This window comes from Channa argus, chromosome 17 (genome assembly GCF_033026475.1).
Source record: "Channa argus isolate prfri chromosome 17, Channa argus male v1.0, whole genome shotgun sequence".
NCBI lineage: Eukaryota > Metazoa > Chordata > Actinopteri > Anabantiformes > Channidae > Channa > Channa argus.
Window position 1 is genome coordinate 18,012,108 of NC_090213.1, and position 256,353 is coordinate 18,268,460.

Here is a 256,353-nt window from a genome sequence, read left to right on the forward strand (position 1 = left end):
ACTCTCACAGGGCAATCATCCTCCTGCGAGGGGCTGACACCTTTGACATTGGGGAATACATTACGGATACAGCCTAACAATGTAGATTTGCTTTGGAGGCTTAAAACCTTCTGGGCTCTCATCATTTTGATAAAATGATTGAAATGTCTTCTAAAGATTTCTCACTCAAACAAGGACAAATTATAAATGAAATATACTTTATTCTTTTAAAAAAAAAAAAAAAAAAAAAACCTTGTCAAGCGATGTGTTCAACTATTTGGAAATGAAAGGAATAGATGTTGCTGCAGAACGCATGACAGAAAAACAAGAAACAGGATTAACTGTGTGGCTTTAAAAAAGCAGTTTATGTAACACTAACATTCTATTTCCTGCCCTGTAAATCAAAATTGTGCAATGACACAATAACTGCCCAGTGAGAACACGTCCCATTGTTCAGTCATCCACTGCCAGCCATTAATAGACATTTGACTCATAATGGGTTTTCGGTTTAATTGCAACATAAACATGATTAACTCAAACCGTGACACTGAACAGGTTTAAAATATTTAAAGGACACCTAGACCTTCTGATTCTCCTTCAGCACATCTAACTGTATATATTGAATAGCATTTATGATATCTGAGTTTAGTTTTTTTTTTTTGCCAGTGCTGCTGGCTGAGCCATCCATTTGTAAAATATAACATTGGTTATTTTAGTTTAAAATATCTGTGTCCCTGCTCGTCTTTGGTCAGACTGTTGCATGAATGAATGTTTAGATCTCAAACTGAACCTCAAACCTTAATCACAAGAAACTTTATCCCCAATAATAATATTCCTGAAAACCTCACACTGATCTCTTATCTAAAACAAGAAGCAGAAGAGAAGCACTTCGTAATGCAGATGCACTGACTGAGTGAAAAATCCGATCATTATCTCCTCTGATGCTTGGAAAACAGAAAACAACCAATACTGCATGAAGTATGTCCCACAAATTGTATCTGTATCAATTAAATTATTGGTGTGTGAGTATATTAGTTCCTGGACAATTCCATTGTCTCGGTTCAGCCCATTCCAGGTCCATACAGGTCCTTCACCATGTACGGCCCCTCCAACTCATAGCCCATCTTCCTGTAGTAGTTTCTTGTTCCTACACCTGCAAAACAAACCATGGATGGAAATAAATGTGCTTAATACAGAAATGGCTGATATGTCCATGTGCAGAGGAATGAGATATTTAAAACAAGAAAAAGAAAATGGATGAATTCTAAATAGATACATGAAAGCATGTTGAAGCTACAATATGCAACTTTTTCTTCAATGTTTTGTGCAATATTGTCCCAAAGATATCACAATGTGAAAAGCTGCTGCAGGCTTTTGTGAAAGAAATTCATTGATAGCTGTGGCAGCAGAGCAAAGATATTGACTTTTAGGTTTTTTTTTAGTGAGAACCTCACTTCTAACCAATCACTGAAGGCCCAAGTCAGGGGTGAAAAGACAGTGGACAGTAAATACTGGTCTACAAGTCATGCACCAAGGTTTTAAGCTAGTATGAGCTGCTAGAAGATGTTGTATATAGTACCCTTAAAAAAAAAGGAATGAAAAGTCCCACACAAAAATGTGTGTTTTATGACTGTAGTGTTTTATTCACATCTTATTTTTCAGAAAAATACCAGCAGCTGAATCAGCCTGGTAAAAAGGATTAAAGTGACAATGTTTGTATGTAGGACTGTCAGGAAAGTTTTGGGGGGGGTGGGGGTTCAGACAAAGTCTCTGGGAGTCACTGGAAAGTCTCGCAACAGAGCAGACGGAGATTTGACATATTCTATTGTGCATTTTCTTTTATATAAGTTTAGCTCCCCTGTTGGCACTATTTATTATAGACACCCATCATCAAAACAGGTATGTTACGAATAAAATTTGAAAATGCGTAATATTGTTTCGTTAACATTTTCCTTCCTATTCTCACATGAATGCAGCGTACACCAGTCAGTTATGATACAATGCGACTTATAGATATCTAAAATCTTGCTCAATATTGAGTCAAGTAAAGACTCTACTTCATAGAAAATTAACGGTCTTGACTACAAAGACAAGGAAGGGATTTAGATTTTAATAGAGGTAATTCGTCCTTTCCTCTAATTCTACATGTAAAATGTCATATTTCTTTGATAACCAAATTGTTGAAATCATTATGATTTTTTTTTTTCTCAAAAGGACTAAAAATCTGTTGAAAACACTGCAACCAAAGCAGTTGCTTGAATTACTTGGATTTTCACCCAAAGATAACTGAAGAGAGGATGATGAAGATGGGCATTTTTGTTTCTCACCTGAGATGACAGCCAGTTTGCTTGAGCCGTGCTCATCTCTGGCAATTCTTTCTGCCTCCTCCATCAGCATCATACCAAAACCCTACACAGAGAGAGCAGAGAAGGGTCAATATGCAGAAAATGACATCGTTTTCAAACCATTTCAGTTGTGTTATAAAGCACCTGATGCTGGAACTTGCTGGGGTCTCTGCTGCTGATGGGGACCACGCTGCCATAAACGTGAAGCTCACGGACGATGGACACGCCTACTTTCAGCTCAGGCCGGAATGACTGCGCAGAGCAGCGACGCAGACGCAGCAGGCCAATCAGGATGTCCTGCTCTGAGTCCTCGTAGGAGAGGAAGGTCTCCCAGCCCCCATTAGCCACATAGTCCCTCCGCACCAGTTCCACCTACTCACACACAAACATATCTTTATCCATAAATGAGCGAGTCTGTATTTTTTGAACCTCTGTCCTTAACTATGTAACACTGCAACCTTTCATCCATTAATCTCTCACTTAATTAAAGGCGGTCGTCTGTTACCTGATAAGGTCTGACTTTGTGGTGGATCTCTTGAATGCCCACTTCTCGGGTTCTCACATCTCGACACTGCCCACACAGAAATGATTTACACAGGTCACAAGATCATGAAGAAACTACTGTTTGGATGAGTCTGAGTTATAACACAGAGGCTGTTTAAAATATGCTTGCTCTGACTGTATAACTTATATAATAGTTCAAATTCAGATTTCATAATATCAAATCTGTTCTAATGCAAGAATTAGTGTTTCATATTTATTGAAATATATTTTGCTGCTACCCCTTTATAGTCTTCATACTTTTCCAGTGGATTCAAAACACCAACCCACACAACAGAAATTCAATGCTTTTAATCATCAAACAACAAAACAAGATGTAGTCATTTGGGCCTGGTTTTCATATAGTAGACAGTTTTTAAACTATCGGGAGTAATGTGGGCTGAGCTGTGGGTGGCATCATAACAGGTACAACATCCCAGTAAAGTAGAAACAAGAAAAAGGTTATCCTGCTAGCGGAGGCAGAAATACAGCAGTGTTTGTACTGTGGTACTGTGGCTGTTTCGTATTAAAAAAAAACAAAAACTGTATCCTGTACAGTTGAGTGAAAAGGCGCTTTCACCTTGCATCGAAATGGCAGAAAGAGTAAAACAAAGTATGCTTTTTTTCCCCATCGACATAATTTTTAATGCACATTCAGCTGGTATAAATGTTCATCATTAGAAGTGACCAATATGTTCAGGGAAGTCACAAAGTAGGAGACCTGATTTTTTTTGGGGGGTGTTTCTCAAAATCGGGCACTGGAGTCCTACATAAAGTGGCGGGCAGAATAAATGCAGCACGATATCAAAAGATTTTAAAGAAACACCATCTAGTATCAGTCAAAAAGCTAAAAAATGAAGAGGTAGTGGATCCTTCAACAAGACGGTGACCCAAAGCACAAGCAAAGGTTAGTGAATGTTTGAACGTGGCCTTCCCAATATCTCCGGGCTTATCATTGAAACCTGGTTGTACATGGCAGAAAATTACACATATACTGCTCGGAGGGTAGTCAAAGAGGCTGGAGGAGGTTACAAAGCCAAGGTGTCGGAAAACCTTTCATAGCCGGGGATGCAAACCTCTGCAATAATATTATTTTCGTTATTTTAACTTTCTTTTTATACACTACTTGACCAGCTGAACGTGCATCAATAGTAAGGAAAGTAAGGGAACGGTAAGCAGCCATTAATCCACCTTTATGTTATGTTCTCTTAGGTGCAGCCGAGCGATGTGTGTGGTCTTTTTAGTCTGGATCAACTCAAGTGGATTGCATGTAATAAAGTTGTCATATACTTCTATTTTCCAACATAAATTCGATAAATATAGGGGAGTAGAAGAGAGGGTATGCTAATTCTCTGTTTCAGCAGCTCCCTGCGTTTATTGGGTCATCTATCATAACAATGCCACCACAGTTTGGCTGGAGATGTTTGGATCGCACCAAGTCTTTTACCTTCATATGAGTCTCACCTCAGTGCCCATGTCCTTCATCCTGGCCAGTGCCAGCTCCCTCAGGTTGCCATGCTCCACTCCAGAGCTCACAAGTGGCATGGGGATGTCTCTGGTGGTGGGGGGAGAAGACTGTTAATGTTTTTGACATTAGACAGTTCTATGACACACACAACTGTACTCCTGTGTACATCGAACCCCCTCAGTCCCATCAAGTTTCTCACCTCTGCACCCGGTACACTCGTGTCCAGGGCGGCACGAGGGCTAAGATTCGGGCTACCAGGTCCACTAGTGCGCTAGGTGAGTAGCTCTTGTAGCGACCAGTCTTCCATAGTTCATACAAACCTGTGCCTCGGATCACCAGTGTTGGGTACAGCTTCAACCCATCAGGCCGGAAGGCAGGGTTCTCAAAGAACTCCTGCAATAAACACAGAGGTCCATAAAATCGAATGAAACTGTGAAGGCTGAAGAAGAATAAAAACCAGCAACCCACAAAGTCCCCATCATTTGATCTGGCATGATCCATTTCATCACAAGTCACTGTCTGGTCTTGCCACCGAGTTGTAAAATTGATGGAGCGTGTTTAATTTGACCGTCACGCTAGCAGACAGAAATGCAGTGTCTTTAAATTGAGAAACAGATATTTATATGGCCAACGTCACAAAACATTCAATTAAAAAAGGATCCACGTGTAAAGGCACTGACCCCCCTAAGCGTAACAGTATAAACACGAAATCCAAGTCAATGGCACAAACGTTGTCGTCCGTTTTACTGCAGTGAGGGGAGTCAGAGGGTTTTCTAGTCATTCTCCTCCCCTCTTCACTATCATGATCAGAACCGTGAAGATCTGGAATCGAGGCACATTCTCCAAAACAGGCCACATTTTCCGTATCTCATAATCTCTCCATCGTCACAGCTCGTTATCACACAAGGAAACGTCGCACATGGCCCACATGCACAAAAGCAAGCAGGAGGGAGAGAGAGCCAATTGGACAAATAACGATGCTTTGACACACACACACACACACACACAAAAAAAAAGATTACAGACTATTTTAGGGATATTGCACCTGCTCCCGTTTTGGATTGCGTATCACAGCTCCCTTAGGTTTGGTTGAGAGGAACCATGTTAAAGGTGCCTCCCCCAGGACAGGGAGCATCTGTACAGGAGAGATAAGTGAGAGAGGATCTCAGTCTGGGAGAAAGTTGCAATCGAATTTCATTATCAGGGCAGCCATGGTAGACGCAAGGAGGATGCAAAGTTCTCCTGCTGCTTCCTTCTGCCGACTGCAGCTACTAAACTGGTCTGTAATCCACACTGACATTAGGGACTCAGTGGGTAGTGATGAGGACAAAACATACAAGCAACAGTTAATGGCTGAAAAGAATAGATGTTATTAGTACAAAGCAAGAGTTTCTTTTTTATTTTCTGATAATATTAAGATAAGAGATATGCACCCAGTCTTTAGTTTAAAGAAAGAAAAAAAAATAAAAATAAAAGATTGTGATTGGTCAGTGTGGTTTATGCACACGAGCTCTAGAGTTCAGTCCAAATGTGCTGCACAATTTTGAAGAGACAACTAGACTTACAGGCCTAAGACTAGAAAACAGGCCTAAGGCTAGAAAACCCCTAATGAATTAAAACCTGTACAACAAATTCTTTGGGGTTCTTTTGGTGAAAGATGTCTGTCGTTCTGTCACAGCAAAGAAAAAAAAGAGCCCAATCGTGCCATGACATGATGACATAAGGAGTGTATGTAAACTTTTGTTTCCAACTGTAAGTGTAACATTTTGTTCTATTGTAAATATATCCTAAAGGTGCAATAATCACGTTGGGGCCATTATGATTAGGAAGATTGTTGTTTCATGAATATTACCCATTGGATACTCTCTTTGTAACGCAGTCTTCTCTTTCATTCATCGGACACACTGCTGCACTTCTTTGTCGATGTCCACCAATTTTAGATTAGTCAAACAGTTCACCGCCGGCAGCAGGAAGGTGCATCTAGGTATGAGCCAAACAAAATAGGGACCAACTTCACCGAACCTTTCTCCTACTCCTGGTGCTTAAAAGTCCATCGATGACTATTTTAGACATCATCGACTAAAGCATCCACCAAGTTGATTAAAACTCTAAGCTCTAAATGACACGCTTTCTCAAGAATTTCATTTTCTTTAACGATCCACTTATTCCAACTTCCTGTTTTCAACCAGACTATTCCTGGGCAGGCCCTGTATAACAGTTGTCAAACTGAATTTTAGAAATCTCAGGGAACAATCCTCAGATGCTTAGTTTGGATCCTGGAGTGAAGATATTTAAGAACCTGCATATTTTTTCCGCTCGCTAGCAAGAAAGCATGTCATGGAAGATTTGATCAGGAGGAGTTGAAAGGGAGCCACACACTAAAATTGTATAATCTGAAGGTGTCAGTGTGATAAGATGAGGAGGGGGAAAGAGGCTGAGAGGGAAGATGTGCAAATGGAAGAGAACAGAGATGCAATAGAGGACATAAATGAAATGACAGGAGAGAAGTATAAGCTTCAAGTAAAAATTACAATGGAACAGGAGAGAAAGAAAAAAAGATAAAGGGAGACATAATGGACAGGGGAGAAGAGCGAGCAGGAAACGAGTCCAAAAGGGAGACAAGAAAGAGAAAATATTGAGCCTTCACAATGGGAGGAAAACAACGACAGCAGAGACAGAGAGAAAAAATTAGGTCCAGAGAGAAGACAAGTGGCAGGAAAAAAGGGGATCTGAGGGGCTAAATCCACATTTTATCTGCTTTCCCTCACTCTGCTGACCTGCTGTTGCCCTCCACACACACACACACACACACACACACACACACACACACACACACACACACACACACACACACACACACACACACACAGTGATTTAGTTAACACTCACACAGGGATAATGTAACAAATCTGCAGGAAGACATGGACTCTTCCAAAACTTCAATCTTGACTTTCAACACATTTTACAGGTCACCAAAAAAAAAAAAAAAAAAAAAAAAAAAAACTCTAAAAATGTAATTGTGTATTTTTGGCAAAATGCATAAAAACACAGGTAAAAATATTTTTGTGTCATTAGCTGATTAGAAAAACTACAGAGTAGTGTCTCAAAAAGAAAGAGGTCAAAACATAGGAAGCAGCCAGAAGACAATTTAATAAGCTTGTGCTAAGAGTTCAAGACATCCACACCACAACACCTAAATATTAAAAATCATAATTGTTTAATCACTAGCACTTTATCAATAGCCCTGTGATACTCTGCATGAATTATCAAACTTTTCTTTATTTGAACTGCCATCTACAAAAGTCCCTTGCAATGTGTAAATGACTACCACCCCATCGCCATGACACCCATCATCCTGATGTGCTTCGAAAGGTTAGTCATGCAGCAAATCAAAACCCATCCTCCCTGACACCCTAGACCCAGTCCAATTTGCATATCAAGCCCACATATCTCCTGATCATGTGCTATGCATTGCACTCACTCACCTGGAATGCGAGGACACTTATGTAAGAATTCTGGGAATACACCCTCAGGTAGTAAGTGGGAAACTGTTCAAGGTAGGAACTAAAAAAAAATCTCCCCCTGTAAGTGCATCTTCTTTACAGGAAGTCCAAAGTTAGTCCAGATTGGTAGCAGAACAACGAAAATAACCACCGGGCGCATCAGCACCTCCAAGGGATATGTGCACTGCCAGATCCCGTTCAAACCTCATCATCACGTTCGCAGATGATACAACAGCAAGTGGATCACAACCCCGAATTGATATTGTGGTTGACTTCAGGAGAACCTGTACTCACCATTGATGGCCCTGCAGTGAAGAAACTCAGCAGCACCAAGTTCTTAGTGAACACCAATCCACTTTTTGAACGAGGCAAAATAGTGCCAGTTCAGAGAATCACCGTAGAGCTATATCTGTAAAAAATGTAGATATTCACGGCAGCACTGGCACCAAACCCAACAACAAGCGCTACATTGACTCCTAACAAGTGCTCGTTTTATTCCGCCAGTCTACGCTGACATATAAACACAGTTGTGCCAACTCATGAGAGTTGATTCTTTGGCTTTTCAAAAGAGAAAAAATAAATGGTATGAAACTGGACACTAGCTCCAAACTCTCCACTGAGCTGGCTAGGTGGGTGAAGGTTAATATAGGACGATCTCCCTTGTAGTACCAACACCACATTGCTGGCAAAGAGGATTAAGCAGCAACTCGAGTGGGCTGAGGAAAGTTCTTGGCCACATCCTGCTGGGACAGAATACGAAAATACCCCAACAAACCTCATCCCTGTGTGGTGAGGACACTGCCATGCCTATGACTTCAAGTCCCCACAAAGAACAGTGACTACAGCAGGAAAAACCTTGGTGACCATCTCCCATCACTACAAGACAAATTTCAGACACCATGTACTCAGGAAGCCATTAGAATCAAGACTGCCTCTCCTACCACTTTCCAAAATGTTCTTGCTCTCTTGTCGGCTACGGACAGGTGCAAAACCGTCTGTGGCAGGTCCAACAGACTCCTCAACAGCTTTTCACCCTCAGGCAGTAAAAAAAAAAACTCTTAATGCACTGCCTTATCCTCCCTAATATTACCTCACTACTCTAACACAGACTCAAGAATTCCTACAAATGAGGACAAGGAGCCCTTTATGAAAAATATATCATAATAGACCGTCACAACACAGTGTAAAGAAGCACAGTGTAGCTTCTCAGTCAATGTGCGCCTTTTTTGCTATTCTCAATAACTCCGAATATCTGCACTGAATTCCAGTTTAGACCTCCATCGGACATTTTAAATCTACTTTCATTTTTTCTAATTGTTACACCTGACATTTCTGTCCACAGCATGTGTGTGAATATTGTGGGAGGACAAAGCTTCTTGCATCTTACCAGAAGGCAACAAGCATTGTCTTCTTCCTCTAAGAAATCTCGGGGTAAAAAAAATGATGGCGGAAAAAAAACATATTTTCTTGCCAGGTGTTGGCTGAGAAGATGGCATTAAATATAAAGCTACTGTGAAAACACAGTGTTGGCCTTGGATGCAGTCAAACTGGTTGTTTCCTCCTGTTTTCAGTCTTCATGCTTAGCCAAACAATCATGACCTGTCCTGGTTCTAGCTTCATATTTCATATGAGGGGCAACGACGTCCTGATCCTTTTTCCCTTACTGAGAAAAGGTACTTATATTTAGTTACCTGCCAATTTGGAGTACTGATAAAAGTACTAAATAGTTGTGCTTGTAGTACGACTTGATTCTCACAATCTGATGCACAGTTAAGCTGATAAGAGACATTGGGCAGACACTGCTGGTCCAAACAGCAGGGGTGAAGCTGGACGCTGAGGACACACCTGAAAACTAAGCCTGACCAACTCACACTTAAACACTGTTTTTCACCAAATGCCAATCATTCTGTAAGGAGCACACAATTGACAACTGAGTAAACTCTGGGCAACACACTTAACAACTGGATTTTCCTGAGGTCGACTAACTCAAGAGTGGTGCTAAAACACAAATGGTGGTGACCAGCAGTTTGTAATTGAGAGAACCAAATAAAAAAAACAAAAAAAAACCACAAAGCACAGATTTAGGGTGAGATCCTGAACAGAGAGCACAGACGACTTGGACTGTGGAGGTAAAATAGCTAAAAGATCATTTATCGCTGATGTCGGTCATAGGTATTAAGTATGTTTAAAATAATCTTCATCACAACGATTGTATCATAAGACTTTAGTAGAGCAAAACTGTGCAGTCAGCTTCACTTTTGTCACCATCGCTTCTCTTTGAATATCTCTACCGCTGTCATTTTTTCACCTCTACCCACTTAACCAATTTGAAGTTAATGTAAAATCAGTATAAGAGGGCAATGTCAGAATCAGACTAAAGATCTGATACCAGTATCCTTAACTTGACTGTCACATGTATTGTGTGATCTGACTTACATCACTGGTTTACAAAAAGCACAGCTGCTAAGAACTCTCACTTTTTAAATAAATAAATAAAAAAAAAACACACAAAAAGGACCACAACGGTGTGGACACCCCCCCCCCTGAACAGAAGAAAAGCTTTAATTCTACATCTAAGTGTTTCTGTTTGTTTCATTTGCAGCTCATTACATGGGAACATTGAGGATTTGCATATTTTCATCTCTGCCAAAAGCTGAACACTGTTTTTTGGTAATGTAACACCCAGTGAGTCACCACACTGCCAGTAATCACACAGCAATAAAAAAACTAAATACTAACTTAAGATAAAACAGACAGACTTTGTTTCTATTTTTGCTTCTGAGACAGTGAGTGACATATTTTTGTAGGAGTCACAGAGGTGCGTCAGTCTCACCTGCTCCAATTAGTAACATCTTTTCTTTTCCTTCATTGTGTTTGTTCTGTTTTAACACCTAAAAAACACACCAAATGAGCTGAAATGGTACAAAGCCTCAAACTGAGTCTTCATTTACATCCTACAGTCAGGCATGTTGGGAAGAAGCACTGTCTAATTCTGCACATTCATATTATAGCTGAGTTTCCAATCAGAGCTGTAAAGGGAGCCTGCTGTTGAGAGGCATCTGACAGGATTTTCTATTGAGGCACATCACAGCTGGGACTGTGAGTCGACTGTCGCTGTTTTTCTGGTTCTATTTTAAGATGATACATGTAGGACTTACTTGTTACTATACCACTGTGAGATAAGCAGTAATGACGCACTGATGACAAGCACAGGAAGGGGACATGATTGTCAGTGTCACAAACGATTAATCAATTTGGTTCAGAAACTTTGTCATTGAGAACTTTGTCCACCTGAAAGTCAGAAACGACCATACAATCTTCCAGGTCAATCTTCGAGATTGCAGCGACACTGTAGTACCCACATATTCTGCACATAGATCATATTTACTACTACACGGCTCCCTGTACGTATAATACTAGGGGCTCTTCGAATACTTTCCAAAAATACTGGACCAAATTCTGATGAAGAAAAGACTGAATTACTGTATGAGGGCTGGCTCCATTCCTGATACCTTGCTTGTTGAATTACTGTTAAAAGATAAATGAGATACGCTAGGACGCCTCTACTATGGTAAGCACATGTGTCAATTCTGTCTAGGTTCTATCGGTTTCCCTCTCCAGTCGGGATCAGGTGCGTTCACGCTGTGCCATATGCAGCCTACACAAACCCCTGCTCCGTTTCTGAGGATTCCTCACTGGCCTGTGACAACCCTGGCCTAACCTTTCCTGCCTCCGTTCAAGATGCGCTGGCAACAAAAGGACATAAAAACAAGTAAAACCGAGCACACATGCTTTGTGGCATTTACGTACATATACTGCACAGGTTTTAACACAGCATTATCAACATCACGAGAAAGAAGAAGGGGCCTCTGCAGGTCGACAGCATCCTCAAAGTGGCCTCTTGCTTGCTAGGTGTGGAGACACCACTCCAGCTAATCATACTTTTTGGAATTTTGTGAAAATTGTTTAAGACAGTGGGGAAACAGGGCTTTTAGGAAAGATGGATTTAGAAAATCAAAATGACTCCTTTTGAATAAAATGACACTTTTAAAATAGCCACGGTATTTATAAAAATTAGTCCTGCACATTTGGTTTTTGTGCTAATACAATTTAAATGTACATTTAATGCCAGCCGTGAACAAATAACCTGTGAAAGGCTGTGAACTAACCGTCTGCATCAGCTCAAAACCAACCAAGTCTGACTGATTTCTACTGAGGTTGCATGTCTTAACCCTTTCTCTCTCCTCATTTTTCCTGTCTGTATCTACATTATTTAAAAAAATTAACAAAAAAAAAAGGGTGAATGTGCTCTGACACTATTATATCGCATACTCTGCGATATAAAAAGAACTGCAGCGCAAACTTTGAAGGACTGTATCCTGATGACAAAGAAAAGCTAGTGGGGAAAAAGACCTTACAGTTATTAAGTTGTAGTTATTGCATGAAAGTACATTTTTGTACTGCTGTCTTAAATTTCTCCTACTTTTTCTGTGCGCCTTGCTTATAGTGTTCCAAGTCAGATTCACCAAACTCTCTTAGCTGCACAAATCGCACAAACTTATCGCAAATTGCTCATTTCAGACTCATTAGTGATAATTTTACATCTGTCTGTGACACAGTCAAGGCAGCGCTGTACTGTGGCAGAAATAAGTTTGATGCAAATAAGCAGGAGGGAGAGAACTGTAACTATAGTAACGTAGGAGCTGCTGTGCTAAAATATGCAAAAAAACAAAAACAAAAAACACCACTAAAATCTAAAATATCTCTCAGGAAATTAGCACGCGTGACAATATGGTGAATTGAAAATTACTTCAGCATTAAGTTAGTTTTATAAAGCCAGTGATGTATGTTAAATTAAATTTATATATCACATTTAAATTCCCAAATCACTCAGATGTATGAACTATAGCTTTAAACAAGTGTGTCTTTTCCCACAGAGAAAGTCTTTTAATGACACATACAAACAAATTTCACTGCACTTGTGAAATTTGTTTGTACCCAAGAGAAATTTTGAAGTACGACAAAATTGGCGAATGCCATTGATTCGTTCAAATTTCTTGTACATGGCAGTTAAGAGCAAATCTGTTCGTACAAGTGGTTTTCGCATGAGGCCTAATGTGAGTTGTTTTGCATTTGATTGTGGTCATTTAAAATCTATTTTACATGCTTATGCCTATTTGTAGTCATTTTCTGTTTAGTCATAGTTATTTAATATTAATTTCTGGCTGTTTCTGTTGTTTGGATTGACTTTCCAACAAGAAATGTTAACAGTCAACTGTCATAGAAAGACATAATAATATAAACATAATCGATATAATTTCCACCGGGTGTTGGTTGAGATTTCTGACACAAATTGATACAAATTAATACAAGCACTTCGAACATGTGTGCCAGGTGTGGCAGTGTAAATATTGTGATGTGGTAAAATATCCATAAACTAATTTCACCACTTACAATAAATTGCTCGACATCCCTCTCCATGCCCACGTTGGGCAGGTCTGGCATCATGTGGGCGACCACTTTAAAGCCTGCGTCCTTTGCCAAGTGGAAAGACTCACATACAGCTCGCACCGTGTGGCCTCTGGAAGAAGATGGTTAAAATAAAAAGCCTGCATGTAAAAACCCTCACAGATCATTAAATCAGCTACTGTAACTCTGCATCGTTAATCGGGTCACCCTTCCCCCGACATACTGACCTGTTGGTGTCGCGGGCCACGTCTTCATACACACTCTGGACTCCTATCTCCAGCCGGGTGCAGCCGTATCCCAGCATGTCGCTGAGGTGTCTCTTCAGGCAGTAGTCAGGCCGTGTCTCTATGGTGATTCCCACACACTTGGTGTTACTGCGCTCAGAGTATCTGCAGGACGAAACTGCTTTCAGTCATTTCTGTTGATGTTATTTCTACTCATAATATCTTCATACCTTATATAATAATATCCTTTTAATTTTACTATTTAGTCTCACTGGCTATGCTGGAGGGCTCTATATGCTGGGATCATTTACCAACATCAATTTGCATGCTGCGAGTTTGCACGGCTCATTATTCAGACAGTTACCACTAACCGCACATTAAAGACTATTAATGCAATAAAGGAACAGATGACAGCAAAAAAATGTTTGTTATGCACAAATGTTTGAGTGTTTACTTTATTTTAAAGAAGCCGTAATCAACATTTTTATAGTAACAATGGGCCAATGTACTGTGTGCGACGTGAAAGGTTCCTTTAAGTAATGAACCCACAAGTAGTTCTCCTCAGCTTTAAGGGGCACTTTAGGCTCTTTCAGCTCATTGTTTTGTTTTGTTTTACCTGCAGCTCAAAAGTCCCAAAATGAAACAGTTTCAAATACTGCTAGGAAAAAAAAAAAAAAAAACTGCTAATAAGTAGCAATATACGCGCTCATGTGTTAGTTAGTGGCCATTGTATTGTTTAGCGTGCCACCAACTTTCATTTAGTGTCCAAGCAATCAGGTCAGGTCATTTTAGCAGGGCAGCAGCTCTGATTTGGCTGTCGGAAACTCTCTATGCCAAACAGGAAGAAAATTGTCTGAGCATGAATATTTTTTGTGGTTTGTGGTTAGCATGCAGATCACAATGACCAGGCTGTAACAGGAACCTGGGATTACACTGTGTCGCGGTCGCTCTGCTGTCGCTCTGCTTACTTTTCAATGTAAAATTTCATTATACTATACAGTCATATGGGTACAAAATTCTGCAATATTAGTGTAACATGTCAGTAGACATTATTCATTGGACGCATGAATAATGTCTACTGACATTCATTAATGGACACATAGCTGTGTCCATTGAGGGGACTCCAACTGCGACTGGTACTTACAGTACGACAGTTGTGTAAAAGTAAATCACACTCTTCGATGGTAGAGGGAGACAGAGTGTAACATTTAATAGCTAAAGATATAAAGTTCAGCACTATATAAGAATAACGAAGATTGAATTTTCCAAGAAGATTTTATTATAATCTTATCTACTTCTTAAACTGCATGCATTGTTACCAGAACTCATAAAACCAATTCATGCCACAAAGCAGCAGGTCTGCTGATTAAGGAAACGATGAGGTACCAAAAGAGAAGCAGCCAGATGGACAAATTGACTAGAGGTCACTCAGTACATTTGTAGCCTTTTGTAAATGTAATCTCAAGGCAGATATTGTCAGAGCTTCTGGGCTGAATCTGACTCTGCTACTGTGCTACTTTCAAAGCTATTTGAGTCACTGATTGAAATGGCAAAAACAACAGGGGCGACCAAACAGACACATATCATCTTGAAACACTAGCCAGCTGTCATTTTCTCCACTCCAGCTGATCCAATGACCATTAGCTCCCCTCACGCCAGCTCGTATGCCTTCTGATTCGATATCTGCCGGCAATAAATGTCCATCTTTTACAGTCTGCTGGCTGATTTACACCAATTACAGGAGTTTGTGCTTCATAGAGGATGATCAGATTGGATGAGATGAATCAATAAAAAGTCTATTATAACAGGCGATTATCTCGACATATCTCACTTATGTGATCAGATCAGGGGGGTGGGTGACTACGGTGAGAAGCAGAGACGTGACCATCAGGCTTTCTTTGAGGAAAAAAATATATAAATATCAAACACACACACACAGTCAAGACATGAGCTGGCCTTTTGGGTCTTATTTGACTTTAGGGAAGTAAACAGCCCCCACTGAGAAATAGCCTCCGTCCTGTGAAAAAGCCAATATTTGGTCCAATCGTCTGTATGACGTCTTCAGCGAATGGGTGTTTCTACTCTGACTTTGAATCTTCTCCAAGTCATCTATAAAGTTGCTGTTCATCCATACTGAACAGACATGAGCCCAATTACATTCGAAGCTGGAAAGCGGGAAATCGATGGAAGTAACTGAAGACTTATTGAAAGTGGCCTCACTTATTGGGTTCCAGAATTCCGAATGGCTTCATTCAACTGCCTAATTTGTGGAGATGGTCATCATAACTTAGCTTCCTAAAGGATGTCTGGTGTTTGCCCGTGCTACATTTAATGGAAACATTATGAAAACTCTTCATATTGCAAAATACACACAGAAGCAGTTTTATGGGTTTTGTGCACCTGATGATAATACAATAGACACAAAACACATCAGGAATGATGCAAATAATGAGTTAGTTCAGTTTATATGTGTGAATTTATTAGTTTTTCGTGTTTTTCTCTTACTGCAAATTCAATATCTTTCGGTCTTTAATTATTGTTGAGAAAGAAGATTCATTTTGAAGAATCTCATTCGGCCAAGTTAGTAATAATGATTTTTTTTATTTATTTTGAAAACAAACAGATTTAGGAGGCTGCAAGGCATTTAATGTAATAGCCTAAAAATTGAGGTAATACTTACTTTGGTCTTTATTATTTTATTTTAACTTGATGTGTGGATGATTTTTTTATTTCTGTGAAATATTATTAGTAGCAATGGGAAAAAAAAGCCAGCAAATGGTAGAGTAGCTCCCTCTGGTGGACATGCAGCACATACAAATACCAAATGGGAGACAGACAGAAGTTGTTTTGTTACCTGACAGCCTCGGCCACATTGTTAGACGTATGTCCTGACAGGGCGTCGTGTAGGTTCCTGATGAAATAGTCTCTGTATTCTTCGGGCAAAGCCATGAAGGTCCCGCCCATCACGATAAACTCCACCTTGTCCACGCTGTGGCCGAGCTGCTTCAGCTGCAGATTGCACACACGGAACACACACAAGATTTTGTAAAACTGTAAAACAGATACCTTTGTAAGGGAAATGCAGTAAAAACAATGCTGTTCTTCAGAATAATATTTCTTAACATTGACAATACTATCTTAAAAAAAATAAATGGAGTTTCTGTTGACATTTAAATTGACAATGAGCAGAAAAAAGCAGAGAACTTTGGCAAATCGAAATTCAGGCTGCTGTAATGAAAGGGTTTTATTTGTTGCATCAGACTAATGTGGCCATACATTTAAATAATGGCATAAGGGAGGTCAGGTCATGGCAGGAGGGTAAAAGCCATGACACCCATTAAACATTTTATACACAGGCATGATTTATACATGTGTGCAATTAAAGGCTGTTACAGTGCACAGGCTCATTTAGAGATCAGGCAGTTTAAGCCACACAAGAAACTTGGGAAATGATACTAAGCAAAATCTAAACAGAAGAACCATTAAACGCCAAAACCAAGGGGTAAAGCATACACTGACCTGCTCCACTCGATGTCTGGTCTGAAGGTAGGGGTCATAGCGTGCTCGGATGGCTCTCATGGATGTCGGCTATCAGAAAAAGACCACAAGAAAAAGAGCAAAGGCTGAACAAACAGCGTTCAAAGACAATCTAGGCCAAAGTATGTAACTTATAGCTGGATGCTGTTTTTCTGCAAATCAACAGAATAGCTGCCTTTGTTTAGATACTGAAGTAGAATAACATTATTTTACCTCATAGCCAGTGTAGGATTGTGTAGAGTACTCAAAGTCTGAGTCTGGTCCACCAGGACAGTAGCTGCCAGAGGAGCAGAGGATTTAAGATTCGCTCGCAATATAAAAAAACAACAAAAATAAAATGCCCTTCTAAGGGGTGTCATCTTCCACTCTTGCACATTTGGTTGTTGTACTTTTATGGACACATTTTCATAACATCACTCTAAATGTGAGCAGAATATAAAACAATATCAAAGTAAATCTTACAGACATTTTAGTTTTCAGCAAAAAAGAAAAAAAAAACTTCACTTCAACACTCACACACAGATGTTGCCTGTAAAGCTGATGTGAGGACATCGATGCGGTTTGCACATCACGGCCACAACTGCAATCTGCAACAACAACGGAAGCCTAGAATATCTTAACTGCTCTTCTGTAGAGAATATGAAGTTACTTACACCAAGTTGACTTTTGGTAGACAGAGGCGCCATCTTGTGAGCTATGTATTCAGATTACTACAGTGGTTTAATGGGTGGCCTCCATTTCTTTTGTGTTGTTTGGCTACAAAGTTGCTTAAATCATTCAAATTTGAGAAGATGGTGCCCAGGTAAGGCAGCACTCTTCTACTGACCTAATATGGCAGCAGCACTGATTTGTGGTGACAATTCTTATATACGTGAGAGAAAATTTAGGACATAGACTCCATGTCACCAAAAGAAAGAATTGTCTGCTCTTACTTTTCTAAACTTAAATAATTATTGTACTTTCAGTATACTGCTGTTTTCATTCATGTCTTCATTTTTAAATGACACAAAACCGTACAGCTGGTGAAATATTCAACCTTTAACGTTATGTAAAATTGCAGATTATGCACATTGTTTAAAAGCTGGTCTAAGCTGGTCAGCACTGAAGTGCTGGCCTCAGGGCAGGGTGAGATACAGAAACTTGAGGGCTACGTACTCCACTAGCAGTGCGGATGGGTTTCGCCTTTAGTTTGGGTACCAGAGCACGACGGTATTGTGGAGGAACTGCAGCGATGATGTCCACTAGTCGAGGCTGGGCTTCAAGACCATATTTAGCAGAAGTCTTAGTCTTCACTCTGTTTGAAGACATTTACTAATTGATACAGAATAGTAACAGTCTTTGGTACAACATGAAAAAGAGGGATCTTTTAGTTATTTGTAATCTTGCAAAATAAAATTGATTGAAGTAATAAAATCACTTATAGAAGCAAACGGTGATGAAGCATAGTGTTATAAAAAGGTTCAACAGTAGACTGACAATTACTTTTTAAAGCTGAACCTCTCCACACTTAGCTGGTCTCTAAAAAGGATTTAATACTTGAGTTAGTCAGACTTTAGTACATGCGTGACTGTTTTTAATCCTTGAAATTGCACTTGTTCCTTAGGTTTAACTAAGGAACAAGTGAATAATGTAAAACACTATTTTATAACAGCAGGTTTTTTCTTCTATGCTTCTTACATACAGCAGTTGTACTGGGCAAACTACGAGTTAGTTGAATTTTAAAAAGAAAAGATGTAAATATAAAAAGAGCAGCAAATAGATACTGCCACAACAGTAATGCAGTAAGTTTTGGTAATCCTATTATGTCAGTACTTATTAAACAATTTTTGATTCTTAATTTGATTTTAAACCACTCTTTCTTCCAATCACTTGAAGTCCTGAGATAGTTTAAGCATGGCGTGTTTGATATCTATGTACTAGGGGTTTGACAACCCCCCACATGAATTCTATTATTGGCTCCCTGACGCAAGTGAATTCAATACAATTTTACGTTTCAACAATTCAAGTTGGTGGTGATTTAAAAACAAAACTATCTTCTTCTTTTCCTTTCGGCTGTTCCCTTTCAGGCATCGCCACAGTGAATCATGTGCCTCCATCTAACTCTGTCCTCTGCATCCTCTTATCACACACCAACTAACTTCATGTCCTCTCTCACTACATCCATAAATCTCCTCTTTGGTTTTCCTCTAGACCTCCTGCCTGGCAGCTCCAACCTCAGCATCCTTCTACTGATAAATTCACACGAGCTGTCCCTCTGATGTCCTCTTTCCTGATCCTGTGCATCCTTGTCACTCCCGAAGAGAACCTCAACATCTTAAGCTACCTCCACCCCTGCTTTCTGTCTTTTCCTCAGTGCCACTATTTCTAAACTGTACAACATCACTGGTCTCACCACCGTTTTGAAAACCTTTGCTTTCATTCTCGCTCATACTCTTTAATCACACAACACACCTGACACTTTTCTCCACCTGTTCCAACCTGTTTGCACTCGCCTCTTCACCTCTTTTCCACACTCTCCGTTGCATGAACCATTGTCCGTAAGTCCTGCACCTTCTTCACCTCCGCTCCCTGCAACCTCAACATTCCACTTGGGTCCCTCTCATTCACACACAAGTATTCTGTCTTGCTACAACTAACCTTCGTGGATTCATAACTTTATAAAGTTCTAGGGCTTTACATGTAGACTAGTGTCCAAACCTTTTACAAATGCCATACTTTTTAATATTTTGAAAGTTGATCATATAAAAGAAAAAAAATGCAGAATTTGACAAAAGGTTCATTTCATTTTAAATGTCTGCTCATTGCATGTGATGTGTTCACTTCTTTTGGAGCAAAAATCAACAATATTTAGAATTTGCTCAGGGGTATCCGAAATCCATTCCATCCATAAGTAAACTGATTATGTCCGTTATGGCAAATATTTACTTGTTGAGATTGATGTCTTTGCCTTCTTCATAAGCTTCAATAAGCTGCTTGATGACATCAGCAATTGTCACCATCATCAGCTCAGCTCGGCTGAGGTCACCTGACAAAGATCAATAAGCATTAAGGATTAATTTATTATGTTTGGCAAGAATGCCTCTTGTACAAGATATGGCTCTCTAATACTGTAAATGTAAGGCACTCAGAAAAAGTCTGAATGCAACAGCGGTAAGCTATCGACTAGTCATTAGCTAGCAAACTACTAGATTAACCACCCACTCCCCAAAATAAAATTTCGATTCTAGCCCATGTTTAACTTGCCTTTAACGCTATGATATTATTAAAAGATATTTGTTTCACTGTCATATCCGCAGACCTTGACAGATCTAACTTGCAGTTAGCATTAGCAACGAGCTACATCTGGCTAGACACGTTTACAAAGCCATTTCAGATATGTTTCAAACTTTGCCACACACTCACTTTTCTTCTTCGGCTTCCCCATTTCCTTCTTGTGGTATAGTCAAATATCAAACAGAAGAATGCTACTTTGAGGATTTACATTTGTTCATTAAACATACAGGGCTCATAGAGTTAGTAAACAACTCCACGTTGCGTCCACACGGCATCTGTCGTACGGCAGAAGAAACTGTCGTAAAATAATGTAAAAGCTGCTCTTCCTGAGATGTCTAAAGTAACTGTTCCAGTGTGTTCTGCAGTGTGTCTGTGTTGTATGACTTTAATTAACTATAAATGAGAATAACGTAGTATTCTTTTTCTAAACATGTTTTGCACAAACCCCCTTGAAGTAAAAGCACTGACTTGTAATGCATGTGGATCCACACTGCGGCGCTCAACACCGTTGTGGGAGACGGTGCAGAGCAGAGCTCACCAGCGGAACTTGGAACTCAGTAAATCTCACAGCAAATCCCTTTAGCTGCGACTTGACATGGCCTGATTGATCTCTGCGGGAACTTTCAGGAAATGCAACAGGTGGAAGAGTCGACACTATGAACTGTGTACTTTCGTAAGTATATTTCCAAAAGTCAAACAAACGCCAGCTTTTTTTTTTGTCCACAGTCAGTTACATTTATTACCGGTCACTGTGAACATATGTGTATTTACTCCTGTCATCCAGCCCTCGTTAGCGTCCCCGGCTAGATGCCGAGTGTATTTCAAGGTTCCTGTGGGAAGTCGGACAGGGAAGCAACTCGGCACTGCTCCACACGGTTTGTTCTACTACTCCTAACAACGTTGCTTGTACTTGAACCCACTGGGGCTTTTAGTTAAACGCTCACAAGATTCCTGTAGCCGTGTTTAAGTTTGACCATTGAGATAATGAGCAGCAGCCTGTCGCGTGCTGTACTTGTTTATTTATAGAGTTTTGCCTCACGCGCAATGAAGCTGCGTTGGCAAAATAAAAGAACGTGTTTGGGGGGAAATAATGGGAAATGTTAAGGCATGTAGGACTAATATATAAAGAGATTGTTGGATTATACTTATTTACCACAGGTCAGGTGGCACCATGGATGACAAGAGCCAGACATCCAACGTAAAGGTCGCTGTTCGTGTGCGACCATTGAACAGGAGAGGTGAGTAACCATGTCGCAAAATACCTGTGGCACCTCTGGCAGTTACGCTGATGAAATACAAAGAATAATTTCTCTTTAAATAAATCGAGCAAATGTATTTTCACCAATTGCAAAGGGGACGTTTGCAGCGCGGGTTACTGCTCTCCGTGAGTCTGTGTGTAGTTTTTGGCTTATTGTTGGGGGGTTTTACGGGAGTTAAAAAAAAAAAAAAAAAAAAAAAAAAAATCAATGTTAAGCTCTGAAAAAGTTATTGTGCTTCTCCTTGGGATACATTTGGCTGGAGTGATCTGGGAGTGGACAAGGGAAAAATATTGACGAGACACTGACTTCACACCCTGACAGAAATTGGACTATAGATGCACTATTACTGACCTGAATGGTCTCTGACAACAGCTGAGCTTGACAGACGTGTCAGCCAGCAGATCTCTGTGTGTGCTGAACTGCCTCGAGTTTAACCTTGAGTTTTATATATTGCCTTTCACAAACTGCATATGTGCTGTTTACAATAAAACTCTGCAGAATCTTCCAACACTTGTGCCCTAATTCCTGTTCTGACAGGAAGTTTGAGCACTGTCCCCGCCTGTAAAACCTACTGCTGTAGGTAGGAATGAGGAAGAGAAGGTGTGACCCTGCTTTTTCGTAGTGTGTGTGTGTGCTCAGGGACTAGTAAACTAGCATAATGTTTGCACAGGCGAGTCCCGTATGAATCATCGTCATCAATAAAGTGATTGCCTGGCTCTCCGTGTTGGTCTTGCGATCATGATGATCTGGCACACACACACACACATTGTTTGAATCCTGGATTTCTACACTGCTATATTTGTGCATGCGTCATGTTGTTTCAACTATTTAAAAAGTACTTTGTAAGCGTTGGAGAGCTATTTATGAAAAGTAATTAAAAAGTTTTACATTGTGAATAGGACGTTTTAGGTCTCATAAATATTACCTTAAGCTGAGTTCAGCTGTCAGAATTCTGTTAGTAATTGCAGGTAAAAGCATATTCCTGTTTTATTATTAAAAACACATCATTTTCTTCTTGTCTTCTGTTTCAATTCAGAGAGAGACTTAAAAACAAAATGTGTGGTGGAGATGGAGGGGAACCAGACAGTTCTGCATCCAGCCATCACTAATGTGAACAAAAGTGACCCACGGTGAGCAGCAGCACAGTTTCACATCCTCATTTACTATGTCATCTTGGGGTAATTGCGCATTTTTTTGTAAGTTGAGTCATTTTGCAGGGTTTTATTTTTTTCTGCTTTCATAGAAGGGACACATCTTCCTTTTGGTCCTGCTCTACCCACAGTGGGATCTTCAAATTATTTTTTATGGTTTTGTCTAACTTATGAAACGGTTGTAGTTAATTATTGCAGAGGTGTGGACTTGAATCACGCAAGTTGATCTCGGGTCATGAAGCCAATGATTGTAGAGTCTAAAACAACAAAATGTAAAAAAAAAACAAAAAAAAACCCTCAAACATGCAACTTCAGTGAATATCTGAAGAATCAGTTTGAGTTATTCTCCAGAGTTGCTCTTTCACACCTGCAGTGCATATATCAGGGGATTTTTCGCTTATGAGGAAATACAGTACTGGGCAGTTTAATGTGGGCAGTGTGTAAAGTGAAGGACGTGACGTATAAAGTAGGCTGCGGAAATTGCAGTCTTTTGTTTACAGCACATCTAACTTCACATATGACACAGTCTTGAAAATGTTTTACAATTTTAATATCTGCCCTTACCAAGAGAAGTTCACAAATTTTTCATCTATCCAGTTGGCCGTTGTTGGTATTGTCTTAGTACAAAGTGTTTTGTCACCATCAGGTTATCTGTCACCATTTGTTTGCTTTTGTGGCAATTCCAGAAAATAGATCCTCAACACACCCTCTCACTTGCTGGTTATTCCCCTGTTTATTACCTATTCTGTTTACACATGTGTCAAGTCGGATATTATCCAAACTTTGTAATAGGGAGCTTGCTGGGTAAAATTCACAAAATGTCTGGGCCAACTTACTAGTACATTTGCACTTTCACATACAGCTCCTCTGCATAATATCTGGATAAAATCAGGATTTCGCTGCTTATTTACTAGATTGTATCTAGATCTCTTACAGTTAGTCCTGAATCCAGCATGCTGTGTTGTAGATCAGGTATTTCAAGAGTTTGATTGTTAGGCTAATCTTTATACTGGTTCCACATCAAATTGAGATGATAAGTTTTTTTTGGCCTAGATAGTTAAGCGCATGTCTACATTGGGGATCTACTGCAGCTTTATGCAGCCAGTAGGACTTTTATAGTCCTTCAAGTCTCGGTTTGTTGGTGATTTTGAACTCCAGGCTCTAATTTAGTAAAATGTCTTAATCATTTGGAATGACATATGACTTGCAGTGTAGGAATTTATTCTATTTCATTCCCTCAGGATTACTGGCAGAAGAGATTATAAAGTCACTGAAAAGCCTGTTTGGTTAGTACGCAGTTGCTTGCAAGAACCTCAGATCCAACCCTCACCCCACCCCATCCTCCTTCTTGTGTATTACTCTTATTTCATTCTTCCACCCCCTTTCTTTCCTTCTTGCATTACTCCTCTCTTTACAGAAGGTGTGTCTGTTAAGATGGTAAATTCATGGAATTAAAAACAAAAGAGGGAAGTATAGAGTCAGGCTTTAGAGTCAGACCCAAATTTATGTTACAGAATTTGTACTTAGTTTAATACGAATACAGAACTTACACCAGCGCGCTGCATTAATGACGTAGCAAACTGATGGTATAGATAGAAAAAGTGTATTGTTCTCTGTATATGTTGACATTTGATGAAGCAGTTCCTTTTGTAGCAGCCAGCCAGGCAGTGAGTCAGAACAGTGCAGGTACATCCTCTCTGCAGGTTGGGGCCCCTTCTCAGGTTACCTTGTTCAGTTAATAAGCCTCACAACAATCCCTTTTAGGCATGAGAGTATGAAGTCTTCTCTTTGTCTTTGGGAAAGACTCCAATATTTTATGGTTATACTATGCATTTTTGAATGTGCATGCAACTTTTTAGGCCCTGACATGTTCCAGCTACAGCATGTTTCCACTTTTGGGCTTGATGTGAACAGGTTTTACAGGCTTAGTGCAATATTCAGGATACTAGAACCTCACTGCTGTCATCCAATAGTCGGTCTTATTTGAGAGGACCTCAATCCTAAATCAGATCAACTTCTGTAAATTGTACAAAGATGCATTAATAAGTACAATGAATAATCACTTAATATTTAAGTATCAAAATAAAGGCTAATGAAATGAAATTATTTTAAGTAGAAAATGCTGGTTTCTGCATCAGTGCAGTCTTCTAGGCTCATGAAGCAGTTCAGTTGCATCTGTCCGGAAATGATCTGACCAGCAAAATCCTTGTCAGCGAGGGAGTTAATATGTCGGGGTACCCTTTACTGCTGAATCTAGAAATACAGCAGGGGCTAATAGACCCTTGAGATGCTAGAGACTAACAAAGCTTTGTTGCTGCATTTAATAATTGATGCATAGCACAAATGCCATGCCTTTAGAATGGCTTTGTAAAACCATAGTTTTACAAGTTTAATTTTACTGCACATGCTGTTCATCGACCTTGAATTATTCCTGAAATAATTATCAGCCCATGCAGAAAACGAAACTAAATTTGTGTCCATTTCTTATCTAGGATTGGCGCTGATAACAATTCTCCTTTTTGAAGTTTTTTTTTTTATGTCTTTGTAAAAGAATTGTTTGTTCTTTTTTTTTTTTTATCCTGACTTTGAGCACTGCTTTGTACGGTGTCAGTAATGTCTGCTTGCCTAGTTTTGTAGTCCTGGATGTTGTTGGTCATAGACTTGCCGCTTGTACTTTTCTCTTCCCTCTCCATTAGTGACTCCTTGGAGCTCTGAGGCACTGCCAGTTATCTCAGGAATGTCCTTGCCAGCACAGGACTTAATGTTGCTCTTTCATGGATCAGCCAAGTTTCACATAGGGATGCCTTGTTTCATTACAGCCCCCTTCCAGTGTGTGTGGACAAAACTACATTTGCAGCCTTTTTTAAACCCCATAATATTTCAGCTTCGGTAAAGACTGTGTGTTTTGAGCACTGTTCGGATTTTCTTTTTTTTTTTTTGTTTTTTGGTAGACCAATATTTTTGTAGTTATTTGTCAATTTTAAATATTTTTATTTATGCAACCAACTAAAATAAATTCTCCCCCTTTGGGAAACACCAACCACAAAGGAAGACCACATTTATTCTAGCTGGTTGCAAACTCTCGGTTTGGGTAATCTTCTAAAACAACATCATAGTCAGAACTCCTTCCTCGAGGGCATTATCGAAGACTGAACTAGCATCACCATGAAAGCTCAAACAAACCTGCAATCAACTTCCCAAACTATATCTTTTGGAATAAGATGCTAAATATTACAGGAAGAAGAGCAGTTAATGATTTTATGCAGACGTAAAACTCAAAAGTCCAATATTCTAATTAAATTTGACATTTGCTTGCTGGAATGTGATAATGTGTTTGCTGACTGATACATGGGATGAAACTAACACAGTGACTGAGTGCCCTGTAAGAATGCAGAGATTTAGGCTCAGCCTCTGCCTCACTGTCAGTGGAAGGCTGTGAGGTTCTGCTTAGTGCTGTTGAAGGTCACATTTCCCTCTTAATTCACAATGAGCCAAAGAGGATTAGTTACCTTGACAGATTTTTAATCTTTGCTACGATTAAACCACCTCATCCTTTAAATGCTCCTTTTCCTTTACCATGTTACCCCTGGTGACCCCGCAGTGGTCTTTGTTGCACTTTTTAAAATTGCCACAGAAAAGCTACAGAACATCTAGTCTTACTGACATACTTGTGTTACTGAGTCAGTGCCCAACAAGTGAGACATGCAGCATGTGAGCATGCTTGTGCATGGTGGGCCCATCTAAAAATCCGTTCCTGCAGCTAAGAGCAAAATTTTAGAAAAATCTTTTCATTTCCTTCTTCCAGGCCTCATGACTTGCTGCAAAGGCAGAATGATAAACAGCAGTTCTTTTCCTCTTAGTTTGATTGGTTGTACTGTTTAACTAAAGGTTACATTAATTTTAGTTTTTAGATAAAATGGAGAAAAATAACATATGCTAGTTCTAGCTATTTCTACCTTTCCCAGTGTCCAGATATGCTTTTTCTGCTCTAATAATACATTTGTACTTTTGTTTCTTCTCTCCGTCATCCCCAGAAACCAGTCAAAGGTGAGAACCAGACTTTAAATTATAGTTTGAATAAAAGTTGGATAGAGGTGTTTCGTTTTTTGTAGATTCATGAACTCTTGTATATGTTCTCCTTAGGTTTTTGCTTATGACTACTGTTTCTGGTCCATGGATGAATCTCAAAAAGACAAGTTTGCAGGTTAGCGCTTTTTGCACAGTGTTTTCTACATGATTTGATGCGTTCTGTTTTTAGCTTGTGTAACTTCACAGCTTGGTGAGTCATTTTTAAACTTATCTCCTGACAGAATGTTTCCTGAGACTCTGAACTATTTATGGAGTCCAAGAAAGGGACTGTTCAGGGGGTAGATGAAATGTTACGCATAGTTTATCAAGATTAGTGCTGGTGTCCTCTAGATTGTGAAAGAGTAAAACAAAACCATTGCCGGTGGGGTTTTTGTTACACTGTGAAAGCTATTAATAATTCAGCAGCCTGTGTCAAATCTGAATAAAATCACCACCGTGTCTGTTCTAATCTTGTCTAGTACATAAAGAGTGAGGAACTCAGAAATGTGGTTTAGTGTTTCCCTTAACGCTTTTCCTCCTTAGCCTGTCCTCTATTATGCTTTGTTACTAAAGTTATCTTCAAAGAAGAGTTTATCACTTCTGCTTGTCACAGTCTGTGCTTGGAGATATTAAAGTGTTTGTTTTCTAATGTCTGTGCAGGCCAGGATGTAGTGTTCCAGTGCCTTGGGGAAAGTCTGCTGAACAATGCCTTCATGGGCTACAATGCCTGCATTTTCGCATATGGACAGACAGGTAATGTTTAAACCTGCAAACCTCAGAATTAAAAGCTCTTTGTAATGTTAATACTGGACCTATAAACACCATTTGCAGACAAAGTTAGCAATGTGTCCAAAAAGTAATTATGAATGTAATGCAGTGATTTGCAAATCCTACTTTTGAATGCAAATGGTACAAAGACATATCAAATGTTGAAACAGAGAAATGTTTTTTTTTATTTGATGCCAGCAACATGTCTCAAAAATGTTGGCAACAAAAAAATTCAAACCCATATTATGCTAAATAAAACACACTAGGTGGAACATCTTACATGAATTGGGTAATTGGGTATTTAGTAGTCTAGATTTAAGGATGTGATTTGGTTCACCTCACTGTGAAAGGTAGCATTGTTCAGTGTCTTGAGAAAATTTTTCTCATCATAATCTCATCATCATAAGATTCATAAAATCCGGAAAAAACATGTACTCAAGAGACAAAAAACTATATTGAATGACCACAGTCTTCGGGCCATCTGAGAGTACTGCATTAAAAACCAACTGATTCTAGTAGAATGGGGCTCAAGGACCCTTTTGGACCATTGTCAGTGAAAAGCATTTGTTGCTGCATCCACAAATGTAAGTTTAAACTCTACCATGCAAAGAAACAAACATCATATAAATACATTGATCAGCCGTAAAATTCTGACCACAGACAAGTGAATTGAATAACATTGACTATCTCGGGTACTTTGGCACCTAGAGGTGGGTGGATGTTTTCTTTTTCTTTTTTTAGGCAGCAAGTAAACCTTTTTTCCTTAAGTTGATATGTTGGAAGAAGAGAAGTGTAAGGATTTGAGCGACCTCGACAAAAGCCACATTGTAATGAGTAGACAAATGGGTCAGAGCAACTCCCATAGCATGTCAACTTCAAATCCACAATACCACAATACTGAGTCTGCTTTACATTATATCCGCACTATATCAATCCACGCTGCATTACCATCTAACTGGGACCTTTCACACTTTGGCTCACATTTGTAGGCTCCTTTTGCACTGCTAACTCATCTTTAGAGACGCATATTTTATTTTGGAGTGTTAATTTATCCTTACTTGATAGCATGACAAATGTTGTCGTGCAGTTTTTGATTTAGAGTCCTCATGCATACAGAGTTTCTTTCTTCAGACACCCTACCAATACTCAATAGTTTAATTTTTTTTTTAAAGTCTGAAAATAGTGTCCCTCATACCTCAATTAGTATGAAAAGTAGACTCTGGTTAATATTGTTAATTCTCTTGGCTTATTGTTTGCTTGAAATGTGGACATAAAATAAGAATGTGTCTTCAGGCTCTGGGAAATCCTACACCATGATGGGCTCGGCAGAGCAGCCCGGTCTAATCCCTCGGCTCTGCAGCTCCTTGTTCAGCAGGATTGTGCAGGAGGCCCGGGAAGGAGAGAGCTTCACTGTGGAGGTCTCCTACATGGAGATTTACAACGAGAAGGTCCGAGACCTTCTTGACCCCAAAGGGTAAGGGACTGTTTAGAGTAGCTTACATTAGAACAGGGAGTCACTGGCATATTTAATTTGCCTGACCCTGCCGGTAAAAGCTCTAGATATTGACGTGGACCTCTGTTTAGATATCAGTGTCTGAAAGTTTGTCATTTAACTTTCGTTGTCATTAAAAAGTTATACACGATGTTGCAAAAGTTCCGATGCTATGTTTGTTTATATTTCTTGCTCTGATTCTCCAGAAGTCGACAAGTGCTGCGAGTAAGAGAACACAAAGTCTTTGGGCCTTATGTAGATGGCCTGTCCCGCCTGGCTGTGGCCAGCTACAAGGTACAACTTTATGAGCTATATCTAAATTCTGATCTGTTTTCTCTCCTTTCATTACATTGGGTTGCCAACTGAGACAAGTGTATTTCATCAGGATAAATTCAGACTCGACATGTTTGTTTGTGTTATCTCTGTCTCCAACAGGACATCGAGTCTCTGATGTCAGAGGGAAATAAATCTCGCACAGTAGCAGCCACAAACATGAATGAAGAGAGCAGCAGATCACATGCTGTGTTCAATATCATCCTCACGCACACACTCATGGACCTACAGTCGGGGGTAGGACACACACATTGAAACTTACAGTACGGTACATACATTAATAGAAATCACAGTAAAAAGACGATTTTAGAACTGAAATTAATTATATATATTTGTGTGTGTGTGCGTTCACATCAGACAAAAGGAGAGAAGGTGAGCAAGCTGAGTTTGGTGGATCTGGCTGGCAGTGAGCGGGCAGCAAAGACCGGAGCAGCAGGAGAAAGACTGAAAGAGGGCAGCAACATCAATAAGTGAGTCAACAGACAATAAATATACACTGCAACTGCAGTGTCAGAGAGATTGAGAGAGAGCACTGAGATTGATTTCCTCATTGAAAGTAATGCTGCCACACTATAGAAATGTAGATGAAAATCAAAAGGACAATGAAACATACATTTATACGCTACAATCAGTGAAAGTAAAAGTACAAATTAACTGGCACACTGGTCAGTAGACAGTGAGTGTACGTTTTCTTTTCTTTTGCTAATGTCTATAAATACATAAACTATGTTCACAGGCTATAACAATGGCTAGTTTATATCAAAGTAACTAGTAACTACAGTAATCACTGTACTTATAATCATCTGTGATCCAGTTTTATTATTTAGGTAAAAGAGTTTCAGGCTAAATCTGCCCTAATAAACAGTGTAAACTCCATAACATAACTGCTTTCCCCATTATTTGCTTCTCTGCTGTATTGCTGTCTGTTCTCATGTCCCTTCTCTCCATTTCTCTCCCACCAGGTCTCTCAGCACTCTAGGTTTAGTTATCTCAGCCTTGGCCGACCAGGGAGCAGGGAGCAGCAAGAACAAATTTGTTCCCTACAGAGACTCTGTTCTCACCTGGCTGCTCAAGGTACAATGAGAGTATACTGCAACAGACTGTGTTAGTAAAGATTCCAATGCAGGAGTTTTGCTTGTTAACTGTGATCAATTTGCTTCTTCTGTCATATGACCTTCACCATACTTATCAAAGCATAAGGAATTGAAGATTATTCAAACCTTTTAATAAATGAAAACTCCCTTTTTTAAGATTAAAGGAACTAACTCCTTTGGCACTGCACTGAAATCCACAGTGGTGTAATAATACCATATGCTTTTTTAAAATAAAAATAAAGGGGACGTAAGTGTCTCACAGTATTAAGGTTTGTGCTTTTTATTTTGCCCATTTTTAAGGCTCTGCTGGTTATTTCTGCTCAGAAAAAAGATTCTTTTGCCAGCTCTGAGTCTTTAATCTGGATCCAAAGCATGGTAACAGTGTTAACTGTAATTTTCTAAAACCTGTAGTAACCTTGTTCACTCTCTAACACAGCACAATCAAAATATTGAATAATCAGCACATTAATACATTATCTTATCAGTTATCAGGTTTGACACTTTTTTGTTGGTTCAGAGGTTTACGTGTGTAACACTACGTTCGATCGTGCAGGATAGCCTTGGAGGGAACAGCCGCACTGCCATGGTCGCCACTATTAGCCCAGCAGGAGACAACTATGATGAGACACTGTCCACCCTGCGATATGCTGATAGGGCCAAGAATATCGTCAACCATGCTGTGGTCAATGAAGACCCCAATGCCAGGATCATCCGAGAGCTGCGAGAGGAAGTGGAGAAGCTAAAGGAGCAGCTTACCAAGGCTGAGGTTCAAATTGGTTTTACGTGAAACCCCCTTTGAAAAGTGCTGTGAATTTTGTCATCATGGGACAGCACATAATGCAAGTTGTGTCACCCTCAGTCTCTGAAGGCCCCTGAGCTAAAGGAACGACTGGAGGAATCAGAGAAACTAATTCAGGAAATGACAGTCACCTGGGAGGACAAACTGAGAAAGACTGAGGCTGTTGCACAGGTAACACACACATATGGTTTACACAAAAAAAACTTGATTTCACTGTGATTGAATACATATTTAATTCAGTTCATTCAAGTTTTATTCAACATTAAGGTTTTCTCAGCTGATCTTCTTAAGCCTTTAAACACCTTTTTCCTGTGTGAGCAGCTACAATGCTGCTAATCAATTAATCAACTAATCCATTCATGGATTAATAAATGGAGAATGTGTTTCCTGTAGGAGCGTCAGAAGCAACTGGAAAGCTTGGGCATTTCCTTGCAGTCTTCTGGCATCAGAGTAGTTGACGATAAGTGTTTCCTGGTTAACCTTAATGCTGACCCTGCCCTCAATGAGCTGCTGGTCTACTATTTGAAGGTACTCCACACACACACACACACACACACACACACACACACACACACACACACACACACACACACACACACACACACACACACACACACACACACACACACACACACACACACACACCAGTTCTGCAGAGGCTAAATGGCATGTTTTTTTTCATTAAAATTGCACTTGTACACCAGCAAGTGTGTTGTAACCATCTTTCCTCTGTGCGGCGTGTCCTGTTTCCAGGAGCACACACGTGTTGGCTCGGCCAACTCGCAAGACATCCAGCTGTGTGGGATGGCCATCCAGGCTGAGCACTGTGTTATCGACATCAACGAGAACACCGGCGTTGTGCTGACTCCAAACCGCAATGCTCGGTGTGTAGTCGGGGGGGGAATGACACTGCAAGTCTTGTTTGTTTAATTGGCAAATGGACTGTAACTTCCCAGAGGGCATCTCAGTGCACCACTAATTTATAATTCTTTCTACTCAAGATACTTAACATTGGGTAGCAAAAACACTCCAACATTAACATCAGGAGGACTCTTAAGTCACAGCATTAGATAATGACAAACATTTAGTTTTATGTGTTTTAACATAAACAGGGTCACTTGAAGCTGCAAACCCCTTGATCATTTTCACTCGGCTGTTCTCTTTATTTGCAGCTTTACTGTGTTTTGTCAGTTTCTCGGTTTGTAGCAAATCAATTATTTGGTGAACACGAAGTACTAGTAGTGGAGTATTTAGCAACTAAAGAGCCAAATTGGAGTTGGTGAAAACTGCGCTAAAAGCAGGCTGTTATCTCATCTAGCGTGTCATGTTTGTTACATCAGTTCTTTCTCCTTTTGTAGAACATTTTTGAATGGCTCTGTAGTTTCCAGCCCAGTCCAGCTTCATCACGGTGACCGAATCCTGTGGGGTAACAACCACTTCTTCAGGTTTGTAACACCTGTCATATTGACCGTGAATATGTATATAGTCATGTTTAAAGGTTCATACCTCCATCCTTTTGAAATGGCAAAAAGAGTAAAACAAAGAGTTTTTGTAATCAACATTAACATTATCTTTAATGCATAGTTAGCATTTCTACCTGTCTGACATCTCTGCTTGGATAAGAGAGGGACATTTTAAATCAACCTCTCCAAAACTGAATCTCTAGTCTTCCTACCTAGACATTCAATACTACACAACATCAGCATCAACATTGGGTCCTTACTGATATTCCCTGCAAAGTCTGCCAGAAATCTGGGGGTCATCATCGGTGATCAACTGCGCTTCACCAACTGCATCTCCTCTGTCTCTAGGGCATGTGGATTTATCCTCTACAACATTAGAAAGATCAGAGCCTAACTTTCTGAATATTAACCCAACTCATTGGGCAGGAACTGGTCATATCTCGTCTCGATTACTGCAAGTCTCCTTTGACAGGGGTATCAGCATGCTCAATAAGACCCCTCCAGATAATTAAAAAAGTAGCAGCATGTCACATTAAAAAAAAAAAATATTTGTAATCAGCAAAAAGTAGACAAATCACACCACTCTTCAGATCTTTGCGCTGGCTTCCTGTAGCTGCCCACATTAAGTTCAAAGCTCTGACCCTATAGAGTGGTCAACTCAACAGCTGCTGCCTGCTTAAAAGCTCTTATTCAGGTCTACAATCCTTCCTGTTCACTGCACTATGCCAAGGAAGGACGTCTGGTGGTCCCATCACCACACACAAGACACCAAGCAAAACACTTCAGCTCATTGATCCAACGATGGTGGAATGAACTACCAAACTCTGCATGCTCAGCAGCCTCCCTAAAAACGAAAACAGAACCCAACTTCCTGTGAAGTTTTGGCCCCCCTATATAACATAAATCAGGTGGCAAAAACTATAGAACCACCTCTTCTTATATTATGCTCAAGTACAACTCCAATACCCACTTTAAATAATAAACACATAGTAGAATTATCACCTTTCTGACATTTTCAACCTAGAAACTGAGAAATTATAACCTTGTAAAAATCAAATTCATGGCAGAGCCACTGTATTGGTTTGTAAAAGATGCATTGGAGATAACGTTATGCCTGACGGGTGTATGTTAATGAGAAAAAATGTACCACTTCAAGACATCTATTTACAAGTGTTTATGCTTGCTTTTTTTTGACTCTCACTTACTGATCTACAACCACCACCTGCTCACGAACACACGCAGAATAAGCCTGCCCAGATGTATGGTCCACGGAGGAGGTCAGGATGATGAAAGTGGTGCTGCGATGAAAATGTGTATGAGCACGGACCGGCTGGAGGTAGAATTTGATGCATCCAGCAGCGTGTCGAGCGAGTCGAACTTCGGTTACGAATTCGCCCAAGCTGAGGTCATGATGAAAGGCATGGGCCACAATGGTAAGGCAGACGATGGCAAAAAATTAGTTTGTCACAAGTTATAAAATGTGCATGCAGGCAAGACAGGCTTTATACTTTAGGATATGAGATTTGATCAAACCTATGCATGAAGTAGTCTTTGTACCATTTTTACATACCAGATCACAAGTTAGTTATTAATATTAAACCCTCTAAATGTCAGCACATACTTAGTATGTGTGCACATACTTAGTATGTGTATCATAGTTGCAATGATAATGCAAATAGAGTCGCAGGAAAAAGTCATTACACTGTTTGCAGTTTCCTGTTTTTCTACATAAATTATTGATGAATTGGGATCTGATCTTCACCAAAAACAACAAACACAAAAATTTTAAGCTGATGAAACACATTCGTGGTCTTTTTTTATTTTTTTTAAACACAGCTATTAAACATACAAAGTGATAGTGGAAAAATTATTGCCAACACTGTGCTTCTGGTGTCACTAAACATTAGCTGGAGTCCAATCAGTGTAACGGGAATCGAGATGTGGCTTAGAGCTACCTTCATTTATAAAAATAGTTTTTTATAATTCAAGCAGCATGAGGGGATATGAGCCATGCCTCACTAAAAAGAGCTCTAAGAAGACCTACGATCAAGAGTTGTCATTTGCATCAATCTGGTTACAAAGCAATCTTAACTAGTTTAGATATTTATCAGTTCATAGTTAGACCTAATGTCCATCAATGGAGATGACTTCATGCTGTGGCTATTCTCTATAGTGGGTGTACAACCAAGATCACTCAGTGAGGTAACAAAGAATCCAAGATTAACAGCTAAAGCCTTGAAGGTATTTATTTGAGTTGGTTAACATCTCCATATCAAAAGTCAACCATATCAAAAGCACTGAACAAGCATGGTATCGATGGCGGGACACAAGTTTCCCAAAAACCACCCTGACAGTCCACAACACTACTTGGAATAATGTATTGTGGACAGATGAAACAAAAGTACAATTGTCTGTAAGAACACACAGCACTACAGTGTGTGTGTGACATAAAAAGATGAAAACAACATCCTAAAAGTGCAGTATGGTTGAGAGAGCATCATGGGTTGGGGCTGCTTTGCTGCCTCTGGACCCGGACATTGTGGGAAATTAATTCCGAAGTTTATCAAGGTGTCCTACAGGATAATAATGTCACAGTAGCTATACACAATCTGAAGCTCAGAAGAAGTCTAGTCAGAGCCCAAAACCTCAACCCAACAGATATGCTGTGAAATGACATAAAGCGAGCCGTATACATCAGATATCCTAATAATATGGCCGTGCTAAGGAGGAAAAATGGTCTGAAATTCCTCCTGAACATTGTCTAGGTATAATTCAAAGCTACAGGAAGTGCTTGTTTGAGGTTATTGCTGCTAAAGATCGTTCAACCAGATATTGAAACACTGTTGACATTACTGTCTCTACCATGACGTCGTATATTTAATAGGTGTGTTCAATAAAGACCTAAAAGATCATGACTGGTTGCGTTTCATCAGGTTAGACATCGTGTTAATTGAGATTTAAAATTTAACACTTGTGGGGAAGATCAGATCACGTTTTTTGCCAATTTATGCAGAAAACCAAAATTTATTTATTTTGTAACCATATGGGATCTATCAGGTGTTTCCTCTTCAGCCCTCTACACAATGCTCTATGGGAAATGTCAGAGAAAGTGGTTATGGAATAAATTATGGGGAACTACTATCAACAAATTCCATGATAAACAAATTCCATGAGAAAACTTGAACTTGAACTAATGTCTTTTATTGGCAATAATTAAAGCTAAGCTATTTGGCTTCACCATACAGCAGTTTTACTTGAAAGACTCCTGCCTCCTCATTCAGTGCCCTATTTTTACATTTGAATCAACAACAGGTGTTTATTGTCAAGTTCTCAATTCTTTTTCACTAGCTGATGAGGTCAGTCTGTAAAAATGGGTAACAAATACACCATTTAATTTCAGATATTGCTGCCGTCATGCAAGCAACTGTGTGAGGGTGTACTTGAGCAAATGGTGCTTTGCGTGTGAAAATAACATGAGCGAGCAAATGTCCTGTCCTGATGCTCTCAGTGCTAACATGTATGCGTGTATACACAGGCACAACAGTGTGGTTAAGGAAGCAAGTTTTATAAAGCTATAATAAAACTTTTTTTTTAAAGCTTTATATTACGTCACCACTTCCAAGTAGCTTGTGCAGTATAATTCAAATATTTAAACCCCAAATCTTTAGTTAATCTAGTGTTTTTTCCACAATGCTCTGCTCTGTGTAAACAGTTTAGTGCTTTATCAAAGGACAGTGCTAGCCAATAGAGATAATGAGGCAAATATTGGACAACTAGACTCTCACTCTATGCCATCCTGTGAAGCGGTTCAGACTTTTTTGTGGTAATCAAACGATTACACAATATTAATTTTAGGGTAAGCGTTCTTCGAGCTTCCCTGTCCTTTTGAGTAAAACGCATTTGCGTTGTACTAAACGACAACTGCTAGACTTGAATGCAGAATTTTCATTTGAAAACTACTGTAAATGATGCTTCTTGACACTCACTCTTCCTTCCATTCACTTTTATCATCTTTTTTCAGACCATTTACAGTCAGTTTTACAGACCCTGGAGAGACAGTATGAGGAGGAGAAGCGCTTCGCCCTAGAGCGACAAAGGCAGATGTATGAGCAGGAGCTGCAGCAGCTCCGCCAGAGACTTACTCCTGAGAAACCCCCTCATCTCCTGGATGCGACGGGTCCTCTTGTCAGTGGACCTGCTCCTACCATAACATCACCCAGCTCCCAAAAGCGAATGCGGCGGTGGAGTGAGGACAGGTGCAACAGGACTAAGTGGAACCTATAGGGATACCTGTTGGCATTTTATAGAGAAAACTATATTCTAGACACTTGGTAAAAGGTTCATGTTTGTGTGTGTTTGTGGTGCAGAGAGGCGATGATGACCCGCAGCCTTCGGCGTCTGAAAGAGCAAATAGTTCGGGCCAACTCTCTGGCTCAGGAGGCAAGCTTCATCGCAGAGGAGCTTAATAAGAGAACAGAGTACCTGGTCACCCTTCAGATACCTGCTGCTAACCTGGATGCCAACAGGAAGGTAGGTATTGTTTTTTTTTTTTTTTTTTAGCACTGTGTGTTAATCTAGAAGAGGGAGTAAATATAGTTATTAAAAAACAAGTGTTTGTTTTTTCTTTAGGCCAACATAAATACAATAACGCAGTTTCTTCTCCCTCCATTATTTTATTTCTTTTTTTTTTTTAACAGCGTGATGTGGTGCTTAGTGAGCCAGCCATCCAGGTTCGTCGTAAAGGTAAAGGGAAGCAGATCTGGGCTATGGAGAAGATGGAGAATAGGCTGGTGGACATGAAGGAGCTCTACCAGGAATGGAAGGATTTTGATGAGGACAACCCCGTGAGTGAAGATAAATGATAGCCGGATTTACTTATAAACAGTGGCACTTAATATTAATTTTTTTAAAATTCCTCTGTGTCTAGACAAATTTTACCAAAAATCTGATGACATTTTCACTAATTCCTAAAACTAAAATGTACTTAATTCGTTAATTTATTCTGAAAAAAGATGCAGTCTTTAATATTTTTGTGTATCCAAATGATGTGATCAGGTGTCTGGGAGGCTGTGCAATGTTTTTTTTTTTTTTTTTTTAAGAAAAGATGAGTTGCTGAGGGCTGTAGAAACTTTAAAAGCATTGTTACCCTCCCCAGGAGTGGACACCTCACAGAGACCAAACCAAAAGCAAGGTGTGGAATAGTCTAGGAGGTCACAGGGAACCCCAGGGTTAGATCTAGGCAACCAAAAGCCATTCAAGCAGTGACTGATAGTGGATGTTTACAGACTATTAAAAGTATTTGAGTTATTAATATTATTTAGTTTAGTGCAGTGCCAGAACTGTGTCACTTTATTTTGCTACATACAAACTTTAAATTTTTAATTGTTGTCAAAATTAAGAGAACCTAGAATTTTGGAAAAAAAATTGTCTTAAAGCTTCCTGAAGCTCCAACAAGTGGTTAATTCATCAGTCTCACAAAATTATCACCCTTTTCTAATCCAGGTGATGCGATCCTACTTCAAACGTGCCGACCCGTTCTTCGATGAGCAGGAGAATCACAGCCTGATTGGCGTGGCCAATGTTTTCCTAGCGTGCCTGTTCCACGACGTCAAGCTGCAGTATGCGGTGCCCATCATAAACCAGAAGGGAGAGGTTGGAGAGTTTTTGTTTATGATGTATAGGTTGCCCTTAAATTCCTAATATCAGTTATAGCTGTTCATTGAGACACATGAGGCTACAAAAAAACTCACTATATAGGAGTTGTTTTGATTATTAATTCATAAATTTTGAAGCTGCACTTCTCAGTGTTTCATATTAACAATAGAATAAATTACTATGTGTAATGTGGAAGCTGTCACTATTGGTGACAAACTCACAGAATTATTTTTAAATAACAGTTGTTTTCGGCTGAAAAACCTTGTGTGTGACCTGCCCAGTAGCCAGGAAAGTTATAATTTAGCTGCTGAACATAACAATTAGCAGCTTACTAAGAAGTTGTTTATAACAAAGCTGAACTGTAAATGTTGGACTTGCATTCATCAGAAGCTGGTGACCTGACTCTGAATGAATGCTAATCTTGCTCCATGTCGCCATGGAACTGGTGAAAAGAAGTCTTAGTGATTAAGACTAGAAAAGACTAAAGAAGTGGGTACATTACAATTAAGACTCTGCTGTGTGTGTGTGTGTGTGTGTGTGTGTGTGTGTGTGTGTGTGTGTGTCAGATGGCAGGTCGACTACATGTGGAAGTGTGGCGGGGTACAGAAGGCTCTGAGGAAGGAGGTCCTGGACAGCCTAATACTCAGCTTAGCAGCGCAGATGGAGATCTGCAGGAGCGCAAACTGGACTGTGTGGTAAGCTCATGGAAATTCAGTTTCATTAACAAGGGATGAAAAAATGAAGGTTTAAAAAAAGCTGTAAATTGCATAAACTGTTAGGTACAAATGAATATAAATTAAGTTGACGGTATTGCCAGATGGAAAATGGTTCCAGATTAATACCAGATTTGGCAGGAGGTCAGATTGTTGTCCACTCTCTACCTAGAGTTTTTCCAGCTCACTGTACTATAACAATGTAACACGCTTAATTAGTTTTAGCTAAACTCTGTCTTCTTATGATGCGTGACATAAAAAACGTCACGAGGTCTTTGCTATGAATTCACTCTCACTTTGGGAGAACTTCTTCACATTTAGCAGACAAAGATTCTCTAAAGTGACCTGGTTAAGCATAATTGTATCTGTATATTTTGGGTAAACACTATGATTTGACATTCTGGTTTCTGTTTGTTTAAATCTGTGGGTCCAAGAAAAAGACCAGAGATACAACCAACAGAAAATGAAATGACGAAAGTATTGTGGGTCACACTCTGTGGAATGTAATTCCTACTCTACTCTCTCTCCTCTCAGGTGAAAATCCTCCAGGCCACTGGTCTGCCTCGCCACTTGTCCAACTTTGTCTTCTGCCTGTACCACTTCTATGGGCAGGAGGAGGCAGTGTTTGTTGCACCTGAGGTGACACCATCCAGCTCATTATTAATTTCCACAGACCCTCTGTGCACTGTGGTCTTTGACAGTGCCAAGGTAAACAACAGTAAAATAAAATATAAAACCTGAGTAGGGAGACAGTTGAAAAAAGAATCACTTTATGTTTCTTCAGGAGTTTTCTGTGCCAGTAACTGAGGACTTTGTGGAGTTTTTAGCCGATGGCTCGGTGGCCATAGAAGTTTTTGGACACAAACTGGCCAACCATCGCAGGAACCTGGCTCTGTGGGACCTTGGAGTGATTCAGGCCAAGACCAGATCCCTCAGAGAAAGGTGCTGAGGAATAAACACTCCAAAAAGACGGCATACACACACTTATTACCTGGGGAGGGGGAGATCAAGTCCAGTAACTGTACTGATGGGGCATAACGTACAAATCCTAAATAAGGGCTAAGATGTGCTTTTTAGTGAGATTCTTCTTTGTTTTCTGTTTAATTTAGGCAAAGTGCACTATTGAGGTCAAAGTGGGTAGTGGAGTCATACTGGAGTGAAATATCAGAAATGAGAAAACGAATAAATGAGGAAAAGTAGAATTCATGGCAGAGCCTCTCTGCTGGATTGCATTCAATTGCACAGGTGGTCATAATGTTGAGCCTGATCTGTGATAACACTGGCATTACATACTGTATATGGTATATTGTTGCACCCTCATCAGCATGTAAAAAGCATAGAAACATTTCTTATTCGGCATAATGTATGAAGGTATTACATACTCAAAACATGAATAGAATTCAGTAATTTTTGGCCTCAAAAATCCCACATACTGTAAACTAATCTAAGGTAATGAGTCATTGTTTATAACTAGTTCCCTTTTTTCACTACAATGTTATAGATCTTATATTTTAAAATGGGGAGTAGACAGATCACACAAAAATGAGTGATGAAGCAAAGGTCCCGGTCTAGACTCAATCTAGCAACATTGTTGGTCATGATCTGTTGCCCATTAACCACCAAACCACAGGGCAGTCCAGTCTATCTTAACCTAGATGAGTCTAGTAACATATTATCTCTAAATGTAGTGATGCTATAGTTTTACCACAAGGCAAAAGATAAATAATCTACTGGTAACACGTGGATGGTAACATTGTCCAAATGTCCAAAAAAAACAGTAGCTCCAAAATGGGACACTGTATAATTGATTGTTTTGTGTTCCTGCAGGTGGAGTGAGGTGACCCGTCGGCTTGAGTTGTGGGTGCAGCTGATGGAGCTAAACGACGCTGGAGAGTTCACGCCTGTAGAGGTTCTTCCTGCCAAAGACATACGCACTGGAGGAATCTTCCAGCTGAAACAGGCAATGTGGATCCGTGTTTGGTTGTAGAATAGGCACTTGGTTTTCATTAATAAACTGACTAAATAAGCAGGAGAATAAGTATTTACTGAGAACAGGTTTAAAGTAAATAAAGTAAAAGTAAATCTGTATCTTCAGGGTCAGTCTCGTCGGGTTCAGGTAGAGGTGCGTTCAGTGCCCGAGTCAGGCACCATGCCCCTCATCACTGTCTCCATCCTGTCAGTTTCCATTGGAGATGTCAAGGTCCGACAGACACATCTCTCCAAAACAGAACCACAATGGGTGAGAAGGAAAAAACCCAGAAATTGTCAAATGAGGAATTTTAGTTTTCAAAATGCCCCATATCTGTGGTATTCCCGTTTTCTGACTTAAAGAATGCAGTACGTTTATAAAAAAGTTTTTTGTCTTTGACTGTGACCCATTAAATGTTTCTCTCTGTATTTAAATTTCAGGGTGGGGAGGAAGAAATGGACAGCTATCAAGTAAGGAGATGATCCGAAAAATAAAATCACATTAGGTCATAGTTGACTTATGGAGAGAAAATGACTATAATAATAAACGGACTACAATCGTTTTCTCTCGTGTGAAGAGTAAAATCCAAATGTCTGTGTTTGTGTAACGTATGTCTCTCTTTGCCTATGTGCGTAGGAGGTAGACCTGGAGAGGATGAGAGAACAGTGGCTTGTTACTCTCACTCAGAGGCAGGAGTATCTGGACCAGCAGCTACAGAAGATAGTCTCTAAGCCAGGTACAGCTGTCAGCCTCACCAGCCACAATATGATCATCAGTTTACTCTCTCTGTTTGAATGTAGGGCCATTGTAGTGTGCTCAGGGTAAGAGTCCTTTGCTACCCACTGTATGTTCTGTGTAAGGAACTTTCTTAACATACCTCTCACACATTCCCTAACATCTGTCTACTAATGTCCAGGTCAGCCGCAAAAAAACACGTCATCTGCACCTAGTTAAAGAAAACTAAATAACACCATCTGGTAGTTTTAATGTTGTGGTGGATGGGCATCAGCTTGGGCTTGGTCTGTGGTTATGCAGCCTCGTACACGGCAAGCTGCGATGCAACATGTTCGGCTGTAGCTTTGATCATAGTCAGCTTCAACATTTTTCCAAACTGATGTATCGTTATCACAAAATGATTTTTAAAAATGCCTGCGCCGAAACACCAATTGTGAAGTAAATTTATAATTTCTTTAAAGTAATATAAAAGTTTTACACCCGTTGAAACTTTGAATTATTCGTAGTTGCACCTTTTTTATAATAAAAAAAACCATTAATTCATCATTTTGCTGTGTTTTGTAGATAAGTCAGAGGATGATGTGGAGAGGGAGTCCCAGCTGCTGGAGTGTCGTCTTACTCTAACAGAAGAGCGTAATGCTGTTCTGGTCCCGTCAGCTGGCAGCGGCATCCCTGGAGCACCAGCGGAAAGGTTTGTGTTTTGAAAGGATAACTGTGATTATTACACTAAGTATTATTCCAGTAAGATCAGGGGTTAAAACTAACAAGTTATTATCGTGTTAGCATCTGATCCACCTGATTTGATTTTAAATGCTACCAGTAGTTCAAGGACAGCTATTTCCTAACACCTGCATACAGGACGAGCCGAGTGAGCCGTCAGCCTTTCTGTATCATGGATGATGTGTTCGGGTAGTGTAATGATGGTACTGTTTCTCCACAGGGTCCCTGTCCCTGGAATGGAAACACACATTCCTGTCCTGTTTCTGGATCTCAGCGGTGTGTTTGGGTTATAGTGACAAAATCTCTATTCGATCTGTTGCTTTATCAATTAACAAAGTCACTGAGTTTATTTTTTTATTTTCTCTCCAGCTGATGACTTCCAGTCCAGTCTTTCAGCCTCGTTGGCTGGGGGGCTGGACGCATTACTGAGTGGGGAAGATGACGACGACTTCTTTGACCTTCATATTGTTAAACACTACGATCCAGAGGTGAGATTGTTCTCGCGTATGTCGGCAGATTCCCAATGAGCAGTGAGTTGCGGGCTGGAGAAAATGTTTCATTCTCATTCTCAATGTTCTTATTGTGGCTCAGGTGAAGGTGGTGGCTTCTTGGGACTCGACGGTCCACAACTGCCCCCAGCTGAGTCGTGTAGCATCGGCTGAACAGAGGGTCTACTTGACAGTACGCACGGTGGTTCAGTTGAGCCACCCGGCTCATATGCAGCTGGTGCTCAGGAAGCGAATCTGCATCAGTGTCACGGGGAGACAGGTGGGTGGGTGGCTCCATGGCATGAGGGGTGTTGGGAAAAATGCTATGTTTGCATTTGCACTTTCAAATTCACCTGTCCACTAATAAAGAGTTTAGTTATGTGGTGTGATGTGGGTTTGTGTGGCAGGGTTTTGCCCAGAGCCTGCTGAAGAGAATTTCTCAACGCAGCACCATTCCTGGCTGTGGAATCACATTTGAAATAGTCTCTAACATCCCAGGGGTGAGTACTGGACCACAAATTCCCGAATAATCACATCAAAATATGTCAGCGGCTACAAACAGTATATCGGAAAATGATATTGTACAGTATATTCTAGATCTAGGGAGTAGCCCAGAATAGGACACAGGATGCATTTACTAAGCAGTCATATGACTGATCGGACTAGCACCAGTCCCATCCATTCTGTATCCCTTCTCTCACAGGACATCCACGGTCCAGAGGACAGGGAGATGCTGGCCAGGCTGGCCGCAACTGCAGAGGATGACCAGTCAGCTGACAGTGAGGCAGCTATAGAGAAATACCTCCGCAGCATCCTGGCTGTAGAGAACATCCTCACTCTGGATCGTCTCAGACAGGTAAGCAAGTAAACTTTACAAACACCCAATGTGATGTCATACAATCAAACAGGTTGCATTAATAGTATCATTTATTTCATTCAGAATGTCTACGAGACTTAGTAGTGACTCATTTCACTCATTCGTGTGCTTCTGATTGATATTTCACCATTGCATGAGCACATTAAATCCTGATTGTCTTTTTACTTTTCATGCAGCCTTATAAAATAAGGATAAAAACATTTCATTTCTGCATTATCAAAAAGGAAACAAATGCATTTAATGTATCCACATCTAAACAGAAACACTGACAGTTTCCATAAATCACACAATTGGATATGCTTCCATAACACTTTTGTCGGGGTGTGTGTATGTGTGTAGGAGGTGGCTGTGAGGGAACAGCTGGCAGTCCGAGGGAAAGCTCCCAGATGTTGCCCGAGCTCGCCAAACATCACCCGGGTAAGATACTTCAAGTCTGTTCTCAGATGACACAGCTTTATACATTAAAGGGTATGTTACTACAGAAGATGTGAACTGTGTGATGTTGATACAGTTGGGCAACACCGTATGTGTCCTAGTGCGAGCATGTGATCCAATTTCCAGTGTTTGGCTGTACTTTAAGTTAGTTCTGTGTTATACAACCGCCTGCCTTTTGTTAAAATAATTGATCCTAACAAATACTAGTGCATGGTCCTCTTGTGTCAAAGTCTCTTTCCCCTCATAAAACTGTTTGCCTCCCATTCAAATAATGTTTCTAGTGCTTGTTAAATAGCTGCCATGCAAAGCACGTATGGTTCAGCGTCTTAGCCAAGGACACTGGTTGTGGTACGGGATATGTTTGAGCTCAGGGAAGAGCGTGAGATGGGGAAGTAGGTTTTTGACACAACGCTGGTCTTGTAAGTCCTTTCACCAATGCTAACATTTTAGAATAACTCACCTGTGGCCTTCTAGGGATCAAGCAATGTTTATTTCTGTTAACTGACTCTGTCTCATGCTGTTAACCCGTCTCGCTAACACCTCGGCTCGAATCCTCTAACCAGCTGTCAGCCAGCAGTCTGGATTTCTACTCTTCTGTTCAAAAGCTCAATGACTTCAAGGTGAGACAGAAGCCCTACTAAGAAATGTCTACTATTATGGTGGTGGATGTTTATTTTGTCTTTCTTTGTACATTTTATAATCTTACTGTGAAATAGTATTGCTTTGCCAAATCTTTTGCAAAGCATCACCGATTTACATGGAAGTATTTATGCTTATGTGAAGAAAAGAATAACGTCTGGTGTTTAAGGATTAATTCACAATTTCACAAGTCCGTCTTAAAACAATAGCCATGAAGACTCAAACAGGTTTTGGCTGCTGTAAGCAGTCCTCCTGTTAATGCAGGTTCCTACCACACTGCTTCCATGTTGCAGTGCTCACTGCTCACCAGTAGAGGCTGCTAACTGACTAACTAACTAACTAAAATGCTTCTTTTAAGTCAAAAAGGGTGCGTTTCCCTTCTGTTTGTGCAGGGCTGGGAGAGCCACCCGGACCTTTCCGTGGTGCCTCCTCCATCCAGACGCACACTTCCCAGCTCCATATCCCAGAGCCTGAACGCAGAAACAGGTATGGATGATAAAAGCTTATTCTTCTAATGGAGTATTCTTTCCTTTTTGGCTCCCTTTGATGTCATCAGCTCTATTTCTGATGCTTTAGCCCGTGGCCACCTATATCTGTCCTTTTGGTCTGAATCTTAATTTTGCCCTTGTTTTTTTCATTACTAACATAGCTCTGAGTTCCCCCCCCCCCGCCCGCCCGCCCGCCCGCCCGCCCCCGCCTTAAATGTTATCTTTTCCAGCCTTTCCATCTTCTTTCAGCCCTTGTTTTCTCCATATCTGCTCTTGGAACCTCTTCCTCTTTTCTTCTTCACTCCGTCTCTTCCATCAGTGCATTCAGACTTTGCTGTGTCTTATCTCCCTCCAGTGAAGGCCGTGCCCAAGCTGTTAAAGTCATTGCTTCCTGGTGGGAAGGACGATAGCAGAGACCAGACAGCTGTCCATCAGCAGGTATACTCATTCAGAGAGATCACCATGCTCTGGGTTTAAGCTTGTATTCCGCTTGCCATCTTATCTGGGATTTAAAGTTTATATGCGTCATGCAACCTGAATCTAAATATCCCCTGCACTCATCACTAGCTTGTCCTATTTCTTCTGTTGCCATGGAAACAGGTCTTATGTAGATGAAAACGCAAATATTAAAAAGATAAAGCGTACAAATGCCTCAGTGCCCAAGATAAGTGGTTTTCAGCCATTTGCACAAATAGGAGTGATAAACCTCATCATAAACAAGGAAAATAAACAGGTGTGCTTTCATGCAGACCTCATATTGTCATATTTGTAATGAGTTGCCTTTTATATATTTATTTTCTTTTTTATTTATTTAGCCTTCATCCATGAGGGTTATTCATAGTAAAAATACCTATTGCTGCTTCAAAACACATATTATTCCTACCTTAAGTCTTCAATTGGTTAAACTGTGAACATGTGAACAACTTTTTCAAAACAATTAAAGTCATCGGTCAACATAAAATCAACATATCTGATGAATTGGTTAAATGTTAGCCAACCAATTGGTATTAAATTAGTTAATTAAAACCCGGCTAGATGAGTTTTGGTGTTAGGAGTGAAATTCTAAGCACATACGTACGAAACTGTCTCCCAATTGATTGATGCGCCGTATAATGTGTGTGTGATCAGAGCAGACACTCTACAAACAGCCCCCATGGAGACCGGAGTACAGTGTGTATACTGGAGGGTTAATTAGGTGCAGGTGAACCTTGTCGTCCTGACATGCAACCCCCTCCCCCCCCCCCGCAAACCACCTCCACTAATTTCATCCACTACTGATCTCCAATCATTTGCCACTGAGACTGTGCAGTTTGCAGGTTTTTTTTTTTTTTTTTTTTTTAACTGCAGCCAAACACTACAGCTTCTGATTTGACTGATTAGCACTTTGAGCTGTGAAGGGAAGCTAATCAGGGAAATCATGTGCAGTGGTGTTTGGTTGGAAAGGAAACCCGTCGGGTCTTTTTGGTGCATTGTCTGAGGCCATCGCCCTAATTACAGTAGCACTCTTTTCCGCCCCGCCTGCCACAGCTGTTCACAAAGGTCAATACAAAAACAAAAGCCTTGAATTTTGCAAATATTAGCAGGCGTGCATAGATTGGGCAAGTGATTGATTGGAGCTCTGAATTTAAAACTGGATGTCAATCAGTGCAGTGGACAGATTAAATGTACAAATTCCACTGGGAAAGTCTTAACATGACTGGTGCTGTGATTGAAATGCAGCTAAGACTGAGACTGGACGCTACCAACTGCTGCTGTGTAAAAACACGATGACAACACAGTCCCAGTGAACTGTCCCAAACTGTCCCAAACTGTCCCAATAGACCCCAGCCAGACGTAATTCACCGAAACAACGTGACCTGATTCCCTGGATGTAACTTGAAACTTAAAAGCAAAACAGTAAAGTTTGAAATTGGGACCTTGTTTTGAATCATCATAAATATTTAATTCTCTTTTAAGACTGCTAAGTTATTGTAATTGTTTTTTTTTATATATATATATTTTTTGGTCATTTTTAACATTATGCTGTAGATGAGTGAAGACAAAGAGGGAATACAGAGAGCTGTAGTCGGTGGGGATATGCTTTTACTGCTTCCTGGCTTTAGATGTGTACAAGTCCTGGAGAGTGGGCAGGGGTCCTCCAATAACTCTTTCTGTAGTCCTCACAGTCCACTTTTTAGCCCTTTCTTGTCCTGTTCGGTGGCTGCTCCAAGCCCGATTATGACAGAGGGGCACCAAACAGAATTAGTGACAGGGGAGTAGGTCAGCAGCTCCTGTGGAAGGTTGAACTTCCTCAGCTACCAAAGCCTTTTGACGGATCGAGTTGATGTTCTTCCTCCACCTAGATTGTGGACCCTACGAACGGTTTCCACAGGGTTGGTGGTTATGTCTGTGGGCATCCTCAGCTCAGCTCAACACTGCGGTCTGGAGTGTGTTTAGCTCCAGGTTGTTGTGATGTCTTCACACCCCCGGCCGACTGGCCTCCCAGCAGTATGCAGACTCATCACTTTTTCTGGTCAGGCAGATAACAGTTTTGTTGTCTGCAAACCTTTTGGGGTTTGACTAGCGCTTTTATGAGAGCTACAGGTATTGGTGTAGAGGGAGAATAAAAGAGGGGCCAGGACTTATCCCTGGGGAATAACCAGTGCTGGTTTGCCGTGTGCAACACGGAAAAACCAACAATACCAGATTTTGCAGCGTAGCCCAGCCCTGCTTGTGACACTACTTATTGAAAATGTATAAATGGGTCAAAATATATTGTAAATATATTTTAAAGGGGTTCTGTAAACTGAATGCTACAGTTTTGTCAGCCATCTTTGTGCACTTACAGTAACCCCCTGTGTTGACTTGTAGGTTTACTGTCCTGAGCCAAAGACGGTTGGGATTGAGGTGTTTGACCTGCTGTCTGATGTTAGACCTAATGCCCATGTAGGTTGTTTTGCTGTTTAGAGCACACTTCCAAATCATATTAATAAATTCTGTTGAGCAGAATCTGGGAGAACGAAGTGTTAATTCCCTCTGAATATAATATCAAGGATGCATAAGAATCAAACAATCATTCTGATTAATATCCTGATGTCTGCTCATGTTATGCATACAGTTGAACAATATTCTTAATTTTTATTTTTTTGGAAGATCTTAAAATATCGTAACGTTTGTTTATTTGTTCTGTGTCTTAAAAAAAAACCTTTAATCAGCTGACAGATCATATTGAGAGGTACTGTAACTTGAATGCTGAATAGGGACAAATAATTATGGTTGTAATTATAATTATGGGGCAATTATCTTGATTGTTTTACCAGTTTATCCTGATTATCTGTCTGAGTGATCTGATGAACAAATATTTTTATTACACTCCATGCATCTCATATCGACGTCTCCACTGCTGATTACATAAGTAAATAAAATTCTGTTCCTTCTAATACATAAATCTACGGATTATTTGCAGTTATGAACCATGTCAGTTCAGTGCTAATATACGGAAATAGATGACCAACTGGCCTAGTTAGTTATCCTAGTTTAGTATATACATCAAGGCTGCCAGAGGAAGAAAGCAGTGTTCATATACTGTCTCTGAATCACTGGCTCTGTTTCTTTCTTGCTGTCACACTGCAGCCCGGCTTTACGATTCCCTCGGAGCAGCTAATCACCACCTCACGCACGCTTTATAATGATCATGTTGAACCACAGTGAGAATAACACCGACTCTGCTTATGATTTTATATATATCGAAATCTGCTTCACAGCCTCCCCGAGCAAATGTACACACATTACATTGTTTTATCCGAAAATATTAACTTGTTCAAAATTCCCTTGCTGTTGCAGAGTTTGCCGCGCATCATGGTGCAATCAGCCAGTGTTGAAGAGGGCATGAGTCAACATCAGCAGCCAGTAAGTTCTTCAGTCCCAGATGGTGTTATATTTTAGGTGTGTGTGTGTGTGTGTGTGTGTGTGTAGTATGAACCAGTCAGTAATGCAGGTTATTTTTTTGGACACTGTTCTTTCTTCTTTGTCATTGCACTTTGTTATGGGGATCATGTTAATTAAAGCGGAAACTGAAACAGGACATCAGTTTACTACTTAAGGTGGATGAATCATGACCTAAAAGGAGTTAAAGTTGACTGTGAGTTAGTGGGACTGAATAAAAGAACAACTTTCGCAAATAATTTGGCACCATCGTTGGCAGATGCGATGGCTGCCTAGTCTGAGCGGAGCAGGACGCACCCCAAGAACTGCAGCTCCACCAGAGGCCGGCCACAGACAAATATTTTGCATCCAAATGTGTGAAAGCCACGTTGGGGCTGTGAGGGAGCAAAGCAAACTGATTTTGAGTCTTACGCTAAGGTGGGCTCACGTTGCATATTGGAGCCTGTGCACTGTTGTTACTTCTTCTACCTTCACGTAGCCAAATCAGGTACATTTTAGTAAGAGGTTCAACCGAACTACAGTAATGTTTAACAGACTTATAAAACCCAGCTCATTTAAAATGTAGCTGTTGCAACAGACATTTCAGACACTACCTCAACCTTTAGTCACGTGTTTATCACTAAAAGAGTACGGCTTTTCCCCCCCAGGTTCTCATTGAGGAAATCACTCCTGCTGACAGCCACCCAGACATCAACAGATCTTTGCCACTGCCACCACCAATCATTCCAGAAACCGAGGAATCCACTCCAAGCTCAGTAAGTGAAGCATCCAGTGGATACATGTCGACCAGCATATCTACAGTAACATTGTCAGATGTCTACACACTGAGCTGGGACCTGCCCCCGTTATCCGGCTTTGACGTAGTGCCAGATGAAGAAGAGGAGGACAGGAAAGTGACTCAAGCTGACGTTTCTTCTGAACTGTCTTTTGTGGAAACTGTGGAGTCATCACAGAATTTAAAGAGTAAGATGGCTACAGAGACGACTAACTTGTCAGGGCCCAAGCTAGACTGTACTTTGAATAGTTCCAATCTTAATCAGGGAGAACCTAATTATTCTTCGGCAGTCCAGCTGAAGGTGCAAGAAGAACCTGATACAGTTGCAGAATCAGACTTGCCAGGCCAGACCAAGCCAAATATAGAATCAGCAATTGACCATGTTGGATCAGAACAGTTGGATAATTTAGAGCAACTCAAAGAATTAACATTAGAACAGCATGATGAACCCAAAGGAACAGACACTCCGCCAACAGACCACTCCGAGGCAAAAACCTTTCCAACCGAAGAAGAACAGACAACCTCTGTCAGTTCTCAAGATCCACATTCACAGCAGGGATCAGGCTCAGCCCCAGAACCACCTGAAAACTCAGCTTTTCAAGTTTTCTTAAAGGAACATTCAACTTCTGAGTCCACAGACCCAAATGGCACCTCCACCCCAGCCTCATCCTCAGCAGAAGAGGTAGAAACTTTCAACACCTCTATCAAAGCCACCACAGCTCCAGCAGTTCCTCTATCCAGTGTTCAGTCTTCCAAGGCTGGTGCCCTAGCACATAACCCCTTTAAGATCCAGAAAGTTAAGTCCTCTGACCTCAAGTCCTTTCAGCGCATTCTGGGCGAGGAAGAGGTTAAGCCCGGGCAGGTGAATAAGGCTAACAGCATCGGGACAGGCCTCAACCTTTCAGTGCCAATGGAAAGTCTGGAAGTTATTTCAGACTCGGAGGAAGGAGATGGAACTGCCACTACCATTCTTCCTGACTGGTTGAAGGAAGGGGAGTTTGTGACTGTGGGGACCAACAAGAGCGGAATCGTGCGATTTGTGGGACCCACAGATTTTGCAGAGGGTACCTGGGTGGGAGTAGAACTGGAGGTACCAGCAGGTGAGTACAATAGGTCTTAATCCAATACGCATTTCTGCATTATTAAACTCCCAATAAAAACATTTGGTGTAATTCCATTGCCAGTCAAGATGTCAACCAAGCCTAGCTGGATTTTTGTTTAGGAAAGAACGATGGCTCGGTGGGCGGTAAGCACTACTTCCACTGTAACCCCGGGTACGGGGTACTGGTGAGGCCCGACAGAGTGGCCCGCGGTGGTGCCAAACGCCGTCGCCAGCAGCAACAGCAGAAACGCAGAAGTGCCAACCTGTCTGGATCCAGCCCAAACCTGGCAGCCCTTACCGCTCTGGCCAAAGGTGAAGTCCCTGGGGCATCAAGCAACCGCAGCAGTGGAGAGAAACGAAAGTCCTGGAACCCTTGAGAGGCTCAGTGTCTGCATAGCCTCTAATTGCTGGATACCCACTCAGCAATCACCCACACTGAGCAGCTGGTTGATGTGATTACATGGTGGGTTTTCACTAAGAGTGACACTACAGTGTTTTATTTGGGCACATTTATTGCAGGCTTCACTATATCTGGACTTTTAATGTAAGTATTAGTGGCACAAGATGAGTCAGTCCTCACTCCTCCACTTGGGAGAGGAAACCTATCAGACTTTCATGATGAATCTGATATCTGTATTCAAACTTAGTAGTTGAAAAACTACAAATAAATTTTGAATGTTTTATTGGAAAATGTGAATGTTATAGATGTATAGCTGCAGTTTCTGTGTAATTCTTTTTAAAATGGCGAATGTCTCAATTGTGGCTTGTATTTATTTCATTGGCATTAGACAACAAGGTACTGCCTCAATAGATCGGCCTCTTCTTCTTTAACATTTACCTACCAGGCAGAAGTATTTTTGCATGAGAAGTGAAATATTAAAAGTGGCTTAACTAGTAAGTTCACTGGTTTGCATCAAATGGCTTCAAAGGTTACACAACCGCTTCCTGTGATCATGTTTCTACTCTTTAAAATACAGCAATACTATGCAGCAGCAAGTATGTTTAGATTTCTCTTGTAAATTGTTTTAAACACATTGAGTTTTTTTTTTTCGTGTGCCTTTCTAATTTGACTACTACTCTAAAAAAAATGCTGCAAAGTGCCTTAATGACGGGTCTCCAAATTTTTGTTCTGTTGATAGAATGGAAAATCTACACTAACTGTTAAAAAAAAAATGTTTTAGCTACTGAATGTATCTCTGTTTTACAAAGTAAAACTGCACTGTTTTCTGATAAATTCTACTGAAATTTTTAAATTCGCTTTGTCTACTACTCAATACGTGTGTGATGATTCAAGACGGCGGCAGTTTTGGAGCCTGTTGACTTGTACGTGATAACGACGCTTGAGGGGATTGTTTTTTTTTAGTCGTAATGCATTTATAAACGTTTAATGAATAAACTTTTATACATGTGCATTCAAGTGGATCATTGGAAATCTGAGTGCTTCTTTAATGTACCTATGTCCTAAGATAAAGATGCAAACATTTTTCTTTTTTATATCAATATCTAATAAATTGAATTCTGCTTCTGAATGTTTTTAACCAACATCATAGTAAAGCCACAAAGTCTCATTGATATAGCTTTATTCTCTTGTACATTATATATATCATACTAAAATAAACACAAGTTAAAAAAATGAACAAAGAAACTGTACAAAAAAATGTATATATACTACATCTTAATTACAGAACAGTCTACTGTCCAAAAAAGGCACTAAATTCTGAAATGGGCAATACAGTAATTCTGAACATAACTAGATTTGAGATTGAAACAACAGCATTCAGTCCTCTTTTTCTGAGTTATATTGGGATGAAGTGAATGGCGTTTCACTGGGGACACAGACGGACATATAGACATGTTGACTCTGACACACCATGAGAGGACACCCCCATTAGAGTACGCACACTGTTCGGTGGGGAAAGCGCGTTACAAATTTCATCCGTTTCTAGTTCTCTCAGGGAGAAAAAGCATATTCTTTAGACCTTAAGCACCTGGGGGTTCTTTCTGTCCCATAAACATTTTTTTTTTTTTTTTAAATCAAGCTTGAACAGTCACAAAATACTGCTGAAGTAGTCCCTGCGAACTGGGCCATGGCATCTCTCAAACATGAAGGCAATTCATTTAAAAGTGTCTCATACAGAAAGAGTAATCTCCAAATTCACTCTGTTTATTTCTCTCTTAGAAAGACATTTTTTGTATTTACCATTTGAGGGCACAGGTCACCACATCAAACTCCACAGGTAAAAAGTTGTGACTAAATTGGAGGATTGAAATTTTATCATAACACTTGGCAAGTGAGCATTTCTTAATCAATGCCGAAGATTAGAATCTGCTACGAATGCAGCTCATTTGTTCCATTTCCTTAAGGGTTAACTTTGGTCATTTTGTAATTACACTGTCCACAATCCCCATATAAATATTAAAATCAACACTGTATCTACTCACATCTGTGCTAGTCATCAGCCCGCAGCCTGAATTAGTTGTGTATTTTCATACAAACCATAAACAGTGTCCGTCATGATACATGTAAATGTAATGGTCAATTACATAATTACAGTTATTATAAAAGTAACAGTTATGACAAATTTTTGTTTGCAAGGTCAATGTTAGAATGTTGGATTTGACTGTGGAGCTTGGTGGGGTGTTAAAAGAACAGCAAATACCAGGGCTTGGTTTTAATATGATATGGTGTGTGTGAAACAGCTGCACTGAAATGTTTTTTTCCACACCAGCCCCATAAAAACATATTAATGTTTAGCATTTTTCAGCTTAGTCAGGAGTGATACTTAATTTTCATAAGGTGCATTATTATTTTTTCACAAAATAGCTTACTGCCTCAGACAAAAACGGGGAGACTGTTGTTCAAATAAGGGATGAGACGAAAGAAAAAAAAATATATAAATGATAATAGAAAATAAGAGAAATTTAAAAAAGGAGATTAATTTAACAATAATAGCATGTTTTAGCTTAAAACATCTTTTTTTTTTTTTACATTACCATAAAAAATGAGTATAAATACATATTGTTTTCATCTTTCAAACATTTCTTTTTGAAACACAGATCCTAGTACTGAGTCACTGCATTTTAGCTTCGTACATACTGAAGCAGTACAATTAAATAGAGCTTTACTAGACCAGAGTCCTGGACTGGGAGTTGTTCTACTAACAGGATCAAGATATGAGATTATTTGTTCCGTCACCAGTGTTTTTACCTGGTTTATGTTCCTGTCTGACTGCTTTGTTCCTTCCTGCTTGGTAGAATACTGTCCTACTTCTCCAAAACCATCACTAAGGCATCGGTCCCTTAAGAGGAATAGTTTGACATTGAGGGGAATATTTTTGTTTAGTTTTTTCCCCCCCCCCTAACTTTACATGGAAAGATAAATACCACAAAACGTTTAGTTTGTCTTAGCGCATAGATTGGAAGCAGGATGGAGCTGCAAGCCAAGTTCTGAAAGAGAAATCCACCTCCCACCAATTCTCTTAAAATTAAACCGTCAAATTGACAGTTTGAGTTAAGAGACGGTGAACTTAGTTCAGCTTAATTGAGAAAGAGAAAATGGCCACATATCTCCTTACTAATAGCTCAAAATGTTCAGAGATTAAACACAAAATTCTCATTTTGTGTGAAAGTACAGCCTGGACATAAGTCATTGTTCCTTTTGCCTACAAATTGTTTGCAAATATTAAATTTCTGTGTTATTTTTTTGTACAGCTTCTACAAAATAACAGAGCATGTTAGTCCAATCCATGTTAGCTGTCTCCCCCCTGCTTCCAGTCGTCCTGCTAAGGGAAGCTAACAGTCTCTTGTTGCCTTCACATGAAGTGAAAAGACATAAGTGGTATCAAACTTTCTCCCTAACTACTAATCTTACAAAAGGGAACACACATATTTCCATAAACGAATCCACTGATTTCATCTTCTTCAACCTAAGGCTAAAGTCGAAGACATCGGTCCTAAGACTGACAAAGTGCTAATAGTTGACAACCAGTGAGCCCCCAGAAACAGGACCCACAGTATACAGTTATAGAACGCAGCACTTTGCCCCTGGTTTTAATGTTACAATGATATTCAGTCAAAGATGGTTTGAGAAATGTTCCGCCCCAGGCAAAAAAAAAAAAAAAAAAAAAAAAGAGCAAAAATGATTTCCAGTATCACTTAAAGTGTCTTTGAATCTGATTCCCTTCAAAGTGGTGCATTGACCTTTGAGGCTGCACAGTTATAGTAAAAGCAAAGAATCCCTCCGGACTTCTGATACTCTAAACCATGTCCAGTGTGGATTTCATCTAATTTGATACCACCGATATTAAAAAAAAAAAAATAAAAAATACACCTTTTGAAAGCACATTCTTTAGGCTATTATAAAGAGGCAGCGTTACAGAACAAGTAGTAAATAGCTTAGGGATATTTTATCATTATATGTCTGGCTGCTAATACTGACCTTTACTGACAAAGGCCTGCTGTAGTGTCAAGCCCACCGGCTTGAGAGGCGTCACAGAGCATGAGAAAATACCTACATATGCCAAAGGAGCAAGCAGAAATGGCTTTGGATGAATGTGAGCGCTATTGTCAGATCGATCTTAGCTTAGCCTCTTAGCTTTTCGCTCCAAGCATCTGTTCCTTTGGCATGGAGGACATTAAAAACAAAGTACAATTCCCCTTATTAGATTAGCTTAAGTTTGCTTGATTATCACATCGACCCTACACTGATTCTTAAACTGTGTAACTTAAGTACTCTCAAGTACGAAAAATAAAAATAGTGTTACCAAAGTCTAAATACCAAGGCAGAATTGTTATCACGGGGGTTAAACATATAAAGGGAAATTAAAGTAAAGGAAATCGACTGCTGCTGTTGGAAATAAACCTTTACGTTCATTCCGACAGTTGGTTTATGTGTTGTTCCTTGTTGGGAGGAAACTTGAAAATCCACTGTATACCACGAAAGGTAACTCTCCCCCCTTGTTTTTTAATTTTAGCTTAGACTTTTTTTTGTTTTTGAGGTTTCATCAGACAGCAGCTGTACTGCAGGAAAGCGAGAAGCCATTCCACTGAGGAACGGCGACTGCAGAGGGTGAAGACAGTGACTGGACAGTTCGGTCTGCTGATATGGTCTGTTCTGGCCACCTTGGTGCTAGGCAGGAAGAAAAAAACGAATATAGCTCCGTACGTCTTTCCCCAGACGGCCCGAAGCTGCTCTTCCGATGAATTGCACAATGAAGAGAGTGAATTTCGGGGGTTGTAGGTAGATAGAACACAATGAGGTGAGTGTGACTGAGAACCATAAAGAACCATATATATTATATATACAGTACACGTAAATTTTCTGAGGTTGACGTTGAGGTGAGATAGACTGAGGATCGGCTCAGACAACCAGGCTGGAGGGGGAAGGGGGGAAGGGGGAAGGGGAACGAGGAAGAGGAGAGGAAAGAGAAGAGGTATCCTGTGAGGAGAAAGTGTAGAAAGGAAGAGTTCCTGGGAGACGCAGTCCCAGACGATAGCCACCGTTTTGGAGGTTATAGACCTTGATTGTACCCTTTTCATCATTCCAGAGATCAGAGAGCGTATAGTGACCCATTTCCACCATCTGTGTCAATATATTGGGTGGGGCGGGAGTGGTGGGTAATTACTGTTTACACGGACTTTGTGGGAGGCGGGAAGTTGAGGAGGGGAAGCCGAGAGAGAAGGAACAGTTGGCAGATTCAGAAGGTTACTAAGAAGTAGCACTTTTTTTTTTTTTTTTTTACCCCTCTTACTTCCCACCTTTTCTACTCTTGCTTTGCTTTCCCCTCTTGACTCTGTCATTTCTCTCGTCTGCTTCCTCCATCTCAGTTCCTGTGCAAGTTCATTCATCCTCCAGGGACTCCGTCTTGATGTCGTTGGAGACCCCGCCGGTTCGGGACAGGGCCAGGATGGTGTGATTGACAGCAGCCATCTCCACGGCCAGAGAAATGGGGTCCTGGTGCTCGCTGTGTGCTGCACTGTCCTCCTGAAACAGAGGAGGATGAGATAGGCAGGAGATAAGACGCACAACAGTGGTTCAGAATAGATCCAGTTCCAAAAAAAAAAAAAAAAAAAAAAAAAAAAACTATGGGAATTGTGGGAAAAAGAACTTATTTTGTTTTTACCTGTGCTTTAACTTCCTGTTTAATGTTCGCCATCATACTAACCAACTGACAGTTTGCAATTTGTCCTCATTTCCAATTAACTAGATCACAACCTTCAATAGCATTTGAACATTACCGTACATGGCCAGCGAGCAATTCACCCTCCATTAGTTTAAGTGCTACATGTGACCCTGTTTCTGAGTGAAACATCCCCTGTGTGGGGGATGTGTCGGCTGCTCGGCTCTGTTCCTTGAGTTTTCCCTCCAGCACCTGTATCTAAACTCGTTACCCATTCGGTAAATCCTCATCCTAGCAGCCTTTTTACTCACTAAAACGCACTAATCGAGAAGAAAAGCCCTCTGATTGGTTAGTCGGGTGGAGCCCTTGCTAACATTAATAACGCTGTTTAATGACTGAGTCTTAGGAGATATAATACGACATACAGACATATACAGTAAGACACACAGAAGTCTCAGCTACCAAATGAAATGAAATAATCTTTGAAACCAACAAAAAACAAATGATCAATGCTGATCGTAACAGTGACTTGTGCCAGAGAGAGACAGACAGAGAGAGAGACAGACAGAGAGAGAGAGAGAGAGAGAGAATGGGTGAGCAATGACATCAAGCCTCAAATCAACTTTTCAGTGATGTGACATCTGATTACTGAAAGCAAAGGAATGCAATCAGAGTATTATTGTAGTGAAGGACCCTTTTTTTTTTTTTAAACCTGTCTGATTTAGGTTTTTCTCCTACAGAGCAGTGCAGACACAAACATATACAGCCACATCACTGATAAATAAAAATGCTGCTCCCAACTGACACATGCAACGTTTGGCAAGGGCTGCTTCACCTTGAAGGGTCAACATGGGGGTTTACGGTAATGGTTGCTCTTGTAAACTCAATTGTCAAATGCTTCTATGTGAGGGTACCTGTGTCGGTGAGGTTGGCTCCAGTCGATAAAGGCCAAATGGTCGGCTGAGAGGTCTCTTGTCAAAATAGGGGAGGTCACATGCCTGGAGGTATTTCAACAAACAGTATTACTCTCTGCTGTTTGACATGTTAAATACACCCTGCGTTCATTACTCACTAGCTGCACTAGTTGACATTAACTAGCTTTTTCTTTACGTCCAGCAGCCTTCAATAAACGGGAGAGTGCTGGTTTGCAAAGTTGTGCAGTCAGGAACAAAGCTAGACGGCTTAAAGTGAAACCCAATCTTCATCTGTAGGTTTCTACAGTAATACAGAGCACCGCTACGTTCCAAGGCTGCGGCTTAGTTTCCACTGGTTACAGGGGAAAAAAAGAAAGAGAGAGAGAGCGAGCTTTTGTTAATTAATGTGCCTGGAGCAGCAGGTCCTCATAAAAACAAAGAACTTTATGTGCTTTCTATATTTGTGGAGGGATATACATAGGAAACAGCGGTCGAAATGTTCTTTTGTCTTTTTGTGTGAATCTGAACCTTTTTGTGCCAGAGAGGGAGGTTACAAGGTTCATAGTGTACAATAAGATACAGTATCAATGAATCCAAAATGAGACACGGTACAACAAAACAAAAAATGAAGACAGTGACCTCCTTCTCTTTCCTCAGACAAACCATCTACAGCACTTTGTGGTACACGGAATCTGGCTTTGTGACTTGTGGGAGTCTTGATGGCTCTTACCTGCTCTGAGAAGTCGTTGCCATCAACGTCATCGCTGTTGGAGTGTCCCCCGGGACTCTGGACATCTATTCCATGACTCTCCAGGATTGTGGCTTCTTGGAGGAAGAGGATGAATTGTTAGATTTATGACCGATTACTAACGTCCCTTATTAAAACACGGTGATGAAGGGATTCCCAATGAGGAGAAACCGGAAAGGAGGTGCAGAAATGATGACTTGACTTAAATACACACAAATACACAGACTTAGCTGCTAATAGCTAAACACTGCAATTTGACAGTTCATAGGACATTTCGAAAACATTTGCAACATGGCCGAGCTGGTAACAAACGACCACACAATAGCCATTTAGATTTAGGCCAAATGATACTAACTGTTTATCGCAGCCACTGGGCCTTTTGGTTTTTAAGTAATGAAGGTTCTGTTGTACAAATCTAATTAGCATCTGGGCTAATCCAAACAGCGCGAGGATTTTTTTTTAAATCTTATAGCACTTATGGAGGATACTTTGCCAGGGGGGTCATTGCAGATACGATGACTGATTATCAGCCTAATTACCATGATGGTATGAATTAATGTGAGCCATTTACTGCCTAAGAAGAATCCCACAACAGCTTATTATTAAGTAGGAAACACTCATGTTAAAACAAAGGGACGTCTTCAGAGCCACATTACCAATGTTGGCCCGTCTCTTGATCTCTTTGCGACGGTTGGCAAACCAGTTGTAAACCTTCAGGGAGGTGACCCTCTCAAGATCAGACAGTTTCTTCCCTGAAACATGACATGACAACCACTCAATTCCCGTTCTCTACTACGTTCAAGGAAATGATAATGACTTTGTTTGAACTGTCTGTTTCATTGTTTCACTTTTTATTTTGTACTGATTAGGACATCAGATTCAAACATTGACATTTGACGAGCTGGAACCATTTTTTGGGTGAATGAATAATCAATTAATAAGCATTTGCAGATCCATTTTTCAATTGTTTTAGCACTTCAACAGACCACCTGAATGTGTAAAATGTGTTTTACAACAAAGAAGCCCAGCTCACATATTATGAAGGCTGTGTTTCAAAAATGTTCATAGTAATTTCCAAAATAATTGTAGACTTTAGAGGTACTTCCTGGTTGCCTCGATTTACCTGGTTTCTGAATAACAGCATTACAGGCGTTGGCTATCTCTTCCCGTTTGGCCTCATCTGGGTACTGGTTGTCATTGAAGTAGCTATAAATAGCAGAGGAGTCGCACTGATTAAATTAATTTCACTACACAAGGACACGGTCAACAAACAGGAGTTACTGCTGTTTGTTTTGTATGCAGTACAATGAAGCCAATATTCAGAGTGTATGACAAGAGTCACAGGCTTTGTTTCCTCGTTGTCTGGTTGTTTTTTTTAAGGACACAATGCAATGTTTCCTCAATTCCATGTGGAAATAAGACACGAGTTATGAAACATACATCATCTTTCCTTCCACCCATCCCTTCGCTCACCTTTCCATCACGGCCAAGCACTCCTTTCTCCAAGTGAAGCGACTCCCCCGACGCAGCCGGAAGGTACCAGGGGCAGTGGCGAGTGGGGGCGGGGTTTGCCTCCACTCCATCTCCTCCAGAGGCAAGGGAGCTGGCCGCATGTTAAGGGTTGCACCTGAGGCGGGATGCAGCAGAATCAGACTTATTAGCTTTAACTGAATATCGGTTAAGAAGAATCAAGCCACGATCAGTCCATGGGAGCCTGCAGGTGTTTGAGGTTTAGAGGCACAAAACTGTAAAAGTCAAAAACCTTATGAAGTAATATGGCTGTTTTACTAAACAAACTGAGCAGTGCAGACAACAGACAGAAAGCCCATTGCTCACGAAAATATATGCAAGAGTGCACGTCGAATGTATTCTGATTAGTGCTGACAAAGACTGTGCTGCCTTGTCTTAAGTCATGAGCACAGCAGAAAAGAAAACCACACAAAAGGTCTGATTTAAAACTAGAGTCGTGACAGCCAAAAGCTGGGGGGGGGGGGGGGGGGGTCAGCAGCTCAGCCACAGTGCCATAACCTAATCTGACACAGACCCTGTCAACGAGCTCTGTCTGCAAAAGCTCCGGCCGTCACAACACCATGATCCTGGCGTAGCTTTTCTCTGCAGCAGTGATGGAGACGTGTGTGCTGGGCTGGGCCCGGCCCGGATCGGTCTGGCCATAAATAGCACAGAGCAGTTTCCCGTGCTGACAGCGTTGGCAGGGATCCACCGAGAAACATGCCGCAGGACGAGGCGTGGGATGTCTGGTGTGTGGCTATAGGTCGATACAGCGCGTCTATAAACACACACGCATACACGCCTGCTGGTTTTGCTGCTAACTTATTAACAACACAGTGGCATCTTTTGACTTTTGACTCTTTCTCTGTAGTAGCCACCTAAACAATACAAAACTAAAGGAACTTTTGGTCACTAATTTTTGCTTTGTTCTTTCTATCCTAGGACAAACTAACAAAGGAATATGTGCATAGATATTAGTATTTAATTAAGTCAGCTATGGATCATAGGTAAAGTCCCGAAGTGCCTACGCTCAACTTTTATTAAAGGGTATTTTTAAACATTTTGGTTTCATCTGTTTTCAATGTATAAATAATGGACGTGTTTATACAGAAACCCACCATTTGAAGACGGCTTTAGTACTTTGTTGCATATTCTTTTAATGCAATGAGTCTAAACGCTACAGTATTCGTTTTGCCGCCACAATCAGCAGTTACACCATGTAGCAACCTACCCACCCAAGCCAAGACAGGCAGGTCCCCATCATGTGGTTAGTAAGTTCACCAGGGGTCTCTGTCCTTTTAATTTCTCTATGTTCCATTTAGTAATTCTGTTAAGCTAAGGTTTGGCCTACGTTTCTGACCATTATACTCTCGTTTTCTTCGCGTTGCTCATTTTCTGTTCCATAATGGCTTGTTTGACTTTCACTGGCACGACAGCTAAAGATGGCTGCAACACAGTCCTGGCACAGCAATTAATTTCTGATGGTCACTCTGATCACCAGTCAGCACAAACTAGTATTGTGTTTTCTTGTGTGAATGTTATCAGACAGATGTCACTCAATCTATTATGATGCTAGAACGTTTTATGTACATTCACACTCCTATAACCCAACTTAGTTCATAATTAGCAGAAAGATGCTGCACGAGCAGGCACTTGACACACCCTTCGCATCTTGAATGACTAATTCAATTATTTGAGACTTGGACCTCATGCAAAATATATTACAATTTATGACGAGCAGGACTTTAATTTGCAACTATTTATGCAACAAAAATTGGATAAATGTGTGATTTTCCATGGTGGTGCTACACTACATTATATCCCCTTATTTTATGTGCAAATCAATTTTGATATATTGATATTTCTTACACCACAATAGGACTCAAGATTGTCCTCCAATTATTTTCACAATTCAAAACAATATTGCCCAACATCTAAGAAATTACAGGAGAATGAAGCATTGTTTCACATCCCACTGCACCAAATACAATACACCACAAGACACAGACGACTTCTACTTATCTCATTAACAGACTAACAGGAACCTGCAGGCAGCAGAGCGGTTTCCTACCATGCTTCCTTTCTCTGGAGCTGCCTCCCTGCTGCTGCTAATCTTTTTTTCATTTGTCCATAGCTTTGCATGAGTGATTAAACAAACAACCTTGATAATATTGCTGCCACCGAAAGGCCATGTCAGGTTTCAATGTTTACAGTGTACTTATCCAAAATACTGGATGTTGGAGCCCATTCTTGGCTCTCGCTGCGTAGCATATGCGGAAAGATTCCTCTTCGGATGAACTCGATCGAAGCGTACGCAAATCAAGAGGCAACAGTGTCAACAGGGAGCGGTTAGATGTACCTGGTGTGGTTTTCTCAAGTGTGTACCAGCGGTAGAAGGCCCTCTTTTTCTGCTCACTCAGGTCAGAGCCATGCTGCAGCAGCCAATGGGAGATCCTGCTCTGGCTGATGCCTGGAGAGAAGCCAGACATTGAATTACAACAGTGTGTTTTGTATCAAGCCCTGGCACAATTTGTAGCCAGCACTTAGAAGAACTGAAGACAAAGAAAGCGAAACAGTAAGGGGAAAGGTGTTTCCTCTTTTTGGCTTTTAATTTATTTCTTTTCTGATCACTTTACTCTTACACCTCTGTGGCCACAGAAATTCTGCTGAGCCGAAAAACACTAAATTGCCAAAAGTATTCGCTCACCTGCCTTTAGACCCATATGAACTTTAGTGACATCCCATTCTTAATCCATAGGGTTTAATATGACGTCGGCCCACTCTTTGCGGTTATAACAGCTTCAACTCTTCTGGGAAAGCTTTCCACGAGGTTTAGCAGTGTGTTTATGAAATACATAATACACAGTGCTCGCAGTCTTCGCTCTAATTCCTCCCAAAGATGTTCTATTGTGTTGAGGTCAGGACTCTGTGCAGGCCAGTCAAGTTCTTCCACACCAAACTCACTCATCCATGTCTTTATGGGCCTTGCTATGTGCACCTGAATTCATTTATGTGGATGGGTGAGCGAATACTTTTGGAAATATAGTGTATGTTTCTGTATGTTCCTATTTCTGTGAAAAAAGAAACACCTGCCAGTCACACGTTCCAAGACTTGCGGAGAAGAAAAAAAAGATGTTGTCTTTTATGCTGTTACTTATCAAGGTATAAATGCCACCAAATAAAAGCAGAAATTCTGACCTTTTTTTTGATAATCCCTCTTTAGAAGTAAAATGTCTTCCTGGTAGAGGACAAACTAACCAGCCTAGTCAATTAGCCTGGCCATTCCAATACTTCAGCGTGGAAACTAACACCAACTGACGCATCCATGAAAGTACATTTGTGACAAACCTTAAACCAATGACATTGTTGTATAGTGTCTCATTATGTCTGCTACCAACCGGTAACTTGTGCAACCACTGCCTGAGAGATCCTCCTGTTTCCCAGGAACGCTTTGATCTCCTCTTTCACCATACTGCTGTCCCTCCTGCAAACACAACCACACACACACACACACACACACCAATGAGGACAATACAGAAATACCATTAAATACACTGTCAGAAGCTTCTTTTCATTCACTGCCAGCAGCAGGCGGCAAACATATAAAGAAATGTAGTTTCTGTTTTTTTGTTTGTTTGTTTTTTTCCCCACATTTAGTAAAGTGTGGTAAAGCCTAACTGTCAGAGTGAGATCATAAAACATATGTAGTACAAGGTAAAATGAACAATTTTCAGCTACCTTTGTTTGACTATATAGATGGATTTACATGTTTAATTTATGTGTAAGCTGCTGTATCATCGTTTACCCAGCATTAGCAACATTCGCTGACATGGACGCTTTTGTTGTGGTTGCTGTGCTTCAGTACATGACACTGAGATGAGTTTGGTATATTGGGCTTTAGATTGTGCCTATATAATGGATAAGCTATACAACTAGGGATCCATTTTAATCTAAGCTGCATTTTAACAGCAACGGCAGAGTATTTGTCTTTCGTTGTTTATGCCCCTCAAAGTGCTCAAAGTTTCACTTTAGAGGAAAAGAAAGGCAGTGGGCTCATGAAACAAGTTAACTGAGCTGCGATCAAGTAATGTACATGTTGTTTTAATGTATGTAGTGGACAGGTTTCCACCATCTCAGTGCTCATGAAAAAATAAAACACGCACGGACTTGCATGAGTGGAAGGTGGGTGAGAGAACATGTGCAGTCATAGTGTACCCACCCTGCTTTCTGGCTTCAAGCCCAATCCCCTCCCCTATACATACACAGTAACACACACACACACACACACACGCCAAGAAGCTTATGACTGTCTTGGTTTAATTCCTCATCCTGGTGCAGATTGTGAACACCTGTCAAATGTGTAAACTGGTCGGTGCACTTATCCATAATAACACTGCTTTTTTCTTTTCTATTTTTTTTTTTAAACAGGAAGGCATTTCCAGTGGATGCCCCCCCCCCACCCACCCCCAACTTTACCAACGCTGCTGCTCAAATCTTACAATCACAGCATCCTTTGAACCAGACAGTATCACGGATTCATACAGTCAAAATGGAGATCGCATCAAAGTCCTGAGCACTGTTAGCATATTTCTGAAACGAAAATGCGTCACGACTCTTGACATCCAGCATCAATATCCTCCACACCAACCTCTTGCAGCGCAGCTAAAATTAGAGGCACAAAAACGCTGCTTGTATCGACACCAGTGAATCAATGTAGCACAAGCTGCTGTACAAGACTGAGAAAGAGTGGGGAGTGGGGAGTGGGGGGGGTGGGGCGGGTGGGATAGATGCCAACTCAAAAGGCCAAACCCCTGCAGAGACAAAAATGTGCATTTAGAAGTGAGAAAAATCAGAAGGGCACCGAGGGACTGTTGACAAGCTAAAACCTTGTGTCACGCCCCCCGCAGCCCTGCTGAGCGAGACGCTGGAGAGTCCTGCAGGCGAAGAGGACGAGGGGCTTTTTTAACGCTACTTAACTTCTTGGGCTGTCTAAAGAGGACACGTAATTTAATGCAAGAGGCAGTGTGAATGAGCAACGGGACAGCGAGTGCAGTGCTGAGGACAGAGGCTCAGTTTAAAACGCCTATTCTTATTCTGACTGCTTACGCGGGGGGCAGCAGGCAGCCAGTAGGAGTCCACAGCTGGAGGAAGTGAGGACTAATGTGTAAAAAGAAGGGGGTGGCAAACATGTGAACCATGACAGATTAGGACCACTAAAGCTGTCAGAGTAAAGGGGCTAAGTAGCTACTCACATGATTTCAAACCTAATGTTATTTGATGTTACTGTGTGTAACTTCATGTAATATTTTAACCCCTTGTGTTGGAGGTTCATATTATTGGTATTCAGCCGGTGTGCGTTGGTCTTGTGGACACGCAGCATTTATTAGGTTTTTAATTCAACAAAATCAACGAATTTTATGTTAAAATACTCCACAGACGTTTACTTGCTCCCAATTACAAGTAATATAAACAGCTTATATGAGTAATATTTGCCCTTTTCCTTTTCATTTTTTGTTTGAATCCTAATTAAATGTAATCAAAACTGAAAATTAATTTAATTTTTTTTTAATTCAACAAATTTACAAATGGAGCAAGGTTTTTCATAACTATTGATTTTTATTGATTTGAACTTGATTAGAAAATGAACCCATTCAGGTCAGTTTTTCCCAACACAAGCTGAACAGGCCCCTAAATGGCATCAGCTGCTCATCATTGGTGGCATTAGCACCAGGGTCGTAAGACGGGGGAGACGGTGCACCCACTTGTCCCGACGGCAGATAGGTAGTCCCTCTGCCGTCGAGCTTGACTTTTGCCTCGCTTATCAAAGCGGAGGATCCTGGAAATTATGTGGAAGTTTTCCAGGTACATTGGCGTATGGAAAAGTTCCACTTTTTACATCTCACAGGGATTCTGTGGACTCCCTTTCGTGGTCCATCTCCTTCCACCTCGCTCAAAAACCATGACTTTCCTTCTAAATTCTTGCAATCCAGAATCAGTTACTGAATGGAATGAAAAGCTCAAAAGAAGACTTGATGTCCTGCACATGAGTAGGTGCCATACGTGTTGGCCCAGGTTGCATCCTTAAACACACAGGCAACCATGTGGGGTGGGTCATTTCTTAGGCAAGAAGTCCAGTCAACTTCACCATTTTTTGGTCCATCTATATTTATGTCTTAATTTGCTACCTGCCGACAGGCTTGTTCTAGGCCTGGAGCTGACTGCTGACCGGATGGTTCTGGGGCTCATCTTAGTTTTGAACTAGCTGATGATGCTCAGTCTCATCCTCTTTTTCAAGTCACTGTCAGACTCTAAATGTTCAGAAATGTGATCCTCACATTCTGAAACCCCTTCTACTTCTTCTTCTTCTTCTTCTCTCTTTTCCAAAATCAATTGCAACGCCCTCTGAGCAGAGAATCTTTTGGTTATCGATCACTTGTGATAAAGAACCACACTGGGGAAGCAATATTTATTGTGTCCCCCAGTTTGCTGCTGGGATAGAGTATGAGTAAACAAAGATACAGTAGCTTCTTGCAGTACAGAGGGTAAAATGTGCGGAAATGTCAGAGCAGACAAGTGTCTGTGCTTGGATTTTGATGCATTGATGCAAAATGGAAAACTCACACTCTCACTCTCTCTCTCTCTCTCTCACACTCACACACACACAGAGTACTAAATGCAGACCAAGACAGGAAGAGGACAGAGTGAAGGTACACAGGACCTACAATTTCTACACTCTTATTAGCCCCGGGTCCAGTGGACCCGAACATCCTGTATGGAGTATGAATGTGTACAGTTTGTGGTCATTGAAAATGCCAGAACCAGTGAATCTGAGTTTGAAGGAATTCATTAATTGTATCATTTTTCTTTTGATAAAAAAAATGAAACCACAGACCCGAGCACCATACAAGGCTTAAAGGTGAACAATTGAGAGGCCTTTTTCCTTTTTTCTTTTGAAGTTATTACTTGTCCTAGCTCTTCCACAAATCTATCTTTGCTTGCCTTTTCCTTACACTATGGTAATTGTTGAATGGTTTCAGGTTTTGGCTTGTTGGTTCAACAAAAGATATGCGATGTTACCATTCTTCCACATTCTACATAGATCAAACAGATAATCTATTAAAAAGGGTGACGACTTAAGATTCTATAATTGCTTCTCCTCTAAATGACATCATCAAAAGCCTAAAAAGAATGTGGCTTGTGACATTTAGCAAGGACACTCCAAGTCCAAATATTCTCTTAACTGGACCATATTGTATGATTGTAAATAAACAACACTGCAGAATAATGTAGGACATACAGTACCAATAAAGTAAAGCAAGCTACACTCAAACACTATTAAATTGCACCTTAAAGCCAATATCTCTCTCTAAAATGCCATTAAGGGCATTTTCAAACCAATAGCTTGTTTGCTCTGGTCTAAATCCACGGACCAGTTTGTAAACTTCCTTTTACACACAGAATAATCCATGCAAACCAAAATGCCTCACTACTTATCACGTGAGAATAGTCTTGTCGACTCATTAGTTTAGTGCGTCTAATGCAGGAACAAGAAAGTTAACACAGAAACAAGATCCTCTTTTGTACTGGTGACTAGTCCTAAGAGTGAAAAATTGTTGTGAAATATGGAACAACTGCACAACTAGCATTTGCTCATAATCATGGTGATTATCTGGGCGACATTCCAAGCAATAGTCTATAGCAGAATTCTCAATGTTCTTCAAAAGCCATCTTGAAAATACAACACTGTATAGATCTGTATACCAGATGTGCTGCCAAAGAGCCCATTTAGCAAAAAAGTGCTGTTTTGGGCCAAATCAAGGTTGGATCACGTTTTTACCACAAATGAACAGATCCACGCTTTGTTTGGAAGCAGACTGAGAGCACATCCAATAAAGGCTTTTGGTGCAGTTGGAGTGTGACTGTAGTGTTCGAACTGGCCAAAACAAACTGCACAATGGTGGAAAATGGACCAAAGTTCAACTGAACTGGACTAAACAAGGTTGGTTTAAAAATACCCTAAGTCAAATTTAGTGCCATCAGCCCATCCAAACAAATGCTCATCAATGATCAACACCAGAAAAAATAACGTTGTTGATTATCTCTAGTCTGACTACACACCTTATATTAAACATGTTAGTGGATCCAAACACTGATGGGCCTAATTCACAAATAATATAGTTTGCTGCTGAAAACATTGACATGACATTAGTGCGAATAAGGGGACGGTGAATAATGCATAATAAGATACATACAGGCAGGAGTGTTATTCCAGCCTTAGAAAACATCTAAACTAAATGGAGCCTACACTGTAACTATGTGAATTTAAACAAAGTTTCAACAGGAAAAGAAAATACAACTTTCTCAAAACAATTATCTAATTTATTTACTGATTTGTTCTTGTTAGAGTTTAATAAATAGCAGACCGTCCCTTACTTGAAATATATCTGCAGGTCGCGGCTGCGTTGTGGATGTTTATTCATAGTAAAAGAGTCTACTTCATGGTGAAAACAGTCGCAACATTTTCAGCCATCTGGTAACAATTTTAATATCCTGTTCTTTTAGGGTGTTGCCGGTAAACTTTGGGAGTTTGGTGAAGTTGAAACAGATCACGTTTTGGAGAGCTGCGGTGCATTTGGTCATCAATTCTCCTCACATCAAGACAAAATTGTGGGTCACTTTCAGGTTAATAGTTTTCTTATTTTTGATATTTAAAATCCTTTCAATGCAGTAGAGTTTTATCGATGGAGAGTAAAAACTTGCTCTTAAAAACTATTAAACTGTTTCAATTTAGTAGTCTCTTTCCCAAGCATAGAATTCTCTTGCCCGTGTAAGGAGGCAAGTGTTAATATCAAGCCGTGGCCAGAAAAGCAGATGTTAACCTTCAACCTTAAGAAGCACTTGTGCTTTCTTGTATCTTTTTACCGAAACATGTTGTGAAACCACCATACCAAAAATGTCATGACTAAAGTTAATGGACTTTTTTAGTCATGCAAAACACAGCTTATTCAAGCTATAAAACTATACCAATCTCACAACTGTAACATAATAACCAATATTCTAACAATATCTAGTCTACTTCTACAAGTTTAAAACTCAACTTGAACAAAAAGCTGCAAACACAAAGTTTTAGAGACTTTGGTAAGTTGCTACTGACCTCATCAGCTCTTCCACCTTATCATCAATGTCCAGGTCTTCATCTGTTGCTTCAAACCCAAATGCTCGTGCTGCAGCTGCACTGTTCACTGGATATCGTGGAGGGGACAACTTCCCGTTGGGTGTAGCAGCTAGGCTATCGCGCCCATTTTGTGATAACGCCACCAGGGAGACCGGTGATGGCAGGATAGCAGAAGGTGGCGGTGGCCCTGGAGGCGGCGAGGTGTCATAGCTGTTGCTAGGAGATGGCGAGAGCCCCCCGCCACTGCCGAACTGTGTCTGTGTGGCGGTGGAGATTTTGGAGGTCGTGGAAGAGGCAGTGGCTGCAGAGTGATCGCCGGTGCCGCCGTCGCCGCTGTTCATGGCGTTGTTGTTGCCATTGCATGACACGGAAGAGGTGGTGGTTGCAGAGGCAGTGTTGTTATTGTTGAATGATGTGGTAGTTGTATTAGAGGCAGAGTTGTTGGTGCAGCTGTTTGCCCCGCCTACTCCGTAGGAGGACGAGGAGGAGGAAGAAGAGGTGCGGCGGCCAAACTTGTCGCCATGCTCCCGGTCCAGCCGGTCCAGAGTCTCAAGAGCATGCAGGATCTCCTGCTTGGTCATGCCGGTGCGTCGCAGCCGCTGCAGCAGATCTATCTGCTCAATAGTGAAGCGCGGCTCCTCACTGAACTCAGACATCCTGCTGCTGAATGAGAGACAAGACAAGTTATGAGACAGGGGAGAATTAAGAGGGAAAGGAAACAGGAAATGCAGGGGGAAGTTAAGGAAAGCAAAATAAGTGGATGTTCAATACGTGGAGAGGGAACAGGAAGAGAAAGAGAGATAGAAAAAAGAAAGCAGAAGGAAAGAAGGAAAGTCAGGCAGAAATGAGGCAGATGAAGGGATGTTGGAGGCAAGGAGAAAAATTGCAACGATGGGTGAGGTAGAGAGGGGAAAAGTAGAAAGAAAGCGGAGTGAACCGAGGAACAACTGCAAGAAGAATATAAAAGAGGAAGCAGATAAGAAAAGGAAGACATGGGCGAGAGACAGAAGTGTGAAAGAAAAAGGGAGGGAGGGGCAGGGCATAAAAATCTGCTATTTTTGGGAACCAGCAGGCAACACACGCAGAGAGCCAGAGTCACCTTGACAGCTGATGCTATCTTAACATTCTGACTGCCGTTCTTTAAGAGCTACAATATATCCACAGCTCTGCACACCACCCACGCTGTATGTTTTTCATAAGCAATTTGCTGTGCTCAAAATCAATGCAACTGGAATCAGACTGCGGCAAATGTTCCCCATCTTCTATGCAAGCCCTAAGTATGCCGAAAATGATAAACGGTTTAAAAGGGGTCACTGGCATTTTTCTACATCTGCGTTCGTCTGAAATGGGCAAGGTACTAAAAAGAACACAAAATGACTGCTGAGTGCATGCAGTGTATTGAGGGTATCGTAAGGAAAACGAATGCCCCTGGTGAATTTAAAAAGGAGAAGAACAAATGTTGGAAACTTAACAACAGTTACAGGGACAGTCACTCTGGGTCAGCAACGAAATAGTAGCTACAGTGATCATTTACTAGTCTCTTACATTGTTATTAAACATTTATCATAATGCTACTAAAGCTGTAAATTATTATCAAGCACAGTGCAAAACCTGTCACATGTCGTAGAGATGAGCCGCACATTAAAGTAAAACTACCTGAACCAGAAAATACAACTTTTAGTCTTCTCTTTGCATCCAGCCAAACAAAAGCAGCGGTGAGAAATCATTACCCATCCTGTTTAAGAATTGACTAAGTTAACTATTCACTTTTTGGCTCAAGCTGGTTGAACTGGTTGAGACACAGTGAGCAAAGGCTTGTGCCCTGCATAAGGAACAAAGCCTGTTAAAAATGAATGCCCTGCTATACGTCACGTAATAAAAGTCTGGACAGGTGTGTCAGCAAGAGAGAAAAGAAAAGTTCAGGATTATTATAACTTAAAATGGGACTGCATTTGAGAGATGGTAGAGCAAAGTTCCCTCTTGTCCGCATTGATGTTGATAAGAATCCAACTAAGTTCAGAAAGTAAGAGAAGAATAAATATAATTTCCAATATCGTTCAGTTCATAATGTGAGCATTAACAGATGTTGTTTTCTTGGCCCTAAATGCAGGCTGCATGCATCACATGTTCCCAATGCAAACCCTCACTTCTCTGTGGCCGGGCAGTTTTCTATATTGTCCCAAAATCCGAAAATGGACCACGGCTTCTGCGATCTGTTTTTTTCGCCCATGTGTTTTTGTTTTGCTGATTGTGGGGCCTGCAGCGAGAGCACAAATCTGTCGCCGGTCCGCGCTGCGGGGGCAAAGCCACCAGCGATGCCAGCTTTCACGCCCTTTGCCCAGCAGCTAACGGGAGCAAATGTTTCTCTGGCAGACGCGCGATACCCAGCGCTGCGTTCCAATAGCCCAGCTTGCAGGCGTTAAAACTCGGGTCTTTTTTCTTTTTTTTTTTTTTTTTTCTAGGACCACTGCCGCGGAATTTCTACTGACAACCCGTCCGTAGGCATCACAGAGGACGGTCAACAACTTCACCTCGGCTGTTTTGGTAGCGCTGGGTTCGGGGAGTGATTAGCATAACATGCTAGCCGTGCCAGCGCTGACAGTAGCTGACGTTAGCCGCTGTCGCTGGCTAGCGAACGTTTGATATTAATAACATCACTTTCCTTAATGGAGATAGCTAAGTCAATGACTTACCTCGGTTCAAAACGTCCACTTAACCATTTAACTTTGCTACTCGAGCAAAGGCCCGCTGTCTCTTTCTTACTCTGCAGCCGGGGACTAAAGCAATTTGATAACAGTGCCCTGTCCGACCCTTTTCCAAGGATTTCTAATCAGAGGCGAATTATTCGCCTCTCCGCTTTGTCTGTCTGACAACAGCCATATTGACAACTAACACCTCCGAGTAGCTCTGAGGGAACTGTAGTTTTAACTCTTACAAAGTCCCCCACCACGCGGCGACGTTCTGTACATTAAAAACTACAAATCCCGGAAACGAGAGCGAGGGGGGAGCTGACGGCTCAGCGATCTACAGTTGTCATAAGTGGCGATGCAGTTTTTAATGTGGCCACAGCAGCTGGAGGCGGCGGCGGCGGCGGCTGAGGTGAACCGTGCGAAAGGTGTCTGGGGTCCAGCAGCCCAGGAAACATGTGGAATTATTTGAGAATAAGCAAAACAGTTTGATAATGGCTTTGTAGCATGAACACATGGCAAATAGCTGGGAGAATATCCTGTCAAGCTGTTTTGGAGAAAACACTACATTTTAAGTATATTGTATCAATAGTCACAATTATGGTACGATTCACATGCATCAATATAAAAAAGCGAAATAAAAAGTCAGGACAAGGTTGATGATGAAGGATTAAGTTCCCATCCTTGCAAGCATATAGACCTATTTACATATTTCAGTCTTAATGTTTCATATGTAGGGGGAGGGGGATGTGCGAGATGTTTACTCAGCTGGTTTAGGAGGAAGCAGGTCAGCAATAAGAAGAAATTAAAAGAGGTTTAATTCTGCGGGGGAAATGGATCCAGGTGGCCAGCTTGGCGTACACATCAATTAGACACTTCCAATGAAAACCATAGCCCATTTAAGTTAACCATTAATATTTTTTCCCGTACTTCTGCTTCATTTCTGCTTGCACCTGCTGCGGTTGTACTCCTCATAGCACTTTCCACACTCTCTCAAAAAACTAATTTAGTGACACAGCCTGTTTTGTTACCATACTGTACAGTTCTATGCCTCAACTCGCTCTAAAAAATGTTAATATTTTCATTAAGGAGAATAAATAATTGCTTACTTTAAAACAAATAGTCACGGCTAACAGGTTGAGGAAGATGCTTATATTATATTCTTATCTATAAACCAATGCATAGTTACATCCAGTGGTCATGCTGAGGAAATAAGAGCAGAGCAAAGCGAACGAAAATTGCTCTGCTCTCCTCTAACAACAGACATAGAGCAAGAACAAGACAATTAGGCCTAGATAGAATATGATTAACAGCATTGGTGTTAAAGGTGTCAGTGACTTAACAAGCATGAATAATGTATAATCTTGCTCATATAAGGTGCTTAAAATGCTGTATTTCCAACCGACTATACATGAGACTCTATAGCTTTCACCTTAAATGGAGCACCACTGATTTTGCAAAATGTAATTGCTGCTATGCAGAATTTCTGCAATTTACTGTACAGGCTGGTAGCCATACTGCCCCCATGTGACAGCTGCAGTACAGTAATCTCACGAAAGAGGATGCTGTGTTGTTTCTCCATATAGACTGCTCTATATGTTAAAGTTACGGATTTCTACAGTAAAAAAAAGTCTTCTGCATCCATCTTTTTCTATGATTTCCCTAGCCTGTTATCTGATTTGAGAGTCCACCTATAATGGAATAAAAGTCATTTAAACAAAAATCGAAAACAGTTGTCCAAAATCACCTTCCTAATTCTTTTCTAACTCTTCTTCCAGCCCCTGGTGTTTCTCAAGCTTCTCATTTTCCTTCCTTCTGATGCTGCAATGACTTCAGCCTTCTTCTGTTTGTACACCGTCACAACTTATGGTTGGCTGGCCATTACCAGTTTGTGGTCTTTTGCTTTTCATGTATGCTCTGACTGCTAGTATCTTGCATACTGCTCTTATGTGCTGGATTATATCAGAAACATTTTTGCCCAGCCTGCACTGGGAGTCCTACCTGGAATGGTAGAGTCTCTACTGATGCTGTACATAGCCAGATCCTGTGCTGCATCCTACAGATGCCTCTGTAGGATTTTGCAATATGAGCCATTTCTGCCTGAGGTTTTCACTAAGCACATCATCACTTGGGGCCATCTTCCTGATGATTCTTGAATCTTTGTTTTTTCATCCTGGACAGTTGCTCTGATGCTCATGTTATTACCCTGCCACTGAGAGTGCACTTTGAATGTCTCAGTGGAGGACATCTTGGCTTCAACTTGGTAAATGGTAAATGATCTGCACTCGTATAGTGCTTTTCTACACATTGGCACTCAAAGCACTTTGCACTGCTTCTCATTCACCTATTCACACTTACACTCACACAAACACACACTGAGGAGTGAGCTGCTTTGCAGCTGGCCATCACTCACCGGGAGCAACTAAGCTGGGGTTCAGTGTCTTGATCAAGGTCACTTTGACATGTGACCAACATCAAATCAGCAACTGGGGGATTGGTAGACAACCACTCTACCTTCCTTCACCACAGTTGCCCAGGTGTACCTCTTCAGCCAATTAGCCAGGCCTCAGGTATGGACAGTTTGTTGTACTTCTTAGGTAACCTCTTCTTTATCATGGCTTCTCCATTGAGGATACTGCTCCTTATGGCTTATGTTGAACATATGGCAAAGCCATACTGGCTCTTCAGTTTACTCAGAAACTACTACTGGTTTTCGGCTTAATTGGTTTAATCTTTTTATGGCTTCTCAATGCTAGGTAATGTATTTTCACATATTTTCTATTTAGTGAATTTGAAATAAAAACTTATATTCGGGAAAAACCTCTAGAAGAATTAAAAAAAAAAAAAAAAAGACCGCTACTTAGGAAGACTGAGGTACAACGTTTCCTCCTCGTGCCCTTCGAAGTTCCCTACAGAAACCGCCTAATGACTTTCGAGTGCAAACAAGAACTCAGTGCGCAGCTGCCCACCTAACATGGTTTGGATGCCTGGATAGCAGACACACCAGCATCCGGCAGGAAAAAAAAAAACTAAACCAGAGGACCAGGAGTACTTCGCTTCTGTGTCTGCTTGGTATTCAGCGGTGTTTTGCTAACCCCCCCCACCCTCCACACCCCCCCGGAACTGTGCTCATGTAAGTATGCAGCTTGGTTGTAAAGTGGAGCTCCGCGAAAGTGCTGTTGTTTAGCCAGCTGTTTCGGTCAGCGGTGTTAGCTGGCTGGCTAGCAGCGCCAGTCGGCTAACGTGAACTTAAGCTAGCTGGCTGAGAGCAAACCTCAGCGTCACTTTGTTTAGGTGGCAAAACAACGCCGAATGGCCAAAGTTTCAAGTCCTCGGTGATGTTGAGACGACCTGTGTGTTATAGGCGCTTTTAATTTTGACATGTGCGCTGATGGTAAAGGTTTTGCTAGCTGGGGAAACTCAAAGGGTCAGCTGTGATTTGACATAGGGCCGAATCTATAGGGATAACGTCATTTGTGTCGTTTGATGGATGCGGGCTGAATGCAAACGCATAAAACCCGCAGTTAAACTTTTCATACATAAGCAAGTGGCGATGCAAATTCAACCAACGTTAACTTGGACTTATAATGTCGTTTTTCCATCATTAGATTGGTGTCAATATGTCTAAAACAGAACTTGAGCTAAAGGCTTTAACTTTTAAACCCTTTAGATCAATTGAAGACCTTTTTTTTTTTTTTTAAATTACATTCCCAGTCTCCAACGGAAAATGGACATATTTAAAAGAAAAAAATATATATATTTTTTGCCATCAAGGCCTGTAGAGGTGTTGTATAACAAAATATAATTGTATGCATTAAAACAGTGAGCTCTAATAGTGTCATATAAATACAGTTAGAAATGTGGCTTTTTCTCATTTTTTAAACTAACATTCATACTTGTTTCTATTGCAGTGATTTACACCACCAAACAAATCCTTACTTAACAATAAATTTAAGGATACAAATGACATTTATTATAATCCTTAATTATTATATCGTCCACAAATCTTTAATTCCCATGCATGTGGACTCATAAGCTTTGTGTCATTAGTTTCTGGCGAAAGTGTTTTTCTCACAAGCCTCGTCAAACTAATCCCCATCTTGTAGCCGAACGTGACCAGGACTCCTTGAGCCGAATAACTGTTTTAGAAACAAGTGGGGAAATTAAAACCACCAGGTCATTGGGTTGAACTGAGGAAAAGCATTTGGCTTCAGCAGTGACCCAGCACTAGTGCTGATCTGTGACACTGTAGATTTTCTGTTAGACATTTACATGCATGATTATGTTGGTTATTTCCAACAGGTTCCTTGTAACAGTGTCTCAGTAGTTGTCAGTTTCAGACATCTTCATTTTGAAGTCTGAAGATTTAAAACCTGATGTGATAAATGTCACTTTCTGTCGACCCGCTCTTGTGTCAGACAAATCTACAGACTCAAGTGAAAAAGTTTGTATGACGCTCTACAGTGATTTGTTAATTCTTTTGTCTTATCAGACGCTTTTGGACGCTGCTACGTGTGAGAACTACAGGTTAACACAGAGAGTTCACCTTAACAACGTACAGTAAGTATCTGCAACACACCACACAATTTATAATGTGACAAATGTCACGAGATTCCTAATGACTGCGACAAAGGTTTGCCGAGATACAAACCTGTTGTAACTCAAAGCAGGAAGCACATTGGTTTGCTTGCCCAGCAACTATAAATGTGTCACCTGTGATTTACTGCAGGTTTTACACGTTAGTTGAGACAAATGATTGCGTGCATATCCATCTCTTTATGGTGCTTTTGTATACCGTTGAAGACACTTGTGTACTTTAGAAAGGGCCACCAGGGGGCCCCCCCATGCTTAATATTCTTCAGCATCAGACCACTAGTTCACACTTTGTGTGCTTTCCTGTTGGATGTTTTATTGTGATTTTATGTTTTGATGTTTAGAAGAAATTCTTATTAATCACTTTAATACTAAACACCCTACAGACAGTGAGATTTCACAGAAGACACAATGGATGTAATAAACTTGAGTAACACTTTAGCTTTGATGCACTGTCTGTAGACTCTGCAATGATAACAACACTACTTCAAGTTTGTACACAGGAATAAAACGCTTTTAGTGTCCCTCATCCTCCTGCTCTGCTATGTTCATACGAAATAAAACTAAGCACAAACCCGGCCTTGCAACAGTGATGTGTATGGAAAGAATCCAGAGGAGAGGAGGAAAAATGCGGACGCATTCATGTACCGGGCACAGAGACCTACCTTGGATGCCAATTTAGCAAAGAGCTTAAGGAAAACATTATATTATGATTATGGCACATATTTCATGTGGCATGGCTGTTTGTTGGTTTAAGCAGTAAGTGACATAGTGAATTTCTGGCACTGTCAGAAATTTGTTCCAGGCTATCTTTGGTTGCAAGACTGCGACAACTGGCATCTATGGATCTATGACGTGGTGTGACGTTGCCGTAACCAAAGATAATCCAAAGTTTGGTCATCTTTTGTCCGAGACCGGCCAAAATTGGACAGTTTACGCTGCATTTGAACACATTCAGAGTCGCGATGATGATGATGATGATGATGATGATGATAAATGCCTCAAAGTCCCTTTTTAAACATTTTGATTACAGGAATGATGGTTATACTTTTAATTAGCTGTGAGCCTAAATTCTGCTAGGCTAGAAGATGAAAAGTCTACTGTATTAGCTGATTAGGTTGGGGTTATGTTTGCAGACCCTTACAATAAAATGGCATGTAAGAGGTTGATCAATTCATAAAAAATTAACTTTACTTAATTTCGGATAAAGGAGCATTTGTACTAGCCGAACGTGCACTAAATATTATGTTGATAACATCTTCTTTTATTTTACTACATTTTATTATTATTTTTATGTATTTTTCTGAAAATAAGGGGATAAAAGCTTTTTTACCCAACTGTAATTAAAAAGTCAAAGCCTTTTTCTACAGATAGGTGTGTTTCACCTTTAAGCCTGTTGCTATGAGTCTGCCATAGTGAATCTGTTTAACTTGAATCTCGTAGATCTCGACTTTCCTCCCTCCCTGTCAACCCCCCCCATCTCTACTTGTTACATCTATCCCCCCCAACACACACACACATGCACACCTCCCACTTCCCTCTTTTCTCAAATGTCTCTGAATCCCTCCATCCTGGCCTCCAAGCCCCTCTGAACAACTGGCCAGGACAGCTGGCCTTAACAGCTGCTTGCCATCTCATTTTTGGCCTCCCTCCATCTGGGCAAGTTTTTCCACAGCATTGTCCTTTTGTAAACAAGTCTTATCTATCTATCTATCTATCTATCTATCTATCTATCTATCTATCTATCTATCTATCTATCTATCTATCTATCTATCTATCTATCTATCTATCTATCTATCTATCTATCTATCTATCTATCTATCTATCTATCTATCTATCTATCTATCTATCTATCTATCTATCTATCTATCTATCTATCTATCTATCTATCTATCTATCTATCTATCTATCTATCTATCTATCTATCTATCTATCTATCTATCTATCTATCTATCTATCTATCTATCTATCTATCTATCTATCTATCTATCTATCTATCTATCTATCTATCTATCTATCTATCTATCTATCTATCTATCTATCTATCTATCTATCTATCTATCTATCTATCTATCTATCTATCTATCTATCTATCTATCTATCTATCTATCTATCTATCTATCTATCTATCTATCTATCTATCTATCTATCTATCTATCTATCTATCTATCTATCTATCTATCTATCTATCTATCTATCTATCTATCTATCTATCGCTCTATCGCTCTATCGCTTTCATGAGGCTTCTATTTGATCCATCTTGATCTGTTGAAAAAACCTACTACTTAAATATAATATATTCTCTATGGAAAATTCAGCATTTTACCAGCCACAAAAAACAAAAGTGCAGTTTTTTTTTTCCCCCCCACATCAGCATCTGTTCTGTTATCACTGTTTTTCTTTGGCTCTCTTTACAACTATTCTGCTGACCACACCAATATTCATCTGCACTGCCTCAGAATGAATCTCATGTGCCATCTGTGCCGTAACAGCCTGGTCTGAATCATGTTTTGTCCATCTGCTAATAATATGCTGCAATCATTCCTGATTGTAACTGATGGCATTTAGTATAGAGTGGTGGCAGTAAAGGTAAGTGAGGTAAAGCACGAACAGTCTGAGAAGTTATTTCTGTGCAGGAGTTGGAAAAAGGCAAAACGCACACCTGCATTGCTACTTTCAGTACATCAGCTATTGATATCATCTGCGTCATAGGTGAAAAAGTTGTGAGACTAAAAGTCAAGGTGGTTTTTTTATTTTATTTATTTTTTTAAGAATAATTGGTAATGCGTTTAAATGTGCCTATTTAAAATAGAATAGAGCAAGTATGAGATGGAGACAGATGGAACTATGTAAATAACTATGCTGTTGCCTCATTACATTACAGATTCCACAGTAAAATTAACTATAAAAAGTGGACTTGAGCAATTGAGCTGTCAAATGAGTTCCTGACCTTTGTGACCCTTTGTGCAGTTGCTGATGTGCAGTTGTGGGTATTGTAATTTATCTAGCCTTTCTACAAGCCATATCCCTAGGTTTCCTTCCTCGAGGTGGCACAGAGGTTAATCAGTCCAAAAGTCGGTTGCCACCCGAAGTATGACTGCACACTTGCTGCCTATAATTCAAACTGTTCCTCTGTGTTCTCTGATGTTGAGCTGAAGGATGGAGACATTGGTGGATTCTTCGGACTCCTGTGGAACCAGCATGGCTAATGTGTCTGTCTTTGTAGAGACTTGAGGCTGCTACATTATATGGGTCTGCATCTGCTGGTGCTCATAGCCCAGCTGCCCTGACCCACCTCAAGATTGTTTAAGAAAGACATGGCCTCTCATGTGTCAGACCTGTCAGGTATAGGGAGTTAGATCAGTATCAAGTAAATATTTTTGCTTTAAGTACTGATGCAATTCAACTTGATACCCAAATTTAAAAGTTTCAGTCATGGCCTGGGAGAATTGTTTCGCCCGTTACTATATACCATATAGGGTATATAATAGCATTTAGCATTAAGTCTATAATTAAAGTAATATACGCCCATGATCTAAAACATTAACACCACCTGGTGGTTTAATGTTGTGGTGAACAGGGAAAAATCATGTTAGAACACGCACTGCTTCACTTTGTAGCTGTGAAGCCACATACTGGTCAAAGTATCGATGCTCACTCTTGTAAACAACATTACGACCAACAAGTTAATATAGCATTTACAATAATATCTGTCAAGTGTCATCTATTTTTTTTTTATTTTTTTATTTTTTTTTTTTTAACCAGATAATGAGAGAAATGTTTGTTTGAAAAACAATAGACCTGATTTGGGATTTTTAGTGGCAAGGATCGACTAACTGTCTTAATATTTGCAGCAAACAGTTTTAGAACCCTGTACGTATCAAACATATAAAGTAATGACTAGTAGTGGAAAAAATGGTGCGTATAAGAGAACTTCATCTTCTATGGAATGTGCAAGTAGATGGTTTTATACCCTTTTTAAGTGTCCGAGTCGCCGGATGACTTTCTAAAATTGTTTTGACTACTGATGTTAGATTTATCTGCTAGATTCCTCTATCAAACATGATCTCAGATACAGTACTTAAGATGTATAATTTCGGGGAAGTGTAGCAGAAATTTGGCATGCAGGCTCCAGCTGCCACACCCTCCTATTTTTTTCCCCTTCATTTTTATTTCTAATCTTTAGATAACATGAAGATCTACAACTTTCTTGTTTATTCATTAAAACTACAGTTTTTTTGTGGCATGCTTCCCCTTACTAACAAAAAATAAATAAAAATACAGATCAGTTATCATGACTTCTTTAACTAGATGTTTTAAAAGTTAAAAATGCACATGCGAATACTCTGTGCTCAGGCTTGATCCTTCTGCTTTGTGATTACACCTTGTTTTCGATTGTAGCTGCATTTAAGTTTTGGGTGTGTCACTGGCATGTGGATGGTCCCAGCAGGCAAGCATGAGGCTCATCAGACGGAGGTATGGATCCCATCATGGCATCCCACAAACCATCCGTCACAGCAGCCTCACTGTCTTTACAGACCTCGTAATTGAAAGCAGACTCCCTGATAGGCCCTTTTTCCTTTTTGGTTCCCGGGCTTTAGATTAAAGAAATTGATAACGCCTGGTGCTCCACTCATGACACATGTGAAATATTACAGACCCTGGCCACTGCACCCTGCTTTCAGCTATTTGACCTACAGAGGGTCCTGTGTGGGAAGACTTGCACGGAGAAGCAAACCCTCTCACTGTCTTTAGCATAGCACCACAGCCTTTATATTTCTCTGGCAGCACCACAGCTGTCACTATTTGTGTATTTGATATACTGATGGGTGCCAAAAAGGAACAGGTGTTGGATATTAGTGCCACTATTTTGTTTTACCCCCTTTTGCAAAAAAAAAGGTGGACTGAAGTCAATAGAGTTGTCAGAGTGTATCATTGTAATATATGGCAATCTGACTTTTTTTTTTTTTTTTTTTTTTTTTTAAACTGAACTTTTGCTACAAAGCATAACCTTCATAGTTTTCATAAGAAGAAGGAAGAGGCACTGAAAGGGAAAATGAATTAATGCAGTTCAGATGGACTGACCCCGAAGATCAGAAACATGGGAATGTCTTTGAACATCGACCGTTTTCTGTCCCACTGTCTCTTCTCACTAAGTTATGTTGTCTGTATTGAGTTTGTAGGAATATCAACCACAGATGGAAACTTATCCCTATTTGGATTTGACATTCATGTCCCATATATTTGTCAAACATGCGTATTATTCTACAGTCTTACCTCATAAATGTTTTAATAACTGAACTTAGATTTTCATTTTTATTATCGGTATTTGAACTGAACAGAAGTTTTAACACTTGTCGCTTATTGTGGCAAAGGTCTGTTTGTACTTTTCTGATGTTTTGTCATGGACCATCAGTCACAAATCAGCCTGTACTTATGTCATTATTGCTCCACTGACACATTTCTATTCTTTTTTTTTTATTTTTTGTTTTTTTTCCTTGCACTGGCCCATCGAACACCATTTGGCTTCCTTCGTCTCATCAGTCGTTGGTTTGTGTGAGCGTTGGGAGTGGGTCGCTTCACCACATCTTACTTGGTTGTTTAGCTCTTCGGACGAATCCCTACAGGCAGCAGTCTAGTCCCCCCCCCTCCCCCACAGAGAACAGCCTCATTAGGATTTGTTGCACAAACTAAAGAATGTAGCCTGGCTTGAAGGAGTTACAAGGCCTTTACTCCCAGGGACACCTATTCCTTGCTGTGCCCTGACCCTGGTGCTCTGGGCCTTGTCAAATCATATTTGGCTCATATATTTCGGGTCCAGGGCTGAGATACCCATGGACCAACATTAGACTTCCTCACTGATTGTGAAACGGAGCTTAAGGTTTTAATAAAGGGAGAGCTTGTTGAGCAAACATGGAGGCTGATGGTACTATCACAAGGTGTGACGTTTAATGACTATCACACACTGTGCTTCTACAGTGCTCATCTAAATCCGGGTTTAGTGAAAAGTCTCTGCAGTGTGTAGAGAATTCAGGTGGTTCCTAAGGGCTTTATCTGGGTACACAACATAAGGTAGCATTAAAGTGGAAACATGTCTATGCAGACCTAGGCAGAGAAGGGTGTTATTAACCCTGGTTCATTAAGGGGCCCCGACGTACACACCTCCCGAATCTCAGTAACATGTTAACATCTTAAAATTAGGTGGCTGAATTGAAACGCAAAGTAAAAGCAGTGAATAATAGAAAAAAGGGACGGAGCAACTAGACGAGCCGTGAGCAAACAATGTTAGAAAACATTCATCAATTCAGTGTAGGGATTTCTCTCGGGTTGTGGTTTTACTGTACTTGTTAGGTAAATTCTACCCTCATATGTTCATAAATGTGCAGAATGCTGCGGTACACTTCCGGCTTTAACAGGTGTCAAACCTTTCTGTTAACTTCATTAAAGAAGCCACATTATGCATAGTTATTTTTTTCCTCTGGATTGGTTGAGTCCAAAAGTTGCTTCATTTTGTCATAATGGGGCTTCATGCAGTACCTCTGTAGAAAATTGGATAATTTAGGTACCTGTCCGTTTAAGGCTTCCCTTCCCCGGCTTGAGTCCTTTTTTCTCTGATTAGCCAGATTGCATAAGCCTGCGGGTCGGCTGAGCAGAGCAGTGAGCATGTGGGCACGTGGACCCAAAACATTGTTTTTACAAAGACTGATGAGGGTTCAGAGAGAGTCTCCAGAAGCTGTTGGAACACTTGCAAAAGTCTTGCAAGAGAGCAGACAGATACTCAGGATTTTGTTTGTCAGTGATGTCCTCAACCTACACCAATCAGCCACTTCATTAGGTACACCTGTATAATCCGGTACAGTCTAACTGCTGTTTCAGCAGCAGTCATTTCAGTGACTGTGAAGAAAGCACTAACTTTGATCTTGCAATGAATGCATTTATCTCATAGTTTGATATAAATAAGAATTAATCAAATTAGATTAGATAGATTCATCCACGAGTCTAAATGTATGCAATAAAACTCAAGATCTTGGGCTTTGCACATAAAAATCAGTTTCTCCTTTAATCGAAGTGTAGGTATATGGAAAGTGGTCATTATGTTCTACTGAAGTATATCAGGTTGTTCCATGCAGCCGTCGGTTTAAAGAAAATTGTCATTTCCAACACCCCTTTTTACTTTCCCTACACAAATGTAGGAAATCTACAGATTACAAACAAGGAGTTTATATAAATGTTTGTGATATAACCAGATTAAAAAATGGCTTTAAGTTTCGTTCTGCATTGCACTATTCAAGGTTGGATTGCACGTGTCACTTAAAACTAAAGGTAAAGCAATTCACTTATGCAGACACGCCACCTAGGGATGCTTCGTTTATCATTTGTTCTTTCAGCCATATAAGCCTGATGCAATATCAGTCATTTATGTTTGGTATTGACAGTCAGGGATCTGATTAAAAGGGGTGGATATGAATTCGCAAATGGATGCTGTTCTGGGAAGTATGTTTTGGCAGTGTCACCTTCATTTTAGATTAGCAAATAAAGTAAACAAGACATTGGTGCAGAGGGTTACTCTAAACAATAATTTCATTTAAAAAAAATAAAAATAAAAATCAGTTGTGCAGTGGATATGAGTGTGTCCTGCACAATGAAGGAACAGCAGTACAGGGATGGTGATTGCCCGCTTTTTAGCTCTGTTGAATCATTCCTGTTTCTGTTTTTCCTTGTCAGTCTTTCACTGTGACTCACATCACCTCCCTGTTTCTTACACCACAGAGAGAATATTCTAAGGTGGTACTAGTCCTGTGATTTCTTACTGTCGGCCCATTAATGTTGAGTAGTTGAAAAGGCTCACCCCCATAGTAACTGACATGATGGTTAAATCAATAGTCTTAAAGGAAGTCTGCACAATATGTCGTCAGGATGTGCACATGCACAAAAGTCCTCTCGCAGGACATGCAATTGTTTTTTGTTGCTTGTTACAAAAAGAAAACTTGCATGTTTCTAATTTTCCATGACTAATCTACAGGAGAAGTCTCCCTGCACTTTTATTCTCTCCTTTACAGATTCGAAGAGCACTTGTTTATTTTTAAAAAATTTTTTTTGAACATTTCCTTCCCACTTCAGGACAGCTTTATCCTGTTAATTCACCACCCCATCATGCTAGGCGGGAATAATTAATAATTACAGTCTGCTAATGCTAGCAGCCAACACTAGCATAATGTAAACACAATAGGGACCAACGCTGATGCACTGGAGAGCGGAATGAAAGGACAGATGTGTTGAAATGGAAAAGAGCAACATGACAAAAGATCAGTGTAAATAGTTATGTTTTAACTGTTCCATTCCTTTTTATCTGGTTTGTTCCTTTTTATAGTCCTTCGGCAGTAACTCTACTGCTCCTTAACCTGTATTAACACTGCACATTTGAGTACTATCGAGTTATAAAGATAGTTTTTGTTGTTGCTGATGGACAGGACAGGGCCAAATTCCCTTAAGACTTCACATCAAATTGCACCACACTACTTAATCATTACTGACAAGCCCCTTAGTATGCCAGTCCTCCCACATAGTACTCATGGCAAGTCACCAAAATATGGAGGTGAAAGGGGGCGAAAGAGTGTGTGTGTGTGTGTGTGTAATGTATATATCATCCTTTGTTACCACCCATTTAACACTGAAGGATTGAAAGATGTCAGAATTAGGAGAGAACAGTGTCCTCTGTGCCCTTTCAGCATGTTAGGCTTAGAGGAACTACAGTATGACACAGTATTTAGGAAAAGTTAAGAACAGATATTTTGACATTTCTATTTTTTTGGAAGGTCTTCGTATTCTGAAAATGTCAATTCTCAACTGACTTCTATGAAACTTTGTCACTATTTAGTCTACTTTCACAGTGTGCCCATTGTTTGCCTCAACCATGTTCTCTAAGCCCTTTAGTTAAATTTGGCTGCGTTTGAACATTGTGAAAACGCATGATACCTGAGACTGTGCACTGTGACAGACCTGAGAGTCGGTGTGGATGGAAAACTGGATCTTAATGATCACAGATGGAGATGTGGATTATCCCAACCGCTACAGAGCAAACCTTTTTTTTCCCCCTCATTCAAAAAGTGGTTTGCCATGATCTCAGGTTTTGCTTTAGTGGATCTATTTATTGATTGATTTATTTATTTTTTTTATGAACACATGGCTCAAATGGGCCCTCTGTCCCTTTCCTTTTTCTGGGCTGCGGGTTTCCTCTGCAAAAGTGCCATTTAACTTTAATTCGAAATATAAATTACAATATAAATTGCCCCATTGCCTCCTAGAAAGAAGTGTAGCTAGTGAAACATGTCCTCCTGGTGAGAGTTCAGCTTTTTCAGGTGGTTAAAGTACCATGAAAGCAGCAAGATTCAAAAAGAGCTTTCAGCACCACCATCTTTATTATATGTGACCTATCATCCTCACAGTTCAAAAGAGATGGCACACATTAGTCCTTCGTCTGACGCATGCATCTGTCTCTTTTTCTTCATTTGTCTTTCTCCGCTTCCTCCACTATACTGTCCTGAAAGGCGTCCAGGAGTCTGAAAGCTTTAATTCAATAAGAGATAAATTGAAAAAATGTGCAAATGTTAGGCATATTTTGGGCTTGGCTGCCAGAAGAACGTTTTGAGAGTGCATTTCCTACTCCCCTTTGCAACGTAACTGCCCTCTTCCCTCCTTTTTTTTTTTTATTTTCTGCGTCTGTGTTCTGTAGATCGTCCCAGAGCTCCATCTGCTTTTCTTGCCGTACAACAGTTAAGAGTCTATTCGTTAGATTGACACAAACCAGAGAGGCGTTTGTAAGGGTGGGAAGGGTGCTCCCAGAGGGGGGTAAAGGGGAGGAAGGAGCAAGTGAGAGAGAAATCTTGGCCTCAGCCCAAACCACTGACCCTGTAGGGCCTGTTGTTTGGGTCCCAGTACAGAGGTGGATGATGGATACAGATGGAATGATGAAGAAATGGGTAGAGGGTCAGCCAAATCCATTCCTCCTTGTTTAAATTGATGAAGATCTTTGTGTAGCTTCAGCCCATCCATAAATAAAACTAAATGCACTATAAGGAGACCCTGCCAAGCAGGGTGACTTTTAAAATCCCTTGCTTTGTCCCTCCATCCCTCTCTGCCTTACTCTTTCTATTCCCTCTTTTTTTTTTCACTGTGCTGTCCTCTTACATACTGTAACTATCCACCTTTCCACGCCCTCAATGTTGGACATTACTGCTGTTGTAATGTATTTGCTGCTCTGTTATATCTTCAACCATTAAAAAAATCCAGACCAATCTCTATTCCTCTTCCTTTTTTTTTCTCTTGGAAATGTTTTGAGGAATATTATGGTTTTAATTGTGATTAAATCACGTAAAATTAAGCTTCATGTCACAGTTGTTTTTTTATCTTTGGTTTTCTTAGCATACTGTTAAGAAACCAGATATTTACTTTCTCAGCCAGTGAGTTTTCCTTTTTTTTTATGTGGCTTATTGACAAAGCACGCTCACTCTGCTGCGTGCCAGTTTGGTAAAGTTTGAAGAACACATGGTACATATATGCATATGCATACACACACACACTCGTATATGCCATCATAACACAGTACAACATTCACTTGTATTTCCTTGGCCGTGTCTTTTGGAGCTGGGAATAGCACAGAATGGATCCACAAACACTAGAACACTTCTTTATTAAAAATCTGTTTTTATAAGGGTGTTTCACTTATGTTAATGTAGTTCTGGATTTGTGTTGGACAAAACAACGGAGCAGAGCACCAAGTGACCGACTGTGACTAGTCACATGTTAGAGGCTTTGCGAAGGGTTCTGGCAGAGCTGCACGGCTGGCTTCTGTGTTTGGGTGTATTTACTAATGGCACTTGCTGGGTATTGGCAGCCCCTCAGTCTCCACTTTATGGTCTCTGTGGTCCACACTGAATGATTGTGTTGGTTAGAGGCAGGATGTACGGAGCTGTATTTAACACAGCCCTAAACTCTCAAATATAACAGGGCAACTCTTCTGTGAGATTTTTTTTTTTTTTTTTTTTTTTTGTTGTTGTTGTTGTACCTTTTTGTATTGCAGTTTCTACTTCTCCAAATTCTTGTCTGTGCATCCTTTATTCTAAAGTAGCACTGGAACAGTACTGCAGCTAAGTATGATTTGGTGAGAACATAAGAAGCTAGATCTTATCTGTGGTGGCTCTGCTGCCTCTGGGCCAACGTGGCAGGTCGTCATCGATGTGAGTGAAATGAAGCTCATCCCCGAGTTGGAGCTGTCCTGTATTTAGGTATGGCCTAGGTTGTATTTATGCAGAAAGAGAGAAAAATAAGATGTACAAAGTCTCAAGCACCATAGCATCTCGTAACAAACAAACCGATCAAAACAACACAGTTCTCTGAAGAGGGTTTGAAATATTAAAGCACCTTAACATAAATAAACCTATAGACATGTGGTATTACCTGGAGGACTGGATAGTTCTGTGTTGATTGTAAGTGAGCATATCGCTAAAGTCAAGGTGCGTTTAAATGCTCACTTGGCAATCGACCAAGTGTCTATTATTGTGTTTGCTGCAGGTTTTGGTTGAATTTCATGGTGTTTTCTCTGCTGCCAAGTACTTAGTGGTCCTATTTATACTAAACATTACATTGCTTTTACTGAAAACATAAAATGTGTAATTTCCTGCGTGTTTTTCTGCACAAACCTAGCAGACATAGAATGTTTGGAAACAAATATCAAATCCCATTTAATGAAATGGTTCTGGATTTGATTTACTATTTAGTTATTATTGGTTACTGATTGGTGAACTAATTTAACGAATGAAATTAATTCACATGAAATTTAAGTTGGTGCTTGAACTGGGCATTTGCATCTGTCATCTTCAGACAACAAAGCTTATTGTGACATGGTTTGAATCTCTGCCTCTGTCTGTCTCTCTGTCTGTCTCTCTGTCTGTCTCTCTGTCTGTCTCTCTGTCTGTCTCTCTGTCTGTCTCTCTGTCTGTCTCTCTGTCTCTCTCCGTCTCTCTCCGTCTCTCTCTCTCTCCCCGTCTCTCTCTCTCTCTCAGTGTCTCTCTCTCTCTCCGTGTCTCTCTCTCTCTGTCTCTCTCTGTCTCTCTCTCTCTCTCTCTGTCTCTCTGTGTGTCTCTCTCTCTCTGTCTCTCTCTGTCTCTCTCTCTCTCTCTCTCTCTGTCTCTCTGTGTGTCTCTCTCTCTCTCTCTCTCTGTGTGTCTCTCTCTCTCTCTGTCTGTCTGTGAAAGCATCAGAAATCATACAGCATATGCAGATAAAGGCGCATAATTTTTGGCAAGGGTACTCGAGGCTTACGTCACTGTGTAGGATTCTACTGTTGATTGTCCCTAGCTGCCAGTGCTGAACTGAGCCCTCTCACAGGATGTCCTCTACTGTTAAGGCCAACTTGAGAGGCTTTCACTGCATAGTGTAATGATGGGTGTGACTGTACAGCTGTGTAGCTGGCCCTGTGTGCCTCTCCTTGTAGGTTTTATATGAAAACACACACTAAATATATAAAAACACACACTGAATTTTCCAGTTTTGTATTTTTTTTTGTGTTTGAGATGAAGGGTAGAGGTTTGTTAATGTTTTGTCCTTAATGCGGATTTAGCTCTTGCTTTGTCCTGTTTTCTTTCATTAACTTACATTTTAAGTAATTATATAATTAAGTTATAATATTTTTTGCTGTTGTATATTTAATTGTGAGAAATTGAGAAGAATCAAGTCTCTCTTTGAGTAAAAGTATCTTGGCTTATGTTGCAGTATAATCCTACTGGCAGATCGTATGTAGTAATACTGGTTGTGCCGTGATGCACCAAGTTGACTGCCAGTTGTTGGCTCGCATCTGCCTAGACACAGTATTGTGTCCCACACTGTTGGTGATAGTTGTAACCCTGTCTGTGGCTATTCAGTCCATTTGACATCTTGCATCAGGGTCGTTCAGCTCACGCTCATTTTCTCAGTGTGTTTTAGTGCAGCCGGTTCGCCTGGACGAGAGCCGATGCAGCAGTCGGTCTTCTTTTGTCAGCTTGGTGTGTCATGGCCCTTACAGATCGGAGAGCGAGCTTGGGTGTAGTCTCTGTTAGCTGTCAACTGTGGTCTGGCAGCTCGAACCTGAGCTGTGCCATCCCTTCTGTTACTGTGAACGCAGCAGGTTTACAGACCTCTGCTGCTTCATTTAGCAGAATTATTGTGGTTTGGGAAGATTTTTTTATTTATTTTTGTTTCTGTGGAGTCAAGCTTGTTCTCATTGACAACCACCCAGGGTCATGTTGGGATTAACTCTGCATCGATGCATCTGTAGATTTTTATTTGTATGAATCTGATTTGCAACGTAAAACTGCTTTCCCATTTTCTTATTGCCCCTTTTTTGAAGATGATGTCTAGTGTGAGATACTAAAATATGATATGAGGATATGTTCTGGTTTTGATTTCATTGCAAAAGCAGACACCAGAAACTAGACTAAACAGTTTTCACATCAACTATATGAAAACATTGGCTTAGCTGCTGTATTCACATCTGCATCTTGTTTTGGTGTAGTCTTCCCAGCATACTAAAGCATAATGGACTTATTAGTTACATTTTGCATAATAGCTTAATAACATGGCGTTATTTCTCCTGATTCTCACGAATCCTTCAAATAATGGTATATTATTACAAACCTGTTGTCACACCCCTCCTCCTTCCATCCCCTCTTTATTAGAGAAACAGACCTAGCTTTGTCTTTGTTATAATGACTTGTGCCTAAATTACATTTCCAAGGCTTGGAGGTCACAACAGCTTCCCCTTTGGGGTTCGATTTAAGTGGCAATTAAACCCGCTACTGTAGCTAATCACATGGATTTATAGAGTGCATCACCAAAGGCTGGAGGACCGAGGAATGTTTGCTGGCACCCTTTTGCAGGTGTTACAGACCTCTTTTCTTTTGTCCGATGCTCTATTATAGCTGCTGATGGAAGGCAGCTGTAGGTTCTTACTTGTTGGGTTAAAAGGGGGTTCTGTTGTCGAGCATAATGCTAACAGCAGCAGCCTTCTCCTCCTCCTGTCGCTGGTCACTTCCCAGTCCAGAAAGTTCTCTACATAAACCTTTCATGATTACACTGATGTACAGGGGGCCTTAACGACTTGAGGATGTATTTACTCAGATTTCAGCACGGCCCTTGTTAGAGACCCATGTGGTGAATATTCCAAGTTCATATTTACCCATCAGCACTTCTTGTGCTGAGAAGAAGCAAATGAGAAATGAAAGTAGCAGTGTGGATGAACCCACGGGAGATTTTCGCTCAGATGAGAGACAGTGATGCTCAGTAAATTCAGAGGCATGTACTGCAAGATATAGATGTTGTGACTGCCAACATATTCGCAAACCTGTCATCCTGATGTCTACTGTACATGCATGTATTACATTACATCCGCTTGGATAGCACTTGTGTTCATGCCGTTTATGGTGCCTCTCTGTTTTGTTTTCAGGGCTAAATCCAGGAAGTCATTACTAGGCCCTGCTTTATCCAAGGAAACGTATCTGTTCTCTCACCCCCCTCCTCCTACCCGCTTTGAATTTCCACTCATACACGTCTTTGGTCTGGTTTGAGTGAACGCAACAGCGGGCCATAGCTAATGAGCCTTTTTGTGATCTAAGAGCAATGCCATATATAGGCATACAGCCCTGCCTGTGCCAAACATTTAACCTGGAAATAGGAGAGAACTAGTGAACAAGAAACTTTGACATTAGCGTATGAAATGGGCCTGTTTGCAGAAGTAAAATATCATGTCTCAAGATGATTTGTAATAGAACAGTGTTAATCCTGGAAGAAGTAATCGCGAAATTGATGATGAGGTTAAATAAAAGTGACAGGTGATACAGGAGGACTTGGGTAAATATTTTGAGGATTAGGTCGGCATATTCTCCAGAGTTGCTCTTCATCAGGAGAAAGTCAGTGCGAGATGCATTGTCACTTGTGAGAAAATTGTCCGTTTAATCTGGGCAAGGGGCCTTGCGTGAATAATGAGACATTACTAGTAAAAGAGTATAAAGGATCAATAAATGCAGTGGACCTCCACATTCTGTCAGAATTCACCAAAATGAAACTCTCACTGTCTCACTGGTCTCTTTTGCACCATAGAAAAAGCTGTCATCATCAGAGAATTGGTGAAAGCCACCAATTCTCCTAAATTGCTCAAATGTCCCACGTAAGAAGAAAATGAATACACCATAGAGGGAAACTGTGTGGGAGTATTGCCATTTTGGTGCAGACATTTCACATTGGTTTCACATGTTTCTCTCTCGCTGTGTGACAACATATACTTGGTGTTTGATGCCGATACTCTCAAGTAGATCGGGTGGGAATTGAAGTGTGTTTTTTTTTGTGTTACTGTAATCTGAACTAACATTACGATAACATTGTTTATTGTCAGGCACCGAGCAGGTAGACACAGGACACAGGAGTAAAGTCACAAAAGAAAATGGGTTTTATTTACCCAAATGTAACACATACAAAGAAATTTCAATTTATTAACAAAATGTGGGCCCTAAAAGAGGTCAACAAAAGATAGCTGAACTTAAACTATCAAACTGAAATTAATTGAATTAAAACCCAGTAGGAAGTATTTAAAGGCCTCAATCCAATCTTTTATCTGGATGGCCAACACGCCAGGACCAGCAAAATGATAACTCAAGAAAAAGAGAAATTCAATTAATACAACTTAAACTTAATAACAAGAAACCAAACTTAAGGAAAAAGGTAAGTGAAAACATTACCAAACAAACTTAGGTTGTGTCCGAGGCTGTGGCCATCACATTTACCTTAATCTTTGTCTTTATGGCCTAGTTTGTCACTGCATGGACTGGATGCACACAAGAGAAGTACTCGCATTTTCCGGCCAAGATGACCACGCTGCAGCTCTTAAACAATCTTGCCATTGGCCACTGACCTAAAGAATCACCAGTGTAATTCTTGTCAATTCACTCCTTGGGCTCTTCTACTGTGGTAATGAAGTGCTTGGATGCTCACCGCCTTAGTTAGTGGGTGAACCATCTTGGTGTGTTGAATCTTTTACTGAACTTATTCTTCAGCCTGGGTCAGAGTGAGGTTGAGCTCTTAGTGAGCGGGTGAACGCACACCACTCAATTATTCTCAAATACTTAATCACACAGCCCTACATCCATTTTCCATTACCTGTCTGATCTCTTGAGACGTTGCCTCTAACATCTTCCTCCTCCTCTTAGTATCTGGGTAAGATGATTAAGTACAGCACAGTGTCAGGTGTGTTTTGGTGGGTGGGGGTTCACTTGCCTGCATATGTGGGTATTGACCAAGCATTTAGTGTAGGTCAAATTTTTCCGAATACATACATTTAAAAAAAAAAAAAAAAAAAAATAGTTTCATTCAGGCACAGTTCTATTTGCATTGGATTACCTGAGGGCTGACTATGCTCTTAAATACACACATACCATTTAAGTCCAACCTCTTCATCCCGTGATGACTTAAGTCTACATGTCTGTACCGTGTTTTAATCGTGCCGTTGCCTTTCCTGACTCCCTCTCACTAGACCCTATCTTTCTCACTCAAGATCTCCCATGTTGATATCCCTATGTCATCTGATACAGGCTTAATTTTTGTTGTTTGCTTTTAAACACTGACTGGGCCTGTGTGAGTTGCTGTATGACTTTCAGAATCAATTTGCATATCTGGCATGAAACTGAACAGCTGAAAAAAAAAAAAGACACAAGTGGAGAGAGAGAAGTAGGGTACACGCTTGGCTCCTGGCTGGCATCCATGAAGCACAAAGATTGCTAATTAGCTTCAACTGCTCATTTGATTTATCTTTTCTACACCTTTTTTGCAGGACTTGAAGAAAAGGGAATCCTTTAAACTACACATAGCGTTTAATTAGCCTTTAAATTCATGACATTCGATTGACCCGCCAGTGGAAAATATTAGGGAGGGCCGCAGAAAAAGGGGGAAAATGAGTAAGAATGGCAAAGTGCCACAGTAATTCCTGGCATTGATCTCCTGTTGAACAAGCAAAGTTTTCTCAAGGCTGCTTGAGTTTGAGTTGATCCCATCACAGAGAGATCGTGCCCTGGCTTTCCACGCTTTTCATTTTCTAGTTGAAAGCAGGGCAGTTATGAAGCTAGTTTGATCCCTTACATGTGAAAGAGTGATACCGTAAGCCATTTGGAATCCTATAGGCAGTTAGTCATTTCTTCAAAGCTAGGAAATCATTGACAATAATAAAAGAGCTGGGTTTAGGGTCTATTCAAAGACAGTCAGTGCCTTCCTCGTGAACAAATCATAGTAATTTATGGTCTTCATAGTCGCAATTGGATGTCACTGCTTATTGAGATGCAACAAATAAGTGAAGAGGCTTTCATCCTTTTTTGAATCTGATGTCGTCAATGGAAAATGTAGTTTCATGACTTCAGTGTTTTCATGTTTGAAGTTGGAAAGCTTCATGCCATCACATGTTTGCTATTGTTTATGAATAAATTGTTGAGTAAGTTTATGTCTGAGTTTGACCACTCGGTATAGAAACGCCAGCGGATAACATGTCTGCCGGGCACTTCTGACCTGGAGCCACAGGTCTAGGAATAAACCGAATTTCAGCGCTGGCTCGTCCAGCATCCTGAGACGGCGCTTACTTTGAGGAAATTGGTCTACGATAGAGACATTGCTCAAATTCCTCCCCTTGTGTCATTGCCGGTAAAGCAAATAGCAGCTTAGGGGGAAGGATTCTGCCACTGAATCAACAGATTGTTTGTGTCTTCACAAGCTCAAAGAAACTATTGAGAATTGTGAAAAGGCAGGAATTTGGGGCAGTCTAACCCTTTCTGTGAAACCAGCGACTTGACTTTTTGATCAGGTTACTGCTGTTTGTAAAGTTTAGCGTCACTGCCTTCTCTTTTAACATGTTTAAGGCGGCCTAGTATTTAAAGGGAGATTCCTGTAATTGACTCCTTTTTTAGAATGTGAGTTACACTTTTAAAAACATGAGCCGACTCTGGCTTGAGCCACTGCATACTTGGCCTAGGCTACCTGCTGACCTGGAGTAGATGGGAATTCTCTTTCTCTTAAGTTTTGAGTCATCATAACAAAGAATCCTTATCAGTTGTCCTTCAACTTATCTACAGTAGCTTAATTCATCAACGGTTTTTCCTATCCTCCACTACTATTTTATGTAAGTTAACCAACAAACTGTTGTTTACTTAATTGTAAGAAATCATTCAAACACTTAAAAATAAAAAGCCTGAACAGAACTGCCTTTGAAGACTGGCAACAGATAAATCCAGGATCATCTATACTTGCTTCCTGTACCTTTTTTTTTAATGTCGGTGTCAGCGTTCTGATTTATATCCTTATTTATTACTGTCAGGTTATTTTAATGTGGACTGAGTGGGATAGTTTGTCAACTCTTCATATGAATAAATAATTCAATAAAAAGTCATGAAGGAAAAACGGGAAACGTGGCTTTGAATTCAAGTTCACATTATATGTTTACTTTTTGTATGCCAAAAAGTAAAAATTGTGATGATTTGTGCTCTTGTCTCTCAAAAGAAAACTGTCAATATCGTCTATGTATGAATGCTTTTATATTTCTACTTTGGCAAATTTGCTTCCTATTTTGAGACAGAAAAGCTTGGTAGGAACTTCAAACCATTAATGCTGAGTGAAACAGGAGCTTGTGGCTCAAACTTGGCAAAAAGTTTTTAGGTGGTAGGTTATAATTTGTTGTTTTATGTGAAAGTATTTTCATTGAGATTTAAGCATATGTTTTCTTTATTGTTGCTATTTAGGCACAGATCATGAGGATAACTTATAAGGATTCCATTAAATATTCTGTAATAAGAATACTGACTGATGCATGTTGTCTGTACAGATCCAAGCTTACTCCAGTGAGGACTTTATAAGCCTGAACGCAGGAATAAATGGAGAGCATGGTCCATTGTGATCCTACAGGTAAGGCATGCGTTGTATACTGTGTTTAAATGTCAAATGTCTTGCAACAGAGCAAAACATAACATTGTGTGCATAGTATCTTTAAATATATGTAGATGGAATGTTTGTACAGGTCAATATATATAGTAGACCTGTACACATGTCTAACACCTACCAACAGCCAATGCTGACACTATTTTATATTCTTAAGATGTGTGTGTCCCTGAACACAAGTTGACTGAAGCAACGCAGCAGTAGTATTAGTAGTAGTAATTCATAAACAACTTTGAGGCAGCTCATACTATGTAGCCATGGTTTCCAGGTCTGGGTTTAACTGGGGACCTTTCCTGCTTGTCATACCCATGTTTTCACCAAATTCCATCCAGAGCATTAAAAAATATAAATATTGTACATTTCTAAATCCATCAATATATAAGGTGATTGTTCAAATCCTATTCCAATTCAAATCCTAGGGGCCTGGGAGAGACTCTTAACATCAGCAATGGAAAAGGCACTATCCCTTAATCATTGTGTTCCTTAATAACAAGCAGCTGAATAAAGAAAACACCCAAAGGCATCATTATAAAGAGTAAAGTTCTCCCCCCCCCACACACACACACACACACCTCAAATGCCTACAGTACGTCTGGCAAGTTGAGACAAATCTCTGGTGAAAGGTGAGGATGTTTGTTCTTTACCTTGCTACAACTGGGTCAGTGAGCAAGATAAAGGGGTTTACTTAAGGCTCATGGCTTGCAGTGCTCTAACAGATGTTTTTAAGATGGATTCATATTCTGAGAAGGTTAGGTTTCTACAGATAAACATAAATCTCTCCACCTCTTCTTTATCATGATGTTTTACGCGTTAATACACTCTTGCTTGTGTAGATGATGTGTGAATAAAGGAAATGATGCTCTTAAGACATGAAATGGTGAATGACTACTCACAAATTATGTCCACAAAGAAATATAGTATCAACACTTCAGGGTGAATTGTATCTTGCTGCTTTGTGCAACACATGACCGCATGTAAAAAAATAAATAAAAAGCACTGTATAGGTCGTCACCAGCACACCCATACTCATATCACCTAAACCTCACTGTAACCCTAACTTTAAAACCAAATATTGCCCTCAAACAGCCTTTTGTTGGAACCGGCCAACCATGAAAAGACATCTATGTGTGCTCACACACGCACGCGGCTTAAACTCTTGCACTTACTGAATCCATCTTTCTGGTTTGTTCTGCCATGACCTGCTGAAAAGCTTTCAGGGCCATGTCAGTCAGCCAACAACGCGCTCTGTTCAGTTTCCGCAAGTTCAAGTTGGACGCCAGTCTGTCCTGCTTCCTCATACCTACTCACTGGCCACCTTGTCATGTTACGCTGTGTGTGTGTGTGTGTGTGTGTGTGTGTGTGTGGGAATTTGTGCTGCCTATGTGTAAAATGGGTGCATATATTATATTCTTTTCTATTTCTAGCAGCATCTTTATAGTTTGGGCATAAATACACATGTGTAAAAGTTTGACTGCATGATATGTGCCTGCCTGGCTTCCTTAACCTGAGAGTGTGTGTGTGTGTGTGCGTGCGAGCACATAATCATGTATGAATTTGGAGAACATCTAGAAAAGAGCAGCTGTGGTTGCTTTGTAACATGGACAAGTCTGTTGTTGATTCCGCTGGACTGGGGGTTTCAGCACTGCCCAGCTGTTGGACTCTCTCTCTCTTAAACAGACTTCACAGCCTTACAAAAGGTTTTTAGAGCCTTTATAGGAAGCAAACACTGACCTAATCCAGGGCTAGCTCTATTTCAGCCATGTCATAAAATAAAAATCTCTAAATAATTCTTAATTATAAAAAAAATTTTCTATAATGCAGCGCTCAGTGGTTTTCGGCTCTGCTTAGACTCAGTACATTTTAAATAAGCTTAAATTATTGTTCCTCTGCATGAATTCTCCTCTTTGAGTGTCATCATTTCCTGTAAGCAGTCTAACATTACATTACAAATTATGTAGTGTTTTTTTTTTTTGTTTTTTTTTTATTGGTTCAAGGCATTTGATGAAAAGGTGTTATCTCATCTTAATGGATAAACATTTGGTCGCCTCTGAGTCTTTAGGCTCATTATCCTCGCTCTTCACATGACACATACATACGTGCTCTTTTCTATTCAAGATTTGTTATATTACAGTATGTTAGTGGTTTTATTCTTATTGACAGGCAATGTGTGAAAAAATGCCCGTGCAAGAATATACAAATGTACAATGTAGTTGTACACACCACAAACCAAGTGTGAGTCACTAAAAAACCCACAGGAAAAGTAAGGAATTTATGAAGGTTTCATATATTTTTACATTAATGTGTCTTAGTGTGCCAGTAACCAACAACTGATCCACCCTCCTTATTCTCAACTAGCAGCTGTGTTGACTGTCTCGTGCATGGGAACCCTTGATTACTAGGCTGACTGTACACTTAGTCCAAGCCCGACAGCCAGCATATCATGCCTCCCATTCAAACACACACTTTGATCATGGAGAGTTGTAAATTACCACTGGCCCCATCATTTAAGGCCTCAGTTTATCCACCAGGCCTTATTAGGCTAATGAAGGGTTTGGGGATGTTTGTCTGTACTGCAGTATGTCTGTCTCAGGACACCCTGGGCAGTCATTTGATGTCCAATAACGTCATATTGGCAGGCAATCGCATGTTTTTGCTTCATTAGAAACTACAGCTTGAGATGATGTCTTTATGATTTGTGGATTTTAATAATAAGTTTTTTTTTTTTAATTGTTTAGGGGGCTTTCATAAAACACCAGTCTTCTACATAATAAGACACAGGTGTACTGAAATTACATCAGTGCCTAAGTTTGAGATGACTCTACTGCCAAAATATGATTTTGCTTCCACAGTTTAATTTGTTAACCTCATTTTGAGTAATGAAACCACGAAAAAAATATCAAGGGACAATAAATGTAATGAAAACATGCTAATGTTAAAACATTTGGCAACATTTTCAGAACATTCCTGGTTAGTTATTAATTACAGATGCTTTTAAAAATCTCTAATTCTAAGCACATGATTACAATTACATTTGGACAAACATGACTGTGATGCCACATTGACCTTGATCTTTGGCAACCAAATCCCAAGGAGTTTATCCTTGAGTCCACGTGATTTCCTTTCAAATCTAAAAACTGACACCGATTTCAGGTAAAGCTGTAGATTACCCCTCATCAGTCAAATGTCAAAGGTTAAATAAAATCTTTCTAAGAATAGCAAGTGGGTCCCTTAGACCTAGAGCTCCGAATCCTAACGCAGCAAACCCAACAATATTCTGTGCCGTCAGCACTGATCAAGCCCAAGGCTTCGTCCGACCACTTGTCACAACCAAATCACATTCAGAATTGCCTCTATAGTTAAGTGTGCTAAGGTTCAAGAAAATGGGGTCACAATGTGCACAATGGTCTCCAAAGTTCAGCTGGGAATCATCTGAAACTTCAACAGCACCAATAAGTTAAACTGGTTGGTGTCTTTTGAAGCTATTGTGTATTTTAGACAAATTTCACTTTTCTTTGTGTGTCTGTCAATATATGAGCGGCAGAGTCAAAATCGTTCTCTTTTTTTCTATCATTAAAGTGAGGAGATTTTGACAAATTGAAGATGTTACTCACATTCTTGCACCTCTTCAATGGGCTTTTTGAGGATTAAGACTTGGCTTTAGGGTTTAGCTGTTCAGTTGAGATTGTTAGGATCAAAGAGCCAAACATTGTGAAACATTGCATGTCATCCTATTGAAACATTTCTAACAGTGTCCAGAACCTGCTTTGTACAATCAACTGTTAGAATAAAAAGAGATTTATTTATTTTTTTTGCATCCTAGTTAAAGACTTGGAAACACTGGTTTCTTCTGTTGGTGGCTGCAGTGTGGTTTCAACAGGTTCATGTATATTTCAACCCATAGTTTAAAGGAATGTTTGCTTTATTTTACAGACTACCAGTTGATTTCCAACCCTTTTCCCAGACCAGAAACGGCTCATATAACTGCAGAGCATGAGGAAATTATAAATGAAGGAAAAGCACAGATGCACAGCTTCAGTTCAATGCAAATGTGAGCTCTGTTTATTGTTTTAGGTGCTTTTGTTAAAGAAAGTCAGTCTTTGATCACAGTAGTAGGAAAGTCAACATATACATTTGTTAGATTTTTGACACTTGGCTGACCCACATGAGTGTGTACATAAAAGATTATTTTTTCAGTAACAGATATCCAAACAATCCAGCCCCCCCCCCTCATTTTCTACTCACAGACTCTGAACGCTGCATTTTAATGAAGTTTCTTGCTTTGTTGAAGACAGTGAGGACACTCTGGGGCGTGTTGAGAGGACCAGATGAGGTCTAGAGTTTGGACTTAAAGGCTCAGGCTAGTGTGGGCTCGGTCATGTTTTTGTCATTGCTGGAGTTCCCACAGACCACTACAAGCAGCCATTTGTTTCTTTCACTGTGTAAATAACTGTAACTAAACAAATACTGTAACTTTGACATAGACTATATTAATTTGGCCACCCCTGGACAGCCATGTTTTGTTCTGCCTTAGAGAAATGACTATTGAGTTTCTTTTGTCAAGAAGTGGGTAAGTGGGGAGACAAAGCCTGAGGGGACATGTGTATTCATAACACCAGTGCCTCTTTTCTTTCAGTCTGCATTGTCTAGTTTTGTGGATCCTCTTTACTCTATTGTCTTGTGAGTTCCGCTGGTGGTCTGTCATGTAAACAGCTCAAAGGGGAACCTTCTTCACTCTCCTTTTCAAAAGCGCTCTTTTTTTTTTTTTTTTTTTATTCCCCCAGTGTCTCTTTCTGTGGTCATCTTCTTGTCCACTTGTCTCCTTTCTTTATGTTCGTCTACCTCCATCACACACACACACACACACACACACACACACACACACACACACACACACACACACACACACACACACACACACACACACACACACACACACACACACACACACACACACACACACACACACACACACACACACACACACACACAAATATCCCGGCTCCAGCCACCGCTCCCACTGGATTTGTCCTAGAGCTAATAGTGTATTGGGGTTTTAGGTGCCAGTGGGGAAGGAAGGATCCTGCTGCCTTGTCAGTGTGTCTGACCCCTCTGTCACAATGGGTCCCTCTCCCCTCCCACTCATTTCCCTGCCAAGCTGGGAAGAGTAAATATTTATCATCCGACACAACAATGGCCAGCTCTGAGACTTTGACCAGAACTCATGCAAGGCCTGCAGGCAACACTACTGTCTAACTGGGGCCTAAAAATGGGTTGCATGAAGATTAAAATGGAGCCTTTGAATTATTTTAGAGAATTGCATTCCTCAAGTAAGTAGTCATGTTATAATGGTCGAACACTTAAAGGCTTAATCTGCGAATAAGTGAGTTGGTTAAGTGCAAACCTGACTCTCTGTTGGGACTAAGAATAACATTATTATTATTATTCATCATATTGCCTCATCTTTTGTTTGGCATTTGAAATTGTAGCCAAACTACTGGAATGGCCTTAGGGATAAAAATGTAGGTCAGGTGGTTTGGTCCAGAGGGAAGTATCTCAACAATTACAGGTTTTATACAGGTATTTGTAAATCCTGGATTGTGCATCCTAATTTGTCATTTCGCGCGGAATTTCTTAAAACGCACTAAATTGTCAATTTGTTTAATATTTTGTTATGTGACCAAATACCTGCAAAACACACGCTTTGCCCAGCAGCCTGAGTTGTACAATGTTAACATGGAAAACAATACATCTGTTCAGCATCGTAACTACCCAGTCCTTAACAGTAAACCCATTTGTTCAACTCCTATACAAAATGCAGCCACCTCCCGATTGGTTAGGCCAAAGGGTGAATCCCAGAAGTACTGTTGAGTGGGATTAACCATGGCTGGGAATACTTCAACCACAGCTACTCGGTCATCCTGGTCCTGCTTATCTTTCCAGACTAAGGGCAAGATGATTGGATGAGTTGATAAGAAACTGTAATCAAATAGGGTAAATGGTAAAGATCGCATAGATGCAAGCTTGTTTGCATTGTCTTAGTGAGCAAGCATAATGTTGGTATTTCGTTAAAGTACAGCTGTGCAGATGTACAGGCTTACAAAATTACCAGCATTTGAGATTGGTTTATTTGAAAAGGCTATTATTTTGTCATATTAACAATTGCAACCAGAACAAACTAGTTCATTTCTGTTTATCAAGGAAGAAACCAGGAAACTCATACTCACTTATAGGTTACTGAAGCTAATGTATGTGTCATTATATGATTGGCTTTTTAAAATGACATAAAAACATACAAAAAGGCATTTAAACCCTTAAGTGGTCATTTACAATTATTATGGATAATAAGATTTATATTGTAGACTTTCTTTTTCTCGCTTAGTTTTCTCTCCTTTAGCTATATGGAAACTGATAGTGCTGAAGAAGATCTCGCTCCCTTCTGTGTTTTGCTACTACTCCTCAATTGACATTATCGGATAATTTCAGTCATTTTCCAAATTAGATTAAATTTTATTGTCCACACTGTACAGTTAAATAAAGCAACACTGAATCTTCCCTATTCAAGTTTGGTTAGTTGTCAGCGTGCCGTCTGGATTCACTAATGTCCAAAAACAATTAAAAACACATTAGCCAGACATCCCACTCCACTGATGGATGTTTCTTCCAAAATGTAAAATCCTTGTAAATATTGTCCACACTCTTCAGAATCTCTGTCATTTCAACTTAAGGCCACGTGTTTAACGAATGTAAAGCTGCTTATGAACACCATTTGGTCGTGACGACTACTTGGACCCTGTTGATCCAGGTCCGTGCCAGTCTGGCTTAGTCTGTGCTGATGGTCAGCAGAGAAAATATTTAACTGTGTGCTGATTCTACTCTTTAGTCTTAAGACTCAGTTGCTGTCTGTTGTTGTTGTTGATATATTTTTTTAACTTGTTTATTATTTTAGTTATTTATGTGTAAGCAGCCACTAAGTTTATCTGGAGTCAATGTCTTATAAAGTCATTTTACCTTCATTTCCCTCTTTAGGCTCTCGAGTCTGTGTTGTCCTCGCCTTTTCGTCCATGATGTTTCAGCTTTTTTCATTTTTCAAATTGTGAAGTTAAAAATTCTAACTTCTCGGTTGTCGCCATTATTGTTTTGGCACAAGAACACGCAAAAATTGCCCGCTGTCACTAGATTTGGGGTGTGACTTTCTCCACAACTACCAGTCGTTACCATCAGAGATGCAGGCTTTTGAACTATATGCTGATGACATGCTGGATGGTCCCTCTCCTCTTTAGTCCAGAGGACACGGCATCCATAGTTTCTGCAAAGAATTTCAAATTTTGATTCTTCTGGCCACAGAACAGTTTTCGAGTTTTGCCTGAGACAATTTTAAATGAGCTTACTTCCATTTCTGGATTGCAAGGTCAGTGTTCCTGTTCCTGCACCCATGCAGTGATGTCCAGTAGAGAATCGGGCCTGTTTTTAATGCAGTGCTGCCTGAGGGGCAGAAGATCCCGCGCATCCAGTTTTGACCTTCGGCCTTGTCTTTTAGATCCCCCCCTGATTCTCTGAATCTTTAGATATTTAATACTGTACTGTAAGTCTTCACAATTTTACATTGAGAAACAATTTTTTTGAAACTGTTCCACAATTTTTAGACGCAGTTTGTCACAGATTGGTGAACCTCTGCCTATCTTTATATTCGAGAGCTCTGCGTCTCTGAAATGCTTCTTTTATACCCAGTCATGCTCCTTTTTGCTTTTGACTTGCAACTGATACTTCTCCAGCCAAAAATGTGCCACATATTGAGATGATGTCTTGCAGAATTAGTTTAAATTAGAAGTTAGTTAATTGGCACAATCAGTCCTCAGGTTACTCTTTTGTATGCATAGACCTAAGCCATATTTATTTTCTCCTAATAATAATGCTACAACTGATTAAGTCTACTGTAACATAGTGACAGTATGTTTTCCTTTATTAAGTTATAAGTCACCACAGGCACAAGTACTGTATAATAAATCAGATGGACGTGTGCGAATATTTCTTTCCCATTTGCTTAAAAAAGTTAGACACTTAACAAAGATTATTTCTATGAATGGAAAATTCTAGTTATGCATGACTGTAATGTTCTTGCCATGTTGTGAATAAAAGTGGAGCTGTGTAATGTGGAAAACATGTCCAACAACAGTCTTACCAGATGCTTGTGCATTCAAAGATCAGATTCATAGGAAGAGTTTACTTCCAAAGCTGCTGGAACTAATTCATTTTAGTGTCTCAGTTGGGTTTACATGTATGTAGCTAATCTGCAAATAATAATAATAAAGGGGTAAACTGGAATATATATACAAAAATCTTATATCATCTGTAAGAATAACAATTTAATTTGAGTTCTACTGTTGAACCAACCTAAGACTCTGCAGAGCTGGATCAGTACCAGTTCCAGAACTCTGGATACCACTGGTGTACCGCTGGTTCTCTCATTATTATGCCTTGGTGGGGAGGCCTTTTGCCCCAAAACATGATGTAATTCCTTAAGTCTGTCACTAATAATTTCCCTCATTTTTAATGACCCTGAGACCAATGCCAGACGAAGACTAGGCCCCCATCATTTTGAGGGCGTGGTGTTTCATTTTCTCTCCTTGCCTGCTTTTATAGCAATTTTACGCTGTTTATAAATATTTATGCACATATGCAGACAGCTAATAAAGTCAACATTGGCCAAAGGGAACTGGACAACTTTCCATTTATTCTCATTTATTGAGCATTACTGTTCCTCTTTGCCGCCCCGCTTCCCTGTGCCAGAAAAGCTGTACCCGCTATTTGAGTCATAATAACAACTTGTTACCTCACATAAGAAAGGGGGTGGGGGGGGAGAAATTGCAAACAGACCTTTGGTCCAATAAGTATGCATCTACATGCCCAGCAGAGACAAACATACCCTCATGGGTCCACAGTTAATGTCTGCTTTGCAAGTGGTGGCATGGGCAGATGGCTCTGATGAATGTCGTGCAGACCCACACCTGTACGTGCCCGCACATTTCCACACATGTGCTCTGTGTCACACGCAGCTGTACACACACACAGAGAGACACCTGTAGGCTATTTCTCAAGAGTGTTGTACTGTATCAAGTGTTCCATTTGATGCGGAGTTTGTTTTTGGTTGTCAAGGCTCAGTGCCCACGGAGGAGTCAGATGTTATGTGAAGTGGACGAGCTGTCAAGGGGAGTTTTCGCAGTTTGTTTATGCTTAAAGACTGCATCAGGTGATCGGAAGGATTCCATCCAGTGGTTTTTAGGCACGAGAAAACAGCCATCGCTCTCCTTTTCATTCCTACCATCTTTCTCTGTCACACACATGCATATACACGCATTTCCTGCGCTCTGGCAACTGTATCATAGCTGTGTGTGTGTGTGAGAGAGAGAGAGAGAGAGAGAGAGACAGTAAAAGAGGTAGTAGTGCATATATATATATAGGATTATTTCTTGGCTGCAAAGTGCACATTTATCATGGAGCCCACTAGTGTCAGACCTGCTGCTTTCCCACTGCATCTCTAGTACGCTCCACTGGAACCCTGACACCTGATCTGACACACACTCACACACTTAAAGATAAGTGTATGCCAATGCATATACCACTTAATAAGAACTAACTTTTTACTATATGTAAACCATATGAATTTGGGTGAATAACCCCAAGTGAAAGCCAGCTGAGAAATGAAGTGAAGAAGAATTCACAGCATTGTCATTGTCCAAGTTATTTGGAAGTTATAAGTCATTTTTTAACTTTCCTGTCCTTTTGGGTCGATATATTGACTTTCATTTGAATTCAGGCTTCACAGGATTGTTTGTAGTCAGCCGCTACAGTGTATTTCATAAAGACTGGATACTACCCTGCTTTCCATTCACATATCACCTGGAACCATAAGCTCAGACAGCATATTGCAGCTGCTTTCCTAACTAGAAAGGCTGGATTCAAGCTGACCTGCCTGCATCCGATTTGCTGAAATGTCCTTGACCAACTTGTTGCCCCTGCAGATGGGTCTAAATATTTCTTGTCTTATTGTTTTTATTGTCAGGACCTTTATATGCCACTTACCCAGCTATACCTTTACTTTCATTGATACTTTGTCAAACAACACGAAAGAAAACAGACGTTTGTTGATAACCAATAATTATAAAATGGCTGAAAGTTGCCTTTGAGTAGTTCTAAAAGAATTAGACAAGGGCTTCAACTATGTTTCATTAAAACTTGATACAACATCATAGTTTGTTCGTTCGAAAACAAATTTCATTTAAAAAGAGTAAAAGGAAAAACAAAGTTGTCTTAACATAAGTCAACCACCCATATAAAAAAATTGTTTGCATTTATTTATTTTTGCATACAGTATATGAATGAGATCCAGTATTGCAAAGACGTATCACTCCATTGGATTTTCTGGTGCTGTGTTGAAGTGTGTTAGCATGAGGTTAGTTAGCAAACAGTCAGTTCACTTGTGGCTGTACTGCAGCGTTATAGTGAACTTTTTCCCCAAACAGTATCTGGTTACATGTAGACAATGGCACTTGAAACAGAGCACACTATCATACTAGCAAGCGCGGTTGGAAAACGTATATAAGAGTTTTGTAAAGAGAGGCTTGAATTTGAATCAACTTTGTTCTAGCTGATACCAGTTCTTTTATAAAGTTTGGACGAGCTTGGGACATCTCTACTTTGAAATAATTGTGTGGGTAAGAAACAAGTGTCCCTTAGGTGGTAGGGGGGGGAAAAAACAACTTGATTTTTCCAGCTTTGTTTCTTGTTGGTTGATTTGTTTTCCCCAAATTGTTTCTCCACCCTTATGAATAAGATGAAATAATTTAATCATGTTATCAATGTTGTTATCTCAAACTGTGAAAATGAAAAGAGAACTTGGAGCAGAACATGTGATTAGGCAATGACAGACGTGAATTGAACATTTATGTTAGCGTACGTGTGTGCTTCTAGAGGGGAGCAGCTGCAGAGGCCCTGGTTCCCTAGTTCATTGGCACACACCTCTCCACAGGGAGCAGGACGAAATCCAAGTGCCCTGAGCCTGGCTTAAACTGGCCCCAAATCCAGAGACAACCCCCAACCTCACACACCTGTGCACATACTCACGTATAGGCCACATTACATGTCTAATACACTCATGTGCCCTGTATCATTTCAGTAAAGTAGTTTTATTGGCATGAACACTATTACAACAGCATCCAGAAAGAATAAACTATATGCTGTGTGTGTGTGTGTTTTATCTTGTGTGCACACAGACCAGCGTCCTGAGCCAGAAAGCACTTTTAGTGAATTCAATTCAGCTTACTCCTCCCTTGCTCTGTACCCAGTCAACCCTCAGAGGGCCCTCCAAGAGCCGACTTGTCCTTCAGTGAGATGACACAGAATGAAGTCACTCCATTTGCCTTGGCACCAGCATCTTTGTATCAGGGACTGTGGTCATGTGCCAAGGGGCTATGTTCTCACAGCAGAGCGTTCTGCCCAGTCCTCTGTGAGAGGGACAAGGCCCTGAAAACCAAAGTGTCCTCTTGTGTAGTACACCAAATTATAGTGTAGGACAGACCGTGCCAAACTCAAAACCTTAAAGCAGGAATCTTTTTTTGTCTGTTGTCCACAGAGGCATTGCACAATATTGCTATTTTACCTGCCAACTAAATTTGGAAAAAAAAAGAGTATGGTTGGCGTCTGTAGTCTACAGTAAATTTACTGCAAGTCTAACAAATTCCCTGTTAAATAATCTTTTTTATCTTTTTTACATTTTTTATTAGCAAACAGAAAAATGTTTTTAAAAAAAAAAAATGTGAAAAATGTTTTTATTAGAAAACATTCCTTTAGTATTTGGATAAAAATGAGAAAATGTTTCCTTTCAAATCAAAGCAATTGGCCTCCGTGTCTCTTAAACACTCACAGTATTGTTTAACAGAAGAGGTAGTTTAACACAATGGCAAACCTGCTTCTCTCCTAACGTTTTGAGACCCGTTGCTGGCATCACATTGAAAAAGTGCATACATTTAGAAAAAAAACCTAAAGGGAAATTTCTTTGTTTGTATTATTCAAAATTAGCAAATCATCAACAACTTTCACGTCACTCTCCTTTTTACAACATTTCTGGAAATTTTAGGTCTATTATCCCCCATACCCAATTCAAATTTGCCTAAGCAAATTTATTGCTGCATTCAGATACGATAAAATGCTGGTAAATGTGAAGCGAGGCATCCATCTTTCTTTGTTTTACCTGTACACCTTGAAGACGAAGGGTCTGAATGGAGTGAGACCCTGAGACCCAGCCAAGGAACCCCCTCTAAATTGCCTATGGTCTTCTAGTCATTTGTAATGGTTGCATCTGGGCTGAATAGGATGGAGACGGTCTGTATTAGAATGTGTTTTGTGGAGACCCTCTGTGATATTTTTACGGTCAGACACAAATAACGCTGCCGCGGATAAGATCTGAACACTTGATGTAAACCAGTCCTACACAAAATGAGCTTGTGATGAATGTCTGGTGAAGTAAAGGTTAAGCTATCCATCCCTGTCCCCCATAACATTAAAACCACCTGGTTGTATTAATGTTGTGGCCTATAGTTGCACATTAAGCACATCTGTCTACAACAAGGTTCTTGATGTAGTGATCCTCTGAGAGTAGATGACGACTGATACAAAGATCGTGCTTTGAAATGGTCTAGATGTCAAGGAGAAATTTTCTAGAGTGGCCTTGTCTGCAGCCCAGCTGCTGACTCTGACACTTCAGCAACACTTTGGCTTCACTATTTCAAGTATGTCTGGAGTTTGTAGAATTAATAGGAGAATGTTTGTTTTATTCTTTATTCCTTAGGGTGAGATGCAAAAAGGAAGCCCTCTATTCCTCCATCTTCCTTTGCCCCCCCTCCCTTCCTCTTTCAGCTCTTTCAGTCTTTCTTTCACACAGCTTGTCTTCTTGAACTCTCCTTCATTTCATCTCCCACTCCCTCTTATTCTCATCTCCTTTTGTATCTCACTGTTCCTTAGGTTTACGACAGCAGGATGTGATCTCACACCTCCTCCAACATTTCAACCACATAAAAAAAAAAAAAAAAAGTCAGAATCTTTTTTCCTGTTTCATATAGTCCCCCAACCCAGAGGCCCCCTAGAAAAAAATGTAACACCAGGATGCAATGTTTCAAGTTTTATCAGTTTTTCTCCAGAGCCATTCCTGCTTCAGCTACTTGGCGTCAGGCATTTTTTTCTCCAGTATTTTAGTTCTGTATCTGCTCCCTTAAAGGGAGTTGAATGTGTTTCTTTGGTCCAAATTGTGTTGATAAAACATACTTTCAAGCAAGCAAAGTATATAACACAGTTCGTGAATGATTGGATCATTGAGGGAAGGTATAGCATTAAACCAATGTGTAATCAAATCATCATTTAGGTTTATATTCCAGCTCCTCAAATGTAAATGAAATGTTTTTGGGTTGCAGTTCATTTGTCTAAAAAAACAGGCAATTTAAAGGCATCACTTTGGGGTATATGTCTGTGTGAGATGGGATATTATTCAGTAAAATGTTCAGTATAGTTAAATATAGCTATAACTAACTTTTTTAACCAAGGTTTGACTTTAAAATGTTTTCCTCACCAGCCAGTGTGTCTAGTGGTTTTCCAAAGTTATAGCCACTGAGCATTTTCACTGGCCACAATGGTTTTGTAGTACATAATTACATTTTATGATTTGATTGACCATGGCGTGCTAGGAATGACTTGATTTGACTAAATATAACTGTGTGTGTGGATAGGTAGGTAGGTGAATGACTATCGTAATGGCCCACATCAAGAATACACAAAATGTGTACATTTTTGATGTTAAAGGGAAATTAATATATTGTAAATGTACAAGCCAAAGTGGCTAGCAAACGCGAGTGTGTCACACAAGACTGCTGAAATCCACCCACGTTTGGCAGGTTGGTGGGTGTTAATGTCAAGCCCTGCTTGTTTGACAATAGTTAGGACTATAACCATTATTATGCAATTATTTCCTTTCGTCTGTTGTCATACAGGCTGCACATTATCTGAGCATTTTCTGGAAGGGAAAACCCAAGTAAAAGAAAAAATCTTTACATATTCTCTAAAAGAAACTCTTTAACAAATGCTGTCAAACACATGGACACAATTGTGCTTCTTCCCTCAAATGGTGGGTAACACACACAGGTGTGTTGAGTACAGACTGGGGATGTTGAAGTGTAAAGAGGCTGCTGGCTGTGTGTATGTGTTTGGCCACTTCCTCAAAGGGCTTTCTCCTGCTAAAGAGAGGAACTCTCCTCTATTCATTCACATATACAAACATCTGTCTACCAAATTCATCCTAAACAGCTTGTTTGCTTTGTGTGATTGTCCGTTTCTCGCTTCTCACCGTTTTTTGTCAATAAGCCTCTTATTCTTTTCTCCTTTCGACTTTCCCCTTTTCTGCTCTGCATAACTTCCCTGTTGCCTTGTTTGTGTCTGAGATCAAACCAGGGCCCTGTTCAAACAAATTAAGATCTCTTCGTCTCTGCCCTGTAGTTTGCAGACACTTCACATTTGCTGGACTCTTCTTCCTCTGCTGCCTCTTCAACTCGATGAGGACTGTGCGCTTGCATACCACCACTCTCTTCTTTACTTTCTCCTCTCTTGGTTCATTCCTCCCCTTCCCTCTCCTCCACTTCTGAAAGACAACAAAAAGAGGAATTTTGATTGATCTGTGCCTTTTTCCCAGACTAAGAATTTGCAGAGGAACTTGGGGGAAAAAAGGGCAAATGAGAGGGAGGGGGAGAAAGACAGAAGTGATCTGTGTTTAAGTTAAACAAAAAAACACCGATTTTCAAGACGTCCAAAGGTAATGACAACTGTTTTCATATTATAAAATTCCAAGACTTCGCAAATATTTTCATGGGTTTAACTATCAGCAGAGCAACAACAGACCCCTGTTTTTAATTTCTAAACATTTGCTTGTTCTCCTGCCAGATAACAGCAGCTGGCCATTATTGATTCTGCATGCGATTGGAAAACCTGTTGGTACTGTTTAGGTTTGGGGAATCAAAGAAGTCCACTTTACTAGTGACAAAATGCCAAGAATGGGCTTTGATCATTGATTACTTTTTTAGCAGTGCCTGAATTAGGCTGTCACAGTTTCATCTGCCTCACGAAATTTGCATTAATCATGCAGCAGCTAAACAATGGAACCCTAATGGTTCCTATGTAGATGTTAAGCTTTGTGGCACTATATTAAAATGCAGCTATAAATCATTGAATGCCCAGGTTTGAATTCACATTGCTAAGACCATCCCACCAAATGTGGTTATGTGACTACTACTCCAATATTTGCATAAAAATGTAATGTCTCTAATATCTATTTGTTTTCAATATTCTCTTGATGTATCTTGTGACCCCAGTGTTGAAGCCTTCCTCACTAGGTCAATTAACAATAATAACCTTTAGGTACCAAGTTACACAATTATGGCCTGGGTGGAAACGTGAAATGTGTTTGAATGCTTTAAATTACACACACAGTCCTTTGTCATTCCTGATGATGCATTTCTCGGTGTTCTTGAAATTTGGTTAAACGGTCACATTTACAACAATTTTTACTTTGGGTCTAATGTGATTGCAGTGGTAATTTTGTGAATCTGCTGAGGTAACACATTGAAAGTATTATACATTTAGTGTCTTAATTTGTTTTTATGCAGATGATTCTTCACTTTTGTGCTACACCACATTCAAATTATTTATGCTGAACAGCAAAGCAATTATTAGTTCTGAGCTGTCTTAATACTGTATACAGAGTGTTGTAAAGGACAGAATTTTGGCTTAGATTTTCTTATTTTTTAAATTGTGGCTCGTTGAAATCATTTTCTCATCTACAAATCAACAAGTTTTCTCGCCTTTTCCTCCGCCAACCAATGTGAGTATAACATGTGCAGCCAATGTCATTCACATCTCGGACATGCCAGTCAACACCCCAGGAAAACGATGACGAGCTCAGCTTCTCGGCCAGTCTGTTAGAATTTGAGCCAACTGCTTTTGCTTTTTTTTTTTTTTCCCTCACTCTTGCATCTGTCATTTTCTTTTATCTTTCTGTTGTCCTCGAAAGCAAACGATAAACAGACTGATGGGTCATCTGTATACAGCATGTCTGTGCAACCACAAAAACATGGCAGCTCCACTCTCTTGTTCTGCCCCTGTCTTGCCAAATGTGAGAGGGGGGACATGTAAGGCACAATTCAGTACATATTCCTTTACATGTCGCGTATTAACCCACAGACTACATTACATTGAGACACAATCCTTTATTTCACTCGCAGCTTACACAGTAAACCTGATCAGAAAAACAACTGCTACTTAAACCAGCATTTGTAAAAGTAAGTTACGAATCCAAATATCATTTTCAACTGACTTGATTGACTGATATGACAGATTTTTTATATTTTTTTTTTTTCAACGTTCATTTTAAAATTTGCCCAAACTCTACATGTTGTGACAACAAGCCTATTAGCAAATCATCCACAGGTCTTGCTGACATTAACTGTTTAAATACACTTAACAATTGTCTTATCGTAGAGAGATTCAGTCAAAGCCTCCCATGACACATTTTCATTGAGCAGCATATCTTTACATGTATTTAATGACTAAGACTACCTGAAAAGCTGTCAGGGTGTGACGGACATTAAGGAGTAAAGTAACGCTTTATCAGAATATAAAAGCATTATTCGGAGTTTCATGTTAGCGCTAGTTATTTTGTGTAAATATGTGTAAATTTTACACACATTGCCCTGTTGGCTTGTGTGTGTGATCAGTTTTTTTTCTACGTGCCCAGCGGTATGACATACGACATAAACAGCCGTTAAGATAAATTGGCACTTTTAAATTAAGGAGGCATTGCTCTATGTAATATGTTCCTCTTTTATCCAGCCACTCAACTCCTTTCAGTATCTGCAGCCTTTTGTATGCACATGCGCTTTTGTGTAAAGCTGAAATCCCATTATTTGTATACATGGAATAAAAAATCTGCATTATTCCCGGAGAAATGTACCTGAGAAAATCAGATTTCTCTAACCCCTGATTACAGAAACCAGCTTTCCTCTTGAGAAATTGGCTTACTTAAGAAACCTCTCAGTAACTTCAGCACAGTTCATGTGAACTTTATTTTCAATAAATGTGCAAAACCTTCCACTACATTCAATTACTTCAACTAGATTTCAATTCATTATGGTTTATTGTCTGTAGAATTATGAGGAATATAATTATCCATTTATAATAGATCATAATGATCCAAGCGATCCGTTTTGGAATAAGGCTGTAACATAACAAAATATGAAAACAGATAAGCACTGAGAACATTTTTCTAAATTATATATAGATGTATATGGGGGCTTGGGTCCCTCTTTGGGGCAGACATCAAGGGGGCTCAGCGCTAATCAGGTGGGAGGTTTCCGTCTTCACTGCCAAGGTGTCAAAAAGGGATAGGGTTTCCCTGGTTTCCAAATATGTGACCTACAGAAGCCAGGGAGTAATGTGAACAATACTAGCATGGAGCAGCTGTATGTTTTTACTTTTTTTTTTTCTCAATCTGTTTTATATCTAGTCAGTGTCATATTTTTGTTCCCCTCTTTGTTCATTTAATTAGACAGATACACTTTTTTTTTTTGTGCACACTTTCACATTAGAATTTTTCTTCTTCTGTCTCCATCCCTCCTTCTCTTGCTCACTAGCAGGGGTAGCTGTAATGCTCAGAGGGCTTCTCGGATTACCGGCTGCCTTCCTGCATATATGTCGAAGCACATTACAATGCAGCATATGAGGACTCCACTATGAGTTCACTGTTAATGTTCTTTTGAATCACGCAAGTTGAATCATGTTTAATTTTATAGGATGAAGTCTTTTGTAGAGACTTTTTTTTTTTTTTCTCCTTTTCTTTTTACTTTTCCTCTGCCGCTGTTTAAGGTTTTATTCCTTTCTCTCAGAAAGAAAACAGCAATTTGCTGCTCGGGTTGCATTTCTGTTGCATGTTTGCGTCACTTTAATAAATCTAGAATGAAAGGGAATTAATTATTCTAACCCCAAGATTTGGAATTAGCCTTGGAAAATGTAAGATTTAAAAGCAAGTTTGAAGAGGCATCAAACATTATTTTTGACATCCCATGCCAACGTTTTCAGTGGTTCAGAAAGACGTTGTCGTTTTCTCCCTCTCCTCCTGATTTTTCTTTTTTGTCTGATGTGGATCCATCCTTTGCTCTGTCTGGCCAGACATTATCCCTGGGTGGCTAAACCCATAGCCAGGTACTCTAATGCTATTGATGATGATCAGGGTGTAGATAAGAAGCTGGACAGTGGTGTTCGGGCTGAAAAGCCTTTTTGTTATTTAAATGGAAAGCATCACTGTCCTGAGTTGACCTGACCGGGCTGTTGATAATTCGGACTCTTCACTGCTGCACCCACAGGATATGACTCTGATCCTCAGCAGCATGTTAAGAAGTAGGTTTGGGTCCTGAATATAATGGCACAGATTCTTTTTTTTTTTTGTTCTATTTTAACAGGCAAAATGAGAAGTAAACAGAATTTGTCCAAAGAAAAGCATAACACGATACAAAGAACACTATGCAACTTATTGCCAGGCTATTATTATTATTATTATTATTATTATTAGAGACGACTACAAAGCACAAAATGGCTTGGTTATGACCGGCCTCAGGGCCAGCTGTAAATGAGCACTGATGATTACAGCCTGCTATGTGAAGTGTGTCCTAATCCTGGTGGACAGCTGAAATTAAAGCCAGGTCCAGATCTTTGCCTTCCCAGCATTCACAGTGATAAACTTCCTCCCCCGCTGAGAAGAATTGCATGTTGTGAGCAAAATACTGTATATTTCTAGAGGGTCTTCCATCTGTAAAGCTGCAATTTCTCTTAAAAAAAATTAAAGACTACTGATAAAAGCCATAACAAAAACTGAGAGATTAAAGTGACACACTGATTTATTTTCATTTGATTTCTGCATTGTGTCCAGCCTGAACTAACAATGCTTGTATTATACACTTATTCTTAAATACAATCATGCATTGTATCAGCATATTTCCTGGCTTTGCACACATTATACAATATGAGCCCTGTGTTCTTATAATCCTTTAACCAAAATCATGGCAAGAGTCATTTTAGCTTTAAACTAAGCTTATGAAATAATACACAGTGAAGCAATAACAATGCATCACATCATGTGTGGAGTCAACTTGACACCTAACAAGAAAATACAGTAACTGGTGGCTTTTTAAAGATGTAGTGTGACTCATGTTCATGACAGCAGGCTAATGTTCTAAAATTCATTTGAATAATTAGGAAATTTTTAAACGTTGTGAATGAGCCACATCCCGAACCTGGATAGCTGTATATTCTAAATGAAATCATTTAGTTGAGGATGTATTGACTTGGACAGTTCCCCTCTGTCTGAGGTTTGAATTGAAACCACAGTTACCCAGAGAATGTGTTGCCGTGGGTAGTGATGGAAATGGGGAAGACAGCACATTAAAGTAGCTGTTAAACTAAACCCAGAAGAGCAGCCAACACATCTAAACGGTGATCTATAATTTAAGTAAACTGATGTGTAAAAAGCGGGTGCGGCCCCCTATTAAAGAATTATGCGGTCGAATTTCACATAATTAAAGGCTGTTTACTGTAAGCAGGCATGCTTAAAGCCCACTGTAATTTAATTTATAAAATTAAACATTAATAATTCCAGTTGTAACTTGACTTTATTAACGGTTGGTAAATCTTACCAACCCATCTTACTTTATCTGTTTTTAATAGCTAATAAAATGATGTAAAGTGCCACCATGTTGGGACTGGGCAAGGAAATGTTGCTTCATCCACGAAATGGCTTCTTTTTCCAAAGTATATTCTACCAAGAGAGCTTTTATTAAAATATCTTTAAAGTGCAATAATTAGTTTGCTGTTAATGTGAGCCAGTTTGCTTCCGTTGCCTTATGCTAGCATATCTGTAATGTTGCCCCTGTGTGTGTGTGTGTGTGTGTGTGTGTGTGTCATTCAATTTTGTCAAATCCCGTGATAACGTGCGGGAGTAGTGTGTCGGCGCGTGCCACCGGTTTGGGATCGAGCGGGTTAAAGCGGACGGTGTGACCGTCCTATCAGTGCTCCCCGGTGCAGTCCCAGCCCACCGCCTCCTGCCTGCCTGCGTCCCTCCGGAGACTGGAGCACAGAGCCGGGGTGTGTGTGTGTGTGTGTTTGTGTGCGCGCGGTGCGCGTGCGTCCGGCTGTTTGTCATTCTGGTAGGACGCACTCCCAGGATAAACAGCCCGTTTTTCCCCCGGACTTGTTGCTGCGTTTTCGGAGTGTCTTGATGTTACCGCCTTGCGGATATTTCCACCAGATCCGGAGGAGTGTTTCCTTTTTTTTCCCTTGTTGGCTGGGTCTTTGTGGTCAGGAGCGCCGCGTGCTGTAAAATTAGATCCCACTGGCGATAACAAGCGCAAAGCACCGGGAGACGCAACACAGGGTAGGATACTATCACCACTGCTTACTCTGTTTGTCCCTTCAACCTTTTTTTTTTTTTCTTTAGACAAAATCGGAGAGTGTGTGTTAATGTGTTGAGAAGTAATGTGTAAATCTCGGTTCAGGACTCTTCGCTTTTTGGGTCCATGCGTCTCCAGCGTGTCTGTCCAAGAGGCTGGGAACAGAATAGTCGGATGTCAAACTGTCTTCATCTCTCGCTGCCCGCGGCATTTTCCTCCATAGAGCTCGTTTTTCTGTACTTCAAATAAGCCCAACTTTGTTTTCGCCGTCAGTAGATGGATTTAGTTTTAAGTGTATCGTCTCAATGTAACCAGTACTTGACTGTAAGACACGAGCTGTCAGAAAAATACTAATTTAAAAAAAATGTTCTTTGTCGTACTTATCCTATGGAAATAACCGGTCCAAAAGTTGCCATGTGTCATTGCACACAATGTATGTCAGGCTAAAGTTTTACCATCCTCCGTGTCAAGGTTACTTTAATTTATATCATTGTTTTCATCGTTTTGCCTACAACGCGACTGACAGTGATGAAGCCTAATAGCTGAGCATCTTTGAGGGGAGAATTTAAGCATCAACGCAAAGGATTTTTTTGGTGAATTTATAGCACACATGAAAGATTAACAAAAAGAAGAAATCAATGTCCCGAATATTAATTTTGCTCAGGATGACAAAGTTAACTTTGTTTTGGACATGTGCAATCATATAATAATTTAAAAAAAAAAAAAAATGGTTGACTCACTGTGTTTATCTAATTTACCAAGAGCCTCAGCAATGTGGCCTGGAGCCAATAGCATCACACTGGTATGTTTAACAGCCCAGCTGCAGGAGGAAAAAAAGGTGCCCCGAGGAGGTCAAAATGTCCAAAATCTCCCCTGACAACCAGAAACATGTTAAAAAGCGTGTGTTCTAAAACCATGTCAAGCATGTTTGTACCTAGCAGGGGTGACTGTCTGTCCGTCTTTGTTGATGTCATTACCATAAGAGGTAATGTGGGTTATTAATCGTCTGTTGACTGATTCCTGGTAATTACCGGCTATTAGCTTTAATTAAAGGGATCGGGACGCCTGCTTTGTGTTGTGTAGCCGCCTGTCGCCCAAGGTCTCTCCAACTCTCAAAACCCCATAATCATAAACCTCACATGAAAGACGGCAGAGGCAGCTCTTCGTCATCACCTGCATTATTTCAAAATGCTTGCCATGGAATCATGTGGGTCTTTGGTTTCTCAGTTATTTGAAGGTTAAATTAACTCAATAATACTTCTGACCAAGGACAAGGTTGGCGTTTTGAGAGGGATTTACTGTAGACTCACCCCTACTGCCGCAAGTAAACACCCTAAAGCTGCAGGGTTTGGTTGGGAAAATAGAAAAGGCAATTGCTCTTGAGGTGTAGACAGAGTTTGACCTGTTTTATTTTTTTCCATAATTACATAAATATTTATCATTGCCTGAATATATTTAGGACATTAAATAAGCCAAATACTGCCACTAAATCACTCAGTTGGTTGCTAGAGTTACCTTTCTACGATTCTGTTACAGCTATTTATGGCTACAATCCCAATGTACTGATTACGATATGGTTTTTAAATTGACTTTAAATTCCTTTCTAAACAGAATCAATGGCGTAATGATTTTGAGCCTTGGTAACAGTTGTACAATGTGCAGCTTGGCCCAGTTGTCAGCTTTTATTTTGATGAGAGACCAGGGATCTTGATTGTGTCCACACAGACTGCCTTATGATGTCTCACCTGCCTGTCAAGATTTGGAATTGGTGCTGTCTCACACAGCAGAAGCTAATTTCTTTTAGCCCAAAAGAACTTGCATATTATACACTGTGGCACCAAATCTTTTTCCCTATAAACTTTTTTTTTTCACACCTAGTCTCAAATCTAAACTGTTATAATTCCATGAAGCCTTTTTAAGTCATTATAGGCTCTTGACAGCTGTGGGAGCCAGACTAATGACTTCATCTGGGTTTCCCTCAGCACACGCTCTTCTGAGGTCTCTAGGCTCTGCAGTTATTCTTCCTCTTAACTGCTTTACTCAACCCCGTCCTTCCAGCCACCCCTGACCTGTCACACTCATGTTTCACCGCTCACTAGCGTTAAGGTGTCACAGACCACATTGCTCACATACGCTGCATTTCATTTGCTCTCAGGGAAAAAAAGAAAAAAAAAAAAGCTAATATAATGGCCTGGCCTTCAAATGCATGCACATGTATTTTATATTTTTATATTTTTTTCAGTGAAACATATATTTAAATTTTATGTGGCTAAAGAACAGTAACTTAAAGTGTCACTGTAAGACTCAAATGTGATGAGATCTGGGTGCATTTTTAAGCACTACAGCAATTGGTTTGGGTCTGCAGATTCTGAAACCTTCCCCACGTCATCAGCCTCCAGTGCAGGCATCCATCTCAGATGGCATCGCAGATAGTAGAGTCTTGGCTTTGCCTTCATGCATCGAAAAGGAGTTATTCACAACATACCCTGAGCCAAACTTAAATATTTGAGTTCTGCACTGCATAAGTAGAAATACGCTAATATTTTTTACATATTTAATATGTCAGACACAGCTGTGATCCTCCATTTACCAACGTTTGTCCCTTTTTAAAGTTAAATGCTATATTAGAGCTGAAAAGTTGTTAATTATGAGTTCTTTTAAGCCAATTAAGAGTTTTTTGTGGTTGATTCAACAAAAATGACAAATATCCCTTTTGATCCAGCATCTTGTGTAATACTATTAAAAATGTTTGGGCTTTGACAGAACAAGGCATTTAAAGGTATCACCTCACCCATTCAGACTTGCGCAGTGCATAATTCAGAGTATAAGACCATATGAATAAATTGATCAATTAAAGCTTGAAAGACGGATTGATAATAAAAATGTAAATTAATTTCAGTATTGTATTATTTGCTCTCATCTTTGTTACTGTAAGAATATTAATGTTCTTAACGTCAATTATTAGACAACCATTTGTTCTTTTTTTTTTTGTCCAAAAAAAAGCACCACAAAGTTTATTCTATTCCTCTTGAACGTACACTTTCGGCAGTTTCATTAGTGACTTACTAATTATCTAATTTTTGTTTAACTGAAGTACCAGTAATGTTTAACATGTTTTTGCTTACTTTGCTTTCACAAAATTGTTCATGCTGAATATAAATTTAATCGAAGTCACCTCACTTATAATCTTTTATGTCCGGTAACAGTATGCAGTAAAGATCCTCTCTCATACACCTACACACCAAGACACATTTACTTAGGCCTTGTAAGACTTATTTCATCCTATATCGGGTGTCTCTCAACCCTGCGGCTGTACTTCAGGCTCTGTTCCAACTACACAGCCCACCCTGACCCTTCGTTACCTGTGAAACACGGCTCAGATGCTTTTCAGTATCAAGGATATCATGACACAAGGCCGCAGACACCCCCTTGCTTTGCAAAGTTAACCAAGGGAATCTCCTTTTCACATTACAGCCTTTGCTGAGTATTTAGTAATTGAAGCCTAAGCATAGGGGCTGAAACTGTAGCATAATGTGAGCCTTCTGTTTTTTCTCAGTCTGATGGAACAGTATTTTTTAACCTTGTAATGCAGGAGAATCTCATGCTTTGTAATCTATATAAACACTGCCAGTTCATGCAGGGTCGTATTCATACTCCGTAAATCATATTGATCTCAAATGGCCCCTATTTGATTCAACAACTGGTTGACTGTTGTGTCTCCAGTGAGAAAACAAAATGAGTTCGGTTTGCCAAATGTCTTAGTATTAATTCAGTTAATCATCAGACAACTCCTCCCTGTCTAATGTCAGACATTAACCTTATCATTTCTGCTCCTTGCTGTATCAGCTTTTAGCTTTAAGATTTTTTTTTTATAAAAAAAAAATCCAGTAAATCAGGATTTGGTTACAAATCATTGTCACTTTCTAATTCATTTTTCTGGAAAATATTTTTTTTCTTAAGTAGGCTGCTCTTTCTTCAATTTATTTTTCAGTTTTCAATGTGTCCATTCTTAATGGATTCTTAAGTCAGGTGTTCAGCTCCTTAAAGCTAACAAATACAGTGCTGGATAGAGAGATCAAATATGATCACAACTGCAAAGACGTGTTAAAGATGTATAAAGATGAATACTGTCAATTGGCAAATGATGGGGCAAAGATTATATGTTACAAAAATGGATAACGTGGCTTGTTATAAAGACTGGAAGCAGGGGGAAACACCTAGCCTGGCTTTGTCAAGCATCACTGAAGCGAATTACTTTACACGCTGTACCTGTTCATTGTTAATGTACAGACTTAGTAAACATAAAGAGTAAAAAAAATGTAGAAAAAGTGTTTGTTCTTTTTATTTTAAGATTTATTTTTTAGCCATCAGTAATGATTTTCTGCAGTCTTGTTTTGTTTCCTGCTAACCTCTTAGTGACCACGAGACTCCAGAAAGTCACTGCTCTTGGCCAAGACATAATCCAACTCATAACTCAACATATAAACCGCAACTTGTCGGGTTTACACCTTAACTTGTACAGATTAATCAAACAAAAAGAAGGATCCCTTCACCTTTAGGCAGAGCAAGACTAATGGTCTCACTCTGCTCCTCTGCCTTCAGATTTAATTGACAGACAGACTCTGTTTTGAGGTTTTATTGACTGGTTCACAGCTCTCACCGTTCCTGGCAACCTTTCTGGATCAGTTGTGTTACTATATGTCAGACAGCCTGACCTTGTTTCTCTTTGCTCCTGTTTCCTCTTCTCCCAGAGCAGTGACTGTGACCCTGCCAGGCCCACTGGGAGAGGACCATGGCCTTGTGTGATGCAAGTGGAGACCCTTTAGACCTAAGCTATGGAGAGCACCATCGTCTCAGTGCAAACAGAAATGCCCCAGTTAGTACAGCATTTGGCAACAGCCAGGACCCCCTTCCAGCTGCCTCCAGTAGTGACTGCCCCGCAGCAGACGGAGGCGAAGATGTTGCACTCAAAGACGAAGCCTCTAAAGTGCAGCAGAGACCACATGTTGTCCAGAGAACAAACAGAACAAATCAAAATGGCACCGTGGTCAAAAAGAACGGCTCCCTGAGGAACTATCCACCATCCCAGAGTGCTTCTCAATCCCCCACCGCCACAGATTCCCAGAGGCTGGCCAAAGGCCACCTTCCATTCACTCTCGCCCCATCATCATCCTCTCCTGCTCTACAACCCCCAGCGCTCTGCTGCCAGTACTGTCATTTCCACTCCACCCTGTGCTGCCCTTGTGGACAGCAGGAGTGCCCCCTCTTTCAGAATCCAAGCACAGGGCCAGGTCCTGGCTCGGTTCCCTACCCTGGGAACACTTCATCCTGCCCGTGCTGCGTTTCTGCCTGCACATACACTCACCCCCATCCTCCTCACCCATCCTCCCCTCTTTGTCTCCATCATAACCACCACCAGCGCTGGCAAGAGCAACTCCAGAACCACACGCATGCACCTGGAATCAGGTATGGGGATTTTGAACTATTATTTTGAATATTTTTAGATTAGATTACCTCACAATTTATGAAACTGTATTAGTTATTGTGTTTTTGCCCTCTGATCATGGCAATTCCCTCAATTTCCCCAATGTCCCTGAGTTTACCTGAGTAATTATTAGTAGTTTGATCAATCATATTTTGAAGAGAATCTTTGTTTCTTCTAAGAACTTTCTGACAATTTGCAGATCTCACCTGCTCCTGTATAATGATCAGTTGAATCCTTTAGGACAATATTATCTCTGCTGTTGGACCATGAGTATGTTTTTATCTGTAAGCATTTAATTTATTACATACAGTATTTACTTGTACCCCATGTACAGATCAGTTGCTTGACTCCTTGTGTGTATGATTGTATGTTTACTGGCCCCAAACATATCCAGAGTTCTGACAACAGAGGGTCTTTCACAGTCCCCTAGGCCCCTACAGCCCCATCGCTTAATTACATGTCACATCTAATGTTCAGGGATCATTTTGGACCTGGAATTCAGTAGGAGGTGGTTACAGCTTTTAGAGACCAATATTTTAGAGCAGGTCAGGGGAGTTCTTTTACAAAAATGGAAACCTGACCCACACTGTCACCACCAAAAACATTAAATGGAATTTGCAACTTTGAATGAATGATAATGAATCCATTGGCCTCTGAGACACGTTCTGTGGTTTTTGGCTACAGAAATAAGTGATAAAACTTAACTCAAGCGGTCAAAAAGCGAGCAGGCCTTGGTAAATCCACTCCGCATGAGCCCACTAAGAACAGTGTCGACATTCTTTTTAAACACGTGACAACAAAAGTGTAATAATGTTATGAAGCGGTAGATTTCAGAGGAAGAGGAGATAAAGCTGTTGCTCCAGTGAGACAGACTTCCATCAATGAGTCAGGCAGTTGCAGCATTATTCATGTGCAGAGAGTGTGTGGCTATGAAGAAGTTTACCACTGACTTATCTCTTTTCCCTTTTATAAACTTTTTTTTTTCTTTTGTTTGTTTCTTTGTCATTGTGGTTATTTATTTTTCTGGGTTTTACTTGGCATTAAATCAGAAAGAAAATAATTGGTATTGAACATCACTAGTTCCTTATACATTTCTTGCTCACTTAACTCCAATAAATCTTTTAGGTCAAATGTCCATAGGGGACTAGTGATTTGCGTAATGCCCCAGGAAGATGAGGCAAATTAGGCAGTTAATGAATCAAAAGTGCAGTAGTTGGTCTTTTTTTTTTTTTTTTTTTTTAAATGTGCAGAGGGTTGTGTAAAATGTTATACAGTATTTGACCAGTCTGAAATTCAGTACTGCAGCTTCTACCGTGATAGTTTGTGGACTTTCATAAAATACTCCCCATAAGGGCGTAGAACGATGGTGTCACTTTTTATATGTACACATTTTAGTCCGTATTCAAAGAGTGGAGTTTAGATACTCGGTCCTCACTCATAGCATTTGACTGTGAATCTCTGGTAGCACATGAGGAACTGATTATCACCACAGATGTTTCTAAAATCAAAAGCATAGACCTTAAGTTAGTATTTGGGAGATAGATGCCACAATGAGCCACTGAGTCTCTTTCAGAGAAAAGGTTTTGTTAATTTGATATACTGCAAGAGATATGGAGATGTTGCTCCTAATCCCTCATATTGAGCAGTAGATCAGGTCCTGACCCATAGTTGGATGTTTAAAAGTTGCTTATTTATGTTCTGCCTCTTTGTAATATTTTATACAGTTTTTCATGGATTGTGTTTTTTGGAGTCTTCATACTCCTTGAATACAAACAGCCAAAAATAATTATTCACAAGATGAGAAATGATTTTTTTACAAGTATTTCTTTTAAAAATGAAATGAAACCTGAATTCAAGCACAAACACACATGTATAAAGTACATACACATATGGTGACCATGCCTTCGCCAATTGCAACAGAATGTTAGCATTGATTTGTTGGCAAACTCCTCTTTCTTTCCTCAAGTTATTCATATTTAGTGAGTCGGTTCTTTCCATTTTACTCCAAAACCACAGACCTTTCGTCACATTTGAAACTAAAAGCGTTTAATAGCCTTGCATAATCATTTACATAAGTCTATATCTGCCATCACCACAGAGAGGGGACGTGAAAGGTGAAAACTTTGCGGGAGTAATTATTTACTCGTGTCAGTTAAGTTATGTCAGTTGCTTTTTATGGTAACATCTCATACTGAAATACCTTAGTTTGTTTTTTAGTTTTTTTTCTTTCTCAACTTGGAATTTGTCTTACTGAAATTAAGGTGGATCATCCTTGCAAACTTTCATTAGGTAGAGAGACATTGTTGGTGGCGCTGTTAAACGAGGTTTGTGTAGCCACAGCGAGTACGTACACCAAACGCGGTGCGAGCACGTTAAACCCTGGGTGGGCAGAGTGGGGCAAACAGGATTTCGTTTGTTGCAGGCATTTACATGTATCCAGCTTTTTTTTTTTTCTTCTCTCTCTCTCTCTCCAATAGTTTCATCACAGTTTTTCTCTCACTACATTAACACTCTTATACTTTCTTTATTCCCCCCCCCTCTCTGTCTGTTCCTTCCCTTTATCTATTGCTCGGGCCTTGAGAATGGAGAGCAGATGTGGCTTAGGATGTATGTATCTCTAATGTTAAACCACTCTCGTTATTTACCAAACAGGTCCCTCTTGTTCAGTGATGACAGGTTTAAATTACTGGGCCTGAGTTTCCTCCAAGAATGCATCCCCAACTCCCCTGTTTCCTGTATAGTGTGTGTGTGTGTGTGTGTGTGTGAATGTCAGATGGGGAGATTAGGTGAAGGAAACGTTATACCTGTCTCAATTGTATAGTTTTTCCTTGAACCCAGACGTTATCTGAAACCTTCAGACCTCCTCCCTCCCCTGTTTTGAGGCTCACTGGAGTTTTGGTGGTGGTTTAAATACTGTATAACTTCCTCACACACAAGCACACACCAAGATGCTATATGCAGTATTTCTAATACCCTTAATAATTTGAGGGAATGGATTCAGACCAGATGGTGTCAGGTATCAGATTGATCTGCCTCCGTGCTGTGATCTGCCAGATTAGCCTGGGGATTATTTCTGTGATCACAGTGAGAACATATACCCTTATACTCTTCCCTTATCTCTCTGTCTCTCTCTGTCTCTCTCTCTCTCTCTCTCTGTCTCTGTCTGTCTCTCTCTTTCTGTCTCTGTCTCTCTCTGTCTCTGTCTCTCTCTGTCTCTCTCTCTTTCTCTGTCTCTGTCGGTGTCTCTCTCTCTTTCTGTCTCTGTCTCTCTCTCTCTCTCTCTCTCTCTCTCTCTCTCTGTCTCTCTCTCGCACATACAGATACGTTTTAACATTAGCTGTTCAGCAAGAACTTTTTTGTCAGCTTCACAACAGGGATTTTTATTCCCCTCTGCTCAGCTTCATAAAACATGAATCCATTTACAAAGATTAGCTCATACTTTGCTTCCTAATGTTTCTATTTTGGAAAGAATAATAATCCATGTACAACCTCAATTCCAAAAACATTGGGAAGATGCAAAACATAAATCCAAACAAAATACAATGTTTTGCAAATCCCATGAATACATTGTATTCAATTGAACATAAACAGCATATCAGATGTTGAAACTGATCGTTTTATAATTTCATGGAAAATATTAGCTCATTTTGAATTTGATAGCAGCAAAACATCATAATAAAGCTGGCCCAATAAAAGGCTGGAAAAGTTGGCCTGCCTGCAGTCCCGACCTTTGACTCATAGAAAATATTTGGTGCATAATTTAAAAAAACAACAACAACAACAAAAAAAAGAATCCAGCACCAAAACTCAGGACTGTTGAGCAAGTAGAATCCTCTATCAAACAAGAATGAGACATTCATCTTCTAAACTCCATCACTTGCCAGACAATTACAGTTGTTAAAAGAAGAGGGGATGCTACACAATAGTAAACATCACCCTCTTCCAACTTTTTTGAGATCTGTTTCAGCTGTCAAATTCAAAATGAGCTAGTATTTTTCATGAAATGGTAAAATGTCTGTTTCAGTGTCTATGTTGTTTATGTTCTGTTTATGTGAATAATATATGGGTTGATGAGATTTGCAAATCATTGCTTTCGGATTTTATTTACATTTTACAACTTTTTTTGTAATTGGTTGTATGAAATCAACCAAATCTTTGGAAATACCAAGGCACAACTCCTTGAAAAAAGATTATGCCATCTATCATACATCTTTTTTTTCCCCCCTTCTCTGGGTCTGTAGAAAGCATTAGAAACACGTCTGTGTCACCACTGTAAAATTACCTTTCCCAGCCATTTGTATGTGTATTATTTAAGATTGGATGGATGATGGTGCCCTTGGAATGTCAGCTGTTTGGCCTCGGTCACTTCAGTGTGTCCCAGAAGCACTTTTAAGGTACAGCAATGTAATTATGGTTGGAGCCCATTTCAACTCTGCTGTAGCTGTTTTTTTTGTTGTTTGTTTTTTTTGAACCAGTGAGCATGTGTTAGAATTTTATTGTTATTATTATTATTTTGCCCTGATTACTAGCAAATGAATAATTTGTGTAATTCATCTTTTTAAAGTCTTGCTGAGAACAGCTTCATCCACGCAATCGATCATTTTTTATCCAGATAGTATACACACTCAGACCAGAGCTACAGTTACATGGCTATACTTGGAGTGCACACGTACAATCGTTGTTCATAAGGGAACTGTGGAAATCATAAGCCCGACACAGGTTATGTTAACTTTAAGGCTCCTGAGGTTCAGCTAAACCTCCTTCTACCTGCACTATTGGCCCTGCAGAAGCCACCAAACAGCTCAATGCAACTCAACTATCTGAAGGACACATCGAGAATGAAACCTCGCTCTCCTGTATCTGAATGTTTCTGCCCTCTTCCCTGATGCTTCTCGCAACAGCTATTGCTGTTTATGGCAACCACAAGTTTGGTTAGGATTCATGCCTCTTGAGATAGCAAGAATTCCTTTGTCTCACTCCCTCCAACTTAGGAAAGGTCAGATTTTATTATCTTGAGGAAGGTAGTTCTGTAAGTATTTAGAGGCAGCAGGTAGATTGGTTGCTACAACTCATCCAAGAAACCAGATGAAAACATGACTATTCCAAAGCGCCAAGCAGTTCATCATGTGGAATTTAGCAACGGTTTTTATCAGTTGGATGGGGGTGAACATTTTTGTTAGACCAAATATGTCTGCACTGCCATGACTTTTGTAAGCTTCACACACTGCACAGCCTTTGCTTTTTTACCAAAATATCAATCTTCAGATTTGTAGTGTAACATTTTATTTCATCCTGTGTTTGTTCACCTTTATCTCTTACTCTGATCTGTGAGCTGTGGTGCAAGCTTGGGTTTGTCTCAAAAGTGATGTGTGTTCTTTGTGTTTTAGTGAAAACAACTGTTTTCAAGGCCTTTTTTGAAAGGGGGTGGGATATAATTTTAAATATAAGATTAAATGACCTTATCTCACACACACACACACACACTCACACCTTCATGTCTATTTTGAAAGCCCTTAGGTACTGAGAGTTTGCCTTGTTTTCAAATCATGCGTAACTCTACACAGGCCCAACAGAAGCAGATAGGAATGAGAATCTCTTCCCTCTGGGAACTGTTCATAATCTTCTCTGACATTTCAAAATACTTACACTAATATTTCAGGTATTTAGCCTAGTTGTTCCCTGACAGCAAATTACAAGTTGAATAAGTTTGCAGTCGGGAAAAAAAAAATAAAAATCAAAAACATAAGAACATGGTTAAGTGTTTAAAAAGGGGTGGGGGGGTTACTTTGCGTTCATAAGGATACGTTCACACAGAAGTTAAGGAAAGCTGTTTTTGGGAGCAGGAGGTGACGTGTTTAACTCTACGTACCTCTGCTGGTTCTCTAAACATTGTTAATACATGACCCCAAGAGCCACTTTACATTCACTATTAATTTGCAAGAGAAACTAGCAGTCTGGGTTATTAAAGGATGCACTCTTAATTTATTTCTATTAAATGTTGCAAGAGTGTGTCTATATGTATATTTTGTGCTTTCTGGGACTTTTTGACCTGTGATGGATGGAGGAGGTTTACTGACATCCTGCTTGTCTAATCTCCTTTGTACTATAGCTGAGCATCGATAGAAATGACACACAGGCATGTGTTTTCTAAAATTCATGGATGACGTTGATGGTTTAATAGAAAGTAGAGAAAACTCATGGTTGTGATATAGAAAATTTGTAATTGCTCTTTACTAAATGTTCACCTCTTCTATTTTCATCTCTCTCTTCGCCTCTCTTGTGCGCCCTTCAGTCTCATGGTATAGTTCCTGAGTATGACGCAAAGCCTATAATGATAGTCACACCGGATTAAAGACACATGCTTTCTCATAAAGCCAGATCAAAGAATGTGCCCTCATTGTCATAACTTGTATTAGGCTGGCATGAACTGCTAGCCATGCTTCAAATGAACAAAGATGGTTTGATACTGCTGACTCATTGACCTGTTATTGAACATGTTTTATGTGTGTGGTTGTAAAGAATTTTAATTACTGGACATAACTGTTTCTGTTTTGTAGGCTGTAGTCACCACAGTCAAACTTCAGGCACTTTACAAACTTGAACAGGTTGATAGGAAAACGACCGTTTTTACAATCAAATCTGTGCTGCAGAGCTGTCAGTGTGCTCCTGCTTTGTTTTTCAAATATCTTTTTTTGCCTTTGTTCAAGTCAGTACATCATCTAATTGTATGAACAGCAAATACTGTGTCAAAATGTAAAGTATAACCTATTTAGTGGGAAGCTCCAAGACACTGGTTGGAAGGAAACAGAGTACCAGAGTTGTTTCTTTAAATGAAAGTTAAAGGAGCATTTAGGTCAGTTAAGGTTTTCAGCTCTGCCTTAAGAATGTAACAAGTATATGCAACAGACTAATATTTGTTATGACACAACATTTTGGTGTTTTGCCTAAGAGTCAGTGTCGATGTAGGTCTCTCATGAACCACCCCATTTTCTGTGCTTCCGCTGCCTTTCCTGCATTTTGTCAACTTTAACTTGGAATTTTCCAGAGATCTCCACCCCCAGCACTCTCCCTTTCTGACACACATACACTGCTTTCTGAGGCAGATAGGATTTGACTTAGCTTTTATCATTAATGCTGCTGACCTCGGGGTCTCAGCTGGGACCAGCATTCTTAAAATGATTGTCTTGTATATCAGTATACAGTTGGGTGCAAAAGTTTGCATGACAAAAAGACTGAAACAAGAATGTTACTTCATCTTCACACAAACCTTTGCACAGTGTATTTCCGTTATTTTACTAAAACACGTGCACGCACACAAGGCATAAATGAGGACCCTCGCAGCCCATATGTCAGACCAAAAGCAGAGAGGCAAATGGATTGATAGTGTGGTAATAAAAGAGCTAGGAAAGTAGTGCAGAGGGAAAAATGACCCTTAATCAAAAAGTCTTGACATTGCACTTTTCTTTCTTTTTCTACCTTTTCTCATAATGAATAAAATCAAAGGAGCAAAGTGAAGTGAAGTAAACTCTAGTTATAAGTCAGCAGAGAACAGAAGAATTAGCAATGTAAGGGAATTCATGGGATTTTGACCCATGAGTATTATTACTGTGGGTGTGTTGCATTGTATCTGAAATTAAACAACTGTGACAGTGATGATTTTTAGCTTTGAGGTTGTTTATATTATTTGTACAGTGTGTGAATCGTAGCCTCTTGGACATTGTATTGTCTAAAGTTTCTACAGATTTCACCTCAGTGTGGTGCTTTTATTAATGACCTGTTATTAAAAATGTATGTTATTGTTTCGGTAAGATTCATAAGAAATAGAAATCTGCATCTAAAATGATCAGAGAGGAATTTTGGTCCTTGCCTAGACATGCATATTTTCCTGGTTGTTAAATGGAAGTTGATTGGCTTATCTTGCTTGAATAAAGTGCCTCACCTGAAAGAGGGGAATTCGCGGTCTAAAAGAAAACCGCAGCAGGTTCCACCTCTTCTAAGATGACCTGCTGCTCTCACTGACCATACGCTGTAGCCACAAATTTGCTTTTCTTACTGCTACACACATCCATGCAGTAACCCACCATGCAGGTAAAGGATTTTCTGGATTCGGAGCAGAGATTTGTGTTCTTAGTTTTGCTTTTTAGTGGAATGTTTGTACTAATTACATACTTTGGCCATCTCTCCTGATTTTACTGGGATGGGATTCTGAGTGACTTTGTTCTCACTGTTGGATCCTACTACTCAAAATAGTTTTGTGATCACCTTTGCTGATAACAGCCCCGGGTTTGTGAGCTTAAAGACAAAAGGACGGGGAGTGGAAGAGCCCCGATAAAGACGTCGCACTAACTGACAGCTTGTAAATATTGGCTACAGTGCTCATTTCCCGCCTGTATGTCTGGAATTTGTTTGCGCCCATATTTCACCTCCAAGAATTCAGGGGAATGGCAGGTGCAGCCAGAAAAGGCCACGAGGACTGACGCAGTCATTCCAAAAGCATCCCATAAACACGCGTAGACACTTGCTGACAACTGTTTCACTCCTGCAGAATATAGATGATATTTTAGATTAGCAATTCTTTGTTTGTTAACTAAAGAAAAGCCTAACTTTCTGTAGTTACAGCTGCTTCTTATCATCCCAAATATGTTCCTAGTATGAGATTATTACAATTGTATAAGATTTAATACATTTTCTATAGAGCATTTATATGAATCTTATATTTTATTACAAGCAGTTTAAATGGAAAACTGCAGTAATGAAATTCCTAAATTCAAAATGTAAACTACTTGATCATTTGAAGTTTTTTTGTACATTTTCCTGGGTGTCCCCAGGTGACCTCCATTGGAAAAATGGAGTTTAAATAGTACAGGTGTGTTCAGTGTTTATTGGAGACCATGATGGCCTCCAATAAACACTGAACAGGTCCAATTTAAGTCATTATTAAAGTCAACGCTGACCACTGCGTTATATGCAACAGCAGCCTTTACATTAGATCCAGAGTAAAATGGTTTTAAGATATCAAGTATAGTAAGAGGAAAATATTAAACATTAAGGTAAAGAAAGTGTTCACTTGCGGCGAATTCTCTCATGTACTGAGTTATTGCTGTATAAGTGTTTACACTTTTGGATTTTATTACCTGTTTATTTCTCTGCTAAACACCCTTTCACTCTGATTCATTTACAGGGATTTTCATTAGACACAATTTGCTTTTCCTATTCTACTTTTAAAGGCTGATGGATTTCTAATTGACTATTTACATGAATATTGTCTTCTTATAAATTTATCCAAATATACAGTAAACCGTAATGTATTTGCTAGAACATGTATTTATTGATTTAATGATCTATTTCACAAACCATTAACTCAGACGTAGCTTTATCCTCTAACCTAATATTTGCTGGCTTATTAATGTCTCATCCTACCATACAGACAATTTCGGGAGAATGTCCATCTTTTGTATAAATATACATATACAGTTGTACAATACTGTCAGACATACTGCAAGGTTTTTCAGCCGGTCTAGTTTCTTGATGCCACTTGGCCTGGAGCATTTGCCCCCTGAGCCTTTTTCAAAGCTAGGTCGAGTCTGTAATTGTTTGCAGCGTTCCAGCGAGGCACTAATCAGGGTGAGGTGAAGCCAGCAGCCTAATGGTTGACACCAATTGCTCTTGCTCTAACTTGAAGGTCTTATTCATGAAATATTTATCCACCCGTCTGACAGTTAGCTCCACCTTGCCTTACAGCCTTCAACCCTACAGCGTACTGTACACACTAATGCAATAACACACATACGAACTGATACCCAAGTACATTCAGGGGCATGTATGGGCACATTTATTTTTATCTCTAAACATATTCATTTAAAAATATCTTATATTATTAGCTAAATTTTTTGAAATTCGCATCAAGTGTCTTTTTTTTTTTAGGCAGTTGTTTTGAATTAATTTTTTTTTATTTTACGTTCGCTAACTACAGCCCTTGATGTGTGTAAAAACAATTGCTCCCCTGTCAAAGACCCAATTCATTATGTCTTCTTTTCACTGTGGGGAAGCTTTGTGCCTCATTCTCTGGCCATTCAGAGGACCTACAAAGCCTTTAGTCACAGGATGTTACCTTGTCTACACACTGGCTAATTAAAAAACCCTTTTGGCTTCAGATCTCTAAATCATTCATACGTCACTCACAGTCTGTTGTAGGGCCACCGTTTTGGATCTGTGGCAGTAGATCGGAGCAGCCCAGAAGTTGGTTTGTAGGACCGCTCAGCCGACACACGCATACATATGGCCTCCCCCCCCACTCACTCAGATCCCCAACTCCTTCTTGCTTTTTTTCCTCTGTCAGCATAGTGCTGAGTGAGTGGCTGGCGGCCTGTGTTTACCTTATTAATTAGCCCAGTGATCCAGAAACACTCTCCTTCTGGTAAATAGAATAACACTGAGAGGTTACCTAGGGCCAGAGGAAGAAAAATACCAGTGTGCAGAAGCTAAGGAAGGGAAGAGATAAGAGTGGGAAGATGGAAGCAGCCTTGATAATTGTTGGCATTCATGAAGTACTTTTAAGTTTGTTTTCGAAGCCGCCATGAGTAGAAGTGATCAGAGAGTCAGGAAGGAAATCTAGCTCAGTGGGTCGTCGTCCTGCAAAATTTAGAGCCTCTGTGATCGTCCGTCAACACTACCTCTGCTTTTTACTTACCAGCAACCACACCACCACCTGAACTTGTCTTTGTTCTCCTTATATGTTTTTACAATGTGCATAACGTGTAGTATCGTTGCTTTCTCACTTTTTATAGTTGCAGGAACGGAGATTGATCTCAGCTGGACATATCTGAAATTCATCACCTGAAAGTGCTACAAAATGGACACCTTTTTTTTTTTTTTTTTTTTTTTTTTTTTTTTTATGGAAACAGTATAAATTATTATGGCTATGCTAAGTTGACAGATTCTTGATCTGTCTCATCTTTGTCCTTTTAAGTCTCCGGCCAAATGGCTGCTTCAGGTATGCGGCACGTCTTTCAAATTGGCTTATATGAATTCAGATTGCAGACCAAAATTCAAAACAGACCTTTAGTAGACTAATAGACATGCCTAAAAGCACTTTTAGGAATCCATTCCAGCTATTTCCGACAACTCCGCTCCTCCATTTTGGGCCATATCTTTGTCCCGAGGTCTGAAGTTCAAGGCCATACATGGAAAGCCAAGAGACAGAGCGCAGAGAAAAAAGAATTACATTGACAATACAGAGTTTTTCCTTGCTGGTTTGTTCAAAGAAAGTCAGGGGAATGCGGTTTCCATTAGGTGGAGTTTTAAACCAGGTTAAAGGTCATGTTGTAAGCTGAAGTAAAAGTTCACCTTACAGGAGGACCTGGTGCTTAAAATAATCAATAAGCACGAACATCCATCTTCCAATTCCTATGCTTCTTGTGTATTTACATAGAAATAAAACAGATTTCTCCTCTGCGTTGGTGTGGAATTGTATTTTCAGACAGTGCTCTAAACCTATTCCAACTGATGTCTTGCTGTCACATTAATGTGACCTGTAAAACTTTTAAAGGGATTTACTGCCGACCTACAACCCACCCCTGTGCAGTCAAACCCCTTGATAATAACTCTAATATATTTTTGCTTCTTACTACCACTGAATATAACGTTCCATAGATTTTACTTCTACTTGACTGCTCAAATATGACAACAACCGTTTTGGCCTCTCTGGCCACACTGATTAAATCACAGTCCAAATTTCTGGTGTGCTAATGACCTGATTGACCTTGTCGGTGGAGTGCAACCTCAGAGTGGATTTCCTGTTCCTTGCCATGTTCAGGGTATATTATGACCACCTTCTTGGCTGTAATGAAGTGAGTACCATCTTCAATGTACTGAGGGAAAGTTTTGAAATAATTTTTGTTTTTAAAAATTTGCAATTTCTCACAGGTGTCACTTAAACACACTGCAAAGGCTACAGCCAACTAGAATGTATGTTCTGCGCATGCATGAGAGGAAGGGACTATAGGGTTTAGACTATACACAGCCCTTAAACACTCTCCACAGACTTTTGATATATACTTCTAATCGAGACTATGTCTTAACTTATAAATGCCACCACAGGTGTTGTCAGCCCATGGGATCTTCTTAAGCTGATTTAGCTGAATTGACCTAGAAGTCTTCAAACGCCAATTGTTGCCAATGGTGCAGGAGAGACCACAAAAACTAGAGTGACAGATTCTCATCAAAAATATGGCTTTGGCTTTTTTTAGTAGACTGTTTCAGGCTAAGTTGCAGATTACAACACATGAAATGACCCCTTTAGTCTATTTTGTTTGTCCTCTGCTGCCCTACTGCGATCATGTTTCCATATCTATGCCTCTTAGTATGTCCTCTTCTTTGCCTACAAATGGGGCATTTGCTGTTACCGGCATTCCATACTCTTCACCCCCACACCATTCCAGAAAGATCTTGAGCACCTGAGAAGACCATGATGCCTCTTGTTGGTGTTTGACTTGATTCAACAGCGTTTTGTGGGGTTGTGCTGCACTTCTCACTTAACTGCATAGGTTTAGATTTGCATCAGATTGAAAGGTGTTAAGCGGTTATTTGGAGCATTTGCAGAATAATTCAAGTTCAAGTTGACATCCTCTTTAGATTTGATTTGTCATTCTGCAGTGCGACATGCATGCGTGTAAGCAGATGTGAATTAGAAAAAGTGTAATTTTTCACATCTGAAAGGAATTGAAAAATGAGTATTAGAAGCTCACTTAAGGAGATTTGACAATCCTGTCACTTGTAATGTTTTCTGTGGTCTGGTACCCGATGTCTGTGCTGCTGGAAACAGAACAGAAGTTCATTAAGAAAAGATGTATTTTGCTCAAAACTCTCAGCAAATATGTTTTCCATTGGTTGTTGCTTTAACTTGAAAATATGAACTTGATTTATCGCTCTCTTTTTGTTTTTCAGCCCTCCAAGGCCCTTTCGATTCCCCAAAAGGTAAGACCTGCCAAAGACAGTTCCTCCTCTGTTGATATTCTGAATTGGAAAGCTCTCCTTCCCCTCCTCCTCGTCCTCCTCTTATTCCTGTCATTCATCCATCACTGTTCCTGCGCAGCCTTCGTTCCTCAGTAGTGTGTCATAGGAGTAATCATTGGTAAGAGTACTTGCTGTACCTGGTGTAGCCAGCAGCTTGGCTCTCCTCCTCTGCTTTTAACAGCAGTTTCACAACACTATTATCTTAATCCAGGAGAGATTTTTGGTTTTTCTTTCGAGGCTTCTAGAGATAGATGTAGTTTGAAAATCACATGCGGACTCCCAGATTGCAAAACCTAAATATACTTATATTTATGCAAAAACAAAGTCGGTTGTCCTCAATCTGATATTTTATTGCTTTCTCTTGTACCATTCTTTTTTTTTCTTTTTTTTTTTTTTTCTTGTTTAGTTTGTGTGTTCATTAAATTTAATACTCTTCTTGTTCCAGTTATGCCGAGCTGATAGCTGACTGGCCAGTGGTGGTACTGGGGGTGTGCACAGTGCTCATTGTGGTGTGTGCTCTAGTCGGCATCCTGGTGCCTGACCTGCCCGATTTCTCAGACCCACTGCTGGTAAATACAGACTCCTAGCGCTGTCCTTTAAAAAGGGCCGATACAGTTCATCAACCCTGCTGCAGCACAAATCTTCCAGATAGCCTGCCTCATCTCACCTTTAAATATTAAGAACAATAGACTGTCTTAAATCCTAAAGCTTGGAAAACTTTTAATGTATGTAAAGCGAAGTAAAATTTACAAGGCGTAGATTTTCAAGTCAACACAGAGCACTCGTACTCTCACAGGTATTAATCATACAATTTGTGGAGAGAAGGAACACGATAAATTATTATTGTCATTACTCTGAAAAAATTGTGTGTTAAGTGCTTTGAGAGTAACATGTCTTAGTGTAGAATTGAAAGAATTCAGTGATTTCATCATATACAGTGCATATTAGCTGTGTCTCAATTTAGGAGGCTGTATCGTTCAAAGGCTTCAAAGACCAATTGCGACACATCGTCACGACGGTGGTGTTGCAGGCACCACTGCATTAAAAGCAGACACAGTTCTGTAGTGGAAATCACCGGAATTCCTCTGAAAATGGTTAAACCATAAAGACCATAACATGCAAAGAAACCCTACATAACCAAGATCCATTAACGCAGCTACTGTTGTTGGTCCAAGTTCATTTAAGTGAGTTCAAATGGTTTGTATACATTTGTGTATAATCTGTGTTCTCCTTTCCTAAAGGGTTTTGAACCACGGGGAACGGCCATTGGCCAGAGACTGGTCACATGGAACAACATGGTGAAGAACACTGGCTACAAAGCAACACTGGCCAACTACCCCTTTAAATATGCTGACGAACAGGCTAAAAAGTAACTACCCACATATGTTTTACACAAGCTATACCTGCTGGTTTCTTGCTTTTCAAAGCATCCATGCCAGATAGAAAAAGAGATCAGTAGCTGTTTGAAAAATCTGATTAAAGTTATTCTCTTGGCTACTTAAATATCAATTCTCTCATCAAAGGTTGTGGTACAAGGGTGGGAGACAGGGGTAGTGAGTAAAGGAGGGAGGGCAGAGGAGTTGAAAAGTACTGTTGGCAGACAAGCTGAAACTTTTGAATCTCCTCCTGAAAGAAAAGGGGCGACCTGTCTGTCCACAAGGTCCCTCTCTGTCTCCTGTCAGAGGGACTCTGTTTTTGCAGGTTCTATATCAGTCTATATCTCTAACGCAATTTACACTCTGTTCCAAATTTGTGGAGTCAGAGTTATTGTCTTTGATATTACATTGAATATGTGTATTGGCCCCAACTAACAAATAATTCCCCCCATTTTCTTTAGTCTGTTTGTATTATGACATTGACACCCATTTGATAACAATTGTTTGAATGACAATGCAGTGAGCCCACACATCTCTTTCTTTTTTACAGTTGCAACATTTTGCCTCCTTGCAATGTCAGAGTAAAACAACTGATTAGAAAATGGATCCTTTGAGCTGCCTGTATCAACAGCTACCTTATATCTTACTATGTGTCCTGCTGTGACTGTGGCTGTCTTTGTCTTCGTTCCGTCTGTCTGTCTACGTCTGTCTGCAGACCCGGCTCTGTACATATGTGTGCATGGTTAGTGAGAGGCCTCTTCTGCTGGCAGTGAGCTTCTCAGCCTCATCTGTCTTTCAACCGCTTAGTCTCCCTCTGACAGCCATCTGATTACTCTGCCTTCCTGTTTCTATCTACGGATGTGGGCCCTAACAAAAACTACACATACTCATAGAAAGTCTGAGCTATAATCCTCATGTAGACAACATACTAAAACATTCTTGCTATAACACAAAAACACACACATAATACACAGCCCATCCACAGCAGCATGTTGTTTATGCAGCCTCAGTCAGAGCAAATAACCTTCTCAGTGGGTTTGTGCCCTTTTCCAGGAAGTATTCTAAATTCAACTTATGAAAACAAAGATTTATTTCGACAATGCAAGAATAAAATAAAGGTTTATTACAAACTGCTTTAAATCTGCAATTTTAAAACAAGCACTTTAAACTTATAACTAAATATATTAATTTTTTTTTTCTTTCTGGGCCAGTTAACTTTTTAATATTTCGATTGTAACTGATTGAATATAACATAAATCTCCATGTTCATGCTTTATTCATGTTGTTTTTTTTTTGTTTTGTTTTTTTTAGTCATCAAGAGCCCAGGTGGCCTGAAGACAACCTTGACCGAGACAAACGGCAAGCTGAGTGGGACTTCAGGAAAGAATTCTTCTGTGATGTGCCAGGTAACATTTTTAATTATACACATTTAACTTATTTCTTCCTGTCACGTTATATTCAGTAATTCCACGATGAAATGAAAACTGGAGCAGTTTTCTTTAAGCATTTCTTTTTATATGGCCGCATGCACCCTTCTTTTTTGAATTTTTTTGTGAGCTCGTTACAAATCAAAACCATAACATTTGTAATTTCCAAATAAATTAAGACCTTTTGCTGTTGGAATTGCAGTTTCTTTGTGTATGTAATTTCCCTTGGCATGTGTCGGTTAAATAAAAAAAATACTTTTTCTTCACATTGCCAAACAGATCAAGTTAGATGTGTTTGTAGACAACAGAAATTGACCGAAGTGCTTTACAGAGAAAAATGGAAAATGCTGGACAAAAGTTATCGACCATAAAAAAAATAAAAAATAAAAAAAAATCTGAGCTGTTTTGTCAATAAGTTACTTATGGTGATTCAAAAGCAAATTCATAAAGGTCAGTCTTAACCAGGACAATCTGGCACAAAGGGGGTCAAGTGTTTCACAGTCTAGAAGAGTTTAAGTTTGCAGAGAGTTGCAGTGTTGAAGATAAAAGTGATGAACATGTGGCAGTTAATGGTTTACGATTGTTTCATTAAAAACACTCACCACCCAACTTAAGTCCCATTAATACAAGCTTGTTGTTTTTTAATACATACTTACTGTCACTCAGGTGATAAATATGTCTCCTCTGTGTTTTTCCCAAGTTATTGTTCCAGCAAAGAAGGTTTTTTTTTTTTCTCTTTAAGTAATATGCATGTTTCTTTATGCAGGTGACAGTTATTCTAGACTGGTGTTTACATCAGCTGAAGGGAAGAACCTGTGGAGTGTTCAGGCCATCAAATCAATGTGTAATCTGGATAACACAAGGGTATGTACAATATGTGCATCGATACAGCAAAGTATATTAATAACTTCATGCCTTATTGCCTTTTGCGTCTTTGTCGTGTCCCTATATTTTTTTTGACTTGTGCATTAATTACTTGTCTCTGTCCCCAGGTGCGGTCCCACCATGACTATTGGAGTCTTTGTCAACGCACCAATGATGCTTCCTGTTGCCCCAGCTGGACACTTGGTAACTACATCGCTGTCCTTAACAACAAGTCATCCTGCCAGAAAATCACAGAGCGTGACGTGATGCACACACTCAAAATCCTTCGCTCGTGTGCCAAGTTCTACCACAATGGCACACTGGGACCTGACTGCTGGGACATGGCCCTGCGGCGGAAAGACCAGTTGAAGTGTGCCACTGTGCCACGGAAGTGCATCAAGTACAACGCCGTCTACCAAATCCTTCACTTCCTGGTGGACAAGGACTTCCTCGGTCCCAAAAGCCTGGACTATCCTCCACCTGTGCTCAAGTATAGCATGCTCTTCTCCCCCACAGAGAAAGGAGAGTCTATGATGAACATTTATTTAGACAACTTTGAGAACTGGAATTCGTCGGACGGCATCACCACGGTCACAGGGATCGAGTTCGGCATCAAACATGACCTCTTCCAGGACTACCTCCTCACAGACACAGTGTACCCAGCCATAGCCATAGTGATCGTCCTGCTGGTTATGTGTGTTTACACCCGCTCGGTTTTTATCACGCTCATGACAATAATAGCCATCATCAGCTCATTGATTGTGTCTTACTTTCTCTACCGAATGGTTTTTAACTTTGAGTTCTTCCCCTTCATGAACCTTACGGCTCTCATCATCCTGGTGGGCATTGGTGCAGATGACGCCTTTGTGCTTTGTGACGTGTGGAATTACACCAAGTTTGATAAACCCCACGCGGAGCTAGCAGAGACCATCAGCGTCACCCTGCAGCATGCTGCACTGTCCATGTTTGTCACCAGCTTCACCACATCTGCAGCATTTTATGCCAACTATGTCAGCAACATCACTGCCATACGCTGTTTTGGTGTTTATGCTGGCACGGCCATTTTAGTCAACTATGTTCTTATGGTGACGTGGCTCCCGGCTGTGGTTGTCCTTCATGAACGCTACCTGCCTAATGTGTTCCCCTGCTCCAAGCCTCCACACCAGCAAGGAGGGTTCTGCACCCGGATGTTCTGGGCAGGTCTTTGTCAAAAGGCCAACAAATGCCTGTTTACCGTCTCGGAGGCATCGAGGATCTTCTTTGAAAAGGTGCTACCCTGCATTGTCATCAAGCTGCGCTACCTCTGGCTCTTCTGGTTCCTCGCCATTACAGTAGGTGGGGCATACGTGGTTTGTGTCAACCCAAAGATGAAGCTGCCATCTCTGGAGCTGGCAGAGTTTCAGGTGTTTCGATCCTCTCACCCATTTGAGCGTTATGATGCAGAGTACAAGAAACTCTTCATGTTCGAGAGGGTTCATCATGGTGAGGACCTTCACATGCCTATAACTATCATCTGGGGCGTCACCCCCATGGATAATGGAGACCCACTGAACCCTCAAAATAAGGGAAAACTGATGCTAGATAGAAGTTTCAACATTTCCAGTCCAGCCTCTCAGCTGTGGATTCTTCACTTCTGCCAGAAGCTGAGGAACCAGAGTTTTGTCTTTCATTCAGAGGAGCAGGACTTTACCAGCTGCTTCATTGAGACATTCAAACAGGTCAGAACTGCATTCCTACACATTAATAGGACATTAATATAACAGGTTTTATATTATTTGACACTTAAAGAAGTCTTACAGACCCTCACCAGAAATTGATGTGATGTGTTAGGAATACAAAGTTATACTTTATTTAAATGTCTACTTTACTTAAAAAGCACCTGAAACGTAACCAAATGAAGGCAACTTTTAACTCACTGGATTTCATCCACATATTTTCCTCATTTCAACAGTGGATGGAAAATCAGGACTGTGTAGAGGGCTCTGTGTACCCCTGCTGCAGTCAGTCCACCTTCCCTTACAAGCCGGATGTTTTTGAGTTGTGCATCAAAAGAGCCATCATGGAGCTGGATCGGAGCACTAACTACCATCTGGACAGCAAGACCCCTGGGCCTCGATTCGATATTAATGACACTATCAGAGCCATTGTTTTAGAGTTCCAGAGTACGTACCTCTTCACGCTGGCCTATGAAAAGATGTTCCAGTTCTACCAAGAGGTATCATATGCACACAAACTGTTGTTGGTGACTTTGTATTTTCACGCTAACTTTACATGCAAGAGAGATTTTCTTAATGCTTTTAAATTTTCCCGACATATTTCAGGTCGATGCCTGGATCACAGAGGAGCTGCGGTTTGCCCCAGCAGGCCTGAGTCATGGCTGGTTCATCAGCAACTTGGATTTCTATGACCTGCAGGACAGTCTGTCAGACGGCACTTTGGTTGCCATGGCGCTATCGGTGGCCGTGGCTTTCAGTGTTATGCTTCTGACCACCTGGAATGTCATCATCAGTCTTTATGCCATCTTTTCAATTGCTGGCACCATATTTGTGACAGTGGGCTCCCTGGTGCTCCTGGGCTGGGAGCTAAACATCTTGGAGTCTGTGACCATTTCTGTGGCAGTAGGGCTGTCTGTGGATTTTGCAGTCCACTATGGCGTAGCCTACCGGCTTGCTCCGGAGCCTGACCGCGAGGGGAAGGTGATTTTCTCCCTGAGCCGAATGGGCTCTGCAATCGCTATGGCTGCATTGACCACATTTGTTGCCGGGGCCATGATGATGCCCTCGACTGTATTAGCCTACACTCAGCTAGGCACGTTCATGATGTTGATCATGTGCATCAGCTGGGCCTTTGCTACCTTCTTCTTTCAGTGCATGTGCCGCTGCCTGGGACCTCAGGGCACCTGTGGACAGATACCCCTGCCCAAAAAGCTGCAGTGTCAGGCCTTCACTGACACCACGTCCACAAACCCCTCAACGCAAGGCAAAGGCCAGGGTAAGTATCAGCTAGACAGCAGGGGTGGGGAGGTGGAGCATTATGAGTTAGAGCCACTGGCATCCAGTCAGAAAACTGACGATAAACCTCGAGAGGAGCATGAGGTCTGCGCTCAGCTTTATAATGGATTACCTCCTCACCACCACAGCATCCCATATTCACACATCCATTATAAGAGTCAGACTGAGAGTGGAAAAGCTGCCCCTGAGAATGGGCTGGTAGCCAATGTGAGCACACAATCCAGGTGCCAGTACTCTCAAAACACTAATTGCACATGTGGGGACCCCCCTTCTCCTCCTCACCTGCCCCAGCAGTGGACCTCCCACTCCTGTGCTCAGCATCCCACGCCTGACTCGTCTTCCTGTCCTTCCACCCCTCAGCTCTTCCCCCTTTCAGGACATGCCCCAATAAAACAAAATAGTACCATCCTACCTTCACATTTGGACCCAGTCTACACTCACATGGAGTGTCGGATGCATTTTGTCCACTGTAGCCCCGCCCACTTTCATCACTGCTCCCAGGGGAGAATAATGGCCCCCAGGGAAGGATCTGTACACGGTTGCCACCTTAGGAAGTACTGCTTACACACTGCGAACCTGCAGACTGGTTCAGTCAGCGAACCGAAAACCACAATGCCAAACCAGAGCAAATGCCCAGCTCCAAGTGTAGCCTCTGGCTCAAAGTCTGCAGGACAAGAGGAAGTCCATAGACCTGAAATGAGTCCTTCAAATCCTGATAGTAGCCAGACTTTAAGTTCCCCAGCCCCAACACGACCTCAAACTCAGTGCCCCTCCCCGTCACTGGGCTCATCACACACAATTTGTCAGGAAGCACAGAAGGTGAGGGACAGAGACCATTGTTGTGGTGACATGCAAGTATCCACCACAACCGCACAAACGGCAACGCGACCGGATGATTGTTGCAAAATCCCTGGCAACCAGGAGAAGCTCGAAAGTTTTCCCGTCACACGGGAGGAAAATGTCAAGAAGTGCAAGCGAAACTCTAAAAGGGAGCGGGCGTCATCTGCCTCTCCGAAGAAACTCTATTGTTTTAACAGGACGTTGAAAATGAAATGCAATTCAGCTTCAGAGTTTAACGTGCCAAAAAGTGAAACCAGCGTGCCTCCTATTGCAGTAAACTCTAATCCGTCTTCTGAAAGCGTATGTTGATGATACATTGATATTTTAGTAACACTCCGAACAGAACAGATAGCAGTTCTGCTATTCCAAAAAGGAGTGACGCATACAATGTCTGCGTGTAATCGAGTTCGGGAAGTGTTTGCTTAACAAGTGCCTCAAAGCATTTCAGAAAACAACAAAGATGCTGTTTACATAGATTTTTATTACATGTGTTGTGTTTTTTTTTTTTTGTTTTTTTTTTGGTACTCACCAGTTTTTCTTGTGCCAGCTATGTATGATTTTTTACAGTGAAACAAAAAGCTGTTTGAATTTAGGGAATGAACGGGCTTTACACAGTGACACCTCCATGATATTTTGCAAAAGTGTTACATGTAGAGCAGCTCTTTGCACTGTCAGGAAACCGTACAGTAAATGTTGTGATGCTGCGTGTAATTATCAGTATATGTTGTTTGATACAAATCACATCAAGTTTAACAAAAACCTGCCACATTTTACAAGCTTATAAAAAGTTACTGCCTGACACTTTTTTTTTTGTATTTAGTTGCGCGCTAGTGTTGAATTCTTAGTGTGTTCTTTTGTTCAAGTCGCCACATGCTTTGGATAAAAGATGTACTGTATGATTAAAATGTCTTTTTTTTTTTTTTCAATCACTATCGTCCTTTTGTTCACCTTTGTCTGCTCTTCCCAACGTGTATATAGTCATGCTTGGATCATAAAATGTGATGAAGTCCCATTCAAAGCAGGGATATCTTCTCAATCATAACAGCTTACACCTGTTTTATTGTCTCATAACTGCTGGCGCCTGCAGTCCTGTTATATCTTGCCTGAGGCTATAGACCATGTCTGGACTGGGATGGGCTGCCTGCTGTATGGGCTCATGTAGACTTGGTTTGTTGATAAGTAGAGTTGATCACAGATCACGTTTATTACTCCTTTTGATACAGATCTTATCTATTGAATGCTACAAGCCCATTGATGTCATTTCTGCTCAGGAATTGTTAAATATTTGAAATGGGTTTGGAAATAATAAAAAAAAATTACATCATAATCCTAAAAACAATTTTGAAACAGACTAAATAGTCGCAGAAAAACATTTGAGTTGTGAAGCTTATTACACGCATTAACCCATCTGAAAGTAGTGCTGAAAACACTTAGGCTGCTTAATGCAGACAGTGGTAATTATAGAGAGACAACACTCAAGCACAAAGCTCGGAAAAACAGCCCAGCTGTCATCAGCACTGTCTAACAAATCGACATTTTTAATGTGTTAATCCTTTGTAATATTTCCAGGGGAACTTTGGAATATAACCAGCCAACATATTTATGACTGCTTGAAATAATAGCCCTCTCATAAATAATATTAAAAAGAAAACAAAGGCTCTCACTGTTACAAGAGCTATAATTTTTTTTTTTAAAGATAACAGTGCATCAAATTGCTAATTTAAATGGACCATATTGTTTAAAATGTAGGTTTTTTTAATCTGTTAAAACCCAGAATAGTTTTGAATTCCAAAAATTGCTTATTCATGCAGTACTTGTTCTGCAGCTTTCTGTAAAATGGTCTTTTTCTAACTGCCCACCTTTTGGACTTAAGGGCTATGACCCATCCTGCCAACATCGAAGAACCAGTGGTGACGAGCGCCAACAAATCAGAGAAGTTTAAATTAGTCTGGGCTGAAAGGTGGCACTTGAACACAAAGCTGACCGTCAACGTGAAGCATGCACCTTCTGTGTTTGTGTGAGAGGAAGATAAAGCAGAAGATGCAGGACCAAGGATGTGCAAATTGAAACAAAGGAAGGGTCACTATTGGATTTGTGTATATTCTCTTTCATTTCTCTTTCGCCTCCTATCATGAGTTCATATGAATATTATTGAATGCTACTAAGTTGTTGTCCAAGGCAAAAAAAAAAAAAAAAAATCTGTGCTTTTAGATTTAACTTACTTGGCAGGTGTTAATTATGACCAGTCTTCAAGTGTGAAGCTGGTGCTGTTAGAGGTTAATTAGTATAATCTTACACAATTCTAACACACCACCACGTAGTTAATGGAACTGTTCCTTTTGTACCTGGACGTTCAAACTGTCCTGTTCTGACCTTCGCTTTTTGCCTTTTTGTTTTGTTTTTTTTTATCTTGTTACCAAATCCGCTCCAGCCTAGTGCAGAAAACACCTGTTTCCTCAGCTGCAGAAATAAGCAGCCGTCCTCTCCAGCTGTCGTTCAGCTCCCCTTCTTTACTCTGATTAGGAATGTGGATGCTGATCTGCTCCCAGTAAGCTTTAACAGTTAACTCCACGCTGGAATAGAGCTGTGTTAGTGAAAGGGTGAAAAGTGTCTCGTTTCACATCCCAGTCACTGTGGAAATGATTAACTCATCGTGAGGCATCAAAAGGCGGAGTGGCTCTCGAACGCAGCACAAACACTCCTCTAGCTTGAAAATGCTTGTGTTCCAGTCAGGGAAAAGTACAACAATCCTGTCTCGCTCCTCAACCTCAAAACCAACTTCCACAAACAAACGAGCCCTGTAAAACAGGTTACATAAGTAAACCATCCACACTGGGCTTGTTTGATGCTTCCAAACCAAAGCCAAACATCTTATTTTGGCTTATACAGCTCACTTTGTGTTCCCCTCGGCCTCAGATCCCCCACAGCTGAATTCATGCTCCTCCTCCCCTCCATTACTGCAGTGGGGATGAGTCCCACTCCCCTCAGAGGATCCCTCGTCAGGCTTGCGTGAGCTTTTCTGTAATTATATTTGCTTAAACAGAGGTCAAATATTAGCTACGGCCACGGTGCAGAGTTTATTACATTTCCCTGTGAGGGAGAATCTAAGGAGCATGTGTGTCTCTTCGACGTAAACTCTGCAGGCCTGAAATAACTGTGAAGGGGCCCGAAGAGCTGGAGAGCTTGTTTACAAGGTAAACATTTGCTTCCACTTTTCAAATTAGATTTTGGTGGAGTTGCTGGACTGAGCCAGATTCCTTCGTGTGGAACGGGTTCACTTTCTTTTGCTTTTATTTTTTATTTTATTCAACATGAATTATCTTCACATTTCTGCCTTATACATTTAAATTAATTAGCACTGGAAAAAACAAAAAAAATCCAACTACCCACAGCAGCCATAGAAATAACACGATCCTAAGCTAATGTTTAGTTCTGGAAAACATCTTGTTTAAATTCACAGTATAAAAGGTGAAGCGAGCTGCTGTTAGGACGGGGCTTCAAATCAGTTCACCACACTCTGCCCCACCCCACAGGTACTAGTCTTATAGCATTGCACTGAATAATAACACGTCCAGCAGAAGTCATTGCTCTTCTCTGATTCGTTAGAAATGATGAATTTTGCTAAAAAACAAACAAACAAAAAAACTGGTTAACAGCAAGTATCTTTGTACAGCTGCCAGTGAGTCAGGGTCACTAGATGCTTTAATAGCTCTTCTCCAAACAAATGATAACTTTACATTTTATATAAGACCAACTCTAAATTAAAATATAAACACAAAAAGAATGTGGGTTTTCTCTGTGTACTTTGCCACTTTGTGAACTCTAAATGCTCTCATTTGGATATATTGGTTAACATTTTGCTGTTTTTGAAACAAAATACAGAGGATGGACTTACAGGACACCTTCACTGATATTGAGCTTCCTTTGGTTCGAGTTTGAGTCGAACTAATGTAAATGAATGCCATAAAATTTTCATCTGACTTCCCTACATTAATATATATCGACTTCCAACTGAAAAAATGCCCCCAGATGACATCACTTGGAGGAACCTTCAGTTCAGGTCATGTTGTTGCTCAGCTCGTTATCATTGTCAACCTGCTTTTCCAGAGCTCCCCCAGATGATGTCATCTGAACTCCTAAAGATAGTTTTTCAGCTAGAAGCAGAGAAATGGGTTAAAATAGGGGAGAACACACTTTACCGTGTGAGAATAACTCTCATTGTCCTCATGATTTTTGGGATACCAGATAAAAATCCTCAGACATTTTTTTTTTTTTTTTTTTTTGGTGTGTTTTAAAATTCTAAATTCTGGCAAAACCAATTTTTAACTTATTACCTTAGACTCAACCATTTTTTTTAGCTTTTGCTTTCCACAGTAAAACACTAATCATAAACTCAATAAAAACTGCGTAAAGGATAAAATATTATTCCTATTTTCTGTTATTTTTACTCCACTACAAATTATGGGGCAGCGGTAATTTTTACTTCATTACTTTTATTAAACTGCTTTAGCTGCTGTAAATATACTATTGTTTGCAACAAACATCTTCAGCTACAAATCTCTTTTTACAATCCTTTGAATGATATTATAATAATACAATAACACAACGTTTTGAAGCTTTGAAAATCTGTTAGTAGTTCACTAGTCTCATTTTACAAAGTTGAGTCTCACTGGTGTTTAAGACCTTATGAATGAATTCAACTTAAGACTTTAGATTTCATTTAAATTTTTTACAAGCTTTGGCCTAAAAAAAAACTGCAGCAATTGCCTTAAAAGCAGGTTGGACAGATGTTAATGTTGCACCATGTTTAGATTAATAGACTGTCCACAGTGTATAAGCAGCAGGAGCCTGCAGACGGGCTGTAATGTTCCGAACAGCTGGCTCATAAAGACTGGGAGGATGCAGGCGACCGGGGCCAACAGGACGGAAGCTTTCCTCTGCCCAGTAGCTTCCTGTTGTCAGACGCACAGCTCCAATAAAAGGGAAGCGACTGCCCTCAATGTTCTTTCTCATCTTACAGCCCAACAAACCAAAATGCTCAGGGAGATGCTATGTTTTCCATTTGCTGTTGAGTTCAAATAGTGCCATTATGTGACACACCCAGTGCAATTATTACCAGCCTTCATGTGGTGACCACCAAACTACCACCATCACTAACACAACTGGGAGCTGGTGAAGACACAGCTAACACTCCCCACCTAGTGGTAGAGGTAGCAAATTAAGATTCTATGGGCTCCTGCATCACTGGCCTGAACAGTGTTTTACTTTAATTTGTTAAATCTCAGAACTGGACTTTTTGAAATAAATGGGACAATTGACATTGAGATCAATAAAATAATTTAAATAAAGGGTTGGTTGTATATTGTATTAAGAATCTACAACTGCAGAGTACTTTGTACTTGTACCTTAAGCTGCTTAAACAACGTAGTGGAGTAAAAAGTATTTTTATTCTGAATTGCTTTGGAGTAAAAGTAATATGAAATGGAAATACTCCAGTAACTTGGGTACAGTACAGTGCTGGGATGTCACTGTTACATACCATATATCCAAGTAGATCATCTGGGCATCTTCTTGATGTAATTCATAAAATACTCAAACCCCAAACTTAACGATATGACAGTGATATGACTAAAACCATTAGAAATATCCAAACCTTCCAATTATTAGGGCAAACACTTTTTCCGGCCTTCGAAGTAAATGTGTATTTAGGACATATTAGAAATTTTAAAGATCTATATCCAACCTGACCACACTCGCATCAAATCTTTCAGGTATTAGATTTATATAATTACAATAAATAAGCGGTTACAAAATTTACCTGGCAAGCAGAAATATTAACCTCTGCTGATTTATTCAAAGAACGGACTTTGCTCAGAAACATTACTTCGTGCTGCCGCTGCTGCTTAATAACTGAATCACAGAAGCCTTTGACAGACCAAAGAAAAAAAAAACTTTAAAAAAAGTTACATTCTGCAGCTTTAACAGAGAAAAATATAGATATGTTTTGAATTTTTCAAATGCACAATGATTTTAGAAATTCACACACATAATGAATTCATTCTTCCTCATTATCCATTATTATGAATTCACAATAAATTAATTTAATACCTTTAAGTCTTTTACAGTTAATAAAACTATTAAAAGCGAGATTTTGACATGTTGGCGGAAAACTGAGCAAATAACAATGAAGAATCAAACTGGTCAGAACATGCACATGTCTGTCAACGTACACATGTTCAGGTACAGTTAATTTGACATTTTATACTTTTCACAGTCACAATCATCAGGATTCACATGGCTGTTGTTCTGATGTCCTCCAGCTCCACACTGCCCTCGTGTTGATTTTGGACGTCCCCCTTCACTGGCTTAGGTTGGTCCTCTGCTAACTTTTTCACCTGGGTGTCTTTGATTAAATGATACGTGAGATGCTCATAAAACCACTCCAGATCCTGAGGGTCCTCAGGCCAGGTGAGGTACTCTCTCCTCCGGACAAAAGACCTGACTGTGGGAGACTTCATCAGCTGGTAGTAAGGCACCTTTCATCAGAACGAAGACTCGATCAGCAATGAAGGTGAGGGACAGTTTTACCACAACTTTCTCATTTACTTTTCTAAAAAACGTGCACGGCATCAGTTCTATAGAAAATGTGAAGCCACATTTCTGTTTCAGTGTGTGTGTGTGTGTGTGTGTGAAACCTGCCATCTACTGGTGAAAAGATAATACACAACAGTCTCTTATCTGCTGTGTTTTTGGGTTTTTTTTTTTTTCTCCTCAGATTAATTCACCTGACATCAAAACTGGCTACTAACAGATGCAAAGTTTGATACCTGTCAGATTACCAGGTCGTTCTACGGTGACAAACCCACAGAGAGTTACCATCACCTCATTTTTCCCGTTTTAGCATTTTTTTAGCTTGCTGTGTTGGTTTTTCCACCCTTTACATCTGACTGCTGTCATCTGTGTGGTCTTCTGCCACAGGTGTCTTCTCAGTGAAAATTAGCATTTAGTAGTGTGAGAGTGAATTTCATTAGGAGTTTGAAGGAGATTTAAAATTGCTGTTAAAATCTGTGCATATAAGGACTTTGATGTGTCGGGTGGCAAGAGAACCTGAATACTAAATAAATACTCACTATGTACTAGGTGAATAAATAGGCAAATGCCGATCTCATATCTGTGGGGAGGGGGTAATATCTCAATGTTCTTTGCACAAATTTACAATAAAACAGTTATTGTGTGTTTACAGAAGGACTAATCCTCTAGGGTGTGTGTAAAGACTGTAACAAAGCATAGCAAGCAGCATAATACACACCTTCCCTACCACCATCATAATCAAAACGTTCGTCAGCTCCTCCAGCATCCGGCCCTGAGCCAAGGTGAACGCCTCCAAGCACCAACCGTCTAGAAAGAGGCTTATCCTAGTTAGTTTTGCATGTGGAGATCCTGTACATTAGTGTTCAGAAACTCACCACTGCCACTTTTGTTTAAAACCCAAAAGGTATAAAAATAACTATTAATACTAATCCTCTGCGAAACAATCGTTTTGACAGAGCCAGACAGATGGAGATGCCAGAAATAAAGCAGATATATTGTTACCAGGTGAGACAAAAACCTGTACCTTTGAGGAACTCTTGGGACACAATGCACAGAGTCTTCCTGCTGCTCCAGATGGCATCTCTGATGTTTGAAAGGTGATCCACACCTGGCAGAAAGTCTCTGGCCTCGAAACAACAGCGGAACACGTTCTTCTCTGAAAAGTGTTTATCGAGCTTCTTTAGCAAAGCGGCCTCCACCCACCTATAGTCATTGTTGCTGAAGCACAGGAAGGCGTCATACTCCGATTCTTCCACGGGAGGGTTCGGTGTCGGGCCCTCGAGAACCGTGCTGACGATCCTTTTGTAAAATACGAACACCTGCCCCCGAAAACGGGCATAAACTATGCCACAGAGAATGAAAGTGGTAATGAGGATGGCAGAGAGTATGAAGAGAGCAAGCTGAAGATCATTCGTGGATTTTACCTCGTCTTTGCACGGCTCAAAGATCTTATTGTAATCCAGCAGAGGAAGATTATGGAGAGCAGCTGGAAACCCACACCTCATCTCTTCAGCAAAGTTCAAAAAGATTACATCTGTTTTAAACAGCCAGATCAGGAAGCTCTCCAGTTTGCAGTCGCAGTGAAAACGATTTTCGGCCAGGTTGAGATAAGTGAGCGACATAAAACTCATAGGATCCGGGGCAGCTAGGAAGTTGTTTGAGAGGTCAAGATGTTTCAGACTGACTGGAAAGACACCTGGCTGCAGGTGGGTCAAGGCATTAAATGAAAGGTCGATCTCTATGATCCTGCTGAGCCCTCTGAAAATCCCCTGCGGCAGACTTGCAAGTAGGTTGAAACTTATATTTAGACCTAGAAGATTATTGAAATTATCAAACAGGTCGAGACATTTCCCCAGTCCCCAAAGTCCCTGTAAGTAACTGTCATGAAGATCCAAGACTTTCAGACTATTGTTATAAGGCGCTGCCATCTTCGGACTTGGCGTGCACCACTTGAAGAGGTTGCCGCCATAGAATAAATTCTGGAGACGCTTGCCTTCAGTCACTAAGGAAAAAATGTTCCCCAGGTCTTTTAATCTGTTGTCACTAACATCTATATGGATGCTGTTCAAACCAAATTCGGTGATTTTGTGTAACGATTCCAACTTGTTGTCACCCAAAAGGAGTAATTCTAAGTTTGGTAAAGGTGACGGAAAATCTAAGTTTCGCAGCGAGTTTCCCGTCAGATATAAAGCTCGTAACTTGGGTAGATTATCGAAGGCTTTGTATCCCAATATGCCAATGTGGTTGTTAGACAAATCCAGCACCCTAAGATCAGTCAGACTCATAAATGTGTCCGAACGTATTTCTCCCAGAAGGTTGGAGGACAGGTTGAGCATTCGTAGATGTCCTTGAAGACCAGTGAAGGCATCGTTGTTAATCTGATTGATCTTGTTTTGGGAAAGGTCAATAATGATTACGTCCTTAAAGTGACTGAAGACGGCCATCTTCAAAGCAAATATAAAGCTCTTAGACAGATCTAATATTTCAAGTGAACTGCTCACGAGGCCTTCGAATGTGCTGTTATCTGGATCAGGAAGGTTGTCATGAGAAAAGTCTTTACCAATGGTTCCAGAAAATTTAAGATGACTAATCTGAGTCCCTTCTATTGATTTGAAAAACTGCTTAGCTGTGCTAATGTTATTAAAAATATTGCTGGATATATCCAGGAAATTAAAGGCTATATCTCTAAAAGGATTCCCGCATCTTTTCCAGTCAAAATCTAGATCATTCAAATATAGTAACTTGTTAGAGCTCATGTCCATAAGTGTGAAGGTTTTCCCCCTGAAACCAACAAGATCCTCTTCACATAATCCTTGAATCTTATTCAATTTAAGTTTTAACTCTGTGAACTTTTGGAGATTTGAAAAGAACAATCCAGGTCTGAGCCTTGTTATTTGGTTAAAAGAAAGCTCAAGCCTTGTTAAGGACAACAGTGGCTCCAGGTAGTTTCCCGACAATATGGAGTCGTCCAAATTACAATACGCCAAAGAAAGGTTTCGCACATTGATGAGTCCTGCAAATGCCCTCGGCTCAAGCAGTAATGAATAACCCAACTGGTCAAGAACCAATCGTGTTAGTTTTCTCTGCCTGACGAAAGCATTGTTCCTTAGGACGAGGTTCACATTCTGCCCTCCAAGATCCAATACTTCCAGGTCCTCGTAGTCTTGGAGCGAGGTGCTGTTGATTTCACTGATGTAGTTTCTGTCCAGGAAGAGGTGGGTGATGTTGGAAGGTAGAGCAGGAACCCAGTAGTGGTTCTTAGAGGGGCAATAGACAATAAGCTCGTACAAATCGCATGATGGGTCGCATGTGGAAACCTGCAGCAGAAAAGCATGTTAAGGTCATTTCTGTAACCCAGGGGAAAAAAAAATGAATTCTACCATTGAATAAAACATAAACAGTGTTCACTTTAAATCTGTATATCAAATATGGAACAGCATGATGGCAAAGAAAAACCCAGCGGGAAATGGCAATTAAATTTTAGCAAATCCACAACAACACTAAAGTTTATGACCTGTATTGCTTAATGAGCTAGAAGTGCTGGTCGGAAATTGGAAATGAGCAGCACTTCCTGAGCCCCGAGGGTGGTTCCCCTTTTTTTATTTTGAGATTCTGAGAGACCTCAGTCACAAGGTTAATTGTATGGGGACATTTGTATTCTCACCAAAAAAAAAAAAGTTTCCCCTTCAGTCTCCTTGCTAAGCTGTGCAACAACACGAAGAAGTGTATTTGGAATATTCATATATTCCTTACATTTCTACCAATTTCTCTAATATGAAAACCAGTATTGTCAAGCAGATCAGTTTTAAGGTTTGTTGTACAAATACCTGTAGATTTAAAGCAGCAAAAGCCCACAGAAAAGCCAGGGTCCACATATTGTCCTCGTCCTAACAAAACCTTTAAACAGAAAGACACACAGCCCGAGTTAAAGGATGTGACAACAGGCAGGAATATGAGGGTTTCGTAAGGTGCAGGAAAAGGGGAAACTCTGTGACCCTGACTGCTTCAGCGGGCTGAGCTCTGACAGCAAACCTCCTTTTGAACAGCTGATGTGTTTGCCTTCAAGTTAGTGAACGAAATGAGTCATAATGTTGTTCAAACAATTCACGCTGCATGACTTAAACTGATGGACTATAAATTATGCATTTTCCATCAAGATGAATCAAAGGAAACACCACTCATCTTTGCACAGTACGTTCACGTCAGGATGACACCAAACCTCTGCCCAGTATTAAGACAAGGAAACTCTCTTAACTTCCTTGTTTGGTTTTCTGAAACTGTGCAATTGTTTTGAGTCAATAGATTGCGTCCTAACAGCCCGTCGAGTTTAAAGTGATGTGGACAAAGCTGGACACTTTGGATCCCACCGTTCGCCAAAGGCGACATGTCGTACCGGTTTCCTCCGGACATCCGGATCAGTCTGTGGAGCTTGAACTGACGATTGAAAGTGGATTCTTACCTGTGGGTTTTTTTTTAATCCACAAAGCGGGTAAAACAGCTCCTCCCTGCAGACCTGCTCCAACAAACTCCCTCCTCTTCCAACATCTGCTGTGCTCATATGTTCTGTGGGTCTGACGAAACACGGGAATGTCGCAATTTCCCCAAAGGCAACACAAACCCCGACACGGTCAGGGTGCACATCCCGCTGGTGCAAATGTATGATAAGAGCTAAGAAATTAATCATGAAGTGTATGACACAAAACGTCACTGGAAAATATTACGTTTCCATGGCAAATGAACTGAGACGCAACTTTAATTGATTTCTGAAGAATGAACATTTGTAGTAGCTGAATGTGCCTGAAATACTGTGTTAATGGAAAAAAAAAATCTTTGTTTTGCTACTGACATTTCAAAATAAGTTTATGCAAATTTGGCAACCAACTGAAATTACTAATCACTGCTGATACAGGCTACTTCTGGTAGTACTACTACAATACTTTTCCTCTTTTAGTGTACCACTGGTAGTAGCCTACTACAAATATAAAGTTGTAGCAATAAAAACAAAAAATAGTAACATTAGGACTACTACTACTACTACTACTACTACTGCAGCTGCTGCCAGTAGTAATAGTAGTAGTAGTAGTGCTACTAGTAGTAGTCATTTTAGTGCTAATACTGCACACTAGTACATTACTGCATTGGTACTAATGCTATACTCTAATAGTAATTAATAAATGTAAATAATTATAGACTGGCTTATACTGCCGGCTCATTATTCTTTACTGGTTATTTATGTATTTGTGGTACTTGGTGTTATTTTGACTTATGTGTTACACGTGCTAGAAATGGGTATGAATTGTAATTGATATTTGGCAATGTCATTGGGGGAAAATGAGTCCTTCCAAAAAAACACAGTTATTAAATGCTAGTATTAGAGCAAGTAGTTCTACCACATAGTCCTGTATTTGAGATAATCTTTAATAAAAGCACAGAAGTGCTTGTAATGAAATATATCTAAAGCATTAAAGTGAATGTAGCCATTTTGCCGAATGGCCCCTTTCATTTGTCTTATTATTGAAGCAGAAATTTTGCTCCAATCATGTGAACCTATATATCTATTTGTTTATTTATCTCTCTACATATTGTAGCTGTTGAATACATTTCACTCGCTAAAAGAAAAAAACATAACAGAGGATAAGTAAATTATGAGGTTGCATGAAATGGAAACACTAAATAAACGTGAAAGCTGTACTTTTGTCCCGTACATTTAATACAAGTACGGCACATGAGTTTTATTTGATTTAAGAATTATAATTAATTTAATACTAAGACTTATGAAGAAATAACACTCTTACTGCCATCGCTGCTGCTGCCAGTACAGCCGCTTCTACTTCAAGTTGTTAGAAGTTGTTGAAAGTACATTTTAAGGGAAGTTCACTTCTGCATCACTCCGGAGAGAAAACAATCAAGTCTTTTAATTGGAACAAGTCAATTATGTCACAACCCAGAGCAGGTTAGTGTTGCTGTGACGTCATAGTCCAAATCAAAGCAACATTATACTCTAATACTTGACATGACACTGCTGATTCATTGTCTCTTAATTTCTGTGTGTGATGTTTTAGAGAATCGCGTTCAACACTAAGACAAATCAATATTTGTCCCTGTCACCTTGTAAAAATGGCCTTATGCCTGTTAGAGCCCGTGTATCACGTGTGGTTCACTGTTTGTTTTACTTCACACCAGATGCATTCGTGCAAGTAACTCACTCTCCCTCCACAGGGTGGCGCAGTCGGCCTGTGCTTGAAAGGGCAATGGAGACAACAACAGACTCATGCATTCACATTGTTGTACTTTAATGATGTACCAGCACAAAAGCTTCGTCGTAGTTATTACATTGTGTTTGTTGCATGTGAGTTGACTTTGTAAACTAAACCACTTTTTTCAAGGCAGAGAAGAAAAAAAACAAAACACAAACCAAAACGTGAGTTAAAATATCTGAGTTGGGACTTTATGACACATCCAGGTCCTCATTATTGCTGTGAGTCAAAAACAGCCTGTGTTGTTCTGTTTCTGAGATTTAATGTGTACATTCACACGTCGTCTGTCTGCTGTCTCTCCCTCTTTAACTAGTGTCCATGGCCATATGCTCCAACCCGTGAGCCTCGCCCCCCTTCTTCCCTCTGTGGCTGAGGATGCAGTAAATCAGAAACACAGCCAGCACAATGAGAAAGGCAGTAGACACAATTATCCCCACCAGAGCCCCCATTGACACCCCTGAGCCCCTCATTGGTGGCTTGGTAGGGGGGCCTGCTGCTGTGGTCGTGGTGGACGTTGGTCTCGTGGTGGTGTTTGGAGCTGTGGTGTTTGGAGCTGTGGCGTTACCGCTGTCGTCTTTTACGCACTCGGACTTGCCAGATAGTGTATATCCCGAATAGCATGAGCACACGTAGCCACCATATGTGTTTAGACACCCTTGATCACAATAATTAGATTCACACTCATCGATATCTAAGCAAAACACGCCTTCATCTCTTTCCTCCGATATGTAACCCTTAGGGCAGTTACACTGGGAGTCATCATTGGGGTCGCACTCCGCCGGGCATTCCTCCTTGTCACAGTGGAGCATGCATTGTGACGGGGACATTGGGTCCACTTTAGATCCAGCGAAACACGAGCACTTGTAGCCACCAGGACTGTTGGTGCAGATGTGCTCACACGGAGCGGACACGCACTCGTCAACGTCCATGCACCGAGTGCCCAACATTTGGAACCCGTCCTTGCAGATGCACAGAAAGCTGCCTATGGTGTTGTTGCACTCGAAGTTCGCCCCAGGACACTGCCGCTTGTCCTTGCATTCGTCCAAGTCGTTGCACGTCCTGTTGTCCTCCGCCAGTATGAAGCCCAAGTCACACACGCACGCGTGGGACTCTCCGTCTTGCTCGCAGTCGTGCTGGCACCGCAGGGCAACACACGGGTCGTCTGTGGCCATTTCGCAGTTGACTTTATTCAAAGGGTTCACGGTTTGTCCCGGTGGACAGGAGCAGGAGGGGACTTTTTTGGAGTTTACTACACACTTGTGTTCACACCCCCCTTTATCTATCTCGCAGCTCCAGGGCCCCTGCAGCCAGTGTTCGGACTCGCAGACGTGTTTCACCCCAGAAGGCTTCGTGACTGCGATGCTTCCAGGGGGGTAAGACAGCAACTCTCCCCCGAACCCCATAGGGGTCATGTAGGTGACAGACTTGGCCTGTGCGAATTCGAGACCTGTGCAGGGCTCACTGAAGCCGTACTCACAGAGAAACCCGGCCGCCTGTTCGCCGCATGGCTCCAGAGTCCATTTAAAGTCGTTCGCTTTGGAAACTGAGACGCAGCGAGGAGACGAGCAGCTGCCGTTCAAACTTGGCATCCAGTTGAAAAAGTCACTCACGTTGTCTTTTGTCACCCACTGGAAGCCTCTGAGCGCAGCGCCCGCGTCTGGACAACCCGTCGGCCGATGTAAACCGATCCAGAACCGGCCCGCAACGGTTCCTAACAACATAGAAAGACTATCATGTGATACAGTGGAGCGCACTGTCATTAAGTGACCCCCTTCTTTTCTGCATGTATCCCGAGCGCTTGGGAAATCGCTAGGGTCATGGAACAGGGCAAAACACTGGTGCCCAATGCAGAATCCGCTATTCGGCTTCATCCCGCCGGTTCTTCCCATCAGGAAAAGCAGCACCACAGCACACACCCCGGTAATGTCCTTCATTTTGGAACTTGCTTGTGTCCGTTTAAGGTCTTGAACGTCCGAGCACTGTACAGGCGGGATTGTCGGAGAAACTCTTTATCTCGCGCTTATAACCCCCCAACTCCATTTTAATGTCCCGGCGGAGGAAGGAAGTCGCTCTTGATCTGCCTCCTGCGGCCGGTTACTGACTTTCTCCAAACGTTCTCCTCTGCACTACGCACCACATCCCCAATTAGGCTCGACTTTTACGCACACACGCAGAGAAGGACGCGCGCACGCAAGGGGAGCATCTACTTACCGCCCCCCTCTCCCCCGCTGTTTTGGTGAAGTAGCCCCACCCAACTCCGCTCCACACAAACTGTCAGCCTAAACAAGTCGACCAGTCTTGCGTAGGTCCAGTTTTCCTCAGAGGGAGTTTTAAATTCCGACTGGTGACAGAAGAAGACGTATTTGTTTGAACTTTATCAGGGAAAGACGGAGGCTAGTGGAGGCAGGAAAGGGTCAGATGTGAAATGAAAACATACATAAGAAAATGCAAGCAAGTGTCTGATGAATCTGTTAATCCACATATGCAAAGTCCTGCAGGCAGCTGTTAGTCTGACTTTGACATTGCACTTTGGGGAGAAAGAAGGAAACAAAGACAATGCAAATAAGGATGAAAGAAAGCTTCAATATACAAAGTGCAGTGAACAGAGGCCTGCAAAGCAGTTGTGTAGAGTGAGTGGAAAGTTAAAAGGAGACAGCTGAAGACATATAACTGCTCTAAAAAAACAAAAAAAACATTAGTAACACAGAACAATTGGAATTCAGCATCCAACTCCAACCTTTATTTATTTTTTTTTCATTTAAAGCGTTACTCAGTAGTGAGATGTTGAAGTATCAAACAGTGTTCTACTCGTGAGGTTGCAATAAACGCTATTTTACAGACATCGAGTGACATAATCAGGAAACACACAAGTGTTTTTCCAACAGGCTCCATTATATAAGTCGACTAGCAGCCGCACAATTTTACATTCACTTATAGCGGATCCCTCAAGATCAGGCTGTTAAACAGTAGCGTTAGGAACATGTTAATATCAGTGTTACGACATCCAGGCAGCACTATCTGCTCATGTTGGCATCAAACAGTAACATCAGGATTTGAATTTGTGTTAAAGAGATCATCAGTCAGATTTATTGTGTTTTTGACCTGTAGTAATAATTCTTTTCACAAATCATGGAATAAATAGCAATACTTCAATGTTCCAGTGTAAACAATGGAGGGAACTGGCTACTACATATTATATTCAGAGTAATTAGCATCAGTAAGTCAGTAGCTCTGTAGTTAGATTAGTGTCAAAGGAGCCATCTAGTTTGTTTTTAAGTGTCAGAATGTGGTTAAATGTGATAGCAAGTACATCCCCAGACAAACAGGAGTCAATACTAAAAGTTTAAAATATTCAAAAGAATAAAAAACAAAAACAAAAAACAAACATCATAAAAATAAAGTATATGGGAACCAGTATGTTGAATATAACATTACACTGTGCAAAGTGAAAACGTCAAGCAAAGACAAGTGGATAAGAAGGATCGTGTGTGTGTGTGTGTGTGTGTGTGTGTGTGTGTGTGTGTGTGTGTGTGTGTGTGTGTGTGTGTGTGTGTGTGCTTGTGTATTATATGGATAATATTGTTGGACTCATAGCACTTGGGAGAAAAACTGCACTTCACTTAGAAAAAGGTCACATCCTGATGTGAACTATCACCGTTACAACTTTTCCCCGCAAGTAACAGTGTTTTTTGCATTTCGAGCAGAAATGTTTCTTAGTTGTAAAATAAATATTTATGAGAAGGAATATTTGTTAGGTTAGCTGCTAAAAGTTTTACTTGCAGCTCCAGCAAATGACAATTACGAGGCAAATAAAGCTCTTTTACATGTAAAACTCTATGTCGCACTCAGAGAAACCATTAGTTTGCTGTCTATTAAAGGTGCACGTATTCAGTTATTGCAGCTTTTTTTCTAGAAAATAACCCATTTTCTATTGAATCTGCTTATGGTAAAGAACAGTGCAGTAGACGTGAGAGGAGAGTCGGACGTCTTCAGTGGTTTTGCGAGTCGCTCTTAGACTGTTTATCGAAAGACAACCTTTTATACGTATCTGTGGTCACGTGCTGCAGATGGAAAATGTCAATGTCTGGATTTTTGAAGGGGGACAGATCAAATGTGCTGCAACGTTTAGATATGTTTAGGGCCAAAACATACAGCAGTGCCACACACAGCCCCAGGAACACGGTGATGCCCAGCGCGCTGCCAGCCTTGATGTAAGAGGGCACCTCGGACAGGGGGAGGCTGGCTTGGGTGGGGTATGATGCAACTGAGCCCAATCCATCACCCTCTTTGCTTCGTAGGCACGTGTGTTTATCTTTCAGGTAGTACCCCTTATTACACAAACACCTATAACCCCCGAATTCGTTCACACACTTGTGATCATCACACGGTTTCATATTCTCACATTCATCGATGTCAGTGCAGAAGGTGGTATCGTTCCTCACGTCTTTAATGTAGCCATCAGGGCAGAAGCACTGCTCCATGTCCTTCTTCTTCACATCAGGGTTTGGGATGCATGTAGCCAGACAGTCTCTCTCAGTGCAGTGTTTCTCACACTTGATGGGATCTTTGGGTGACACCCTGTACCCACTCTTGCATTCACATTCGTAAACCCCTTTAACCTTTTTACACATCATGTGCTCACAGTGGAAACAGATTGAATTGTTTACACACACTCCATCCTCTAATAATAATTCTTCTCTGCACTCGCACACATACCCTCCCAGGGTGTTCTTGCACTTCTTCCCCTCACCTTTGCACACTTCCTTCCTCTCCTCACACTCATTCACGTCCAAACAGCTCTTTTTGTCCGGCGCCAGCCTGTAGCCTTCCCTGCAGGTGCACCGGTAGGAGTCACCCTCCAGCTGACACCCCTGCGCGCAGTCGGCGCACGCGTCTTTGCTGCAGGTGATGTTGTTGGGATGGGGAGTTTGCTTTGCGGGACAGAAGCAGGTGTTGCTCGTGTGATTGCAGCCGTGCTCGCAGCCGCCCACTAACACCTCACAGTTCCAGGGAGCTTTCAACCAGTTCTTCCCGAAACACAAATGTTTCGAGTCCGGATATTCAGCGCCAACATGTTTCACTACAGCGATGGTTCCTTCGGGAAACGCTTCTGAGTCGTACACCTCGAAATCAGCAAAGTACTTCATCTGTGCGCCCGCGGCCGCCTGCAAGGGACTGCAAGGGTCTTTCAGTTGGTACTGGCAAAGAAATCCGTCCAGGTTTTCACTGCACGGCGTCGTCAGCAGCGTGAGGTTTCCTCCCATAGTCACAGAGATGGAGGAGCACACTTTTCCTGTGGTCCCACTGGGGTTGCCCACCCACAGACGGCCGCTGAGCCCCTTTAGCACACCGGCTAAATCTCGGTCCAGGCTGGACATAGATAACTCTCCACCCCGACCTTGGCAGCGTTTCAGTGCGCCCGAAGAGTCCTTGGATTCCTGGAAAAGCGCGAAGCATTGCTTTTCTGCGCAATGTCCGCGCTGCGAGAGGACCGCTTCCTCCAGCCCGAAGAGGAAAAGCACAGCAACGAGCCGAGCCCGTGTTGTCCGAACCATGATGTCGATGTTAGAAAAAGCTGGAGATGTTATAAACCTCTGCGTTTGATGATCCAGAGCTAATATGCGACTGCGAACGGACCACAGACACCATCTATAAATGCGCCCTGAGCGGAAGGAAGTTGGGTCCTGTTTTAAGTTTTTAGTCCCGATGTGATTGTCCAACCTCCACCGCTGTACAAAAAACCTTATCTCAGACGGACTGGGCCCATCAAAACACACACACACGAAGACTTACACACTCTTACTTTTAATACGAGGAGGAAAACTAAATCGTAATTTCCTCTGTAATGCGTGACCCTTCCCCTTGTCGAGTTGGATCATAAGGTCTCAGAAGAAAAAAAAAAACTGCAAATCCAGTTTTCTGTTAATTATTGTGTTAGTTTTCTACACATTTTAATGATAAAATGAACTATAATTTTAAAAAAAAAAGATCAAAATCATTTTTTTTTTGTTTTTGTAAATTGCACCACAGTGGAACTTTGGGCAACACAAACTTAAGGGCATTTCTGCCCAGGAGAAACAAGGAGATGAATCAGTGTTATCATCATGTCTTTTTTGATGATACATTAAAATATGAATTATCTCTTGACGTAAAACAGAAGAAACGAGTGATGAAACTTTGCACACAAAGTAAAAAAAAAAGAAAAATGTGAACAATTGGGGGGGGGGGGGGGGGGGGGAGGAGTCAAGGGGGCGTCTGCTATCTTCACAAATGTTTTGAAGCAGGGTGCTTCATGTAAAAATGCTTGTATGAAAAAAATGTATAAACATATTTTGTTCTTAGCTTAATTAAAACCTTTACACTTTATTGACTTGGTTTATTAGACAATGCGTTTCATCTTTGATTAGACAGGTCTCACATGGCAGGAATTAAATTGGATCGACCTGGTTATATGTAGTTTTATTAAAAAAATCCAAAATAAAAGAATAAATAAAAATGTGGACTTTTACGGGGGCAACCATTCCCAATGACCCCATCCCACCCTCTCTGGGATTATGCCATATCATGCCACTTTGAAAAAAACTCATTCCACCCTTATGTCAAAAATGGAAATGTATAATAATAGACTGATAATGTGTTTATTAAGTGTTTAATCAGTGTCAGAAATGTCCAATACATAACTCATCTATTGTTTGAAACTAAATAGTCATTTACAAAATTCTATTTTGACAAAACTCGAAATGTATAGAATAATCTACATAATAATTATTTATAATGATAGTGATTTCTTTCAGCTTCAGATTTGGTCAGTTCTACAGCAGGTACCTAGCACCATGGCACTATGGCAGAGAGTGGAACCGCGGGTGGCCGATCAGATTTTGAGGGTGGGCAGCGCCACCACCAGGTCACACATCTAGTCCAGGTTTGTTCCACACATGCTGCACAGAAATAAGGTTTCTGCAGAAATCTAAAATGTTCAGGCCCTGATAAATCCAATTCTTGCACAGATGTAAGGAGGGAACCACTTCCACAGCCAGATTTAAGAGAACTGCATTTTAGAAAATCATCATTGCTGTAAACCGCAAACAAACTTATGTCGCTGTAGAAACGTGGTGTAGGACAAAGCAGTAATTGTCATGTGACAGGAATTACTTAAAGTACAAAGAGTACAAGTACTTGTTTTGTGAAATGACATATTACTGTCCTTATTAAAGTATTAGCACTAATTTTGAAATTGGTAAGTATCTGTAGTTAAGTACTTCACGTATGTCCACATTGTACTATTGTCTTAAGTCTTATGGTCTTAGTCTAATGGACTAAGACTAGACAGAATCTGTCTAGGAGGGATCCTGACTCATTTATTTGGAAGTTGCTTTCAGAAGTACTTCCCAAAGTTACATTAATAGCTCAAGGTAGAAACACAACAATTGTCTGAGTGACTGTTAATACATCAACCATCATTCCATAACGTTTCAGCATAATTCCTCAGACTACTGGTGATGGAAGAGGAAGTAAGCTGCCTTCCATTTTCTTCCTCAAGGGTTTTTTTTTTACCAGACTTAAGAGGAAGGTTGAACAAAACCTTTTCTATGGCCAATAAATAAAGCGTGACAATAACTTTATTTCCCCACATAAACCTGTAATTCCTGGAGCTGCTCAGTATAAGCTTCCAGGTGGAGATTAGGTTGAGTCGAGTTTAAGGAATGTGATCATGACACAGAATGACTGTCAAACAGGAGATGAACCATATCCACGGAGTATGAATCCAGTGAACTGAAGTCTGACTTATTATTTTGACTACCGACTTCCAGATTATAATACTTGTGGAAAAATGCCGACAAATCGCCAAGGTGCTAGTCTGTGTGTTTTTTCAGTGCCTCCTTTCTTCCAGGCCTTAAAAAGAGGTGGGGTTTGGAATGTGAGTTGGAGGGGATGTGAGCAACTAACGAGGAAAGCAATCCTTTGTTCGCACGCTGCAAAAAATAAATTAATGCGTTCAGTGCTTTTATTTTTATTTTAAGATTCAGACCTTTGTTAGAATTCCTAGCTTCATATTTCTGCAATACAGTAACACACTATGTAATCTTTCCCTGAAATGAGCTGGGTGGCGATAAAAAAAACAAAACAAAAAACTCCATCAATATTTTCTCTGATATCAACGTATTATCGGTGCCCGCGCTAAGCTGACCCAGAGTTTGCCAGTTTATTGTTCTTGTTTCTATTAAATATTTCCAGTCGTCACTTTGCCTGTTTTCACAGTGAAGCTTTTACGACGTCCCATTTCGGTGCCACGAAAAACATCTGTGGTGCAGTGTTATTTAGAGAGCAATACTTGTGCCACTGATTCACGCTTCCATTTTAAACGTATTAAGAGGAGCTTCACGTTCACCGGCCTGTGCACGAGATGACCACTTTAGGCATGCTGGCATGTGATTGGCTGGAAGGAAGGAGGGTATGGACGGCTCATGTTATACTATTCAGTCCTATTTCTTTGGACTTATTTCCTTCCATCTGTTGCTTACATTATGAGTGACTGATTTATAATATAATATGCTCCTTTAAGGTGAAACTCTCTTTCTTTGGCTCAAACGCAGACGTTGTTTTTCTGACACAGCACTGCGTGAATGTGTGTCTTACTTGCACAGACACTGTGTTTTCCTAACCTTCGACCCAAAGTCAGGCTTATCAGTCGGTTCAATGGCAGCTGCCAGGGACACGGCGAGAATACGGGCGAGAACTACAGAGAGTGGCACAGAGTTATCACCAGCCCAGGAGGAAATAGGAGGTGTTTCCATGTCCTGGTTGGGGATGAAAGGAAGAAGTGCAGAGATTAATTCAACCATGGCCTTGCACACTTTCACACACACACACACACACACACACACACCATGGGTCCCCTCACTCCCTCCCTGGCAGCCACCCACCCAAAGGAGACACAGGACAACTGCAATGTTCACATAGATCCTGTTGTGGGCTTTTTGCGTCTCTTTGTTTGTGTTTATTTATGTTTTTTTTTTTCAATATTTTGACACTGTTTGCGGTGGGATTGCAAATCTTTACAGTCATTTAAGCCTCTTTCTGGTTGGTTTGAGTCAATCGTTTTAACTTATTGGTTGGATGATTGACTTTCAGACAAGACATGTTAAGAGTCACTATGTCTGTACTACACGCGTCCATTTACACACAGACAGACACACACACACATCTTAGCAGGACACTTTCATTTTTTCCCCCATCCTGTACCACCCACACCCAGAGGAATTGACTACAGTCCAATGTTATGTCATGGGTGGCACCAGTGGACATAAACACACACACGCACACACACACACACACACACACGCACACAGGTTGCATGGCAACCCAGATAACCTTTTCTTTGCCACACATCCCTTCCAGGGAGTGGTTAGTCTGGTGAGCACATTCACAGGGATATTATATATAGAAGCATGCAGTGGTAATTTTTTTTCATCTCTAAACTATGATTTATTGAATCAAAAGCTAACAACAGTGGTGTGTATACCACAACGAAAAAAATGTCCACGTCTCGATAACTCGTCATTGTTAGGTGTCGTCTTGGTCTCATGATGTCAAGATGTGAAATAATGATGAAGTGGGAATTTTCCTGGAACCAGAACATTCAGTCGTCAATTCATGGATCAGACCTGCTCACATTGTTATTTTTGCAGTTAATCGCCCTGTTAGAGGACAGGGTGCTAAGCAATAAGCAGTGAAACTTTGAACAGTTGGACATGTGCGTTCAAGAGGCTAGAGAAGGTCAAAGTTCACCTGTAAAGGTTACAGTGCATTTTAGACGCATCCTGAAATTTCACCCAGAGAAGTCAAATATCCCTACGTTATTTGTGAGTGGTGTGCAGTACAAGTAGCAGTGTCTGGTCTGGATCGGCAGAGCCCCTAACAGAGACCTGGGACAATGTGTCTGCCACCACGCAGAAGGTTGTGCCTCTCACAGCTCTTAGTCACATCCCATCTTCCTGGATGTTTCGGCACAGATTCTGAGTATTGATCGCAATCGACCATTGGGCTTTCGCTGCTATGACAAGTGTCTCTGTTTTGTGTTTTAAGAGAGATTTGCTTGTGTGTGTTCTTTTATTTCTACTGCTAACAGCAGTTTAGGACTTTTTATTCAAATAATTTGGGAAAACATTTAGACGGATACTTGTGAAGGTAGGTTAAATGTTAATATAACCAATAGGAATGAAGGAAAAAAATGATAAGATAGATATAATAAACTTGAACTTTGCTATCACCTTTGACCTCTCGGGGAATGATTTCATACTGATGAGTAATTCTTAATTAGTACTATTGAGACACAGGAGATCTTTGGCAACTCTTTTTTGCTACTGACACAATTCAGAAATTTTATGTACAATAACATAACCACTTTAACACTGGAGAATATTCTTTGGTGTCTTGAACTTCACTTGCCCTGCACTTTTGAAATTGGGGCCGAGATGTCTCCTTTCCCCTCTTCAAGCCTTGCTGCCCTGTGAGGAACTTGCTCGGACGATATAGTGTGTTTCACCATCTGAGACACACAGAAACATATTCACAGAGTAAATCTCTGTTGAGGCATGTGGGTCGGTGAGTGGCTGGGAGTGAATGTGGGTCAGGTGACCAGGGGCATTTGCCCACGTCAGTGCAACACTTGTTGTATCTGTCATTGAGGGGGGGGGATGACAGGAAATGTAAAAGCCTTCAGATAATGCAAACAGGCCAAGTATATTCTCATCTTTAACATCTTTGCCTGCGTTATAAACATGAAGCACAAGCAAATAAATCCCTGGCAGATTGTATCTCTGCACAGCTTCAGTGAGCCACTGAATCTATAATCACCTGTATCTCTTCTCAGTGCTGGGTCTCTCCTCCTCTATCGCTCGGGAAAAAGTATCCTGTAATCCGACTTGCCCAGCCTTCAGATCACCAATCATCTGTTTCAACTATTATCAATAAACTTTCTTAAACCTTCCCCGTGTGTCTGTGCTTCTGGTTCCTATTACCTTAACTTATGACAGGACCCCTGGAGGTTATGAAAGACATTTTTATGAGAAGGACAAGATGATTGCATAATATCTGGCTCGGGGTTTCCTGTCTAAATCCAGCTCAAGAGGATTTTGTTATTCACTGTAAAGGATTTGAAATAAAGGATACAGTAAGTTCCCAAAAATGGCAAGTCAATTATTCTGTCTTTAATGTGGTTTATTGCATTATTTTCCTGATGGCAGCTGATTAGTTCAATTAATGCAAACCCAACATGCAGATGCCAAAACTGTACAGTGACTCTTCTCACATTCAGTGTCTGTCAGCCTGGATTAGCTTTGTTTGTCTCATCCAAAAACTATTAAACACTTCACACAGACACTGTATCACACACTATATATTTCTTCATTCTTTAAAACCAGGACCCTGGTATTTTTAACAAATGTTGCCCCGTATGGTCATTTTTTAATTTTTTTTTTTCCCACTTGTATTGCGGCTGGTAAACTGCACATGCCCAACATTTCACAGTAGAATTGCAGAAACCCAATAGAGTGTGTTAGGCTGATATTTGTTAGTTTGTAGACAACAATTGTTGTTAATCCAGGCTGCAGACCCACAACTCTAACTGAAGAGTCAGTGTTGACTTTGGCATCTGTGTAATGATTGTGGACGATATCATTACTGGAGAAGACTTAAATTTTTTTTCATGAGCTTGCAGGTTGCAAATACACTGTTGCCCATGAAGTTTGAATAAAATGTTTATCTATTCCCATGAAATTATTGTTGCATTGTGATTTATTGACAAGTAGTGTAAATCTTCTCAAATCTTTATTTTTTAATATCATCGGTGACATAGGTTTTAATTTTTATGGCGAAAACTGTAGTATAGAGACTGATCATTGCTTTGTTGGAGAGTTTGCGGCTCCAAACGTTTGGTCTTCCCAAACGAAACTACATCATCGGTCAGAGTCATAGTATTCAGTCGTTAAGTGTCAAAGTTGTATGTTCAGTTAAGCTCAGACTATATTTCTGTGGCTTATGTCTTATTTACACTTGAGCAGATAGTTGTAAAAGAGCGAGAATAGTGAAGACTTTCTTTGTTTCCAAATCCAACTCCGAGCATCCACCGCTGTGCTTCTGGCATCTACTGAACCAAGCGGGGTTCATCCCACCTAAACCCTGGGTATTTAAGGAGGAATGTGGTTTTCCACAGAACCCAGAGCTTCTGACTCAGTTCTAACATCTTCCTTTATGTCTTTCCAAAAGGAAATAACATGAAGTGGTTGCAAATTTGATGTCTGTTAGGGTCTCTCTCCTTGGAAAATGTTGGGGGGCCTTGTTGAAACACAATGTGGATTTATTGGTACATGTCACAGTTCACTTCCTGCTATTGTGTTTCATGTCAGAAAGGAGCAGAGAAAGCAAAGTGATGGAGGCCAAAGTCCAACATGCAGCAACACTTGACACAGAGTAAATTTGCATTTCGACGCTGAGGGTAAAACTTTTTGACCTACAGCTAAAACCATCCCAAAAATATATACACTTTTGAATCGTTCTCATTATAAACAGACAGCAGAAACACTTCCCCATAAAAAAAAAAACATATTTATCGACTGTTCCATGATTTGGTTTTAGCTGGATACATTTTATTAGGGGTCAAGGGTCAGACTGAGTGTCAGTGTTAGTTTGAATTCCGTTATTTTGTTCTTTCTTCTGTCGTGTTTAGCCCCACTGCCAGTTTCTTATTCTCCCACTAGATGTCCTCAGACCCTCCCCCTGCTCCAATAATAAACGTAGTAGCATTGTGCTGTGTGTCCCCACCCTGCTTACACACCTGGCTTCCTATATCCCTGATTACTGTTGACTTGCATGAGTACTTGCAAGTATTAAGTCTATTTTTGTAGTATTTTCTGTTCTAACCTTTTTTTACAAATATGTTTCGCACTACCCACCTTTGGTTTGTTTTTTTTTTATTCTCTGTCTGGCTTTGTGAACTTTGCTTCCTGTTTCCTTTTGTCCCTGTTTGTGTGGTGGCCCCGAGAGCTCACTGCCCTGCAAACCAAGAACCCACACGCAAATAGACAAACATTTACAAATACATTTACAATCCGTCACTTTTTTGTGTCCCGTGGAAAACATTGCTAGGACGGTTATCTACAACGGTTCCGGTCAGTCGGTCTGATTCTGTGTTTGTCTTCTGTGTCCTGATATTGTCTCACATATGAGACAGAATTTTCCATACAAAGAAGAAGAAACACATAATTCTTTTGAATGTGTTTCTGCAGGAGCACAATGCTTCTCCATTAATGAAATAAACCAAATAACCGAACAGTAGCGCTGAGTTTATTGTATCGATTCCCAAGATGCTGATCTCGACAGACTAATGGCAAGAAACATTTAGCTTATTGTGTTTTTAGTGCCATGAACTCAGCCTCCCTGGGGTCACTTTACAAAGCCCAGTTACACCAGTGTTTCCTCCTCAGTCTGTCCAGTGAGAGATGGATGCTGGGATGCAGAGGCACACTCCTATTCTATTCTCTCTACTTCTGTGGTAAATAAGTCTTGCTCTTGCGGAAGCTGCCTTGGCATGCGGACAGAAATATTCTGAACTTCCTATGATCCCAAGAACAAACCCTCACACTTGCCAGTCTCTACACATACACACACACTGTTACATTTGTCACTGTACACATCTGGCTGTTTCTGCCGTTGCCATGTTCTACATGGAAGCGGTGTTACACAAACTTTATGCAGCTTTTGTTCTGACTCTCACAGGAAAACCTCCGAGTCAACACTGAGTTCTGATAACATTTGACTGGTTGATTGTGTTTTTTTTTTACTGTTCCTGCCGGAGTAAAATCTCACTCAAAGAATGAGAGTGGAAGTCTGCGCATCAACACGGAGAAACGACTCCGACTCACATTCTGCGACTTACGTTTGCATTTTGCTCGTGTTTTTGTAACTTTGCTAATGTGTCCACGCGGGCAACACGCGCAGCATGACAGCTGTCAGAGTTCTAAACAGCAGATTCCTTTAAACTAAAGAAAAACTACATTTTTGCAGAAGGGAAAAGAAACATGAGCGAAACGTCCTGTATAATTTACCAATTGCATTGTAAACTGTGGGTGAATGTGTCCGAATGCAACTCTTTCATAGATACTATCTGCTATCATCGATACCACTGACAAACAAAAATAAGCCCCATGACTGAACGTGTATATATATATTTTTTAAGAAACTGCTCTTCACTATTCATTTTACTGTATGTTTAAGTGAACCCCACCACCTCGAACCAAGCACCGCCTTCCCACCCCCCCTTTAAAACAAACTTACTCTACCCAATGCAGCACAGTTATTGTGTAACCAGTGCTTCAGTACAGAATGTGACGATACCAGTAAAAAATTGTTTGCGTTTGTGGGAGATCAGACCGTGGCCAATGCGCAAAGAGGAAGTGAGCTGATAATTACCAGTCTTCATATCCTCCACTGTTTGAAGCAGTGTGGGTGGATGTAGGATTGGAGGGCTTGAGTACAGATTTGGTGAATTTTCCATAACTGCGGAGTTTGTTCATGCGGTCGCTTGTGATCTTATTCGGGACAAATTTTCCCACACATTCCCTGAGTTTAGTGTATTATTAAAATATATACTTCATATAGAGAGACATATTATGTGTATGGGGATGGTAAGGAGGGACAACTGCATTTGTTTCAGAATGGGGAAATGACCCATCTGCAGGGATTAGCCTCATATCAAACTCCCTAATGTCCTCTCTCTGGAAAACAATAAGTCGTTGATAGGTTGTTTTTTAATAACTTCATCTTGAGAATATTCGCTCTTGGTGGGGTCGTAGCGGGCTGGAATTCCCGTCGGCCTCTTACATAATAAATACGACAGTCTGACCTGGCTTTCCCACACAGCATAGCCTCCCCATAGCCCCCCTGTGCAAAGCAAGCATCTCCCCCATGCCCTGACCTACGGGACACGGTGCAGAGTGTACTGGAAAGGCCGAACCTTTGAAATAAATGCTTGTCATGGCACGGGTTTAAAACAAATACTAGCAGCGAGGAAGCAACCTGCGGAGACGGAGCCTGTTTGAAGACCAGGCTTCTGTCCAGCTGGAAAGATTAGATGTAAAACCTTTACTGGACGTTTAAAAAAGCGCGTGGAAAACACACAGAATCAGGAAAAAACCTTAGTCATCAACATTGCAGAAATCACACTTAGATAAAAAATAAATAAATAAATTAAATAATGGTGTACTTTTACTATTTGTTTTAGAATATTTCTATTTTATGTTGCTTTTACCTTTTTATATATATCTGAAACTTTTGCTATGCTATATATATATTACAGCTTTAGATTGTACAGTAGTTACTTTCTGCAGATATAAATTCTTATTCGTAAAACATATAATGAACAATGATCATGTGAATTGTTTTGCACTTTCTAGGGAACATTACTCAAGCTTTAGGTGGATTTTCTATGTTAAATCTTTTAAAGACTTTATTGACCAAATCTTCACTAAACTTGTACGTTTCCCTTACAAGGTATTTGAATTCACTACTGTTCAAAATACTTTATATTTCTTAGTGAAGTTTTCTACTTAGAGTAAATTTTAGGGCTCATACTTGAAGTACTTTTAAGGGAAATGATTTGGCTGCAATACGTAGCTGTTGGGAAATAAACTTAACTCCTCCAAGGTGTCATCCAGTGTCAAAGCTTGCAGCATCTCCAGGATGGCATGCAATGCACAGGGTTGGGTCAGAAGGTCAAGGCTTGCTCACAAACAACTTGGAAGGGAATTTCTCTGCACAGCTGGATGTGCTGTTCTAGGAATATGTGTTATGAGAAGTGGCAACAGCACTTCCTCATGTTAAGATAAAACTTGAAGCACATCGCCCCCCAAACATTAACAAAAAAAAATTCTTTAACTTTAGGTTCTAAGATTGTCTCCTTCTACCACCTCTGGCCATGTACTGTATCTAATTACCAAATGCATTTATGCTAATAATTACAACACATACAAACAATTAATTAAAAAAAAGAGTCTTCTTCCATTACAATATAAGAATTAATTTCTATATAATTGGATGTATTGACACTGGCCTTACTGCATCTTGAGTTTATGATTTAATGTATTATGATCTGTACATGTTGTTATAAAGAGCTTGTTTGCATTGACTGCATTTCATTAGTGTTTAACACTGAGCTTTAGTTTAGAAGGTTTTAGTTATTTATCTACGTCGGTTTGAAGTTTAATGAGTTTTACTTTGCATGTACTTATTAGGTAATTGTGCCAACACAATGGGTCAATTTGATGCGTGCGCAAGAGCAAACGTCATTAAATTCAGTCATCATCACATCATCGGGAAAAGAGGCCTAAAAGAATAATAGTACAGAAAGAGACATGTAGACTTTGAAAGCATGACTAAAGCAGTTTATGTTTCTGCTCTAATGCTGGCACAGTTTATTAGAGCTGATAAAATGGGTGGAATTCTACATAAACATTCTGCCATGTCCCAGGGTGGAGAGCAAAACATTCAGTGGGTACAATGAAATGGAAATTTAGCGGAATAGTTGTGTCTTCGAAGTAACAGAGCGAAGTAAAGATGAATCACAGTTGTACTGAAACACCCCTGATAGGCGGACGTCACATAAGGACAGAAGTGAAGTCATGTCTGAGACAACAACGTGATGCAGAGAAGAAAAATATCTTGGACCAATTTAGAAATTCTGGGCGAATCCTGTGGAGCTGTTAATGTTTTTTGAGTTGATAAAAATCAGACTGGCACTGAGCTGTATTCTGGTGAAAGCGGGAGCGAATTCTCAGATCCCGTTTTTCTATTCAACTCTAGTTAATGAGGCAGGAGGAGCCTGATGTTTCAGTGATGAACTCATGTCATATTCCACCGAAACACTTGATTCATATTCGTCCATACTCCACAAGTCGTAGTGTCGACAATCACCATTACAGACTGAAACCAACACTTAATCGACTCATAGTCACTGTAGACTCAATTGGCTTTGGACTGTCTTTCAGCTATGTTACGGTAAAACAGGTTCCACATTACACAGATTAAGCAGCACGACTCTTCATCTCATCTCTGCGGTTTACTTGGATTTCATGGGTTTGCTCCTAGCTGACCCGTCGTTCACCCTGCCTCTGGATTCTCCAGGTCCAATCCAAACCCTGCCCAGCACAATGCCCGGGATGTGCTGGGTGGGCATGGTTTCTGTTAGATTCAAGCGGTGTTGCATAAGCGTTGCACTGGCACACACACACACACACACACCGCGGCTGCTGTTACTCACCTTGCCTGCTGTGCCTCTGCTCCTGTTGTGTTATCCAGTGTATAACTAAATACTCCGTGCCAGTTTATCTGTTGTGCCTTTCAGTGTCAGTGTCCCGACCCTTCGTTTGCTGGTGTGTTTTTCCCATGTTAATACAGTTCGGGCCGCTCGCCTGGTTCATGGACTTTGTTTCTGCACTCAGCCCCTTGTCTAAGCCTCTGGAAGTTCTGTTGCTTGGACTGACAAACTGTTTTTTCCCGTCTGGTTGGACTGTGTGTCTTCCTGCCTGCCAACCTCATTCTGCTGCTCTGTCTGAGCTCGGCCTGACAACCCCTCATAAGATAAACACATGGCTCCTAAAATATTGTTACACAGCTGTGACTTTTCACATTGATACCTTGTCTCACTCCTGACATCTCATGAGCTCCTTCGTGGACCGCTAACACTCGAGCTGCCACGTGAGTTAAAATCTCTCCCAATGCAAAAGCCTTTGTCTGAGCGATCTTTGTCTTGGCCGTGTCCCATGATGGCTGTTTCCTTCTTTTATGTTCATATGTTTATGCGAAAGCTTAAGGGCACTGACGCTCGGGACACATGCATGGCTTAGCACACAGCAACTGTCTAGAAATAGACCATTACACAACACACAGGATTGGGCCAAACCAGTTGTGGCATGTATTATCGCATTTAGCCGTGTCATATGAGCACATGGAAAGAAGACCGACAGAGCCAGTTCATCAATTTGGAGAACGAGCAAGAAAACAGTATCTCAGATTGTGATATAACTGTATCTGACCAATAAACTGAGGCAGGTCCAGTGGATTCTGTTTGAACATTTCACAAGTTAGTGTTGTTTTCCATCTTCTTTAACAGATTACATTTTTTTAATAACCATGTTGTGAATTGACAACCAAAAATATAGTATTTCTCAGAGCCATATCTGGGAATGTCTGCAAATAAAACCATTATTAGTATAATTATTAGCTAGTTTAACAATTTTAAATTGAGAGTATAATTACAAATGTGTATTACGCAGCAACCTAGTTCATAACTGTTTGATATTATTTTTATAATAAGTTTGATACAATTTTTATTATAAGTTTGTTGACTTTAATTCATTTTGTTGGTGCTTAGGTTCTGGGAATATGTATTTGCTTGACAACATTTAGTAACTGCATGTGGCATTTATTAGACAGGAAGTGCCAACGAAGAATGTTTAGCTAATAAATCAGGAGTCGGGCTGATTAAAAATGTATAGTAACTTCACCAGTGTAAGTTGTTGAAATACTAAGGCATTAATACTAATTACCCCAAAAGACCTTTCAAAGTTTTAGTTTTTTAAACCAAATAACTGTCAGCTGTAAAAACGCACACAGCCATATTCACTGATTTTAACTTCCCCTTTTCCATTTGATTGGTCTCTGGCTGCCTGGTCTAACTCAGCGGGGATTGTAAAGAGCATGCTTGTCACACTCTGAGTCACATACACGTGTAACAGAATCATCTAAATATGTAGTACATTGCATCATGGCCAATATCATAAATACATCTCCTAGGAACAATGTGCCCAACAGCATCACCAGTTACCTCAATTGAAATGACTAAATACTGACTAACAGTATGTCCCCATCTGACAGATGTTTTAAACATGACTTCCCAAGTGAAGCTGGGTTAGCGGTTTTCTCCTGTAACCAATGTCTGGACATTGTCTTTTCACACAGAAGAGGGTCCTTGTCAGCTGTGAGGTTTGGTTTAATGATGGAGTTGGTGGCTGGGTAAAGCCTGTAGGAGGCTCTACACGACGCTAAAAAGTTGTAGTATTTGATTTCACTTTTGCAGCACAACATGGAGTATTTTTTTTTTTGCAGTAATGTCACATTAATCTGTACCAGGTTCGCCTCATGTGAAAAGTTGGAAAGTTTGTGTCCTCACGCTGTGTCCTTCACTGATTAGGTTTCCCCTTTGATCTGCAGCCTCTCAGACATTGGCTGCGTGCCTTTAAAATCCACACAGTACCTCGTACACGCCACCGTCGTACCTTAAAACTATCTCAACAAATATTTGTGAAATCTGGAGATTTTAAAAGTATTTTAAACTATTTTGCACATAATGATTCGTGCTTTGCCACAAAACTGATCCAAGTTTTATTCCGTTTTAAAGTCTTATGTTCATTCATTAATTATCGTGATTGAGAACTTAAGGGAGTCATTTCAGCTCTGACACTTCTCTTGTTCTTGGAACAGCCTACATCATTCAGAGGAACTGGCTCTGGACGATAACAGGGAAATGTTTGGCTTTGATCCGGCTTTGGTTCTGGCTGAAATTGCTCACGTAAAACACAGGATGTGCAAAGAAATAGAGCAGAGGTGCCACTAATGAAGCACAGCTTACTTTCATCTCCTAACAGACGATCAAATTGACTGCGCTACTTTTGGAAATAGAGTAATAATACGTATAGCACAGATTCTACAACTAGAATCATTCCATTCATATCATATATGTAAAATTAATGTCGGCTGTTTTAAGATCACAAGCTACGACTTCTGGTGAAAGTTGCAGAACTTAGAAGCAACAGCTGAGTTTTAATTTAACCTACATCTGGACGTTTAGAGTTAATGTGAATGAATGAATGAAATAGCATTTTTATACGTACAAGTCACAAAAAGTTGGGACGATGCGTAAAACAGAAATAAAAACAGAATGCAATGATTTGCAAATCTCATCAACCCATATTTTTATTCACATTAGAACACAGGGTGGACATGCAGTTGTCTTATTAAATGTCAAGTATATGCAGCCGCCTCAGGTGTTTCTTCATCAATTATATTTGAAACAGAATGTGTTGAATTTGTTGTTGGTCAGAATTTTCATTAAGGGCTTTTCTTTAACCCTTTTGCTTAATGCACATGTCACTTTATTTCAGCACTTTTTTTACTCGGTATTTTTACTGGATAACATTCCTAACTTCAACAGCTCCTTGGTTATGTGCCATTACCAGACTGTTAAACAAATATCGCCATATTTAATTTTGACAAGCCAGTGACGTAGGTTGTGACAGGCATCCTGGGACAGTCTGGGAAAAATCAATCAAATAAACATTTTCAAAAGCCTAAGCACCAACAAAATCTATCCCAAATCAGTATAATTTAGATAGAAATAATAACTCTATAACTACAGACAACAGTCTAAATATAATCAAAAACATCAGTTAATGTATACATTTTTCATGTTGAAATATATAACACACTCTTGAAATGATACAGTCATTTTACAATTTATTATTTAACTAATAATTAGTTCTGACACGTGTGGCGCTGTAAATACTATTTTTTTAGTGGGAATTCACCGCAGGTTTATTGAACATACATTTGTTTCAGAAAAGTTCCAAACAGAATCCACAGCTGGAGCCGCATCAGTTGATTAGTTTGATAAGGGGACGTCACCATCCGAGACTCTTTTCCACGTAAAAACGTCAGCGCTGTCCTTGGTGATTCCAGTGTAATTGATATTTTGACATCACAGGCAACGCTATTGGGACATTTGTGGTTTTCACGACATTTTATGTTTATTTGCACTGACCTCACAGCCTGAGAGTCATAACGCGTGGTTCATTGTTGCAATAGAAATGTGTTACATAATATCATCGTGGAATCTCCTTTGGTGTTGCTCCAATATTGGCGACAACCTCTAAGAAATACATGTGGATCTGAAAAGATACTGTTAAAGGAACTTGTGACTTAAAGGTTGTTACATGCTGTATGTGTACATCCTGGGGTCAGCTAAATATTTTCTTTGAAAAGTGAGAACACTGATCCAAACTATGATCAGCTGGCATGGTGAAAGTTGAGGTTTCATTTAAGGGGCTCAAACGTTTCTGCGCTTAATGTTCTGCTAAATATATCCTGAAAAATGAGTTGGCAGATGCGTTGGCTCGCACTTTAACAGATATTATGATATGAAGCAATCTGGAGAGGAGAAAGTCCCCAGTGTGAGAGTGTTACTGGCGTCATCTGTGACCTGCTACTTCTGTCTGGCCTGGATCATTGCTCACTGTGTGTCAGTGAACGCTGGTTTAGTCTATATATGTAGAGGAAGTGTGAGCAAGGAGTGTGTCTCTGTGTGAGTGTGCAACTCACGCGTCGGACACGTTGCATGAATAAGAATAATGACTTATTGCTGTTCGTCCTTTTTACTCACAGTAAGAAAAGCTACTGTCATAGAAAGTCAAATGTTGCGCTATATTTATCCGCAAAATGATAAAAATTCCCACTTAAACTATAATGAAGACAAAATAGATTTCACTATAAGGCTTTCTCTTGACCTTACTATGAAGAAAGAGCATCTTTCCTTTTGGAAAAAGACTCCTGGGAAAGTATTTCTCTGGCAGTGACCATGAGACAGTTCAATTCAGAGTCGTCACATCAAGTTTATTTCTAGTACTTCATCACAAAAAGTGTGTCGCTAAATTAATAATAAAAAGACACTAGTATATTCAGTTTATAAGTGGAATGTTCCCATGCTGCCTTGAAAATGCAACGTAACTGAGTTGGTTCGAAATAATTCCAATTTTCTTTCATTTCAAGTTTTTATTTTTTATGTATTTTTTATGTTTCTTAGTTTAAAGACAAAGACATTTTTTTATAATAAAGGGCTGCAGCTGTTGAAATCAGTTTTTACCAAAATCCGTTGGAAGACAAAATCTGAGGCTGTTCTTGCCTAGTGGCATCTGGGTGAAGCTCCAGCGCCCAATCTACCATAAAACCGGATAAGCCTTTTGGAAAATTAGTGGATGGATGGATGGATGGAGCTAAAGCTGCTCTGTGCACTGGCCAAATTGTGTGGGTGTCTGTGGGCAGGGACTGTAGGCAGGATTTCAACTATTTTCATGGTTAGCGTTCATTTTATAATTTTCAAAAGAAACTATTTAACATACTATTATTAAAAATGTTTATAGATAATGTTTTCTTTTCAACTATAGAAAACATTTTAACTCTCAAATAATACTGGCAAAGGAAGCTACTTTTGTTTCTTTAAAAGCTTCCTTTATTCAGTGGATTTAACTCATCAGTCACCATTTGAAGTGGAAATGTATTTGTAAGTGGTAAAGTGGTCGGAAAATCCAAATCGGACGTTCTGAGTTGAATGAATTTGAAATTAGTAAAACGTATTTACATGAAGTTACCAAGAAAACTTGAACATTATCCAAATAGATTCTGTACAATCTTTTAAGGGGGTAGTTACACAGTACAGTTATTAGCTGTACAAGAACAGAGAAACATGGCAGATTGAGGAGGAAATCTCAGTGTTTTTCTCCTTTGCTGTAAGACATCTAAGTTCCAGCTTTTATGGACAGTTGTGTTCAGTTAAAGGATAATGTATAGTTGCAAGACGACAACTAAAAGAGGAGAAACTGGACTGAGCACTGGGACCTGCAATGGCCAATGGAGAGAGTTTTTGAAGCCTTTTATACTTTTTCCGTAAATAATAATGAACAACGAAAGTCCAAAAGGAATAAACATGTGGCTTAAGTATGTGCCAAATGAATATTGCTTTTAAAAGTTAATAAAACTATGTGTATATGTCATGTGTACATTTTAAAAATATTTTTCAAACGTAAGACTTAAAACAAGCCAAACCAAACCTTCCCAAACCAGTTGTTATATCCGAAACTTCCCCTTCCATTATTCAGCCTATGGCCCTGTTGACCTGCTAAGAACTTCCTGCAGCTTGGTTCAGATCAGCTCAGTGGTCCTAGCAATGAGTGAACAGACAAAAAAAAACTTCTCAAAAATTCTCAGATTGTCTTTTTCTCTTTCAGTACGTGATGATCGCCTCACATTCCCCGTTGAAACTTGCAACATCTAAATAGAATTTGACTTGACATAAAATATATCAGGAGTTTTCGCTAAAACTACGGCATGTAAATAAGACGCCGGGTGTAATAAGCTGCTGTTCTTTAGGGATAACTCACTGTAGAGTCAGACGGTTGACAGCAACGTAGACACAAGTGCTTGTCAAACAGAGCAAAAGCATGTGAGATTTAATGGACATTAGATTCAATATTTCTAAAGAACAGCTGTCTTCCCAAAAAGATCATGGAAAGTCTTCTTTGACGTAATAAACAGCTGGATGCAAGCCGCCTGAATCACACATAAAAAAAAAAAATTATTATTCTGCTAATAAACCATTTTTTGTTGTTGTTGAAGGATCCATGGTGCAGTGGTTTTTAAGTGTAGGGTTTGCTCTTGACTACAAAGTTTAACTAAGAGCTTCCAAATCCGAGCTGAAACAATCGTGTTAATTCCAATATGCCATGACTTCCTACTGAAAGGCACCAACATCTGACATTATAAATCTGTCAGCAATGTCAGTGTGTTTGTGTTTTTGGCACGTCGGGCAAACTCCACTGAGTATTTTTATCCACTTAGGTCGCACCCTGTCAGCCACTGGCTCTCCTGATCGGCCTTGAACCTGTGTCCAGATACGTGTGCCAGCTCTTGTTAAACACAAAAGTGACAATCATTTTTCAATGCTAGTTAGTCAACATATTCAAGGCCAGAGAAGTTACCCCGTCCGCCATGAAGTACCTGATTCTCACAGTCCTGTAGTACTTGGATAGGATTTTTATGAGCTGGTGATTTGAGAGGAAAATGCATCTTTGTCCACACATCCCCTTTGGCAACAATGTTGTTTGTGTCGTCGGGAGGTCATTTAATTGGAGTGACAGTAATATTATTCATCATAATAGAATACACTTAATATGCCAAGTCATAAATTGTGGCTTGCTGCAGTGCCGGTTTCAATCTTTTCCGTGTATGAATGTTCTGCTGTGCTGCTGTGGGGTGATGTAGTTCCTCCTAAGACCAAAGGTTATTGTTACTCAAATCCCATTGAAGTTTGCTTGTTATTTGGGGGGGAAACGGAAACTCATGATACATTTTTAACAATGCAAACCACAAAACAGTCATCAGTGGAAGGAAAAAATTTTTTAAAAAGTCTCGTATAGTAGTTCCTCGGTGGAATAAGCAGTAATTGCTCTGCTGATTTACATTCCAAAAAACAAATTTCCGAGGAATAGGATTTGGTTAAGTGGCATAGCGAGAACTTCCCAGAACACCACAGCTTTGTCTCTGGTCTCTGGCTTCTGGATAAATATGAAGCTGTATCCATCCGCAAACAAAGAGCCCAGTCAGTAAGAAATTACTTTTAATCTGCTTTGACGCCAAGAACAGCGATGAAGAACCAGTCTACCAAATGGAAGCTTTTGCACTTTGATGCTTATTTCTTAGTTAAGGTTCAAGTAAACGTTATATGCAGATTTCAAACAAACAGGAACAAGCACTTCCTCTTCAGTAAGACGGTCTTTTTAAACAAATTTAGTTAATTTGTTTTCTAGGGTTTTTAAGATTTCCACTTTTCAGTGCCAAAGCAGGAAGTGGAGCAGAAATGGTCAGTTATTTTCTGAATAAATATGAAGTATGACCAGAATTGCTTGTTTTAGATTGAGAACTTGAGCTGTGGTTGATGGCATTTAGTGCCCACAGTGCAATAAGTGAGATCCACAAGCTGTGTTTTCCAAAATATAAGCAGATTATTTAGCACAATTAAAATAAGCGTGTGTAAATTGAGGTGAGATCAATGAACACAAAAAGAATTGGCACCTAAATCTTTGGTCCCCTTTAGTTCTACATGTTGTTTTAAAGGTTTTTCTCAGCTCATTGTATTTTCAACCATCTCCACAAAGGCACTAAAACTAAAAATGAATTGAGCTCTATGCATGTGTGGTATTACTCTGCAACGCAGATTATCTAAAAAGTGATTAAAAAAAACCAATCAGCTGGACAAACTGCTGGACTGAGGAAAGTATGTCTTCCCAAACATGGTCAAGATATTTCCTCCAAATGCTCTGAATAGCTCGTGCACATGCTCATTCGACCCTTTATACTTGTAAGTTAAATGAATAGAGATTCAGAACATTTAAAAAATTTTTTATTTCTCATATGTTTAGAAATAAAAAAAAACAACATATCAGCCAGTTGATCAGTGTGTCTGTTTCAATATTAATGTTGAACAGCTATGAGGCCGACATGAATAAGCTTATCCAAGTTGCACAGTGACACACACCAAATGTGAGTAGGGGCAGCACATTGTTGGTTTTCTGTCCGTCTGGGGATTGTTGACAGCATAATTATTTAAAAAAAATTTTTTTTTTTCAGTGAAAAACCTAAACTCTTCTGTTCAGCTCCAAATGGCAAAGTTAGCTAGTGGCTGGTGAAGTTGATGCATTAAGCTGAACTTGGTGCAGAGCCAAAGCTAAAAGGAGAGTGGACATAAACAGACATAAGCATTATTCATAAATAATGGACATCTACTTCTCATATGTTTCAAGAATATTATTTCATAACCGTTGCTTTTCTGGCCCCTCGTAACCAAAAACCAGTTAATGCAACTTGGAGGTGAATTTGCTTCATAACTACATCATCAGCTTCACTATTATTCAGGTTTACAACAAGCCAGTAAACAATATGACTGACTTCAAAGTGTTGGTCTAAACTGGTTTATGAACACATTTTCTTGTGTGTTCTTATGTAGAAGTGGCTACATTTGCATATTTGTACAGTGACATGTAAAGTTGTTTTCACAGAGGGATGGAAAACCCATGTCATAATGAGAAAAGCGTCATGAACGACACGCATTGAAGGCAACGACGTTCAAGTGGATGAAGTCAATCTGGGATTATGTAAACAACTTAGACCTTGACTAAAGTCAAATTCACATGCACCCGACAGCTGGGTACGTAACTAGTCCAGATGGAAAGGAAGTTACATAACATAAAAATTGATTTCTTTAGAACTCTTATTTGTTTGTTTCTACAATCGGACTTTTCCCCTGTATTGTTAAAGATGAGCTGGATTTACTGAAGAAGTGAACAGTCAGTACCAGTGAGGCTTCAGCAGCAGCTGTGGTCTCGCTCTGCTAAGAACAGGGAGAAAGGCAAAGAGAGAAATTTGAATTTCCAATCCGCTGTGTTCGTTTTCCAGTTTGCTGTTCAGTTTCTGAAATGCTGAATCCTGTCACCTGTCAAACCCCAGTTTGTGGCTTTTTGGGCCATTTATCACGTGGAATCGATGTCAGTGAGCGAGGCCGTTATGATCGGCATATGATTTTATCTTTTTTGTGGTCACTATCCAACCCGTTGTGTGATCTTGTTCTTCCAACAGGCAAAATACACTCACTGGCCACTTTATTAGGTACACCTGCACAATCTAATGCAATGCAACTCAGCAGCGCCGCCATAAACTCTACTTTTACAAAGTTATAATTTATCAGTTTTTAAGATGAAACTGTCAGAAAGGTGATAATTCTACTGTTTATAATTGAGATCAAAATGGGTAGTGGAGTTGTGCTGGAGTCCATTATAAGAAGAGGTGGTTCTAAAGTTTTGGCCATTCTTGTCATGAATTTGAAGCTGGGGAATTAGCAAGAAAAAAAAACAGCCACCACAAACGGTAAGACGGAGCTAAAGTAAAGTGGAAAAACGTCAGACCAAGATGCAGGTGACAGGAATCCACACGAGTCCAAAAACAATAGATGCAAGGAACAATAGATCCACATGAAGAAAACCAGGAGTCCAAAAAACCATGAGATGGGTAAACTTGAAGACGGGATGTTGCATGAATAACCATGATGAAACAAAGACAATGATCCAACCAGGAACAGGGGGGAAGAGCTGGGTTTAAATAGGGTAAGCTGGAGAAATTACCTGGGGACAGGAAGTGGAGAAAAAGGGGGACAAAATAAAAGTCAAGGGCAGGAAGTGACTGTGAGGGACAGATTAAGACAATTCTATGAGGTGGCTAGAACTTTAGAACCACCAAATTATATCATTGTAAAAGTAAAATGTATGGCAGAGCTGCTGTATTGGATTATATTATATTGTGCAGGTGTACCTAATAAAGTGGCCAGTGAGTTTATATTTTTTTATATTTTCACATTCATGGTGCAGAAAGACATATACATATATATATATATATATATATATATATATATAACTTCAAAGGGTTAAGTAAGTTAATCAACCTAACTAAGTTAACAAACCACATCTGATACAAATAATGATTCAAATCAGCATTTTATATGTTAAACAGGATTTTTTTGTGTATTTCTTTATTGAATGCAATACAAAATACACATTTTTGCATTACCAAAAAACAAAAAAAAACATTTAAAGGTTATAAAGCAGCTGTTAAACAGATCTTGGGATGAAGACTGTTATTTTTAAATGGCGTTTTGAGGATCAAAAATAAACCTTCAAACTCGGCAAGTAATAACTTTACATCCAGTTGCTGTCTGTCCTCCTGCCAATCAATCTGTTTCCTTTACACAGGAGAAAAACTACGTCCTATAATCCACCCTGCATGCTGATGTGTTTTAATATTGTATGTAAGGCCATACTAGCCCCCTCCGTCCCTCACTCTATTGGACAAGGTGGCTGTTATGCACTTGGACAGTGGCAGATTGTAAAGTGGGAAACACAGCAGCAAGAAAAAAACGAGCGTCTTCATTTTGTCGTGGATCTGACGCTGAACTCTGCTCACCTTCACCTTTTGGCCTTCCCCGCACCGATCTACCCACTCACACACCCTGCCCCCCTGTCTCTCCTTGTCTGTCTCTGCCCCTCGCTCTCTCCCTCTCTCTGGCTGCCACTCTCGTTTTCGCTCTCACTATGTTTTTTTTCCAGCCCTGCTTCCTGTTTTCTGGCTTTTATTTTGGAGTCACTCAGTTCCATTTTCTGCGTACAGACCGTTCAGTTACTTCACTACTCATCATCAGCCCCGATTGCGTCCGGCTGTGCCCCTGCCCATTTAAACCCCCTGCAAGTTTCACTCCCTTCCAGATTCTGGCCGTGATTCTCGACATGTGTGGACTTTGTTGTTCAGTTTTTGGTCTGAAGTTTTTTTTTTTTAATGGTTTTCCCCTTGTTTTGTTTATCTCCTTCATTCCTAGCACCATGTACCAGACTCTTATTTACTCTGTTAGTGCCCACCTCTTTATTTTTAGTATCCACTCCTTAGTTCGCCTTTTTAATTTTGTGTTGTCTTGCCTCTTGTTGTTCCCTGAATGTGCAGCCCCTTTGTTTGCTGGATGTCCCTGCTCCTGTACACTCTCAGTACATCTACACAGCCAGCATCACTCCCACAAACCACTTCTTTAGGATTTGCTTTCCTCTCTTGTATGTCGACCACTTGAAAGAGATTTTATGTCCATTTGTGTTCTGCTTAGTTATCCTCCAGTTTTCTGTTCCACGTTAACATCAGTTGGTGTTGAGCCTGTGTGGGATTTCCAGTCAGATTTCTTGTCCTGTCAACGCTATTTTCCTAACTCACCTTGTCTTGCTCCTATTTAGTTTCCTAATTTACTCCTGTCCTGCTCATATTTAGTCATTTGCCTACTTTTGTGTGAGTGTGGCTTCGGACCACACGTACACAAATGATTTTTATTTATTTTGGTCTCATGATGTATCATTTTTTAAACCCTAATAAATCCGTTTACCCTCACTTTCCTACTTGTCCACCGTTATGTACCAGTCCTGACACATTTCAGTGTTGAGTGCATTTCACAAGGGAAACTTTTATATAGAATAAAGACACATCCATGAACTTTTTACAGCATGTTCTTCTTTACATGCTGAGCTGTAAATTCGCAGGAAGTTCACTTCACACCTCACTAACTTTATCTTAGAGCATCATGAATGCTGTTTATCCCTTTCTCGATGTTAACACTGTACTTAGAAACAAAAAAAACCAAAAAAAAAAAACCTAAACGATGGTTGATGCTGTTTGTGAGCTCCATCTTTGTGCACCTCCTGCCCATGTTTTTCTATTTCACTGTGGACAAAGTTTAAAAGGCTGGATGAATTGATGTGAAGGAGCAGGAGGTATTTAAAATAGGGGAACTGGAAGGGAATCACATGTTTTAAATGTAATGCATTAAAATGTGAAGACACATTCATGTACGTTTTGCTGCATCTTCCTCTTTACATGCTGAACTTCAAATGCACAGGAAGTTTACTTCACACCTCACTAACTTTTATCTTACAGCATCGTAAATGCTGTTTATCCCCTTCTCGATGTTAACACTGTACTTGGAAGCAAACAAACAAACAAAAAAATGTGTGAAGAGAAACCTAAAGATCTGTTTCACAGGAAGTAAATTTCTGCCAAACAAGTACATATGTTTTGTTTATGCATGAATTCCCCACCTTATCTACCTTATCACCACTCATAATTACTAGCATCTGGGAAGTTATTGTGAGGGATCTACGGATTTATTAGGGTTTAAAAAATGATACATCATGAGACCAAAATAAATAAAAATCAGCATCTGGGATGTAATTCATAAGAACTGGAAGACTAGTTGGGTTCGTCACACATTTGTCTTTGATCAAAATTCTTTAGTGTTTAGTGTTTAGTGTTTGTCTGAGTGTGAAATTAAATGTCTGTCTACCAAGCAGAGAGTTTAGTAATCATGTCTACAACAAAGTGCTCATTGTTTATGCAGTGTATGAGTGATGAAACATTCTTATTGGAAATGCATCACAATCAAACTATGAGTCCAAATGTTATATTTCACATTTTGGAGGCACCTATATATGACTTTTATACATTTGTTGTTGCATGGTTTGTTTCTGAAAGAGCAAAATGTGTAATTCTCTGTCTCTCTAGGCAAACTGACCAGCATCAGTATTAGTGGAGCGCAGGATTTTTGTGCTGCAGCATTACTCACTGTTGGACCTCACTGGATTTCCAACATGGGACGAATTAGTGTCGTGATTCAGTTTAAACTTTCTTGGGTGTAGGTTGACGGTGTGAGGCCCAAGCAGTGGAATAGATAGTAGACAGATTAGTAGGTTTTTAAGCTGCAGACCAACGACAGACTGTATAGTGTCCTTCCTGACCTGTAGTTATGCAACAGGAACAATATGACTCCATGCAGAAGACAGTTTTCACCTTCGGTTGCTTTGCACATTTAAAAGGAGAAAATAAATGAACAACACCACCACATGGTTTATATTACTGTGCTGCATAACACAGCCAGTGAGGGATCCTGCATTCTGCATACTTTGAAATCCAGCCTCAGGGTTCAACAAGAGGCTGATCTTTTGCTGAAGATGGTATTTTCCATTATTTTAGTACCTCCCACAGCATAGTGTCTGTTTAATCACCACTGCAAGGCTAATGCCACAAGGCTTTTATCCCTGGCCTCAGGTTTGAATTCAGCAGAATCATTCATGGGGTTATAATTAATTCCCCAAATAAAGCCTGTAATCATTGGTAGAATTCTTTCCATTTTGCTCTGCCTGCATGACCACAAATGTCTTTCAGAAGCTTGTCCAGGACCCACATAGTTCTGATAGCTGGTAGCCTCCCTGTTTCACTGTGATTCACTTTAATCTATAATCCTATGTTAATTGTACAGCTGCAGTAGCAGCATTAGCATGTCTGGTATCAAATGTGCATTTCTAAGAACTGCAAATATGTAACTTTCACCATCAGCAAAACACAACTCCAGCACCCTGATGTATTTTCATAGGCTCTATGAACTTCCGTAGTTTGTCAATGGCGGTTGGTGAAAACTGCCTACATGTTTTCACACAGCTGCAAGAGACCATCAAACATTTGGGAAACAAACTGACCACCTTTAATTTTACTCCTGTACAAGTTGATGATCTAGTTGATAATTCTGCAGCATCACTGTGTATGATACCAGATACTGTTGCCCTTCTGAAAAAGAAAACAGTAAATCAGAGGAGACCATGGAGACGACCTCCATGGTTACAATTCACAAATGCTCAGCTTAAAGCAGGCGTCACAAAAGTGAAAAAGGAAGTGGTGTTTCACTAATTAAGATGAATGCAGTTTAGCCTGGAAAAACGGTTTGATAATGTATGAAAAGTCCCACTTAATGCCAGAACGGCATTTTATTTATCACTAATAGAGGACAATAAGAATGGGTGGCCCCATTCAGCAATCCACCCAGGCCAATAAGCTTCATGGGTACATGGACTGAGTTCTGAAAGATTTTTTAGACTCGTGGAATGTTCCATTAGTCTAATGTTTACCCCCATAAATAAACAGAATTAATATAATATAGCTGATAATCTGTAACCTCTTCTAAGTTTTTGCAGACTTTACTGAATTCTCCATATAAAACCTAATCTAAACAAAAGAAATAAATAAAAAATTGTTCGACTGGAGCTGAACGTTTGACCCATCTTTTCAAGTCTAACTTTAAACCAAAACCAGAAAATTAAGCCAGAATTTATGACCTAACTCGTAGGTTTTATCTAAGTCCACCTCCATCTTAGTCAGACATAAGTTTTAGGTGTAGGTCTACCTTTGTGGAAGTGTCACCAGCTGCAACGAGACTAAACAGACTTTCATAACTCATAGAAGTGTTTAATCTTGTAACTAATATCACATATTAGCAATAGATTTAGGTAAACTCTTCAGCAGTTGCTCCACACACACAATCTGACCCTTGCTGTGTTGTGCTGTAGCTGGTATTTCCTCAGTAAACTTCTTACACTTTCACCTGTCTGCTTGTCTGTCTGGCTTTTCTGTCTGGCTCTGTCGGGGGCGGGGGGCTTCAGCCAATTCTACCACAGTGAGGATCCCATGCTTTCTGTTGAAAGGAGGTGGTTTTTATTAAAGACAGATGTTAATGTTAATCTTATGTTTTCCAGTTATAGTATAGGGTAACACTTGACAGTACTATGCTGATTACAGCAAATAAGTACAATGTAATTTTAGATTTGATGCCCACAGTTCGAAAATACAAAAACTACCAGCTGGTTCCCCTCCCTCTCCCATAAGGTAGCATACTAGCAAAATGAATTAATTTTTGGAGCTCAGTGCAGCATGTGTTGAAATGTTTACAATAAGTTACTGTGTAAACTCTGTTTGATTATGTGATAAGTCACAGGCTGTGGTCTAAAGTTTCATTACTTTCTCTGCTGTGCTTTACATCCAGTTTGCAGTTTAATGAGCATCATGGGACATTGATTCTGTTCTGTGAATTGATTACACTCTCATCCTCATCTTCTCCAAATGAGATTATCCAGACCACAAAAATGGGGGCAGTAAATTTTACAACGTTGGGCTGTGTTGTGATGTAACGGGGTGGTGTGGTTTCATATTTTCGCACTGTGAATCATTTCTCTGGGCTGTACAATTTTTCACTTATGTGTTTCTGTTTTTCAAAGCACTGGATGAAAACATCTTATTTGTCATGTTTTGAATATGATTGTAGTTTTTTTTTTTAAAGGGAGCTTCTACTGAATGAAAAGAACAATGCTGGATCCTGCTGGATTATCAAAACCTGTGAAGCTTATCACAGGTTTAGGTCCAGCTTTGATGGGTCGAATGGAGAACAAACAGTTTGTGAAATGTTATGGCTTTGTGGCGTCACCACGCAGGTTTGATCTTGGATTATAAGGATATTTGGCCCCACTCATTCATATTTCTCTCCAAATTCTTAGCACACTGGTGATCCCACTATCTAAAGTCCATATGGGTCGGGCCGGACTCCAGACAACTGTGTGCAGTGTCCACACGTAGACGGTGATTTTGCCAGAAAAGTAAACTGGTGGCTATTTTTAAACATCAGTTTTATTTACTTTTTTGCTTTTTCATGTTTCGCAGTCAATTAAAAGAGAATTTCTCGCTCTTGCTACGGTTAAGAGTTGCCACTACTTGTTTTGTAGTGTGCATGTGTGGAACATGTCCCTGTACGTGCTGGGATGCTAAACAGTATATTCCCAGGCCCATAAATATGATGAGACTGACAATCATTTTTATACTTTTTAGCTGCAGCACCTGGATTTAAAATGAAACAGTGAATATGTACTTAAAACGTAGGCTGTCAGCTTTAATTTTAATAGTTTCTTTAAAATTATTAGATGAACTGTGTGGAAATTACAGACGTTTTTATCCATGTCATTGTGCGCATTTTCAACCCTGTCTTCCAAAAGTTCAGTTTCTGTGCAACTACACTGCAAAAACAAATGTGTGTGGTTGGGTTTAGGCAAGAAAATGTATTTGGTTAAGGTTAGAAACAGATCCTGGTTTGGTTTATGGATCTACTGGAAGATCGGGTGAAAAAACAGTGTCATATCATATTTTGTACATTAACATATTTACAATTTACCATTTATGGTAAATGAAAATATATCCTCATTGTATTGTTATTACGTTCCCGCCATAAATCTATTTGTATCTGGAGTTTAGTTGTAAAGAAACCTAATTTTGAGGTGAGCATGCTTGTGTGGGCATCAGCTGAAAGCAATGCGGTGCCATCCTCGGTTTCTACGAGACTCATGTTTTCGGAGAACTTTGCATATATAGTTAAAACTCACCATTAACCAGTTACAGTGTTTTTATAAACCCCTTTAATCATATAGTAAATTCTTAAACAGTGGCAAAACCTTTATTTGTTTTAAGTGCTTGGAGAATCAGGCCTGTATTACAGGCATTCGGTTTTTATTGCTGTTGAATTAATTATTATTATTATTTGTCTAAAAGTCAGATACACTAAATCAAATCAGTGCACTTACATTTCTATTTATTCCACCGGCCTTTACCTGAGAATATAAGTAATATAAGCAGATTCCTCCAGTTTCTGTCTATTCCAGATCTCAGGACTCAAAGAATATTATTATTGATAGGAACGTGGCTTAAACTGAGTTAAAATAAACTGGATTTATCCTTTATTTGCCATGCAGGCATATTTACCTAACTCCCTGAATCCACCATCACCACTGCCTGGTTTCTCCTTCACTTCCATCAATCACACTACATCATTTCTTTCACACTACATCATTTCTTTTGAAATATTCTTCCCCTCTGTGATTCCCAGATACAGGTTACAGTTCCGTATCTCTCTGCCCTAAAGCTATCGTTCCAATGCTTGTTGGATATATATAAATATTATTTATATGATACAAGTTTGATAAAACTAGGCCGTATCCCCTCATGTAATCTATAACACCTGAAACCAGATGTGGAACTTTACACTGCTTCACACTGTGCTAATAAATCTTTGTGCCCTTAGGCCGCTCCAAGAAATACAAGACACGGACCCTGAGGCTTACTTTCCTCGTGAATAGAAGGTTTGCTGCAGATGACCAAAAAAAAAAAAAAGATGGTTGTGGAAAGCTTTCTAGGTCACATAGACCGATAAAAGCCATCCGGCGTAAAAACTGTGCCAAATCAACATGCGGACAATGATCCGCTGTGGCGACCCTGAACTCACGGGATAAGCCTAAAGGAGAGTAGTAGTAGTTGTTACATTAAAATCAGAACCAGGATTCCAGAAAGAGGCTTCTTTATTTTGGTTGTGAAAGTTAGTTAGGTGAAGAAAGCATGTGGACAGAAAGCATGTTATCTAATCAAACTCTTAGATGATACACTATCTCATTATCTTACACTGGCTGCATCGAAATCAAGAGGAGTTGCTGGGCAGAAGACTCCTAGAAGACTTATTACCACTGTGTCTGCAGAAACTGAGGTACTTACACAATACTGACTAGAAATAATAAGTTAGAAGTCGTGGTTTCAAAGCTGCCATCACAATCATTTTTAGTTAAAGGACAGAAGAATTTGGAGGGGAGGCCTGGGGAGGTTATTCTGCTGTCAGCCTTTTGAGGAGAAGCAAAAGGTTTTTTTTTCCCTTAGCTGATTCAGATTCCTGGGTCTTCTCCTCAGAATATTCTTGGCACTATAATTCCCATATAATACCAAATATCCATTGTTGTTGACACAGGGAGGCTTGGACATGGCCCTAAATCCACACTTTCACTGTTTGTGAGTTAGAGATCAGAAAAGAATCCCTGAAAACGTCCTGGAGCAGATGTGTGAGGTCCCCTTGTTTGCTTTATGCACAAGATTAGTGGAATAAAACAGGACTTAATGGCAATGTTAATACCAGATACTTACACACACACACACACACACACACACACATGCAAACACATGCACACTTTCTAATTTCCTTACCAGGTGTCAGACCAGAGCATTCTCACACAACTACGGCGGTCTCATCTGCTTTATGTTACTCATCCCTATGTCCAGGCCCTGACCCTGGCTTAGCAACACTTTTTACGATGGATGCCCTTCCTGACGCAACTCCCCTCAATTTATACTGGGGGTTGGGACCGGCACTGCGCGACTGGGGATGGGAATGGGCTGTTGGGCTTCAGTGTCTTTCCCAGGGATACTCTGACATGTGGTCAGAAGGAGCGGGACACGAACCTCCGACCCTAAGGTCGCTGGGCGGCCACTCCGGCAACTGAGCCACTGCCGTCCCCCTCCTCTCTATTTGTCCTGTGATTCTCTTTATTTGTCGCTGTTGCTGAAAACAGAACTACTCCGAACCTTCCTATACACTTAAATCTATTCTATTTAAAAAAAAACTTGCATCTCATGACGTATAAACTGACAGGACTGTGCTTTGATGTTTAGAGTTTTTGCTGCCTTGTACCTCATGTGTAAGCTGCTGTTTTTCTAACTTTTCGACATTGTGTCTTACAACCCCTTACTCGTTCGGGCAGCCCATAAAGGTATCTCACAGTTTATGCAGCGCAGTACTGTATACGGTATTTCTTATCTTGAGGTTACATAACTGTCCAGAGATTTTGAACTCTCCTTTGACTACGTTTGAGAACTTCCCTGATGCCATAATGTTACAGAGTATCCTGTGCCTCCCATTTGGAAATTTCAACTGGCTTTAAACTGCCCCCTTAAGTCGAATTTCCAACTTGGAAAGTCAGAAGAACCTCATAAGTCCAGCTTGGCTGCACCATGGATCCACAATAGTGAATGCTACTTTTGAAGATATGCTAACAGGTTAAATGTTGTCATTTACTATTGATGAGCACAGAAATTCAACAATACCCACATTTGGGATAATTAAACACTAAAGTTGTCTAACAGTTGTCTCTAAACAAAACCAGCTGCTTCTAGGCCCAGCAGGGCTGACTGTTGTGGGTTTGCACACGATGAGGTCATCTGTTTTACCATGAGGCCATCCTGTAAGGAATGTTTTCAGAATTTTGTACAATGGGTTGTTTTAACCAGTGGGACTGCTTAAAAACACATCCAGCTGTGCTGTCGTTAATTCCTGGTCCCTCGGTTGCTATGACGACTGATATATCTACAGAGCTGAAAGTTTTAACAGGAAGTGTTCACGTTTACAACAACCACAAGAATAAGAAAAATGTGGCACATTATGTAAGTACACATCACCTCAAATCTGAGTTGTCTTTTGGTGCAACAGAACGTGACAAGCAACAGCAGAAAAGAATATCCTGCTGCAGGAATGGGTTAAAAATGTTCAGCTTGTTTGGTACCAAGCCGTGGCCTTTCTGTGTGGAGTTTGAATGCTCTCCCCGTGGTGGAAGTGGTGATGGAGAGGTTTTAGCATTTATCTGGAGTTTCTGCTTTTCGAGCTCTAGTTTAGTTTTCATCAAGTATAATATCTGTCTCTTCATAGCTCTTAAATGCTTTTAGTTCCGGAGGTTTCTGCTAATATTTTCTGTGTGCTGCTCAGGGAGGATAAAGCAGATTTAAAGTCTATATCTGATAAAGCAAAGTGCCTCCTGAATTTGTAAATACAATACAGTAAAGTTGTAGACTGTAATTGAATATGTGGAATTGAATTGAATACTGGAATATGTGGGTCTTGATCCTCAGAAGACTCATCACTACATAACCACCTCTCACAGATAAACTGCAAATCCAAGAACATTTTGTCTAAATCCAGTGTGATTCAACTTTGTAATGGTTGTGTTTAGGCTCTGACAGCAGTCGCTTAAAGTTAAAAAAAGATTGAAAGTTATTAATAGACAAAAAATGCAACATCCCCAGTTGCTTGAGACATAATTTAAAGATAAAGTCTTCACTTTTTGATATAAAGATGAAATTACCACACACTGCACGATATTTGTGCTGGCAGGGATTAAGTGTAAACCTGTCATCATGCTTGATTTATACTGATTCTTTAAAACTACAGTCAATGTGATGTGGGTCCAGAAAGGCAGGAAAAACCCGATTCGTGTTTCTGAAGAGATCAATTTAAACATTTTTAGCTCTTTTGAAATTACCGGCACATAAGGCAAACAGCATTCTGTCCCTATCCAGTAGTAAATCTTTATGGGCAATATTTTCAGCATTTAGGCATGTGGCCAAAATATATTTCACAATTGGACAAACATGAGGTTTGAGAACTGTTTTAGTTTTGGAATGGATTTGGATACAAGATGTTTCCACTAAACCAGTGGAATACAAGGGGGAAAAAAGCCTGGCAGACCAGCATGGATTTCTGTCTCATCACTGCCTCTTAACAATAAATCACATTGGAAAGTTACTTTAACTCAGTTCTTTGGAGTCTGGAAACCTATCAAGTCTTTTCTGAATTTGTGAAAAAGCCCTCATTTCATTATCTGCACTGTTAAAAAACAAAATCATGTTGTAAATGTTGGGTTTCCACAGCACAGGGATCAGTGCTTTGACAATAAAGTTAAGTACTTCTAGCCTCCCTACTGTTATGTAGATGTCACTTGAGTTTTTTGGCCGACTACTAAGCAGCAGCAAACAAATAAATAACATTGCGTGCCATTTTTTTTTCTGTCAAATAAATATTGCAGTTTTTCTGTTCATTAAAGTTTTTGAAGAGTAACTCTTGTTTTTCTGAATCTTACAAATGTTAAAAACAGATCATGTGAACAAAGGTGTTGGGGTCCCACACAGGGAAGGTTTTCCTGGCTGCTGGATTTATAGTCGCCTGCTGTGGGAATTTTTTGCACATGGGAACATTTATGTACTCAGGATAAAACATGTTGTCCTGAGTAATATAAATGCATCATAGCAAGTGTGCACTGAAACTCTGTAATGCCTCTGTGGTGTGTGAGAGAGACAATGTTTCCAATGTGTTGGAAGAGAGAAGCATGAAAATTCATAACTGACTGTATTTTTTTGACTGTCCAATTTGAGGTATTTCTACTTTACTTGAATATTTTAATATTGTGCTGCTTTATAATTTAACCTCAGTATATTTCAGAGACATGTTTTGTAGTTCTCTCTATTCATTTTTATACTTTTAAGAGTCACAATGGTAACACAAATTTTGTTATAATAACACTTTAATTCACAGTGTTGATGTCATAATCCAGTCAGCAGCACAAATTATTTATTCAATATGTACAATATATATCATCATCCAAACAGTAAACTGTATCAGGCCGTCAAAATAAGATCCACTTCCAGATTATAATTAAGAAATATCAGTGCAATTTTGTAGTTTTATGGCTTTGTAATTATTGGCACGGGGCTGGGGGGCTCCGGCAGGGACGGTGCACCACCCACCCAATCCCCTTCCTAGGGTTATGCTCGGGACTAAACCTAGACTAGACCACCTGGACTGTGTATAATATCATAGATGAGGTTGACACAACTTATTACAGAATATGTAAAACGTACACAGTTATCACAGTGCGTGCGGTAACTATGTTAAGAGTTCGGACATGTTTGCGGAAAAAAAAGTCCACGGTTGGTTCCACATGCAAGAAATGAGGCGGTGAGCTTTGGTTTGGCCTGCACACAAGAGCTGAAAGATTACATAATTCAAAATGAGTTCCATTCATATATCCTGTTGTTCCTACATTTGTCCGTCTCCAGGTTATGTCCTATGCTTTAGAAGGAAACACGTGCATCAGGATAAGACTGTTTTCTTGTTCTTGGCGGCTTACATCCAAGATCCACCATCTGAGTGTTTATGTCAGGGATGTGTCTTTAACAAAGGATGTGCAGTGACTTAGCTGACTACAGACTCAGCCACAAGATTGTTGTATAGTACATTGGAGATCGATATTAAAAAACAATTTATGAACACTTGACTTTTTCAGAAATAATCTGATCTTCATTGCTCAACATTCTAAGGAATTTTGTTGTGGCTATACGAGTATTAGCACAACAGTGTTTTACAAAAAAATACCCAAGGCACTGCAACAAAAAAAACTTTCTTTTTCAGAAAACGCAATGATCGAAATCTCTCACACTGCTCCGGTGTGATGTAGTGGGTTTTGTTGGCCGTAGATTTGTGGCCAAGGATTTTCCAGAGATTGTCTTTTTGGGTTTAGATTAGGACTCTGGGCTGGCCGTTTCATTATTTCACTGTTTTCAGTTTCAAGGAAACTGCTTTACCCATTTGATCAGAGGGTATTTTCCTGCATGACAATTGTTGCCTGATTGGGTGATGAATGCAGGGGAAGGACCTGCATGTTGTGGAAGAAGGTTCTGATGAACATTTGCATTCACTCTGCCATGTAGTTGCATAAGAGGCCCAACTCCTGCTGCAGAAAACATTCCCCAAACTATGACACCTTCTCCTCCAACGTTCACTGACCTCTTTACACACTTTGCATTCAGTCTTTCCCCAGTTTGAAGATGAACGTAATGTTCCCAAAAACGTGCTTTCATTACTAAAGTGAACTTTTGACCAGTTGTCCTCTGTCCACACAACATGATCCTCATGGTCCTCATTCTGCAGAGTGGGCTTTGGGTCCAAATGCTCCTAGACATCGAGATACTGTATAATAAATGTATTCAGCGCTGAACTGTCAAGCAAATCCAGCTGCCTTGTTAAGCCGATTGCCCATTGAGTTTCTCCTAATTATCCTGTCTAATCTTGCATTTGTCTTTTATGGACAACCAGCCTTCTTGGGGGACTTGAACAAGTTTGTGACGTTTTAAAGATGCAAAATTCTAGACATCACAGATTTAAAACAATCAGCTTCTCTCACTGTGGCTGAAGGTGTCATCCCCTTTGGCCTTCATCTGGACAAGCTGCAGCCGGAGGCTTTCGGTCACTTCAGAACGGCTCAGCATCTTCCAAAATCAGGGAAAACTAAAGAGTTAGCCTACCAGTTAAATGGGGTCTGTTAGTAAATGAAGGAAATTAGCACCAAGTGCCAGATTAACACCCATAACTGGGAGGTATCTGAAAGTGTTTTCTAATTTTTATCAGTTTTCTTTTTCAAATATCTCATTCACTCTGTTTTTTGGGATATGTTGGACTCATAAAATATGCTTAAAGTTCTGATATTTTACTCCTGTTTGGATCATTTCAAATACGACTAAGCAGTGACCTCGACATTTAGTAAATTGTAGGTCGTTCTTTAATTTTGATCTCCAGTGTATATGTGCAGTTTGATGCAGGATCATTCCTTTGTAAGAGGAGACCTTCATGGTCATGTTTGTTCATTCAGATGTAGGGACCACCCTCCAAAGGAATGCTGCATGGAGAACGATGCAGTATGCATTTGCTCTGTGGTTTAAAACAAATCCTCTGCCACTGAATACAGCAGTTTGTCCAAAGAAAACCGTTTCAGCCACCTCCTTTATGCAACACACGTGTTTTTATCCAAGTCTTTCTGCTAAGTGAACACAACAGTTTCGGTCAAGGCAGATTGCCGCCCACCCTGAGCCTGGTTCTGCTGGAAGTTTCATCTGTTAAAGGGAGTTTTTCCTCCTCACTGTTGCTCAAGGGGGGAATTGTTGGGTTCTCTCTATACGTCTTTAAAGTCTTGACTTTATTCTGTAAAGTGCCTTGAGATGACTTTGTTGTGAATAAAGTTAAATTGAATTGAATTAAATCCCTTTTATACTACTACTTTTATGACACATATATGGGGGGAACTAATAACATAAATATAGTATCACATTACTTTAAAAGCATAACATGACCTTAATGTTAACTTCTCAAAAAGTTTGGTTTACCTGTCATAAAGACTTGTTTCTCAGTGTGTATCCTTTTTTTCTGGAAGGGCCTTTTATCAGAAAAAAGAAATTCTACCGTAACGAGAACAATTTGAGCACTTCAAGAATAATTTGGCATTTTGGTCTGTGGTCTGTGGACGACTGCCTTATCCACCTTCATAAAATTTAATTGCATGGCCAAATCATTTGAACCAGCTTCTCATATAATGCACTCTAGTATGACTAGAGTATAGTATAGTATCAACACATAGTAGAATTATCACCTTGTAAAATGTAGATGCACAATGACATGAGATATTTTGGATATTTTGAGTCCTTGAAAGAAAGGCTTAGTTGCTGCATCACGAGTGTGTTGCACAGCTGCAATAAAGTGAACAAAAGCCGACCAAATGAACATTGGATAGAACTTGGTTTGCAGACAAACTATTATGACAAGTTTTCTTTTCATTTGTTAGAATCAGTACAGGAGTCATCAACACAGGTCAACACCCCTGACTTGGTGTAGTGTCTCTGTGTTGCTACAAGACAGTGGATTTGTGCTAGCAACAAGAAAACGGGTTCAAAAATGACAGGTTAAAAAAATATTATCAAAATGAAGTGTTCTTCATCCCACATTAGGTTTTTTCCAATAACATGTGGTCCTACAAAAATGAGAAGTGGTTCATGCCACAACTTCACTGCAGAGCCGGAAAGCTGATGCCACTGATTTGTTCCATATTCTTTTTGTTCAGAGGATGAGGACATAGTGTACTTTAGAAACATTCATCTTGCAGTTGGAGGCTCCCTCTTCGTCAGAAAAACCTTCCTGATGTATAGTGATTTCCTTTCTAAACACATTTTTGTGTAATTTGGCAATGCCTGCTTTGGCATCATGCTATAGTTTATGAAAAACTGTATAGTGTCTCTTGAAATGCAGCCCCTGGCACCTTAATCTAATATTTGTTCAGCTTCTGTCAGCGGAGGCTCTGATCCAACTTTGAATCAGATTGAAAAAAGCTGTTGTTTGAGTTAGTGAGTTTTAGGAACACACAGAGACTTTCTGTCTTCTTTAGGTGACATGCTGTCAGATTGGTAACCATCAAACTCTTTTTGCAATAAACACATATATACATTTAAAATGTCTAGATGCTGGTCAACTATGAGATTTATTTTATTTTGTTTATTTATTTTGACCTTTCGGCTCATCCCGTGAGTTCAGGGTCGGCACAGCGGATCATTGTCCGCATGTTGATTTGGCACAGTTTTTACGCCAGATGCCCTTCCTGGCACAACCCTCCCCAATTTCTACCAGGCTTGGACCGGCACTGCACAGCTGGGGAGGGGAATGGGCTGTTAGTGGTTCACTGTCTTGCCTAGAGACACTTCGACATATAGCCAGGGCCGGGGATCGAACCACTGACCCTGTGGTCCGTGGACCACTGCCTAATATTCTTCTCTTGTGACCTAGGTTAAATCTTTGTTAACTGCTGCCACCTGGTGGCTACAATAACCAACTGCACCCAGCCCATGACTCATCCCTGTGGAGCGTCTGACTCTTCTTCACTTTAGCCAATAATGGTGTTTCTCTGTCTGTGCACTTTACTGTTTTAAACCGATCTTTAGGGTAAAGAAAATACAAATTCTGCTCTGTGTCATTGATCCTAATCTTTTACACAAGCTATGTAGAATAGAATCCAATCTCTAAGCAGCGTTAACAAAATGTTAAATGTTAAAGTTTCTCTCTGTGATTACCAAATCTGGAATTCATTTAACATTTGGCCATTAAGCTTTAGACAAGCACATTTCCTACAAATTGTGCCAAGAATGTGATAATGAGTACTGGAGACACTTAATTTCATATTCTTCTTTGAAAGTACACGAGGAGCCCGAGAAAGAAATCCAGCCTGTCAGTGTTTGTACATATGTGTGCCACTAAAAGCTGCAAGTGTCTGTTGTGGAAAAGGTTTATGTTTCATTTCAGTGCTTTAAACTGTTAATAAATGACCAGAAAAAAGAGTAAACATGTGGTAGCTGAAGGTCAGAATTAAGTATAAGGCTATTTTATTAAATGTTTATACATTTAATAAAATGCAAATAAGTAAATGCTAATTATTTTTTTCTGAAAACCACCAGGTGCCTAAAACTACAGTTAGGACTACTACTTAGGAAAACACAAGCAAATGAAGAAATGATCTTCAACAATTAGACAACACAGAAATAGCTGAAAAAAGTTACACAAAGCACAGCCAAATATACCCTGGTATAAACAATTATACAATATTTTTGGTCCTGGTTTTTGCACTTGCAGTGTTTCTCTGTAGTAAGTTTGTCTCACACCAAGCATGTGTGATTGTATGCAAACCTGAAATATCCTGAATAGATTTCGCCATTTTCCACTTGTGCAGCTAGAGTAGACTTTAGACCTACTGAGTTATTTCTGATTGGTTGCATGTAGGCAACATGCAACTTCTGTCCTATTATGCCCCCAAGACATCCTCAGACCAGTTCTTTCAAATAATAAACAAAATTATTTTGATAATTCAATGAACAACTAGAGACGAATAATATTAAAATAATTATAATCTGCTTTTTGTGTATGCTCACTGCTGCTTTAATTTGCACCCTCTGTCCGTGCAGACAATCAGGTTTTATGCTGTGACCTTCATCCCTAAAGTAAAGTAAAAAAAAACAAACAAATCATATTACAATACAGGAAAACAGAAATCTAAAATAGAAATAATCCCACCAAAGATAACGATTGATGATAGTGTTCCTGAACTTTTGTTCGTTATCTAGAGAAATTGGAAAGAAAATTCATTTTTGGTACTTTATTGCATTATCCTTGAATGGAGTGGAACATAAAGACATGTGGATGTCAATGGATTATCGCTGTGCATGTGTTTGAGGCTCCTTCAACCATGAGACAGTCTCAACATATTTCATATTTCATTTGTGCAATCAAATGTGCAGCTAGCCAAACATCAGGTGACATGTCGAAATATTTCTAGAGCTTGAGTGAATAATGGTTTAGTGAAAGGCAAAGAAGTGTGGGAAGTTTTCCTGGCTCGGGCTCAGAGGACTGTTGATGGTACACAAGGGGTTAGCTACAAGACATGAGAAACCCAAGATGCGATGGGAATAGATAGAACAAAAGCCTGGGAAATGCAGATATAGTGAAAATAACCCACTTCTTTATTTGAACTGGATTCTCCTCCATGGATTTAAATGTCCTATAACGTCATGCATTATGATATTTAAACTGACTCTATCTCTTGTGTTTTTTCACATAATAAAAATTTCTCACATTAAAAATTCTTTAAAGCACATGTGTGTGGCGAGAGCGTTAAACAGAAACACACAATCATTTATTTGGAGTGAAGGTAAGTAACACTGCTCTCACCCAGTGACACCTGGGAAATAAAAAACAGACTAAGAATCAAAAATCTTTTTCACTGGCAAGACAAGTTAAAGTTACAATATGCAACAAGCTGTAGGATGAGACTAACTCAAATCCCCTGGGGTCTCAGATACTGAACCTGTATCAAAGCAATTGCATCTCACAGATGTGTGCAAGGTTCCCTTTCATATCATCAGGTGACATAGAGGGTTTGGCCTCTCTGATTGGTTAGAAGGAGAAACCTCACTCGAAAGCTTTTGGAGGGAAACTAAACTACGGTCAGTGCTGTTCTGTAAGTCTGTGTCACAGGAGGCACCAAGCACATAGTGAGATAATATCGCTACATAAATCATTTTTTAAAAATTTACCTCCTGTAGCTTTAAGGGACATCATTCACGAAATGTTTCTCATGCCAGAGATGTTGCTAACTAGCAGTGGTATTACAACAGCAACCAGTAGCAGTTTTAGTAAAACTAGTGGAGCCAGTTAAACAGCGATGGTGGTTCAACAGCCGGGTGGGTAAAGGAATTCACACGGCATGAGGTCTGGGGACGGCGTCATTCAGATGATACTGCCACATCGAGCAGGTAAAGCCCCAGCAGTGTGGACACCCAGATCTGTTTGCAGAGAATCTGCCCTTTGTTCGGTTGTGTACCGTAGTATCTAAAGGTACAATGTGGCGTTAACTCCCACAGATCTCAGGCACTTTTGACGACACACTGCATTGCTTCATTAAAAGGCCAAAACACTGCTGAACATGAATTCTAGGCTTGTAATGTATTCATCATCATTTGAAAAGTTCATTTAAAAAAACACGGAGAAAGATTTAAATATAAAGGTGATTATGTGTGAGAATAAACTATATAGTTTGTATGATTTGACAGGAACACTCTTGTATGTATTTACCATCTCGGCCATGATAAGATTTATTGCCTCTATGATCTGTTATTTCAGTGGTTTTGTGGTTCTCTGCTTCACTGCTGATCAGCCACAAGGATCTGTCAGTCTCCAGTTCAGCTCCTGCTAGAAGACCATATTTAGCTTAGACCTTTTCTGTAAAAAAAAAAACCTCTGTGTTACATTTACTTTTTACAGCTGCACCCACAGGATAATATTTTTAATTCATAAATACGTATGATAACCGGCTTCAAATTTACAAAGATTATTTACATTTCCCTTACAGCATATTCTCTCCTGCCAGAGAACCTGTAAATAAGATAGTATACGGTCTACACATATACAGAACTTTTAAATGTTGCTTCTCTCTCGCTGACAAAAACACACACACACAAACACACAAACTATTGCGGAATTTCCATGCAGTACTAGGACTAACCTGTGGTTTAGTGTCTTTCCCAGCATGTTAGTGACCTGTTGACAATAAACCTCATACAGTAAGCTGCGTGATGTTGCACATAGCTGTCCTGCAAATCATTGCATTCTCAATTTATTTGACATTTTACATAATCTCAGTGACTTTTCTGGCAGTGGGATTTGTATATTGTTTAATACTTAGCCCAAAATGGTAAAAAGTGTAGGGAACTAAATACTTCTCAATGCAAATCCATACTGTATATCATGCTGGAAATAATTCCATGAACACAACGCAAAGAGTCCTAAAATATCTCCTCACGACCTTCTAGGTAAACTCCCCCGACAACCCTCCCACGACCGGCATGTTTTTTCCTAGTCTTTTCCTAAAATGAAGGTGTTCAATTGTAATTCCCAATACTATTCCAACATTTACAGTTAGTCAACTTTTCACCCTCACATCTGAAATTAGCATGGGTTTCCATATCAAACAAATGTGCAGTCTGATAAGATCTTGGAAAACATACATAATGTCAGTACATTTGCCTACACTATTTCCTGGAAGTAGTGATGTTCCCTGAACTGTAATTCAGGTCACATGATTTATAGTTAATAACAAAAAAATCATACAGTTTGACAGTTTGTCTCACTGTGCACACACATGGTCTATTTTTCTGGAGGAAGTGGTCTTGCTGCCTCAGCACATGATGGACCCCAGAGGTGGAAAAGCACAGAATCCAAATTAAATACTGCTGCATTGGGTGGGTTGGCCTAAAATCCTCTTTTACTAACAGGCATTAGTATTTTACCAGTGGGTCGTCACACAGTTACCTCAACACCTAAGCAGTGGTCATATCCCTCTGCACCCAATGCAGTTCGAATTTTGGAAACATCACTCAACAGAAACGGCCACATTTCACTTTCTTCAGAATATAAAAAGCGTATTACACCAGGGTGGCTCTGTAGGTGCCGTTTCTTTGGGTTTAAATGGGATTTCGATACCATAAACCATGAGGTGCTTATTGCATAATAAAGCTATTTAAATTGTTCTAAAAGTGCCCACTGCTGGATGAAACCATACCTATCAGTCAGTAAACTAGCTCTACAAATAGAAACTATAGACTGCTGGAGTCCCACAAGGCTCAGTATTCAGACCGATTCAGACCTACCTGGTTGGCCCTAGGAGCTCATGGCACCGCAAATCGAGAAAACACAAGCACATTTTAAAAAACAACTTCATCACCGTTGTAGACAATCGTCATAGCAATGTTTCCAAAGGACACAAAAAACTGACAGACATTTAGGTTTGTAAATGTATTTTTAGTTTTTCCCAAAGCTCTGTGCGTTGTGCACTGAAAATCTTCTTTGCAGTGCTCTTTGTCATTTGGTTGTGTTGCAGCTTTTTGCAGCACAGAGACTGTAATATACAACGGCACAGGACTAAATTTAGCCAAATGATGGCGTCAGAGGCACACAGTCATGGAATACACTGTCTCGTAGCAGGAACTGGGACAACTACTTTACCACCTTAAGCGACACCTTCATTGATTTTCAACTTTTTCTTTTTGTTCTACAAATAGATTGGGTAGCATATGTACAGGAATGCCATTAAACTTCAATTGACTTCCCTATATCAAAATATCTCCCTATGTCTAACTGACAGATGCCTCCAGATGACATCACTTGGAGAACCCTATAGTTCAGATTATGTCATCTTGTTGCTCAAACTACAGAGTTGGTAATTGTGGTCAACCTTCTTTTAGAGAGCTCCCCCAGTTGACATTATCTGAACTCCTAATAATGAAAGACTCCTCCAGATGATGTCATCCCTTTGATATCTTTACACAAACAAAAAAAAGTTTAGACATTAATGTCAATTAAAAAAAAAAAAACAACGGACTCTATGCGTCATCTTCATAGAATCACTGAATCATATTACACATGGCTTAAGAAAGAGCACAGGTATTCTCCAGTGTTACAGTGTCCTATTTAGGCTTTATTTCAGCTCCAGTTTTTGTTTTCTTTCATGTTGTAAAGTCCCCTTTGAGCAATGGTATCAGGTTTTCCAGCCTTTGCAGTAGTTTACATTCCGCCCCACATCCCTTTGTTATGTGTTTGGCTAACAACAGAACTGATTCCCATTCAACCAGTCAAACCTGAACCAAGTAATTTAGGGGCACAATGTAAATTCTCCACCGAACCCACCAGTTTATGTCAGAAAAAATAACTTGTGGAGGTGAGTGTTTGTGCGATTGGGAATCAACATTGTAAAGCGCTTTGGATAAAAGCGCTATATACATGGCCATTTACCATTTACGACTAAATTTATGACTAAATTGTAGCTATATAAGTACTAATAAGTTTCAGTTTAATGTCTAAGCAGCAGGTTACTAGAAGTAGTCAATATTTTCTAATTACACATTTTGTAAGCATATTCTATTACGTAATCATTTTCTTTATTAAGTGTTTAAACAAACAGAAATTTGTAAGAAACATACATCACAGTCAATTTTTTAATGACACAATTTCATTAACATTATGTAACATTATTTTAGTTGAGTGAAAGTACAATAGTTCCTTCAAAAATGTTGTGTAGTATGCTATCTAGTATATTATATTGTAGTACTATTAAGTATAAAGTTGCATATTAGGAAAATACCAAAGTAAAGTCAGATAGGCACTAAATAAGGTATAGGCATAATAGCATAATTTAAGCAATCCTTAAATTATGAATAAATTATGTACACACGTGAAACTATTGGTCTAACACGAATATCCAGCTGTACAGTAATTATTTACACGAGTATACAATGTTTTAACTAATGACTCAAAGTTGTTGACTACTGTTCACTATTCAAATGGCGCCTGATTTACATTCACTTCTCGCGTTACACGCTTGACAGGTAGGACGATGATTGGCTGAGCAGAAGCTCAGTCTCTCTCCCCGTTGGCTGGAGTTGACACGTCAGCAGTCAATAAGTTTCACCAAAGATAAACTATAGTCCCACATCATCCCCTTCCTGGTGTAAACGTTATGGCACATTACACCGAGTTTGGGTAAGTGTAAGATAAACGACGCTGAGCGGGGCGCGTTGGTTTTAACTCAACGCCAAAATGACGTGCGGCGTGTTAATAACTCTCACTTTTCCCACCCACAGGTGCTGAGAGCAAACTTGGTGAACCCGCGGTTGGACAAATGTCACGGTTTCTGAGCGGAAAGACAAAACGTAAAAGCAGACAGCGTCTGCTGTAAGGGACGGGACCTCCGAGGACTTCTAGCTGAAGTTGGACGCGCGAGAAAACAAATGTCGCCGAGAAGTTTGCGATGAGCGGGCGCGCGCGGACGTGACTGAAAGCAATCGCTTGTTGTTTTCCAAAGTCTGTTTCCACTTCATGAAAATGAGGTTTCGGTTGCTTAAGCGAAATCTGCTGGCGCTTTTGGGTGTTTGCTTAATAGTCGCGACTCTCTTGTTTTCAACACGTGTTTTAACCGTTTCGGACGATGGCATGCACGACTCCAATAACCAAGTTCCGATAAACGTGCGTTCTGATGAAATAGTGAAGTTGAACTTTGGTTCGCTGCCAGAACTGACTCAGTCCCTTTACAAAGCCAACTTCAAACAGAGTGTTCTCAATGCGGATGCGTTTCCAGGAGAACCTCGACTGGTGCTAGTTGTGCAGGTCCACAACAGGCCTGAATACCTCCGACTGCTCATCAGGTCGCTGGAGAAAGCTGCTGAGGTCCACAGCTTCCTTCTCATCTTTAGCCACGACTACTTTTCAGAGGAAATAAGCGCCATTGTGCAAGGGATAACTTTCTGCAAGGTACTGCAAATTTATTTCCCTTTCAGCACCCAGCTGTATCCCGGGGAGTTTCCTGGGCAGGATCCACGTGACTGCCCTCGTGACATACCCAAGGACAACGCTCTGAAAACAAGATGCCTAAACGCTGAACACCCTGACTCCTATGGGCACTACAGGGAAGCCTTCATCACTCAAACCAAACACCACTGGTGGTGGAAACTGCACTTCGTGTGGGAGCGAGTGCATGTGATGCAGGGCTACAGTGGCTTTGTCATTTTTCTTGAGGAGGATAACTACATCTTGCCTGACTTTTACAGTTTTTATAAGTTGATGATAGAGTTCAGGAAGAACAGCTGCCCTGACTGTGACATGCTGGCTTTGGGTAACCACAATGGCCTCAAAGATTTTACCAGGCTGTCTAATAAAGTGATGACCACTGGGTGGATGTCCACTAAACACAATATAGGCATGGCCATCTCCAGAGAGGTGTACTACAAGCTGATGGGCTGCAGCAATGAGTTCTGCACCTATGATGACTACAACTGGGACTGGACTCTGCAACACCTGTCTGGGGCCTGCATATCAAAGCCCCTTAAAGTGCTTGTAGCAGAGGGATCAAGGGTTCTCCACACAGGAGACTGTGGCCTTCACCAGAAGGAGAACTGCAGGCCAGAGTGGGCCTTGCAGAGGGTCGAGGAGGGACTTCAGTCAGCCAAGGATGGCCTCTTTCCTTCTTCTCTTGTCCTAAATGGTGCAGACTTAGTGGAGCACAAGCCACACATGAAGAATGGAGGATGGGGAGACATTCGAGATCATAGTCTATGCAAAAACTATGTCAAACGTCTTTAAACTGTAATTTGTATCTAAATAATATGGGTGTATGGTATTCGTCAGTTATGTCATCATGCACAACTGTTCAGGGTTAGAGAGACTATGATGGGTTGGCTTTTACACTTTGTGTTTATTTCTTCTTTCAGCGTATGACCAAAATTGAGCCAAGCCTGTTGCACGTACACAACCAAAGTTTGGCTAACGCTTATAATTTTTTTTTAATCTCCAAAGCCGCGCATTTGCCAAAGACTTCCTTGATATTTTTAATCGTGTATATTGCATGCAAGCTCAGTCACGCTGCTAAAATGCATGATAAAATCCAGGTCTGTTTATTTCTGAGTGTCTTACAAGCCAGTAGGTTTGATTTTGTCCACACAGATGGAAAATGAAAGTTAACCATATCGTGCATATATATTTTGCAGAATGAGAACACTGAACAAGATATTGTTTAGATGTTCATTGTGTACGTGTGGGTGGTGAGTAATATCTCGCAGAAACAGGTAGTTGCAATGTGTTTTTAAATGTGCTATTTATGGTACAATTGGAAGTGTAGTAATACGGCGGCACAAGTATCATTCCAGCCTTCAGGTTTAATCAAAATGTGTATGACAATCTTCAGTGTAATGGTAAAACAAGAGGTTTTTGACTCTGACTTTAATGTCGCAGTGATTTTGTTCGATAGACTGTACATACCAGAGTTTGTGCTACTGAATGCAAGCTAGTTAGTGGGGCTTTTTATAAAAAGGGTAGTTATAAGTGGTCAGTTCCTTGCTCTCTGCAGCTTTGAATCCTGCTTACAAAGACGAGTGTGTTATATTGATTTCTTTCTTTTGGTTATCAGTGACCATTTGTTTTCTGGTGGGAGAAAAGTGACCTTTTGGAGTCTTTCACTATCTAAACATTGGTTATATGTGATTCTTTAAATTTGCTGCATCTGCTTTTATATAGTTGCACCTTGTTTGTTGAAACTTATTTTGGGACATAGCAACCAACTTAAAACAATGCAAACTGAAGAGGGATTTAAAAAAAAAAAAAAAGTAATACAAGATCCCACTAGAGCTGAAGCTGCCTTTTTGCAATGCAAAAAAAAACCAAAAAATAAAACAGCACATTATTATTATGCTGTCATTGCATTTAAACAGACCAAAACCAAAAGTGCCTTTTCCATTTACACAAAACATTCCCAAGATGTTGATTTAGTACTTAGAGGATTAATACCAAGGACATTGTTTATGTCCTTATTCATTAGATGTTGGGGAGAGAGCAAATGTGGGTATTAGTGTCACAAAAATATAGTAATTTGCAATTATGTAATTATATTTAAATGATTGTCACTGACCCCAGAGAAGTAACGCAACATATTATGCACCTCAGTCTGCCTTATTGAAATTACTAGTCAAGAAATATTAAATGAATGTTTTTCAGTACACAAGTCATATAAAATGAATTCCCCTGATGTGTGTGTGTGTGTGTTTGAGTTTTTAGTTGCTGAATAAGAGCAACCATTTGCGCTGGTGTTTTCTTGTTCTTGTCTGATATCACTTGCATTGTTCAGCTAATGTTTTCAAAAGGGGAAAAATAAAAGAGAATTGGAATAAAAATAGCTGGTAACAGTTTGTCATACTTTAAAATATTTCTTCATTTCTAGAAACAAAGTGATGATTAACTTCAGCAGTTTCCTGAAATGAACTGTGACCTATAATTTGTTTCTAATAGTGTGTGCTGAGTAGGAACACTTACCTCTTCCAACCTTGAGTCTTGTAGTTATTACACAGCAGGTTAAACTTCCAGGGTCTACCTAGGTGCACATCCTGGACAGGTTGTCAGACTTACCCCAGGGCCAACACAGAGATGTACACAGACAACCATTTCCACCTATGGGCAATTTAAAGTCCCCACTTAACCTAACATACATGTCTTTGGGCTGTGGGAGGAAACCTACGCAGGCACGGGGAGAAACTCCACACGCAACGGCTGCAGCGGGCAGGTAGAGGACCTTTCAGCTACAAGCCAGCAGCACAAACCTGCCCACGGTTAATTAAACAAAAAAGTGAAAATAATTTTCAACTTTGTAAATGCTGTCAAATGTTTCTGGAACAGAATTATTCATGTGTGGAGTAATGTACTTAGAAGTACTGCACTGTACTACTGTACTGTACTATTCAATTCAATTTAACTTTATTTATATCGCGCCAATTCAAAACAGAGTCATCTCAGGGCACTTTACAGAATAAAGGCAAGATTATAAAGATGTATAAAGAGAACCCAACAATTCCCCCTGGAGAAAGCCATAGGCATCAGTGGAGAGGAAAAACTTACTTACTATTGTGATATTTGTAAGAATATACTTTTATTCGAGTGGTGCGTTTGTGTAATTCTGCGAGCTCCGCCCACAGTATATGACGTTAAAGGCCTTTTTGAGTCACTAAAACCTGAAGCTGGATGTAGTTTTTTTTTTAATCGGGTAAACGTCATGTGACTGAACCGTCTGTTCCTATTGGCCAGCGTATGTCCCGTATTTATTTCCGGAAGTAACTTGTTGTCACTGTCAGACTTCTGTAAGGACTATCAAATCTAGATCGACATAACGACAGGTATACGGTAAAATTAACCAATATTAGCAACAAATAAAATATTTCCGTCCAATTATTTAGCCGTGCCATAAGCCAATTGTCTTGTTGCATCATTTAAGCATTTACGTTTGTAAATGTAGCCATTTTTAGCCATTAGCTGTTGCTCTCCATAGCATACGTAACATAATGGAATTGGTTCATAACAGGCTAACAAATAATTTTACAAACACTATTCGTAGCGGACCGAAGTAGCGTCAGAGGCTTTGTATTAATTCTAAGGAAGTTTTAGGAACTAGTAGAGTTTGCCCTGAAGTGTTCGAACACGGCCGCTAGCTAGTCGTAGCGCCCGTATCGGTAATTGATGTCGGCAGCCACATTAACTAGCTAATGCTGCTTACCCAATGAATATCTACCCATCAGTTTTTCGGGAGAGCTTTATTTCCATTACATGTGTCCCCATCAAAAATATTGCTGACTCACTGCCTGTCATACGTTTCTCATTTTATTTTAAATCTTAGGTGTGTCCTCACCCACAGGATGGCACATTGGTTTCACAGAAATCCACTAAAGGCAACGGCGCCGGTGTCCTTTAATTTTTATGGAGTGGCAGGGAGTCCGGCTGCTAATAAAATATGCAAGTACGTCTTTTCTCTTATTCATAGAGCGAGAGCAGTTTTAGTGGACTGTGATTATGTTCGTGTGCTGCGTTGTTTTGTCAGGTCTTTTAGCCCCATCTAATGATGTGATGACTAACAATGACAGTGCTACTGTCACTGTCATCCACTTGTACGAAACGGCGATGTCTTTTATAGCATCAGTTGATGGCTGTTTTTTCTTTTTTTTTTGACGAAATCAGCGACTTAAGGACGACCAGGGCGCGACTCTTGGAGATGTTCACTGATGTCACCTGCAACTCTGAGATCATGAAAAATGCCACGGATGCATACTTCTCCCTCCTACAAGGTATAGCAACAAATCTGTTGTAGTGGAGAAATCCCAAAGCTGATCTAAAGATAGTAAATTGATCAGACGGAAATTGCAGTCTTATTTTTCAACATTTCTCTCAGTATTAAAAAAAAATCAAATAATTTTCTCAAAGTCTTAAGGATTAAGAGCAAATTAAAGGGGACAACTGAAAAGCAAAGGGTTAAAATGTATTAAATTCAATTAGAAAATGACATCATATGTAATGCAAATCATTTGAATTGTTGTAAATTCGGTTGATCTGTCTTCGGCATTTTCTTTGCCCCTGATCAAATGCTTGTCTCTTTGAAATGACAACATATAATATTTATGATACAATAGGCTTCATCTTACCTTTGGATGGAACTACACAGGAAAACAAGATGAGGTTCATCCAGAACTTCAAGTGGACTGACACTTTACAAGGAAACATTCCAAGGTTGAAAAATACAAATTCTTATTTCATTCTTAGAACTAGAAACTTTGTTTACATAGAATACAAACTGGAAAGTGAATACATTTTAAATAAGGACTTTTTGGGAAATTTATTTGTCTTGCTAAAAGTAAGTATGTTATTAAAAGTATTAAAGGTGTGGGAAGTATAGTTTTGTACATTTATCTAATCTCAGTGCTATATAGCATTTCATAGGATATAATATTTAGAATATCATCACAGTAGTGATTTTTACACTAATGTCAGTTCATTTCTAATCATCACTGCATTAAAATGCTGCCATTGTGGCTTGAAAGACATACAAGTGGCCTAGAAAAATAAGAAAACTTGTTTACCTTTTACTGCGGAAAGAATTGGATCAATTTGAGAAACAGTAGAAGCTATTTAAAATTAAATTGAAATATTTGCCATTTTGTAAAATTTCTGTTATACGTCACAAATCGAATGTGAGCAAATTTTCACTATTGACAATGTTAACTAAAGACCACCGGCTTTCGGCTTACCCTGTGTCAAGGGTCGCCATCGCAGAAAGTGTTCTGGGCATTACTTTGGCATGAGTTTTTTACACCGGCTGCCCTTCTGCATCCCGACTCGTTGCTCTACCCATTGAGCCCCCAGGCCCCCAGCTTGTTGTGAGGATTTCTCTGCTTTTTAGATTTTCCTGTTATGATTTTGGAAAGTGTTGTCTCAGTAGATTGGCAGTATATAGATATAAGCATTAGCTTCTTTTTTAATTATACCCATTTAGTAACCATTCCTATAATTCAAACATGTGGCTGTGTACCAAACTATAAACAGAGTGAATCAGTCTATAAAAAACATTATCTTTCTTTTCTCTCCTCTCAGTGCTCAGCAGGATGCAGTCTTTGAACTGGTTTCTATGGCCTTCAATGTAGCCATCTGGTACACCAAGTTTGCCTCAAGGCTAGCAGGAAAAGAAAAGTATGTGATTTTAGTTTTATTTTGTTGCATTTATTCTTAAATTAATCATACATACATGTACAATATGTGCAAAATCTGAGTGTACATTTCTTTATTACTATGTTATGCATTTGTTACCATCATGTTTCTCTTTTTAATAGCATAACAGAGCCTGAAGCAAAAGATGTTCACCGGAGCCTGAAGGTTGCTGCAGGAATATTCAAAAACCTCAAGGTACAGTGCATCAACACGCTGCTTTTCACCATATATCCTCCTCAGTAAAGTCTGGGAATTCAAGGAAAGCATAAAGTGTTGACACTAAAGTACAGTATCTTGAACTCCCCTCGATCTTAAACCACAAGTTCTCTGGTTTGTTCCCTACAGGAGGTCCACATCCCTCGCCTCATCACCCCGGCTGAAAAGGGTCGAGACCTGGAGCCCAGAGTGATTGATGCATACATCATCCAGTGCCAAGCAGAAGCACAAGAAGGTACCGTATCCAAGCTTAACAAGTGGACTAAATAAAACTATAGAAATGTAAAGGTAGCTTAATAATATATCTCTCCGAAAGGTTAATTTATATATTATCTATTTTATTCATTTGTATTTTATGGAGCAGCACTGAGAGGCAGTGGTTACTGTTAACTGCCTATTGGTTAGAAGGTGCCCGGTTTGTGTGGGTTTGCTCTGGGTACTTTGGTTTCCTCCCACAGTCCAAAGACGTTACGTTAATGTTACGTTAATTGCTAGTAGGTGTGTTTAGGAGTGTGAACGGTTGTCTGTCTGTGTATGTTTCTCTGTGCTGGCCCTGGGATAGACTAAATACATGTCCAGTGTTTACCCTACATCTTGTACAGGGAGCCTGGACAATAGATGGGTTTTAGTTTTTTACAATCTCATCTTATTTTTACAGTGACGATTGCCAGAGCAATTGAACTGAAGCACAATGCCGCACTCATCGCAGCACTGGCATTTGAAACCGCAAACTTCTATCAAAAAGCTGGTCAGTATTTTCGCTCTTGTGGTATGAAAGTAGCCATTAAATTATTTAACCAAAGGCCAATATCACTTCATAACAGGCTATTAAAGGTCAGTATTTCTGTCTACAGACCACACACTCAACACCTTGGAGCCAGAGTGCAGCAGCAAGTGGAGGAAGTATCTTCAGCTGAAGCAGCACTTTTACATGGCTTATGTGAGTTATTGCATTTCCAAATGCAGTTCATAAATGTTTGTCGCAGATTGTATAATCAAATTACATAATGTATATAAAGGGACTTCACTGTATACACGGATATTTGTTGTGGCCTTCGTCTCTGTTCAAAGACTGGAAAGGATAATGACAAGCCATGTTTAGCCTTTGATTCATCTGCATACACTATCCTATAAGTATAAGTGTGTTTGCAGGCATACTGTTATAACGGGCAAACGCTGCTCGCAAGTGACAAGTGCGGTGAGGCGATACGATCTCTACAGGAAGCTGAAAAGTGTAAGTATGTTACGACCTTTTTTTAGCTACACACTACATCCAGTAATTCAACTGATTAGTTTTTATTATGAGTTTATTAATCTACAGTAGCACCTTCACAGAAATTCAAGTCACAACGCTGTGGGCATTGATGTACCTTCACATCATTACAGATGTTGGTTGTGTATTTTTCACCGATAAAAGTCTGGAAAGCCTTGTTTTCCCCCCCAAAAAAGCTGAAATATGTATTTGTCTGAGCACTGAGCATATTTACAATGTCTGGATACAGTGATGGAATCTTGAATATTGCATTTTTGAACTGATTGACCATTTTCTTACAAATTTCAGCACAAAGTTAAGACGACAAGCGACCTTTGCTTGCAAAGCTTTTTTTAAATCCAGTTATGTTCAACTGTTACCAATTAACCTGATCATTTTGGAATCATCTAAAACAGTGTGATTCAGTCTTATTCTGCCTCTTTCCCAACTTCTTTGGAGTGTGTTTTATACATGTGCAAGTTTACAAGATGCAATTAAAGTAAAAACACTCAAAAAAGGAAAAAAATCACAGATTTTAGTTTTTATTTAAAAAAGCTTTCTTGAAAATAAGGTTAGCAATTAATCTAGAGAAAAGATATTGTAGTCACTTCAGTACCAGCTCTGCACTTGGAAGCATGAAGCATTACTTGCACCGGTTGTGGCGCAGATGTTTCCTGCATGTGTTTCCTTTGTGTTCTGCACTATTTTGGACACATCTTATCTTGTAATCAAGAGGTGTTACTTCCTCGGCCATAACTGTCAGGATTTCTTTTGACACCTCTGTTTAGGTTACTCCCGTGCTGAGGCACTGTGTAAAGAGTATCGTCAGACCAAGGGCCCAGGCACCACAGCAAAACCTTCAGAGCAGCTGTTCTTTCTCAAACTGGGCAGTGTCATTAAAAACACACTGGAGAAGTGCCAAAGAGAAAACGGCTTCATGTGAGTTAGTCAGGATACACACACATAAACATAATGTACACGTACATGTATGCAGACTCACATACGGGACATATACAGATTTAAAAACAGCCTTATTTGCCCATTGTATTTAGTTCCTGCAGTGTGGTGTGGTTGACGCCATTGCTATGGAGTCTTTCATGAATATGCTCTTCCTACCAGCTACGCCCCTGGTTGTTGGTTTATGGGAGGCCAGTCTGTGGTAGTCTATGCAAAATCAAATATCCAACAAGCGCAATTTGACAAGCAAATTAAAATCTAATTTTAAAAAAAGACCTTGTGAAATGATCTCGAGTCCTAAAGTTAGGACTAACACACACTCTACCTTCAGGAGGTTTTGCACTTTCAACCACAGGATATTTTTGTGTAAATGTGGCCCTAGATATGTAAGAAAATATGTAAATTTTCGGCATGGTTGGAAACTAACTTATCATCTGTGGAATTTCACAATCTACCACTCAGTATTTTTATTAGCCAATGCAGTATGTAACTAAAATTTAATAAATATGGTATTTTTTTCACAAGTTCAAAGGTAAGTGTTTAAATTTAAGTCCAAACACTGATATGCTACTGAAATACAGTTTGTACATTAGGCTGTGAATGTGCAGCTCCAGTCTCCTCAGATACTCCCTGGTAGCTACTGCAAGAGGAATGATCTCACACATTTTCCAGGAACATTAGTTTTTTTATATATATATATATGTGCATCAGGCATTAAAAAATAACTAGATATTCTTAGATATAGCTAAGTACTGTGTGCGTGTTAAGCATCAATGGTAATTTACTTCTGACAATAGTCAAACTATATTTCTATCAAGTGAAGCTCTGCTGTGTTAGATTCCTCACATATATGAATCTAGGCTACTTGTACTTTCAGACTGTTTGTAATGCAGCCTGTTATTGAAGAATAATAATAGACAATTTAAACACTGCATAGAGACAACTGTAATAAAGTGGATTCAGAGAAAAAAAAACAAGGGTACATTTAGATGTGTCAAAAATGCTGGACAAGTAGTTCAAATTTCTCTGTTATTTGTTTGAATATGCTACTTTTATGTATCTGTCACCGTAGCGTTGTAGGTTGAGCAAATTCACCTGCCATCTCACAAATAAACCAGCCTTTGTCGTGAATTTCTAACTCAGTCGTCTGGTTACACAGCTAATTGAATTTTTATGCTTGTAACTTTTCTGCCGGAGCACTGATCATTTTTGTTGAGAAATGATCCTTTTACAGCCAGAAACATGTCTGAGTAGCCCAACTACAGAACAGATGACTATGAGCATCTGAAAAATCTGCACACAACTGAAAGCATAGAAAATGAAATGACTTTTTCAGTTGGTAATCCATTCTTTATTTTCCCCAGTTGAATTTGTGGACATATTTCCTCAGATACTTCCATAAGGTTCCAGCTGAAGCACCACAGCTAGAGTTAAAGGCGAACTACGGACTGGCTGAGCCAGTCCCGTTCGAGCTACCACCTCTCAGTGACCAGTGCACTGCTGAAGTCTATGCCACCTTTGACCTCACCAAGGGGGCCAAAAATGACAAGGTAGTGCAGCTCACCTTATTGAATCATGACGTGGATGACTGTGTATGCAAACACAAAAGCTCTCAAGACTGTTTTTGATTATTAATTTGCATGAGCTGTAGTCTTATGGCTTTGCTTCACATGTGTGCTCTTGGTGCTTTACTTTAGGCCAAGCCCAAGGAAGAGGAGGTGAAGCCAGTGAAGGAGCCAGATCTGAAGCCTCAGAAGGACACGGGCTGTGTCATCTCCTAAACTTTCCACAGATTAAACTTTCAGTCTCATGCTGCACTACCGTTACATTGCTGGCATCCACACTTCTTTCTATATACACCTCCACAGGATTTTTTTGGTTAAAACTACTCCATGGTATTTTACATAGCTGAAAATTGTATTGTATTTGGGCATGAGTTACATGAGATCATCACATTTAGTCCAGAGCCACATAGAGCCAACATAGTTTTACATCAAAATCCTTTCAAACTGTTTGTTGACAAAGCAAACCTGAAACTTTAAAATGGAAAGTTCCGTTTATGATTTGTAATTATATGTCAGCGAATCAGATGAAATCATAAATAAGCCTTATGGATAATGGGTAGTAGTGTGTGTAATGGTGCCTTCGGCGGCAGAGTACTGGAATAATGTAAATTTGGCCTATTAAACAAAGTAACTGCCTTTGGTAACGGGTGTAAACAAAAGCTGAAACTGTAACGTGATTTTTGCGTTGAATTAGAAAAGTTGCATTCCCACAATCAGCCTGTAAACTGAAATACTTCTGAATGCATTTCAAGTAGAGATTGGTTTTCTAAACTTCCTTAACATTAGTGTTAACAGAATAAATCAATGGTAGACAGACTGACTGCATGAACTATCACTACCAACTTTTGATGTGTTTGAGCTGTAGCAGTTTACGATCAATATTTAATTTAGATATATTTTAATGTACTATTCAGTCCTGTAGTTCTTTTTGTACAGACACAACATGTCATAGCTGTTTACTATTCTGACTTTTCTTTTAGGAACATTTTGTTATTGAATGTAAAACCTTTCTTGAGCTTGATGGTGTCCAGGATGGGGAATATCATCCCACATACTTATTAATTTATTCATGCTGTTATGTAAAGAGATATAATTTTTTTTTTTTTTTTTTTTTTTTTTTTTAGCTAAAAACCTGGATCACTTTGGTAAATCTAAATCTTGTAATTCAGATTATGTTTTCGGTGATATTGATTTTCCTCACGTTGTAGTGGATCATTGGGAAAAGCAACCGACACGAAACCTTACGCCGGTAAACTGTTCAGTTGCTCATACAATTGCTGTTGCAATTGTTGGCACGGTACAGTATATGTACTGTACATTAATGGAGTGTCCTCCTCCATTGAAAGACACAGTTCAGTGCAAAAGTTGTCAGTGTAAGAAAGTTGACTCCCACTGAACAGTTTTGTCAAATAAAACACGACCTCATGTACAGACATACTTAGCTTCTCCCCAGCATTTCTCTATAGCACATTCACAAATGTTTGCACTTTAAAATTAACAAAAATTCAACTGATATGTGTCTCGTTGCTGTGGTTTTATGGGATGTTTGTTTTTTGACATGAAGCGGCAGATGTAATTAAGAAGCATAAATCTGACCAGTGCTGTTTATTCTCTCGAAGACATTTGATCAAAATCTCCTCCAGATCATCATTACAATGTACACTCATATAGCTCATTAATATTCCTCTAATGGTGTCTTTCATGTAAAATGTATATCAGATGGTATTAAATCATTCATAACATGCCATTTGTTCATGTGTTGAGTCTGTATGTATTGTATGTGCTTGGTAGTATATATACTTTGAAACTAGGAAGTTGTTGTTACAAACTGGGAAGTTGAAGTTTGAAAAACGTGTCAAATATACAAAGTACATATTGGAACATAATGAATGCTGAACAGTAAGTGTCCTTAGTTTGAGTCTAACAGGAGACCTTTCCTGCATGTAATATCCCATTTCACCTAATTTTTCCAGTCGGCTTTTTGCTTTACTTAAATCTATTTAATGTGAGGGGTGGGACCCCTCTTAAAGGTAACTTTGTCACATACTCAGAATTAGTGCTAGATTTAGTGTGGATTTAAGATGTCAGTAGCCATATACAAGACAGAAATGGTCTAAAGAAAAGATGCTGTTTAAAATCGGATCCAGCATTTAGAAAATACGATTCCCAGTTTATGATCCGCTTTCTAAGCTGATCAGATGGCACCACTTTGGTATTATTTTTCGTGTTATTAAATGAGTTACAAAATCTGCTTAAGGTCAGACAGCACCGAGTATCAGAATGAGTTCAAGCGAAACTCACCAAAACGTGGCTTAAATACTTCACATAATTATTGTGTGAACAAGCAACAAAAACATAATCAAAACCCATTTAAAAAAAAAAGTTGTGATGAAGTCTAAAATAGAAATAACAACAGAATGCAACAATTTGCAAAACCCTCTCCTCTTTAGCACAGAGGGCACCATAGCATCCACCATTTCCGAAAATCATTTCAAATTTTAAACTGCCAGCCCACTTCACCTCAGTCCATCTTTAAATGGCCTTGGGCTCAGAGAAGGTGGTGTTTTTTTTTTTATCAGTTGAGAGATGTTACTTTTAGCAATGCAAAACCTTTCCAAGTCTTCATGCCCCATATCCCAACTTAGAAACATGTTGCTAGCGTCAGATTAAAAATGAGCAAATCAAATCACATTTCTTAGTTGTACCATTGGGTATGTTATCTTGTACTATTTATTTGCCCTATTTAACACTACAATTTTTTTTTTCAAATACTCAGGTAATTTCATTATCGTTGTAATAACTTTTATCTGACTTTTAGGTCGGTTAAGAAGCAAATACACAGGCAAACAAACAATAAGGTTCGAATGACTAAAGTTGGAATTACACCCACGCAACATGTCCAACCCCTTTAAGCTAAAAAAAATGAAAGTGATTTCATTACAGTGGCAGCTCCCTAGCTCCTTGTTTGCTTGGCTGGGAGGTATATCCGCTTCTGTATTTACTGCCTCAAGCTTCAAGACTGACCCCTGTATTGTGGAGTTGTTTTTTCCTCCACCTAGCAGAGATTGACACCTGTGACATGAAAGAAAGCTAGACGTCCATCGGAGCGCTAAAGAAAGACCTGCCGTATCTGAAGAGTGAACAACCACCAGGAAGTAAGTGCCGTAACAATGATGCAAGGCAAACAAACCAGTTAGCTCAGGCTGTGTTTAGTAACACAAAGGTGCAGCTGGTTTGGGACTAGTCAAAGGTTCACTCTCAAGCTAGATGTAACTGAAGAAGCCTATAAAATGACAACATGCCTGATATGTGGTGGATAAGCATGTTACCTGGTATTATGTAAGAGTATCCACATAATAGTTTGCATACACACCTGCTCAAATCCGCCAGGTAATGGAAGTCCAGGAAACACAATTTGGAAGTCCTGCCCCGTCAAAAGAGAAGAGAACCATCCACTTCTCCAGTGGGGAAACTCTGGAGCTGGAGGACAGTGAGGATGAAGAGGAGCAGTCATCACACAGACCCCCCTTCACAGAACCAACGGAGAGGGTGAAAAAGGGTTTAGATGAGAAATTTCATGTTGGGTGCTAAGTAACACCGAAGTCATATCTGTTGTCTTTTTCTGTCTCTTTTTTTTTTTTCTCAGACTCGTCTCTCATTTAAGACTCTGGCCCTTCTAGTTGGGAGGATTTCACTGCTGAGTATGGAATGGGACACATACTTCCAAAAACCGAATCGAATAATCAGTGCTACTAAATAAGAAAGATGATTTTAGCTGCCGATGTAAAGAAAGTCTCAGGATTTTTCTCTGTCTTTTGTTTCCAAAACTAGCTTGTGATTTTCTTGGAGAGAGACTAGCTGGCGCACTGGGACTGAATGCAGCCAAATACCAGTACGCCATAGATCAGTATCACCACCAGGTTAGTGTGTGATTTGCCAGGACACAAAATGGGAGGAAACTGCACTTAATGATTCACTAATAAACACGAGGGATTTAGCTCCTTGTAGCTCACGCTGTACTTTTCTTACTCACAGAAAACAAGCAGAGAGGCAACAAATGCCATTGGTGAGACACAGGCAGAGACGGCCCAACTCGCTCGTGGACAGGATAAGAATCAGTATGGAGCCACACACGCTGAAGGACGTCCCACTGATCCTCAGGACGGTTGTGCTGAGAACCACAGAGAAGAACACAGACACACGGGATATCACAACAAAGGCTATGAAGTAGATGAGGGTTATTTTAAGTCAAATTAAAAAAGCTCCTCAAGGAAGAAAACACCTAAGTTTGTAAGCAAGTTAGTAAATACTGTTAAAAAGAAACAATGCATTCTCCCTATAAAGTATTGTGATGTTGTTTATATTGTACAACAAAACATAACATAACAGACACGAGTGAAAAATAAAAATGCCAACTGAAAGAGCTCGGTGTGTGGCTAATGTTGTACAAATTGACAAACATCTGCCAAAACGTACAACAAAATATTGCATCAGAAGACACAAAATACTGCATGGTTTTTAGCTGTGTGAGGCTAATTACGACCCCCAACAAAAAAAACAAAACAATAAGTTACCGACGAGGATGGGATTCGAACCCACGCGTGCAGAGCACAATGGATTAGCAGTCCATCGCCTTAACCACTCGGCCACCTCGTCGATGTCTCCACACACTGAAAGTAGCAATAATGTACATTATCAACGTTGACGTGTGCTGTTCACATCCGAACCGAATTGTTACATTTGTGTAGAAAAAAAATTGCCACAAATCTAAACGCGATTATTAGATTAAAGAAACCTCACTTACTGGAGGAACAACGCTAATAGGGTGCTATGAGCTATCGCCACGCTAGCTAACGTCACGGCTTAAAATTAAGACGTGGTTTTAGGCCCAGTTTTAAGTTTTAGGGCCAGTGGGGGGGAAAAAAGGAGGAACACGGTGACGTTATAACTACTAACTGCTACAAACCAATTATGTCGTGTTTAGTTGAAAAGCTAAACCCTTTGAAGCGCAGTTAGCTGCACGCCAAGCTATTAGTTAACCGATTCACTTAACTTACTCTGACAAGTCCCGTCATGTTGCGCGTGCTACATATATTGGTATTGATCTATCGGAGGTTTACACTCTTTTGTTTTACAGAGACATAACTTCTGCACACTGTAAATACATACGACAAAGGTGACACCCACAATATCAGCGGGTCCCACTGTACACAACCAAAATCTCAATAACCTCTATATAGTTTAAGGAGAGCAGACACAGGTTGTCGTACATTGAGTGATGCACACGTACAGAAACAAACACCGTCAATCTGGAACACGGATAAAGTCCAAGTCCTTCCTTTAGTCTTTATAGCAGGTATAAACTTCAGCAGGTGTCAAAGCTCAAGCGCGTCCCTGTGTATTTAAAGCAAGGAAGCAACTTCTGCTCAGCCGCATTAAGTGATGGAGAGGCTGCTGCTGCTGTTTGGACTTGTGGCTCTGGTCACTTCCTATGTCGTAAGTATTTCTTATGAGGTAATTATGATCCTGATGTGATCAACTGTGGCGTGACTTACTTTTTTTTTGTGGTTTATGCAGATCCCACTGTCCCCTGAAGTACACGGTATGTCAAATAACTGTCTTTTATGAAGAACATCAAAGTTATTAGAGCAGCGCAAAAGACATGTGTGTGTGTGGGTCTTGTTTTGCAGAGGTTTATGAGAATGGCGAGGATGAGAATCCCCTCCTCAACCTGGGTGAGATTCTGGCCAATGAATGATGATGTATAGGTAAAATGTTGAGAAAGATTGTATACATTTCTAATGATGATTACGAAATAAAGTTTCTTTTTTTTTTGTTCTCTTTCTGTAGTTTCAGATGCCAACCTGTTGGAAGGGGACATTTTAGTTCCAGTGAGTTTTTTTTTTAGTTTTACTCATATTTGTAGGGAACTGTTTCGCTGCTCTATGCACCTGCATGGCTGCATCTTTTAGTCATAGGTTATATGCAGCAGCATAATTGCTAAATTATCAGGGTTGTTTTCCATTATTATTATGAATTTGCAAACTTGCAGGCTACATCAGCTCTTGAGATAAATGTATTAGAGCAAAATGTTGGCCACAACATGTCCCTCTGAAATTGTACCTAGACTACTGGTTTAAATGTACTAGTTTAGTTTCCACCCCTGCTGATTTGATAGTGTCTCCTTTTACTATTATATCGACAATACAATATCTGTTTTGGGATAAAACAGATTGGTATCTGATAGGGTTTTTATTGGGTTTTATTCTGTTTGTTTATTGACCTCAATTAGGGTTTATGGTCAATATTAGTTTAAGTACAGTGCCTGTAAATGTTTCCACCTTATCACGATCAATTTAATTGGGACAAAAATGTACAAAACAATAACATCAAAGCAAAAACAGACTTCTACAAACTATTCTAAACGAATAAAAACACTAATATGTGAAAAAAAAATCAAATTTGAAGTCAAGGGAATTTCCAAATAACTTTTAGTACTGGAGTGCAGTTAAATCCATCATTAGGAAATCTCCTTCATCTGAAGGAGTTTCCAGCTTTAAACAGCTGAGATGGGAGATGGCACTGTGCTTTCTAAACACCTTCTTTATGCCACAGAACGGTAAAAACGCCCTGATTGACAAAAGATACAGATGGAAATTTCCAATTCCTTACATTCTGGGTGACGACTTAGGTGAGTTTTGAAATATTTATAATTATGTGAACACTGTTAAAGTACAGTTTTAAGTACTTTTACAACTTGTAACTGATGGAATTACCTTAAGCAGTTTACAGTTCTGGAATTAATGAATTCTTGTTCATTAAGAATTTGATTCTGTGTCCTGATAAGTACTCACCATTAAAGCAAAAAAATTCATGCAAGTTTGAAGGACAGAACATTGTCATGTTCACACTTTTGGGTCTTTTTCTCTCACTCCTTAGATCTGAATGCAAAAGGTTGCGTCCATCAGGCTTTTGAAATGTATCGACTGAAGTCTTGTATTGACTTCAAGCCTTATGAAGGAGAGAAGACCTTTATCAAGTTTGAAAAGAGAGGGGGGTAAGGCTCTAACATTCTTACAAGTGTTTCTGTAAATGAACACCCTTCAGCGTTAATGGTTTCAGTATCATTGGTAGCATAGCCCTAACATATACGTTTACTTGGGATTGACTTATAGTCATGATATATGAAAAGTCTGGTAAGTTTACATTTTAGATCGTACTCATTTGTTCAGTTGTTCAGCTTGGGCAGTGTAGTAGTACTCAGTACTACGTGAACACGGGCTCTTTAAGTCTGAGAAAAATATATACCAGAGTTTACGTATCTTGGATTTGACTTCGAAAACATACATCCCAGACAAAGGCCATGGAGTTTTAAAGGTAAATCAAAATAAACTATTTGTTGCACGATGGAAAACCCTTTTGTCTTTTTGGAGGTTGGCTCTGTATTTGAATTTTTGAATTTTTAATGATTCTGGCGAATGTAATACTGAATGACTGGTGTTGTTCCTTTTACACTTTTTTAAAAATTGTGTTTGGTATTTTATAGGTGTTTTTCCAGTGTCGGTGACCAGCAGGTTGGTCAGATTCTGTCTTTGGGGCCAGGCTGTGACCATAAGGCAGTGATTGAGCATGAGCTACTCCACGCTCTTGGATTTTACCATGAACAGTCACGTACAGACAGAGATGACTATGTTGACATCTGGCTAAATCAGGTTACACCAGGTACATTATTGTCCAACAACTTTATGGTCCCATATTTTCTTTCTTTGGTCATTCTTGTTGTAGAGACAATCTTACTTTAGTATTTTACTCCAGATATCATTGTAAGACGAACACTGAACATTTATTGTATTTGCTTTTCAACTTAGCCAATGATGGATTAATTGTACATTACAAGTTTAAGAGCAGTAATCTCACAAACACGTTCACAAACAGTTAAACCATATAAGCTTCTCAAAGTATAGCGAAACCCACAGAACCCGTTTCTGAAAGTACATAAGACTCGGTAAGAAACTGTTTGCCTCCACATCTACACACTTTACCTTTCCTACCTTACGGTCAGTTCCGTTGCTCCAATTTCCCTGTCAGGTCTGCTCCCCTCAGTAGCTGAGCCGAATCGCTTCTTCTTGTGATAAAACCTACGCTATGCATTGTTTTGTTGACGCTGGACAAAAACTTAAAAACTAAACTACAAAGGCAACATTAAAGCATTTAATGTCACTAATGACATCATCTGTGACATCATCACTAATAAACATAACACAGTACAGTACACGATACACACAGCACAACATACACAAAAAACTGAGCAAACCCTGGTTGGCTCATACGCTTGTTATGTTAAAGCTTTTTTTTATAATTGAGGTAGTATAATATCGTTTAGTTCCCAAAGATGACCCTTCAGCACATCCATAGCCTGCATTAGTCCTTTTTGTTTGCTAGGAATCACTAACAAACATTTCTTTTAGGACTTGAACACAACTTCAACAAATACAATGACGACTACGTAACCGATCAAAATACGCCGTACGACTATGAGTCCGTCATGCACTACAGGCCCTTCTCCTTCAATAAGAACGATTCCATCCCTACTGTCACCACCAAAATCCCAGAGTTCTACAACATCATTGGCCAGTACCTCGACTTCAGTGAAATGGACACCATCAGGCTCAACCGGATGTACAACTGCTGTATGTAGTTTATGCTTACACACTGATTTTCCAATTGTTCTGGATTGTTTTTTTTAAAGGTGACAATGTACCGACTGGAATATTAGTTCAAATGTATGAAAGCCTGCAAAGTGCAACATGGGCCAAACATAGAAATGATTCTGCTAATCCTCCCCCCTCGTCCACCCCAGCTGGCCCCCTCACCCTGCTGGATCAGTGCACCTTTGAGTATGCCAGCATCTGTGGGATGATCCAAAGCTCCTCCGATCAAGATGACTGGGTTCATACTAAGAGCACCCCTGGAGGAGAGGATCACACACTCCTGGGAAAATGCAGTGGTCAGAGCTGAATATTTACTTTGAAATCCCAGTCACTCATCATTGAAATTATGAAAGATGTGCAAAGGAGTAAACTGCATACTCTTCTTCTTATTCTACTATTTTGTCGGACTGCGTAGATGCTGGGTACTTCATGCACTTCAGCACAATGATTGGGAAGCCTCAGGAGTCTGCACTACTGGAATCCCGCACCCTCTACCCCAAGAGGAAGCTTCAGTGTCTGCAGTTTTTCTACAAGATGACAGGAAGCCCAACGGACAGGCTGGTCATCTGGGTCCGTACGGACGATGGCACCGGCACTGTTCGTCAAATGCAGAAAGTGCACACATTTTATGGTATTTGTTACATACACACTTATTTTACAGCAGCTTCCTGGAGCTTTACAAAAATGCCTGAATATACACCTTTCCATCAATGCACATTTTTATATGAACTTTTGTCGAGTGCCTCAGTCTAAAAATCATATTCGAGTTAAATTATTTTCAGAACATCATAACACATAGAAAGAACTGTCTGATTTCATTCACAAAGTCAGTGTGCTTAAATGTACTGTGCTATTATTTTAAAGGATCAATCTTATTAACCTTCTCACATTAATAAGAGAATATTAATACGTTTTTTTTCCAAAATTCTAAAACTGTTGCTTTCACTGCTTTATAAATCCACTACTTTGCAAATACCAAATGCTGCTACAAATGCATAGTAAGATATGTGATCTTGTCCCTGTCCTTGTTAACCAGCGGACTCTGACCACACATGGAAGATTGCCCACGTGCCAATGGAGGTTGGGGTGAAATTCCGCTATGCTTTCCAGGCTGTGCGTGGGGACCCTTCTGCATCTGCCGGCGGCATCTACATTGACGACATCAGCCTGACTGAGACTCGTTGCCCCAATGCAGTGTGGAGGATCCAGAACTTCTCCAAGATCATGGAAACGGCTGATACCAACACTGTTATTGACAGCCCTCGGTTCTACAGCCCTGAAGGCTATGCTTACGGGGTCCGCATCATTCCTTTGACGACTTACACTGATTACACAGGGAACTATGCTGGACTGTACTTCCACCTGGCCAGCGGGGACAATGATGTGGTGCTGCAGTGGCCAGCAGCAAACAGACAGGCCACATTGGTGGTGATGGACCAAGATCCAGACATCAAGCTGAGGATGTCGTCCGCCCGCAGCCTCACCACTGATATGAGGAAGAGTAAGTCCTTCTTCATGGAGTGGATGTCTTTGCCTTAAGTTACAAGGTGATAATGCTTCTCTCTTTTTGTTTCTAGCATCAAATGGAAAGTTCTTTTGGGATAATCCCTCCAAGGTGGGAAAGTATGACCCTTCCTGTGATTGCTATAGAGGGGAATCATGGGGCTGGAGTAACTTTATCAAGCACTTTGACCTTAGACGGCGCAATTACCTGAAGAATGATGACCTCATTATCTTCATCGACTTTGATGGTCAGTGGTTTGTGAAACTTCAGTGCTTCTGATGAATGTTTTTTCATTGTACTCCTCAGCATGCGAGGAAGAAGCAGATGTGACAAGTATTTATTTCTTTATCCACAGATATAACATCACTGATAAAAACAGAAGTTCCCATTAAGCCACAGGAGTAATGCCGGCTTTTATATCGTGATGATGTAAGAGGTAAGAAGCTCGACAGTCCTGTGAGAATTTCACAGGGTGCAGTTTATTAAACCAATCCCCAGTGAATTCTGCATGACTTTCAATTTAAAAACATCATAAAATCATTGAAACGTACAAACTTTTTTTTAGACCCCGTAAGAGCTTGTTAGAAACCCTCCTTCTTCACTTGTGAACATTATTATTTTTGTATTTGTATTATGTCATAATCACATGAATTTTTTTCTTTCAAAATAATCTGATCGAAGCTTTGTTTCTGGGATCAGAAGAAAAGCCTGTCAAGATGAAGAAAGGATGAAGAAGTACTGCTGTAGCACAATGTCAGAATAGTACACTAATTACACAATGTAAAATGTAACTTTGGTATATGATTGGCATATAAATGTTGAATTATATACGTAAAAAGTTTTTGACATGGTTAATTTTAAACCACAAATTTCTTTGCCGCTGAACTGTTATTTAATTAAAGCTGTTAAAGAAGAAACTGGTTCTGTGATTATTTAAACTATGTTTGACAATTTAAATAATTGAAATCAGAGGATTTTACACTTGAACATTACAAATGCAAATAGAGTATTTTTCATGTTTTTCACGTACGAGAAGAAAAACTGCAGTTATGAATCTTACAATTCAGCTTGGTTTCAATTTAATTTTCAGTCAATCTATTCTCAAATTGACAAAGAGGGGAATTATTTTCGGTCTCCTGTGTCCCACATTACTTAGTGTGGTCTCTTGAACTGCAAGTTGAATTGCAATTCAATTTAGTTGCAAGCTACAGTAACTGCTGATGACCTCATGAGACACTGCCATCAGCGCCTGATGGTGGAGAAAAAAAAAACAGAAAGGTTTGTCACAAAGACAGTTAAAAGGGTCCCCACCCCTCCATTCAGTACGACCCCCACATTTAAACAGATATAGAGTGAACACTATTGAAGCCATCATGTTGTTGTTGGTCAATTTCTGTGGTCATTAAAAAAAAAAATCTTTTTAGACCTGTAACTTTCAGAAAAGAAATATTATTCCCTTAAAAACAACATCAACACAAACTGGGTTTGTTAGAAATATATTATGTTGGTTAATGCTTGGTAGTGCAAAGCTAATTCTTGTAATTAAATCCTATATGTGGCAAAATGCCAGATATTGAAGAAAATAGATTTGAGAAATCTGTGAACATGAGAAATACTTTACTTGTTTTGATATTTTGGAAGTGAATATCTGTGCACTGCTGCCATTGTGAGTTACATAAACCAACTCTTCACATTAAAACATGTTTTGAAGCATATTTCAAAAATAAAAATGACCTTTGTCGTTGTTATAATAACATAATGTTAAGGTTATAGTCACAGAGGACTCTGAACTTTATGGAAGTTGTATTTCTTTAATATCAATTAAATCAGCAGTGTTGACAGTTGATACACAGCAGTGCAGTAAATGTACCATAAAGACATTGTGACATAGAACCTTATCAGTGTATTAGAGGTTTCACTTACTGAAATGTCAACACTTTATTAACCGTCGCGTCCAGTGTTCAGCTCATATGGCACCATCAATACAGTTCATGTCGCTGTGGAAACTAACTACAGCAGTATTTTACATTCACTATGAAAAAGGATGTGGTTTGGATACAAATGGCTCCTGTTCATGTGCACTTAAGAGTCGAGGTCAGAACATGATTGCGTAATAGTGCCCCCCCAATCACACAGAGCTGAGAAATCATAAACAGAGCAATTAATATAGCTTTGTTGATTTTTATGTCCGATCATATCAGTCTATTGACTTGACACTTTACTGCTGTCATTACCTGTTCATGCAAGTGCAGTTGATGTGTCAATCATATAACAAGCGCTGAAGAAACATGTGAGATGTTTGTTATTCATTAAACGCTTACGATCCTGATCAAAGTTCCTGTCCAGTTGCTATCTTCATACGTATGTTTATACTGGCAGCAGGGGAACATCTGGCCAAATAGCAAGATGGGCTTCGGGGACAGTTTGAGGAATATTGCTGCACTGATCTGCATCTTTGTCGTTCTGAAGGTAGAGAGGTTTCTCAGCTTTTGACATGTAATTTTCCATGTAATACTTACAGATAAAGATTCCACTAAAGAGAATTAGTATATCTATTCTTGTGTGCTAGGTGCAAGCTGTTCCTACACTTCCTGGTTGGTTTCTATTAAATATTAAATATTCTGACCATATGCACATAAAACAAACTCTTTGTGTGTTTTGAGCAACAACAACAACAACAAAAAAAATTAACAAAAAAAAAACACCTTCCAGGTGACAATGCAGATGCTGGTGAACTACGAGATGACATCCCTGAAATCAACAAAGGTAAACTTTTTAAGCCCTTTTATGTGGCGTCATGATGATATTTATACAGTATGAAGTAATTGTGATTTGTAAAAATTGTAGGGTTAAAACATCTGTTTGAGGGAGACATTGCTGGCAATGTAAGTATACTGACTGTAGAGAAACTAGATTTGTAAAGTAACAACAGATAAAGCTTAATATTCTAAATATGTTATTGCGTTGCAGCCGAGAAGAAATGCAATCCTCGATGAAACAAAAAGATGGACGTTTCCCATCCCCTATATTTTAACAGATTCTTTAGGTACAGTGTGAACAGGTGATATAATCCAAAAATGACATGATTCCATGAATATAAAACATGTACTGATTGGAAATGTGTGTTTAGAACTGAATGCTAAAGGCGTCATCCTCCAGGCTTTCGAAGAATACCGCCTGAGATCCTGCGTGGACTTCAAGCCCTATGGGGGCGAGACCAGCTACATCTCCTTCACTAAGCTCTCTGGGTGAGCTGCAGGATGTCACAATGACTCAATAATGATTTCAGCTGTTGCACAACTTTATAGACCATGCAGTCAAGTTATCAAACTCAATGGATTAACAACTAAAGATTAGGAAGTGCTGTTTAAAGCTTGTTTTCTATTTTATTATTTAGATGCTGGTCATATGTTGGAGATGATAAAAAAGGCCAGAACGTGTCTATTGGGGACGGCTGTGACACTAAGGCCATTGTGGAGCATGAGCTCCTCCACGCTCTGGGTTTTTACCATGAACAGTCTCGCTCAGACAGAGATGATTATGTTAAAATTTGGTGGGACCAGATTGAAGAAGGTGGGTGAAAATTCCTTTAAACTGCCTGAAACATGGTAACAGTCAGCGGGTATATTGTTTAGAAGGTTCACAAACTGAAGCCACGTTCACGCTTCCTATGGAAAGCAGCAAAAAACAAAACAAAACACGAACTGTAAATACATCAGTGCGAATGACCTGCTGCATGTCAATCTTTGGTTGGAAGGAAAATCAACCAAGACCAAAAAAAAACTGAAGGTCATATAGAACTCAGCATGTCCTGCTTAGTCAAGAACCACTTAACCCATCAGTTGGATGTGCCAGGAAATCTTCCAATGGAAGGCGTCCCAGAGACATTCCTTTAGACTCTACCCTGAACTCCTGACCCAACCTCTAAAGCTGAGCCAGTGATGCTTTGTGGTGAGTGTCAGGTGGCCGGGCCTCGACCGGGCCTCTAGTTCCACATGAGCACAACCTGAAAGAGCTACACCTGGCCATCACTCTTTTGGCCCACCACTTGTGGCATACAATGTCTGATGCAATGTCAGCTGGGTAGCTGGCAAGGTCAGGAACCTATGCTCATCCCTGGCTTTGTTGGCTACTTTTTACCATTTGTTAAAAATTAAATTACAGTGAATACGTTGTTTGGTAGTACTGTATATATTCTGTACTATTGTCTCCTCACAGGGATGCAGCACAACTTCAATAAGTATGAGGATGACTTCGTCACTGATCTGAATACACCATATGATTATGAGTCCGTCATGCACTACAGGCCACTGTCGTTCAACAAGAATGAGAGTATCCCCACAATAACCACCACCATACCATACTTTAATGAAGTCATTGGCCAGCGGCTAGACTTCAGTGCTGTAGACATCACCAGGCTGAACCGCATGTACGACTGTGGTGAGTGCCTCACATTACACCTGAAGGTTGAGAAAAAAACATTGTTTTTAATATAACATGTCTTATATAACATGTAAAGCCAGACAACATTGCTGTGGTCACAGCTCTGTGGCAGAGGCGGTTGCGAAAAATAAGCAGTGGTGGGTGCTGATTTCCTATCTCGGTTGACATTAGGATAGATAAAAGCAAACTAGCTGAGTCAATTGTTGCTACTTAATGTTGAAGTTAACTTTGCACCAAGGACTTGTTGAAATCTGTTGAACACTCTCCTGTTGCAGCAAACACACAAATTCTCCTGGACCAATGCTCATTTGAGCTGAACAACATCTGTGGAATGGTCCAGAACGAGGAAGACAATTCAGACTGGGTACAGACATTAAGCAGCCAGACTGATACTGATCACACCCTGACAGGACGCTGCAGAGGTGCTGACTAACTTCTGCCTTCTACTTTAGATCACAGAGAATTATCAGACATAAATCTCAGTTAATCACTAAAAAAAAAAAAAAAAAAAAAAAAAAAAAAAGACATTACAGGTTCATATCACTGCTTGTGCTTCTAGATTCTGGCTACTTCATGAAGTTTGACACGTCCTCCGGTGTGGTTGGCAGCAGTGCCCTGCTGGAGTCACGTATTTTGTATCCCAAGAGAGACGAACAGTGCCTGAGCTTCTTCTACAAAATGAGCGGAGCAGCTGGGGACAAACTGGTCATATGGATCAGGACTGACGGTGGGACAGGGACTGTACGCAGTGTCAGGAAAATCCACACGATCACAGGTATTACATCGTTCCTATGCCAAAGCCATGGAGGAAAAGAGCGTCTGTTAAACCTTAACATAGCTAGGACTCATTCAAAACACACACTGCAGTTCTGAGATGGCTACTACAGTAAATTGCCTGCTTTTGTCTCTCAGGTGATGGAGATGCAGCTTGGAAAATGGCCTACGTGACTCTTAAAGTGACAAAGAAGTTCCGTTACTTCTTCCAAGGCATCAGAGGCTCCCCCACGTCCTCAGGTGCCATCTTTATCGACGACATCACTCTAACCGAAACTGTTTGCCCCAGTGCTGTCTGGCAAATCCACAATTTCTCCAGCCTCCTTGCCACAACTCCTGTAGGCAGTTCGATTAAAAGCAAGTGCTTCTACAACTCAGAAGGCTACTCGTTTGGTGTCAGTGTTTACCCAAGAGGCAGAGAGAACGCCTACTCAGATTACGTTGGCATGACCTTGCACCTCTGCAGTGGGGAAAACGATGCAGTGGTGCAGTGGCCAGCCAGAAATAGGCAGGCAACGATTGTTGTCATGGACCAGGACCCCGATGTTAAACTGAGGATGTCTTCTACGAGAAGCTTCACCACAGGTAGGCCCAGGTTACAGGCACAACACCACCACTAAAGTACAGATTCCTTAGGGCTCCAAGTTGCAGAGTTGCAGAATTTGACTCTTTTCTTCCCCAGATGGTGACGCTCGCTGGAACAAACCTACAGCCACATCGGGAGCAGCATGGGACGAAAAATGCCAGTGCTACCGCAGTCAGGACTTTGGGTGGAGCACATTCATTTCTCACCAGCAACTACACAGAAGGAGTTTCCTGAAGAACAATGACCTCATCATTACTGCTGACTTTAATGGTGAGGAAGAGATTACATCAAATAAAAATCAAACTTAAAAAAAAATCTGCGAAGCAAATACATTTTCAGCTCATTTAAGTCATTGCACATTTACTTTTCCCCTTCTACTTTAAAAAATATTCAAATCTTGTTAGCTCTGTTAGTATGATCTAGCAAGTTATGTAACTTTTTCATTCCCCTTGTTGCATTGCTAGATCTGACTCACCTGATCAACACTGAGGTACCTTTCAGACCGACCACATCACGCAATGACATCACAGACGAGAAGCCAATCAGCGAGGTAGAAACTAGACCAGAGGTTCCAAAACACAGAGAGGCCCGATCTGCCGACCCCTGTCATCCCAATCCCTGTCTTAATGGAGGTGTGTGTGTGGAGAACGAAGGGAAAGCCTCCTGCAGGTTTGCCTTTATGTAACACCTGTATTTCATTTCCTAGATTTACAAGTCTGCTCCCATCAGACATGTGTCCACACTTTTGGGAAAACATTTATTCACTTCCCTGCCATAAGTTTGATGAAAAGATTCTCAACAAGGGTAAAACCAGGAGGCAAATAGCTTGGCGCAGCATAAAGACTGGATGTGGAGGGAAACGGTTGTCTTCTTAGTTCAAATTGAAAGGTCCGGAACAAACTCGGTTTCTCTGTATTACTTTGGTTATAACTGACATATCAGATCGACACCACTCTGTCATCTCTGCATTAAATGTGAATTTGGGAGAAGTTATGGGCTGCAACTAATATCACATATTTTCTGGAGTCCTGTCAACAGCGGTGTTGCATCAAGACCAGCTAAACCACACATTGCTGTGTTAGAAGTTTTGCTTTTTGTAATGAGTCACTAACTGGTGAGCTTCAATGTGTAGGTACAAACATTTGTCAAAATCTGTAGATACTTTGAGTAAATGTTTCCCCCAGAGTCATTGTACCCAGCTAAGATAATTGCTTACTAGATTTCTCAAAAGGTCAAACTTTTGAAACAATCAAATCCCACTGCCCACTGCTCAAGTTACTTGGAAGCCAAATATTGATTATGGTAGTTGTGAGTGGATTGTGTGTTCAGAGCAATTCATCATCAATGTTCACTCTCTGCTCACTTTCAGGTGTGCAACAAGCCAAACCACCTACTACACTGGTAAAACATGTGAGGAAACGAAGATAGACAGCATTATTCTGGGAGCTCTGATTGGTGGTACAGCTGGGACTGTACTTCTGACACTGGCCATCTTGACCTTCATCAGGAGAGCTCAGCTGAACACATTTTAGAGGAATGATGTGTCCTCTGCATTCACTCAGCACCGAAGTCCCAGCAAAAATAGTTCCGGTACTTGAGAGAAATATGACACGTTATAAATACTTTATCTGAAGTAGTTAAGTAGTTAAGCTTATACCTGGGATGTCCGAAAACATTTGTACAGATAGACAGGTCTGCTGAATGCATAGAAATAGTGTAGTCATGCATGACCTCGTATTCCTTGACTTTATTAAAGTATATATTATGAGATACAGTTATACACACATAGTATACAGGTTATGGTTTAAATGACAAATAGTATAGTACAACAGAATTTTTCAGACTCTTCTTTTATATACAAATAAGTATTTTGACTAAGTATTGATTTTAGACTGACCCAAGTATTTTCAGATCCTTGGAACTTACCTCTGCTCAACCCTTAAGTAAAAAATGCTGTTCTAATGTATAGATTAACCAGATTTACATATTACTCCATGGAGTGTGAAGTGATTTAGTTTGTAATGACAGCTAATAATATTGATGTACAAGTATATATATCACACGATTGAATCGAACAACACAAAAACATCAGCATTCTATTTAATAAGCTTTAGTTACAGTCCGAACTTATCTGGTTTTACAATAAGCATCTACACATTTTTAACTGTCTACAATCTCCAAACTAACACCAAGCCAACTCAAAGACGTCTTCTGTTAGAGCAGATCTGCACACAAGAGTGTCCGTCTCCACAATCTGAAATAGAGAGGTGACAAACGAAACCAACAAAAGTATTTACTTTATGTGTTCAGCTATATGCACCTTTAGTGACAGGTATAAACTAATGATTAGAGAGTTTAGAAAAGAATGTGAAGTTTAAATCAGTTCATTTGTTAAAAACACAATTCCTCAAAAACACTGTAGCCATATTGAAAACTGCTGGCCATAACATAAATCTATAGGACTGCAAAATGTCAAAAAGGCTTTTGAAACCAGCAGTCACTCCAACCCCTCTATTGAATACATTTCAGTGACCCTCTGTGACAAAAGCCATTCTAAGGATGCAGGGAAATAACAGTGATGATTCTTTCGATCTGTGTCAGGTCGAAATATTGCTTCAGTTTTCATCGGTCCCAGCTGGAATTTGTTTAAACGGCATTAACGCTGCAACCATGACAGTACTCCTACATACTGCACTGGCATTAGTGTGGTCATTGTGAGCAAGTTATGCAAAACGAGCACGCGTGTTTTGCAATTCAGTATCTATACAGCTGATGGTGCAGCAACCTAAGCAGAATCAGCAGCTTTACAACCTAAATGGATCTACATCCCTTTCTGTGAAATATTAATAAAACGTTGCATCTTAGAAGATGCTGTAAATGCATGGACCCAAGTAAAATAAAGGCAACTGCTAACAGTGTATAACTGACCTTAGTCTTTATTTTTCTGTGGCTCTACTTGAAATCAAATTCTTCATGCTGTCACTTTTCCCCCTTGATTTTCCCTGAGGATAAAAGCAATAAGAGTTATTATCATACACACTTTTCCATCATTTTATGGTGTTTTTCTGAATATTGAGCTTATTGGTAAACTCACCCTTATGACCCTGTACAGTTCATTTCGAACCTGGTAACGCAAACAACTCACTTTATGAATTAGCAACATGATAAATACTGAACAGTATAATTATTGGCAACATTTACGGGCATGAATGGTATGAATCTCGTGCCTTTTTTAACACTAAGAAATAAAAACGCCAATGTAGCCTTTGTGTGTTTTTCTGCATGATTCAGTCATATGAGCTTCTTCCAAGTATTTTACTATATCTGATCATGAGACATTGGAGATTTTCAGTAAACCAAACATTGAAAATAACCTGAATTCTGTACAGTGATAAAATGACAAGCTTACTCTTTGCTCTGATAGAAGTCCGGTTAGCAAAATGAAAAGACCCTGCAAGAGAAGAAATGTGGGAGATTTGTCTTTAAAAAATATTGTATAACACATTATATAGCATTAACAGTTTGTGTTTAATGAGAACATTTTGGGTTGTTTGTAAGATAAAATAAAATAATCAGGGATGCACCAGACTAATACACAAGTGTTGTACATACATGTGTTTTCTTTAACAGTGTTTGTCTGAGTTGAAGAGGAAAGAAAGTAACAAAAAAAAGGAACATGTCAACTACAAACACAGAGACTTTGGAGAATATCCACCGAGTTTGGACGGAGCATTGTCATTCCTGAGGTGCCAAAAACCACAGCTTTGCCCGGTCCCTTCTGCATTACATGTTGGCACTTAGGGTACACTGCATTCGTGATCGATAAGTTTTACGTGTAGTTGAATGGAAACCACAACGTTTCAGTATTTGCCGGTTAAAGCAATGACATCGGGTATAAAGTGTAAATGTCTCATAGGGTGGTTCCTGCAGCATCAATACCTGGCACCGTTGTTCCCAGGGCATGAAAAAGTAATGCCAAAGGGCACCTGCTGTGTCAATATGATACGGCAAAGGACGTATAAAGTGGCACAATTTAGAAGGGATAAATATTTGATGCTATGAGATGAGAATGTGTTTTGGAAGGTTGTAGCTTTTTATAAGCTTCAGATAAAGTATTTATTACGTGTATGCAAAGATGGAGGACTGTGGACTTTTACCCCTATCACTTACATAGGAAGCAAATATTGGATGGATCTTAGTTACACTGAATATTGTTTTATGCCACCATTTGATTTGTTATGTTAATATTTTTAGCAATAATATATTGACCATTTATATTTGTCTCATTTGTAAGAAGTATAGGAAATATCTGCACAGTATCAAAAACACACCAAAATACAGACCTCTTCCCCACAATCTGGAGAGAAGTTTCTTCTCTGAAAGACTAAAAGTCCAACATGGTTCAGCATCTGGCAGCTACATCTCAATGCCAAGTAGATTTTTCAACAGTCTTAAGAAGCTTAACCTGGAATGGCCTTTGTGAAAGGATAGTTGTCACACTACTTTTCAAGGCAGATGATCGTCCACCATTAACCTGGTTCTGCTGGAGGTTTCTCCAGTTAAAGGGAGTTTTTCCTCTGCACTTTTGCTCAAGGGGTTAATTGCTGGGTTCTCTCTATACATCTTTATAGTCTTGACTTTATTCTCTTAAGTGCCTTGAGATGACTTTGTTGTGAATTGGCGATTTTTAAATAAAGTTCAATTGAATTGAATACAGGACGCAAAAGGGAGTTTTGCAATAAGCAAAAGAGAGTTTTGCAAAAGGGAGTTTTGCTCTCAGGTCCTCCCTTCCTGGGAAATGACTGGTAAATCCCACGGCGGGGGGAGGGGGGTATGTATTTACCCAAATACCAGCTGGTGCAGTAACAGTACAGTTGTCTCTAGTCCCGATATTGAGTTTCTGACTGCGAAATGCTGACCTTTCTACCTGCCCAGGGAATTCAACAGTATCTGCATCATCCCAAGTGCTAACACAAAGGACTGACTTGCAAAATGCACATTCAGAGGGAGTTTTTATTGTTGCTGGGCCAACATGAAAACTGTCCTCTCTTACTTCCATCAGTATGTGGATTTTGCAAACAGGGGAAAAAAAAAAAATTGAACCTGGCCTAGAGTAACATCAAGGAAGCATACAAAGTAGTATCCCCCAGTGTACTTGGATCATTTCTCCATTATGCTCACAGCAACATACAATCAGCACATCAATGTGGATTAGTTCGCTACGTCTGTGTGTGTCAGGGTACGTACAGAAATGCATGGAGGATGGCAGTGTTATCGAGAACATCACCAACAAACAAATTCTGGATTACCCCAGAGGTGGGCGCCATGCTTAAAGCACGAAACACAGCTTTACATTTTCACATTGTGTGTGCAAGCAGGACTTGTAAAAACCTTCAATGTAGTCATGTCCACTGTTGACTCAGTTTTAGATCCATAGTTGTCCCTTTTTACTCTAAGAGTGATAGAGTGACTTTCACAGATTCAATCAGGGGGTAAGAGAGCATACAGTAGGTATGGGTAATGTGATACAAGTTAAATTGGTGCATCCCTAATGTATATTACTTATTATGTATTATGTGAGCTCCTTTCAAATTACCTGGAAAGAATTGAGGATGGTGAAACTGTACTTAGCCAGATTGAGGGAATTCTTATCGATTAAAATGAGCTGCGCGAAGCCAATAACCCATGTTATTCCAAAGACGGGCGTTAGACAGACCACCACTTTCAGGATGCTTTTGGCCGTGTCTTTGTCATCTGCCATGCTGCCATCTGGAAATGCAGACTTCACCAGTGTTAGAATGACAACCATCATGCAAAAGATGTTTGTCAAAACCACTGTTCCCACAGGGACTAAGAAACCATATATGGAGCCCTTAAAGAGTCCTTTATAAACTAGCCAGCATGAATTTCTCTCATAGTAATCCATTTTGGTGTACTTGCAAAACGCATAGGTGGATCCAACTATTAGGATTGGGCAAACATATCCTACAAAACTGGAAAAGATGATAAAGACTCTTTTCCTCAGTGGGCTGAAGACAAAGATGAGCTGGTGGACGAGCATGAAGCTCATGCACAGCATCCAGCAAAACATGCCCAAGTAAAACAAGTGTTTGCATATCGTAAAAAGCAGGCATGAGTTGTCACTGAGAATTTTGGGAGACGTCGTAGCCAAAAAACTGCAGTCAGCAAGCAGGAGGAACATGGCAATGTTCACCATAGCTGTGTGACGGAAGTGTGAAAGATGGGTTTTAACTACAGCCGACCACACTAGAGACTCGATAATGAGGAAGATCAGCAGGGAGCAAATGGACACACCAAGGCCCACGTTGGTGATTACATCTAGGATGCCACTATTCTCAGGTATTTTACCCTTGGACATAAGAACAGAGAACGGAGTCAGGTGGCTGCATATGCATACTGTGTGGTTTGCGTCACTACCATTGACAGTGCATCCATTATCAGACCAGTTCCCGTCTATGGTGTTCCAAAAGACACAGAGAGGTGTACTATTGTACAGCAGCTCATTGGGGAAGTCCAGCATAATTTCCAAAGATAAATCTTTGCTATTGTTCAGTGTGACTGACACTAACATGCTGTTAGGGGTCATTTCCTTGTAGTTATTATTTAATTTATCGGTTAGATTTTTTACAGCAAGAGCTTTCAGTGTTCCGTTGGTCCCGTTGATACTTAGACCGATGTCAGAAAGAGACATATTACAGTCATCACTAGAGCAGAATTGGAGTTCCAGGTTTTTACTGTTGACTCCAGTGCTGTTGTTGACCATGATATTCTTCACCAGATTCTCCACAGACTGAATGTAAGTTGATGACATGTTGTAGAGAACAGAAGCGTTGACCAGTCCCCAGGAATTACTTAATAGGTTGCTTGCTGCATTAATAAAAGTCTGAAATACAATTGTCAAAAATCAGAAAATCAGTGCTAAGGCAGATTTTTCTTATATATCAAAACTGTTAGCTTCTCTGTATCTCAATATCCTTTGCAAAAATATTTTAAATGTAACTAAAATCTGGAACCTTCTGTGCTTTGGAAGTTTTCAACAGTTTGAAAGATAGTAGCCAAAATGGTCTTTTCCAAACCAGCCTAAATATAGCACCAGGACTAGTTGGCACACTTATGCCATGGCTGCCACTAATCACCAGATGGTAGACCTTGAAAATATTACTTTAAAGAGACTAAAGCTCGCTTCTGTACTGTAAACAGATTCCTATTGTCAAAAACAAAAGAAACACCTTGCAGCCAACCCAAAGCACCAACAATCATTTTGTAAAACCACCTTTTGTTGCAATTACAGTCTTTTGGGGGATGTCTCTATGAGCTTTGCACATCTAGAGCGTAACATTTTTGCCCAATAGCAAAAGCTCAGTCAGATTGTACGGAGATCGTCTGTGAACAGCAATTTCCAAGTCTTACAACAGATTCTCATTTGGATTCAGGTCTGGACTTTGCCTGGGTGATTCTAACACACCCATATGCTTTGATCTAAACCATTTAATTTTTAGCTCTGGCTGTATGTTTATGGTGGTTGTGGATGGTGTGTCCAGGGTGATGCGCAGTGTTTGGTTTCACCCACACATAGTGTTTTGCATTTAGGCCAAAAAATTCAGTTTTGGTCCCATCTGACCAGACCACCTTCTTCCACATGTTTGCTGTGTCCTCCACATGGCTTGTGGGGACTTCTTATCTCTTTCTTTCAACAATGGCTTTTTTTCTGCCACGCTTCTACCTGAGCTGTGGATCTCTGCAGCTCCTCCAGAGTTACCATGGGCCTCTTGGCTGCTTCTCTGATAAATACTCTCCTTGCCCTGCCTGTCAGTTTAGGTGGACGGCCATGTCTTGGTAAGTTTAGAGTTTGAACCCCACTCGTTCCATTTACAGATGATACATTGCGCTCCATGAGAAGTTCAAAGCTTGGGATGTTTTTATAACCTAACCCTGCTTTAAAGTTCTCCGCAACTTAATTCCTGACCTGTCTGCTGTGTTCCTTGGACTTCCTGATGCTGTTTGTTCACTAATGTTCTCTAACAAACCTCCTAGGGCTTCACAGAACAGCTGTATTTATACTGATATTAAATTATACACAGACACTATTTACTAAATAGGTGACTTCTGAAGCCAATTGGTTCCACTGGATTTTAGTTAGTAGTACCAGAGTGAAGGAGGCTGAATACAAATGCACTCCACACTTTTGAGATAACTGATAACCATTTATCATTTTCCTTTTACTTCGCCAATTATGTACCACTTGGTGTTGGTCTGTCACATAAAATCACAATAAAATGAAGTTGTGGGGTTTAATGTGATAAAACGTAAAATGTTCTGTGAAGCCCTCAGAGGTTTGTGGAGAAGTTTAAATTGGTCCATGAACATCTCATGGAGCACTGTACAATCTATCATGTGAAAATGGAAAGAGTGTGGCACAACTGTAAACCTACCAAGACATGGCCGTCCACCTAAACCGACAAGCCGGGCAAGGAGAATATTAATCAGAGAAGCAGCCAAGAGGCTCATGGCAACTCTGGAGGAGTTGCAGAGATCCACAGCTCAGGTGGTAGGGTCCATCCACAGGACCACTATTAGTCGTGCACTCCACAAATCTGGCATTTATGGAAAAGTGGCAAGAACAAAGCCATTGTGGAAAGAAAGAGACAAGGAATCCCCACAAGCCATGTGGGCGACACAGCAAACATGTGGAAGAAGGTGCTCTGGTCAGATTTTGTTTTAAGAATATCGGAGCTAAATACTTTCCCTGTTAGTTTAAGTAGTAAGAATCATCAGTAACTTACAGGCAAGACCTCCTGTTGCAGGACTGTAATGGTTGAGGCACTGGCCATTACATTAAGAACCTTAATGGAAGCATCAACATCTGCAAAGTTGTTAGTGGAAGAGGAAGGCAATACAGAGTTGTTCAGGAGTCCTTCAAATATTTTAACGGCCATCTGTGAAGTAGCATTTAGTCCTTTCTGAAAATTCTGGATCAAAACAAATGCAATGTTTCAAACTTACAGTGTTACACAAGCACACAAATGATGAATGTGCACAAAATAATGGTGTCCATGGCACATGAAATCATGGCTGAACAAGTTCATACAACTAAGCAATACAAATGCATCTGCTGCCTCAAAAAACTGTGAACTGAACTTAGATTTACTGGAATGCTACACTCACTTCTGCTTGGTTTGAAACTACGATCAGCTCTTTGGTGACGCAGAAGGACACGACGTCCTGCCAGGCAGAGTCTATACAACTGCGTGTCCTGTAACCCTCCCTGCCTGGTTCACATGTGTAATTAGTCACTGTTACTCCATTTGGGGTTATTGGCCATTCGTAATCTTTACCGCAATATGCGGAACTCTCTGATGGAAAAAGGGTAGGAAATCATTAGTCATCATTTGGAATCAAAGAGTGAATTCCAGACAATCTAAACAATGTACTGAAGTATTGAAACAGTAATGATCATTTTACATTTTAGATTAAGTGAAATTTAAACATTTTGCAATTTTGTAAAAGGATCACTTACCGTAAATAACTGGGATATTCAGCTGTGTGGTTTTGTTCTGCCCCTTTGGGTTTTGAAAAGTGATAGTAACATATGTGTCGATGGATTTGTTGCAACTGATATAAGTCGTGAAATTGTACATGGAAAGTTTATCCATTTGAGCTGTAACAAAAGGACTGTATTAGTTTCAGGGCTCAGGGTTGTTGTTGCCTAATTTACACTTTGAAGGAATATTGTGAATTTAAATTTGTGATGCTGATACAGTATCAATCCTGTGCAGCACGTTACTAAAGAGAAGAAAGAAGACAGGGAATCTTGAGAGATACTGTGGTAGGACCTTACATGGGTTCGATACTTGATTTTGGGGTTCACCATTGCGGCTCCACATAACCTTGTAGTTCTCTCTGCTTTGTTTGATGGTAGCAGTAACACTAATGTTAACAGTGTCTGTGGCCTTCAAGTTCAAACAGTCCACAGTGACGGGGCTGCTCGCCATGGTGACCTCATCAGGCAAGAGTACCACGCTCAGTTGTGTTGTTGCGAAGTGTGTGATTATGTCCCTAGTGAAGCTACATTGATAAATTCCTGCAGGGAGCGAACACAAGCACAACTATAATGAACAGAAGGTGATGTTGGAGACGTCTCTCACGTGTCACAAGCACATTAGCAGAAAAGGCAGCAGGCGTTTTGGAGGTGTCTGCATTTATTCTAAATCTTTACTGAAATGTGGGCGTGTCTTCATCTAAATACAATAGTGTTCCAAAACAACGCACATGTACATACAACCACGTCTCGGACATCTGTTATAACATACTTGTCCATGCTGAACGTGTAAAAGTTCTGTACTTGCCTTCCCAGAGGTCTGTCACCTTAACGAGCGTAACTTGTATACAAGATGGATCACTCTTTGTGCTACAGCTGTTGTTCAGGTGAACCACAGTGCCACTGTTGAGCGTAAAGTTCTGATTGTCGCTCACCATGGTCCAGCCAGAACTGTCCGTTGGCTCATCAAAGGTGCATTTCAACACTGGGCTGGACTCATAGCACACTGAAGTGTTCGGAGACACTATAGTGACCATCCCTGTGTGAAGAAGATGAATACGAGGTAATATTACACACAGTTATAATGATTTGACTATAGGAGCAGGCGTTTTAATATTTAAGTGGCTGTAAGTTCATTGGTTTGACTTTGGGTCGGAGCAGGACCTTGACTCTTTCTTGTGAGATCATCATGAAGCATCATGGGGACACACACTGAGAGGATTGATTGTAAAGAAAAATCTGCTATAAATATCCAGGCCTGCCAGGGGATAAATGCACCCTTTTTTTCACAGTTGTTGCCATTTCCTGTAGCTCCAACGTGATGATGACAAATTTGAACACAACGTGCACTAATCAGTGGTGTCTGACTTGTCTGTGGCTATGCAGCTCCAAATGCTGCAAGCTGCATTTTTCTTACGCTGACCTTCTGACCCCAATACCAAGGGCATGTTCATGTTGTGGTGGGTTAGTTTATGTCTTAATATACGTAAATGAAACAAATGAAAAAAAATAAAAATAAAAACTTCACCAATTTGACAACACAACTCATTGTTTTCTGGTTTTATGGACCAAGTACCACAGAACTTGTTTAGCTATTCGCAAATAGACAGTGTTCACTGCAGTTTAAACTAAAAATAATTAAAATACATAAAAAAAAAAAATACATTAAGGACACCTCTGTTTTTAAACATTTTGAAAAATGTAACTTAAAACCAAAAATAATCGTCGTGAAAGAGTCGTGTTTCATGGTGACAACATTCAAAACATTGAGTATGAGCCAGAGAAATTATGCATTTCAAAGCAAAGACTAGACTCATCACAATCTTAAATGAATGACAACACACAGCAACACATTATCACTGACCTGAAGTGTAGATGTAAATATTTCCAATAAAATTACTTTTCAGGTAATCTTGAAGTTTAGAAGTATTTAATCTGACACTGAAACTTGCGTTAAACTCAGTAGTCTTTTCTTCCCTTTGAGATTTGGAGAAGATCAATGAAAGATAGTTAACTGGTTAATAAAATGGTTAATGAGCAGGAAAATGTATAAAGTCTAGACACAAACAAACGAGTATTCACTAAATTCAAATGGGAGGTACAATACCTTGGCTCGACTTTCATGTGCTGGAAGGCATTGATTTTTGCCAGCAAATTCTGAAGCTATGAAAAGAAAGAGCATCAAATAATTTATATTCAAAGTTTTATTCTGGGAAAAGAAAAATTGAAATGAAATAATGAAATGGCTTTGCTATTCCAATACTTTTGGAGGCGGCTGTATATGAATACAAATTTGTAAAGAGGGTGAAATGTACCGTGGAAGAGTGATTGCTAGTCCAATTGCTTTGAGTCAGTGTAATTGATCCATAGATTTGAACTGTGTGAAACATTATCATTAGTTACAACACAGATATACTAAAAAAAACAACAACAACAAAAAAAAACAACATAAAACTTAATTAACATCTAACAACAGAGTAGAATGTAGAAATCAAATAAAACCAAATGTACAAATGCTACAAAAGTGTTTTTTGGAATAACTGTTAGAAACCTTTACCATTCACTTTGGCAACACAAAATTCTGGCATGTTGGATACATTGCCTGAGCAAGGAGCTTCATGGCAACATTGGAAACTGTAGCAGACTTCATTGCTCCAAGTGAACCCAGGGGAGCAGCTACAATTAGTGGTAGGTCCAATAATAAGGCAATCTGAAAAGAGAAGCACATACTGTATGTCAAACCATAACAAACCCCCAAAAAGTTTCCCTTAACTCTCTTTTCTCCCTAACATTAAAAATATACTCGGCTATTATTTTAATGCTCTTAAACTCAACTGATGACGGTTCCCTGGGAAAATAGGCCACTGGAGCCCAGAGCTCACAACCTCAGTCCCTGCTGTGGTTGTTTCTAGCAGCAAAAGTTAAAAAAAAGTCTTTTTCTGGATTAAGCCAGGTGCTTTGATGCTTTAATTCCTATGAGCTGATATTGTACAGGCAAGAATGAATATTTTGGAAAACACTAAACATCTTATTCTGCTGAATAGTATCTTTTTTTATTTCCTGAAACATTAACTAAAATTTATGTTACAAAACATTTTCTTCAATTTTTTTTCTGCAACAAATTAGCTGTATATAAATTCTCAATGTACGTTTCAGGAGCCTGATTTAACATAAAAGCTGTGGACGTTGTCAAGATAATGTTTTATACATGTACTGTAATACACGGCATGGGATTGTCCGACCTACTCCCACATGGGAAGAACCTCCACTTGATTTCAGGGAGAGTTGTGTTGCCTGGTCAGAGTGTGCAAACAAAAAACAGGAAGAGCTGTTGGTTTGCCCGATGACTGTGGGATTAATTCGAGTGTTTCACTTTGGTGATTTAAGTTCACACCGAGCTACGTTGTCGTTAAACACAACAAAAGGGAACGGAGCTCACTTATGTGAGACAACCCTCATGTGAGTCAAACCGTGTAAAATAACCTAATCAAACACCTATTTTATTGCTAGATTTGTCTTGTATTTATGTAAGTGCATCCTCATGCCTCCCAGTTCACTCTACTTTCCCCACAGAAATAAAAAAAAGTGCTGCATGGTACCTGCTATCGGGACATTTTGCAAGATGGTCACAATTATATTGTTCACTTGCAGGTACTTTGGTTGGTTCAGAGTGGACAGGATGGTCTGTGTGTCCAATGTGGTATTACTCTCTATGGTCATCGTACCAGTGAATATATCTACAAGAAAAAGGTGGATTTGTATCTGTTGTCCTTTTTTTAAATTTCAGCAAATTATTAGAGCAGAAACAGGAATTCATGCAAACATAAGTAACTACAGTACATTGCCGATAAATTTCATTTTTAATTTTGCAACCACAGGCATTTATAGGTAAAATATAATGTTGGAAGTAGTGACTCACCTGCTGCGAAGACCTGCAACAGGTAAACAACACAGTTGGTCACGGGTCACATTTAGTTTTCGGTCAAATTTAAATATTGACATCTTATCTCTAAAGTATGACGAGTAAACAATCTTTGAACAAGTTTCACTAATATATTTATTGGCAGGAAATAACTAACACAAACTGAGGAGCATCTTCACCTGATTGTAGATGTGCACAGCTCCAAGGAGAAATATGAAAAGCCTCGAACACATCATTACTCTGGAGGGGAAACATTCAACATAAATTACTAGTAGCACTAATTAGGGATGAAAGCAAACATTCGATATTTAAAGAGAAAAAAAAAGTCTGTTCTTTTGTTTTGAACCCAACAAACAGGGACGTGCATGTTGCACCTACTGTATATCCACTTCTACAAATTAAAATAGGACTTATATACTTTGCTTCTCAAAGACGTACAGATAAACCATCATCCAGTGTTTCTTTGTGCTATGGAAATGTAAAAACAAATGAGACCTTCTCACCATTGAAGCTAAAAACCTGCTGACTCCAACGTTCCACTCAGACAGGAAAGACGTTACGGCGAGAAACATATTTCTAACATTTTACAAAAGTTGGTTTTTGGTTCTTCTGAGGAAAATATCTGTTCCTCTTCAATCAACTCTCCGCTGTTGGATGTTGGGCAGTGGAAAGTTTGACCTTCTAAACACATTAAAATGTTAAATCATTATTGTGCTATAACACTAACACAGCAAGCTGAAAGATGCCAAAGGGCTCTGCAGAGGTTTGGGAGTGGGATGCTGCAGAGCTGCATGTCTCTGTAGTTCTCTCACGCAGAAGAGTTTATATTTTTGCAACGAGAAAACAGGAAATACATCACACTTAATGGTCAGACTCTTTAGTTATTAAATGTGTGATACAAAAACACACACTACTTTCAAAAAAGCCATAAAAATAAAATATATTTTAAACAATCTAACCAGAAATTTAGCAATGCCAGCCCCTTTATTGAGACTTGTCTCAACCCCATGTCTCGCCAGGTCTTATCAGCACCGATCAGTTTTTACTTCCAAAGAATGTGAAGCTAATTTTTTACTGAAACATGTTTGCATTACTTTGCATTTTGAATTATGGCTATATACACAAAGTTATTGGTCTTCACTGCTTGTCATAACAGTTCTCTTTTTCACTTCAGTGGCAGCATGTACCTATGGTCAAGAGCCTGTTGATTTGGTGCAGTGAATTCCCACTTTATTTTATTATTGAGGTGAGACATGACCATCGTTACATCACTGTGGTTACGTACTTCTACTGTGGTTGCATCCACATGTACATGTGGCTCCTTCCTCCGTCAATGCTCATTTAAAACTTCTCTTTTGTGTTTCGCTCAGGTTGCATTTATTTCATGTGCAACAGTTTGGTATGAAATGCACACACTTTATAATTATCATTTCTGCAGAATGTGCTGCAGAAAGTATTTTCTTATAAATCTCAAAAACAGCTTCAGGTTAATTTACATTTGCTACAAAACTTTCAAAGGCATCTCTGACGGCGTTTCTGAACGAGGCTTGTCCTCATAACGATTCAGAGCAGGTCAACTATTACTGCTCGATTGCCAAATTTATTAGCTATATTCCAAAATTATGTATATTCTAGCTTTAAGGTAAATGATGTACAGGGATAAGGAAACTCAGAAAAAAATCAGAGAATTTTATTTGATGAATCATCATTATTGATTCAATTGATTCTTTAATTGTTAACAATAAGAAAGCTACTGCTAGGTGACATCATATATATAACATATCTACTGTGAACTCATATATGCTTTAATTTGCAAACAAACTTTAAAAGGTTAAAAATACGGTAGAGTGTGAGTTCTAGTAATTAACATAAAGTGAGAGATGGTCTTCTTGTGCAGTACAGCGACAGGTAATTTGTACAAGCAAGCAGAAATGACCAATCATAAAATGTGTTACCGTTGGGCAAAACGTAAAAGCTGTAGTCAGCGTAACGCAGTCAACTGTATCAGGGACAATCCTACAATTGGACCCGAGGCAATAAATCCCACGAAGCAGCTAAAAGGGTCCCGTTGGTGGGTGTTGGGGTAGTGGTTGTGCACTTCCAAGTACCTTGTGGGATGTTTGCACTAAGGCAACTATGATATCAAGAGTAGCTTATAGGCTCGACACAACGATGGTTTGTTTTCTGACCCGACATGAGCACTTTGTACCTTCTCCCGATCCAGATCGATGTAAGAAGACTTTTAGCTCTTGTCCACAAACCAAGCCATACAGTTATTTCCCAAGTCACTGCAAAATGATTCGGAATCTGGGGACAAAACCAGCAAACTGGGATCAAATTTGTTCCCCTCTTGGCAACATCCTTCAAAACCCAATCATAATAACAAGTACTTTGCAGACTACTATACTAGCCACTACCGATCAGACCCAAAGGCTAATGCAGCAATAATTACAGCTTTTTTCAATGGTGTACAAATTCTCCAACTTAGCTCGATGTCTAAATCACAGCTACTGTAGACCAGTTTCTCACGTATGAGTGCTGTGCTATACAAAGTGGTTAAACCCTGCAAATTTTGGCAGGTCCCATGATCCATATGTTTAATGATGCTCTTGAAAGTGGGCTTTCTGTCAGTTGCAGGCCTATTAATCTATGTCCTGTTGACGCCAAAATCTCCGGCTCAGTGCCTTCAGTCAGTCTTACTTGATTTGATTCACAATGATCAAACTGGATTTATAAAAGGCAGAAAAAGGTTTTTAATATCAGAAATGTTTTTAACATTATTCTCCTTCTGCAATTCCCAGTCCCAGGAGGTTCTTGCACTAATTGATGCAGAGAAGGTGTTTGACCTCGTAGAGTTGGACCTTTTTATTGATGTCTCCTAGTGTATAAAACCAAAAGCCTTTTTAAAAACTCCTAATCAAGTAATGTCTACTTTCATATGAAACAAGGGTCCTGGCAGGACACACAAACCTCATTTGCTTCTGGAAAGCCTGTGCATGCAGATTTCCAATCACACTACTGGGCCACCAGCATCCTTTACTGGTCACATTGTCACTATGGCCTCTGCGATTGGGTTCCATCTTGGGTCCAAATGAAGGAAGCTTCATATAAACCGTCGTCCTTAGAAGCAAGGCTTTGCTCCTCACTGGTGATGTCAATTTACTACTCAAACCCAAACTCAACAAAAACATTTAAAGATCTGTACACATATGAAACCTTTGCATCTTTTTGACAATTATCCTTAAAGTGTAAAGTTCCAAAATCAAGATAGCTTTAGGTTTGTGAGTTTGTCAGGGACAACTTTTCAAAATTCCTGCAACTACCTCTGAAAAAAACACTTGGACTTGGAGTTTGAAGATGAAGAGTGGAACAGGGGTTTAAGCAGAATTCACTCCTCTGCCCGTCGTGGTTTCATTCACTTTAAACTTGCAGATCACATATACTGGACTGTAGTCAGACTGGCTAAGATTAAACAAGATCCTACATGTGATAGATCCAAACAGTATCCAGCTACATTACTGAACATGTTCTGGCTTCGTCCAACTCTGCAAATTTGGACATTTGTCTGCACCTTCTTGTTCATAGTATTAGGCTCATTAAATAATGTTACATTATCCACACTACTTAATGGCTCTCTTGCCTTTTCTATCTTGACACCTACAGTAGATGGCCGATCGTTTTACAGTGGAAATCCAGTCATGCAGCTACCCATGCAAATTGGGCCACTGGACCTAATGAACTCCATACAAAAATTAAATGATTTTTAAAAAAATTTAAAATACATCAGCAGAACAATTCCAGCAGGTCTTGGAGTCATCTATTTCTCACATCCCCACTTGAAGTGATACTGAGACCTGTATTGATTTTTTAAATGTTTTGCAGGAATTCAATTCCAAAACGACCACTATATTTCAAATAACAATCGTATAATTCAATTTCAAGTTATGACATGTTACGTTTGTGTTATTTTCAATAAAATAGAGAGTTTAAAACTTTAAATAACTGGATTCTATATTTACGAAGCATCATAACATCATAACATCATAAGGGCTTTAATTGTCCTTTTGAAGCACACTGTACAAATCGTCAGTTATTCTGAAAACTAACTGGACATCAATGAAACATTCGAGGGCTGAGTGTTTCCAACACTGAGACGCTCAGTTTAGACTAAAGATGGTTGTTTGAGAGAAGATATCAGCCACTGTTTTGAAGAAAATAAAATGTACATTTCAGATTAGTTTCAAGCTGCTATGTGTATATAGTTGCACATAGCAGCTTGAATTAAGTTTTTTGAAATGGCAAAAAGGATAAAAATTATTCTTATTATCTTATTACTTATTTTTCAAGTACGTTTATCAAAGATTTAATTTGATTTTTCATTAATTTATTAAGGGGGGATGCAAACTTTTGCAGATTTTCATAATTTTATTATAATAATAACAATGAAACCTTTAGCTACAGTAGTACAAATGTTATTTTATCATCAGAAAATGGTCATTGAGGGTGTAAAAATAAAACCTTTGCATTTTTATTGATACATTAATGAAGAATTAAATTTAAAAAATGATTTCACCTGTTATTTGTGCTCACTATTAATGAAAATAAAAAAATCATTTACTCTTTTAGCCATTTCAAAATAGGAGGATGAAAACTTTTGCACCGACCTGTATGAGACACAACTGCTATACATTGAGCCATATCTTCAGATCACATTTCTTTTATAAAAATTAAAATACGTTACTGAAAAGTTCTTGCCTCTACTTTATGCTGTACGACAGCAACACACAAACATCAGAAATAGGTAACAGTTGATGGACATATCATTTATAAAGTCTATCGGAGTCAAATGTTCTGGCTTTGTTGTGAAACCATTTGCATTGATGCAATGCGTTGGCAGCCCGTGTACAGAATCTTTCATCCGTCTGTGAATATTTGTCTACCAAATCAAGCGTTTTCCTTCAGGGTATCACACAACAGATGCCTGTGTGACGAAACCACTGCTGGTTGGTTCTGTTTGTCTCAGCTTCTCTGCTCAAGAACGTGTGAGTGGGGCAGCTGAACAATACTAGTTCAACTGTGGCGTAGCTTCCAACCTATGGGTAAAGCGCAGGGTAACTCATCACCCGTCTCCTGTCTCATTTGTATATTCGCTTTCTTTACATTATCAAATTAACACAGCTATGGAATTTGCATAGCATCAACAAATGATGTAGACACATGCTTAAAGACTTTCTTCGGTTCCTCTATGGATATCAGTGTTGCTGTCTGAGTAAATATTTTTCATTTTCTGGACATACACTTCTTCTCTGGTTGAAAGTTAGATGAAAAGATTAATCCCGCTCTCATCTCTGTGCATCATATGAGGAGCTAAAATCAGGAGGCTCAGCTCAACTTAGTATAAATACTGGAAGTTAGCCTAACTCCATGCTTATGTATTTAACATGTTGTAGTTCGGTATTTGTGTCGATCTGGAGAAGCTGGATTTGAGTGCAGGACGTTGCTAAATTTACCTTCATACATCGGCACCAAAAATACATTAACGGTCACTTGAAAGACTAAAGAGCATCTCTTAAACAAACTGGCTTCATTAAGCCACATAGGGACCCAGACTTTGAGTATAGTGACCATTGCGGTTCCTCCTGTAGAATCATGTCAAGCAGTATAGTGCAGCCAAACTTCAACTGTAGCCCAAGTCTCAATAAAACTTAATATGAAGTATATTAAAAGTTTTAATATTAACTTTCAAAATGAATCAGCTATAACAGATACTCATATCTTATGTGCTAGTTTAACCGGGTCAGTAAAGTAATAGCTGGCACACAGGACTGTGTGTAATAGAAATAACATTTATCAGAAACATAGATACGTAGAAACGTAGAGATGTTCACATGCTGTGTTACATATTCAAGACATGTTTGTTAAATGGAGCAGCTGTGTAGCTGTCACATGCATTTTACACACAAGGCAAAATTAAAAACCAGTGGAAGTTACATCTGATGGATGCGCTAAAAAGAAAAACCCACAGATGTATTTGTTTGTTTGTGTCTATAAAAAACTCTCCATGTGCCATAAAAAACTTTGCATGACACCAATACCTATGAGATACCTATGAGCGATTTGTGAGTCAAGTTTACTTCCTATTTTGGGGAAAATGTATTTTACATATAGTTTGCTAGATGCCATTGGCCTCATTTGTTACGTCTCTGTCCTCTTTGTTCTTTTGGTTTGTTTCCATTACTAAAGACATAAACCTCTTTGGACAAGACAACTTAAATTGACAGCAGATATACAGTAGCACATTAGCCTCTCTCCTAAAAATAAACTGTTCATTTCTTTCCTAAGCACCAAAGGGAGACTTAAGATCACCTTTGTAGCACATATGGCCACTTTAGGTCCCACTTTGCATTCTCTACCGTTAGGGACCAAACACTCTCTGGATAGTTCCTGGCAGTCTGTTGTATTTGACTGTCAGCCCCGACTAAAAAAACCCCTAATGTGTGTAAGATAGCCTCATCCTAACTGACTCTTTGGGCTAAATAATCAAAAAAAAAAAAAAAAAAAAGACCAATTTAGCATTTTCTTATATTTTATATATAATGTGATCATTGAAAAATGGTTCAGCTTTGTCAAGTGAAAGCCTGATTGAAATTTATGGCTGTATAGATTCTTTACAGATCCAAAGAAGGTAAAAACATCAATGCACTGATGGAAATATGTTAGTTGCAGTTGAAGTACAATTACAGGTACAATCCATGAATCAGGCATTAGTTTGATTGACCTGTGTATCAAGGCCAAACTCACCAAAATAAAAATATGGGCATTGCCACGGCAACATCACAAATGACTGAAAATGACTCAAATATAATGGCACTACATGAAACACTGTTATCAAACTAAACAAAATGTAACCACATAACCATAAAAAAAAAAACAACAGAACATGAACTCACAGAGTTAGTAGAATACCTACAGATGCTGCTGCTGCTGCTGGTACAGGGTCAATAAAGGCCACAACAGGTGCAGATCCCACTAATGTCACCTCCAGCTGCTGTAGTTAACATCACAACAACAGAAGACACTTACAAACTGTCAAGTTACCAAATGTTTGTGATGTACATAGCAATTGTGACTGACCTGTTCAGTAGAGGCACAGCCTTCTCCTGTTGCTGTAGGTCTGATGTGTGTACATACAACAACTACGTAGCTGGCAACTACTATCTGCCATCTCCTGCTCTCTGTCTCTCTCTCTCTCTCTCTGTCTCTCTCTCTCTGCTATGCTGTCTCTCCTTGTCCCTCTTTGCTGGAATTAACCAGTCAAATCCACATACTGGACGTATTGCTCCATTTGCAAAGCCTGGACTGCCACACGATGTTTGCTGATAGCAAACACTTGATAGACATATGAGGGAAACATGAGTGAAATTTAGCTGAGAATGATAAAATATGTCATGACTGAATCCTTGACAATACCTTCAAACACTATTCATTATTTTAAAATGTTCCGTGTTGCCATATTGTGCTTCAGATTTAATTTCGTCTCCATACCTTTAACTTTAACAATAAAGAGCAACAAAGGTTTAGCTATGTTTGCTGAGCACTTAGGCCGTCAACAAAGATCTGAGAGGCTCTGGAGACACTGGGTGACACATTGTAACCTTCTAAAAAAAAAAAAAATAGCACAGGCAATAAATATGAGTTAGTCTGTGGCAAAACAATGTCACAACTGAAACCAAAACAAGATTATTAATCAAATGTACCCAATGAATTGGTCAGTGAGTGACTGTGGATAAATGTATAGTCAGATTTACCAAACCAGCCACAGTGGGATCATCCACGACCATCGTTCAGCTATGAGCAACGATGCAGCTCTGCTACAGCACCTATTTCTTTGCATCTTCTTTCCCATTAATCTTTTCTAATGCAAAATAATGTGATATGATGTAAATATGATAAAGCATTAGAGCCGTGCCCCTTCTCTCTGTGAAACCAGAGTGAAACCGGCAGCTTTAGCTAATTTGCTGCTCTGTCTGTAAAACTGTTTTAGTAGAGAGACACAGCTCCCCTAAAAGACACCTGGGCTTCCCCAATTAACAATAAAACAATCTCATAAAGTCTATTTTAAATCAAAAGACTTATCATCTGTTTAATGTGAGCACACAGCTCTGGCTTAGTCAGTGTTCCTGACTAAGCCAATATTTTTTCTCGTAATGGTATTTTAACTGTATTTTTAACTGAATTTAACTTAACTTAATTCCTGACATTTTCAGTTTACTCAAGCTTTTAAGTATTTCTCGACATTGTCCTGTTTTATGGCTCCACAGAAAATTGCAGAACAACACTGCTTTATGTGTATTATTAATTACACATTACGATATTATGAGAACCATTACAGCTACAATATGTAACTCTTTATAAACATGTTTCGGTGGAAATATGCTCTATGTGTGAAGTTCTGGAGCATTCTCAGACTAAAGAGCATCTCTTAAACAAACTGGCTTCATTAAGCCACATAGGGACCCAGACTTTGAGTATAGTGACCATTGCGGTTCCTCATGTAGAATCATGTCAAGCAGTATAGTGCAGCCAAACTCCAGCGCCAGAAGATATTGTTGCTTTTGACAAAGAGTACAATCAACGGGCCTGTGCAACCCAAAAATAGCCACATGCTAAACGGCACAGTGTTGTTATTGATACACTATGTTAAATGGTGCTTGTTTGTTACATGGATATGTGTATTATTAAAGTGTATGTTATATCATTTTAGATTAATAATGTATTTCTTTGCCACTGTTTAGTTTTTTTTTAGTTTAGTATTTAGCAACTTCAACTGCAGCCCAATGTCAATAAAACTTAATATGAAGTATATTAAAAGTTTTAATATTAACTTTCAAAATGAATCAGCTATAACAGATACTCATATCTTATGTGCTAGTTTAACCGGGTCAGTAAAGTAATAGCTGGCACACAGGACTGTGTGTAATAGAAATAACATTTATCAGAAACATAGATACGTAGAAACGTAGAGATGTTCACATGCTGTGTTACATATTCAAGACATGTTTGTTAAATGGAGCAGCTGTGTAGCTGTCACATGTATTTTACACACAAAGCAAAATTAAAAACTAGTGGAAGTTACATCTGATGGATGCGCTAAAAAGAAAAACCCACAGATGTATTTGTTTGTTTGTGTCTATAAAAAACTCTCCATGTGCCATAAAAAACTTTGCGTGACACCAATACCTATGAGATACCTATGAGCGATTTGTGAGTCAGGTTTACTTCCTATTTTGGGGAAAATGTATTTTACATATAGTTTGCTAGATGCCATTGGCCTCATTTGTTACGTCTCTGTCCTCTTTGTTCTTTTAGTTTGTTTCCATTACTAAAGACATAAACCTCTTTGGACAAGACAACTTAAATTGACAGCAGATATAAAGTAGCACATTAGCCTCTCTCCTAAAAATAAACTATTCATTTCTTTCCTAAGAACCAAAGGGAGACTTAAGATCAACTAAGTAGCACATATGGCCACTTTAGGTCCCACTTTGCATTCTCTACCGTTAGGGACCAAACACTCTCTGGATATTTCCTGGCAGTGTGTTGTATTTGAATGTTAGCCCCGACTAAAAACTCCCCTAATATGTGTGTTTTACATATAGTTTGCTAAATGCCATTGGCCTTATTTGTTACGTCTCTGTCCTGTTTTTTTTCATTACTAAAGACATAAACATCGATGGACAAGACAACTTAAATTGACAACAGATATACAGTTATCTGTTGTAAACCAATTTTATTTTATTTTTTACCATTATGAGCTTACACTACATACACATTCCTGCATTTAAGGGTGGGCATCAATTAAATATCAAATTAAGGTGGAGCAAGATTTCCTGAGCTACACATATATTGGATGATGTTCTGATGATGATGAGGTTAAAAACTGTCTAAAAATGCCGCTTCCATTCACCTTTTAAGTTGTGGTTGTAGTTTTATAACTAATTCCTTTTCAAAGTTCTTTTTTTTCCACATTATTTTTCGAATTTTTAAAACAAAGTTAGTTATATATGAAGCTGTGTTTCATATATTCTGTACTTTGCTTTAAATTTGAATCAGTTGCCTACTGTATGGAAGTATTCAGGTGGTTTAAGAGCTGTGTGTTTTTCTTGGTTACCACCAACACACACACACACACACACACACACACACACACACACACCCTTAACATGCCTTTTGGTGTCGAAGGTGATGGTGCTGGAAGTGCTGTTACTGTAAAAAAGAACAAGCAGAACTTTTACATGAAATAATTGTTTTACATTTATATTTAATTTAAATGTATGTTATACAGTTAGGTTCATGGATAAAGGACTAAGCACAGTCAGGTGTGTCCTGCTTCCTTGTTATTCAGATAAAAGGCCTGGAGGTGATTCTGAGTGTTACATTTGCATTTCGTGGTTGTTCACTGGAAGTGTCAACATGAGAGACGTTTATGCAAGTGAAGCCTTCACTGGTCTCCACCAGAGAGATAGCAAAACCACTGGGAGTGGTTTAACTGGCAACTCAGCAATAGCAAAAAGGCCTGGAAAACAATTAAAATGGAAGACAGCAGAAGTCTTTCCATGATAAAGAAGAACCTTTCACATCATCCAGCCAAGTCCAGAAGACTCTTGAGGAGATGAACATGTTATTGGGAAAGTCTACAGTCAAAATGCAGCTTCAGGAATAAATTATAGAGGCTTCACAACAAGCTGCAAAGCACTGGTAAAGACAGAACAGAAAACTTTGGACTGATGAAACCAATATTAACTTGTACCAGAATGAATGCTGGAGAAGTATGGAGAAGACAAAGGAGCAGCTCAGGATCCAAATCATTATCTCATCATCTGTCAATCATGGTGGAGGTCACTACTGTTTATTGCTGACAAAAGTAGTAGGAGGACTTTGGAAGTGTACAGGACCATACTCTCTGCTCAGAAACGTCATATTGCAGTGGGATAATGACCCCCAAACATACAGCAAAAGATACCTACAAGTTTCTTAAGGCAAAGAAATGGGATATTCTTCACTGGCCAAGTCAGTCGCCTGATCTCAACCCAGCTTTTACTCACTGAAGACACGACTGAAGGCAGAAAGGGCTAAAAAACAAGCGCAGCTAAAGGTATAGCTACAGTAAAGAACTGGCAAGGGAGGAAACACAACATTTGGTCATATGCATAGGTTTCAGACTTCAGGGGGTCGTTCATTGCAAACGATTTTTGGCTAAGTGTTAAGGCAACGATTATGTTTGTAATTATGTTGCTTTGTTCCGATACTTATAAGCCACCAAAAATCTGTGTGTTTGTCTGTTTGTGTGTATTTATGGATGTAATTCCTGAAAGGCAAACGCCACTCTGTGGTCAAACCCCTTGAATTAAAGTGAAAGTCTTGACTCACATTCACATTTTAATTAAATTCCCTGTGATGATATTCAGAGGCCAAATGCCAAAAAACATATTGTTCCAATATTTAGGAACCAGACTGTACATTTTTTCTAATACAACTAAATAATATTTTGTAATTTATAAAGACTAAGCTTACTTGTGAATTGTTTACAGAACTCTCCATTAAAAAGTTGCCTAAGCATCCACAGGTTTCTCCAGTGGTGTTTGGAAAGCACCCTTTAAAAGACAAATCAACAGCTTTAAGCCATTATATAGAAATATAAATACATATTGTGTAAGGAAACAAGCAAGCAGAAGATCTTACCTGTGGTGAAATCTACACCTGTACAAAAGGAAGAATTTGCTTTTCTTTCACAGGTGGCTGCTTATTTCATTATTAAAGAGGGTCAAAACAAGCTGGTCCAGTACAACACATGTAGCCTCTAAATAAAACAGAGTAGTAAAAAGGATTTTTTCCATGTTCAGTAAGGCAGATTTATATTTATGTTATTTATTGTGTATACAGAGCACCATCTAGTGGCTAACATAGTTAATTGCTCTAGGTTTAAAATAAACAGTAGGTGAAGGAAACGTAGGTGATCATTGACTGTAAAGTATTGGTA

At 39.9% G+C, this 256,353-nt stretch overlaps 13 protein-coding genes and 1 non-coding gene across 35 annotated transcripts; 7 read left to right on the forward strand and 7 right to left on the reverse strand.

Annotated features, from left to right (window-relative positions):
* Positions 1–469: 469 nt before the first annotated feature.
* On the reverse strand, positions 470–20,635 carry elp3 (elongator acetyltransferase complex subunit 3). 2 transcript variants are annotated; one of them, XM_067482900.1, is made up of 15 exons: positions 20,468–20,635; positions 19,991–20,090; positions 18,221–18,359; positions 17,582–17,652; positions 17,279–17,342; positions 17,048–17,116; positions 16,383–16,537; positions 13,532–13,693; positions 13,290–13,416; positions 4,532–4,725; positions 4,329–4,419; positions 2,830–2,895; positions 2,469–2,696; positions 2,307–2,388; positions 470–1,132 (listed from the first exon to the last, which is right to left on the reverse strand). In XM_067482900.1, the coding sequence occupies exons 1-15, from the start codon at positions 20,487–20,489 to the stop codon at positions 1,041–1,043; spliced, it is 1,662 nt and encodes a 553-aa protein (XP_067339001.1). In that variant the 5' UTR covers positions 20,490–20,635; the 3' UTR covers positions 470–1,040. The 2 variants fall into 2 exon arrangements, with proteins under 2 accessions (XP_067339001.1, XP_067339002.1); XM_067482901.1 differs by lacking the exons at positions 18,221–18,359; positions 20,468–20,635.
* Positions 20,636–20,848: 213 nt separating this feature from the next.
* On the forward strand, positions 20,849–52,707 carry LOC137102953 (kinesin-like protein KIF13B). 3 transcript variants are annotated; one of them, XM_067482897.1, is made up of 43 exons: positions 20,849–21,011; positions 21,123–21,213; positions 21,497–21,576; positions 22,634–22,727; positions 26,783–26,795; positions 26,892–26,952; positions 27,477–27,569; positions 28,878–29,058; positions 29,283–29,370; positions 29,512–29,646; positions 29,767–29,879; positions 30,372–30,483; positions 31,057–31,269; positions 31,363–31,473; positions 31,696–31,830; positions 32,056–32,186; positions 32,661–32,747; positions 34,008–34,198; positions 36,787–37,021; positions 37,133–37,295; positions 37,463–37,609; positions 38,268–38,417; positions 38,987–39,115; positions 39,668–39,841; positions 39,918–40,075; positions 40,961–41,093; positions 41,229–41,372; positions 41,543–41,572; positions 41,739–41,838; positions 42,402–42,528; positions 42,778–42,833; positions 42,927–43,045; positions 43,149–43,325; positions 43,453–43,545; positions 43,749–43,901; positions 44,262–44,339; positions 44,921–44,977; positions 45,389–45,482; positions 45,840–45,922; positions 48,335–48,409; positions 49,307–49,372; positions 50,056–51,283; positions 51,406–52,707. In XM_067482897.1, exons 2-43 carry the CDS (start codon positions 21,146–21,148, stop codon positions 51,660–51,662), a joined length of 6,132 nt encoding a protein of 2,043 aa, XP_067338998.1. In that variant the 5' UTR covers positions 20,849–21,011; positions 21,123–21,145; the 3' UTR covers positions 51,663–52,707. The 3 variants fall into 3 exon arrangements, with proteins under 3 accessions (XP_067338998.1, XP_067338999.1, XP_067339000.1); XM_067482898.1 differs by lacking the exon at positions 44,921–44,977 and having other exon boundaries at positions 20,850–21,011; XM_067482899.1 differs by lacking the exon at positions 48,335–48,409 and having other exon boundaries at positions 20,851–21,011.
* Positions 52,708–52,848: 141 nt separating this feature from the next.
* hmbox1b (homeobox containing 1 b) lies at positions 52,849–72,697 on the reverse strand. 10 transcript variants are annotated; one of them, XR_010911314.1, is made up of 11 exons: positions 72,444–72,694; positions 69,730–70,413; positions 63,974–64,059; positions 62,935–63,045; positions 60,540–60,693; positions 60,190–60,272; positions 59,723–59,818; positions 59,049–59,143; positions 58,477–58,670; positions 58,319–58,402; positions 57,250–57,268 (listed from the first exon to the last, which is right to left on the reverse strand). XR_010911314.1 is itself a non-coding variant. In XM_067482903.1 (10 exons), exons 2-10 carry the CDS (start codon positions 70,404–70,406, stop codon positions 57,125–57,127), a joined length of 1,530 nt encoding a protein of 509 aa, XP_067339004.1. In that variant the 5' UTR covers positions 70,407–70,410; positions 72,444–72,683; the 3' UTR covers positions 52,849–57,124. The 10 variants fall into 10 exon arrangements, 7 of the variants coding, with proteins under 7 accessions (XP_067339004.1, XP_067339003.1, XP_067339005.1 ...); XR_010911315.1 differs by having other exon boundaries at positions 57,251–57,268; positions 59,049–59,140; positions 72,444–72,691; XM_067482903.1 differs by lacking the exon at positions 58,477–58,670 and having other exon boundaries at positions 52,849–57,268; positions 69,730–70,410; positions 72,444–72,683.
* Positions 72,698–75,382: 2,685 nt separating this feature from the next.
* On the forward strand, positions 75,383–143,499 carry disp1 (dispatched homolog 1 (Drosophila)). Of its 5 annotated transcripts, none has more exons than XM_067481668.1 (12): positions 75,383–75,570; positions 76,930–76,997; positions 95,917–95,996; positions 121,312–122,026; positions 134,991–135,020; positions 135,505–135,628; positions 136,301–136,428; positions 137,747–137,841; positions 138,629–138,726; positions 138,855–140,444; positions 140,678–140,941; positions 141,048–143,499. In XM_067481668.1, exons 4-12 carry the CDS (start codon positions 121,353–121,355, stop codon positions 142,884–142,886), a joined length of 4,842 nt encoding a protein of 1,613 aa, XP_067337769.1. In that variant the 5' UTR covers positions 75,383–75,570; positions 76,930–76,997; positions 95,917–95,996; positions 121,312–121,352; the 3' UTR covers positions 142,887–143,499. The 5 variants fall into 5 exon arrangements, with proteins under 5 accessions (XP_067337769.1, XP_067337772.1, XP_067337771.1 ...); XM_067481671.1 differs by having other exon boundaries at positions 121,317–122,026; XM_067481670.1 differs by lacking the exon at positions 95,917–95,996.
* A 5,174-nt stretch (positions 143,500–148,673) lies between these two features.
* On the reverse strand, positions 148,674–173,781 carry LOC137102302 (toll-like receptor 5). 3 transcript variants are annotated; one of them, XM_067481675.1, is made up of 5 exons: positions 173,116–173,781; positions 152,996–153,065; positions 150,193–152,485; positions 149,887–149,975; positions 148,674–149,113 (listed from the first exon to the last, which is right to left on the reverse strand). In XM_067481675.1, exons 2-5 carry the CDS (start codon positions 153,041–153,043, stop codon positions 148,868–148,870), a joined length of 2,676 nt encoding a protein of 891 aa, XP_067337776.1. In that variant the 5' UTR covers positions 153,044–153,065; positions 173,116–173,781; the 3' UTR covers positions 148,674–148,867. The 3 variants fall into 3 exon arrangements, with proteins under 3 accessions (XP_067337776.1, XP_067337775.1, XP_067337774.1); XM_067481674.1 differs by having other exon boundaries at positions 172,740–173,780; XM_067481673.1 differs by lacking the exon at positions 173,116–173,781 and adding an exon at positions 153,628–153,733.
* LOC137102304 (thrombomodulin-like) lies at positions 155,445–158,771 on the reverse strand. The gene has a single exon (XM_067481678.1). The coding sequence runs from the start codon at positions 157,357–157,359 to the stop codon at positions 155,731–155,733; it is 1,629 nt and encodes a 542-aa protein (XP_067337779.1). The 5' UTR covers positions 157,360–158,771; the 3' UTR covers positions 155,445–155,730.
* Positions 158,917–161,617, reverse strand: LOC137102305 (thrombomodulin-like). Its single transcript, XM_067481679.1, has one exon. It carries the CDS (start codon positions 160,978–160,980, stop codon positions 159,415–159,417), a length of 1,566 nt encoding a protein of 521 aa, XP_067337780.1. The 5' UTR covers positions 160,981–161,617; the 3' UTR covers positions 158,917–159,414.
* Positions 173,782–204,142: 30,361 nt separating the features above from the next.
* si:ch73-91k6.2 (alpha-1,6-mannosyl-glycoprotein 2-beta-N-acetylglucosaminyltransferase) lies at positions 204,143–206,978 on the forward strand. The gene is made up of 2 exons (XM_067481680.1): positions 204,143–204,296; positions 204,398–206,978. Exon 2 carries the CDS (start codon positions 204,633–204,635, stop codon positions 205,890–205,892), a length of 1,260 nt encoding a protein of 419 aa, XP_067337781.1. The 5' UTR covers positions 204,143–204,296; positions 204,398–204,632; the 3' UTR covers positions 205,893–206,978.
* Positions 206,979–208,325: 1,347 nt separating this feature from the next.
* Positions 208,326–216,561, forward strand: brox (BRO1 domain and CAAX motif containing). 3 transcript variants are annotated; one of them, XM_067481681.1, is made up of 13 exons: positions 208,326–208,468; positions 208,966–209,085; positions 209,304–209,410; positions 209,753–209,849; positions 210,711–210,806; positions 210,947–211,019; positions 211,170–211,275; positions 211,699–211,788; positions 211,895–211,980; positions 212,193–212,274; positions 213,081–213,231; positions 214,640–214,799; positions 214,947–216,561. In XM_067481681.1, the coding sequence occupies exons 2-13, from the start codon at positions 208,985–208,987 to the stop codon at positions 215,028–215,030; spliced, it is 1,233 nt and encodes a 410-aa protein (XP_067337782.1). In that variant the 5' UTR covers positions 208,326–208,468; positions 208,966–208,984; the 3' UTR covers positions 215,031–216,561. The 3 variants fall into 3 exon arrangements, with proteins under 3 accessions (XP_067337782.1, XP_067337783.1, XP_067337784.1); XM_067481682.1 differs by having other exon boundaries at positions 208,357–208,475; XM_067481683.1 differs by lacking the exon at positions 208,966–209,085 and having other exon boundaries at positions 208,383–208,468.
* Positions 216,562–217,750: 1,189 nt separating this feature from the next.
* Positions 217,751–219,235, forward strand: LOC137102308 (protein FAM177A1). Its single transcript, XM_067481684.1, has 5 exons — positions 217,751–217,969; positions 218,205–218,363; positions 218,461–218,515; positions 218,646–218,734; positions 218,850–219,235. The coding sequence occupies exons 2-5, from the start codon at positions 218,208–218,210 to the stop codon at positions 219,069–219,071; spliced, it is 522 nt and encodes a 173-aa protein (XP_067337785.1). The 5' UTR covers positions 217,751–217,969; positions 218,205–218,207; the 3' UTR covers positions 219,072–219,235.
* A 153-nt stretch (positions 219,236–219,388) lies between these two features.
* On the reverse strand, positions 219,389–219,470 carry trnas-gcu (transfer RNA serine (anticodon GCU)). The gene has a single exon. It is a non-coding gene; the product is annotated as a tRNA-Ser (tRNA).
* Positions 219,471–220,214: 744 nt separating this feature from the next.
* mep1a.1 (meprin A, alpha (PABA peptide hydrolase), tandem duplicate 1) lies at positions 220,215–225,946 on the forward strand. Its single transcript, XM_067481677.1, has 14 exons — positions 220,215–220,310; positions 220,392–220,416; positions 220,505–220,549; positions 220,665–220,705; positions 221,430–221,505; positions 221,754–221,871; positions 222,361–222,536; positions 223,283–223,504; positions 223,675–223,821; positions 223,941–224,156; positions 224,562–225,026; positions 225,103–225,276; positions 225,385–225,465; positions 225,711–225,946. Exons 1-13 carry the CDS (start codon positions 220,257–220,259, stop codon positions 225,432–225,434), a joined length of 1,809 nt encoding a protein of 602 aa, XP_067337778.1. The 5' UTR covers positions 220,215–220,256; the 3' UTR covers positions 225,435–225,465; positions 225,711–225,946.
* A 1,419-nt stretch (positions 225,947–227,365) lies between these two features.
* Positions 227,366–233,764, forward strand: mep1a.2 (meprin A, alpha (PABA peptide hydrolase), tandem duplicate 2). Of its 2 annotated transcripts, none has more exons than XM_067482807.1 (14): positions 227,366–227,498; positions 227,599–227,623; positions 227,742–227,795; positions 227,877–227,914; positions 228,000–228,075; positions 228,160–228,277; positions 228,427–228,602; positions 229,248–229,469; positions 229,748–229,894; positions 230,032–230,247; positions 230,385–230,831; positions 230,929–231,102; positions 231,297–231,501; positions 232,202–233,764. In XM_067482807.1, the coding sequence occupies exons 1-14, from the start codon at positions 227,436–227,438 to the stop codon at positions 232,362–232,364; spliced, it is 2,124 nt and encodes a 707-aa protein (XP_067338908.1). In that variant the 5' UTR covers positions 227,366–227,435; the 3' UTR covers positions 232,365–233,764. The 2 variants fall into 2 exon arrangements, with proteins under 2 accessions (XP_067338908.1, XP_067338909.1); XM_067482808.1 differs by having other exon boundaries at positions 231,297–231,464.
* On the reverse strand, positions 232,560–251,508 carry LOC137102873 (adhesion G-protein coupled receptor F2-like). Its single transcript, XM_067482806.1, has 19 exons — positions 251,448–251,508; positions 251,264–251,361; positions 244,493–244,553; positions 244,311–244,323; positions 243,991–244,128; positions 242,949–243,101; positions 242,707–242,768; positions 242,499–242,554; positions 242,256–242,368; positions 241,200–241,430; positions 240,692–240,934; positions 240,371–240,511; positions 240,019–240,206; positions 239,637–239,822; positions 236,429–237,736; positions 234,242–234,283; positions 233,927–233,956; positions 233,761–233,834; positions 232,560–233,086 (listed from the first exon to the last, which is right to left on the reverse strand). The coding sequence occupies exons 3-18, from the start codon at positions 244,547–244,549 to the stop codon at positions 233,769–233,771; spliced, it is 3,027 nt and encodes a 1,008-aa protein (XP_067338907.1). The 5' UTR covers positions 244,550–244,553; positions 251,264–251,361; positions 251,448–251,508; the 3' UTR covers positions 232,560–233,086; positions 233,761–233,768.
* Between the last annotated feature and the right edge of the window lie 4,845 nt (positions 251,509–256,353).

Bases quoted from the DNA above. Each gene is read 5' to 3' on its own strand.
- si:ch73-91k6.2 (XM_067481680.1), top strand. From the start codon at position 204,633: ATGAAAATGAGGTTTCGGTTGCTTAAGCGAAATCTGCTGGCGCTTTTG.
- elp3 (XM_067482900.1), bottom strand. From the start codon at position 20,489: ATGGGGAAGCCGAAGAAGAAAA. The intron at 17,653-18,220 runs GTACGTAGCCCT...TTGTTGTTGCAG, and splicing joins CCATCCGCACTGCTAGTGGA to ATTGCAGTTGTGGCCGTGAT. The intron at 13,417-13,531 runs GTCAGTATGTCG...ATCTTCTTCCAG, and splicing joins GTGGCCCGCGACACCAACAG to AGGCCACACGGTGCGAGCTG.
- hmbox1b (XM_067482903.1), bottom strand. From the start codon at position 70,406: ATGTCTGAGTTCAGTGAGGAGCCGCGCTTCACTATTGAGCAGATAGAT. The intron at 59,144-59,722 runs GTAATGTGGCTC...TCTTCCTCCAAG, and splicing joins CAAGAGACGGGCCAACATTG to AAGCCACAATCCTGGAGAGT. The intron at 57,269-58,318 runs GTACCCTCACAT...CCTCTGTTTCAG, and splicing joins AGCCAACCTCACCGACACAG to GAGGACAGTGCAGCACACAG.
- brox (XM_067481681.1), top strand. From the start codon at position 208,985: ATGGCACATTGGTTTCACAGAAATCCACTAAAGGCAACGGCGCCGGTG. The intron at 209,086-209,303 runs GTACGTCTTTTC...TGACGAAATCAG, and splicing joins GCTGCTAATAAAATATGCAA to CGACTTAAGGACGACCAGGG. The intron at 213,232-214,639 runs GTGAGTTAGTCA...ATATTTCCTCAG, and splicing joins CAAAGAGAAAACGGCTTCAT to ATACTTCCATAAGGTTCCAG.
- disp1 (XM_067481668.1), top strand. From the start codon at position 121,353: ATGGCCTTGTGTGATGCAAGTGGAGACCCTTTAGACCTAAGCTATGGA. The intron at 135,629-136,300 runs GTAAATACAGAC...CCTTTCCTAAAG, and splicing joins ATTTCTCAGACCCACTGCTG to GGTTTTGAACCACGGGGAAC. The intron at 138,727-138,854 runs GTATGTACAATA...CTCTGTCCCCAG, and splicing joins GTAATCTGGATAACACAAGG to GTGCGGTCCCACCATGACTA.
- mep1a.2 (XM_067482807.1), top strand. From the start codon at position 227,436: ATGGGCTTCGGGGACAGTTTGAGGAATATTGCTGCACTGATCTGCATC. The intron at 227,915-227,999 runs GTAAGTATACTG...ATTGCGTTGCAG, and splicing joins AGGGAGACATTGCTGGCAAT to CCGAGAAGAAATGCAATCCT. The intron at 229,895-230,031 runs GTGCTGACTAAC...TTGTGCTTCTAG, and splicing joins CCTGACAGGACGCTGCAGAG to ATTCTGGCTACTTCATGAAG.
- LOC137102304 (XM_067481678.1), bottom strand. From the start codon at position 157,359: ATGAAGGACATTACCGGGGTGTGTGCTGTGGTGCTGCTTTTCCTGATG.
- LOC137102308 (XM_067481684.1), top strand. From the start codon at position 218,208: ATGGAAGTCCAGGAAACACAATTTGGAAGTCCTGCCCCGTCAAAAGAG. The intron at 218,364-218,460 runs GTGAAAAAGGGT...TTTTTTTCTCAG, and splicing joins TCACAGAACCAACGGAGAGG to ACTCGTCTCTCATTTAAGAC. The intron at 218,516-218,645 runs GTATGGAATGGG...TTCCAAAACTAG, and splicing joins TGGGAGGATTTCACTGCTGA to CTTGTGATTTTCTTGGAGAG.
- LOC137102305 (XM_067481679.1), bottom strand. From the start codon at position 160,980: ATGGTTCGGACAACACGGGCTCGGCTCGTTGCTGTGCTTTTCCTCTTC.
- LOC137102953 (XM_067482897.1), top strand. From the start codon at position 21,146: ATGCCGAGTGTATTTCAAGGTTCCTGTGGGAAGTCGGACAGGGAAGCA. The intron at 27,570-28,877 runs GTAATGTTTAAA...ATGTGTCTTCAG, and splicing joins TTTCGCATATGGACAGACAG to GCTCTGGGAAATCCTACACC. The intron at 45,483-45,839 runs GTATGGATGATA...ATCTCCCTCCAG, and splicing joins GAGCCTGAACGCAGAAACAG to TGAAGGCCGTGCCCAAGCTG.
- LOC137102873 (XM_067482806.1), bottom strand. From the start codon at position 244,549: ATGATGTGTTCGAGGCTTTTCATATTTCTCCTTGGAGCTGTGCACATC. The intron at 242,369-242,498 runs GTATTGTACCTC...CAAATCTCAAAG, and splicing joins CACATGAAAGTCGAGCCAAG to GGAAGAAAAGACTACTGAGT. The intron at 240,207-240,370 runs GTAAGTGATCCT...TTTTTCCATCAG, and splicing joins GAATATCCCAGTTATTTACG to AGAGTTCCGCATATTGCGGT.
- mep1a.1 (XM_067481677.1), top strand. From the start codon at position 220,257: ATGGAGAGGCTGCTGCTGCTGTTTGGACTTGTGGCTCTGGTCACTTCC. The intron at 220,417-220,504 runs GTATGTCAAATA...CTTGTTTTGCAG, and splicing joins ACTGTCCCCTGAAGTACACG to AGGTTTATGAGAATGGCGAG. The intron at 220,550-220,664 runs GTGAGATTCTGG...CTCTTTCTGTAG, and splicing joins GAATCCCCTCCTCAACCTGG to TTTCAGATGCCAACCTGTTG.
- LOC137102302 (XM_067481675.1), bottom strand. From the start codon at position 153,043: ATGTGGACCCTGGCTTTTCTGTGGGCTTTTGCTGCTTTAAATCTACAG. The intron at 149,976-150,192 runs GTACAGGTTTTT...GCCTCTTTCTAG, and splicing joins GTCCCAAGAGTTCCTCAAAG to ACGGTTGGTGCTTGGAGGCG. The intron at 149,114-149,886 runs GTGTGTATTATG...TTCTGATGAAAG, and splicing joins TTATGATGGTGGTAGGGAAG to GTGCCTTACTACCAGCTGAT.